The sequence below is a fragment of the Sinohyriopsis cumingii genome, chromosome 18, assembly GCF_028554795.1.
Source record: "Sinohyriopsis cumingii isolate HCF-2022 chromosome 18, ASM2855479v2, whole genome shotgun sequence".
Classification (NCBI taxonomy): Eukaryota; Metazoa; Mollusca; class Bivalvia; order Unionida; family Unionidae; genus Sinohyriopsis; species Sinohyriopsis cumingii.
In genome coordinates, this window is record NC_142978.1 from 25,164,525 (window position 1) to 25,452,882 (window position 288,358).

The window sequence follows — 288,358 nt, forward strand, 5'->3', positions numbered from 1 at the left end:
TAACGATTGGACAAAATGTCGGATTCGCCCCCCCCTGCTGCTGAAGGTATACATAAAACACGGGCGTCATTTACGTCACGTAACTAATGGTTAGATCCCTAAGGTGACCAGAGATAACTGCAATCTTTTGGTTATCTTTAATGGCATTGATACAAATACGCTGCGAAATATTCATCAGACATGGTGGCCCTGTTCATGGATATGATCAGGTTTAAAAGCATCTTTGCTAATGCTCAGAAAACCCGGCATCGATTTGTTACCATAAATTTATACGATGCTAGAAGACGACATCGTATTGGTCTTAATAACATCTTCGGTTGAGCGACAACCACCTGTCAGCTCTACTACGGTGAGAAGGTTCGGTTAAAACTTCGATACCCCCCCCCCCGATTGTTTTGGGTGACATTTTTCGCAAGCACTTTATTGAAGCATAAATTTTATAAACCCTGTAAAAATGGTTGCTCAGGCCCCCAGTTTTAGTATAAGCCTTATTTTCACAAAATAAGGTATCGAACGTCTGGCCTGTTCGGCATCTCTGTTCGGCCTCTCTTCGCTTCAGCCGCCCCACCTTCTACAGCCAACTTTGTTTTAAGCCTTGGTTTGGCCGAATATTTGGTCTGTTCAGCCCCCTCCCCCCCCCCCCCCCCCGCTGCTCTACTACTACTACTACTACTACCACTTGCAAGCATATGTTCTATCTTTTTGTTTCTTCTAAAGTCAGAATTAAAACATGAAATACTAAAAGTTGAACAAGCACGTTATTACATTATTCTTAAGGTTCCAAATTGCTGCAAGATTCAAGTCTCTGTGTGATTTAAGTCTCTGTGTGATTCAAGTCTGTGTGATTCAGGTCTCTCTGTACGATTCAAGTCTCTGTGTGAATTTACCTTGAAGGAATAAGCTCTTTAATCTGAGATAACTCTAAATCAAACTTCCTTTCTCTTTTTTAATAGCTGAACGAGATTTACATCTGACTAGAAAGTAAGACAAATACAATCTCAACGTACTAAAAATTTGTATCCGTAGTTTTAGACAGGTTCGGAGAATAGTGTGGATTTAATTTATTCAGTATTTGAGCTAGAAAATACTGTTTCGAAATACTTCTACTGTCAGCCTCACGAATAAAACAGGCAACATGTACTGTGCCTATATGATAGCAGAACAGTGACTAAGTCTGTAATCTCTTATTGTGGTTAGTAGAGATTTGTTTAAGTTCCCTTTTATTCCTCGAGATTTGTGTCGCTTGCGCAGCAGTGAGATTAATTGAACGTCAAATTTGCAAACATTAGCGGTGTACATACTGCTTGGCAAACAATATGTGATGTTCACACAGCTGCACGAGCCGATAAGGTGAGTAGGAAAGTAGTTAGCCACAATCTCTGTGCCAGATAAGCTTAATGATATAAGGTTGGACTAACATAACGCTGTAAATGCTGTATATAGTTTGACTCGCAGTTCGTGTCAAATGACAGTTTGTTAAAAAAAAATCATGTAGAATAAGATGACAGGAAATGTATAATCGTCTGTCCGTGTCTTCGATCGCTAGACATCATGTCTTCTTGGTGTTTCTAATTGTTTAAAAATAATTTGCTCATGAGCAAACCTTATCTAGCAGGGGATCAATACATGGATACTACACATTCGACACCTGAAGAAATATTGTTTGAAATAGTTCAGATATATTATCTGATGGCTTCGGTGCTCAACGTGATAGGCATATCTTATATTTCTTTAAAGTTGACCACTCGATGTGATAGGCATATCTTGTATTTGTTCAAAGTTGACTACTCGATGTGATAGGCATATCTTGCATTTGTTTAAAGGTGACTACTCGATGTGATAGGCATATCTTGTATTTGTTCAATTTGACTACTCGATGTGATAGGCATATCTTGTATTTGTTCAAAGTTTACTACTCGATGTGATAGGCATATCTTGTATTTGTTTAAAGGTGACTACTCGATGTGATAGGCATATCTTGCATTTGTTTAAAGGTGACTACTCGATGTGATAGGCATATCTTGCATTTGTTCAAAGTTTACTACTCGATGTGATAGGCACATCTTGTATTTGTTTAAAGTTGACTACTCAATATGATAGGCATATCTAATATTTGTTTAACGTTGACTACTCGATGATAAAATGGAATGATTCATTCTGATGAAAAGTACTAATTCATTTGCATCTTTGCATGTCTAATTAATTTCCCACTGCAAACAATTGTTGTGCACATACCCTATCAAGTTTTCAAATGCGAGGGCAGATAGGTAGATGCAACGTGCGTTGGTGGATTGTACGTGTACCTCACACATCTTACCTACAAGGATTATTGAATAAATGAGGAAGAAACAAGCTTACTATATAGTTAAGATAAAAGACCTGGTAAACTAGCTATCACTATAATTGTAACCCTTCATATTTTAAACGTTGAATTACTTTGTTATGAACTTCCTTATGTTGCTAATACTGATAGAAGCATTGAATAATGTTACATGTGAAGGGGTGATACGTGAATTATATTAGTTCCATAATGAAAGTCCTTACATTTTATCTTAATACTAATATATATATATATATATATATATATATATATATATATATATATATATATATATATATATATATATATATATATATATAATCCAGGCACTGTTGCGAGGTTTTGTGTTTTGAATGTATCGTGTGTGCCAAGCATGGTGAACTTGGATACTGGATAACTACTTTAACAATTAACAATTTGTTATAATCTTGTATTACCAATTCGTGAACGTTTCGACCATGTGCCAAAATGAGTTAGTGGGATGAATCTACTTTTTTATTTTTTATTTCAGAACTTAGAAGACTTTGACCATTATAGAAACAGATTATTTATATTGCCATGGTAAAAACACCAAAAATACCCTATGTCCTGGTCCAGCTACAACCTGGAGAAACGGAATATGAGACTATCTCACGGGAATTTTTAAAAGCAAATATCAAGGTGGCTAAGATTGAAAGACTTGAAAACGCGAGTCTTTCAGACAGATTCAGTTCAGAACTGGAAGAAATGACAAACCATAAACCTGGTTAGTATTAGAATGTTCATTACAGAGAGTATATTTTGATTAAATTCTATGATAAGTGTTTTTTCTTCTTCTTCTTTACATCCATTTATGTGATGGGGCTAGACATGATGTTTTTTGCATGTTTTTGTGTATTGTTTTGACCATTCTGTACTAAATAGCTATAAAAGACTCCGGCAACAAACAAGTCAATTTGTTACAGTTATTTCTACTTTTATATTATGTATATTATGTTATTAAATGTTACGATTATTTGGGTTATAAAGTAATGGAATTTCCATTGATCATATTGAGCATCGTTTGAAGTTTTACAATATTGAAATACATGAAGGTTATTAAGTGCTGAGGTCATTGAAGAAAGTGCCATAACCATGGAAACACCACTACAGTCGAACTAGAGCCGAAAGTGTAAGGAGCTACATATATAAGAAATATAAGTCCATAAATGTTCTTTTTTATGAACTGGGAGGTAGACTTTGATCTCCCTACGCCCTGTAATCTCAGTCATAAGGTTTTGACGTATCCTTGCGCCTATCCAAACGTATTCTTTCTAATAACTTGTAACAAATCGTGTATAACTTTGTGGATTGATTGCACATGTCAGTGATATAAAGGACATTGGAAGAGTTAAGTTTACCGTATTTTCGTAGTATTCTGACAGTCCATCAAGTGATGATAACATCATTGTACTTAATCTTGCGTCTCTTACAGATTTCAAACCAAACATCCGCTCTCTATATCACTGCACATGCGTTGAGAAGTCCAGGATATGTGAGGGAGGCTTGGGCCAGACAATGAGCAGAATGGGCCACTTCGGAATCGGCTTTTACTTCAGGTGTTATATTTATATATATATATATATATATATATATGGGGGGTGGGGGTAGAAGAGGGGGAGATAGAAAATGCGCCAAGTATCTTTGAAGTATCTTTGAAATACCACGCGACATTTTCTTATTTATACTAAACGGAAACGAGGCTTCATTCAACGAGTATTGTATCAGTGATACATAGCATATATTTTATTTACACACATACAAGCGCATACATATACATTTCCATTGGAGTTAAGGCTGACTACAATAAGCTGTAGATAGATGGATGGAGTTAACTCCCCGGATTCAAGCGAATATATCCAATACACAATGTTGTGGGTGGCAGGGTGGTCTTAAGCGCTCGCCTTTACAGATCGCTTTTATCTCACTTCTGTCAGCGTGGGTTCCAGCCACAGACTTGGTCAATGTGGACATGTGAGAAAGCTGCCTCTAGCTTCCGGTGGGTCTTTGGTGGTTTGTTTTTCCCGTATTTTTCCTCCACCAATTATATTGTCCGTCATTTATGGACTATCTTGCGCTGAGAAATGACGTTCTACCCGAAGCAATAATAATAATAAAAAAAATGTTGTTCTACTGCCCGTGCACTACAATCTTGCTGGCGATTGTTACGCTTTTTCTGTTTCTGAGTTATCTATATTCAAATTGAATAAAAACATAAGGTATTCATTTGATCTACATTTTAAAGTTGGTTTAAGCACTGAAATGGCTGTCATTCGATTGCCGGCATGTAGGACCTGAGAAAATAGGTCAAACAAAATAAAATTCAAATTGGACGTAATACTATATATATTGCTGTAGCTCCAATCCATTAATACGCATAACTAACCCTTACTACTGTCCATATAGTTATTTTTTAAAAATCCTACACCTCTTTCTCTTTCTCTCTCTCTCTCGTTGGTGGTCAGGCTATCAATTTTACTATGATTGATCCACAGATAGAGAGATCGAGGTCAGAATCCACTGAATTAAAATTGATAGAATGACCAACACCCGGAGCAGAGACAGATAAAGAAGTTCCGGGACCCTACAATATCACAAACTTGTATCAGAATACATTTTACAATGAAGCTAAATGTTGTATATATAGAGGATATTTGCTTTAAACGAGTGAATAACATATATTTCATAGAGTAGATGAAAAACTCAGTATTTTCACGAGTGGCAAAGCCACGATTGAAAATACTAGAGTTTTTCACCCACGAGATGAAATGTATCCGTTATTCACTCGTTTCAAGCAAATATTCTTTTTATCTTATGCTCACATACGTTGGCTACCTAAAGTTTGTGACACAGTGAATTAGCAGATTACTGACGGTAATGTCAGCTACGTGTACCTGCGCACAAAATTAGTTCCACATCAGATTGACAGAAATTAACTGATAATTCCAGAATAACAAACTACAAGTTTCAAGGATAATAGACAGGGGTTATTTATAAGAAAACAACCACTACATAAGGAAAATGTAGTTCACTGACAGAAAATCAAAGGGAGGTAAGTATGTTTTGACCCCAAAAAGTAGTTCCTGTAGTGAAAAAACTTATTTTTTCACTACAGTGAAATATCATTATTATTTTAATTAGAAAATAAAGTTAATTCACTACTTAGCATAAAATAAAACAGCCTTAGTTTCTATTTGATGCGTAATAGTTCATTACGCCAGAAAAACTGTTTCATCCCCTCTTTATAAACGTAACACTAACTCTATCTCTATCAATATACATATATATATATATATATATATATATATATATATATATATATATATATATATATATATATATATTTATATATATATATATATATATATATATATATATATATATATATATATATATATGCACCATGCAAAATCTTGCTTACTTGTGAAAAAGAGTACATTCAATGTGTGCTAATTTTACATCATACAGTGAATTCTTAACATAAAAGCGAACCATAGTCAACATAAGAGTGTACTGCAACCAATAGGGTGGTGCACTGTATTGAACAACGTAGGTTTCTATGATCATCACGAACGTGAACAATTACCTGGAAAGAAATAACATATTGCACGACATTGATTTAACAGTATTTGTTGATACTGTCGTGAACCAATATATTGAATAAAACAATACACCATTTGCATATAAAATCTAGTGGAATATTATCGAACTAATGTTGATAATGATGATACGGGTGATTAATACAGATGGCACAATTACTGTCTCCATCTACATTATTGCAAATTGACCGTGTAGAGTATACCAACTAGTTCTGATTGTTTAACGCCTGTTCTCAGCACATGATACATTTTAAATTGCAGGGAGAAAACGGGATGAAATACTTACCTACGAGAAGCTATTTCTCACCTAATATGCATTTTCAAAAAGTAAAGAAAGAAAATATGACCCGCAAGCTTCAATTCCTCAAAGCTTTATTTTTGTTTTTTCCAAACTACTAAATTAAGAGATATTGAAGAGACAAACACAATTTGAACCTTTAGGAAATTTCACACAAAAACATGTATGGGTTAACAGCAAGAAACAAAACAATGCGTCACCGATATCTATATAAAAAGAGGACACAAATACCGATCATTTGCAGGTGTCATAAAACCACTACTGCATGCACAGAACCCAGCCAGCAGGTGCAATGCCTGAGTAAGGCAGTGCATACCAATTATTACTGAAACACGCTAGGCCTGGTTGCCGAACCAATACAAAGCAGGTAACGGAAAACTAAACGAGGCCGTCCTCATGAATAGAAACGGTCACTTCATAGGACTATCCGTTTATCATAGCTGAAGGTCTTAGAGGTGTCCAAAGATATATATAAAACAATAATGGCAAGCATTATCACTTGCCCACGTTGGTAAAGCCTAGACGCGAACCCATGCGGGCAGAAGAGATATTTCAGTGAGCGCTTTAGACTCTTCGGTCATGCGGGGCCCCTAGAGTAGTAGAAGTAGTAGTAGTAATGGTAGGTGTTGTGATTTGTGTTTTTTGGTATTATTATTATTATTATTATTATTAGTAGTAGTAGTAGTAGTTGCAGTAGTAGTAGTCATTAATCAGTAGTTTTGTCTCTTGACATGTATTATATCATGTCGTCCTAAAAAGAGTTAAGTTATTAAATGGAAGGTTGAATGAATGAATTTATGACTGAATGTTTTGTGTCTACATAACAATTCAAGAGGTTCATAATTTTTCTTAGAGTAAGCAGGTGGTATTTTTAATATAGACTGCTTTGTAATGTTTGGCTATGATGTACACGATTTAAAATACTCATAATTGTGTCAAATGTTTCACCCAAATGCTAATAAAGCTTTGCTACCGTATATTCCTTTCAAAACATGTTAGTAGTGAATGGGGATACCGTAGGGACTATAGGGCATACCATTAAAAACACCCTTGGGTCAATATAGGGACAATGTAAATTTAACATGGGAAAAATGGCTGGGTCAGTATAGGGACAATGTAAACTGAACATGGGAAAAATGGCTGGGTCAGTATGGGGACAAGGGGAATTGAACATGGGAATAGAGTGTGGGTCTGTCTAGGGACAAGGGGAATTGAACATGGGATTTTTTTTAAAAAAAATAAAAAATAAAATAAATAGGGCTAGGCAATTGAAAGTCGATCTCTTTTCGAGAGATTTGAGTGGCCCTAAAAAGGGCCTTTGGGTTTCTTCTTCTTCTTCTACTAACTCCTCCACTTCTTCCACCAAGTCCTCACTTTTTCCATTATTCCTTTCTTCTTCTTCTTCTTCTTCTTCTTCTTCTTCTTCTTCTTCTTATTCTTCTCCTCCTCTGGCATCCAGTCAGGATGACCTAAGGCTCTGAACTTTTCCTGGACTTTGATCCAATTCTGATTGAGTCTCTCAAACTCTGCCTGTTTCTTTTTATTTTCCTGATCTTTTCTTCCTTTATTCCATTTCTTTTATTTCTTTATTGGGTAGCCCTGAAAAGGGCTGTTTGTATTTTGAACTACATGACACCTGGTTAATGATGACACCTTCCATGCCTGGCACCACAGACACATCTTCTTCCCCAGTCTCCTTTCACTCTTTTTGGGGGGAGAGCAGAGGCGGGATAAGTGGCTTCAGAATCCCAATCTTCTGTCTCTGGGATTCTGAAATTTCCTCTCTCCTTTCCTTCCTCTTCTTTGTTTCTTCTCTCCTCCTCTTCTTTGTTTCTTCTCTCCTCCTCTTTCATTCTTCCCTCTTCTACTATGGCCTCTGCAGCCAGCTCATTCACTATACGCCTGGCATATTCCAGGTGTACATGAAGTTCAAGCAGTTTTGCTAGTCTGGTGTTCATTCTCTTGATCAATCAACAAAGGTAGCTAGACTGCCGAGCGATTTTCAATTTATAGTGAAAGCGCGGACGTGAAGGAAAACATCCCCCTAAGACCAAAGTTATATTACCTAGATCATGACCAAACAACGCGCGGACCTAAAAGAAACACTCGCTCACTTTTTTACTACCCATTACTAATTTAAAAATTTTCATTAATCACTTCAATATACTATTCACATACGCAAAGCAATCAAATCAAGCCCCAAATCTACTCTCCACGCACGTCAAACAGCAAAAAATATGATCATTATCTACTATCCACACAAACACAAACAATCACACCAGAAAAGAGTTAGTGTTTATATTCACACTACTCTACATACACACATTGGCAAATCGATTGTTATTTCTTTTCTAGAGTATTGGGTAGCCCTGAAAAGGGCTGTTTTTTTTTTGCTTGTGTGAAGTTGAAGCTAGGGCGATCTTTTAGTTTCTAAGAATGCGACGTCCTCTGATGATAGACTTTCTGACGATAGGTCTGCTTCTTCGGAAAGAGAAGAAGAACTCTTTGGTGTCGATACGACAATCGACAAAGCCTCTGTCAGGTTCAGGTTCCTGCTGCTGCTGCTGTTGTTGCTGTTGCTGCTCTCTCTGCTGTTTCTGAAGTCTGTACTTCTCTGTCCATTCTTCTTTCCCTGTTCACTTCTTCTCTGAAGAGCTCTTCTATCAGGTCTTCAGTGACTTTTAACATTCTCACATTCTCTATCTCTTCTGGCTTCGGTATCAGACTGTGTCTGACCCTATGCAAATTCACGTAGGCTTCGTTTAGCTTAGCTAGTTTGGAGCACATCTTCGTAGGAGGATGAGTCGACAATGGATGGTTAGACTGGAGGCTACCCCGGCTTTAAAGTCAAAGCGCGGACGTGAAGGAAAACATCCCTCCACGGTTTTCGAGCCGCAACGTTCAATGAGTGTCATGAGAGGGATAGTAAGAAGTCAAAGAGCATGAATCAAGATTCCTATAGCCAAACAAAAGACAAAGGCATTTTTTCAAAACACAACATCTTTTTTTTATTAAAAATCACTTAACACTAACAAACAACTATAACATTTTTAACAATAATCCAACAATATAACATCAAACATTTTTTTTCAAATCACAAACATTTTTTCTCAACTAACACATTATTTTGGACAGAGCTGACAACGTTGTGAAGGAAATTGTGATTTCCACCTTTGGAAGTCATTAGGCCATTGATGGACACTACGTTTCCTAGCTTGAGACAAAAGATAAGCATAATGGTCACAAAACCATTGATCTACTTTCACATCGTTTCTAGAACAAAAACGAGGATCAAAATGAGTCACTAAATGTTCTAAGGAATAGCCCAGGCTGCGATGATGCAGAAAATAAACACAGTACTGTCCACACACCAAGGAATCTGTGCCTTGTAATTTCACATTATTGAATCGGGTGGTCTGAGCATTTCTTCTCATAAAGTCAATGATATCGTCTTCCAAAGGAGGCAATCCATACGAATCGAAATATTCCACACATCCTTCTTGAGGAAAGTAGACGGCTACCCAGTGGGTTCCTGGGAGATGACTGTCGTCCGTGTTGATCACATAAGCTAGATGGTCTTGAGGTTTGCGATGAGGGAGTTCATCTTTAGCACAGACGACAGGATTCCAAGAAGCCGTGTACGAACTGTGGTTCAAAAGGTAATAAAGTTCCCAGGTATCCATTTTTTGTGTGTTTTTTTTCTTCACAGGTAATAATAAGTCATCAATTCGATCCTGACTTTTTGCTTGAAAATGTCTGACAAATAACCGTTTCTTCGTTTCGTCTCCCCACTCTGATTCAGGAGAGCTTCAATGCGATGGATCTCTTGAGTGGTTAATGGTGGACAAGAATGTTCATGCAAGTCTTTATACCACTGATGCAACACGACTTCGTCCGAGATGAGACTCGTCCAGATACTCGTCCAATTTTTCTTCTTGACTCAGCATCAGGCATTTATCTTGTTGAATTTGACTGGGATGATCGTTTTGACATCCATAGCAATCTTTTTTGATCAATTCCGTCATTTTTTCGACCAAGTGTTTGGCAAAACAGGAGACTAAATGCGCTTCTTGTTCTGGCCATCGGGATTTCATCATGATAACTTCTTCTTCCACAGTCTCCTTACATTCCATGTCTAAAGTTTCTCCACTGGTAAAGAGGGATAAGTCTTCCATAGCTTCTAATAGTCTAGAATGACTTCTCTCAAACTGTTGATTTCTATGGTATTATCGAATTCTGCATACAGAATAACGTTGACTGTCTTGGGTAAAGGTTCTGCAAACTGAAGTTCCACACGAATCTGGCTGGATTTTATAGGGTGGAAATGTCCCTCGTCGCTGCCCTGGTCAGGGGTGAAATCAAAAGCCCACAAAGCATAGCTTCCTGCGTAATCTTCGTACGTAATGCCGTGAGTGGTGTTGGTTTCTAACTGCCCGGTGGCTTCGTACAGGGACAAGTACGATCTCAAGTAATTCATCTTCGTGGGATCAAAGTCCGGTTCGAAAGGTCTTTACACAAGGTCTTGCCATCGCGACTGACTTCGATTTTCTTCACGTTGAAGTGTTTAAACTTAAAAGGATTTTCAGTGAAGGCTCCGTTGAAGGCTGAATTCTTGACCATACCAAGGATTAAACGTTTGGGTAACTGTCCTTGAAACAGATGATCTTCGATCATGGAATGATGGTTAGTGGGAATGGTGAACGTTTTCACTTCCACACATCGTATGGGATACTTGGCGGTCGTTCTGCTCAAAGTGTGACTGATGTCATTTCCCACTTTAGGTAACACTTCCACGCGTCGTACGTAGAGTTTGACGTCCTCGATTTTGCTTTTAGGATTGCCACCAGTAGTAGCATCAGCATCAGCCAACAAATGGAAAGCAGCACTGCTACCATTCAGTCTCAAGCGAACATTTACACCGTTCAGCAAATATTTCTCTTGCAACCACACGTCCAAATGCAAACGATCCATCAGTTCTAAACTCTTTCCATCTTTGATTTTGTCTCTTCGTTCTACAAATCCCTCATTGGTGTCTGCTTTTGTTTTGGGGTCATTACTAAGACCTGTTTTATCAAAATCGCCCGCTTCGTCAGGTTCCCATAGCACGCAAGCATTGAGATGGGTGTTCTTAGCATCTATTCCGTACGTCAAGAGATTTTCTAGGTAGGCACGGTAAGGATAAGTATCCATGCTACTACTGACCAGTTTGTTATTCAAGTACAAGTCCACTGAGCTGAACAAGGAATGCATGAAATTGTTGACGGGAGCTACTTTCTCTTCGCCGCTTATGGAATCTCCTCCCTTATCTAGAACTTTGACTTTCAAGTACAAGTAACTGCTGTTCAGATCGATGTAATCTTCGGGCTGTCCTTTGATTTCAAACTCGATGGGAGCGCAATCTGCCAGTGAGGAGACAGGGTGAAATTTCACCCACTGGGATTCTTGCATCGTCATCATGGTGGGGGGGGGGGCATGGCAAACAGATCCAGTTCCGACTTGGAACAGGAGCAAGACTCTCGGTGCATCATTTTTTTTCTGTTTCTCAATAATCAGAAACGTCTAAGTCTCGAACGGTTCTTCTTTTCTTTGTCTTTCTAGCTTTAGACGTGTGAAGTCTGGTGAAAGGGTGCTTTCTTCGTCGTCTCTTTCTGCATTGTCCTTGCTGAATGCTTGACTCGGTAGCGTGCAGGGCATTTATAGGTGTTTCTCGTCGGCCTAAAATGTCTTTACCCGTTTGCAACAATACGTTTTTACCTGCCCTCAAGAAGGCTTCTTTCGGGTTTTGTTTGTCGATGATGACATTTTGGAGAAATTCTTTGCCTTGCGTCAGTGCGGCATCTTTCAAGGCATGCAATCTGCGTGTCACCATCGGTTTCAACACCGGAGCCACCGAACGAAAGGCTGATTTCAACATATCTGCTAAACCGTGTCCTCGCTGTCGAGCAACCCCTCGGTACACTGGATACATGAATTACGAGTCGCTAGAGAACCGTTTTCGAAAATGGAGTTTCACCGTGACTTTTCCTTTGGTGAATGGAATATTTTGTCTCAAATCTCCTTTTATAGCAATGTTGACCGTGTCCAAATACGACTTGCTGACAGGCAAATAATGAGGATGTACAAATTCGCGGTGAACGTGATAAGTGTTTCCACCTTCCTCGTCAGTGTTCGTGGCAGAATTCACTTTGAAAGGAATGACACGCAGTAACGGCACGGAGGTGTGTCCCACCACGTTGTACTCCACCACATCGGAATACACGAAGATCAAATTCAGTCCATGGTTCAGTTCTACCGGGAAACGAAAATACCTCGCAAAATGCCCGTTTTTGTCAGTGTCTGCCATGTGAATTTGTTTTGAGTGCTTATCCGTGACCATATTGAGGTCTCCACCAAAAATGTCATACAATTCAGGGCAAAATTTAATACGTATACTTTTTTCCTCACTTTCAAATTTGATGAGTAGACGGTGAGACAGTTGATGGTAATTTTAAAGTGATACACGTAAAAAGGAGGAGAAGTGTCACTGCTGCTGCTGCGGGGTATTAGGGTCTTCGGAAGTGATTTTTGTTGATTAGTGGTCATCATGGTTTGCTGCACCGTTTGGTCCAGAATTTCGACGTCAAAAGTGTTTTGAGTTTCAGTGATGTTTTTGATTTGTGTTGGGTAAATCATTTCTACCAAAGCCACTTCCCAATGAGCTTCGTGATCTAATGGGATGGCCTGAGGTAATTTGGCTGTGTAACAGCACAACGTGTTCTTGGGAAACACCTCCATGGAACTGTCACTGGGTAAGGTTAAGTAAAATTGGTTTTGGTGACTCATAATTCCAGAGTTCTGTGGCTGTCCGAGGGGTTACTGGACGTCAGAGGCGTGTCTCCGCCCAAAATGGGGTTGTTATTGTTATTGGAGTGGTGACTGCCACTGGCACTGGACACAAGGTTCCCGTTGTTCCCGTTCGAGGAGAATTTCAGGGAGGGATTGGGAAGCAGGTAACCGATGCAACTGCTCAATAAAATGGTCCACAGTTGTTTGTCTCCTTGTTGCAAACTCAAATTGGCAATGGCTGCCCCGATGGCACAATACACCACGAAGATTTGGCAGAAAAAGACGATTTGCGTTTTAGGCACACGTTCTCCACACCACACCCACAAGGGTTGTTTTTGCAAATCATGCAGAGAAGAACTGGGTGAAGGAGCGGTCGACGTAGCTTCGTCTGTGTGAAAGGGCATGATGGTCACTTCTTTTTATAGTCGATGACTTGCGAAGCGTCGATGCAAGAATCAAAACTGGGTGGATATCCTTTCCAACGTACTTTGACTTCTTTGACACATCGTTTGCCCACTTTACGGGTTCTGCGTTCGAGAATGCTTTCGATGTCGTACACGTCGTCTTCTTTCTTGGTGACACGTTGTAACTCGGGCAAATAAAACGTTCCTTTGAGCACTTCTCCGTTCATGTCTTCTAATTTATAGACGGCAGGATGACGGCCATTTACTCGTCCAGTGACACTAAACAATTCGGTCGTCCAGTTAGGTAAGTAACCTTTGTCGAAAGTGCATTTGGTTTTGCCAATGCGTACCCAATCTCCTACGGTCAACAGTCCGCTTTTCTTGGGGACAGCCCTCGTCGGGGATGTACCAAACAGGCGCTCATACACCAGCACTTCGTTGTCGGGAGTCACTTCTTGCGGGGCACGTCCAATGCTTCGATGGTAAGATTGGTTGTACGCTTGCACCAGGTGCGGTAAGATGTCGATGTACTTCAGAGTGTGGTGATGCGTAAAATATTTCCACATGCGTTCTTTCAAAGTGCGTTGAAAACGTTCCACGATGCTGGCTTTGGTTTCAGGATTCTCGGTGCTAAAAAAATGAATGTCACGTTTCTTTAATTCTTTTTGGAAAGCTTGGTTCAGAAATTCGGTGCCTTTGTCCGTTTGCCATCGAAGAGGGTGACGACCGCTTTGTTTCAACACTCGCTGCAGGGCTCGCACTAACTCGCAGCTCGATTTGGAAGTCAAGGGTACGACCCAGGCAAATTTGGAAAAGACGTCGATGACACAAAACAAATATTTGTAGCCGCGATTGTAGCTGGCCAAATGAGAGACATCGGCTAAATCGGCTTGCCATTGATGATCGATGCCTTCCACTCAGGTGGACTTCTGGAAAACTTGCGTCGAATGGGTTTGTGTAAAGTGTAAGTAGCTTGTTCTTGTAATCATCGTTGTACTTGAGGTAAACGGAGACTTTTCAGTCGAATTTTGGCAGCACGATACAATTTTTGAACTCCTGCGTAACCTGCAGGATGGGAGGGATCGTAGTAAATGCTGGCTAACACTTTTTCCATTTTGTGTTTGTTTGTTAATAAGGCACCCACTCTTGGAGAATGCTACTCTTTTTCTTTTGGGGTATTTTCTTGGATTGCAATGCTTTGCGTGTGCGACCGGCAATAGGTGTCGAAGAGGAGGATGTCAGAACAGGGGATATTGGTTCTTGTTTCACTTCTGTCTTCACTTTCTTTTTCTCTTGTGATGAAGAAGGGATGGTCATCATCTGTTTAATCCATCCAATTCTGGAGGTAGGTGGTGTTTTTAACTTGCGTACTTTTTCTGGTGGAGTTTGAAAGCCTTCTTCTTCTTCTTCTCCTTTTTCAGTCTTGGTCACTGGTAGTGGTGGTACTGGTGATGGTGCTGGACTTTTCTTCAAGGTCTTAAAATCTTTCAGAGTGGGTAGAGCTGTTTCGTCTAAAGCTTTCTGGTGAAAGAGTTGTAGTCGTTGCAAGAGTTGACCGTACTTTTGCGGTTTTTCTGTTTCGGACAAATCTTGGCGATCCATCAAGGACTGCAATTCGTGTTGTAACTGGTACATCTCGCTCAAATTGGGATTGGGAGGTAAATGCGTGGTGCGTTGTTCTTGCCAACGATGGTATTCCATCCATCATTTGTAAGGCACTAAAGCTAGTTTTCGTCCTTCCGTGGGGTTGTCAGAGGTCGATTCTGAGATCTTGGGACTCCAGAGGGCCTTTTTATCTTGCTCCCACCAGTCCTCCCAACATGGTTCCCAAGACTCCTTTCAGCAATGGACCTAACAAGAGGGGTAAAATGCCTCCATGTTGGACCAACATCTTCTTCTTTTGTCCGATGGGAATTTTCTTTTGAACCTTTTGGCGAAGAACGTGACGATGTTTGCCTAAGCATTGTTTCTGGTGTTTGGACAAAGGGATCGTGCCTTTCAAGACATTCAAACAACATTCGCACACGGTATCGATGACCTCTTTGGAGGATGATTGAATGAGTTTTTTTCGTAGGGGTGGAGAAGCTTTGGACAGGACAGATAACATGTCCCCATGTTTGACTAAACGAGGAGGCAGTCCTTTCCTTTTCTTTCCTTGGATTTTAGAAGAGGGATGTTTTCTGGAGGGTGACATCTTTGAGTCTTCAACACCAAAAACACTGATACCCCTACTTAGTCACAGGCCTTTTTTATACCGGAACGTGTCGCCACTGGTTGTCTTTACGGCGTATCAACTTCAGGACAGGCATGACACGTCGTGCAGGGGTACGCAACGGACTAAATCGAGCCAGTTCTTGCTTGGACAAATCCAGTAAACTTTGTAACATGCCAGATCTCTCTTGGACTTTGATTTTGGGAGAAGGTACTTTGTGAGCAGCGGCCACTGCTACCTAAATTGGAGGGTCCTGCCACTGGGGAAGTTCTTGCGGTTATCAACGGAGAAGTTCTTGGTGTGATCAACGTCTCCAAGTACTCTTCAGTTCTTGGTGACATCAACGGGGAAGTGAATGAACCTGAGGCTACCGGAGACGCGGTCACCGCCTTTGCAGGTCGTGGTTTGCGAGTGTAAGGTTGCATCCTGGCCGAAGTGCCTCTCTTGCGACTAGTTTTCTTCTGTGGGTTTTTCTTTTTCTGGGAACTTTTTCTCTGTTTCTTTTTCTGGGGGCTTCTTTTCTTTTTTCCGGGGTGGTGTCTGGTAAGAGGAGGGTCCCGCCACTGGAGAAGTTCTTGGATACACAGGTCTCCTTGGGGACCTGGTCTTGACACCGTGGCTCTTTTTCTTCTTGGAGCTTCGTTTGACTTTTTTCTTGGGGAGAACTTTGGGGGCATTAGATCCCATCTTAAGAGAGAGCGAATGATGACCCCTCCTAGAGTACCGCTCCCTCCAGGTTTCAAAATGATTTGTTTTTTGGTTTGAGTTTCGATGATCGGCCTGTTGGGTCAAAGCGACTTTGTTTCGATCAAAAAAGCGTTTGGTTTGATGAGGAATCTGAATGATCCCTTGTAGTAATAAACGTGCCGTCACCGTGAACCATCGTATGACTTCTTTGAGACTAGCTTCTAGGACACGAGCCCGTATTTGTGGATTTTTTTCTCGACTGATGCCATACAAGGCACGAATCAATTTGACGGGAAGATGTGATTGAAGGGACGGCATGTTCAAACTGTGTGAGACAGACGAAAAGTGTCTGAGGTTTTTATAGATTTTTTTGTTGAGTGAAATTAAGTCGAGGACGGAGACGTGTACAGGACAGGCCCTCCGTCTTGGTATCAGTGGTGAAACAAGAGGGTACGAAAACGCAAATCATCGGGGGTCGTAGGTTTCAAATCGACGAGTAAATAGGCGTGTGGAGTTTGAGTGGCATCATCGTACGCCTGAGTCAGCCAAGGCGTTCCTAACTGTTTTTCTAAGACTTGCACTTGCGATTTATCTCGAGGGCTTTTAAACAAGACCACGTAATGTGCATTGAGACTGATGGTGCGATGGGCTTTACTTTGTTGAAACGAATTTTGGGTGATGTAAACGGCACTCGCATTACGATGATGCCCTTTGCGCGTGAACCACAGTTTAATTTCTTCTTCGTCTTCTCCTAACATGTCGTCGAAAATGACCAAATGGGTTTGACGGGAGTCAGAGACGATGCCGTCGTCTTCTTTAGGAATGCCTTCCACAAACACGATGGAATCGCCTTGACTTTCTCGCAAGAGCCTGGATGCCGATTGCCACTCTTTGTAACACCACACGATGCGTTGAGGTGGTCGATCGATCAAATGATGTTTATGTTCGATCAAACGTTTGACGAATTCGGTTTTGCCTCAACCGCTAGGTCCAGCATTGAGCATGTTAAAGGGATGGCGAAGATACAAAGCCTCCCAACTGGCACGATCTAAGTGTTCGTCGATGACTTTGACAGTAGAGGAAGAGGGAGTAGAGACAGCAGAAGTAGCCATAGTGTTAGGAATGTCACTTGTGACACGAAAACAAACAAGACGAGAGTTTATATACTTTTTTCAGGACACGTTTATTGAATGTTTCAAATATGAACAACACGAAAGACAAAAATACATAAAAGCCAAATAGTTAAAAACAGGAATAAAAAACACATCAACACGATCAAAGTGGATTATAAACAAGTCTCTGTACAACGTGTTTTGGGTAACCAAGATGTCCTAGGGACAGTGTGTAATGTTCTTACAGTCTCTACATGAGGTATTGTCACACAAGTGTCCTCCCGGAATGACCTTTCAGGAATGTCCATGACAGTCCTGTCCTGAAGCGAGTGGTTGTTCTCGGTGACGGGTTCTTCTGGCACTGTCACTAACACAGGTTGAAAAGTAACTTTTTTCCTTGAACAACTCTTGTGCATAATGGGCCACTTCTTGTGTCCAAGCCTCAAAACCCCCCTTTTTCCAGTCACGAACATCTGTCCAGTGGGGGTGTAAGTCACAAGCGACACACACATCGTCATACACGTCTTCGGTAGCTAAAAGTTGACGAATCTTTTTTTCCCGTTGAGGTCGAGAAGTATCCAGATGAAAACGCAAGGCTTTAAGCAAAAGGAATCTTTCGTGACCATTTAAGGCCATTGGGGTGGTAAGTACTGATCGTAAAGAGTCCACAAGTAATCGGCTGGTAAACGAAATCCCAGAAAACAAGTCGCTAAGACACACACGATGCGTCGTCCCAAATTGAATGGACACAGTTCTTGTAATAATTGATGGTAATGATCCACGGTTTGAATATGGTCATTGAGTTCCTTCCATGGTATCTGTTCAATCACTTGTGACATAAGCCGTGGCATGGATTCCTGATTTTATAGTCTCTTTATTTCGAAAGCAATAAAGGTAATTTCTAACTAGACATCTTCATTCTCCAGTAGGGGATCTAAATCTTGCATACTGTAACCTACACTTCAGAGTTTGTCTAGATATTTCGTCTTCCGCTAAGCAGATTCCACGTAAAATATGTTGGTAATCGTTTAACTCGTCTTACTCAATACGTTGCTCTAGGTGAATCTCGAAGTAACTAAAATTACGAACATTTAGTTCATTCAATAACTGAAAGTGATGAACAAGGTCTGAACACTGAAACAATTTCTGACGAATCAGTCCTCTTATACCATTCAGGTACCAGTGGTTCAAACCCCGGTGACGTAACGGATGCAATTGTTCTTTACGTTTGACTTCTATTTTGACCAGCTCTCGGTAAATGCGTTCTCTCAACTCCACAGGCAAACCACGAATGTTCTCTTGTAAAGTATCCATGAATAGGTCATACTAAATTCTCTTTCTGTCACAATAAATGTACCGTTTGCACAGACATGGTTTTAATTCATTGTCGAATCTAAATCGTTTAATCACTAATCTACACATTAAAATTCGTTCAGAAGTTTCCTCTTTCACTAAGTTGACATTGCGTAAAAGATGTTGGTAATTCGTTAACTCTTCTTCTGGAATTGGATCCAGTAAGTTTACAATGTAGTAGATAGAATTATCAATACCAAACCAATTCTTTTTAAAACCAGGTGGTCGTTGATCAATGTCTGTCCGATGGAACACTTTCAACTCAATCAGTCCTTGTATAGCATTCAGGTACTAGTGGTTCAAACACCGGTGACGTAAAGGATGCAATTGTTCTTTACGTTTCACCTGAATTTTGACCAGTTCTTGGTAAATGCGTTCTCTCTACTCCACAGGCAAAGCACGAATGTTCTCTTGTAAAGTATCCATGAATAGGTCAGTCCGTACAATTCACAATCTTCTCCTAGAGCAAAAGTAATCCACATAGTGAGTAATTTCTGACCACTGCCACTCAGGGTAACGTCCAAGAATGTCACTGAACTCTTTTGATGTAAACGGTCTAGAGTAATATAATAGGACGAATGCACACTTGACCCAGAGAAATCTAATACACTGGTTGATTTTTTTCACTTTCCTCTTGTGAATTTCTCGGCACAAAAGTTCTACAGTCACCCATTGAGATTTCACTATGGCAAGTCCCTGCCAAACTTCCTTGTAAATCTTCTCTTGCAGTTCTTTAGGTAATGATTCAATATCGTTTTTGAAATGAAGTTTAAATACTGGTCTCGGTGATGTCCAACATTTGACTCCTAACCAATCTGGTTTCTTCTTCGTCAACGACATGGTAAATTACTTCAATGTCTCGATCCCACTAAGGGTAAGTAATGACAATTCGGTGACCATCGAGCATGTTCTAGATAGGCCGAATCTTGCGGTTCCCAGTGGTGAAGTGACACACCGCAACTGAAGCACCTGACTTTATCCCCTTCGCCCAAGTAGAAAAATCCAGCTCTGGCTAATTCTTCGGGGGTCGGTCCTCCCAGGCCATTTCCCTTTGAACGATTGAAGACGATTTTCAAAGTCGTACTATTCCGACAAACGCACAGGAAACGAACATTCGTCTTTCACAGGTTCGTTTCGATGAGGGTTGAGTGACATGGACAGGAGTTTGCTCAGGGCTGGATGACATCCGTACGGAGGTGGACATGAAGGTGGACATTCACCTTTAAAACGAAACCCAGTAAAATGTCCAAGAGGACGAGCGGCATCGCTTTCGCATCCCTCAGGTTTGACACGCACAGCATCACTTTCCATGATAGGGGCAGTGAGAACAAAGTTCCCATGATGCTTTACGGCATCACTAAGGTCACAGCGTACAGCATCGTTCCCATCGCAAGGCTCACAATCGCATTCCACTTCAGAAGCCCCAAACTTGAATTGTGCCTGTCTGAACTTGTTTTGTGTTTCTCTGAAAGTATTCATCTTGTTCGCTTGGTCTTGGTAGTCACAATAAATTATCGATCTTGCCAAGGGTTCATTTTTATATACAGACCAATACCGACGTGCCCATACGGTAAGGTGAAATGATTGGGAAGTCGCACTCGCTTCTGGTACACGATTTGATAGACTTTTTCCAAGGGTCGACTGACGATGTTGTGAGTGGGTAAACGTACAGTCTTGTTGGGCTGATAGGTGATCACTTTAAAGTGTTCATCTTCTCTAGACTGCAAGGCTTCTTTTAATACCCCAAAGCTGACCACAGGACTGGTACGATAATTCAGAGTCAATCCTTATACTTTACACGTCGTGTGCACTTCTCCTTGTTTGTCCCGGTATTCGTAACCGTAATTTTTGGGACCACCACTGACGAAACTTAGAATCTTGTCGTCGGTGTACTCGTCTGTCCTGGCTCCTAAACGGTCTCCTTCGATGTCAGGGTGATGTTGACTCGGGTGATGGATGTAAATGCAACTGTCCGTGTCAAAGTACAGGACTCGTTCCCCTAACAGTTCTAAAGCTTCGTACAATTTTAAGCGATCATGAGCTGTCACGTAAGCCGCAATGATGACATTTCCAAAAGGGTCGTCTTAGATCTTCTTCGTAATTCACTAAGATCAAATTTTCGCGAACGACGTCCACGTGTTTCATGAATTTAGTTTTGTCGTGAATCATCTGGAAGTAGCGGGAAGGTTCGGTCAAATATTCCGTCTTGGGTAAACACGGGCGTTGTGCCATTGTGCCCCACAAGCAATTTAACATCACTTTGGCAAACGATCGCCTGCCTTCGTTTTTCTCGATGTGATCTAAAGTGATGCCTTCTTGTTCCTGGTATTTCTCTTTGAATGTCTTTTGGTCTGCGGGAGTGTGACACCAGGAAGGATAGCCTCTGGCTTCTTGCTTCAGTTGCAAAAAGGCATCCACGTAGTCTGCGAAAATGCCTTTCTGCGTGGGGTCACCCTTGTGGCATTGTTCTGTCTTGGGAAAGTGGCAAAGTTCGTACACTTCTAACAGTTGGTATCCCATGTCCAGAGCTTTGAACAATTCTACGCTGACCCACGTCCCTGTCAAGGCCCGTTCTTCCTGCATGTGCTGACAAGGCTGGTCTTGGTTGCACGTTTCGGCACAAGTACGGCACAAAGGAAACATCAGTTTGCCTTGACAATGGTGAGGTAAGACGGGATGGTATAGGTTCGTGGGAGGCAAAACTTTGCACTTGATCAAGCCTTCGTATTGTAGAATGTTTTTCAGGTCGATGTGTTCCGTTAACAATTGTGGGTGCCCTGCAGGAAAGCGACAATATTTGCATACGTAGGGATACAGCGAACACACGTCCCAAGTATTTGATTTCTTCTCCTTTCTCTTCGTCGGCTTGGTACAGCAAACAGGTGGCATTGGTCCTTCCTCCGTACAAACTATCCCTCGGGTTCAGAGGGTCCATGAACTGATAGCTTTCCACGAGTCGTTTAAACTCGGGATCGGTTTTCAAACGGTGATCGTACTCGTGTTCCCACATTTCCACCACTTGGTATCCTTGCTGTTCTAACTTTAGGCGTCGCTGACAAGTGGCCTGGTACAAGTCTTCCATTTTTCGTTGTAAAAACTGATTTTTAGTACCGCTGTCATGGTAACAGACGGGACATCCGTGAAATAAGCAACCGTTAAACTCGTACACGATCTTGGGGTTTTCTAAATCCCAGCCATCGACGAATGCGTTCCGATGGTCTTTTCTCCTCCTCCGTTGCGGGCATGCTGAATCGACTTGTCTTCCTTGTCGCACAAGTAACGTAACCAGCGTAGGGCTTTGACCGAGTATTGACGTTTGACATAGTTGGTCGTTTGAGGACTGATGACAGCCACGGTGTTTTCAGGCATGAATCGTTGGCGGTACATTAAGGAACACGCTTTGGCAATATTGCAAGCTTCTTTCAAAGGATCGACCCCTCCGTGTTCCATGAACATTTCTCGAAATTTTCCACAGCAACGCCGTAAAATGTCCACGTCGGAACGACAATACTTTAGCATTTCTTCCTGAAAGTCGAAAGGGTCGGAGGCGTGAGCCTGGTACCAAGCGTAGAAAGCTTCTCGTTGTTCGGTACGCATGTTGTCGGGGTCGTAATAGTGAGCCTCAGGCAAATGGGGTAGAACGGTGTGTTGATTGGCTTCCGTATTGAAAAAGTGACGAAAGTACCCTTTAGCCATTTCTGTCATTCCAAACGTTTTAGGCATTCGATTCAAAGGCATGGCCAAGTAACTCATCGAATCTTTAAACTGTACTTGTCCCACTTGCATGAAAATGATTTTGGCTCCGTTCAAAGGCACTTTAGGACGTTTGGTGCCATGTTCTGTATAGTACCTCAAAAGAAACTGTCCATCGTATCCGGAGAAATTGTGAGCCATCACCGTGGCATGACGATGACAATCTTCGTAACGTTCGATGTCCTCGTGGCTCCACGTCTTGTCGATGGGGTCTAAGACCCATCGAGCGAAATCGGCTAGCGTGTTCTGTCCCCGAAATATTTTTTCACGCCCTCCAGGAATCTTACTGCAATAAGGGCAATGACTCACGATAATTTCTTGAATGCACTTTTCGCACGCTCGATGAGCCACGCAGAAATTAAGAATGTGAATACCGGTCTCTTGCATGCATTCAAAATCGAAAAAGATGAAATTGCCTTTCTTTTGTGTCCATCCTCTTTCTCTGGTTGGTATTTTTGCACGTAGCAATGGTGTTCCAAGTCCACGATGTGATGACAAATGTGACATTATTTCTTTCCTAAACATACGTGTGCCTTGGCACTATTGGTACGTATGCCTTGTCCACACGTAGGGCACAATCTCAGCAGTTGACAAGCGCATTTCTTCTGTGAACCTTGCGTTTTCAAATGCTGTTGGTAACAGGCAGGGCTGACAAACGTGCGCAGACAAGTGAAACAATGCACTGGTTTTTGTCCTTCGCTCAGACAGGGTGGAGAGGCCAAACACCTTCAACATTTCGATCCACAATGCTTGTGTTGCTCTCGATTGTTATAGCCATAGTCACATTTCTCACAATAATAACCGTATCCCAGGAATCCGGTGATACTGGTAATGGTATCGAAATGGTCATCGTGATGATAGACGTGAATGTATTTTCCATCCTTAAAGTCTTTCCCTCGAAACAACAGAGGCCCACGCATTTCTTGAGGGTGCACTTTCAAGGTGTAGCGTGGAGCTAGGACATCTTGCAATTTTTGCATTTCAGGAATGCTTCAGGGTGTGTCTTTGGGCAAGTCGGCTTGTTGCAACAGGAGTTATGCTTCACTTCGTTGTTTGGCTCGGTTCGATTTTTGAATATTCTCCCAGGCTCTTTTCCATTCTACCGTGTCGTTTTTGTTGGCATAGGTTCGTCCCACCACAATAGCACTGGCTGAACACATCTGGTCTTGAGGATTGTGAATCTGGACGAGGCTACGCTTAATGCTGCGAAGGTCGTTCACCAATAACATCTTTTTGCGTCCAGTCCCTTGAGGAGGAGACACGTGGGTCATAAACAGTGTGGCTTTTCCGTCGGTGATGTCAAACTGGTCATTGGATTGTTGTACGTGTTGAATTTTGTCTATGACTTTGGAAGGGGTCAATTCTGCAGGGCTGCTAAAATCGATCCAAACAGGGGATTTCAAGCCGTCGTGTTGTATGGAAAGTCTCAAGCGATCGTCTTCTTTGGCTTGACATTGTCGCTTGAGTGTGGTAAGCAAAGAATCCCACATCTCAGTGATGAACCCTTCTGCTTTCTCTAACGGTACGTCGGACTTGAAATTTTTAAACTTCACCGTGTAGGTGTAAGCCGTGGTTCTAAATTTTCTAGAGGAGCGCTTTTCTGTCTCTCGAATGGAATAGTAATTTTCAGGGTTGACTAAGGATGTTGAACTTTGTTTAGAGGAAGACTCTCTGGGTTTGAATTCTGGTTCACTCATGTCCTCTTCAAAATCACTGTCATGAATTTGTGCCAAGACTAGAGCCCTGGTACGAGGCGATAGATCACGTTTCTGCCTCTTACTTTCTTCTTTCTTCTCGAATGAATTGAATCGTTTGATCTTGACTGCAAAAAGTCAAATGACTAAAATTTAAAGACCATGGACTAATTTATAGTCATGGCAGACCAGCGTATATAAAAGGGTGTGTGTCTTGTCCTTTCACTATTCATTTCACTCTCAAAACCGAGCAGAACGATGGAAGAGACTACCCACATCGAACGTTTCATCAGAGCTTTGCGAGGGGTCATTAGAAAATTCTCTTCAGACCAGCCGACAGACTACTCTCCTTCCTTGCGAGATAAAAGTGAAGATACTTGCTATATCTGTCAGAAGAAAGGGCATTGGTCTTCAGAGTGTCCAGACCGTCAAAAAAGAAAAAAAGGGGATAGAAAAGACAAAAGTCAAGATACCTGTTATCATTGTCAAGAAAAAGGACACTGGTCTCCAGATTGCCCAAAAAAGAAACAAGAGGAGTCAGAAGAAGAGAGGGATTCTTCAGAGAAAGAAGACGAAGAGGAAGAAGAGGCGGAAGAAAGCAGACAGGTGAAGAAAAAGAAACAGGAAAAGAAAAGAAGGGAAGAAAGTGAGGAGGAAGAGGAGGAAAAGACTGTGACAGTGAAGAAATTTAAAAAACAGAAAATGTGAACAATGAGACAGAAGAGGTGAATGAACTTTTTAAAGTGTTATGTTGAGAATTGTGAATTGGATTGTAAATATTAATAAAAGAATAAATTAGGTATAAAAAGGTAAGTGTCTTTGAGTTTTGATTTTAAAATAAGAACGTACACTCATACACGGACACGTACTATAGGGGTAAAACGTTTTTTTTTTTTAGTTATTGGCAATTGAAAGTCGATCTCTTTTCGAGAGACGTGGGTGGCCCTGAAAATGGCCTTTTTCTTGGTGTAGGAGTGAGTTTAAGCAATCAACTTTAACTGCCTTAAGCCTTTGCCACGGCCAAGGCCTACTTCTGGACTGCGTACTGTTGATGATGATGACGATGAATTGGTTGAAATCACTAATTGTGGCACGGTAGGCTTAGTCACAGGGTTGGAGTGTTTAGCTCGGGAAGGTCGTATTCTCATTGGTCGTAATAAAGAAGTCTGATACATTTGTTTCAGACTTCTTAACTTCGCTAAAATGTCTAACAGTACCGTGACCGTTTGATTTTCACACCCTTGTTTCTTTGCTGCTGCTTCTTCTTGTTGCTGTTTTTTTCTTACCTCTTCTTCTTGCTGTTGTTGCTGTAGGAGAAAAGCTTGTTCCGCTTCCTTTTGCTGTTGTATAAATTTCTCCAATTCTTTTTTATGTATCTGTCTAAAATTTTCCACGTGTGGTAATGAAGAAAGTGACGAAGGTTCCGGAACAAATTCTTGCGAGGTAAGAAAATCCACAAAATCCCAATTTACCTCTTCTGAAAGTAAGTCCGGGTTCCCTTGGGTGGTCTCCACTGCTGGTGCACCCCAATTGATCGCTTTCTGAGTTTCCGTCATATTGAATAACTGTCGCATGAATTGACTGCGCACAGGAGCTAGCAAATATATATAGACCAGGTGACATTACAGACTGCTCTCTTCGGATTGGATGCGAGCTGACTGAATTTTGTAACGCGTGTTTGGATTGGTCAATGAACTCAATCCGTTTCAATCCTTCCTCTACCTATAAATAAGCGCAGTTCACTGCATTGATTCACCTGTTCTCGGCGCCTCAAGATGTGGACCACAGTCGAATCATCAACCCTTGTTTCTTCGATGATGTTCAGGACGGACATACTACACACCAGTCTGTGGATACGAAGAGTGTATGTGGAGAGACAAGGATGCCTCAAGAGGACTCTGATTTATGGCCCTGCAGTAAGACGAAGCTTGAGGACAAGAAGATGCCGCAGATGCCCTTTATGTTAAGGGCATATTAACATAAACCCAACGGCCCTTTTCAGGGCCACTCCAATCTCTCGAAAAGAGATCGACTTTCAATTGCCTAGCCCTATTTATTTTATTTTTTTTAAAAAAATTCCCATGTTCAATTCTCCTTGTCCCTAGACAGACCCACACTCTATTCCCATGTTCAATTCCCCTTGTCCCCATATTGACCCAGCCATTTTTCCCATGTTAAATTTACATTGTCCCTATATTGACCCAAGGGTGTTTTTAATGGTATGCCCTATAGTCCCTACGGTATCCCCATTCACTACTCATGTTATTTTTAACTAATTGATATAGCAAACAACCCTAGGTTTATGAATATATTTGGTGATGCTTTGTATGAACTGAATTGCTAATATTCATCAAGTGATCGCGACTAAATGAAATTATATAGCGAGTAACAAGTTACTCCTGGCGTTTATAGAGTCGAAATCAGCCGAATTTATTCTTATCCTGCATACTAAACAATGCTCGAATGTTATACATTATCTAATATTGCAAGTTTGTTCCGGCAAGGTGAAGTATTTATTAATCAAAATGATCAGTGCTTTTCTTCGGAGGTTTGACTGAAACTTGAAATCAACAAATCATGTGAGATAGAGATTCAACTCTTGATAGCAAAGCGATAAATACACACATTTGCAGTCGCTGAGTCTCTGGGTATGTTTCTGGGTTAGTCCACTGTACGCTAGAGACGGACGGTCTCTCACCTTCATCATGTTCATAGCTTCTTTTATCGTGGAGGGACTTAAGAAGCCTTCGCTTAAGTTACTCGGATCGTATTTCATATATCATCTGATCATGATTTTGAGTTTTAAATTTTCGCACCAACCAATCAACAATTACCTTGAATAGTCAACGGTTGATAGTGAAACTTATTGTAAAACTCAAACTGTTAATTCTGTTGGCCTCTCTTTACTTTGGAATCCTTAATAAGCAGGTCGACCACAAAGAAATATTTTACCATTATTTAACTTTGCAGAACAGTTAGAGATCAACAAATTTCAGATTTGTCACCGTTCTCTAGTCATAAATATCAAAATCATTTAAGAGATACACTATAATCATTATATTTGACTTGTGGGTCATAGTGAAGAAAAAGTGGTTTGTCTATATGGATCTATAGGGAATGCCAAAATATCTAAACAACTTACGTCCATCGGCACGTCGCAAGGATAGAAACACTGGTGTTCAAAGTTTTTCAAGAGTTTTCTGTTCTTTAGCTTGCAACAAATAATATATGATTGTTATTCTGACATTAAAGACATATGTTTTCTTAAGAGATTCCTACAGAAGGACTTTTCAGATAAACTGGACTCAATAAACAAGTCAAATTTCGATAACTGAGTATGGAAGCGACCCAAAGCTCATTCGTCAAGCTAGCAAAATCCGTCCTAAGAAATAATATAGGAATTTATTCATATACTCTGCTAATTGCTATTTGTCACAATTTAGCGTGATTTGCACGCAAAGCCATTAAATTAAATATAAATCTAAAGGATTGCGATAGTATAAGTAACTGATGTATAATATAAAAGGTAATAATTTTATCTTAATTTCAGTGATTCGCCAATTAATTGTCTTTACTACTCTGAATTTGCAAATCATCCTGAAAGAGCCACGATATTGATGTGTCTTGTTGTTCTGGGAGATTGCAAGGTAGGTCAAATGTATTTACATTTAAACCCTGTCAATTAACACGGCACCTATATTGTCTGTAATTATAAAATAGGACACCTCGTCAATTTAAAGTTTACGTTCTGTAGTTTAAGTTTATAATCAATTATTTCGACTATAATCCCTCATGTCATTATTCGTAACTTCTAGGACTAAACTTGCAAGTGCGTAAGGTTCGGAGAATAATATTAAACCACGTTGAAAATTGGTAAACTCAGGTTGAAATTTCATGTATCGAAGTTGAATAATTTCTACTCTGATTGATTATTCTTTGAGATTTGAACAAGTATGGCCATTTAGTAAGTCTTGCTGTCTCTTGTAGACCTGGGCCAGTGGGCGACGGTCATTAAACTGGACAGATAGAAATTTCATTATTTTATGACAATTGACAAAGGGAGACATTGCATAAAGACCTTTAATTTTGTCTGGAATTATTATAATGTTGCTTGATGTGACTCTCATTATCAAATATGGAAATCATTTTTAGATTATATAAAATCATTAATAAAGGCAATCCAGGTTAGTATAATTAAAATGATAAATCAAATAACGCTACTATACAGACATGAACTGAAACGGATAAAGAAGATACAATGTTATTTCTAAACAAACCTTAAAAATCAAATTTTAACGAACCATATATTCATTAATATCGTTTAGATTCAAAGGAACAACTCTGGTGATGGCACAACATCTTTTTTTCCATATCGGACACAATTGTTATATAACTCCGTTTATGACTAGGATAATAATGGATACATTTGTAATTGAGAATTTATGAAGCCAATGATGACAATATGTCATTAATTATTGGCATTATTATAACCAATTGAAACTGTAAATAAAACCTCTAAACACACCTTACCAGTTTTTTTTTTTTTATCAAATATGAAAGACATTTAGCAGAGTTGGACTCATAAGGAATTGGATATAGGGGAGATAAGTGCTTTCTGTTCAACAAATGCGTGTTGGTGTCTATTTTCCATCTAATGAAAGTGACAGATAAACCTTTCGACTTGTTTAACATTTGTTTTTGATGTTTGAAAGCCAAAGCAACGTATAGATGAATCATGCAATTTATCACAAGACGAATAGTTAGCATGCATGTTAATTTAATTATTATTCAACCCATCTGATCTGTTTTTGAGAAACTTATATGATTCTAAAATGTTCTGTTAATGGATACCTAGGATTTATATAAAAGCTACAAATGTATGCCAAGTTAAGAAAAGGGTTTAAAATGATATCGGTACAACCAGATGTCCATTACATAGATGCGTCCTTCAAAATAGTCTCATTTTATGTCTTAACTCATGTTTGTGCTATGAAGCAAATACCTTATTTATTACCAGAGTTTTGAGCCTGGATGTTTTGACCCAAACCTAACTAGGGCACCAGAGAAAGAAACTCTTTCAAGTGGATACCGCTACTATGATTCTGTAATGGTAAGGAAAGTCCAAAACCGATATTCACGCGTGAATCGAAATAGTGTAAGAGCAAAGAATACCTTGGCTAATTATTAACATTATAAGCCCTGATAAGAGTACAGTTATTTCTTGTTGACAATTATTCATAAGTGAAAAAAGGTAAAATAAATGTTGAGTAATTATTACAAGTATGAATTTGTATATATATATATATATATATATATATATATATATATATATATATATATATATATATATATATATATATATATACCAGGCTTGAAAATCTTAATCATTTGAGACCGAGTTAAGTATATATCATAGTACTTAGGAAGACGCCTTTTTGTTCATTAACACAATAGTATTTTTGTTTTTTAATATTGAATACTAAGGTATTTTTGTCAACATGTGTTAATTTCTGGTTGTTTAATCTACACATTTGTTATCATGATAAAACATCCAGTTGTAAAGTTTGAAGGTCGTTATTTTCCTTTTTGGAATGGCAGGCTGGCACTGTAGTTGGTTAATAAAAGCTGACGCCGTATGAATGTATGTATGTATGTATGTATGTATGTATGTATGTATGTATGTATATATACGTATGTATGTATGTACGTACGTATACATACATAATGAACTTCCAAGGGAAGTACACTAAACAATTGCCATTCACGAATGTGTACTCACATTCTCAAAAATGACACATGTGGTTGAAATAATACAGTACCCTACACAATCTATATGAATTGTACATCAAAACCTGTCATACGTTTAAATCAATCACAAAATATTTCAATCTTGAAACAGCGTTTTAGATTGTTGTAGGCAAAAACTAGATACAAGGCTCAGTCTAAGTGTGTTGAAATCTCATGGTCAGACCTATTTTTACTTCAATTTTTCGATCCGACCATGGTTATGCAAAATTTAGCACCATTGTTACTGCTGTCGTTGGTCGGTGTTCTTTAAGGATCATTAATTGTACGATGTTTGAATGACATATAGAGATACTTTAATGCATGGAAAACAAAGTTCCGCGTCTATGCTCATAAAATAAGTATACAAAAGAGTTAATATCAACCATCTTTATAAAATTCAACAAATACTTTATTTCCCTAGAATAAAAAGCAAACTTGTAATGAAACGGAACTTACGATATTACGAATTAAATCCCAAATGATCCTAAATAGAATTCAGTAGAAATCCAAATTTAATCCAAAAACTGGAGGTGATGTTGTGTCTGTGGTAGCTCGTTGAGTGTTGATGTACCAACAGTCTTTTGTTGACTCATAGTAATATAATTTCAGGTTTGACATCATGATAAGTTCCAGTGAACGTCTTTATCCAAGAATTTTATTAGAGCACTTTTGTATTTCAAGAGAAAAGAATCACTTGAATTCAATAATTTGATGAAATAAATTCCAGTCCAAACTTACTGGTCACAAGATGTATTGCAACTTATAAAGATTACATTTCAGAATATTTTTGGGTCAAGATAATAGTTATTTCAACATTTTATTCACAACAAAATCATGCATATATTGGTATATCGCCAATAGCCTAACTTGAGCTAAGCTCCTCACCTACAGAAACAGTGTGTATCAAACACTTTGGATGTGAGTTCTTTTCCTTTAAATTAAGTTTATTTTCTAATAAATCGTAAGAGCGTCAGTATACATGGTTGATCTAGAAATGGTAATAGTGTCAGTATGCAGCGATCCAAGTTGTTTCATCCGGTCCTTGGGTTTAATTCATCCAACCTTTTCCCCCTTTAGACTTCCTCGTTCAAAACGGATATGCCATCTGACCAGGAGAAGGCAGAAAGTTTACAAAAATAAATGTAATCGCTACTGGATAAGTAGGCTTTGGAGTTAGTAACTCAAACTCTCCTTGGTTTTACTCCGGGCTGTTTATAGTACACAAGGTCAGTCGGAGTATCAAAGTAATCATAGACTTCAGCAGGCTCCATAAATACATAGACGCACTGAGGTTCAAAATAGAGGCGGCAAGGTCTGTAAAATGTTCGGTTAAAATGGATGACTTAAACGACAGATAATTTCACACCTATGCCCATATACTCGCTTGCATTCCTTCGATTCATGTTCCTAGGAATCATTTACTGATTTCACGTTCGGCCTCAATATCTAACAATGGTTTTTCAGAAACATCATCAACTGAGTCGTCAGTATATCTCTTCCAGTCGATCTTACCAGCAGCAAAGGCGATGTATCTCAACGACATCCTCCAACAATATGAGTGGCACGTTTACCTTTGTCTAGGGCAGAAACTATATAATATTTCGTTTGTGTTAATTAGGTTTTCTGATCAGTCGTGACATGTAAAACCTAACTCAATCCATATCTTTTGTCCACCTGAGCAGGAACTGTTTTCGAAACTCCCACCTTGATTTCGTCACGCAATTGTGCCCGGCACTAATTAACAAATTCATATAGTTGATTTCCGATATTGTGTGTATCTTTGCAAGAAAGCATCTGCAACTCCTGGGTCTACTCAACGCGGTGGCCGATGTTAGTTTCCTCAGCTGCCTTTACATGCGTTATTTACAAATTGCCTTCTTCCCACCAAAATAGCTATAAATTAGTGTAAAGTTGTCTTCAAACCCAAAATCATACCTATCACACCAAGTGGCAAAGTAATCTTTGAACTAAGAGAAAAGATACCTCTACTAAAAAAACAGGTAACAAACAATACAGACCAGAACAAATCACCATGGTTACAAAAACCACCAAGGATTAACATTGAAGCTGCCAAATTAGGCAATAAAAAAGGACAAGAAAAGTTACTAAAACCTGTACTGGTAAACGAAATCAACCAAAAATACCCGGACTATGTTAAAATATATACTGATGGATCAAGAACAAACAACCCACCAAGAACAGCAGCAGCAATAGTCATCCATCAATTCAATATACAAACGGGATCCAGATTACCTGACTATTGCTCCATTTACACCACTGAATTCTGGGCCACACTTGAATCACTACAATGGATCAAAGACAACCAAATACCTAAAGCAGTCATTATAAGCGATTCCCTAAGCGTTATCAAATCGATCCAAAATCGCAATACACACTCTAAGGAACAATTCCTCGACAGAGCATGCCAATTAATCGACGATATCACCACAGCACGTCAATTAGTCGAGCTCATGTGGATACCGTCGCACATTGGAATCTCTGGCAACGAAACAGCAAAGTTGCAAAAACCAAACTAGGAGATCAAAACCCTATCAAGTTTAACTACAGAAGCAATAAGCTTCGCACAAACATATATAGACCAAACATGGCAAGGTTTTTGGAACTCCTCCACGAAAGGTAAAAAGCACCATGAAACCCAAAAAAACGTAGATAGGAACATACAGCTACCTAAGGGTACCTATTTAGAACAGAAAACCATAAACAGGATAATAACTGGAAAAACTAAACTAGCAAGCAGTTTTGGAAGGTTTATAGGACCCAAACCAACAACCATTAACTGCTTTAACTGCCACACCACCGAAGATCTACACTACGTATTCAATATATGCCCAAAATATCAACCCGCTCGGAAAATATTTATCAAAAACCAAAAAGAGATTGGATCACCACACACATACCCAGAGTTACTTATGGACTCTAATAAAAATAAACAATCAGCATATAAAAATATAAATCAATTCATAGACTCAGCAGGACTTAGGAACAAAATATAATTACTATACCCACAAAACCAAAAGACCCAGTAACTAGCTAAATAAATTTAGAAGCCACCACACAAAAACCCATAACATATCATTCAATGTTAAAAAAGTATTAATAATTAATTCACTTACGAAGCACCTATAAAAAAAACTAAGGAAACCGCAAAATCGGATGTCCTAGATGTCCTTAACGAACCGAGTAATCAGCTAGGATTCCGGTTCTAGATGTCCTTAACGAACCGTGTAATCGGCTAGGACTCCGGTCTCTTGCTAAATAAAGTATAAATAAGATTCAATCTCTAAAAACATCAATTAATAAATAACTTAAAGAGGTAATATCTAAAAACTTATAAAATAACATAACGTAGGAAATACACCCTAAACACCTCCACTAGTAATACCATAATAACCTTGAAAATCTCTCTTCATACTTATCTAAGAACCTCTATAAACAGAATAGAACATACCCCCTCCTTTTAGAACATTTTAAAGAAGAAAAAAAAGAAAAAAAACAATCGAGGAAAAAAACAAAAAAACACCAGGCAAATGCAACAAGAAACCAGCGATGTAAAGCAAGCAGGACCGTCCCCGAGCTCTCCTTCCCACTAATGACAGCCAACCATTCAACTGTAGGGACCTTTATGGACCCACAGATTGAGGCCAAACTATCAGGGTTCCTTGAATCCATAAAAGCCTGGGGGAGGTGGCACCATCCCCTTCCCCAGAAACAACTAGCAGGCTGCGGTGCAGTCCGAAAAAAGTGGCACATGCACAATTGTGCGCACGCCACTATAATTAAACTCAACAACAACAAAGCCTGCTTGCCCAAAGGTACACCTTTTACCATGTTAGGTCAACAAAACCTGATCTTAAACGAAGTAGTATGTCATTCCTGCGTCTATGACACAGCAAAGAATGGCTCACGGCAGTGGCAAATGTAAGACAGAAGATAAACATCTTCACATCAGCATTATCCAAGTGAATGCCATAATAAACGCTTTTTATTTCTGGAAGAACCAATTCTTTGGAAAGGAAGTCCTCATTAAGGTTGACAAGTCTCTGGTGGTGGCCTGCATTTTCATACCCGGGGAACAAGTCTATAGATTATGCGTACTGGTTTGGAATTAACTCTTCTGATGTTCACTTATGATTGTAACAGCCCAGATCAGATATATTCAGGGTAGGTTGAATAGCCTGACCTATTCATTGTTAAGAAAAGATCGAAGTCTTTACACAGAGCGGTCCATCCACCCAACAATCTGCCAGCGCAGTTCTGCACTTTGTGGTCACTATTGATAGCTCTGATTGGGACAAGATGGAATAAAAAAATGTGCACAAACGTATCACCAGTCCTAGACCCAGTTAGACCACAAATGCTCTCTGTCAGTTAAGATGGGTTTTGTGGCTGCACTAACTGCCCTCAACTTTTCAAGTGTGTGATTAAATATCACTGCATCTGTGTTTTTATACGCGTTATTGATATCAGAGAAGTCTGACTTCTTCTTTGCTGGATCGGTATCAGCGTGATAATACCGTAAGTGACAACCTCGGTGCTGAATTTGTTTTGCAAGACCTTCTACGGAATAATCCCCGTGAGATGTATTGCATGTAAACACAGCTACGTGATTTCCTGATTTTTTAGCAGATGCACTAGATTATCCTTATGAGTTTCCTACGATAAATCTTTTACCATGATCCGCTTTATAATCGTTGATGGTAAATTTCATTGTTGAGCTTCCCATATCACAAAACAATTTCAGATAATAATAATAATAATGATAATAATAATAATAATAATGAGTACTTTGTATAGCGCCTAATCTTTAGAAGCTCTAAGCGCTTTACAACATTAGACAACACCTATAAGATAAAAAGCTTATAATAATATTATTACAAAAACAAACACCATGAAATTAGAAAAACATTAAAAAATAAAAACATGCTGAGAATATTTCAGGTAGGAAACATTATTAGGTCTTTAAGTTTGTTCTCGCAGTCGAAATAAGTGAGTTTTGAGAGCCCTCTTGAATGTGATTACTGTGTCTTTGTGTCTAAGTTCAGTGGGCAATTCATTCCACGTTGCTGGACCCTGGTATGCAAAAGAACGCTGTCCATATGACTTTGTTTTCATAGTGTGAATAATGAGTATACGGTTGTCAGAAGAGGAGCGTAAGCATCTTGCTGGTGCGTACACATAGGTGAAGTCGGATAGGTATGTTGGACTAGAGTCCGACAGTGAAACGTAGCACAGAGAACAAATTTTGTGTTTGATTCTGGATCGAATGATAGCCAGTGTAGGGTACAGAGCAGCGGGGAGGTATGCTCTGATCGTGGTACTCTAAGTATGATCCGAGCAGCTGTGTTTTCAACTTTTTGAAGTTTCTGGAGCAGATATTGAGATGAACCAGACAGAATTGAGTTACAATAGTCCAGTCTTGAAAGTACTAATGAACACACAAGTGTTTTAGTGGCATCAACTGAAAGATATTTGCGAATTGAGCTGAAGCGTCTCAGCTCAAGATATGCAACCTTGCATATGTTCATGACATGTTGGTGCAATGTGAGAGTACTGTCCAGAGTAACACCTAGGTTTCGTACTGATTGTGTAAATTTAATGTTGGTATTGCTGATATTTATTGTTTGAGGTAAAGGATGTGAATGAAAAAGTCTGTGTTGTGATCAGAATGGCCTCAGTTTTATCATCATTCATCTGCAGCTTGTTACATGTCATCCATGATTTCACATCAGAAATGCACCTCTCTACACCTTGAATGGTAGCATCAACTTCAGTTGTGTGGCTAGATTTGTATATTTGGGTGTCATCAGCGTACAATTGGTGAGATACTGGATGATGATCTTTGACACTTGAGAGCAACTGAATGTACAGAATGAAGAGAATAAGTCCAAGAACAGACCCCTGTGGAACAACACAACACAACAAGATCATCATTGTTCCCATCGGCGTCGAGAACTATCAGTCGCTTGCATGTTGTCACTAGCACCGCGAATTGTCCATCGCGGGTGACTAAATTTTACCGACGAAAACTGTTGTCTGAGGATTCCATGCCATTTATCGACAAAAAACACATCAGGAATTGCTTTTACTCTGTGTAATGATTCCCATTAAACAATGATCTTTCTTCGTTCATCAGGTTTAAAGATTATGTCGCCGGTAATATACAAATAAGACTATGTGATAGTCGGCTTTCGTTTTTTCTGTGAAAGGTTTTCTGTAGGAGATCCAGAGAGTGGATTTGTTCTTTGGAATTGACTTCCATGCTGCCTCGGATTTTCCCATACCACATGCGGAACCATTGATGTAGTCATTGTTAGTGATAACACGACATCCTGGTCCATGTTCATAAGCTGGTGGTGCGGTATAGTATTAATCCGCCGTCGTTGTGGGAAAGTGTCCAGGATAATCTCGTCGTTGGTATTTTACGCTCATCAGATATTTCACATACTCAGGATCTCTCTGGGTTTCTGGTAAACTATTAACGACTTGAACTGTTACTGTATTATTTGATTCTCCGCGTAGGAATTTGTCGATCACTTCATCAATATTATGACGCTGCAGTGTTATTCTTGCACTTGGTGCGCTGAAGCAGCCTATGGCGTACCAATCCGAAAAAACCGCAACAAACCAATCAGTACACTTGATCTCCACATAATCTTGAAAACTATTGTATCCGTGACGCCTTTGACATATATTACAAAAATGGCCCGGTTTTCTTGACACAGTATTAATTCCACCGCTGCTGTTAATAATATTAGTTAGTTGATCAGGTTCCCCTGTCAACGCGAGAGATATTCTGGTCTTATCATCGCTGGAGATATCATCTTGTCTTGTCGTTTGTTTCTCCTCATCTTCGCTGATCTTGATGTATCTTTGCTGAATCGAAGTTGGACACAAGTAATTCAGATGCCTGGAAGTGGCTCTTGTGTGAAATAAGTGTTTTACACAGACTGTTCTTGTCTCTCTTGTGTGATTTGTACCTTAAAGTTTGATGCTGTAAAGTCCAGCTTGTTTATCTACCTGCCATCCTGGATTTTTCTCATTCGCGGCTTTATTTAGCAGTTCTTTGTTTTTCAAAACTAACCGGCGCTGATTTACACAGAACATGATATCCCTGATTTGTCTCGAACAAAAATACATTTTTGGTTGGGCAATCACATAACACCAAAATATAATCAATAATTTCACTAGTGTCGATTTTCTTATCGGATGGTATAATTTTACAATCATTGTGATAAACTAGAACTTCCTCACAAAAGTATTTTGTTTCGAGGTCAAATACGTAATATCTTTCTCGTTCTTTGGGGATAATTTCGGTTACTAAGGAACGACCGATAAACGCGCCGGACACTAAGTTGAAATCATCATCGGACGGAAAAACATAAAAATTACTGTGTGGTGTACTATGATTCCCTGCAATAGGTATTTTTCACTGGTGTAGCATTTTCTTGTGAAAATATCGATTGGATCTCGTTGGTAATCAAAATAAATAGCATTATAAAGTGAACTGAGATATCGGGAATAATATTCTTGCAAGTAAGACAAATCCGTTTTAGCTAAATCAAGTAATTTATCGTCAGGTGAATTATCAAACAACGATTCTATTGTGTCCTTGTATCTCGTGCGAGCTTCAATAACTCATTCACCGCACTGTGACACTACATTATCTTGTATGATATTTAGAATAATTTTATTTATATATTATACATCATTGTTCAATTAATTAAAGAGATATTATAACTGAACAAAATAATTATATTGTTGTTGTTGTTGTTGTAGAGTTTAACGCCATTTTTCAGCATACGATAGGCTATACATGGCCGCCAGTATTAATGGTGGAGGAAGAACCCGGGAAAACCCCGAAAAGAACCACCGACCCACGAGAAGCTACTGGCAAGCTTTCTCACATACCCACATTGGCTGAATCCGAGACTCAAACCCACGCAGACAGAGGTGAGATGGCAGCGATCCGTGACGGAGTGCGCTTTAGACTATTCGGCCACTAAATAATTATATTAATATACCATGAATTGATGTTCATGGTTATTTTAAGGATCAACGGAGCGCTGAAATAAGAAATGTTACAACGAACACTGCGCCCAACACAATGCTGCTTTATCAAAAAATCCTAACGCAGGACCAAATCCATGTCGTGGTTGTGGAAAAGGCGTTAAAGATCCTTATCCAATTTGTGGAGATTGCGGCGGGTAGAAATTATCGCACACTAATGAAATACTACAGCAAGCGCGGATCAACTCTAGAGATAAAAAAAGAAAATCCTCCGTCTGTTGAATAATATCTCGAGTGAAAAAAAAAAAACAATTATGTGAAAATACTCGATAAACTCACAAACTTGACCCGCACAGAATCCAGTTGATTAGTGGCGTAATTCATGCGTTAGTGTTTTTCGCTTTTTTTTGGAAGGCTGTTTATTATGTTTTCAAATAACCCCGTGAAGGGATCAGTTACCCAGTCTGCTAATCGATCATCGCCTTTCTTGAAGGCAATCCAAGATGAACCACCAGGTGTTTGAATATATTCGTTACCACCAACGATTTATTAAAATGATACAGCTTAGCACCGATCATACAAGCTGCTAACATCTTTGAGTTGTATTCGACGATGCGTCTTCTTGTTCAGTTTACACATACCACTGAAATTGTGTTATCATCAAAATGATGACACATCGGTCCTGCTCCTTTATTAAACAATCTTCCCGATAAAAGCCTTTCTTAATATCTCTTTGAAAAATAATCATCTTTGCAGGCGTATCTTAAATAATCAGTGTAATTTCTCATTATTATGTGAATTTAAGTTCAATTTGATGTAAAATGTGAATAATGCAGTGATCGTTAAACACCGCAAAAAAAAAAAAAAAAAAAAAAAAAAAAAATGCGCCGGCAAAATCTCGGCGTTGTTTTTTAATCACCTCGGCGAAGATGACCATAGCCGTGACGATAACAACGCTGGGAACGATGACCGAAGTGCTGGAAAATTCTCCGATCCATGAGAAATTACCCGGCGGTGTAATGTTCAGACTGGTCTAGAGGTGATACTCAGAAACACATGTGATTGATGACACCGCATAAATTGTATCTTGTTGTATTTTAGCGTTGTCGATGATATGTCAAAGTTTACACCTAGAAAATAATTATTGTAGTGTTCGGGGTTTGTTCTGTGTGTATTAACATGATAGGTTTCACTGAATTCCTCGCGGAGAAACACAGATAATTGTTCTCCATTCTTGAGCTGAACATCTTAGCGCTACACATGAACACTTTTTTTTGCAGTAAAACTCGACAACATCGCAGTGAGACGTCACAGAAATATCTGGAGGTATTCCATTGTCGCGTATTTTGATATTCGATGTGATTAGTGTGGTATTGCTGCTGTAACCGATCATGCTATTAGTAAATACAGGTTTCATGATCAAGAGTAATCTTTTACCAAGAGAAGCGACAAATACAGAGTAATTTGATCCTACTGAGAAAACTTCATCGTTTTTGTAACTGATAACTATTATTTTATCTCCGACAGGAAATTTTACCCCGTTTTGATCAATGGTATATTGAGTGATTGATAAGTCTGAACGTGGATCCAAATTATAAAATGTTACTGTAAGGCCAGTTTGATATATCTCAATCCCACTGGTGGAAACAATAAACACCAGAAAGATTATTGCACACATTTTGCATGTAAGTCCGTTATAAATTCAAATTTATGAATCGTTTTTACACGAAAGCAAGAGCCGGTCAAACATCATGCTGCTCTACCAAATTCTGTCAGAATGATAATAATAGGTCCATCTGGGTCTGGTAGAACGTAACTGCGGCTTAATTTGATAATGAAGTGGATGAAATGGGATAAGTTGTATTTGATAGCTCCGTCAGTTGATGACCAGCGATGCTACGATGTACTTAAAGACTTTAATGAAAACGCAAATTTGTTGGATGAAAATGGTGAAGCACCATCTGTAAATGATATTGAAGGATTTATTAATAATTTAGTTGCATACGATGATGTGATGCTGGATAAGCAGTCAAATCCAGCTCGGATATTCTCGCGGGGAAGACATAAAAACACAGACGTGATTTATGTTATTCAAAGGTACACACAAATACCTAAAGTGATAAGGGATATCTGTAATATTCTTGCTGTTTTTTAATGGTGTTGATGCACATACGTTGCGAAATATTTATCAGATTTGGTGCATCGGAGATATGGATTATAATCGTTTAAAAAATTTATTTAGTAGCGCACAGACAACCCCGCATGGTGTCATAACAATAAACTTGTATGATCCACGGTCACGACATCGAATTGGTCTTGATAAAAATTTTATTTAATAGCAGCAGAGAGGGCGAAGTCTCATACTCGGCACCCAGTCACCGCGATCCCGTTTATTTGCGATTTTATTTTTCGATTTTCAGGAAGGCTTATTTTTGCAATTCAAGGGTGAGTCAATTATCGTCTGTTCGCCCTCTCTGCTGCTGTTTTTCATCTATACCCACACAGGCTATTCCTTTATACTTAGTTCTTGCAAGGGGAGTCTTGCGAAAAAAATTTTTAAAGTCTTCTGTCTAGAACAATATCACGAGAAAGAAGCACCTACATTGTGATGATGTACTAAGGAAGTGGCAAATGTTTTGTCAAATACTCAAACATCAGAAACAGCGTGGACCTTGTTTCTGAGTGCTTTAGTCCCACAATTTGATAAACTTGTTTATGTGGCTTTTCGATGAGAGTAAGGCTACCCAACACTACAATCAAAGCTACCACTCCATGATCTGACTCATTCAGGCATCCAGAAAGAGTGGGTAGGAGTCATAATAAGGACTGAGCAGACTTGTTGTACAATGCTTTTTGTACGAAATTGTTATCCCAGTTTATGAAATGAAATTTGTCACAGAAACGGACGTGACTCGGTCAAATCCGTTTGAGTTCTTAGCTTGCTTTTTATGAATGGTACAGACGTACAAACGTATTTCCTAATATATACTGCTTTGTTATTCAGGGTCAGCAAGACACATTTCCTTTCGGGTGGCCCTTATCGAACCGCGATTTATGACTTTTCTTCTGTTTTTCAAAAAGCCGATATCATTCAAAATATATCCAAAAGGTCTTTCAAAATTCGAATGTAAAACATAGATAACGATAACGCAGTATGTTTCATGTTTGGAAACGCCCCATTAGATATTAAATAAAACCCCAACAGCCAGGTTGTATGATAATGTAGGTGATACTGAAGCAAAATAGTTCGATGAACCCATATTGTTTATTTTGACATATTTACAAAGAATTAATTTTAATGTTTCTTTAATATGTACGATATCTAGGTGCAAATAATTGTAGTAGACTGCTACTTTAAGTGCAAGTTTGTGTTGTTGTGTTTAGTATAAATTAGAAGAGGCAGTCAGCAAAATTAATGTACTTAAGTGGTATTAAGCTAGGAAAATAACTTTCTTTTTTGAAAACAGAATCCCATTCCACATGTAATATATTTTCCTATTTTTTTCTTGGGGGGGGGGGGGATATTCGTGATGAAAGATACAATTGTTTGAAAATATTGTACAAAAGTATTTTAGTTAAAATGCTTTTAGTATGGTGGGAAACGCATAGTTCCGACAGTAGTTTGGTGCGATATGTCATTATTGCCAAATCAACATTGTGCTTCGAGATCTTTGAGTTTAGGTTTACATTTCGGGATGGAATTGTAATTTATATAGTATTTGCCATGCACTTTGATTATCTCGTTTATATTGTTATTTAGGATAGATTTATAAAACTTGGTTTGTATTTAAAACATCCCACTGTTAAGACCACAAATTAATCACAAAAAGAATGCCCAAAGGAATTCATGAGGCTTTTGTTGTGGGAACAAATTTTAGTTTCGAATAATACTCTTTTGTTAAGTATAACAGCAAAACTATAACTCAAGTAAGAGAAATGAAAATATATTGCAAAAATTATATTATACCTTTTGTCCTGGTTTTAAGGGTTCTCCGAGCGACTTCAATCAATATGTTGTTTATGGAAACCGGCGGGTGATGGTGAATTACATCATAACATTTGCAGTTGATGATGAGGTGAAGAGGTCAATACAGTCAATGCCATTGGCGAATATGCCCAGTCAGGATGGTGAGAAGAGAAAGGCATCCAATAGCAAAGGTTTGCTTTACTACAACTGATAAATTATCACGACAGATATAGCTTTTCCTCCTCAACAGCATAACAATCAATTCTGTGTTAGGGCATAGATTCCACAGCCAAACAATGAATTATTTATAAACTAAGCATATGTAATGACAACTGGATGCGAAATGTTGACGCTATTAGTTAATTAGTGTGAAGGGGCAAATTTCTGGCGATCTAAGAAGAATACATTAGTTGAGACCAGAGAACCATTAATTAGATTTATGGGGACAGGCGAGTATCAAATCGCCATACTACCGTGCTCGGCTATGTTCTTTAGAGGGAGAATTTTATTCTTAATTAAGCATTTGTTTATACAGCAGCCAGACGGACTATTAGGGACATGGTAGGTAAACTTTATTTTCATGGTAAAGTTGTCACAATTGAAAATTGCAGAAACTCTTTACTCAAACTACCAAGTAAAGCTGACGTCGACTTTGGCGCCTCTTGAAAAGGCGACAGAAATATTTGATTCTGGTTGGTTACGTTAAATAAGGGGCGTGTTTCCCGCACTAAATTTCCTAGGTTTTAATATCGCCACATCGAAAATTTTAATCAGTCTAAGCTTTTCCTGGAAGAGGAAACTTAAGAGTAGGCTCCGGGGATTTGCAAGAAATTTCCTCGTAAAAGAACTGTTGTCCAAAAGGGACTGTTGTCGAAAGAAACCGACGAACCAGTTTGGCTATTAGAGGGAGGAACGTTGAAAGCAATGGTAGAAAATAGCTCTTGAGACGTATACTGTGACTTTATCCTGACACGCATAATGTGACGTTATCCTGAGAAGTATACTCAGAAGTATAGGGAGAAGTGCAGTGGGACGTACAATCCCGGGACGTAATCCTGTGACGTATTAATTTCTGAAACGTATTCTGAGAGTATCATGAGACGGATGGTGGAAAGTATCATCCTGAGATCCAAGGGTCTGAACAGCTACAGTGGAAGCAGAGCAGACTGGGACAAGCAGGTTATGCAATCGTACTAGACGTTGACTTCGATTGTTCACTCGATCCTATAATGAACTAAATCTCTATCAGTAATAGTTCTGTTATTTTATTTAAACCTATTTGTGTTTTCTTTGTAATTTGGTGAAAGTTTTATTTCTAAAAGCAGAGTATATTTCTGATATAATGAATTCTCACAGTTGTTTATGTAATTGATTAAACTGCTTGTTTACATGTACGGGATAGTAGGGATAGGTAAAGGCGAAAGAACGCCATAGATCACTTGTCCACCGATATATATATTTATATAGTGCATATATTAGTACCTGAACTGAGTATCCCAACTGTTCGAGTTAATCAACTTCTTCGTTCTGAGAAAAGCAGCTTACGCAATCACAGCATGCACGTAACAGAAAAGCCACATGAAAACTCGAGATAATTACATGATTTAATTACAGGAGAAATCTATAAAAGGGATCAATATTACAAACATAGACGAACAAGGTATATAAATATGTAGCATACCGGTTAATTTGGCTTCCGAATAGCCGATATTCACCAAAAGACTAGATCTTGGACTGATCTGCATAAATGTGTTACAAGTATGCAGCACCAAGTTAATTTGACCTAACTGCTGACTAGTGATACACGGGACAGATACATACAGACTGCCTTTCGGCAGAATTATTTAAAGATATATCATCTAGCGGGTCTTTAAGTGAATAAGCGAAATCCACTTGTTGGATTGTTCTAAAACCTCCGTTTAGGTTAAATCTCAAGAATGACCATTTTGCACGCTCTAATTGTCTTTGCAAGCAGAACAACTTCTCCGTTTCCGACAAATAATTTTTTTAAAGTACATGTACTCTTCCTTTACTTTGGCGGCAATTGTTTTGATCTTTGCTCATGCTCTGTGTTACTATAAGTGCTGTCAGTCCTATCGGCAAGATATAACTGGTTGAGTAATTTACACGAATAACCACCATTCATAATACCTATGGTTAGCCTCATTTCCCTAATGGTAGCCTCACTAATCTGATCTGGTCTGCCGAATCTTGACCTCAAACAGGTGTTAGCTTAAGAAAACCTGACTAAGGCTGTAGAATATTTAATTAACGTGTAAATACCATTACAACGCCACGTAATTGTAGGAAAATAGAAGTGATCACTAAAACTAAAAGGAATTGCTTACTTAGTGGTATTAGTTGATAATAGAATATGGTACTGCACATTTGTACAGAAGTAAAATAACAGACATCAAGGAAGTGAAAAATACAGATTATCATACAATCTCTCTCTCTCTCTCTCTCTCTCTCTCTCTCTCTCTCTCTCTCTCATAATGGGGCATAATTTGTATTTGATCATGATGTGCAATAATAAAATTATGCTGGAATATCTGTCTTTGTGATGGTTATTCATATTCTAACTTGTCACGTCTAACGCACACATATCAAATTTAAACAACGTTTATTACCAGCATTATCTATTACTAATGCATATTGCTTTAGCTCATTTAGATCGTACGTTACATTTTAATACTGACACTCATGTAATTGTTTAAAATCCTTCTACTATATTTTTTCATAAACGATCTTTTCCTCAAAATGAAATAAAATATTACTTTGCACATTATTTTTCGTACTTTTTGAGAATTTGTTCCATACGAAAAAATGTGACATACGATAAAGCTATTCAAATGGCAAAATCGATATATAAGTAGATTTGGAGTATAAGATGAAGCTAAGATTTTCTGGTCGAAATTATTGTCTTATTGGCCGGCATATGATATACGGTAAATATGGATTGATCAACAAATAATCAAATAATATTCGATATTAGACTGTGGAAACCCATGATCTGAGTTTGTATTTGTATTGTGGAAATCGTACATAATTCAAAACAAATTATTTATTAAATATTTTCGATAGAATTACTAATATATATATATATATATATATATATATATATATATATATATATATATATATATATATATATATATATATATATATTATTCCTTTGGGATTGCTGTGAACATATTTAATGATTTTCTGGACTGCATCTTTGTGTTCCATCAAACTATTCAAGACTATTTGAACTCATTCCGCACATTCGATAATTTTGGACTTGTGATATGACATTTAGGAATATTTGGAATTTAATTCACAATAATGAAAATGTCGTTTGAATTTTTAGTTCGATTTTGTGGAGAAATAAATCACTTGTTGAATTTACTTAAATTGTTGGTTTCACTTCCGGCTGTTACATATTTTAAGACCTAGAGTAGTAATACTGTAATTTGCTGACAAAATTTCGTCGAAATTTAACTGAAGGGTGTGCCCTTCAGTCCAGTTACAGACGAACGTTGTTTCTTTGAGTTAATGTCTTCCCAATTCCTTTAGGGCTTCTGAAATTAGGCAGTGATCATGATGCCGAATTTTCAGTGGTAATTTACTCGTTTTTGAAAACTCTTTCTCTGATGCTCGATGTTAGAATTCAGCACTTGTCCTTTCTTTACAGTTTCAGTTGCAAACGTTAAATTGTTTTCGATATTTAGTATAACTGCCAGCAACACAAGAAAGACGCTAGTATATGGTGACCGAGAAAAGGTCTTTGCAGTTTCGCTTGAAGTGTGCATTAAGTGTTAGATTATTCTGATGTTACCTTCCTTATGTGATGAGTTCATCATTCAATAACAGCTGCACAGTTTAGATGACAGCAGTTTATTCATGAATATATTTAACATATAGTTGGTAGGCTTTACATACACTGCTTGCTGCTTCGTATTATTGTTATGTCAACACGTTTGCATATCACCATCGTTACCCATCAATACCCATAAAATCCTTATGCATTATTTTATTATTGGATGGCTCTATAGATGATTGACTGTTAAAAGAATATATTTATAAATGTCATTGGCTATCGAATATTGCTTCAAATCACGTCAAGAAATTATTTTATCACTTTCAAGAATTTAAATTTGAAGCGTCTGAGCAGGGATGAAAAGAAATGCTGAAAATTGTTCTTCTTTCAATCTGGACATTTTCCTCGCAATATTAGAACAATTTTCTAAACATAATGTCTTATTAGCGCGCAAAAATTAGAAATAATTTGGCGAGTTTAATTATCTAATACTACTACTACTATTAATAATAATAATAATAATAATAATAATAATAATAACAATAATAATAATAAACTATCTTTAACGAGGATGACATATAAGGTCATGGCTGACCCATCTCCCATGTGGTCCTCAATTTTTGTAATCGGCTATGTCAAAATTTTTGACAAAAAATACACAAAATACATATACAAAACCATGCACATAACCATGTATCGTTTCACACTCATTCATATATATTTAAAATGAATGAATATATGTAACTAGACTGGGAAACATACATATATGAATAATATTCAATACACAGTTACATGCATTTCAGCATAAGTCGTACTATATATATTTATAGATATGATGATGAAGTTTTTTATTCAAAACTTTTAATATGTCATTCCAACTGGTCAAGAAAGAATTTCTTTAATGATATTTTAAAAGAAGCAAGGAAGTTTGAATTACATATCCTCAGTGGTAAGGAATTCAATACAGTAGGTGCTGATACAGTAAATGAGCTTTTGTAATGCCTGGTTTTCGACCACGGAATCTGGTGATCATTGTTAGTCGTCGATCGGAGTTTACGCCAGTCTTTGATGATCTTAGTTCAAGTATGCTAATGATACAATTTGGAGAAAGACCGTTTAAAGACTTGTATTTCATGGTGCCTTAAAAATAAAGAATACTTTTTTGTATAGGTAGCCACTGCAGACGTGAGAGCAAAACATGAGAGGGAGACATAACAGGAAGTTTCAGTATTATTTGGGCTGCCCTTTTCTGGAGTTTATCAATTCTGGACAGATTATAATTTGATGTGTTTCCACATATGGTACAGCCGTAGTCTATCAGTGGTAATAAATAACCTGAAAAATAAAGTTCAAGTGATTGGAGAGGTAGAAATTTTGAAAGCAATTTTAACAGTTATTCATTTGACTACCATTGCACATAGGTGATCGATATGTGCATTCCAGCTGAGGTGTTGATCAATGTAGATACCAAAACGTTTTTGATTTTGGACAGTAGATACGTCTAAGTCATTTGAAGTTAGAAGTAAATCTATGCTAGTAGATAGACGCTGCCTTGTTCCGATTGTCATGAATTTCGTTTTAGAGGTGTTAATATTCAATTTGTTTTGATGACACCAAACTGATTTATTGTTGAGGTCGATTTGAAGTTTATATTTAATGTAGTCGAGAGGTTAACTAGATAAATGCCATGTCGAATTGACAACAAAAAGATTTGTGTTAGAGTGCGCTGGATACAAGGCTATGTTATTGATAAATAGTAGAGAAAGAAGAGGCCCTAATAAAGATCCTTGAGGAGCTCCACTTAAGATATGACATGGTTCGGATATATATATTTGCCCTTGCAAACAAACTGGTGTCTGTTATTGAGATACGACGTGAACCAGGCAACTGAGTTTGGAGAAAACTTGTGGCTGAATGTTTTTTTTTTTAAATGAGCACCAAATCTAAAACCAAAATCGAATGCTTTTTTAAAATCAATGAAGATTGCGCCAGTAAGTTTGCCCGATGCTACTGCTAGCAACCATTGGTATATATATGACTAATGGTTCAACTCTTTAACAGGTTCAAATCTTTAGCATAGTACTTTAACTTCATACCGTATACTTTCAGCATGGAAATACGCTGCAGTAGGCCTTGGTGTTGGTACTGTTGGATTTGTAGCGACCCCACTTATTGCCGTCGCTGCTCTTGGAGCTGTTGGTTTTACAGCGGGGGGAGTGGCGGCAGGTAGCATTGCCGCTGCTGTACAGGTATCAATGCACTATTTAAATCCATCCGCTTCTCTTGCATCGAATTAAATTCCACAGAAAAGTCATTAATATTTATTTCTCTTGTTTTCTCGTGTGAGACCTGCTGAGAAAAGTACAATGTAACTGGTATTCAGGATCTAGTACACTCAGTACCTAAGCAGAATTCGGAGTACATTTTATTTTAGTTCGACTGTGGAGCATTTTAGTAGGATGACAATGGCTGACAGATCTCACTTGGACCATTATGGGAAGTCTTTAACATTCAGAATGTCACATATGTCATTGACAACAATTATATTTTAAAATGCAGAATAATCTATGTTGAACATTTGGTACAATGCGCTCCAAAACTTATTTCAGGAAATGAGTATAGTCTTCGATTTTAATTTAAATTTGGAACAAATAAACGTTGCATGTAGATGGTAGGACAACGATGAATTGTATTATCAAAATTAGTTATATCTTGCAGGCCACTATCGGTAATGTTGCAGCCGGATCAGCATTTGCAATGGCCCAATCGGCTGCGGCGACTGGCGTAGTGAGTGTTGGGACTCAGTTAGCGGGCGGAACGATATTCGGAGCAGCGAGTGCAGCTTTGATGAGGCTGTTGAAGAGAAAAAGACTCACAAAACAGAAGTTTCACTAGAAAAATGATTTGCTTCCCCATGATAGCTACTGCTGGACATGCTTTAGGGTTTTCTGTAATTTATTTAACATGTAGCAGATGTGATGTGAAATGACATAAAATTTACTAACTTTTAAAGCTCTTTGAAATAATTTTCGGAGATACAGTAGCAAGTAGCTGTGCATTAGGATGAAATATTTGGCACGTTGTTAAACCGTTGGTTATTTACTCTGTTGTTCCGCATTTTCAAATCATTTGACGGTTATATTGAAATAATGAATTGTTCAGTCATTTGCCAATAGTGAGTCATATACAGACAAATGTTAATTCACATACACAAGAAACAATGTAAGTGCACAGAAGCATGCCTGTTGTGAACTGCATTAAGTGATGGCAAATTAAATCACTGTATGTTGTTTAATTGCGCAAACTACTGATTATTTGAAATGTGAATTTCAGATGACCTGCTCCGATTTCTATAATACAAGTCTTAAAGTTGTGACTAGAGTTAGGAAATACGATTGATCAAGTTTATGTTTTTCATAAATAATCGCTTGAATATAAACTTAAGTTCAAATTAACTGTTACATTTTGTCATTGAAACTAATGCCAAATTCTGACATTTCTTTTCCGATAACAACAAATATTGACTGATGCAAATCGTCCTTATGTAGAATAGACATTACGATTTGACGAATAAAACATTGTGAGTAGTGAATAGGGACGGTCTAGGGACTAGGGACTTCCATGTTAGAAAGGGTATATCCACTCTTGGGACTATGTAAATTTAACATAGGAAGCAATATCCACTCTAGGGACTATGTAAATTTAACATGGGAGAAAAAACGTATCCACTCTAGGGACTATGTAATTTAACATGGGAGAAAAAAATATCCATTCTAGGGACAAGGGGAATTTAACATGGGAAAAAAAAATATCCATTCTAGGGACAAGGGGAATTGAACATGGGGAATAAATCGTGGGACTGTCTAGGGACTAGGGGAAATGGAACAGGGTCGGGACCCTATTTTAATAAGGTCCCGACCTGATGGATCTATGGAAAGGGAACAGGCGAAAATTGAAACAGGGAGGGTCTCTATTTTTTTATTTTTTTAACAAAAAAAAAATAAAAAAATGGGGCTAGGCAATGAAATTCAAGGTTATTTCGAGAGATAGGAATGGCCCTGAAAAGGGCCTTTGGTTTCATCATCTTCTTCTTCTTTCATTTCCTCCACTTCTTCCACCAATTTCTCACTTTTTCCATCATTCCTTTCTTCTTCTTCTTCTCCTCTGGCATCCAGTCTGGATGGCCCAATGCTCTGAACTTTTCCTGGACTTTGATCCAATTCTTATTGAGCCTCTCAAACTCTGCCTGTTTCTTTACATACTCTGGATCTATAAAGCCTCTTAGTCTTTTTACTTCTTCTTCTATCATCTCTTTCACCAGATCCATAGCTAATTTCAGGTTTGTCACTTGCCTTCTGACAAAATCCCTAGTAACTTCATGCTTCCATTCACGTTCAATCTTTTCCACTAGATAGGCTCCATCCACCATCCAATACCAAATATCCTTCAACTGGTTAAACTGTTCTGTTACAGCCACCATCTTCCTTGTCCTTATTCCCTAGAATGGTGCGAACGACAAAACTTGTGGGTTCTTATACGAAAAGCGCGGACGTGAAGGAAAACATTCCCTAAGACCCAAATCTTAGTTAGTTGGATTATAGTGGTTTTCGTTCTTTTGAACATGTACCACTTATTTATTCACGCACTGCGTGATTTTTAATTACTCCTGGGGGAAGGAAAAGGAGCCTCATCCCCCAAGCTTTTATGTACTCAAAGAGTACTTCTTAATTTAGCCACTCAGATGTAGACTAACTAGTCCTTAACAACCTGACTGAAAGGCTAATAAACATGAGTGGAAATAGTCACACCACACACTCGTGTTTCTTAGTTGGAAATAGCTGTGGAAGCTTGATTTAAAAGTTCAGCCAGATGTTGTTTAAGAGACAAGGAGACGGTTAGGAGTATTTTTTTTCTTTTTCTTTTTTTTTCTTGAATTCCTTATTTATTTTGATTCCTTATCTTATTGGTTTGGAATGAAAACTTGTTTTATGGTTGTTTGTATGTTATTATGGAGTCCTGTTTTAATTAATTCCTATTTTCCTATTTTATTTTTTTGTGGCCTTAATTGGTTTTTATTATTCGGGGTATGAACGGCTGTGTCAGTTTGTGAACCTACGAGACCTAGCAGGCCGTCATAATTCCCAAACAGTGATTTTGTAATATTCGTCCTTAACTGGTTTTTATTATTCGGGCTATGAACGGCTGTGTCAGTCTGTGAACCCACGAGACCGAGCCGGCCGTCATAATTCCCAAACAGTGATTTGTAATATTTTTGACTGGTCTTTGATTTACTTAGATTTTTTTGATTAGATTGGATTCGTGTGTAAAACTTATGATATTTTTGAATGTTAGATTAATATTGGGGTTTGTGTTCATCAAGAATTCTGGGTATGTTGCAGGGGATCCAATATTATGCTGTTTAACTTTAAACTTAGCCCTTTCTTTTTCAAGTGTATGGCAGTCGTTAAAAATATGCTCTATGTCTTCTGAGACCCTGCAGTGGTAACAGTTAGGGTTATGTGGTTGTGGTCCTATGTACTGTCCGAAGCTGTTAGCCAGCTTGGTTTTGCCCGTGAGTATTCTATTTATGAATTTTTGTTCACTGCCTTTTGTTTTGGGTGGTTTCCTGTTTCTACATACTTCTTTAATAATGGTTTTTAGTTTCCTGCCTTGAGTGCTTGTGTTCCATAATTCCTGCCATTTATTATCAACGAGGGCTTTAGATATGCTATTGAGTTTGCATATGCTATAATCTAGGTTGATGTGAGTGGTTTCGTTTAGTTTTTGTTTAGCTGTTACATCTGCCATATCGTTACCTGGTATGTTAATATGGGATGGCATCCACATAAATTCTACTTGTAAGTTATTATTGTTCAGTATTTTTAGCAATAAATTGGTTTGCCTAAGATAGTTTTCTCTTGATTTGGTGTTGTTATTAAGTATTGAGTTTATGACGCTTAGCGAGTCACTTATTATTACCGCTTGGGGTATTTTGTTCTCTTTGATCCATTTGAGTGCTTCAAGTATAGCCCAGAATTTAGCTGTGTATATGGAGCAGAGGTTAGGTAGTCTTCGGCCTACTTTAATGTTAAGTTCGGGGATTACGTAAGCTGCTGCTGTTCTGGGTGGTTCTGTAATTTTGGATCCATCAGTGTAAATCTTAATGTAGTTGCAATATTTTGAGTTGATTTCTTCTGTACAGATTGTGTTTAGTTTGAGTTCCTGTTCGTTTTTATTGCCATATTTCGTAATGAGGGTGTTAACTGAGGGGTTGATATTTATCCATGGTTCTTTGTCATAGTGATTTGCAATTTCTGCTTGGAGGTTGTCTATAGGAAGTTGTTCAACTAATTGATGGACTAATTTCCCTGCTGGTATGTTTTGTGATAATTTAGTTCTAAAAGGTATGTTGCATTTATTTATAGCTAGCCGGGTGGGGTGTGTGTCGGAGTGTGTTGTTAGCCTGGCTGCATATCTGAGTGTGAGTTCTTGTCTTCTAAGGTGGAGCGGCAGTTCTCCAGTTAAGATTTGAAGTTCCACTAGTGATGTGGATGGTAGTGCTCCAGTGCAAATAATTAGGGCCTTTCTTTGTATGCTATCTAGTTTCTTGAGGTTATTTTGGGGTGCCGAGTTGTAAATTTGGCATCCGTAATCTAGTCTAGATCTAATTAACGATTTATATAATGCTAGTAAGGTTTCTTGATTGGATCCCCAGGTGGTTCCTTTAAGGGTTATAAGGAGGTTAAGGTCTTTATTGCACCTTTTGACTAGTTCGTTTATATGGTGTCCCCAGTTTAGATTGGAGCCATAATGCATTCCTAAAACTCGTGCTACTTTTACGAATTTAATTTCTTGATTTTGGTTGGTGAGTTTGGGAAACTGATTTTGTAATTTACGTTTGGTGTTGAATAATACTGCTATGGTTTTTTCATGGGATAATTTGAAACCCCATTTATCAGCCCATTTCCCTATTTTGTTTAAACTTGTTTGAATATCGCTGATTACTTTGTGGTTGGAGGGGTTTCCTGCTCTCCATAATCCACTATCATCAGCAAATCTTATATTACCTAAATCATCACTTAAAACGCGCGGACGTGAAGGAAAACATCCCCTACTTTTCTCATTTCATATCATCTACTATCTACATACGTGAAGCAGCAATAAACAAACCCAAATCTACTATCCACACAAACATACGTGATTGATTACAAAACCCAATAATCTACTATCCACACAAACGTACGTGAGCGCTTACAAACACAAACACATACACTCACACCAGAAAAGAGTCGGTGTTTATATTCACACTACTCTCCTTCCCCCCTTTTCAAATCGATTACTATATCTTTTCTAGAGTATTGGGTAGCCCTGAAAAGGGCTGTTTGTTTTGAACTCCAGGGCACCTAGTTAATCGTTGCACCTCCCCCGGCCTGGCACCATACACACATCTCCTACTCTAATCTCCTTTCACTCTTTTTTGGGGGAGTGAAGAGGCGGAATGAGTGGCTTCAGAATCCCAATCTTCTGTCTCTGGGATTCTGAAATTTCCTTCTTGTGTCTGTGGTACAGCCATTCTTCTCTCCTTTTCCTCCTCTTCTTTTTTTCTTCTCTCCTCTTCTTTTTTTCTTCTCTCCTCCTCTTTCATCCTTCCCTCTTCGACGATGGCCTCCGCGGCCAGTTCATTTAGTATAAGCCTGGCATATTCCAGGTGCACATGAAGTTCCAACAGTTTCTCTAGCCTTCTGCTCATTTTGTAGTGTTGATCAATCAACAAGGGTAGCTAGACTGCCGAGCGATTTTAAATTTATACTAAAAGCGCGAACGTGAAGGAAAACATCGCCCTAAGACAAAACTTATATTACCTAGATCATGACGAAACAACGCGCTGACCTAAAAGAAACACTCACTCACTTTTTTTTATACTACCCATCACTATTCTAAAATTTTTTCATTAAAAAAATAATATACTATCCACATACGTAAAGCAGTCAAATCAACCCAAATCTACTATCCCACACTTCAAACAACAAAAAAACATTATCATAATCTACTATCCACACAAACGTACTTGAGCTCTTACAATCACACACACTTTCTAAGCAAGATAAACAATTCATGTGCTTATACACGCACTTCTATTTTTTAACTTATAATAGGCAATCGGTTCTTATTTCTTTTCTAGAGATTGGGGTAGCCCTGAAAAGGGCTGTATTTGCTTGCGTGAAGTTGAAGCTAGGGCGATCTTTTATATTCTAAGAATGCGACGTCCTATGACGAAAGGCTTTCTGACGATAGGTCTGCTTCTTCGGAAAGAGAAGAAGAACTCTTTGGTGTCGATACGACAGTCGACAAAGCTTCTGTCAGGTTCAGGTTGCTGCTGCTGCTGTTGTTGTTGTTGATGTTGCTGCTCTCTGTGCTGTTTCTGAAGTCTGTACTTCTCTGTCCATTCTTCTTTCTCCCTGTTCATTTCTTCTCTGAAGAGCTTTTATATCAGGTCTTCAGTGACTTTTAACATTCTCACATTTTCTATCTCTTCCGGCTTCGGTATCAGACTGTGTCTGACCCTATCCAAATTCACGTAGGCTTCGTTTAGCTTAGCTAGTCTGGAGCACATCTTCGTAGGAGGATGAGTCGACAATGGATGGTTAGACTGGAGACTGCCCCCGGTTTTAATAGTCAAAGCGCGGACGTGAAAGAAAAGATCCCTACACGGTTTTCGAGTCGGACCGTTCAATGAGTGTTATGGGAGGGATAGCAAGAAGTCAAAGAGCAAAAACAACATTTTTTAAAATTCAAAATCACTTAACACTAACAAACAACTATAACATTTTTTAACAATAATCCAACAATATAACATCAAATATTTTTCAAATACCAAACATTTGTTTTCAACTAACACATTATTTTTGGACAGGGCTGACAACGCTGTGAATGAATTTGTGATTTGCACTGTTGGAAGTCAGTAGGTCATTAATGGACACTACGTTTCCTAGCTTGAGACAAAAGATAAGCATACTGGTCACAAAACCATCGATCTACTTTCACATCGTTTCTAGAAGAAGAACGAGGATCAAAATGAGTTATTAAATGTTCTAAGGAATAGCCCAGGTTGTGATGATGCAGAAAATACACACAATATTGTCCACACACCAAGGAATCTGTGCCTTGTAATTTCACATTATTGAATCGGGTGGTCTGAGCATTTCTTCTCATAAAGTCAATGCTATCGTCTTCCAAAGGGGGCAATCCATACGAATCAAAATATTCCACACATCCTTCTTGAGGAAAGTAGACGGCTACCCAGTGGGTTCCTGGGAGGTCACTTTCGTCCGTGTTGATCACATAAGCTTGATGGTCTTGAGGTTTGCGATGAGGGAGTTCATCTTTAGTACAGACGACAGGATTCCAAGAAGCCGTGTACGAACTGTGGTTCAAAAGGTAATAAAGTTCCCAGGTATCCATTTTTTGTGTGGTTTTTTCTTCTTCACAGGTAATGATAAGTGATCAGTTCGATCCTGACTTTTTGCTTGAAAATGTCTGACAAGTAAAAGGCGTTTAGCTCCGACTTCTTATTCTGGTCAAAGAGAGATTCGATGCGACGGCACTCCAGAGACGTTAATGGAGGAGAAGAATGTTTATTCAAGCCTTTATACCATTCATTCAACACGAATTCTATCTCGATGAGATCCCAAGCTTTGTCCAGATATTCGTCCAATTTTTCTTCTTGACTCAACATCAGACATTTGTCATGTTGAATTTGACTGGGATGATCGTTGTGACATCCATAACACTCTTTCTTGATCAGTTCTTTCATTTTATCTGCCAGGAATGTAGCAAAACAGGAGACTAAATGGGCTTCTTGTTCTGGCCATCTTGACTTCATCATGATGGCTCCTTCGTCTTTGTCTTGGGATTCTTATTCTTCCACGGTCTCCTCACATTCCATGTCCAAAGTTTCTCCACTTTGTAAAGAGGGATAACAGTCTTCCATGGCTTCTAATAATCTAGAATGACTTCTCTCAAACTGTTGATTTCTATCGTATTATCGAATTCTGCATACAGGATGACGTTCACCGTTACATCAGGGTCTCGGTTTGCAAACTTAAGTTCCACACGAATCTGACCAGATTTTATAGGGTGGAAATGTCCCTCGTCGCTGCCTTGGTCTGGAGTGAAATCAAAAGCCCACAAAGCATAACCTCCTGCATAATCGTCGTACGTAATACCGTGACTGGTGTTGGTTCCTAACTGTCCGGTGGCTTCGTAGAAGGACAAGTATGATCTCAAGTAATTCTTCCCGGCACCAAAGTTAGGTTCAAAGGGTTGGGTACACAAGGTCTTGCCGTCGCGATTGACTTCGATCTTGGACACGCCAAAGTGTTGAAACTCAAAAGGATTTTGTTCGAGGGTTCCGTTGAAAGCTGAATTCCTGACGATACCAACAATCAAACGCTTGGGTAACTGTCCTTGGAACAGATGATCTTCGATCATAGATCGCTGTCCAGCAGGAATGGTGAACGTTTTCACTTCTACGCGTCGTATCGGATACTTGGCGGTCGTTCTGCTCAACGTCTGACTGACGGCGTTTCCCACTTTGGGTAACACTTCCACACGACGCACGTAAAGTCGGGCTTCTTGAATGATGGTTTTGTATTCATTGGCATGGGCCATCAAATAGAAAGCGGCACTGCTACGATTCAGTCTCAGGCGGATATCCACCCCGTTTAGCAAATACTTTTCTTGTAACCACATATCCAAATGCAAACGATCCATCAGTTCTAAACTTCGCCCTTGCAGAATGTTCTTACGACGGTCGTTAAACCCCACATTGTGAGGATTGTCATCTTCAGTTAGGGCTGTGTCGTTAAACGTGGCTACACCTGCCGTGTTAGGTTTCCATACCACGCAAGCATCCAGATGAGTATTCTTGGCTTCTTTTCCGTACGTCTAGAGATTTTCCAGGTAGGCACGATACGGGTTAAGTATCCATGTTGCTGCTGACCAGTTTGTTATTCAAGTACAAGTCCACTTCGCTGAACAAGGAATGCATGAAATTGTTAACAGGAGCTACTCTTGCATCGCCTCCTGGATTGGTGTTGTCCATTTTGATTACTTTGACTTTCAAATACAGGTAACTGCTATTCAGATCGATGTAATCTTCGGTTTGTCCTTTGATTTCAAACTCGATAGGAGCGGAATCCGTCAAAGAGGAGACGGGATGAAATTCCACCCACTGGGATTCTTGCATCGTCATCATAGTGGGTGACATGGCAAACAGATCCAGTTCCGACTTGGAACAAGCGCAAGACTCTCGGTACATCATTTTTTTTTTGCTGTTTCTCAATACTTTAATAATCGAAAACGTCTAAGTCTCGAACGGTTCTTCTTTTCTTTGCCTTTCTAGCTTTAGAAGTGTGAAGTCTGGTGAAAGGGTGTTTTCGTCGTCTCTTTCTGCCTTGTCCTTGCTGTGGAGTCAGGGAAGCGGGAATGCTTGACTCGGTAGCGTGTAGGGCATTTATAGGTGTTTCTCGTTGGCCCAATAGGTCTTCACCCGTTTGCAGCAAGACATTTTTGCCTGCCCTCAAGAAGGCTTCTTTGCGGTTTTGTTTGTCGATGATGACATTTTGGAGAAATTCTTTGCCTTGCGTCAGTGCGGCATCTTTCAAGGCATGCAATCCGCGTGTCACCATCGGTTTCAACACCGGAGCCACCGAACGGAAGGCTGATTTTAACATATCTCCTAAACCGTGTCCTCGCTGTCGAGCTACCCCTCGGTACACTGGATACATGACTTACGAGTCGTGAGAGAACCGTTTTCAAAAATGGAGTTTCACCGTGACTTTTCCTTTGGTGAATGGAATATTTTGTCCCAAATCTCCTTTTATAGCAATGTTGACCGTGTCCAAATAAGACTTGCTGACAGGCAAATAATGAGGATGTACAAATTCGCGGTGAACGTGATAAGTGTTTCCACCTTCCTCGTCAGCGGCCGTGGCAGAATCCACTTTGAAAGGAATGACACGCAGTAACGGTACGGAGGTGTGTCCCACCACGTTGTACTCCACCACATCGGAGTACACAAAAATCAAATTCAGTCCTTGGTTCAGTTCTACCGGGGAACGAAATAACTTGCTAAAAGAATCGTTGTCGTAAATGACTGGTAATTCGTTTTTCTTGATCATGGTCATTCTCATGTCCATGTCCTCGTCCAACATGTCAAACAATTCAGGACAAAATAAAATTGACACTATTTTACCCCCGTCAAATTTTATCAGGAAGCGACGAGCTACTTTGTGGTACTGGTGACACTTTTTCTGACACTTTCCAAAGCTTTAAGAAACACGACATTAAATCTGGAGGTAATGGTGCTGACCAAATGTTGACCACTAAAATAATAGCCTTGGGGAATGAACAAGTGGTAGGACCACTTTTGAGTTTTGTCATCATAGCTTTTGTGTTCATATTTGACATGGGTATTCAAATACTTTTGCATTTGCTCGTCATGAACTTCCACCGTAAAAAAACTTTTGATTGGAAAGGATATTGAGGACTTGGGTCGGGTGAATGATTTCTACCAAAGCCACTTCCCAATGGGCTTCGTGATCTGATTGGATGCTCTGAGGTAATTTGACCGTGTAACAGCACAACGTGTTCTTGGGAAACACCTCCATGGAACTGTCACTGGGTAAGGTTAAGTAAAATTGGTTGTTATTGTTCATAATTCCAGAGTTCTGTGGCTGTCCAAGGGGTTACTGGACGTCAGAGGAGTGTCTACGCTCAAAATGGGATTGCTGTTGTTGGAATGGTGACTGGCACTGACATTGGACACAAGGTTCCCGTTGTTGCCGCTGGAGGAGAATTTCAGGGAGGGATTGGGAAGCAGGTAACCGATGCAACTGCTTAATAAAATGGTCCATAATTGTTTGTCTCCTTGTTGCAAATTCAAATTGGCAACGGCTGCCCCGATGACACAATACGCCACGAAGATTTGGCAGAAAAAGACTATTTGCCTTTTAGGCACACGTTCTCCACACCACACCCACAAGGGTTGTTTCTGTAAATCTTGCAGAGAAGAACTGGGTGAAGGAGTGGTCGCCGTAGCTGCGTCTGTGTGAAAGGGCATGATGGTCACTTCTTTTTATAGTCGATGTCTTGCGAAGCGTCGATCCAAGAATCGAAACTGGGTGGATATCCTTTCCAACATACTTTAACTTCTTTGACACGTCGTTTGCCTACTTTACGGGTTCTGCGTTCGAGAATGCTTTCGATGTCGTACACATCGTCTTCTTTTTTGGTGACATGTTGTAACTCGGGCAAATAAAACGTTCCTTTGAGCACTCCTCCGTTCATGTCTTCCAATTTATAGACGGCAGGATGAAGGCCATGCACTAGTTCAATGACACAAAACAATTCGGTAGTCCAGTTAGGTAAGTAACCTTTGTCGAAAGTGAGTTTGGTTTTGCCAATGCACACCCAATCTCCTACGGCCAACACTCCACTTTTCTTGGGGACAGCTCTCGTCGGGGACGTACCAAACAGGCGCTCAAACACCAGCACTTCGTTGTCGGGAGTCACTTCTTGCGGGGCACGTCCAATGCTTCGATGGTAAGATTGGTTGTACGCTTGCACCAGGTGCGGTAAGATGTCGATGTACTTCAGAGTGTGGTGATGCGTAAAATATTTCCACATGCGTTCTTTCAAAGTGCGTTGAAAACGTTCCACGATGCTGGCTTTGGTTTCAGGATTCTTGGTGGTAAAAAATGAATGTCACGTTTCTTTAATTCTTTTTGGAAAGCTTGGTTCAGAAATTCGGTACCTTTGTCAGTTTGCCATCGAAGAGGGTGACGACCGCTTTGTTTCAACACTCGTTGCAGGGCTCGCACTAACTCGCTGCTCGATTTGGAAGTCAAGGGCACGACCCAAGCAAATTTGGAAAAGACGTCGATGACACAAAACAAATATTTGTAGCCGCGATTGTAGCTGGCCAAATGAGAGACATCGGCTAAATCGGCTTGCCATTGATGATCGATGCCTTCCACTCGGGTGCGACTTCTGGAAAATTTGCGTCAAATTAGGTTGTGTAAAGTGTAAGTAGCTTGGTCTTGTAACCATCGTTGCACTTGAGGTAAACGGAGACTTTTCAGTCGCGTTTTGGCAGCACGATACAATTTTTGAACTCCTGCGTAACCTGTAGAATGCGAGGGATCGTAGTAAATGCTGGCTAACACCTTCTCCATTTCTTTGTTTGTTAATAAGGCACACACTCTTCGAGAATGCTACTTTGGGTGGGACGAAAGGGTGGTTTGGAAACGGATTTACGTGTCCGATGGGCTACGGGAGTAGAAGTCGAAGGTAGTGGTGGTGGTGGAGGTGGCAATGGAATGGCTTTGGTCTTCTTTTCTTTTTTCACTTCTGGTTTCTCTTCTTTCTTTTTCACTTCTGTCGAAGGAGGAGTGGACATCATCTTTTTAACCCAAGCTTTCATTTCTTCTCGTTGGGGTGTGGGGGACGGGGTCAACAAGGATGCTGCAATCTTACTAGAAAGGGGAGCTGCTGACGGTGTTTGAAACACTTCTCGTATCTCTTCTTCCTCAGGCCTTCGTGGGGTAGCGTATCTGGTGACCCTCCGGATGGTAGTAGTGGTGGTGGAGATGGTATGGGGGATGGGCTTTTCATCAAGATCTTAAAATCTTTCAGAGTGGGAAGAGCTGTTTCGTCTAAAGCGTTTTGGTGAAAGAGTTGCAGTCGTTACAAGGGTTGACCGTACTTTTGCGATTTTTCTGTTTCGGACAAATCTTGGCGATCCATCAAGGTTTGCAATTCATGTTGTAACTGGGACATCTCGCTCAAATTGGGATTGTGAGGTAAATGCGGGGTGCGTTGTTCTTGCCAACGATGGTATTCCATCCATCATTTGTAAGGCACTAAAACTAGTTTTCGTCCTTCCATGGGATGGCAGGGGTCGATTCTGAGATCTTGGGACTCCAGAGGGCCTTTTTATCTTGCTCCCACCAGTCCTCCCAACACGGTTCCCAAGACTCCTTTCAGCAATGGGCCTAACAAGAGGGGTAAAATTCCTCCACGTTGAACCAACATCTTTTTCTTTTGAGGAATGGGAATTTTCTTTTGAACCATTTGGCGAAGAACGTGACGATGTTTACCTAAACATTGTTTCTGGTGTTTGGACAAAGGGATCGTGCCTTTCAACACGTTCAAACAACATTCGCACACGGTATCGATGACCTCTTTGGAGGCCGATTGAATGAGTTTTTTTCGCAGGGGTAGAGAAGCTTTGGACAGGACAGATAACATGTCCCCATGTTTGACTAAACGTGGAGGCAGTCCTTTCCATTTCTTTCCTCGGGGTTTAGAAGAGGAATGTTTTCTGGAGGGTGACATCTTTGCTTGTGGGTTCCGGGACATTCACCAAAGAGACACTAACGTCGATGACTTAACACACGCCCTTTTATCTTTTTTGGGGACTGTCGGTTTGTCATAAAGGTGACAATGTTTTTTCCAAAATCGCCAAGGAATCCTCCTCTTTATTGACGCCTCTTTTACTTGGAACGACTGTCTTTTCTTAGGGTAACGTCGATGCCTGGCTAAGCGTTTTGTCGGATGACGAGTCTGCCTTTATCTCTTTCTTTTTTGACTTCTTGGAGGTGACATCTTTTGGGAGTTCACTGATACCCCTACTTGGTCGCAGGCCTTTTTTATACTGGAACGCGTCGCCACTGAATGTCTTTACGGCGTATCAACTTGAGGACAGGCATGACACTTCGTGTAGGGGTACGCAACGGACTAAATCGAGCCAGTTCTTGCTTGGACAAATCCAGTAAACTTTGTAACATGCCTGATCTCTCTTGGACTTTGATTTTGGGAGAAGGTACTTTGTGGGCCGCGGCCACTGCCTCTAAATTGGAGGGTCCTGCCACTGGGGAAGTTCTTGGGGTCATCAACGGAGAAGTTTTTGGTGTGATCAACGTCTACAAGTACTTTTCAGTTCTTGGTGTCATCAACGGAGAAGTGACTGAACCTGAGGCTACAGGAGACGCGGTCACTGCCGTGGCAGGTCGTGGTTTGCGAGTGTGAGGTTGCGTCCTGGCCGAAGTGCCTCTCTTGCGACTAGTTTTCTGTGGGCTTTTCGTTTTCTGTGGACTTTTTCTCTGCTTCTTTATCTGGGGGCTTTTCTTTTTCCGGGGTGGTGACTGGTAAGAGGAGGGTCCCGCCACTGGAGAAGTTCTTGGAGACACGGGTCTCCTTGGAGACCTGGTCTTGACACCGTGGCTCTTTTTCTTCTTCTTCTTGGAGCTTCGTTTGATTTTTTTTCTTGGGGAGAACTTTGGGAGCATTAGGATCCCATCTTAAGAGAGAGCGAATGATGACCCCTCCTAGAGTACCGCTCCCTCCAGGTTTCAAAACGATTTGTTTTTTGGTCTGAGTGTCGATGCGGGGATCGGCCAGTTGGGTCAAAGCGACTTTGTTTCTATCAAAAAAGCGTTTGGTTTGATGAGGAATCTGAATGATCCCTTGCAGTAATTGACGTACTGTCACCGTGAACCATCGTATGACTTCTTTGAGACTAGCTTCTAAGACACGAGCTCGTATTTGTGGATTTTTTTCTCGACTGATGCCATACGAGGCACGAATCAATTTGACGGGAAGATGCGACTGAAGGGACGTCATGTTCAAACTGTGTGAGACAGACGATAAGTGACCGAGGTTTTTATAGATTTTTTTGAGCCAAATTAAGTCGAGGACGGAGACGTGTACAGGACAGGCCCTCCGTCTTGGCACCAGTGGTGAAACAATTGGGTACGAAATCGAAATCATCGGGGGTCGTAGGTTTCAAATCGACGAGGAAATAGGCGTGTGGAGTTTGAGTGGCATCGTCGTACGCCTGAGTCAGCCAAGGCGTTCCTAACTGTTTTTCTAAGACTTGCACTTGCGATTTATCTCGAGGGCTTTTAAACAAGACCACGTAATGCGCATTGAGACTGATGGTGCGATGGGCTTTACTTTGTTGAAACAAAGTTTGAGTGATGTAAACGACACTGGCATTACGATGATGCCCTTTGCGAGTAAACCACAGTTTAATTTCTTCTTCGTCTTCTCCTAACATGTCGTCGAAAATGACCAAATGGGTTTGACGGGAGTCAGAGACGATTCCGTCGTCTTCTTTAGGAATGCCTTCCACAAACACGATGGAATCGCCTTGACTTTCTCGCAAGAGACTGTACGCCGATTGCCACTCTTTGTAACACCACACGACACATTGAGGTTGACGATCAATCAAATGATGTTTGTGTTCGATCAAACGTTTGACAAATTCGGTTTTGCCTGAACCGCTAGGTCCAGCAATGAGCATGTTAAAGGGATGGCGAAGATACAAAGCCTCCCAACTGGCACGATCTAAGTGTTCGTCGATGACTTTGACAGTGGAGGAAGAGGGAGCAGAGACAGCAGAAGTAGCCATAGTGTTAGGAATGTCACTTGTGACACGAAAACAGTCAAGACAAGAGTTTATATACTTTTTTCAGGACACGTTTACTGAATGTTTTAGACATGAATACGAAAGAAAAAAATAATAAAAGCCAAAGGCTTAAGTACAACTATAAAAGGCACATCAAAACCATCAACGTGGAATTTGTTGTTTTTGTGGGGTTTAACGCCATTTTTCAGCACACGATATGCCATATATGGCGGTCAGTATTAATGGTGGAGGAAGAACCCGGGAAAACCCCAGAAAGAACCACCGACCCACGAGAAGCTACTGGCATGCTTTCTCACATATCTACATTGGCTGAATCTGAGACTCGAACCGGCGCAGACAGAGGTGAGATGGCAGTGATCCGTAACGGTGAACGCTTTAGACCACTCGGCCACTCAGGGACCCCTTTCAACGTGGAATAGAAACAAGTGTCTGTACAACACGTTTTGGGTAATGTTCTGACCAGTTCTATAGGGGGTAAGGTCACAGAAGTGTCCTCCCGAAAGGGTCTTTCAGGCATGTCCACGACAGTCCTGTTCTGAGTGACGGGTTCTTCTGACACCGTCACTAACACAGGTTGAAAAGTGACTTTTTTACTTGAACAACTCTCGTGCATACTGGGCCACTTCATGGGTCCAAGCCTCAAAATCCCATTCTTTCCAGGTACGGACATCTGTCTGGGGGTGTAAGTCACAAGCTACACACACATCGTCATACACGTCTTGGGTAGCTAAAAGTTGACGAATCTTTTTTTCCCGTAGAGGTCGAGAAGTATCCAGATGAAAACGCAAGGCTTTGAGCAAAAGGAGTCTTTCGTGACCATTTAAGGCCATTTGGGTGGTAAGTACTGATCGTAAAGAGTCCACAAGGAATCGGCTGGTAAACGAAATCCCAGAAAACAAGTCACTAAGACACACACCACTAAGACCCAAATTGAATGGATACAGTTCTTGTAATAATTGATGGCAATGATCCACGGTTTGAATATGGTCACTGAGTTCCTTCCAAGGAATCTGTTCAATCACTTGTGACATAAGCCGTGGCATGGCTTCCTGTTTTTATGCTCTCTTTTTTTCGGAAACAATACACGTACATTCTACCCAGACATCTTCGTTCTCCAGTAGGAAATCTCGAATACTGTAACCTACAGTTCAAACTTCGATTAGAAGTTTCCTCTTCGGCTAAGCAGATTCCACGTAATAGACCTTGGTAATCCTTTAATTCGTCTTCCTCAATGCTTCGTTCCAGGTGAATCTCGAAGTAACCAAAATGATGAACATTTCGTTCATTCACTAACTCACTAACAAGGTCTGACCACTGAAACAATTTCTGACGAATCAGTTCTCTTATACCATTCAGGTACCAGTGGTTAAAACACCGATGACGTAACGGATGCAATTATTCTTTACGTTTGACTTGTATTTTGACCAGCTCTCGGTAAATGCGTTCTCTCAACTCCACAGGCAAGCCCAAATGTTCTCTTGTAAAGTATCCATAAGTATATACACTGTTTTTGGAATCGTTGGGTGGTGGCCAATAGCCTCGTTTACCTTTGTGACTGATGTAATATCCACTCATAATCAGTCTTCTTATACTTTGAAAAAGAGCACAATTTAAAAATCGAGAAATGACTTTGCGTTTGCGTTTCACTTGTATTTTGATCAGGTCTCGGTAAATCCTTTCAACTCCACAGGCAAGCCACGAATGTTCTCTAGCAAAGCATCCATGAATAGGTCAGTCAGTACAATTCACGATCTTCTTCTAGAGTAAAAGTAATCCACATAGTGAGTAATTTCTGACCACTGCCACTCAGGGTAACATCCAAGAATCTCACTGAACTCTTTTGATGTAAACGGTCTAGAGTGATATAATAGGACGAATGCACACTTGACCCAGAGAAATCTAACACATTGATTAATTTTTTTCACTTTCCTCTTGTGAATTTCTCGACACAAAAGTTCTACAGTTACCCATTGAAATTTCACTCTGGCAAGTCCCTGCCAAACTTCCTTGTAAATCTTCTCTTGCAGTTCTTTAGGTAATGATTCAGTATCGTTTTTGAAATGAAGTTTAAATACTGGTCTCGGTGATGTCCAACATTTGACTCCTAGCCAATCTGGTTTCTTCTTCAACGACATGGTAAGTTCCTTCAATGCCTCGGTCCCACTAAGGGTAAGTAATGACAATTCAGTGACCATCGAACATGTTCTAGGTAGGCCGAATCTTGTGGTTCCCAGTGATGAAGTGACACACCGCAACTGAAGCATTTGACTTTATCCCCTACATCCAAGTAGAAAAATCCGGCTCTGGCTAATTCTTCGGGGGTCGGTCCTCCCAGATACTTAGGCCATTTTCCTTTGAACGATTGAAGACGATTTTCAAAGTCGCAGTATTCCGACAAACGCACAGGAAACGAATATTCGTCTTTCACATGCTCGTTTCGATGAGGGTTGGGTGACATGGACAGGAGTTTGCTCAGGGCTGGATGACATCCGTAGGGGGGTAGACGTGAAGGTGAACATCCACCTTTAAAACGAAACCCAGTAAAGTGTCCAAGAGGACGAGCGGCATCGCTTTCGCATCCCTCAGGTTTGGCACGCACAGCATCACTTTCCATGATAGGGGCAGTGAGAACAAAGTTCCCATGATGCTTTACGGCATCACTAAGGTCACAGCGTACAGCATCGTTCCCATCGCAAAGCTCACAATCGCATTCCACTTCAGAAGCCCCACATTTGAAATGTGCCTGTCTAAACTTGTTGTGTGTTTCTCTGAAAGTCTTCATCTTGTTCGCTCGGTCTTGGTAGTCAAAATGAACTATCGATCTTGCCTCTTTTTTATATACAGACCAATACCAACATGTCCATATGGTAAGGTGAAATAATTGGGAAGTCGCACTCGCTTCTGGTACACGATTTGATAGACTTTTTCCAAGGGTCGACTGACGATGTGGTGGGTGGGTAAACGTACAATCTTGTTGGGTTGATAGGTGGTCACTTTAAAGTGTTCATCTTCTCTAGACTGCATGGCTTCTTTCAATACGTCAAAGTTCACCACTCGACTGGTACGATAATTCAGAGTCAGTCCTTTCACTTTACACTTCGTGTGCAATTCTCCTTGTTTGTCCCGGTATTAGTAGCCGTAACTTTTTGGACCGCCACTGACGAAACTTAGAATCTTGTCGTCGGGGTGCTTGTCTGTCCAGGCTCCTAAACGGTCTCCTTCGATGTCAGGTTGCTGTTGACTCGGGTGATCGATGTAAATGCAACTGTCCGTGTCAAAGTACAGGACTCGTTCCCCTAACAGTTCTAAAGCTTCGTACAATTTTAAGCATGCATGAGCTGTCACGTAAGCTGCAATGATGACATTTCCAAAGGGGTCGTCTTGTACAAAGTCCAGATCTTCTTCGTAATTGACTAATATCAAATTCTCCTTAACGAAGTCCACGTGTTTCATGAATTTGGTTTTGTCGTGACTCATCTGGAAATAGCGGGAAGGTTCGGTCAAATATTCCGTCTTGGGTAAACACGGTCGTTGTGCCATTTTACCCCACAAGCAATTTAACATCACTTTGGCAAACGATCGCCTGCCTCCGTTTTTCTCGATGTGATCTAAAGTAATGGCTTCTTGTGCCCGGTATTTCTCTTTGAATGTCTTTTGGTCTTCGGGAGTGTGACACCAGGACGGATAGCCACTGGCTTCTTGCTTCAGTTTCAAAAAGGCATCCACGTAGTCTGCGAAAATGCCTTTCTGCGTATGGTCACCCTTGTGGTATTGTTGTGTCTTGGGAAAGTGGCAAATTTCGTACACTTCTAACAGTTGGTATCCCATGTCCAGAGCTTTGAACAATTCTACGCTGACCCACGTCCCCGTCAAGGCCTGTTCTTCCTGGGTGTGCTAGCAGGGTTGATATTGGTTGCACGTTTCGGCACAAGTACGACACAAAGGAAACATCAGTTTGCCTTGGCAATGGTGAGGTAAGACGGGATGGTAGAGGTTCGTGGGAGGCAAAACTTTGCGCTTGATCAAGCCTTCGTATTGTCGAATGTTTTTCAGGTCGAGTTGTTCGGTGAACGATTGTGGGTGTCCTGCAGGAAAGCAACACTATTTGCACACGTAGGGATACAGCGACCACACGTCCAAGTATTTGATTTCTTCTCCTTTCTCTTCGTCGGCTTGGTACAGCAAACAGGTGTCATTGATCCTTCCTTCGTACAAACTATCCCTCGGGTTCAGGGGGTCCATGAACTGGTAACTTTCCACGAGGTGTTTAAACTCGGGATCGGTTTTCAAACGGTGATCGTATTCGTGTTCCCACATTTCCACCACTTGGTATCCTTCCTGTTTTAACTTTTGGCGTCGCTGACAAGTGGCCTGGTACAAACCTTCCATGGTTCGTTGTAAAAACTGATTTTTAGTGCCACGGTCAGGGTAACAGACGGGACATCCGTGAAATAAGCAACCGTTAAACTCGTACACGATCTTGGGATTTTCTAAGTCCCAGTCATCGACCGAATGCGTTCCGATGGTCTTTTGGCCCCCTCCGTTGTGGGCATGCTGAATCCATTTGTCTTCCTTGTCGCAGAAGTAATGCAACCAGCATAGGGCTTTGACCGAGTATTGACGTTTGACATAGTTGGTCGTTTGAGGGCTGATGACAGCCACGGTGTTTTCAGGCATGAATCGTTGGCGGTACACTAAGGAACACGCTTTGGCAATGGTGCAAGCTTCTTTCAAAGGATCGACCCCTCTGTGTTCCATGAACAGTTCTAGAAATTTTCCACAGCATCGCCGTAAAATGTCCACGTCGGAACGACAATACTTTAGCATTTCTTCCTGAAAGTCGAAAAGGTGCGAGGCGTGAGCCTGGTACCAAGCGTAGAAAGCTTCTCGTTGTTCGGTACGCATGTTGTCGGGGTCGTAATAGTGAGCCTCAGGCAAATGGGATAGAACGGCGTGTTGATTGGCTTGTGTATTGAAAAAGTGCGGAAAGTACCCTTTAGCCATTTCTTTCATTCCAAACGTTTTAGGCATTCGACTCAAAGGTATGGCCAAATAGCATATCGAATCTTCAAACTGTACTTGTCCCACTTGCATGAAAATGATTTTGGCTCCATTCAAAGTGACTTTAGGACGCTCGGTACCATGTTCCGTATAGTATCTCAAAAGAAACTGTCCATCGTATCCGGAGAAATTGTGAGCCATCACCGTGGCATGACGATGACAATCTCGGTAACGTTCGATGTCCTCTTGGCTCCACATCTTGTCGATGGGGTCTAAGACCCATCGAGCGAAATCGGCTAGCGTGTTCGGTCCCCGAAAGATTTTTTCACGCCCTCCAGGAATCTTACCGCAGTGAGGGCAATAACTCAAGATAGGTTCTTGAATGCACTTCTCGCACGCTCGATGAGCCACGCAGAAATTAAGAATGTGAATACCGGTCTCTTGCATGCATTCGAAATCAAAAAAGATGAAATTGCCTTTCTTCTTGTGGCCATCCTTTTTCCCTCGAAACAACAGAGACCCGCGCACTTCTTGAGGGTGCACTTTCAAGGTGTATCGTGGAGCTAGGGCATCTTGCAATTTTTGCATCTCAGGAATGTCACAAAGTGTGTCTTTGGACAGGCCTGCTTGTTGTAACAGAAGTTTTGCTTCATTTCGTTGTATGGCTCGGTTCGATTTTCGAATGTTCTCCCAGGGTCTTTTCCATTCTACCGTGTCGTGCTTGTCGGCATAGGTTCGTCCCCCCACGATGGCTCGGGCTAAACACATGTGGTCTTGAAAATTGTTAATTTGGACGAGACTTGTTTTGGTAATGCGAAGGTTGTTGACCAATAAGGTCTTTCTGCGTTGTCCGGTCCCTTGAGGAGGAGAGACGTGTGTCATGTCCAGTGTGGCTTTTCCATCGGTGATGTCAAACTGGTCATTAGATTGTTGCACGTGTTGAATCTTGTCCATGACTTTGGAAGCGGTCAATTCTGCATGGCTGCTAAACTCGATCCAAACAGGGGATTTCAAACCATCGTGTTGTAACGAAAGTCTCAAGCAATCGTCTTCTTTGGGTTGACATTGTCGCTTGAGTGTGGTGAGCAAAGAATCTCACATCTCGGTGACGAACCCTTCTGCTTTCTCTAACGGTACTTCGGACTTGAAATATTTAAACTTCACCGTGTATTTGTAAGCCGTAGTTCTAAATTTTCTAGAGGGACGCTTTTCCGTCTCTCAAATGTCATAGTACTTTTCAGAGTTGACTAAGGGTGGTAAACTTTGTTTAGATGGTTTGGATTCTGGTTCACTCATGTTCTCTTCAAAATCACTGGCATGAATTTGTGCCAAGACTTCAGCCCTGGTACGAGGCGATAGATCACGTTTCTGACTCTTACTTTCTTCTTCTTTCTTCTCAAATGAATTGGATCGTTTCATCTTGATAGCAAAAAGTCAAATGACTAAAGTTTAAACACCATGGACTAATTTATAGTCATAGTACACCAGCGTATATAAAGGGTGTGTGTCTTGTCCTTTCACTATTCATTTCACTCTCAAACCAAGCACAACGATCTAAGAGACTACCCAGATCGAACGTTTCATCAGAGCTTTGCGAGGGGTCATTAGAAAATTTTGTTCAGACCAGTCGTCGGACTACTCTCCTTCCTTTCGAGATAAAAGTGAAGATACTTGCTATATCTGTCAGAAGAAAGGGCATTGGTCTTCAGAGTGTCCAGACCGTCAAAAAAGAAAAAAAGGGGTTAGAAAAGACAAAAGTCAAGACACCTGTTGTTATTGTCAAGAAAAAGGACATTGGTCTCCAGATTGCCCAAAAAAGAAACAAGAGGAGTCAGAAGAAGAGAGGGATTCTTCAGAGGAAGAAGAAGAGGAAGAAGAAGAAGAGGAAGAAGAGGAGGAAGAAAGCAGACAGGTGAAGAAAAAGAAACAGGAGAAGAAAAGAAGAAGGGAAGAAAGTGAGGAGGAAGAGGAGGAAAAAACTGTGAAGGTGAAGAAATTGAAAAAACAGAGAGAGTGAAAAAATGAGACAGAACAAGTGTATAAACTTTTTAAAGTGCTCTGATGTGAATTGTGAATTGAATTGTAAATATTTATAAAAGAATAGGAAGTCTATAAAACGTAAGTATCTTTGGGTTTTGATTTTAAAATAAGAACCTACACTCACAGACTCATACACAGACACGTACTATGGGGTAAAATGTTTTTTGTTTTGGAGTTAGTGGCAATTGAAAGTCTATCTCTTTTCGATAGACGTGGGTGGCCCTGAAAAGGGCCTTTGTTTTGGTGGAGGGATGAGTTTAAGCAATCATCTTTAATTGCCTTAAGCCTTTGCCACGGCCAAGGCCTACTTCTGGACTGCGTACTGTTGATGATGATGATGATGATTTGGTTGAAATCACTAAGGGTGGTACAGTAGGCTTAGTCACAGGGTTGGAGTGTTTAGCTCGGGAAGGTCGTATTCTGTTCGGTCGTAAGAAAGAAGTCTGATACATTTGTTTCAGACTTCTTAACTCCGCTAAAATGTGTAACAGTACCATGACCGTTTGATTTTGACACCCTTGTTTCTTTGCTGCTTCTTCTTGTTGTTGTTTTTTTTTTACCTCTTCCTCTTCTTGCTGCTGTTGCTGAAGGAGAAAAGCTTATTCCGTTTCCTTTTGCTGTTGTATAAATTTCTCCAATTCTTCTTTCTGTCTCTGTCTAAAATTCTCCACGTGCGGTAATGAAGGTGACGAAGGTTCCGGAACAAATTCTTGCGAGGTAAGAAAATCCTCAAAATCCCAATTCACCTCTTCTGAAAGTAAGTTCCGGTTCCCTTGGGTAGTCTCCACCGTCGGTGCACCCCAATGTATCGTTTTCTGAGTTTCCGTCATGTTGAAAAACTGTCGCATAGATTGACTGTGCACAGGCGCTAGCGAATCTATATAGACTACGTGACGTCACAGACTGCTCTCTTCGGATTGGACGTGGGCTGACTGAATTTTGTAACGCGTGTTTGGATTGGTCAACGAACTCAATCCGTTTCAATCCTTCCTCTCCCTATAAATAAGTGCAGTTCAGTGCATTCCTTCACCTGTTACTCGGCACTCCAACATGTGGACCGACGTACAATCTTCAACGCTTGTGTCCTCGATGATGTTCCGGACGGACAAACCAATGTATGTCCGATCCAAGTGAACAGTTATCCTCAGGAGAGACACGAGCCTGTGGATGCGAAGAATATATGTGGAGCGTCAAGGATGCCTCAAAAGAGTACTCATTTACGGTCCTGCAGTCAGGCGCAACCTAAGGACAAGAAGAAGACCAATGCGGTGCCCTTTATGTTAATATATCTTAATATTAACATAAACCCAAAGGTCCTTTTCAGGGCCACTCCTATCTCTCGAAAAGATCTTGACTTTCATTGCCTAGCCCCATTATTTTATTTTTTTGTTAAAAAAAATAAAAAATAGAGACCGTCCCTGTTTCAATTTTTGCCTGTTCCCTTTCCATAGATCCATCAGGTCGGGACCTTATTAAAATAGGGTCCCGACCCTGTTCCATTTCCCCGTGTCCCTAGACAGTCCCACGATTTATTCCCCATGTTCAATTCCCCTTGTCCCTAGAATGGATATTTTTTCTCCCATGTTAAATTCCCCTTGTCCCTAGAATGGATATTTTTTCTCCCATGTTAAATTACATAGTCCCCAGAGTGGATACGTTTTTTCTCCCATGTTAAATTTACATTGTCCCTAGAGTGGATAATAGTAGGATATGGGGGGCGGATTAGGGACAATGGGACTTACCATTAAAAACAGAGTCCCGGCCCTTTGGGGACTGTGTAAATTTAACATGGGGAAAACTGGCCCGGCCCTTTGGGGACACTGGGAATTAACATGGTAATCTATTTTGGGTCAGTCTAGGGACAAGGGAAATTGAACATGGGAATAAATCGTGGGCCTGTTTAGCGACAAGGGAAATTTAACATGGGGAATGGGCCTGTTGAGGGACAATGGGAAACATAGGGAATTTTAACATGGTGGGATTATATAGCGTCAAGGGAAATTGAACATGGTGGGACTGTCTAGGGACAATGGGGAAATTGTATAGGGCCTGTATAGGGACAATGATGGTAGAGGGCCAAACACAACAGAGACAGAGACAGACATACACTATTATAAACCTGAGATTTATATATAAAGCATTACCAAGACCTGAAATTTTGCTGTGGTGTTCAAAAATTTGCATAATTGTAATGATGCTATAAATAGCTATAATCAAGGAAAATCTCAACGCCAAAATGGATATGACTAAAAGTAACGCTAAAATGACGAAATTGTCTCATAATTTAAAACATATCCCCGAAAAATAAGTTACAATGGTTTAGACTAAAATGGATAAAATTAGTAACTACTTACAATATCAACTTGTGTGACGATCGTGGATAAACACCCATGTATCTATTTATAGCTATAATCAGCTGAAATTCCTATGAAATCTCACTATCTATTTATAGCTACAACTTGTGGGTTATTCCTTTGGAAAACCCCACTATCTTTTTATAACCTCAGCTTGAGTGACGTTCCTGTTTATGAACTCTAGTCCATATGTATAGCTACAACCTGTGGAACACCCCAAGTCCATATTTATAGTCTCAAAATTTCCAGCGACAGTGACGTCAATGTACTGGAAACTAGGGGATAAATGGCAACAGTGTTGCAAGTGGCTGACCTGAATACGCGCTACTGTAGGTAGGTAGAGTGTATTTGATAGGGATAAAGTGAGTTTTATAGGGACAAACAGAGACCAATACACACACACACACACACACACACACACACACACACACACACACACAAACACCACGTAAGCTCGCACACACACACACTCACACACAGGGAAGAGGAAAAAAACAAATCCCCAAATACACTATCAACACAGAGGGAAGTGGAAAAAAACCCAAGATATACTATCGACACGGAAGGGAGGGAAAACAAACCGCAAATATACTATCCACGTAACGTCGCTAACGCATACAAACCCCAAATATACTATCCACACAACGTCGCTAACGCTTACAAACCCAAGATATACTATTCACACGGAAGGGAGGGAAAACAAACCCAAATATACTATCCACACAAATGTACGCGAACGCATACAAACCCCAAATATACTATCAACACAGAGGGAAGCTGAAAAAGCCCAAGATATACTATCCACACGGAAGGGAGGGAAAACAAACCCAAATATACTATCCACACATACGTACGCGAACACATACAAACCCCAAATATACTATCCACACAACGTCACTAACGCGTACAAACCCAAAATATACTATTCACACGGAAGGGAGGGAAAACAAACCCAAATATACTATCCATACAAACGTACGCGAACCCTTACAAACCCCAAATATACTATCCACACAATGTCGCTAACGCATACAAACCAAAATATACTATCCACACAACGTACGCGAACACACACACACACACACACACACACACACACACACACACACAGACAGAGAAGAGGAAAAAACAATCCCCAAATATACTATCTACACATCGAAGAGGAAGAATACAAATCCCATACATACTATCCACACAGAGGTGAGATGTAAAAACATAAACCGCATACATAAAATCCACGTAGAGGGAAGAAGAAGCTAATAATCCAATATACACTATCTTCAAAGAGGGAAGAGGAAAAAGCCATAATATACTAACCACACAGAGGGAAGAAGTAAACCATTATACACTATCTACACGGAGTGAAGAAATAACCCTTTATATATACTATCAAAATAGAGTGAAGAAATAACCCATTATATTTCATCAACACTGAGTGAAGAAGGAAAATTTTTTTTGAAAGCACCTAAGCCCTCACCTGCAATGACTAACTCTGCCAAACACCTACACCCCACCCCCACCCCAACACTGCAAAACCCATTTAACCCCTTATTTTATGGCATCAGTGTGTGATTTTATGAAACATCAAGACACAAAATGATGGATGAATAGACTGACTATTTTTTACCGACTTGCATGCCTAAAGAGCGTGCGTGAAGGAAAACATCCTTCCATTTCAGTTCTAACTAAAACATGATCCAGAGGGATGGAGAGAGGTGAAAGAGCACAATTTCATGAAGTGTGAGTAAAAAGAAAACACGCCATCCTTATTATAGAATGTCAAGACCAAGAGACACTTACGTTTTCTTTCTGGTCTATTCTCTTTTAGAAGGTAATATGAAATTTCACATCAGGCCAACGCATCGGCTCACATTGTAAATTTTTCCATTTCCATGTCTTCACTGGCACAAGTTCTTCCTCATCTTCAATTTCTTCTTCTTCTGAATCCCTTTCCTCTTTTTCGTCTTGTTTCTGTTTCTTCTCTTTTCTCTTAGGGCACTCTGAATCCCAGTGTCCTTTCTCCCGACAACGATAATAGGTATCTTGACTTTTGTTTCTCTTTCTTAGACGAAGCAGGTATTCTGGGGACAAATACCCATTTACCTTTGCAGTTATAGCAAACTTCATCAGCACTTCTACACTTTCGTATGACTCTCATCAAATCAACGACCAAAAGAGTAAGTTTTGTTGCCACTTTCGCCTGTGAATTATGCTTTCGTATGACTTTTAGCAAATATTTGACCAGCAGGTCGATCTGTGCTGACTCTTCCGTCTTCTTGATCGTTTGAGAGTGGAATGAATACTCTGACTCTAAGACACTCTCCCTATATACAGGGACCTGCTGCGTATGAAACCTAGTCAAATGTAATTTTGCAATAAGATGAAACGATTTCATTGAGAAAGTAAAAGGCAATGACGTGCCGTGTCGCCTCACACAAGAGCTGAAGTGTTAGCTCAGATCCGTGCCAGCGATTTCGAAGACGACATATCTGAGCTTTAATCAATGCTCTCCACTTGTGCCACAAAACCACGAGTCCTGATTCACGCCAAAAGAAATTTCGTTCGGTCCATAAAAAATAGTATCACATTTGAGAAACGCAAAAACGAACTTCCAGAAAACTGAGAACGACAGCTTACACCTATAACGTGAAATGTATGAGTTCAAGTAGTGCGTAAAACTTAGTCAAATTAAATTTTTATAGTCAAGACGAAACGATCTATTTTCGAAGAAGAAAGCAGACATCAAGCGACAATGGCGATCCGTGTCACACAACACTTTTCAACATATATTATTAGAGGTTTGTTCTAGCGATCTGCACGGTTAAATTAAATAGTTTACGCCAGTGGTTTTTATTTGTAATTAAATTTTTGTACAAACGATATGTATGTAAGCGAAAGCTAACACACACACACACACACACACACACACACACGTCACTACATTGGGTGACAATAGAACGGGCAGTACTTTAGTCTGGAGTGTTTTGAGAAATGGGCAGACTTAACATTACATTGGAGAGAGAAAGAAACAATGGTAAAGAAAAAAAACGTAGGTCACCATTTTTGGTTTGTTATTTTTTTGCGGTATTATAGGACAAAGATAACTAAGCCAACCTCACATTCTATGTGAGAAATGTTCATTGTTTTCATTCATTCATCAATTTTATATAAAAAAAAGCTATTGTGATATCTATTGTCAACTGACTGCTTAACATTTTGCTGTATATCTCAAATTTAAGATATGTCCTGTGTTTCGTAGCACACGCGACTAACAATGTTGAAGAGCTTTCACAAATCTAAGGCAGGGAAAAAGCAGCACCAAAACGAGCTTTGTTCTAGGAGTCACGGTACTAATTCAGTCCCCATCGTAAACCTATGCAAACCCCATGATCTTCAAAGTTCAATAACTTACAGTATTTGAGTACTCATGATCAAACCTATATTTATCAGTATAGATGAAACCTGGATGTCAGCTTCTGTGTAGAGGAAAGGATATGAGCCGCGGCATTTTCTGGACCTGCATTTGTTTGAAACATGTGCTTTCAATTCTGCACCAAAGAGTCAGGTGCTAATTTTAGTAATGAGTGTTACAAACTCAAGAATGTTAAAGGACTGAAATTCCATCAATAAAACAATGTCTCTATTTTTTTCACTTACAACTAGGATAAGCTCTGAAAAGATTCTTTTTCCTACAACATAGCTTACATTATTAACCAATCCTGGTCAGCCTAACCCATATAAATACTCTATTTTAGGCAGGCTGGTTCCCATTTTTCCATACTATTAGTAAGTGTATTCTCTATCGACAGTCTAAACTGAGAGAAGATAGGTCGAACATTGGTAAATTTGTTTCTGAACGCATGTTTTGGTTTTAGAATTCAGAGTTAAGCATAGGCAGGGTTATACAGTGCAATGACACTCGCTTTATTCTTTAAAAAGTCATGTGTTTGTTGCCTTTCTGAGAACAAAAAAAAACGGTAGACCTAATGTTGTAAACTTTTCCGTGACACATTGCGGTGCCAAAATAAGGATATGCCGGTCCGCTACCAAATATGGTGATCTAAAAGCTTCTTAACTGGAATCTCATTTATCTGACTTAACAATAATAAGTGCAATTTTGTCAATAACTGAGTCATAATAAATACCTTTTATTTGTTGGTCGTCACAAATGTCATAAAATGCTGTTGCAACAAGTGTGATCAAATCTGTGTGATACGAGCAACCACATATTTTGTAGTAAGCTAGGATAGTTAATTTTAGCAGTATTCAAATGTTACTCTCAAATCCAAGGCACAACGAGACTGCTTGAAACTAATATCTCTACTACTACTACCAACATAAATAGTGCATTTTTGTAAATATTTTAATTGATATAAGGTTTTGTTTTTACATTTGTCATTACAAATTAACAAGTTAACAAGTGTCCGTATTCAGCTCCTAAATTAAAGCTGAGCTTCCAACCAGGTAAATATCCCTGAATGAAAATGATGATCATCGATGTGTACAATTCATATAACAGTCGACATAGATGCATTTTAATAAGACTTTACTAAGCTATATATTTGTACCACAGTAATCGTCTTTAATTTTAATTAGCTATTACACATGTGCTCTTTGTTATCCCCACCTTATTTTATGATATTGTATGTTTATTAAAAGGCTCCGAAAATGTACCCTGGCACTATCCGCTGAGAAACAGAATAACAAAAACTTATGAACCGTGCACCCTTTGATCTCGTTCCCACTTTCATCAATGATTACAAAAATTATCCAAAATCAATGTCAGCTTCAGAATTTCAAAAATATGGCCTGTAGATATTTTCGTATATGTTTTAAAAGAGCAAGTTCAATGGACGAACATTCAACGTGCCAACTGATATTACTGGGAAATCAAATTTCTTTAGTAAAGCTGAAGAAAAAACATTTACAACATAAAGATAGGTGTACCACAGAGAGCAACAGCCGTAGGAACAATGACGTCAATGCAGTGTTGTTGAGACATGTTTGTCTCTGAGACATCTGTTGGGACATGTATGTTTGTTTACATATTAAAATCTTGCCGCTGTTCAAGTAGAAACCAAAAGGAAAACAGAACAATATTGTTTAGAATTTTCTGGTTTAAAATATCCAAATGAATGTTACATGTCAAATCACATGTTAAAAAAAGACAATCTTCGATTTCTTAAATACATGTATCCCGAAATTATCGCTTTTAAGTTCGATTCATCAGTAATGTTTTGTATTAAATAAAATCCTTAAAATGTGACTTTGAAAGTATGTAAATTAAGATGATTTCAATATAAAATTTAATCAATTAGATTAACGTATGTCTGTAACATTTGCCATGAAATTTGCTTGGAAGTAGAGTGTATAGACGGTAAGTAGGGTGTAAGAAAAGGGCCAATTTACTGGTTCAAAGTCTATGTTCCTTTTGAGTAATAAGGAATAAATGGCCACATCTACAATGCAGATAGGTCAATGACGCAGCTACATTGTGTATATCTTGGCCTAGCCCATGTTAAGTTACATGTGGAATTTTCTGTGGGTTGTACAATATCTTTCATAAAACGCCAAATGCCTGATTCATTCTTTTATAAATATATATATTTACAAAATGAAAGAAAAGTGTGCATACAAGGGTCTCTGTAATAAATGCAAAAATAATAATTACAAAATAACACCAGTGCTTTGTTTTTAGTGAGGGGAAAGAACACATTTACTTGTTTGATACGGACTAGACATATTCCTACTCCGTATCATAGTCGATTTTTCTGCCAAAAGGGAACAAACACAAATGTAATTTTATCTATTTAAATCACATAAACTCTTTGATTTCTAACCAACACACACATTTTCATTGATATCCAAGCCACTCGCGTTTTAATTTCCATTCAAGAACACTATTTGAATAATGTCCATCACCTAATGTTTGATTATTATGCAAGACACACTTTTTGATTTGTCCAGGACACTTGTGTTTACTGTCCGAATTCCTTCAATATACCGTCAACACGCCATGTATAGTAAGCAGTGCTTAAACGTCTATACGTGCAAATACACAAACATACGAACATACAAGACGCGAGTATGATCTAAAAGAAGTTCGATTAAATCACACAAATTTGTTTACGATTGCACATACGAGATTGAGTACTATATATATATATATATATATATATATATATATATATATATATATATATATATATATGTGTGTGTGTGTGGCAAGCAACATGAAGAGATGTATTGGACTGAGCCCGCTGTGGGTACATCGTCTTTTCGTATACAAAATTTAACAATGCAAAAATGTAACCCTTTTTTAGTTCAACCACTTCAAGCTAAGTTACCACTGACCCTCGATGTTAATATCCTGTTTGGATCTTTAACTTTCAACCCCTTGGTGCTTACAACTTATAGATGCGAAATTCACCATTAAAATTCATGTTTGGGTGGTTAAACCATTCAAATATATGATTGCAGTTTGGGTCTCAAGTGACTCATCTCGTTGAAACGATTTGAGTTTTTCAACGATCAGTTTCCCAGTGCACTCAAGAAATCCAACATACGCGTACTAATCGAATTCCGTCCAGCCCTTCATCTTCGTAAAATTGATTTTATAAAAAGCAAAACGCTGTCCTTCAAGAGTCTGTTTGTTTACTATTCTTGGTGGAAATACACCCCACACCAACAAAATGCTTCACACTGCCAATCGATTCTTCGGGTATTTCGACAGTGAGTTGAATTGAACGAAAGAGACACAGTGCTGCTCCGTTGCTTAGAACAAAGTCCCTTATTTGGAGTCTTGTATAAGTTTCATGAATGTAAATGCTCAGCCCAGGATAGGCAGAGTGAGACGTAATAGAAAATAAGCGATGCAACATTTAAAACTGATAATTATTTTTAAGAAATGCAGATAACATTGAGACTAATGCAAATTAGTATTCTGCCTAATTTGTAATCAGTCTCTGGAAAGTTTGAGCTAGGTTATTTAAAGTGATGAACAAAATATTGCCTTTAATACTAGAAGTCGTGAAATCATATTGTTGTAAAAAACAATTACAGAAGACATCTGGACAAGAAAGAAGTATTTCTTCAGTTCAACGACATAGGAAAATACATAAAATATGAAACTTTTGTCTGTAATAAATGTAATCTTAATGGTTTTAGACCACACATTACCATTTAGTAGTGGATTATCTCAACATGACGTTTACTTGGTGAAATTTGACATTGGATAATCATATAAAACAATGGCATCTTCAAGTTCCTGTTTCCTTGTGCATTCAAGTGTGCTGGGGGGGGGATGGGGCGGGGGAAGAGAGCACGAAGGGACATGTTTTGTATAATTTATAATATTAATTTCTTTTCATAAACTATAAAATGAAAGAATTAGAAATAACTTATAATTAATACTAATAATGAATTCCTAAAGAAAACAATCCTGAAAAATTCCATCAAATCCAATAGTGTTTAAGTAAACCGAATAAGTTCCAAAGCTTTAAAAATTTTATGTTTTTTTTTTTATTTATAAATTTAGTTTGTTGTGGTATAAACTTTAACTTGCCGACTCACACAGAATATAATGCACGAAGGGCGTCATGTAAGCTGTGTGAGTCTGCAACCGACAGTTTATACCACGATAAATCCTGACAAATAAAATTAAAGACGTATAATTTTCTGATTTCATTTATTTTATGTTGTTTTATTAAAGATATGTCGTATCAGATTTAAAACCGTATTTAAGCATATTGCATATGATTTATTGTTAAGGGCCTCTACTTCGTAGCTATTTAAAGAACAATAGATTCTCCAAGAATGTGATAGCTATGTCAACATCAAACAAGTAATTCCAACAATAGTAGCCGATCTAAGGTCTTGAACATTCCACAGCATGGTCTTAATACATTAAAGTTCTTACACATGTTTTGATCAGAAATTGAGTATACAAAGAAAAGTTTGTGTTGTTTTGTTGGACATACAAATGACTTTGGATTTGATGATTTTATGAGTTCATTTCAACTTGGCCCATTCATTACTGTCCAGCTCGTGCATAACCAATTTTCCCTAATTAAATCTACTTTTGTGTTCATGAACAGGTTAGGCTTCGTAAAGGGGCTACTTACAAAAGGAATTAAGACTATAGATAAATGGTCATAGTGATAGGGGTCCAATAGTCAAACAGTGCAATATATCGACCCTGACAGTTATGATGAGAGAGGAGCTGGATCTATCTCCCTCCCACCCACGCATTGTAACTATCAGGATCAGCGCCTTAAACTAAGACTATGGCTACAATTGTTATAACATTAGTGGTTGAACTCCTCCTCCCAATCTACACTTTACCTATAGTTTTAAATTCATTTGTAACAAGCCGCAATGAAATCGTTGTAGCCCCAATGTCATTCTTGGTAGAGTTTGATTTTCCCAAATGTTGTTTTAACCTAGTCAAAGACTAATTATTTATTTTCAGTCAAAAAAATTCAAAGATTTTCTATTTGATTCTCTCAAACTCAATTTTTATTTAATTTTCAAAATAAAATATCAACCTACCATTTATATTTCGTTTAAATAGCATGAAGTGTCTGTGCCTGCTGTTTCAATGTTTACATTTGTTACTTTGCACCTGACTGTATTTATAGACGGCGGTATAAAGTATTTTTCCATACAGTTTATACAAAAAGAAACGCAGCTCATCCTGATCACATGGTCATGTTCTGACCAATGGAAATCTAGCTACGGTTACCAAATGAAGCAATTATTATTACATTCCAAATGACAACTGTAACTGATTGATGTACCAATACTACATAAGAATATTTAATTCAGTTCTCCTTTAAATAACTTCATGGTAAATTCGGTAGAGGTATTAATCTAAATGTCCTTGAATGTTTCATAGTGAATCCATACAACTACTAATACAAATCGGCTTTAAAATGAGTTTTGCAGCACTGCAATTCCAGCGAAAGTTTACATTAAAAAATGAATCAATCCTCTCAATATCTCTTCCATTACCAGTACTAATATCAAGAATATTTTATTCGACACAGTAATTCACATATATAATAAACTAACATGTAATAAGAATAACGAAAACATCTGTTATTTCAATATATTGACTGCAGAAACCATAATCAGGATCTATGCCATTTCTGACCTTTTAGCCAGTACCAATGTCATTGCAGGATCACGTTGTGTTCACTTAAACAGTTACAGTAAATCGACCTTGAAATTTTGTGACTGAAATCATACTAGGCAATATACACGAGTCTTCTCTAAACATCCAAATTACGACGTTATAATATTAGCATTACAAATGTCATCAACTAAATGACTCTTAATAAAATCATTATCATGAAAATACTGTACATAATATAGAAACACATATCATCAGCTTTACATCTTATTCTATATTTTGTACCAAGGCAGAGTCCGTCACAATATGGCTGCATCGATGAACAAGCAGCTTTAATAACTTATCGAACTATCACACGACTCACTTCTGAGTGTGAATCCTCATTGTTGAATAAAATAAGACAATGTCTGTTTACAGAAATCTTATAGGATAGAAATATTTGAAGACGAGTGATATGTTTGTTTTCTTGAATTGCGACACATGTCAGTCAAAACTGGGAGCAATGATTAATCGAAGAGGGTTATGTTTATTGTCTGTCTCTAATCCAATAACAGACTTTTCATGGAATGATATATGCACAGAACATTTTCTGAGTAACCCAAAATTGGCTGAAGTATTACTAGCAGTAGCATTGCCAACAGCCCATTAGGTCACTTCTGCCTGAGTTAGGACTTGTATACTCAGTAGTCAGTACTTATGAGCAATAGGTTTGTGGAATTATCACTTGTATAGAAGAGAATAGCTATGACTATGAGAAATGAAGAGACTCATGAAAAGGTCTAACTTAGTTTCGTTTTTTATGTATTGTTATCATTGTAATAGTCCAACAGTTTAACTATGGTTTTAAACATTGTATCCCCAAATTTTTTCAGTGCTTGAACACTTTAGTAGGAAGCTAGCACTCAGTATATTATTTAGTCAAATAGTGCATCTCAGAATTATTATTTTTATTTTCTGAAGTTGTTATTTCTACTTGCGTGTTTCATTGAACTTTCCTTAAAGTTACATGATACACTTACTTTTAGACCAACTAAAAACAGACATCGAATTCTCACCATTTTGAAATAATCATAATCTAGAAGTCAGAAGTTGTGACCAGTATTGCCAGCAAGTAGGGAAAGTTATTTTCTGTTGACATATTTAATTTTTATTGTACATGATACAATTTGGGTGACGCAATGACTTTTTATTCACCTTAACTTATTTGCTATAAGATTGCTGCCCTCTTAACCCAAATGTTTCTAACTGCATATTGATATTTTGCATGTATATTTTCAAACTCTTGCATGTGCATTTGTTATTTAGATCTGAACGATTTTATTTTGCTTTTCAAAATTGTTTTCATGTTTTATGTGTTCATTATTTCTGGCCTTTCTCTTACCATTTCTCAGATTTCTAAAGGAAAACACACCTAATGAAGGTCTTAATAGGTAACAAGAACAGCTTTAAGAAACTTTTATTCAATCATGTAATTAAGTTTCTGAGGAATACACGAGCCATTTTCAGCTTTATTTACATGTTCTTTAGATTAAATAACAGGTACTAATTTGAAATGTTATATGGATAAAGGATGAGTAAAATTTCAAACCCTTTTGAGCATATTTTTAAGTGTATAACCTTAGTGCTTAGAAATGTAACCAGCATAACCAAGTTTCAGTAATTATCATTTAATTTTTAATGGATCAAACATGGACCAACAAATTTCATAAAGGAACTTCAGTTTTCAATAGAATGTTATACATTTAATAATATTATATTTTAAAATAATGGGATACATTTTAAACAGCTGACAGGATATGATCAAACTTCGTTGTCAAATGCACATTGTTAATCAATACCGTGACATTATTCATTTTCTACCAGTGTTTATTCATAAGGTTTATTTTAGATGCATGGCTACTACAGGTTAGTGGCAGAGCATCTATAGACATAGATTCAGGTTTAAATCATGTATGGCTGATCAATCACATGCTGCTAGTTTATTATACATTTGTCAATTTTATAAGCAGTTATCACAGATGGTAATATTTTATGTTTCAGCAGTCAAGTTCAATATCTGATCTTTTATTGTATATATACTGAAGCCTATGAGACCTTTTCTCTGGTATAAATAATAGGAGACATCAGTATGATAATATGACACAAGGTTTCATTGATTTCTTTCTTGTTCCCAACAGGTTTTTGATAGATTGCAGATTCTAGGTGTGTCCAGTAGCTATGAAGCTACCATTAGAGAAGTTGAAAATTTAGGCAATTCATGTTTTAAGGAGCTGCAGTTAGCAGTCAAGGAAGGAAGAGATTTCAGTGTTGGAGACAATGTAACTTTTAAAACAGGTGTGCAACATGAAAGGGAAAATTATCATGGAGGTCATGGAGTAGTTTTGGGATGCTTAGTAGGCCCGTCAACGCGGTGTTTTCTGTTTGTTTTGACCGTGTTTTGTATTTGCCTTTGAAAAAAGACTAATTTAGTGTCGAAAGCGCTCTGGCTAGTTAGAAACTTGTTTTGCACTGTTCATTGTCAGCTTATTGTCTATAGAGCATTTATACCCCAAGACCAGTTCTTTAAGATGGATGTAACATTAAAAAAAATAAAAAATTGGGGTTTATTCGAAAAGCACTTGGGAGAAAAGTCCGTGGTTTAGCTACTGCATAACGGAACGATTCTAGCCCATACCTGTATAAACTTACGTTTTTGCTTCCCGACGTTAGTTCTATTTAAAGAAGAGTAAAAAGGTTTAGAACAAAATTCAAATAAATATTTTAAAAATTTAAGTATGATCTACAATTCTTTTTAAACGTGGGAAACATAAAGTGCCATAATCTTCATCCTTCGGATGTGGAGGGTTGATACATTTGCCAAATCGGAGAACATATAAGTTTTTGAAACCATTCAAGACACATCTTGAGTGCTTTATGTGGAGTTATTTTAGTTTATTCTTATTGCTGAGACTGCTAAAATACCAGTATTTGAAGTCTGCCACGAAGTAAGAACGGTACACCGCCAATTATCATTATGTTGTGGGTATTTTCCACTTAGTTTGAACACATTTGATTCTTTAGCTGCTTTTTGCAACTTTCAGTGATTTGCTGGTTAAAGTTTACCAACAAATCCAAAGTGACTCCAAGTAATTTTAGCGAGTCTTCACAAGATATGTTAGTCTCGCTTGAGGAGAAAAGTCTCAAGCTGATCGTAAGTTTTGTTTTCTTCAAATACAATAGCTTAGAACCTGTCAGGGTTTACTTTCCTTGCGTTAAATCACTTAAACTATCCACTCCATTTCCATAGTAAATTTTAACCGCTCCGGTGGCCTAGTGGTTAGAGCGTCTGCCTCGGATGTGGAAGGTCGTGGGTTCGATCTCCGACCTAGTCATAGCTTGGCGTTCGGCATTAAGAGGTTAGTGTTAGGACGGGTTGACCTGGTGTCAGGATAATGTGACTGAGTGAGACATCATGCTACATGTCTGCGGCATGATGCTCCAGTGCTATACGTAACATTAAACTAACACATTGCAGACATCGTAACGATATGAATGAGTAATTGTTAAATAATAATGAAATAATCGGTCTCATAATCGGTATTGGCAGTTTTAATTATCGGTTGTATGCGGTATTGACATAATCGGCAAAAAGTGTCATCGGTACAGTTTTAATGGACGGACAAAATATTGGTTTACATCTGCTGCTATTGTGCAACATGAGTTTTGCCAATCTACCAGACCAGCCACAAGGATCCGTTCAAGGCCTATCCTTGGATCAACTATCTCTGTCAGAGAGAGATCAGAGAAGGTTAAAATCCAACTACACAACTCCAATTTTAAATGCAGCTGTGGATGATCTCCCCTTTCTGAAAAAGTTTAAAGATTTTTATTGTAGTGAAATTGAAGGTGAATTTTATGAGGAGCTTTCAAATAAATCAGTCATAGTTCCACTTCCAGTTCTTCCTTACAGTGAACAACAGTATAGTGATGTCTGTAAGATAATGCAGTCATACAATGAAACGATAGATGAAATCAATGGATGCATAGATCATCCTCCAGGTGGTGAGAAATTGACCAGGGAGAGATTTAGTGGTGCAAAAGGATTACATCAATGTGCTTCTGATGCCAGAGAGCGACTGAGGGATCTGTATCCAATTACTGTTGAACTCTGGCATACAGCTATGAATTTCTTGACAATGGCTTATCAGCTCTTAAGTTTGGATAGTACTGACACTGGCTCTATGAATGGAGAGAGAATTCGTATAAAGCGGCATCATGTGAATTCTGATATGAAGAATCATTATGATGTAGACAAAGATTTTTTGTCATTTGTTAAATCATACATTGTTGAGGCACTGTGTGATTTCTTCGGATTTTGTGATCTAAATAGTACTCCAACCAAGAACATATCTCCAGCCCCTATAACAGATATGTGGCTCCAGCAGACTAAGGATCATTTTATTGAAATGTATGTCTTCTCAGGCCACAAGATTTACATGATTGTTGAAGAAACTGCCAAGGATTCACTAATCCCCATTCAAGTTAAAGTTAGCAATGAGGAAGTTAAAACTATATATGTTTTGAAGTGAGGAAACAAGATAGTTTTAAAGCCAATGGACACTGATCATGTGCAACAGTATGACCATACAGTGTTACAGGTTGGTTTACTGTACATGGAGCATTTGGATGTGATACAAAGACCTGACAGGGACAGGTTACTTGGTTGCCTTAAATACATGATGTTCAAGAGTCATAACAGCAGATCTTGTGCCTATTATGCCATCAGCAAGCATCATACAGTTTAAACACAACATATCAAAGTATCTATGGCCTTTTCATCAACATCAGGGGGAAGAAAGATAGTCATATACCAGCAGATCTAGCAATGGAACACCTTGTAAAAAGGAAAAAAATAATGCAAAAAGGACTGGGCCATTATGAACAAAGACAAAAACGTACTGGCCAGATCTAAAGCAGTAGCTGTCACATTGGACAACATTGCTGATAATTTTGACAGTGTATCTGATGTAAAAAGTGAGGACAGGCTTAGAATCACAAACAGAGAAGCTCTCATACCGATGAGTTGAAAATGATATATGATCTGCCAGAAAGTGAAACCTTTTGTACCACATTCAGGAGGTCTTTGTGAAACCTTTTGTACCACATTCAGGCAGGTCTTTCAGTGCTCATAAAAGAATACTGGCACCAGCAGATTTAGTAAATGGACTTGAATTTGAGTCCCGGATTGATTATCATAAAGTTAGACTGGATTTTGAATCTGGAAAGTAACATTTAAAAAAATTCTTTAAAAAATCAGTAAACCTCCATCATGGAATTTTCCAGAACCATCATCTGCCACAATATATACGAATAGCAGCCCATTTTAAATTAAACCTCAGTGGAATAAATTACAGAGTTGTCTGCCATTATTCTCAGTTAATAACAGAAATACGTGTATGTGATAAACCGTACATATTACATGCATAGTCATCTTATGATGATGCAAACATGGATTAATCCGTGTTTTATCAGTGTTGTTATAAATTTGGCAATAGTACTGCCAACTGCTCCGATGGCTTAAGTGGACAGAGCATCCACCTCAGATGCAGAAGGTCACAGGTTCGAATCCCAAACAAGTCATACAAAGACTTATTAACATGGTACTGGCAGTTGCCTCGCTTGGTGCTCAGCATTAAGAAGTTAGTGCTAGGACTGATGGGCTTGGTGCCAGTATAATGTGACTGGGTGGGACATGATAAATGTCTGTGGCATTATGCCCCAGTGATAGACATCACCTTAAACTGCCAAACAGCAGACATTGTAGCGATATGGCTGAATTTTTTTTAAAGCTACGTTAAAAATCTAATCACACCCATACAAAGTTATTGCCCCTTTTTTGTACTTACACCTGCAGACATGCAATAGTAATACACTTACTACTCATTGATAATCAATCAATAACATCAGAATAATCCCCCCCCCCCCAATGCATGTGTGAGATAATGGGGAATAGGTGGTCTGTTTAAATAAGCAATTTGTACATTTCCCTAGTTGTATTTCCAACCTTGGCAGAGGCAAGACATAGGCATCGCTCATTTGTTCTATAGTGAGTGTCTTCAACAGGTACATTTAGGGTTTATCTTTTTCACCTGCAATTCAATTCCCACATTCTGAAGCTATTAATGTCATATATTTCCCTTTTTCATCTCCACACAGCCATAGTATCCTTTTGCTCCTGATAAAAGTTTAAGGTAATTTGAGAATGATGAATAATTTGTTATTAAAGTCAAATCCTAGATTCAAGGTGATGGGGTGCGAGGCAATGGTCTTATTTTTAAATTATACTTTTACCTACACACTGCCCACCTTTATATTGTATCAAATTTGTAACTTTTTCTTTTATATATAAAAATAGGTGGGGTTAAAGTACTGGAAGTTATTGGAACCAAATTTCAATTTGTCAAATAGATTCATAAATATTTTTTGCTCTGATTTATGGACCAAAAAAGACTATATGAACTGTATTATTTTGAAATAAATTGATGGAAAAGAGAACAAATTACACTGGCTCCAAAAAAAATCCCAGTAACCCACTCCCAATCCCCTAAAATTACATGGTTGGCCCCTAATTTAATATGGAGTAACGTAGTTATTTAAACTTCCATGCATCCATATGCTCATATGGACATTCCAAATTTGTTTAAATGCAAACCCTACCAACAATATTAAACTTGTAACCATCCAATATTATCACATGCACTTGACTGTGGAGTTCACTAATGATAACACACTTACCAATTAATTGGGTTATCATAGTACATCCCCACCCCCGAATCTAATGCTACTATATGAATGGTATTAATTTTGTTTTTAAAAAACAGTGGTGGGAATAAGGTCCTCACATTTTTGGATCAAAATTTAAAGTTGTCAAACAGATATTTCTTGCCCTGATATATAAAGAATTAAAATAATGGACTACATTTTATTATTTTGGAGAAGAAAAAGAAAAAAAAACAGACAAAAGAGATTTTTTTTTCAAATTCCAGGCTCAAAAAAGATTTTCAGACACACACTCCCCAATTTTTTTTGAGTGTAAACTTATTATTTAATCTTTCATGCATCTGTATTATGCTCATTGGACATTCCAGACATGTTTAGTGCAAGCCACCCACCCACCCCCATTAAATTTGCAGCCAGTGAATTTTACACTTTATGCAGGTAAAAAGTAGATTACTGGAATACAAATTATTACAGAAATTGTATTTTAAAAAATACCATTTACTTCATTTTCTTACTTTTGGACTGGGACTTTTTTTTTTACAAAGTATAATTATCATGATTGAGATAAAATCAAATATTTGGTATGGCTATTTCTATGCATGTGAAGATGACTTATAATATATTTTCAAGCCAAATCACCCAAATTTAAATAGTGTCAAGTGTACATGTTTCAATAAATACATTGTTTCCTTAATTTGGCAAAATATACAGGAGTAGACAAATGATCATTAGTATGCATATTTCTAGGGAGACTGTGTCATTATAATTTCATGCCATAATAACCGTTTATATTTTTTCAATAATTAATTACTTCATCTAATCTCAATGTAGACAAAGACAACCTACACGATATATTTTCATGCCATAAAGAGAGATAGAGAAGATGTGAGTTTATGAAATCATGTAAAATTATTAGAACCTTAATTCGCCACTCCTCCAGAAAGAAAAACCTAAATTGAACACACACACACACACACACACACACACACACATATATATATAGTATGTGTGTGTAATTAGATAGCTAGTCTTTAAGTTCTGTCATAGTATATTCCCATTAATGCTTATATAATTTACATTTTATGACATTATCTCCTCCTTCTGAGTAACACACATTTTTTAAACGATTTTTCTATTATATTTAAGGCTGTCTGAGAATCTCATGATTGACAGAAACAGAAACACAAGCCCTGATGACATTATTTCTAGGCTGAAGGAGGATATTCCAGCTTCCAAGGATGTGGGCAATCCAGCAATGTTGACTTACATAATCATGAAAATATTTCCAAATGTGAAGAAGCCTTTTGTGAGAGTTAACAGCATACAGCATACAGATAAGGAGCATACAAGTGTTAAAAGTCAGCCTATTCCATCTGAAGCAATGCATACCATGAAGCCATCAGAATGGTTTCTGCTTGACAGATCTGAAAGTGTTTGAAAGCTTGGTTGTATGTCAAAGGAGACTTTTGATGGTAACCCAATGATGATAGAAATCAGCATCAGTAAGGCTGGTGTCGTACAATTGTCTGTAGCTGGAAAATTCATAGACCTTTCTTAGTTCTACATCAGTTCAAAGCTGGTATTCAATGCAAACTCAATAAATGTTTTGTTTCATTGTCTCAAATTTATTTCTGTATTTCACTGATACCATGACAAGAATAAGTCATTTATATTTTTCAATGATAAATATGTGAAAGAGGTATGCATAGTGCAGAAGATACTGAACCAAAAAGTGTAATCAGGCATATCAATTGCTACAATGTAGTTCCTATAGGCAATGTATCTCATACATGTCAGAGGTGAAGTAGTGCAATGTGTAAAAGCCGAAGTAATCAAAGAATGAAACAGAAGGAATCAGTACATGCCTAACAGTTGTGTCAGGGTAAAGAAATGAAAATCCTTTGCCTGGATGCAATGATTTTGAAGAGATAAAATCAGTTTTCAGAAATATTTCACCAAATCTGACTGAAAATCAGCGTACACTCTTTTGTGTTCACAAAGCATAGCCTCCAATCTACAAAATAGTAAAGGTATGAGATGGCCAAGGGAAGTGATTTGTACAACAGAAACCCCTCAGCTTACATAGATGTTACTAAAAATGGTTGGTTACATCTCCCATCTGAGCAGTTACTATCACTATATAAAAATACAGTATGTCATTGTCCTGGAATAATACCACAAATGATGGAATGGATGTTGAAATGAGGCACAAAGACAAACTTTGACACAATAGTTTTTTTTGAGGTTTAATCTTGCATGAAATGTCAATTCAAGAAGAAATATAAATTGTTCATTATAAATCTGGTAGCTCATTGGTTGGTCTAAGTGATTCTGCTCAAGAGATAAAGATGATGCATGCAGCCAACATTGGTAAAGTAGAAAGCAAAATGGTCAACGATGTGTTGCAATACATCTTTCACGGTATAACTGGTTTCAGATGGCCAATTATCAATTATCCAAATACACAGGCATCACCAGGTAATCTCTTTATTACAACATGGAAATGTGTTGATGCCCTTTATGAATATGGTTTTAAGTCAATATATGCCTGCATGGATGGGTCAATCAATAACCGTGCATTTTAAACATGCACTTTCTTCATGAAAATCCCAAGGAGACAAAGATGGTTGCCAAACACTACAGAAATTCAATGAGAGAAATTATCTTCAGGATGGACCCATGCCATTTACTCAAGAAGATTAGGAACAGTATTCTAAGTAGTGGTTTTGAGGACTTCTCACTGTAGATGGCTTCTTTATCATCTGAAAGATGTGGGTAGATGCTTATACATGGGACCACTGCACACACCCTTTCCCTGTTCATCAGAAGCTTTCTGATGAGCATGTTTTTCCAAATGATGTTCATAGGATGGGAAACAAACTTGCTGTTGAAGCTCTAACCAGGACATGATGAATCAAGAAAGTCTGCCTGAGCCAGCACAGAAGGAACTAACAGCAGCACTTAATCTTCTGCAGCATACAAGTTTTTTAGTTTCCTTCTTCAGTGATAGCCGACCTGTAAAAGATATAATTGTGTGCGTGTGACTTTGAGTTTTAACGTAGCTGTAACATATTGCTATGATGTCTGCAGTGTGGCAGTTTATATTGATGTCTAGCACTAGGGCATCATGCTGCATTCATGTAGCATCATTTCCCACCCAGTCATATTATCCTGACACCATTCCGACCAATCCTAACACTAAAGTCATAATGCTGAGCACCAAGTGAGGCAGCTGTTAGTACCATTTTTGTGAGTTTTTGGTATGCCTCGGCCAGGGATCAAACCAACGACCTCCTGCATCCGAAGCAGACGCTCTAACCACTAGACAACCAGAGCGGTTTAAAAAAGAAAAGATATAATGGATGAAAGGCTAAGAAGACTTACTTTAGCATATGACTTGTTCAAGTCCTGGGAGAGACAAGTTGCCAATTCTGACAGTGTCAGTAAGAGATATAAGACTCTAATGACAATGGAAACAAGAGAGGATCTTGATTTCATGTATCATGGCTTCATGTCATTAAAAAAGTTGTGTGTGTCAAAAATAGGTCAAAGCATTGTTCCTTCCAGAATCAACAGTGACATTGTTGAAAATGTGTTCTGCCAGCAGAGGTCTTTGTATTATGGTGCTGCTACTAACCCAACATAAAATTCCTATCGTACAGTAATAAATTCCATAGTGCTAGGACAAGCATCAATTTCATGCAAATCAAATTCTAGTAAAATGCATGCTGAACCTTATGCAGCTGCAAGGTCAGCTAAACTGTCCAAAATATGCTGAGTCATTGCTATTATTTCTGTACATGTAATTGGATCATTGAATGAATAGAGAAATGATTTACTGAAGGGGATTCAATGCAGTGTTCTTCAAATGATGTAGATACAGATATGAAATACCATCAAGATCCCAAGGAATGCTAAGATTTATTTAAAAAAAAGAGCAACAAACAAAATGCACTGGGCAAGTTTAAATCCATCATGAAAATTATTCAAAGGAAAATATGACCAACCAAAATGCTGTTTTAGAGGTCATGCAAATAAAAAAAAATGGCATATTACTTGAAAAAGGAACTCTAATTCGATTCCAGGGGAACACATTGCAGCTACTTTTCAGTTTAAAAGCCAATCATGCATGTGATACCTGGGAAACATGGAAAAAAAATACTTTTTCTACTACATGAGGCAACATCTATCTGAGAAAAAAACAAACAGAATACATTCATTTTTATTATATTATTGCTAGTGCAAGCTTGATAAAGGAGAGCTATGTTACAGAAGTTATTACTTATCATAGGAAAAGTTAGTACAGAAACATTGTCATCCCGAAAAGGGACTATTGATGACAAGAATATTCAGGTTATATATAAAGGTAAATAATTTTGGTGATATACTAACTGTTGGCATGGAAACATGTAATATTTTTCTTATTGAATTCAACTTTGTTGCTCAAGCTACTGTACTCTCCCAGCAGAATATGTCGAAGAGGTGGGAAAACGGTGAGGATTGATTTTGGATTGTTTCAGTAATTTTAAAATTGTGTTTATGTTAAAAAAAACAACATATAATTTTTATTTATTTAAAAAAATGTACAAGCCTTCGAAAGTGATCATTACTTATCAAACAACCTTAATTTAATGCATTTTACCTCTGACTTTTGTGTGCTGTTATAATATACAATTTCATTTCTTTACAGTTTTCATAGTAAATATTTTTTCCTTTCATATTGATTTTCTTAAAGCAAAGTAAATGTTTAATTATTTGGCCCCTTCCATATTAATGTGTTTTTTAATAATTTCTCTTTAGAATATTTTATACTAATTTAAAAACTGTGTAAATAATCTGGATTATACAGTAATAGTAACATCTGATATAAGACAAATATAAACATTAATACAAAAATTAACTTTATAACTTTTATTTGATAATTAATAGGTGTACATATTTAGTGGGTTCTGTATCATTACACCCACCCCAATATAATAAAATAAAATATATCAACATACCATAAGTAGTTGGATTCCATTTCAATGTCCTATCAGCACTATATATACTGTATCCAAATTATCATCATAGCACTGACCTATCATCATACTACTGGCTAACTCAATACAGGTAGAGTGTCCAATTAAACTCCATGTTCACAATATGTAGTCTTTCATCATACTAAAATGGTTTAATGAATACAAGTAGACTGTCATCTTAAATTTTGATGTTCACAATTTATAGTCATTCATCATACTTTTTGCTAGCTCAATACACTGGCAGGTAAATTATCATTGTAAACATCATGTTCTCAACACAATGTCATTTACGATACCAGTGGTTTAATGAATACAGGTAGATTGTTATCTTAAACTTCATGTTCACAATATGTAGTCATTCATCATACAACGGGCTTGGTGAATACAGGTAGATTGTTATCTTAAACTTCATGTTCACAATATTGTATGTAGTCATTCATCATACTACTGGCTTGCTGAATACAGGTAGATTGTTATCTTAAACTTCATGTTCACAATATGTAGTCATTCATCATACTACTGGCTTGATGAATACTGGTAGATTGTCATCTTAAACTCCATGTTAACAATAAGTAGTCTTTCTTCATACTACTGGCTTAATGAATACAGGTAGATTGTTATCTTAAACTTCATGTTCACAATACGTAGCCATTCATCATACTACTTGCTACTATCTTGTCATTTAAATATGTCATACCCAAATAAGACAAATTTATTGGAAAATATATCTATATTTTTGTTATTTTCCTGAGATAGTGCAGTAGGGAGTGAACATATTTCTTCCTTGTGACAGTGGGTGTCATTCTGACAACCTACTACACAAATGGGAGAGATATGCCCATCTGTTTTTGTATCACTCTGTAATCTTTTTCTTTCTCAATCTCATTTAATCTTGGTCATATACCATGCATTTCTGGATTGTTACTTTTGAAAGGTAATGTCATTCTTCTATCTTTTGTTCGTGTACAATTGTTAATATTTGTAAAACATCACTAGATTATTTGCATTACCCAAACACCAAAACAGCTTATATATCTCAGTACATTAAGTCAATTCGCAATCTCGTCTTATAAAGTATATGAGAAGATACTATAAAGAAATGTATGAGCCAGGCAACCTTGCCCTATTCAATATGGTATACTTGAGTGAGATTATAATGGTGGAAAGGACAGAAAAATGAATTGTCATGGTCAAATAATGTAAAAGGAATAAAGACAAAATTGAGGACAAGAGGCTACATTTTTGTGAAGCCATCCTTGTAATTATTTACAAATTAAAACTGGGGCCCTCAGTGGTCTAAAGTGCTCTCTGTTATGGATCACTGCCATCTTACCTCTGTCTGCGCTGGTTCGAGTCTTGGATTCAGCCAATGTGGGTATGTGAGAAATCTTGCCAGTAGCTTCTCATGGGTCAGTGGTTCTTTCCAGGGTTTTCCCCAGGTTCTTCCTCCACCATTAATACTGGCAACCATGTATAGCCTATCGTATGCTGAAAAATGGCATTAAACCCCACAACAACAAATTAAAATACAAACTTGAACAATGAGCTTTAATATACAAAACCCTAATTTGGGAGGTTAACGATGAAGCAACATTGATATTACCAATATGTATGGTTTGGGCAGACTGACATAATAAGACGTACAACAAATGATTTTGCTCTGACGAGTTGCAGCTAAGATAGATTCAATTACCGGTATGCTTTTGTTATGAGGTATAGTAATCAAATAAATCAGTGAGTTGCAAAAGGCTGAATTGTGCACGTGGAACAAAACAAATGCCATATTTGATTTGTTTATTACAGGGTCGATTTCAAACTTGATAGCAGTATCCATAACACTTAGCTTTAAAAATCCACATAGATACATCTATGCTTTATTGTACCATCTATACTTGCTTATAAGTTAAGTCAATCTGCAAACAAAAAAGATCCTGATCTGCTGTAGCATTATATGCCTGCAGATCAGGGTTGATGTGGTTCTACTTACTACTTCTAACAAACTGCAAAGACCCAGATCTGCCTGCATATTATGTGATGGCATATCTGGGTCAGTGAAGTTAGCATTTGGGCTCATCTTATAAGCAAGTATATGCAGTAATTTTCATAAATATTCCAAAACAGTTAAAAACAGTTGTATAACCATCTTAACTGATGTTATCTTTGTTATTGGGAGCAAATCTAGAGACTTGAAACAAGGCAATTGTTACCATCACTGATCTAGATGCTCCTATGAAATCCGAAATCTGAATAATTAGAATATATGATGTAATAATTTAAACACAAATTTACCTATGATGTGGAAAACCATGTTCATTGCAGATAATGTTGTGTTATATATTATTGGAAACATAAATATAGAAGTACAAAATGCTGAAAACATGAGTTGGAGATGTGAAAACTAAATCTGCCCTAAAAAACTTTCCTTTATTATTTTATCATGATAAGACAACCTGATATTATTCCTGATCAGTTTTAAAGGTGTGAAATAAGAAAATCATTACATTCACCATTCTATACTCTGGTGCAGGATTTCAAATAAAAAATGGACTAATCTACAATGAATTAAAATGGGTACAAACTATAAGAAACTTAAGTGCAAAACAATATTTAAGACATACAAAATCTTGTCTTATTGAAAAGAAGTCTGAATCAAGGTGTGCCAAATAAAGAATAATATGACAACAGCCAAGAAACTTTGGAAATAGGAATGGCAAAACCTTTGTAGACTTTGAAACATTATAACGGCATTCCAAAATCCTACACAGCCAATATCTTGCCACTACTGGACTTGGATGTATGTCATCCAATAGCAGAATAGAACTGAATGAATACCAACATTAATGCAGTTTCATCTGACTTTTTGAACAATCATTTCCTTTTCCAGATTCTCACTAGGTCCAATAAATAAATGTGTTAAACATAGTGGGAATTTCAAGGAGTCCAAATTAAATTAAGGGATACTTTCCAAAAAGCATTAGTAGCCAATACTTTTATTGTACTTTGATCAAAATCTGAAATGGTTATGTGCAAAAGGAGAATGTCAGAATTGACATCTGTTTTGTTTTTGTTGCTACATCACATGTTCCAAGCCAAAATAATACCATTTCATTAAATTAGTGTACATTTTGGCAAGATTCTCAAGACTCTGAGGAAATCAATTCCTTGTTGTCACGTTCTCCAGCTTTGGTCAACCTATGTAATTCTTTTGGAACTGATACCTAAAATGTTTAACTGAGATTTCAGTTATCTTCCTATCTTCCACTTCTATTTGAGGCTATAACCAAACTGGCATCACTGTTAACTGTACATAACCCTTTTTAACAAGGTATATTTTCTACTTTATGGTTTCATAAAACATTATTCATAAGTGTTCAATATACAGGTTCATTGTAAAAACAGATCCAGTTGTAACACATGACTGCAAGACAGTATGTCTGAAGAGTGAAAAAACCAGTCAAACCATTCATCAAGCAAGTCATACTGGATCCACAACTCACCCCCTGCATAATAACATTTACATTAAGAGCAAACTGAATGATCAGTGTTACTTTGTCATATTTTTCCATTTTCTCTTTTCCTTTACCCTTTCCTTTCCATTTTCCTTTTCTCACTCTAGTTCTTTTTTCTGTGTACATGGTTGACTTTTGCTACAACTGGAAGTGTCTTGATTACTACTAGCTTTCGAAGGACTGGCAACAAGATTATTCTGTACTAAACAATATGGCATCAGCATAAATTCATTCAAAGCAGATACTGTATTACATTACATAGTTTATTAACTAGACCACTCTTCAATACATTTCCTGCTTCTATGCCATAGGCTACCTTGCAAAATCAGATCCGATTTCAAGAGCTACTAAATACTAAAGCCTTCAGATCGTAAATCTGTGATTTCAGTTTTAAGTGAAAATACAGTTTATTTTTGACAGATCTTCGACAGTACATTTCATGTCCAAAGCTAATGCATCACTACTGTGTTTGTGCTTTAATCTCATGACCACTCTCTTTCTCAAAGTGTCTAATTTCAATTTTCCAAGACTGGAAATGGTGTCTTTTCTGAATTGACTGTCACCTATTCTACTGCAACAACCTTTCAAATCTTCATATAGATCTCTGATACATGAGGCAATCATGGTGTTGTCACTTGTACAACACTCATACTGGGATCAAACTTTATGTACAGCAACTTCCAATATTCAGATAGTGTCTCATCCTTAAGTATGCAAGTCTTACAATACTGTAAACTCCCTGCACCATGCCAATGTAATGCATCTACATGCTGATACTGCCTCCTTTTATCATCAACTTGCAAGAAAAAATTAAATATAGAGTCCTTGATGTTAATTAGACCATGGTTGATATTAATGTCTTCTCTGTATCTCGTGCAAGGACTGTTTATACTTGTCATTGTTTTCCAAATCAACAGTTGAAGTTTTATGTTGGTCTAACATGTTTACTTGTATTATTGTAAGAAACACTGCCTGACCAAGTTAATTTATTTCGTTTTTGTTCAAGCTGTTCTTTCCTTTCTTCATATTATGGTATCTACTCTGCAGTATATCTACCTGCAATATACCTTAATTTTCCATGTCCTGGCTCTGATACAAGTATGGAAGGTGAATGTGCAACTTGTGTGGTACTGAAAATGTCAGTAGTATTTTTGTCCAAAACAATTTCACAAATTCTGTCAAAAATCTTTCCAAATGCAACCAAAAAGTATCATCATTTAGCACAGAATTCAAGAAATTTTTAAGAAATTGGATGCATTCCTGAGTCACTGAAAACTGGTAAACTTCAGAATAATATTTAGTCCATGTTTTTTAATCTGGTTTTCTGATCTCTATATTACCACAAACTTTATTAAAGATACTTTGAATTTTTTGGTACGATATCTACAAAAAATGTATTTAACTCTTGCCATGGCTTTTTGAAGATTTCTGTTAGTGCTACTTTTAATCTCATTTGCTCTGGTTTTATTGTATTATCTGGGATAAGTTATTTCATTGTTGTATGGTCAACATGATGTTCTAAAATGTCAGAGTCAACTGTGATTAACCAACATTCTTGGTCACTACATGAAGCAGGCATGTCTACCCCAACAGACAACATTTCATCAACTTTTAAAATTACTCCATTAGAAAAGCTGGAGTTATCAGAATCAGACACTGTTTCATAATCAAAGTCAACACTGAGGTTTAATAAAGAAACAGAATGTCTACATTATTTTAAACTTGAATCAACTGTACAAAACTTTTATTGTAGAATTCATACATGCATGAGCTATGTGGAATCACACAGAGTTGGAACTGAAACTGATAACCCTTAGTCTCTTTTTATTTCTGGTCCTCCCCATTGCCCCACCTAAATGACCTGGTGCAAAAATATTTGATGCATCAACTTCAACTATGTGTAAAGACAATCCTTGTGCCTTGTGAATGGTAATGCTGAAAGACAGAATGAATGGAATCTGATGCCTTGTGGCTATAATCTTTTCATCAACAGTACAATTTTCTCTTCCCAAGTGAAGTAAATTATTTTCAAAATCAACTGTTACAGAGTCTTTCTTCATTACCTAAACCTTTCCCTGTAAACCATTTACTAGTGCTGAGTTTAAGTTTTTGACCAGCATAACTAGACAGCCAATTTTCAAGTGTAACACTTTTTGGAAAACACAACTTCTTGCACTGATTATTGTTACCCTAGTCTATTGACTGATAACACATCCATTTTCATAAGTTTGCATGCATTCTACATTTCACAATCAAAGTTCCATCCAAAAGTCTTATTGGGTTATCTCCAGGAAGGAGAGGTCTCTGCAGCCTCAAGATCAAGCTTTAGGTATCTTCAGGGATATCTCCCTTTGAAACATTGATAGCCTTTATAAAATCTAACTCATCTTGTCTTATGACCTTATCAAGGACAATTTTATGCCCAAATACCATTGTAAAAATGGTGGATTTTGAAACGATATTCACCTGATTCACATGTCAATGGGTCCGGTACAGGCAGAAGCTAAAAAAAAGTCTCCACTTGCAATAACCTGTATACCTCTAAAATATAAATCTGAATGTTTAATCATTTTACATACATGTTCAATCTGTTCAAAAAGTTTCAGTGAAAGCATAGAAATTTAATCAATTATCAAACAGTCTGCTTTCAAATATTTTTTTTTTTATATGAATCAAAATGTTTATCAGTAAAAAATTTTCTACATAGTTTATCATTGTCATGTCTCCTATCACCAATCCCAGAATGCACTGTGCATCCTTTCACATTTAGTACTGCAATGTCTGTTGTGCCAGTTACACCAACATTTTTATCTCCTGCTGACAATTTCTTTTGTATTTCCTTAGCGACAAATTTTTTGCCTGTCCCGCTTTGACCTAACAAAATGATAGTGAGGCCCTCAACAGCCTTTTCAACAGCAATAACTGTGCTTTATTCATTTTACATTCAAAATACACATACATTGCTTAAACAAGTGAAGTTTGCCAAAATAAAATAGCTTCATTTACAAGGAGTAAATTGTTACATAACCAAATCCAATCACCTACCTCACATGGTTGGTTAAGTGCAGTTAGCTCTACAGGTCATAACATGTATACATTTTGAATAAAATTTTGTGTATTGACAGGTAAACTAGTGACATATAATTGCATAAGAATTAACCAAGTTAATCCATTTGTTTCCTTGACAATGTAAATAGGATATGAGAGTCGGTTTTGTGTTGGGTATGCAAATTAGTGACAAATAACTACACAAGAACTAACCAATCCTTGAATTTTCTTGGCAGTCTAAATCCTATACAAGATTCAATTTTGTGTTTGAGTAAGCAAAGTAGTGACAAATAATTACACAAGAATTAACCAATTTAATCCTTTTGTTTTCTTGACAGTGTAAATCAAATATGATTGATAGCAGAGCCGTTGCCAGACTATCTGGCGCCCTAGGCAAGGTTAGATTCTGGCGCTCCCCCTCCCCCCCAAGAAAAATATCCATTTGAAAATTTATAAACAATAAAAAAATTTTTTAAAAATTTCAACATCTGAGCACAGACCAAGGGTAATTTTTTTTTTGCTCAAATGTCCGGACACCTCCAAAAAAGCACTACTTGATACCCGATTATTTGTCCCTGTATGAAAGAAACCAGGATAAAAAACGACCCTCAATAAAACTTAAATTTTTTAATTTATTTTTCAAAACTGTTGTCGATTTGGAGAAATGCGCCCCTGAAATCAGCGCCCTAGGCGGCTGCCTAGTTTGCCTATATGGTAGCGCCGGCCCTGATTGATAGTATTTAACGTCAAGTGAAATGATGTTATCTTAAACATTTTGTAGACAACATGCCAGTTAAAATTCGGGTAATTATGAACTATTGATTAAATAAGTATACAATGTTTTAAAAAAATCTTTCTTCACGCACAACCAGAGATCACCTATATAGCTATTCAAAAAGCGCTAAGAAAAAATTAAATGTAATTAACATGTCAAGAAATGTTAAATATTTTCCTTGCAAATGTCACATAATTTTGAGCACATGTAACGATCGGAACAGCAAAACGACTTGAAGGAAAATACCGTTGATATTCCGATTGCATAATTGCCGGGTTAAGCCGAGACGTAGCGATTGAAATCGAAGTCAGAAAAGACACATTCAATGAAAGAACCAATCACTGAAACAATTACTATCAAAAGTAGACCGGAAGTTGATCTGATCGTCTGCGTGTGGAGCACACGAAGCAGCGTCTCGCAAAGTTGGCCTGTCAGAATAAGTAAGGTTATTTAAATGATAATCGATGAAAAGTGTGGAGAGTCTTATTGACAGTGGTGTTCTCAAGGCTCGAAAATGTCACACTGCAAATGTATATGTATTTTGGACCAAAATCGGCACACCATATGGCAAGTTCATTACTTTTCAAACACTCGATACGCAATTGTAGTACAATAGCCTGACTCTACATCCCCGTTTGTTTGTACCCCCCTACCGATTTCAAAAACGAGAACATTTAGTGTGATAAAAAGTGCACAGAACTAAGTCAATTGAATCATTGATTTATAATATCTAACCTCACTTTGACCAGAATGACACTAATAATGGCATTTCATGTTTAACGGACTTTCCATACTAACACGGCGCCATATTGCGTACGCTATAGGCTAGTTTATGTCCATCACACAATGTCGTAGTTCATCCTGTTCGTCAACTGCCGGATAATTCCGTAAATTACATAACGTTGAGAGTTTGGAATTATATCCCTCTGCATACATGAACATAGAAATTTAACCGCTTGTTAAATCCACATGAAAAGCGTAGTTGTCATTTTCCTTTGCTTGATTCGACTGTGTAAATATCGGAAGCAGACGACTTATGTATGTACATCTTTAGTCGTGATACACCCCTTTGCTGAAAATGGACTTGTCCAAAAACTGGAAATGGATCCGAGCATGTCCGTCTATTACAATGAAAACTTCATTTAAGCATGAAACGCGCAGAAGACGAGGTGTTAGGGTCACTCTACTCAGAGTCAGATTAGAAATTATAAATCAATGAATGAATTGACTAAGTTCCTTGCACTTTTTATCACATTGAAGGTTTCCTTTATTTAAATCGATAGGGGGATACAAACAAACGGGTTTGTAATATCAAACTAGGACTGATCACCAGTTTACGGGGTATAAACTTCTGGACTGCTACTTTTACACTAAAAGCTTCAATTTGGAGTGAAACGCACAGACGATAATGGTTTTAGAGCCTCCCTGTACATAATCAGGTTTGAAATTATAAACCAATAGCAGCAGGGAGGGCGAATCCTACAAGCTACTTTTTTGAGACACCCCATCCACTGAAACTATTCCCGATAGAAGCGTTATTTCCATGAAATAACACTTTTATTCAGAAAACGAGACAAAAAAAAATGTCCTTGAAAATGCTTTGTATTTCCGCTGATATAACGCGAGTTACTTCAATAAATCCGACTCGTATCCGACATAATTTCCACGGTGAGGTATCATCGAAAAATCAGGTGTAGTTTGCGCCCCCTTGCTGCTCTGGGAAGACGAAGATTTCCAAGGAAACATTTTCATGTTAACCATACAGTGTATCAAGTCCGATACGGTATCTTGTTCTGGGGTCGTGTAAATTTATTGTTACAAATCCATGCGGGGTTCTTTGAGCGCGACTAAAGAAATTTTTGAATTTATTTATGTCCATATCACCGCTACACCATGTCTGATGAATGTTTCTCAGCGTGTGAACATCAACTCCATTAAACACCGCAAGAAGATTACAGTTGTCTCTAATTACTTTAGGAATTTGTGTATAACGCTGAGTAACATAAATCACATCAGTGTTTTTATGACGACCTCGTGAAAATATTCTTGCAGGATTTTTTTGCTTGTCCAGCATCACATCATCATACACTACTAGGTTATTTATTTCCCCGTTAAGGTCTTCCACGGACGGAGCTTCTTCAATATCAGTTATAAATTCAACTACTTCGTCGCCGTCTTCACTCAGCGCTTTTGCACTCTCATTAAAATCTTTTATAACATCATAACAACGTTGATCATCCACAGACGGAGCTATCAAGTATAGTTTGTCCCATTTCATCCACTTCATTATCATGTTCAGTAGCAGTTGCGTTTTACCTGATCCTGACGGTCCTATGATGATCATTCTGATAGAATTTGGTAGCACGGAATTATGCTTGACTGGTTCTTTCCTTCGCGTCGCAGAAAAATCAGTGATCTCCATTTGTATATAAAGAATAATAATTATGGATTTATATTGTGTAAAGTGTAAGGCACGAACCCCTACAAACGACATAACAACCATTACAACAAAAAATAACAGCCAAGCACTCTCTGGTAAGTGTGTGCGATGTGGCACAAAAAAATTTAGATTTCAAAAAAAAAGCCTGACAAAGTCAGCGGAGGTGACATCGCAGCAACCTTCGGACGACTTCCAGGTACCCCTTGGGCAAAGTATCCCGGAGAAAAGCATCTCCCAGGATACAATTACTGCGGTCCAGGGACCCGACTAGATATCAGACTTGATGAACAATCTAAACCAAAACCGGGAGAGTATCCGATAAACGCTATCGACGCAGCGTGTCACATACATGATGTTGCTTATCGAAGTAAAGATCTACAAGACAGGCATATCGCGGATGTGAAATTAATTCATGCACTAAGCGCCATAAAAAATAAATCATTTAAGGAGTCACTCGCTAATTGGTTAATAAGATCAGCGATAAAATCTAAATTAGCATTAGGCGCTGGATAATTAATAACAATGGAAGCGATTTATTATTCCCCAATCGGATACTGGAGAGGTAACTCAGCAATTAATAAACTCGCCAGCGCAGCAAAAGTAACACGCAAGGTTGCCAAAAAATGGCTGTCAAAACAAGCAATATGGCAAATCTACCTACCACCACCTCGACAAATCAATTTTGCACATTTTGATGTTAGTACCCCCAATGAAGTTCATCAGGCTGACATACTATTTCTTCCTCATGATACTGTCCGTAGAAAAATATACAAATACGCGCTAACAGTAGTTGATGTTGCTAGTAGATACAAAGAAGCAGAACCGTTAGCGACTAAAACAGCCGTTGAAGTTGCCTCTGCGTTTAAACGAATTTATCAGCGAGGACCTCTAAGCTGGCCCCGATTATTGCAAGTTGATCCTGGTAAAGAATTTCAGGGCGCGGTATCATCACTGACAAAGCAGCATAACGTTGTTATACGACGAGGGCATACTGAAATTCATCGGGATCAGGCAATTGTTGAGCGATTTAACCGAACACTCGCTGAGAGATTATTCGGATACCAGTACGCGAGGGAATTCATTTACGATACGAGATCTCGTGAATGGGTTGCAAGACTGCCAAACGTGATAGCCGCACTGAATAATGAAATTACCAGAACAACAAACATGAGACCTGTAAATGCAATCACAAAAAAATATATACCCGGCGTCGAACGTGGACATGTTTCAACGCAGCCAGTGACGCTAGCGTCCCCACTGCTGGGTAATGTCACCGTTAGGTATTTATACGAACCAGGCGAACTAGAAGGAGGAAAAAAAAGAGCAACCGATCCCACATGGAGTGTTACTACACATAAGATATCCAGCATAACAAGATCAACTGGGAGAAACGCAATCTACAGATTAGATTCAACTGCTCCTCAGCGTGGATTCACACGCGAGCAACTTCAGGTGATTCCCACGGATACACAATTACCACCTCGATCACTTAAATAACTGCAGCAACACCTCTGCGTCGGTTACACTCAAGACAGGTCAACATCACATTTTCACGTGTATGACCACGACTGCTATCTATTCTATCTACGGTAAATTGTCTTGGGTCGTTTTTCGAATACTGCCACAGCAATAAACAATTACAACTCGCGCAGTGATTATTCTGCTGTTGTTGTAATTGTATAATAAATGTTTCGTCGAGATCAAACTCTCTGCCATTTTTTTTGTCGCTCTGTTTGTAACCGGCTAATTTCTTTCTTATTGTATCATCAGCGATTGATCTGTTGATGCTGTCGTTGATAACATCATCTAATACAATTCTTTGTAACTGAGCTATCCTTCTTACTCTTGACACGGCTAAATAAACTAAATTTGACCACTCGATGCGATCATCAACAATCCAAACTGTTGTATCTGAAATAGTTAGTCCCTGCGAACTGTGGATGGTCATAGCGTATCCTAGCGTCCACGGGGATTTGCTCATTTTCAGTGCCTGTTCAACAGCATCAACATCAACGATAACAATATCATTTAATACTAAATTTTGTTTTTCCGTCCCTGACGCAGTCAGGCGTCCTGGAATATCAACATCAATATTCTGCAATCGCGTATCAGCTGGTCTATAACACAACGGCACTGGCAACATGGGAAATTTCTTCTGATGTAACTGAAATAACTGCTGCTGAAGCGTGTCCCTGACTATCTTTCTACTTGCAACAATTAAATCATCTGGTTTCCACGTTTCCCAAAAGTCGCTCAGCTCCGTCTCTGGAATTATTTCACGCATTATCTCACACTGGACTTTATTGGTTTGTAGCCTGATCAGTGTCTTAAACTCTTTCAGCGTTTCATCGAGTGCTCTGTGATCGTTAGTTATTTCCTCATAATAATCTACAAAAGTTTTCAGCCACGTGTGTGGAGATTCACCTGTAAATGGCGGTGGTTGACCATGATCGCCGCACATCACCACTGCGGTATTTTTCTTTAGCAACCAATCCAGAAACTGTTTTAATGTATCCAACGGCACAGTGTCTATCTCATCCCAGATGATTTTCTCAGGGATATATTTCGTCCCCATCCGCGATGGTGTCCACGTACCACCACTGTATTTGAAAAAACTGTGATATGTGCAAGCTTTTACTTTGCGTTGTCTCATCTCCCTGGCAAGTCTGTGTGTGGGTGTTAGCACAATCATGTCAGAGTTTCTAAATAATTCAATCGCTCGAGTTGTTTTACCAGAACCACCAGGCCCGTTCAGATAAACTGTTTTGTGTCTTGTAACAGGATCGTGCACCGGCGGCGACAACGACGTCGAAGGCATTTCTGCGCTGCGGTATTTATCTTCGATTGTCACATCAGCCGATTCACAATATCCGTGTAACATTTCATTCTTTATTCTCCACGAGCCCCACGATGGATCATCCGATATAACATTATCCAACAGCGCTGAGTGTTTTTTATCGATATAAAATTAATCCGTTGGAACTCTCACTGCGACAACAGGGAATCTATTAATCATCGACAACAAATTTATGGATACATAAGCTAGCATCGAAGATCTCAAATGTGTGTACTGAGATGATTCTCCGTCGATATAACTAAAAACAGTTCCTAGTTTTTCCCCGTTTGACAGAAACACATCTTCGCGGTTACAGAGTATGTTGTTCGTGGCTGCATCAGCGACAACAAGATCCAATTCAGCCTTGTCCATGATTAATCGACTGTGATGTTGTTTATGATCATACGCTCCACCTTGAGTGAATTTCCCTATTATTCTTCGTCCTAGATCTTTTGCTGTGCTTGCATCATTTTTGATAATATCGTCGATAGAAGTTTCTGGATATTCTCGTGACCAATCTTCGATGACTTCTTGTGACGTAACCGGAGTTGGCAACCAAACTTCGGTTTGACGACAATAACATATAATCGCTTCGCTGACCGTCAGCGACAACAGTATTCGACTGTCAAGCATGTATCGCAATAACACTATCGGTGCCCATCGCTTCTCAACGAAATGTCTGCCAAACCAAACATAACACACAGGATGTAAATCCTTAGCGAATTTAAACGACGACACACAAGCAAATCCGGTCAAGTCAAAATCAGGCAATGGTCCGTTTACAGCAACTCTTGTCATCGAGTTTGTAACGTGGCCAAACCGTTTAAAATATTCGCTGCATTCTCCACGCCCAAGGAAACTTCCTAGATAACACGCCGTCATGTCCACGGATATCATACCGCGGTGATCATATCGAGTATTCCACAAACCGCCGTGTCCGTATTCAACACAGCTCTGTTGGATATCCGCAAGAAAACTTTTCGGAGTTGGTCTCCATGAATTTCGTTCCCGGGCTACATGCGCGGCAACACCCGGGACAGTAAAACAGTGTGTCAGTAACGTATCAGTGTCCGTCGCATGATATTTTTCTGCGAGTTTTTTCATTTCGTGCTGTAACGCCGCCGTTCTGTATATTTCCCCGTCGGGTCTCACAAACTGATTATATTCTCCATCTTCGCTCGAGAATAACCACACCGACACTGGATCGGTTTTACTTATCCGATGAATACAATCAAACATATTTCCCGAGTAATACTTGACAACACGGTCTCGCGGAAATATCCTAACCTGGTCAGTCCAAGCGTGACTGTTATGATCGATAATATTTATTGAAGCTCCATTGCGATTATATTTTGACTCGTACAATACCGTACCGGTTAACGATGAAACCGTTATAGGAAATCTCAGCGAGCGTTCCAACGCGGCAACATCATTTATTGACGCTCCTGTATCCGCTACTCGTTTAGCCCATTCTGTTATTTTATTTTTTCTGATCTCGGTTAGACCATTTCCACGTGGTGCATTTTTAAAATGTTCCATTACTCGCTCAGCTACACAATTCATCCTTGACTCTGTCAACGGCGACACCCTCATCGGGGCGAGTTTATCGACACTTGGTTTCTTTATCGGATAAATTCCATAAACGACCGCGGTCACAGGATACGCTCTGGCATAATACGGTTTATCAATCCCAACAAGTACTCCCGGGTTTGAGTCTTTGCTCAACAAAATGGTTTTTCCGCGCGGATCAAGAACAGGGTCTAGTTTGTCTCTGATAATCCACTTTCGGGTTCCCTCGTCGCCGACTCCAACAATAAATTTTATCTGCACGAAATATCTTCTATCGTCGAGATACTCAATTATATTACGCGCGATTGTATCGTTGATGGTACCATCAATGATGAAACTCAAGGAGTTTTCACGGGAAACTCTTCGAGGAGAAATGCTTTGCATTTCCGGGATAATTTTATACGAAGACCACGTGTGTGCGGCACCATCACGACGAAACTCTTCTTTGGCATCCTTGATAACACCAATTACCGTTGCCAACTCTCTTCGTCGACGATCAGTGGTTAACCGGTCAAGATCGAATCGACCGCCTGCGGGTTTTATTCTGGATAGTCTTTCAAAACTCATTATTATAATTAAGACAAGTATTTAAATAGACAAATATATTATATATAATGAACGGAAACTCAAAGAGTTTCTCATGCAAGTGGATCAAACTAAATTCATCAGCGCCGTGTAACAGACGTTGCAGAGGCGAATACTGTGGACAACATGCTCAACAGGTCCGCGGCGGGAGTCTAGGACCTATACCGTGTATCAGATGCGGCATTGGAGTACGAGGAAAAACGCAATTATGTTCAGCGTGTGGGGGAAAACGCTATCGAGAACTAAAACGGTATTATGATAAAAAATATCCAGCCTCGAACACTCTCTGTGAGCGTGATTACATAAATAAGTTTTCAGACAAATTATGAATTAGACAAATGATTTGCTTATAGTATAATGAATCAAGAATTCGTCCCCGAACAAGAATTTGTTCCACATCCAACTATTCCAAATTATGAAGCGTCACACGATGGTACAGTCAGACACTGCCGGCGACGGAAACCAATCGGTGTTGTATCCAATACCGGTTATCTAAAATTCCATGCTGGAGGAAAAGATTATCTCTGTCATCGTTTCGTCTATGAATGTTTCCATGGATTGATCCCTAAGGGTCTTGTCGTTGACCACGTTGACGGGAATCCGACCAATAATGTCATAAACAATCTTCGGATGGTCACGCAACGCAAGAACTGCTTACTGGGTAACACAGGTCATTGTAAAACAGTTGGAAAACGGGCTGTTAAGTCTCGAAATACAGAGACGGGCCAAGAAATGATATTTCAATCAATGGCCGCAGCTGGCAAATATTTCGGTATTTGTCAACCTTCGGTACAACGAGTCGCAAATGGGATCTACAAAACAGCATTTTCAAAATCGCTCAAACAATATATTTCATTTTCCTACATACAGCTTATCCTCGACGATAACTCGTAAACACTCTCATGCAATTTAAAAATATAAAAAATATAATAATATGAATCACGAAAACATAAATGTCATAATTGTTGAACTCGAAAAATTGCAACAGCGTGGTTTTAATATTTTACTAAACGCTGAAACAATTATGTCAGATTTTGAATCGTTGAATGAGCGCGCCGGCAAGAACAATCTCGCCGCGTGTTATAGGTTCATTAAAAATATACAGAATTACGTTTACGGGTCACTTGCGTCGATAACTGACGATCAGGTATCTGAATTCGTTCCACTGTGCGGCGCAGTTGAGAAGATCAGGCTTGGATTGTCACAACAATATGAGACTCGAAAATTAATCAACACCAGGGTACGACGGCTACAAGGTCACATAAAGAATCTTGGAAACGCTAACACTTCCGAAAACTCTTCGAGTTTCGAAAACTCTTCGAGTTCTGACACGGAAGCGCCTACGGGTACTAGTGTTTGTGACTCCGTCGACGAAGTATAAGTGCGTGGAAACGCTATGCGTGAGCGATGCTAGCATCGCCAAAAACTCTTTGAGTTTCACACACTGAAAGTGTCTCACGCTTTGTACATTTTCACGGTAAAAAAAAATAATACATTTTTTTTTTGCGCGAGCGATGCTAGCATCGCCAGAGAAACGCTAGCGTTTCCAATTTCAGAGTGTGAAACTCAAAGAGTTTTGGAAATGTTTTACATTTTCAGGATTAACTCGAGCGCGGGTGCATCAATACAACAATGAGAATAGTTCATAATCTGTTCTCGTTGACACCAAGCTGTGATCATATGATTTTGCTGTAACTGCGTCAATTGTGACGGAGTTAACAAGAAGTCTTCGTCGCCGTACACGTCAACGATTATTCGAACGGGGAAATACTGTCCCGAGAAACTCTTTGAGTTTCCAAATGCGGTTTTTATTGCCTCGTGAAGAATTTGCTTATCATGAATATGAACTCGTGCGTGAATGTATTCACACATTATACACAACTGTTTTTTTTTAAATGCGTGAGCGATGCTAGCATCGCCAGAGAAACTCTTCGAGGAGAAACTCTTTGAGTTTCCAACGATGATAACCACCTGGCGATGCTAGCATCGCCCAGTAGAGCATTTTAGGATTTCACCAGTAAGTTCACGGAGACAGTCTCGCCACGCAGGTCCAACAAATTTCCCCGTTGGTCGGTGAGTTTGAAATTTATCGTTGACAACCACGGATTATTACACCGTAGATAGACGGGATTGATTGGTTCTTGCACAATCAGAAAACCAGGGGGGTCTTTTGGTGTGAACGTGTACAGGATAAACCCCTGCGTCGCCGTAGTATTATCTGATGCGGTGTAGCTACCGTCGATGACGTCACATACAAGATTGACCGCGATAACATCTGTGATCGAAACGATCCCGGGTGAGATGTGTCTGCCATCGGCGGATGTACTGTTGTCGTGCTTGAGAATAACAGGTTGTGGTTTTGTTCGCGTGTACGCGGCAAGAATATCTTCGAAAGATTTCGCGACAAGATCAGAGACCGATTTTCTCAGCGTGTGCGCGTTATATCCAGGAAGTGTAAATTCTGAAATCTTCTCCACGGGAATACCAAATTGGGATGCAAAATTCGATCTTTTTTCGTTTCCGTAATCGCCCTTGAGATTCAGTAGATTCTGAATTATTTTTTGATTTATAATTTCCATCGCGGATGCGAGTTTGTTTAGTTTTTCTATGGCTGTGATAATTTTATCGCGTGAACTGCTTGCAGTTCCAGGACTTGTTAAATCAGAAATATAATCTTGAAAATATACTCGCAACAGTTCTAGCTGTTGGTCATGCGCTTGTTTGATCGGATTAAAAAAATGAGCTTCTATATCTTCTGGCTGGTATTGACGGTATTCCCCGTTCGTGAAAGCTGCCTCTATTATATCTACGGGAATTCCAGGTGATGTTGAAAACCAGGCTTCTCCGGATATTAATTTATCTGCAAATAATAAATAATCCCCGACGAGGTCGTGTGGGTCTTGCTTAACGGTCTCGAAATCTGATTTTTGGGGTGGTGGTGGGCCCGGTTCAGGTTCGGGTCGTTTTTGTGGCCATCCTAATACTGTTCGAAGAGAGCTGCTATAAATATCCACGGCGTATCCCGGTGTTGAGATTTCAATGACCGCAGACAGCGTTGGTTCGTGCGCGGTCACAGATATTTTGGCTTCCTTGCCGGTGATTCGTTTTATTTGGCGTTGTATCTCATTGTTGATTTCTTCGATCTGATAACTCCCAGTGGGTAGCGTAATTGTATCCCATTCAAGTTCACGTTGTGGGTCCGCGCTGGGTCTCCCGAACACTAACGAATTATTCGGCTGCAGATCACCAAATGATGCCGACCTGATATTGGGCCAGCTGTGATACACACTGAGCTTTGCCAACGCGATTTCGTTCACCCGAATTGGAGTTCGAAAATTAATACCAAATTGGGGGTTAGTCGAGGACACTGAGATCATTGTGGTCCTTACCGGTGTTGTGTTTGTGACTATTTGTTGAAGAAGTTCCGCTGACATTATTTATTTGTTTAGTTTTTCAAATAGTCATTGTACGCATCTGACATTAGTTTGAATTCAGAATCTGATATCAACGCGGCGTCGCTGGATTGCGCGTCTAACGATGATGATATCAGCGATGATAATTTCTGATATGCGGTCGTGGCTGTATTTAATTTTGTCGTGTAATCGTGTAATTTTGTGTTAGCACACGAGGATATTTTTTTTGCTATGATGCCGAAAACTCCTGCCGTGGTTGTGGTCGCACAAACAGAGATCGTGGCAGCGACTACTGCTGTTACCGGAGTGACCGCTGATAGTATTACTCCCGCGGATGCAACAACGGCGGATACTGAATAAACCATAACGTCTAACACTGTTATGCGTCTGCGGTATTTTTTTACTTTTTGGGACGTCGCGTCGATGACAGTTTTTAACTCAGATTGCCACTCACGGACTTGATTGTATCTATACGCGGATGCTTCCATTATTACTTTACCCGGTGACCAATTAAGGTGTTTCGGCGACAAATTCCAGACAATACCAGTAATTGACTGTGGCTAATCCTTCCGGATTTTCGGCTTCCAGCGTAAAAGTTTCTTCGGTTCTTTTGTTTATCACCACAGACGCAACTCGGGAAAACTTACTAGTTAAATCATGTCTGGTAGATATCTTAAATTCTACAGCAGAGAGTACTGTCAGTCTGTATATTCCAGTAACATCTGCAGTATGTGTAATAGTCTTGTTTTGTTGTGACCATGTTTCCCTTCCTGATTTTATCGTACACACAAGGTTTTTTGGGGTTACTCCGGCAGGAATTTTAATTAAATTAAATTTTTCCATTATCTGCGGAATTCCATTTACTACGTTATCTAATGTTTCCTTAATTTCGGTGAGTTTCATACTGACGGCATTAGGTTTCCCGAAGAACTCATCTACGGTGTTAAGAACGTTTCTGCGAAGTCTTCCAAACTGGGTCACATGAACATCATACTCAGCTCGTAACGTGGATAATTTGGTATCTATGACGCTGTCGGCTGTGTCCACATACTGTTTGTTTGCTGCATCGTCGTTCGAGGATGGATCTCTGAGTACGGTTATTTTGTTTCCATTCATGCTGAGTTCTCCTGTCATCGTGTCACCGTCTTTTTTCACGCACTTGTCAACACCTTTATCAATACTGTCTTTGATGCTTGCGATTGATATATTCGAGTCCTTGATCCGGCCGCCATCACTAAATGCAACGAAGTTATCCTTGGTAGCTCCAAGAACTCTGCGAATTATATCATTCCACTTAATGTTGCTCGTTCTTAGTTTTCCTTGCCTGTCTTGGAAAATAGCAACTTCATCTGGGTCAACTCCAGCTATATTCAAAAGATTATCGACTTCATCTCGGGTCGCATATTTTGAGAGATCAACATCCGTGCTTGGTTTGACTTTTCTTGTGAAAGGTCTTCCGTAAATATCTACCATTATTTGTTATTGCTGTTTTTCAAATGCGAGCATGAAAATGCTAAGCATTTCTCGATGCGGTATATTCATACACTACTTTATGAGGAGGAGTTGCTGGATTTCTTGAGATTGCATCAAGAACATTTAAAACCTCGTTCCCACAAATGGGCGGATCAACTAATGTTTGTGTTGGTAGCGTCGACTACCACACTGGAACATTATAAAATCTGCTGTTGAGAGTGCGAGGCACTCCGCGGACATACCTGAGAAACTCAACTGGCGGTGCTAGCCCGTACGAATCAAAATAGATAATTCCACGTGGATCGATCGCGTAAGCAACCCAGTGAGTTCCAGGACCGTCTTTGTTGTCGAGATTGATAATGCCAGTTTCTGGATTATTTGGTCGTTGCGGTAATTGATCTCGCATAAATACTCCTCTGAAATGTTTTATACGCAATTTTTTAACAGCATCTAATAAATCAAAATTGCTCATTGGAGACTGCGTCTCACGAAGCGTTTTTAAACCCGTTTTGGGTACCATGATGCCGGAGTTCCTGGTAGTCTTAGCCCTGATCCGCGAGCGGATCTCCCCTTTTTTTTGTACCCGTGTCCGGTTGCTTTCTTTAGTGCCATTCCAGCTGCGGTTCCAACTGCACCTAACGCTGCAGCTTTTGCAACGGCGGGTGCTGCCGCGGCAATCAACGCCGGTATTGCTGCGAGAAGAGGAAATATTCCACCGGTTTTGGTCATGTCCTTGATAGCTGCAGCAGAGAAATTAAGTCGGACACCGGTTTTTGCTGTTAGTGCCTTATTAAAATGTTTAATCTGAGTATTAGTCAACGACAATTTGTTTGGACCACCAACAAGTTGATCTCGTTTTAGTGTTATTGATGTCCCGCACGTGCTTGCGTTCTTCGATTGCAATTTCTTTGTCTGACCGGAAGTCAAGGTGACATTAACGTAACTGTATGACATTATATTTCAGAAACTAATCTAATTGTTACATGTTTTTGGAAAACATCACATGTTTTCTACGGGAGCGTCAATAACTCTCATTCGTCCGCCAACACCTTCAAGCAGCATTGCTTTATCGGAGAGTATAACCGCGACAGCTCTAAAACCACCAGCGGGAAACTCACCTACATGAGCTTTGAAGTGTATATCAACGACAGATTGTTTGGTTAGATCCAAATGTTCCAGCGAAAAGTAATAAATCGGATACAACGTTGTGAAATCCAACTGTGATATCTGCAAGCCGGTATCAATATTTTGATCACGTCCCATAAATGTCATCAAACGATGATACGCACGTGCAACTTGATTATTTTCAAAATCTATCGTTATATCCTCGGATGGTTCTTGATGCCCGTTTATTCGCAGCGAAACTTCAGAGACAGCAAGTTTGTCAAATATCATATGCGATCGTGTTTGACTATTTACTCTTGCGTTAGTCTGGAGTGCCACGAAAATATGTCGTGGTGCTGACACCCCCTGCTGTGATGCTATGTGCCACGTGAATTGCCCAGCACCGGCACCCTGAATGGAATCTGTAGATGTTGTCAACCATGATATCAATGATTTACCACCTGTGTCCATGAAAGAGAGTAACCGTTGCTCTTCAGTGATTGATGGGGACATCACTGGCATCCACAACGCAAGCTTGAATAATATTACTTTACCGGCAGCGACACCAGCATCATCGTCTCGCCAGATAGCGTCAACGTCATCACTTTTTCGGTTAAGTACAACTGTATGATTGGCTCCAAAAATAACCCTTCTGACATGTCTGCAAAATCCAAAGATGTGAGACAGTGGAATTGCGCATGAAAATCTCCTACGGTCACCTGATAACATTAATTTACGCGTAGCAAAACCTAAATTGTACTCTGGACTAGGCCTTAATATTGAAAATGCAGCACCTGGCCTGGCCGCAAATCCAGCCGGTTGCGGGTCTACAGCAGTGCCTTGTGCTGTTTGTACTTGAATAGTAGATCTGTGTTCAGGATGATCAGAATTATCCTTAGCGAACATCATAGTCGGACCAGCTGATCTAGTGTAATCATCTGAGTATCTCGCTAATCCCAGGATTGTTGTAGCAACGTCAACATTATCCTGAATTATTTCAATTTCTCTTCCGTCAATGCTGTATGAAGCACTTTTGAACAGCGCCATGATACCGTTGTTAACAAAACCAACTCGAACATTAGCTCCGTATGCTGTATTAGCGGCAACATCTGTTACAAGTTCACCCGTGACTTCAAGAAATGCTTCAGCGGGCAGGAAATATCTACTTGTATCCTGGACTCGTAATTCAATTCGTCCGCGTTGATTAGGTACTGTTGCCTCATAAGAATAATACTGATAATCGCGCACGGACTCATCTTTTAGTGTTGGTGCATCCATGTCGAACGCTGGATCAGATATAGGTTTAAACGTTTTATATAAAATTATCGTCTTCTAAAACGAAATCCGCTTCCTGATATCAGGCTTGTATTTATTTGTTCGGGTGTTTGGGTTACAAGCTCTGCAAGTTTTTGATTGGCGGCCTGATTTATTACTTTACTGACGTCCGCTGGCATAAGTTCAGTACTGGCCAGTTTCACCGGTGGCGGTTTTTTTGATCTACGAGTTAACCGTAACAGTCTATCCTTGATTGACGCGAATGCTTTCCCGGCGAGATCACCAACAGATCCAAGGGCTTTATCCTTGACAACATCAATAGCTTTCATCGACAATTGTTTTGCAATTGGTAACACCTTAGGGGCTATTCTTGAAAACAAACCAGTAACTGTATCGCCGAGACCATCTCCGTAGGTTGCTCTGTAGACTGGTAATCGCGAGTTTACTACGCGGACTGGTAACACACTAGCGTGTCTAGGTTGAGAATTGTGCACGATCATTTTATTTAATTATTGTTTCTCTAACTAAATTCACTAGTCGCTGTGGTAACCATCCGTGAGTTCATCAATGAGCCCCCGGTATGTACTTATATCCATGATGCCACGCTGAAATAGTCGTTGACAGATATCTGCGGCTTCGTTTATTATTTCCGGAGAGTTGTTTCCGGCACGTCTTCCTCCGATGAGAGCTTCTAGTCTGGACACATCGTTGACGACGCTATCAGGACAGATGTGGTCGTATCCGCTACCTGTTTTCTCTTTTTCTTGTTGTTTTAATTCAGCAATTTTTTTGTCTATTGCGTTAATTTCTTCTTCCTTTTTGTTGTATTGTTTAACTGCGGCTTTGTATGCATCCTTATTTTTCTTACTTCTTTGGTCAAGTTTCCATTTTTCTTCTACATTTTTGTAAAGATCGGATAGCTCCGCCGATAGTTTATATTTTTTTACGAGTAATTTTCCTATTTGTTCGGGCAGCGAAGTGGGCAACGGAATGGACGACAAAACAGGAGTAGTATAATCATCATCGTCATCGGGAGCACTAGCACCCACGGGTTCACGCGATAAAAATTCAGGCACTGGATCGGACAGTGTCATTTGCTGTTCTAGAGCTTGTGTTTTCTTCGCCGGTATTTTTGCCTGCTTTTTCATTTCCCTTTTCTGCATTTTTGCCTGCTTTTCCTTTTCCTTTGCCTCCTTTTGTTGGTCTCTTAGTTCCTTATTAACCCCAATTACGCCAGTTTTTATAAAATTATAGGTATCATCAATGTTAGATATCCGAGAAATGCCTCGGTTTACTTTATAAACATAATCCCGCCACTCACCCTGAGTCATACCCGAGCCAGCTCCTGGTTTTAGAAAATCTTGCCGGTTAGGATAATTTAAGACAATCCAAGCAGAAAACTCCCTAAGCTCATCTATGTTAGTAAGCGGAATATTTTTTATTTCAGTAATACCATCTTCGGTAAATTTATTAATAAATGTTTCCTTAGCAACTGTCACTACTCCGGCGGCACCTGGATCAGCTGCGGCACCTGCATCTGCCTGTTGCTGTTTAAGTTCTTCTATTGCTTGAAGTAGCCCTCGTTTTGATTTGGTAGGGTCAGCAGGATCAGGTTTTCCTACAATTGCAGTTTTAACTTCACCAGTAGCTGCTGTAATAGGCTTAAATAATTCCTCCGCAGATGTTGCAAACTGAACTCGCGCTTCTTGTCTTGCTTTTAATTTTTCTTTGACGGAATCACGAACCGGAAGAAATTTTTTAATCGCGGCTAGTCGTTGTCGTGCCAATCTAGTTGGAAGTGCTTCTCCGATATTTGCCATTATTTATTTATCAATGATTTAATTCCGTTAACATGAAAATGTTTCCTTGGAAATCTTCGTCTTCCCAGAGCAGCAGGGGGGCGCAAACTACACCTGATTTTTCGATGATACCTCACCGTGGAAATTATGTCGGATACGAGTCGGATTTATTGAAGTAACTCGCGTTATATCAGCGGAAATACAAAGCATTTTCAAGGACATTTTTTTTTGTCTCGTTTTCTGAATAAAAGTGTTATTTCATGGAAATAACGCTTCTATCGGGAATAGTTTCAGTGGATGGGGTGTCTCAAAAAAGTAGCTTGTAGGATTCGCCCTCCCTGCTGCTCCAATAAATGAACTGAGTATGTTCTGTGGATCTTTTATCTCATTTGTACTTTTCGTATTTTAAATCGGGAGTGGGTTACAAATAAACGGGGATGTAGATTCAGAGGGAGCGACTAATCACCCTTAAAACATACATGCCAACCATTACGCTTTTGGCGTAATCATTACGCTTGTAACAGGGGCAATTCTTCACAAAACCTAATAGGGCTATCTCCGCTTGATGGGAGAAAAACAAAAGGGGGGGGGGCTGATGTACACCAGCGAAGTTAGTGGACGAACGGACGGAGTGAAGCCTTGAAATAGTCCCCACTTATTTGATAACCCAGGTTCATTTCTAATAAAAGGGTATTCGGTGATATAATTTAGTTATTGGAGAGAGAGAGGGAAAGTAAGACAGAAAGTTTTAAAAGTTGAACGACTGAGAGAAGAGAAAGAAAGATAGCTCATTTTATTAAAGTGAAATTATTACTTACTGAAATAAAGAAGCAAAGATGAAATTCGAATGAAAATAACAAGGTTTATTTAAAGTAAATAATTAGTTAAATAAGCAGTTACAAATTAAGGATGTGTTTTAGGTGGATGGAGACTAAGTTTAGGAAGGAAATTAGGAAAGTATGAAATAATTTGATAACTCATGCAGTTAATAGGGCCAAGCTGAATTTCTTGCCATGTTCGCCAAAACAAGTCAGACGATCGTATCGTCTCGATATAGTAAATCTGTAGGCTCACAAGTCTGGTCTAACGCCAAACAATTGCGACTGTAATAAGCTTCAACAGCCGCAAGCAGCGATTCCGCCCGACCCGACGATGGATAGGTCGAAAAGCGTATATAAAATGTATATACGCGCCGCCACCGGGCTATCCGACATGCGCAGAGAGTGGACGCGTGCGTTGACCGGTAAATAATGGCCCGACATAAACAGAGCTCATGTAAACACTAAAGTAATAATAATAATAATAGTGAGGACTTTGTATAGCTCCTAATCTATAGAAGCTCTATGCGCTTTACAACATTAGACAACGCCTATAAGATAAAAAAAACACATAATGATATGATTACAAAAACAAACACCATGAAATTAGAAAACATAAAAAAAACCATGGTGAGAATATTTGAGGTAGGAAACATTATTAGGTCTTTAAGTTTGTTCTTGCAGTCGAAATAACTGAGTTTTGAGAGCCCTCTTGAATGTGATCACTGTGTCTTTGTGTCTAAGTTCATTCAACGTTGCTGTCCCTGGTATGCAAAAGAATGCTGTCCATATGAATTTGTTTTCATAGTGGGAATAATGAGTATACGATTGTCAGAAGAGGAGCCTAAGTATCTTGCTGGTGTGTACACATGGGTGAGGTCGGATAGGTATGTTGGACTAGAGTCCGACAGTGAAACGTAGCACAGAGAACAAATTTTGTGTTTTTTGATTCTGGATCGACTGAATAGCCAGTGTAGGGTACAGAGCAGCGGGGAGGTGTGCTCTGATCGTGGTACTCTAAGTATGATCCGAGCAGCTGCGTTTTCAACTTTTTGAAGTTTCTGGAGCAGATATTGAGATGAACCAGACAGAACTGAGTTACAATAGTCCAGTCTTGAAACTACTAATGAACACACAAGTGTTTTAGTGGCATCAACTGAAAGATATTTGCGAATTGAGCTGAAGCGTCTCAGCTCAAGATATGCAGCCTTGCATATGTTAGTAGTGAATGGGGATACCCTAGGGACTATGGGACTTTAATGTTAAACTAGGAGGGTTGTACCCTGGGGACTATGTAAATTTAACATGGAGAAAAATCGTGGGACAATCTGGGGACAAGGGGAATTAGCATTACATGGGAATAGAGTTTGGGACTGTCTAGGGACAAGGGAAAATTGAACATGGTCAATAGAGTTTGGGTCTGTCTAGGGACAAGGGGATTTGAATATGGGATTTTTTTTTTATAAAAAAAGATTATTTTAAAACAAGGGGTAGGCAATTGAAAAGTCATTCTCTTTTCGAGAAATATGCGTGGCCCTGAAAAGGGCCTTTGGGTTTATGTTAATGTATCCATTAACATAAAGGGCACCGCATTGGTCTTTTTCTTGTCCTTAAGCTGCGTCTCACTGTTGGCCCGTAAATCAGCACTCTTTTGAGGTAACCTTGTCTTTCTACGTAGATCCTACGTATCCACAGGCTGGTGTTTGTCCTGTGGACAACGGTCCACTTGGATCGGACATACATGAGCATGTCCGTCCTAAACATCATGGAAGACACAAGGGTGGATGACTCAACTGTGGTCCACATCTTGAAGCGACGAGAACAGGTGAATCAATGCAGTGAACTGCGCTTATTTATAGGTAGAGGTAGGATTGAAACGGATTGAGTTCATTCACCAATCCGAACACGCGTTACAAAATTCAGTCAGCTCGCATCCAATCCGAAGAGAGCAGTCTGTGACGTCACGTAATCTATATAGATTCGCTAGCGCTTGTGTACAGTCAATCTATGCGACAGTGATTCAACATGACGGAAATTCAGAAAACGATCCATTGGGGTGCACCAACAGGGGAGACTGCCCAAGGGAACCCGGACTTACTTTCAGAAGAGGTGAATTGGGATTTTGTGGATTTTCTCTCCTCGCAAGAATTTGTTCCGGAACCTTCGTTACCTTCTTCATTACCGCAAGTGGAGAATTTTAGACAGAGACAGAAAGAAGAATTGGAGAAATTTATGTAACGACAAAAGGAAGCGGAACAAGCTTTTCTCCTACAGCAACAGCAAGAAGAAGAGGTAAGAAAAAAACAACAGCAACAACAGCAAGAAGAAGTAGCAGCAAAGAAACAAGAGGGTGAAAATCAAACGGTCACGGTACTGTTGGACATTTTAGCGGAGTTAAGAAGTCTGAAACAAATGTATCAGACTTCTTTATTACAACCGAAGAGAATACGACCTTCCCGAGCTAAACACGTTAACCCTGTGACTAAGCCTACCGTACCACCCTTAGTGATTTCAACATTACGCAGTCCAGAAGTAGGCCTTGGCCATGGCAAAGGCTTAAGACAGTTAAAGTTGATTGCTTAAACTCACCCCTACACCAAAATAAAAAGGCCCTTTTCAGGGCCACCCACATTTCTCGAAAAGAAATACAATTTCAATTTGCCAATAACTCAAATAAAAATAACAACCCATTTTACCCCCTATAGTACGTGTCTGTGTATGAGTGCTTGAGTGTAGCTTCTTATTTAAAAATCATAACTCAAAGACACTTACCTTATATCATTAATTTATTCTTTTATCCATTGTTACAATCCAATTCACAATTCACAACACAACACTTTAATAAAAAGTTCATTGACTTCTTCTTTCTCCTTGTTTAGTCTCTCTGTTTTTTGAATTTCTTCACCGTCACACTCTTTTCCTCTTCTTCCTCGCTTTCTTCCCTTCTTCTTTTCTTCTCCTGTTTCTTTTTCTTCACCTGTCTTCTTTCTTCCTCAGAAGAATCCCTTTCTTCCTCTGAAGAATCCCTCTCTTCCTCTGAAGAATCCCTCTCTTCCTCTGAAGAATTCCTCTTTTCTTCTGATTCCTCTTGTTTCTTTTTTGGGCAATCTGGAGACCAATGTCCTTTTTCTTTACAATAATAACAGGTATCTTTACTTTTGTCTTTTTTAGCCTCTGTCTTTTTTCTTTTTTGACGGTCTGGACACTCTGAAGACCAATGCCCTTTCTTCTGACAGATATAGCAAGTATCTTCACTTTTATCTCGAAAGGAAGGAGAGTAGTCCGTGGGCTGGTCTGAAGAGAATTTTCTAATGACCCCTCGCAAAGCTAAGACGAAACGTTCGATTTGGTTAGTCTCTTCCATCGTTGTGCTCAGCTTGAGAGTGAAATGAATAGTGAAAGGACAAGACACACACCCTTTTATATACGCTGGTCTGCCATGACTATAAATTAGTCTATGGTGTTTAAACTTGAGTCATTTGACGTTTTGCACTCAAGATGAAACGATCCTATTCATTTGAGAAGAAAGAAGAAGAAAGTAAGAGGCAGAAACGTGATCTATCGCCTCGTACCAGGGCTGAAATCTTGGCACAAATTCATGCCAGAGATTTTGAAGAGGACATGAGTGAACCAGAATTTGAAACCTCTAAACCAAGTTCACCACCCTTAGTCAACCCTGAAAAATACTATTCCATTCGAGAGACGGAAAAGCGCTCCTCTAGAAAATTTAGAACCACGGCTTACAAATACACGGTGAAGTTTAAAGATTTCAAGGCTGAAGTGCCGTTAGAGAAAGCAGAAGTGTTCATCACTGGGGTGTGGGATTCTTTGCTCACCGCACTCAAGCGACAATGTCAACCCAAAGAAGACGATCGCTTGAGACTTTCCATACAACACGACGATTTGAAATCCCCTCTTTGGATCGAGTTTAGCACCCCTGCAGAATTGACTGCTTCCAAAGTCATCGACAAGATTCAACACGTACAACAATCTAATGATCAGTTTGACATCACCGATGGTAAAGCCACACTGGACATGACCCACGTCTCTCCTCCTCAAGGGACTGGACGCAAAAAGATGTTATTGGTGGACGACCTTCGCAACACCAAAACAAGTCTCGTCCGAATTAACAACCCTCAAGACCAGATGTGTTTAGCCCGTGCCATCGTGGTGGGACGAACCTATGCCAACAAGAACGACACGGTAGAATGGAAAAGAACCTGGGAGAACATTCGAAAATCGAACCGAGCCAAACAACGAAACGAAGCAGAATTCCTGTTACAACAAGCCGGACTGTCCAAAGACACACCCTGTGGCATTCCTGAGATGCAAAAATTGCAAGATGCCCTAGCTCCACGATATACCTTGAAAGTGCACCCTCAAGAAATGCGCGGGCCTCTGTTGTTTCGAGGTCAAGATTTTAAGGATGGAAAATACATTCATGTTTATTATCACGATGACCATTTCGATACCATTACAAGTATCACTGCATTCCTGGGATACGGATATTACTGTGAGAAATGTGACTATGGTTATAATAATCGAGAGCAACACAAACATTGTGGATGGAAATGCCCAGGATGTTTGGCCTCTCCACCCTGTCTGAGCGAAGAACCAGTGCCTTGTTCAACTTGTCTGCGCACGTTTGTCAGCCCTACCTGTTACCAACAACATTTGAAGACATAATGTTCACAGAAGAAATGTGCTTGTCAACTCCTGAGATTGTGCCCTACGTGTGGACAAGGCATACGTACCAATAGTGCCAAGGCACACGTATGTTCAGGAAAGAAAAAATGTCACATTTGTCACCACATCGTGGACTTGGAACATCAATGTTACGTGCAAAAATACCAACCCCAACAAGAGGAAGAGGAAGAGGACGGTCACAAGAAGAAAGGCAATTTCATCTTTTTCGATTTCGAATGCATGCAAGAGACCGGCATTCACATTCCTAATTTCTGCGTGGCTCATCGAGCGTGCGAGAAGTACATTCAAGAACCTATCTTCAGTCATTGCCCTCACTGCAGCAAGATTCCTGGAGGGCGTGAAAAAATCTTTCGGGGACCGAACACGTTAGCCGATTTTGCCCAATGGGTTTTAGACCCCGTCGACAAGACGTGGAGCCAAGAGGACATCGAACGTTACGGAGATTGTCATCGCCATGCCACAGCGATGGCTCACAATTTCTCCGGATACGATGGACAGTTTCTTTTGAGATACTATACGGAACAAGGCACCGAGCGTCCTAAAGTGACATTGAACGGAGCCAAAATCATTTTCATGCAAGTGGGACAAGTACAGTTTAAAGATTCGATGAGCTATTTGGCCATGCCTTTTAGTCGAATGCCTAAAACGTTTGGAATGACAGAAATGGCTAAAGGGTACTTTCCACACTTTTTCAATACGGAAGCCAATCAACATGCCGTTCTACCCCATTTGCCTGAGGCTCACTATTACGACCCCGACAACATGCGTACCGAACAACGAGAAGCTTTCTACGCTTGGTACCAGGCTCATGCCTCTGACCCTTTCGACTTTCAGGAAGAAATGTTAAAGTATTGTCGTTCTGACGTGGACATTTTACGGCGTTGCTGTGGAAAATTTCGAGAACTGTTCATGGAACACGGAGGGGTCGATCCTTTGAAAGAAGCTTGTACCATTGCCAAAGCGTGTTCCTTAGTGTATCGACAACGATTCATGCCTGAAAACACCGTGGCTGTCATCAGTCCTCAAACGACCCACTATGTCAAACGTCAGTACTCGGTCAAAGCCCTACGTTGGTTACATTACTTGTGCGACAAGGAAGATAAATGGATTCAGCATGCCCGCAACGGAGGGGGTGAAAAGACCATCGGAACGTATTCGCTCGATGGCTGGGACTTAGAAAACCCCAAGATCGTGTACGAGTTTAACGGTTGCTTATTTCACGGATGTCCCGTCTGTTACCCTGACCGTGGCACTAAAAATCAGTTTTTGCAACGAACCATGGAAGACTTGTACCAGGACACTTGTCAGCGACGCCTAAAGTTAGAACAGCAAGGATACCAAGTGGTGGAAATGTGGGAACACGAGTACGATCACCGTATGAAAACCGATCCCGAGTTTAAACGCCTCGTGGAAAGTTACCAGTTCATGGACCCGCTGAACCCGAGGGATAGTTTGTACGGAGGAAGGACCAATGCCACCTGTTTGCTGTACCAAGCCGACGAAGAGAAAGGAGAAGAAATCAAATACTTGGACGTGTGTTCGCTGTATCCCTACGTGTGCAAATATTGTCGCTTTCCTGTAGGGCACCCACAATTGCTGACGGAACACATCGACCTGAAAAACATTCGACAATACGAAGGCTTGATCAAGTGTAAAGTTTTGCCTCCCACGAACCTATACCATCCCGTCTTACCTCACCATTGTCAAGGCAAACTGATGTTTCCCTTGTGTCGTACTTGTGCCGAAACGTGCAACCAAGATCAGCCTTACCATCACCCCCAGGAAGAACGTGCCTTGACGGGAACCTGGGTCAGCGTAGAATTGTTCAAAGCTCTGGACATGGGATACCAACTGTTAGAAGTGTACGAAATTTGCCACTTTCCCAAGACACAACAATACCGCAAGGGTGACCCCAGTGAGAAAGGCATTTTCGCCGACTACGTGGATGCCTTTTTGAAACTGAAACAAGAAGCCAGCGGCTATCCTTCCTGGTGTCACACTCCCGAAGACCAAATACAATTCAAAGAGAAATACTATGAACAAGAAGGCATCACTTTAGATCACATCGAGAAAAACGAAGGCAGGCGATCGTTTGCGAAAGTGATGTTAAATTGCTTGTGGGGTAAAATGGCACAACGACCGTGTTTACCCAAGACGGAATATTTGACCGAACCTTCCCGCTACTTCCAGATGATTCACGACAAAACCAAATACATGAAATACGTGGACGTCGTTCGAGAGAATTTGATCTTGGTCAATTACGAAGAAGATCTGGACTTTGTACAAGACGACCATTTTGGAAATTTCATCATTGCGGCTTACGTGACAGCTCATGCTCGCTTAAAATTGTACGAAGCTTTAGAACTGTTAGGAGAACGCGTCCTGTACTTTGACACGGACAGTTGCATTTACATCCATCACCCGATTCAACATCACCCTGACATCGAAGGAGACTGTTTAGGAGCCTGGACAGACGAGCATCCCGACGACAAGATTCTAAGTTTCGTCAGTGGCGGTCCCAAAAATTACGGCTACGAATACCGTGACAAACAAGGAGAAGTGCACACGACGTGCAAAGTGAAAGGACTGACTCTGAATTATCGTACCAGTCGAGTGGTCAACTTTGGGGTATTGAAAGAAGCCTTGCAATCGGGAGAGGATGAACACTTTAAAGTGACCACCTATTGACCGAACAAGATTGTACGTTTACCCATTCACCACATCGTCAGTCGGCCCTTGGAAAAAGTCTATCAAATCGTGTACCAGAAGCGAGTGCGACTTCCCAATCATTTCACCTTACCGTATGGACACGTCGGTATTGGTCTGTATATAAAAAAGGAACCCTAGGCAAGATCGATAGTTCATTGTGACTACCAAGACCAAGCAAACAAGATGAATACTTTCAGAGAAACACAGAACAAGTTGTTTAGAAAGGCACAATTCAAGTGTGAGGCTTCGGAAGTGGAATGCGATTGTGAGCCTTGCGATGGGTACGATGCTGTACGTTGTGACCTGAGCGATGCCGTAAAGCATCATGGGAACTTTGTTCTCACTGCCCCTATCATGGAAAGTGATGCTGTGCGTGTCAAACCTGAGGGATGCGAAAGTGATGCCGCTCGTCCTCTTGGACATTTTACTGGGTTTCGTTTTAAAGGGGAATGTTCACCTTCACGTCTACCCCCCTACGGATGTCATCCAGCCCTGAGCAAACTCTTGTCCATGTCACTCAACCCTCATCGAAACGAACCTGTGAAAGACGAATATTCGTTCCCTGTGCGTTTGTCGGAATACTGCGACTTTGAAAATCGTCTTCAATCGTTCAAAGGAAAATGGCCTAAGTATCTGGGAGGACCGACCCCCGAAGAATTAGCCAGAGCCGGATTTTTCTACTTGGGCGAAGGAGACAAAGTCAAGTGCTTCAGTTGCGGTGTGTCACTTCACCACTGGGAACCGCAAGATTCGGCCTACGTAGAACATGCTCGATGGTCACCGAATTGTCATTACTTACCCTTAGTGGGACCGAGACATTGAAGTAACTTACCATAATCTGTTCATGGATACTTTACAAGAGAACATTCGTGCTTTGCCTGTGGAGTTGAGGGAACGCATTTACCAAAGAGCTGGTCAAAATACAAGTGAAGCGTAAAGAACAATTGCATCCGTTACGTCACCGGTGTTTGAACCACTGGTACCTGAAGGCTATACAAGGATTGATTCAATTGAAAGTGTTCCATTGGACAGACATTGATCAACGATCCTCTAGTTTTAAAAAGGATTGGTTTGTTATGGACGATTCTATATACTACGTCATTGTAAACTTACTGCATCGAATTCCAGAGGAAGAGTTAACGAATTACCAACATCTTGAACACAATGTCAACTTAGTGAAAGAGGAAACTTCTGAACGAATTGTAATGTGTAGATTAGTGACTAAACGATTTAAATTCGACACTGAAGTAAAACCATGTTTGTGCAAAGAGTACATTTCTTGTGTCAGACCAAAGAGGATTTAGTATGACCTATTCATGGATACTTTGCTAGAGAACATTCGTGCTTTGCCTGTGGAGTTGAGAGAACGCATTTACCGAGAACTGATCAAAATACAAGTGAAACGCAAACTCAAAGTTATTCATCCGTTTTTAACTTATGCTCTGTTCCAAAGTACAAGAAGACTGATTATGAGTGGATATTACATCAGGCACAATGTTAAACGAGGCTATTGGCCACCACCCAACGATTCCAAAAACAGTGTATATACTTATGGATACTTTACAAGAGAACATTTTGGACTTGCTTGAGGAGTTGAGAGAAAGGATTTACCGAGAACTGGTCAAAATACAAGTCAAACGTAAAGAACAATTGCATCCGTTACGTCATCAGATCTTTAACCACTGGTACCTGAATGGTATAAGAGGACTGATTCGTCAGAAATTTTTTCAGTGGTCAGACCTTGTTGAACACTTTCTGTTTGGGAATGATGATGAACTAGACGTTCGTAATTTTGGATACTTCGAGATTCACTTACTGCAACGTATTGAGGAAGACGAGTTAAAGGATTACCAACATTTGTTACATGGAATCTGCTTAGAGAAAGACGAAACATCTAGACAAACTCTGACGTTTCAGTTACACTATGTAACATTTAAATTCCCTACTGGAGAACGAACATGTTTAGTTAGAAATTACCTTTATTGCTTCCGAAACAAAGAGACTATAAAATCAAGTTGCCATGCCACGGATTATGTCACATATTATTGAACAGATTCCGTGGAAGGAACTCAATGACCATATTCAAACCGTGGATCATTACCACCGATTATTACAAGAACTGTATCCATTCAATTTGGGACGACAAGTGGTGTGTGTCTTAGTGACTTGTTTTCTGGGATTTCGTTTACCAGCCGATTCTTTGTGGACTCTTTACGATCAGTACTTACCACCTCAATGGCCTTAAATGGTCACGAAAAACTCCTTTTGCTCAAAGCCTTGCGGTTTCATCTGGATACTTCTCGACCTCTACGGGAAATAAAGATTCGTCAACTTTTAGCTACCCAAGACGTGTATGACGATGTGTGTGTAGCTTGTGACTTATATCCCCATTGGACAGATGTCCGTGCCTGGAAAGAATGGGATTTTGAGGCTTGGACCCAAGAAGTGGCCCAGTATGCACGAGAGTTGTTCAAGGATAAAAGTTACTTTTCAACCCGTGTTAGTGACGGTGCCAGAAGAACCCGTCACCCAGGACGGGACTGTCGTGGACAGGCCTGAAAGACCCTTTCGGGAGGACACTTGTGTGACCTTACCCCCTACTATAGAACTGGTTAGAACATTACCCAAAACATGTTGTTGTACAGACACTTGTTTTTATTCCACGTTAATGGTTATCATGTGCCTTTTATTCTTGTACTTGAGCCTTTGGCTTTTATGTATTTTTGTCTTTCGTATTCATGTTTGAAAAAAAAAACATTCAATAAACGTGTTCTGAAAAACGTATATAAACTCTTGTCTTGTTTGTTTTCGTGTCACAAGTGACATTTCTCACACAATGGCTACCTCTGCTATCTCTGCTCCCTCTTCCTCTGCTGTCAAAGTCATCGACGAACACTTAAATCGTGCTAGTTGGGAGGCTTTGTATTTTCGCCATCCCTTTAACATGCTCATTGCTGTACCTAGCGGTTCAGGCAAAACCGAATTCGTCAAACGTTTGATCGAACATAAACATCATTTGATCGATCGGCCACCTCAACGGATCGTGTGGTGTTACAAAGAGTGGCAATCGTCGTACAGCCTCTTGCGAGAAAGTCAAGGCGATTCCATCGTGTTTGTGGAAGGCATTCCTAAAGAAGACGACGGCATCGTCTCTGACTCCCGTCAAACCCATTTGGTCATTTTCGACGACATGTTAGGAGAAGACGAAGAAGAAATTAAATTGTGGTTCACGCGCAAAGGGCATCACCGTAATGCCATTGTCGTTTACATCACCCAAAATTTGTTTCAACAAAGTAAAGCCCATTGCACCATCAGTCTCAATGCGCATTACGTGGTCTTGTTTAAAAGCCCTCGAGATAAATCGCAAGTGCAAGTCTTAGCCAAACAGTTAGGAACGCGTTGGCTGACTCAGGCGTACGACGATGCCACTCAAACTCCACACGCCTATTTACTCGTCGATTTGAAACCTACGACCCCCGAGGATTTGCGATTTCGTCCCCACTTGTTTCACCACTGGTGCCAAGACGGAGGGCCTGTCCTGTACACGTCCCCGTCCTCGACTTCATTTCACTCCACATAAAAAAATCTATAAAAACCTCAGACCCTTTTTCGTCTGTCTCACACAACGTCAACATGACGTCCCTTCAGTCGCATCTTCCCGTCAAATTGATTCGTGCCTTGTATGGCATCAGTCGAGAAAAAAATCCACAAATACGAGCTCGTGTCTTAGAAGCTAGTCTCAAAGAAGTCTTACGATGGTTCACGGTGACGGCACGTCAAATACTCCAAGGAATCATTCAGATTCCTCATCAAACCAAACGCTTTTTCGATCGAAACAAAGTCGCTTTGGTCCAACTGGCCGATCCCCGCATCGACACTCAAACCAAAAAACAAATCATTTTGAAACCTGGAGGGAGCGGTACTCTAGGAGGGGTCATCATTCGCTCACTCTTAAGATGGGATCCTAATGCCCCCAAAGTTATACCCAAGAAAAAAGTCCAACGAAGCCCCAAGAAGAAAACGAAAAAGACCAGGTCCCCAAGAAGAACTTCTCCAGTGGCAGGACCCTCCTCTGACCAGACACCACTCCGGAAAAAGAAAAGAAGCCCCCAGAAAAAGAAACAGAGAAAAAGTCTACAGAAAAAGAAAAGTCCACAGAAAAAAACTAATCGCAAGAGAGGCACTTCGGCCAGGACGCAACTTTACACTCGCAAACCACGACCTGCCACGGTAGTGACACGGTCACCGGCAGTCTCACGTTCATCCACTTCTCCGTTGATGACACCAAGAACTGAAGAGTACTTGGAGACGTTGATCACACCAAGAACATCTCCGTTGATGACCCCAAAAAGAACTTCCCCAGTGGCAGGACCCTCCAATTTAGCGGCAGTGGCTGCTGCTCACAAAGTACCTTCTCCCAAAATCAAAGTCCATGAAAGATGGGGCATGTTACAAAGTTTACTGGATTTGTCCAAGCAAGAACTGGCTCGATTGAGTCCGTTGCGAACCCCTGCACGACGTGTCATGCCTGTCCTCAAACTGATACGACGTAAAGACAATCAGTGACGACGCGTTCCAGTATAAAAAAGGTGTGTGACCAAGTCGGGGGTATCAGTGTTTTTTGGTGCTCCTGAAGACTCAAAGATGTCGCCCTCCAGAAAACCCCAAGGAAAGAAAAGAAAAGGACTACCACCACGTTTAGTCAAACATGGGGACATGTTATCTGTCCTGTCCAAAGCTTCTTCACCTCTACGAAAAAAACTCATTCAATCGGCCTCCAAAGAGGTCATCGATACCGTGTGCGAATGTTGTTTGAACGTCTTGAAAGGCACGATCCCTTTGTCCAAACACCAGAAACAACGCTTAAGCAAACATCGTCACGTTCTTCGCCAAATGGTTCGAAAGAAAATTCCCATTCGTCAAAAGAAGAAGATGTTAGTGCAACGTGGAGGCATTTTGCCTCTCTTGTTAGGCCCCATACTGAAACGAGTCTTGGGAACCATGTTGGGAGGACTGGTGGGAGCAAGATAAAAAGGCCCTCGAAAGTCCCAAGATCTCAGAATCGACCCCTGACAACCCCATGGAAGGACGAAAACTGGCTTTAGTGGCAAGAACAACGCACCCCGCATTTACCTCCCAATCCCCATTTGAGCGAGATCTCCCAGTTACAACACGAATTGCAGTCCTTGATGGATCGCCAAGATTTGTCCGAAACAGAAAAATCGCAAAAGTACGGTCAACTCTTGCAACGACTACAACTCTTTCACCAGAAAGCTTTAGACGAAACAGCTCTACCCACTCTGAAAGATTTTAAGACCTTGATGAAAAGTCCAGCACCATCACCAGTATCAGTACCAGTACCACCAGTACCAGTGGCCAAGACAGAAAAAGGAAAAGAAGAAGAAGGGTTTCAAACTCCACCAGAAAAAGTACGCAAGTTAACAACACCACCTACCTCCAGAATTGGATGGATTAAAAAGATGATGGCCACCCCTTCTTCATCACAAGAGAAAAAGAAAGTGAAGACAGAAGTGAAACAAGAACCGATATCCCCCGCTCAGACATCCTCCTCTTCAACACATATTGCCTGTCGCACACGCAAAGCATTGCAATCCAAGAAAATACCCCAAGAGAAAAAGAGTAGCATTCTCCAAGAGTGGGTGTCTTATTAACACACAAACACACCAAAAATGGAAAAAGTCTTAGCTAGCATTTACTACGATCCCTCGCATCCTGCAGGTTACGCAGGAGTTCAAAAATTGTATCGTGCTGCCAAAACGCGACTGAAAAGTCTCCGTTTACCTCAAGTGCAACGATGGTTACAAGAACAAGCTACCTACACTTTACACAAACCCATTCGACGCAAGTTTGCCAGAAGTCGCACCCGAGTGGAAGGCATCGATCATCAATGGCAAGCCGATTTAGCCGATGTCTCTCATTTGGCCAGCTACAATCGTGGCTACAAATATTTGTTTTGTGTCATCGACGTCTTTTCCAAATTTGCCTGGGTCGTGCCCTTGACTTCCAAATCCAGCAGCGAGTTAGTGCGAGCCCTGCAATGGGTGTTGAAACAAAGCGGTCGTCACCCTCTTCGATGGCAAACGGACAAAGGCACCGAATTTCTGAACCAAGCTTTCCAAAAAGAATTAAAGAAACGTGACATTCATTTTTTTACCATTGAGAATCCCGAAACCAAAGCCAGCATCGTGGAACGTTTTCAACGCACTTTAAAAGAACGCATGTGGAAATATTTTACGCATCACCACACTCTGAATTACATCGACATCTTACCACACCTGGTGCAAGCGTACAACCAATCTTACCATCGAAGCATTGGACGTGCCCCGCAAGAAGTGACTCCTGACAACGAAGTGCTGGTGTTTGAGCGCCTGTTTGGTACGTCCCCGACGAGAGCTGTCCCCAAGAAAAGTGGAGAGTTGGCCGTAGGAGATTGGGTGCGCATACTCAAAACCAAATGCACTTTCGACAAAGGTTACTTACCTAACTGGACGACCGAATTGTTTCGCGTCACTGGACGAATGCATGGCCGTCATCCTGCCGTCTATAAATTGGAAGACATGAACGGAGAAGTGCTCAAAGGAACGTTTTATTTGCCCGAGTTACAACGTGTCACCAAAAAAGAAGACGACGTGTACGACATCGAAAGCATTCTCGAACGCAGAACCCGTAAAGTGGGCAAACGACGTGTCAAAGAAGTCAAAGTACGTTGGAAAGGATATCCACCCAGTTTTGATTCTTGGTTCGACGCTTCGCAAGTCATCGACTATAAAAAGAAGTGACCATCATGCCCTTTCACACAGACGCAGCTACGTCGACCACTGTTTCACCTAGTTCTTCTGTGCAAGATTTACAAAAACAACCCTTGTGGGTGTGGTGTGGAGAACGTGTGCCTAAAACGCAAATCGTCTTTTTCTGCCAAATCTTCGTGGTGTATTGTGTCATCGGGGCAGCCATTGCCAATTTGAGTGTGCAACAAGGAGACAAACAATTGTGGACCATTTTATTGAGCAGTTGCATCGGTTACCTACTTCCCAATCCCTCCCTGAAATTCTCCTCGAACGGGAACCTTGTGTCTAGTGCCAATGCCAGTCACCAGTCCAACCACAACCAGAACCCCATTTTGGGCGGAGACACACCTCTGACGTCCAGTAACCCCTCGGACAGCCACAGAACTCTGGAATTATGAGTCACCAAAACCAATTTTACTTAACCTTACCCAGTGACAGTTCCATGGAGGTGTTTCCCAACAACACGTTGTGCTGTTACACGGCCAAATTACCTCAGGCCATCCCCTTAGATCACGAAGCCCATTGGGAAGTGGCTTTGGTAGAAATGATTTACCCAACACAAATCAAAAACATCACCGAAACTCAAAACACTTTTGACGTCGAAATTTTGGACCCAGCACTGCAGCAAACCATGACGGGCAGTCCTCAACATAACTCACATCTTGCAAAGGAGCTATTACCCCGCAGCAGTGACTCTTCTCCCCCTCTTTTCGTTTATCGCTTTAAAATTAATTCAGGCCATTATTTTAGTGGTCAACATCTGGTGGAGGCCATCGCTGACAAATTCTATGCAACCTTTGACAAAGTTCTGACCACAGCAAAAAAACGTGTCACCATCGAGTATCACAAACTGTCTCACCGTCTACTCATTAAATTTCAAAGTGATGAAAAAAGTATACGTATTTAATTTTGCCCTGGATTGTATGACATTTTGGGTGGAAACCTCAATATGATCACGGATAAGCAGACCAAAAAAATTATTAAAATGGCAGAGATTGACAACGACATGCATTTTGCAAGGTATTTTCGTTTCCCGGTAGAACTGAACCAAGGACTGAATTTGATGTTCGTGTACTCCGATGTGGTGGAGTACAACGTGGTGGGACACACCTCCGTACCATTACTGCGTGTCATCCCTTTCAAAGTAAATTCTGCCACGGTCACTGACGAGGAAGGTGGAAAGACTTACCACGTCCACCGCGAATTTGTCCATCCTCACTATTTGCCTGTCAGCAAGTCTTATTTGGACACGGTCAACATTGCTATAAAAGGAGATCTGGGACAAAATATTCGATTCACCAAAGGAAAAGTCACGGTGAAACTCCATTTTCGAAAACGGTTTTCTCACGACTTGTAAGTCATGTATCCAGTGTACCGAGGGGTTGCTCGACAGCGAGGACACGGTTTAGGAGATATGTTAAAATCGGCCTTTCGTTCGGTGGCCTCGGTGTTGAAACCGATGGTGACACGCGGATTGCACGCTTTGAAAGATGCGGCACTGACGCAAGGCAAAGAATTTCTCCAAAATGTCATCATCGACAAACAAAACCCTAAAGAAGCCTTCATGAGGGCAGGCAAAAATGTCTTGCTGCAAACGGGCAAAGACATTTTGGGTCGCCGAGACACACCTATAAATGCCCTGCACGCTACCGAATCAGGCATTCAGCAAGGACAAGGCAGAAAGAGACGACGAAGAAAACACCCTTTCACCAGACTTCAAGCTAGAAAGGCCAAGAAAAGAAGAACCGTTCGAGACTTAGACGTTTTCGATTATTGAGAAAGAACAGAACAAAAAATGATGCACCGAGAGTCTTGCGCCTGTTCCAAGACGGAACTGGATCTGTTTGCCATGCCCCCCACGATGATGACGATGCAAGAATCCCAATGGGTGGAATTTCACCCCGTCTCCTCACTGGCCGATTCTGCTCCCATCGAGTTTGAAATCAAGGGACAGCCCGAAGATTACATCGATCTGAATAGCAGTTACTTGTACTTGAAAGTCAAAGTTCTAGATAAGGATAATAAAGCAGTAGAAGACACTGAGAATATAGCTCCCGTCAACAATTTCATGCATTCCTTGTTCAGCTCAGTGGATTTGTACTTGAATAACAAACTAGTCAGCAGCAGCATGGATACTTACCCTTACCGTGCCTACCTGGAAAATCTCTTGACGTACGGAATAGATGCCAAGGATACTCATCTCAATGACTGCGTGCTGTGGGAACCTGACGAAGCGAAGGAGTTTGACACATTAAAAAAAAGACAATGACGGCTTTGTGGAAAGACAAAAGAAAATCCTAGGTGAACAGAGTTTAGAACTGATGGATCGTTTGCATTTGGACATGTGGTTGCAAGAGAAATATTTGCTGAACGGTGTCAATGTTCGCCTGAGACTGAATCGTAGCAGTGCCGCTTTCCATTTTTTGGCTGATACTGCTGCTGGCAATCCTAAACGCAAAATCGAGGAGGCCAAACTCTACGTACGACGCGTGGAAGTGTTACCCAAAGTAGGTAACGAAATCAGTCAAACGTTGAGCAGAACGACCGCCAAGTATACCATACGACGTGTGGAAGTGAAAACGTTCACCATTCCTGCTGGACATCATTCCATGATCGAAGATCATCTGTTCCAAGGACAGTTACCCAAGCGTTTAATCCTTGGTATGGTCGAGAATGAAGCCTTCAACGGAGCCTTCCCTAAAAATCCTTTCAACTTTCAACACTTCAAGGTGAAGAAAATCGAAGTCAGTCGCGATGGCAAGACCTTGTGTACCCGACCTTTCGAACCTGACTTTAGTGACGAGAAGATGAATTACTTGAGATCGTACTTGTCCCTGTACGAAGCCACCGGCCAGTTAGGAACCAACACCAGTCACGGCATTACGTACGACGATTACGCAGGAGGCTATGCTTTGTGGGCTTTCGATTTCACTCCAGACCAAGGCAGCGACGAGGGACATTTTCACCCTATAAAATCTGGCCAGATTCGTGTGGAACTTCAGTTTGCAGATAAACTGACAGCGACAGTCAACGTCATCCTGTATGCAGAATTCGATAATACGATAGAAATCAACAGTTTGAGAGAAGTCATTCTAGATTACTAGAAGTCATGGAAGACTGTTATCCCTCTTTACCTAGTGGAGAAACTTTAAAGATGAAATGTGAGGAGACCAGGGAAGAAGAAGAATGTCAAGACAAAGACGAAGACGTTGTCATGATAAAGTCAAGATGGCCAGAACAAGAAGCCCATTTAGTCTCCTGTTTTGCCAAACACTTGGTCGAAAAAATGACGGAATTGATCAAGAAAAATTGCTATGGATGTCAAAACGCTCATCCCAGTCAAATTCAACACGATAAATGCCTGATGTTGAGTCAAGAAGAAAAATTGGACGAGTATCTGGACGAAGCTTGGAGTCTCATCTCGGACGAAGACGTGTTGCACCAGTGGTATAAAGACTTGCGTGAACATTCTTGTCCACCATTAACCACTCAAGAGATCCATCGTATCGAAGCTCTCCTGAATCAGAGTGAGGAGACGAAACGAAGAAACGGTTATTTGTCAGACATTTTCAAGCAAAATGTCAGGATCGAATTGACGACTTATTATTACCTGTGAAGAAGAAAAAAAACAACACACAAATGGATACCTGGGAGCTTTATTACCTTTTGAACCACAGTTCGTATACAGCTTCTTGGAATCCTGTCGTCTGTGCTAAAGATGAACTCCCTCATCGCAAACCTAAAGACCATCAATCTTACGTAATCAACACGGACGACAGTCATCTCCCAGGAACCCACTGGGTAGCCGTCTACTTTCGTCAAGAAGGATGTGTGGAATATTTCGATTCGTACGGATTGCCTCCTTTGGAAGACGATATCATTGACTTTATGAGAAGAAATGCTCAAACCACCCGATTCAATAACGTGAAATTACAAGGCACAGATTCCTTGGTGTGTGGACAATATTGTGTGTATTTTCTGCATCATCGCAGCCTGGGCTATTCCTTAGAACATTTAGTGACTCATTTTGATCCTCGTTCTTCTTCAAGAAACGATGTGAAAGTAGATCGATGGTTTTGTGACCATTATGCTTATCTTTTGTCTCAAGCTAGGAAACATAGTGTCAATCAATGGTCTAATGACTTCCAACAGTGGAAATCACAATTTCATTCACAACGTTGTCAGCCCTGTTTAAAGTAGATTGTCAACTGAGAAAAAATGTTTGTGATTTGAAAAAATTGTTTGATGTTATATTGTTGGATTATTGTTAAAAATGTTAGAGTTGTTGTTTAGTGTTAAGTGATTATTGAATAAAAAATGTTGTGTTTTGAAAAAAAATGCCTTTGTCTTTTGTTTAGCTATAAGAATGTTGGATTGATGCTCTTTAATTTCTTACTATCCCTCTCATGACACTCATTGAACGTTGCGACTCGAAAACCGTGGGGATGTTTTCCTTCACGTCCGCGCTTTGACTTTAAGAACCGGGGCAGTTTCCAGTCTAACCATCCATTGTCGACTCATCCTCCTACGAAGATGTGCTCCAAACTAGCTAAGCTCAACGAAGCCTACGTGAATTTGCATAGGGTCAGACACAGTCTGATACCGAAGCCAGAAGAAATAGAGAATGTGAGAATGCTAAAAGTTACTGAAGACCTAATAGAAGAGCTCTTCAGAGAAGAAGTGAACAGGGAGAAAGAAGAATGGACAGAGAAGTACAGACTTCAGAGATAGCAGCAACAGCAGCAACAACAACAACAACAGCAGCAGCAGCAACCTGAACCTGACAGAGGCTTTGTCGATTTTCGTATCGACACCAAAGAGTTCTTCTTCTCTTTCCGAAGAAGCAGACCTATTGCCAGAAAGTCTATCCTCAGAGGACATCGCATTCTTAGAAACTAACAGATTGCCGTAGCAAACAAAAAAAAAAACAGCCCTTTTCAGGGCTACCCAATACTCTAGAAAAGAAATAACCATCCATTTGCCAATGTGTGTAGGTAGAGTAGTGTGAATATAAACACTAACTCTTTTTTTAAAAAAATGTGAGGGTATGTGATTGTGTGTTTGTGTTTGTAAGTGATCACGTACGTTGGTATGGATAGTAGATTAAAATAATGTTTTTTGGTGTTTGAGGTGTAGATTTGGGGTTAGATTGGATTGATTTGCGTATGTAAATAGTCTATTGAAGTGATTTATAAAAAAATTTAAAATAGTGATGGGTAGCATAAAAAAGTGAGTGAGTGTTTCTTTTAGGTCCGCGCGTTGTTGTTTTAGGTCATGATCTAGCTAAGATCAATTTTATGTTTTTTAGGGGGATGTTTTCCATCACGTCCGCGCTTTCAGTATAAATTGAAACTCGCTCAGCAGTCTAGCTACCCTTGTTAATTGATCAACACCACCAGAAGAATGAACACCAGAATTGTGAAACTGCTAGAACTCCAGATGCACCTGGAATATGCCAGGCGCATACTAAATGAACTGGCCGCGGAGGCCATTGTCGAAGAAGCAAGAATGAAAGAGGAGGAGGAGGAAAGAAGAAGAAAAGAAGAGGAGAGAAGAAACAAAGAAGAGGAGAGAGGAAATTTCAGAATCCCAGAGACAGAAAATTGGGATTCTGAAGCCACATATCCCGCCTCTGCACTCCCAAGAAGAAAGGTGAAAGGAGACTGGGGAAGAAGATGCGTGTGTGGCGCCAGGCCAGGAAGGTGCCATCATTAGATAGGTGCATCTGGAGTTTAAAAAAAACCAACAGCCCTTTTCAGGGCTACCCAATACTCTAGAAAAGAAATAACTATCCATTTGCCAATGTGTGTAGGTAGAGTAGTGTGAATATAAACACTAACTCTTTATTAATAGTGAGAGTGTATGTGTTTGTGTGTTAGTGATTGTGTTTGTAACTGCTCACGTAAGTTCGTGTGAATAGTAGATTATGGGTTTCTTTATTGTTTCTTAGCGTATGTGGAGAGTATAGTTAGGGTTTTATTATATGAAATGAGAAAGTAGGGGGATGTTTTCCTTCACGTCCGCGCGTTGTTTGGTCATGATCTAGCTAAGATCAATTTTATGTTTTTTAGGGGGATGTTTTCCATCACGTCCGCGCTTTTCGTATAAGAACCCACAGTATTCGTCGTTCAAACCATTCTACGGAATAACAGATACAAGATGGAAGTGTCAGCGTTGTTTAATGATTTAAGAAATGTTTACTTTTGGATGATGAATGGAGAGTATACTATTGAAAGGATAGAAAGAGAATGGAGGTTGAGAAAAAGTCTTGACTATGTCAATGAACTACAATTAGCGAGGAAGATGATAGAGGAGATGATAGAGGAAGAAGTTAAGAGATTGAGAGGATTGATTCAAACAGAGTATGTAAGAGTGGGGACTATAAAAGAGTCTATGGACAAGGTAAAAGCTGTGAGATGCTATTTAGAAGAGCTAGAGAAATGGTCAGAGTGGAAGTTCGTGAAAAGGGGCATTGAACAACTAAAGAAAGCGGAAGAAAAGATGAAAAAGATAATAGAGGAAGAAGTGCAGAAAATTAAGGACAGGTGGGCAAAAGATAGAAAAGAACAAGAGAATAGAAAAGAACAAGAGAATAGAAAAAAAAAAGAAGAATATGAGAGACTGAACAATAACTGGATAAAAATCCAACAGAAGTTCCGAGCCATGGGTCACCCGGACTGGATACCGGAAAATGAAAAGAAGAAGAAAAAAGGAATTTGGGGAAAGATTAGGGGCTGGATGAGGAAATGGAGGAAATAGAAAAAAGCCAAAGGCCCTTTTCAGGGCCACGCATATTTCTCGAAAAGAGAATGACTTTTCAATTGCCTACCCCTTGTTTTAAAATAATTTTTTTAAAAATTTAAAAAAAAAAAAAATCCCATATTCAAATCCCCTTGTCCCTAGACAGACCCAAACTCTATTGACCATGTTCAATTTTCTCTTGTCCCTAGACAGTCCCAAACTCTATTCCCATGTAATGCTAATTCCCCTTGTCCCCAGATTGTCCCACGATTTTTCTCCATGTTAAATTTACATAGTCCCCAGGGTACAACCCTCCTAGTTTAACATTAAAGTCCCATAGTCCCTAGGGTATCCCCATTCACTACTTATGTTCATGACATGTTGGTGCAATGTGAGAGTACTGTCCAGAGTAACACCTCGGTTTCGTACTGATTGTGTGAATTTAATGTTGGTGTTGCTGATATTTATTGTTTGAGGTAAAGTATGTGAATGAGAAAGTCTTTGTGTTGTGATCAGAATGGCCTCAGTTTTATCATCATTCATCTGCAGCTTGTTACATGTCATCCATGATTTCACATCAGAAATGCACCTCTCTACACCTTGGATGGTAGCATCAGCTTCAGTTGTGTGGCTGGATTTGTATATTTGGGTGTCATCAGCGTACAATTGGTGAGATACTGGATGATGATCTATGACACTTGAGAGCGACTGAGTGTACAGAATGAAGAGAACAGGTCCAAGAACAGACCCCTGTAGAACACCACAACATATATCAACTGGGCTGGAGTGTATTCCATTTGCAGACACAATTTGTGTCCTGTTGACCATGTAGGACTTGAACCACAGTAAGGCTGTATCATGAATGCCAAATATATGCTGGAGACGGTAAAGTAATATATCAGGGTCTATTGTGTCAAATGCTGCAGACAAATCAAGGAGGGTGAGGACTGTAATCTTTCCGCTATCCAACGCAGAGAGAATGTCATTAACTACTTTTAGAAGAGTAGTTTCAGTACTGTGACAAGGGCGATATGCAGATTATACATTGCTAAAAAGACTGTTTGAATTTAGATGAGATACAGGCTTGGATAGAACAACCTTTTCTAAGATTTTTTATATGAATGGGAGATTAGAAACTGGGCGGTAGTTCTTTAAATCGTTATTGTCTAGTGTTGGTTTCTTCAGCAGAGGCTTTACAATGGCAGTTTTGAAAAATGATGGGAATTCCTCGGATGAGAGAGAGGTATTAATAACATCAATTAGTGAAGGCAGTAATGGATCTAAGCACTCCAGCAGCAGTGATGTTGGAATTGGATCAAGTTCACATGACTTTGGTGTACATTTCATCAGGATTGTACGTACGAAATCCATAGAGACAGGTTCAAATGCTGCTAATGGTTGCCGCTCAAATTCTGTATCCCAACTGTATGGTGACGACGAGTCAGTTGAAATTGTGTTGTCAAGCTTATCTCTAATGGTTTGTACTTTGTCACGGAAGAAATTTGCAAACATGTCCGGAAGGTCGACTGGAGAGAAGGTAGTTGGAAGTGGTGTAGATTTGTTCCTTGACATTAGCTTGTTAGTAATCTCGAAGAGCTCTTTGCAGCTGAAACTTTCCATGATCTTAGTAATGTAATGGGCTGATTTCGCTGCATGGACTATATTTGTGACATTTTTCTAAGCGGCTTCATAGATTTGCTTATGAATAGTGAGTCTGGTGGAAAGCCAGAGCCTCTCAGCTTTACGGCGGCCTCTTTTAGCAGTGCGAAGCTGGTCCCTAACACTGCTATACCATGGAGAACACTTTTGAATTGATACTCTGCACTTGGTAGCTGGGGCATGTTTGTCAAGCAATGAACGCAGGCAGTTATCGAGTTGTTCTGCGGTAGGAGGTAAGCAAGTTGTTAGGTTAGCTTGGATGCCGTGCATTAGTTTGGTTCTGTTTATCATACGGAGGTTTCTCTTAGTGGAAGATAAAGGTGGAGTGACTGATATGTCAAGATGGCATATAATGCAGAGGTGATCTGATGCAAGGTCATGGGATACCACGGAGGACCGTAGAATGTTATCATCAGGTCTATGAAGAATCCAGTCTAAAATGTGACTATGCTTATGGGTGGTTTGGTTACTGACTGTTTGAGGTTGAAAACATTAATGGAATCTATGAGTTTTGATGTATTTGAGTTTCCGAGACAGTCAAAGTGAAAGTTGAAATCTCCAAGAATAATCAGGTTGCCACCTATCGAATTTCCATAGTCCAGGAGATTTGGAAACTGCTCCAGAAAAGAGAGAGTCAGCTAGCTTGTTTTTTCTACTAGGAGGAGGGCGGTATAGGCAGAAAAAATCGACTGACCTTTGCTCCAGTGTGAGTGTGGTTTGGACTAGTTCAAACGATGTGTGGTCGAAATTGAATGTTGTGGTGTGGTTAAGACGTTTTATCATGGAGTTCTTTGTGATGACAGCAATTCCACCTCCGCGAGAAAAACGGAGGAACGACTTGATAGAGTAACCAGTGGGTGTTAGATCCGCATACTTGGGCTCATCGCCTGATGCTTTTAGCCATGTTTCTGTCAGAAAACAAATACGTCAGTATTCTGGTCGATGATAAAATTAACTATTTCTGTGCGCTTTTCCGGTGGTCCTACTGACTGGGCATTGAATAATGCAAGAAACGGGGGGGGGTAACTTTAAATTTCAGTGTAAATAAGTCCGAAATTAGCGAAATCGTATATTAAAGAACTACTTCAAGTAAATTACACACTAAATTTCCATCCACCATCACACGCTTTTTCCACTAAATTTCGCCTTACGCGTAAATGTATTCGGATTACGCGTTTTCGGTATATCACCCCTCCAATTTTTTTTAATAATTTGTTTTCTCATTTTTATTAACATCCCATTAATCCCACAGACCGTAATTTAGAAAAGACGACTTCTGTGTAACTACGATATAAGAGTAGGCTTGTCTGTAGACTTGCATGCTCTTTCCTAACGGTTTTGAACTCAGTTTCTATTTATAGCAGCTGCATGGCTTAGTTTGGAGAGAACAGACTGGTTTTAACTTCTAATCATTGCGCGCTCATTCTTTGTTCAAATTGATAATTAGTACAGAACCAGTCTGTAGGTATTTGGCGCTAAAAATCAAGTCGGATTTGTTCTACTCGATACGTGTGTTAGAGCAAATACGTTTTTCAAATAATTTCACAGATGTATTAGAAAAGATGAAAAATCGATTCAGAGATGAATACATGGACTACATATTACAGAGTTCCATTCTAGGGCAGCTTCATGCCCCTTACAGGTTGTGTAGAAAGGATTTTAATATTGGTCATCGTGGTAAAAGAAAGAAACCATGAATTGGCTCGTTTTCCTAACTCCAGTACTATTTTTGTTTTTTTATAAAGCAGAACTAAATTGTGGACACGAATTTTATAAATGCAGGGGCGTTATGTACCGAGTTCTTAAAAGAACACGGACTACCCCTAGCGGTAGAAGACTACACTGGTCCGTTGTTCAAACGGATGTTTCCCGATTCCAAAGTTGCAGAAAATATACATGTGCAAGAACAAAATCATCTAATATTGTTAGGTGCTTAGCAGAAGATACTTCAATTAAAATTGCAGAAGCCATGCAAATTGGGCCGTTTAGTATTGCAACAGACAGGAGTAGTGATTATGATGACAAAAAGTTGTACCCAGTCTGTGTAAGAGAATTTGACAACGAAAAGGGCAAAGTCAGAGTGTCCTTCTTTCATTACCAGAATTAAAAGAAGATTCCACTGGAGAACAATATTTTATTTGCCTGATAATGCTTTGAATAAATATATGTTGGCAGAACTGTATGGGGTTTTCAACTGATGCTGCATCAGTGATGACTGGAATTCATAAAGAATTTGCATTCTGTATTTGTACGTATTCTATATTTTGTACATATCAGGTTTTCTCTATCATATGATGCACCTTGCTGCAGGAAATGCTGAATTAGATAAATTAGAAGGAGAACTCCTGAAGTATCAAATTGGCACTTTACCTGACGATGTACTTCATGGGGACAGAGTTGATTTTTTCGGGTTACTAGAAACACCGAAATACACTGAAAAACCGAAATACACCGAAATACACATGTACTTACATGTTCTCTCTGTATATATCGGTTTCCACACACAACTTATTCATTGTTTTTGTGTGAATAATAATATAAAGCAAAATAAAATATGATTTATGTGATTTTGATACTAATTATTTACTTTTTTCCTATTTATAGCACAATTCATGTAATAATATCACTCGGTCGTACTTGATTCGACAGACCTGATACATGGCGAATCGCAGTGATACATGGAGTGAAAGGGAAAAGTATCGAAGTATCAAAAAACATTCCGACATTATATATTTACTATAACTTTTAATGATATCGTTTTTGACAAATAAATAACATTTAATTTAATTTTTGTTTAAAGGGTTTCCAAATATTTGGCATATATATACTGGTTGTGATGATATGACAGTTGATTGTAAGGATGTTAAGAAAGTATTCTTCTTGGAAATATGTGAACGGGGAATAGTCATACATGTTTGAATAATAATAGAAAGCAAAATAATTTAAATTGATATGAATTATTTATTCTTTACTTGATTTGCCATATATATGATAAACGGCGAATTGAAATACATACAAAAAGTGAAAGTGAAATGTAACAAAGTACCAAAAGTGTATGCGATAGTATATATGCAAGAGTGAAATGATTATTTTGATGGTAACAAGCCACTATACATGATGATTGACAAAGACAACTCAGGTAAGCATTTTTGTAAAAAAAGACGTGTAATATTCATTATTTGGCAGAATGTAATATTTACGAGTCTCGGATTCAGCCAATGTGGGTATGTGAGAAAGCTTGCCAGTAGCTTCTCGTGGGTCTGTGGTTCTTTCCGGGGTTTTCCAGGGTTCTTCCTCCACCATTAATACTGGCCGCCATGTATAGCCTATCATGTGCTGAAAAAATGGCGTTAAACCCTACAACAACAACAATTAATTGCACACATAATGTATCAGGTTTCAATGAATGCATAATTTAAGCACGCGGATGAATTAATTAATCCAATAGTATTCAGGATTATGTTCCTTTTGAAAATTGAACTACAAGTCATGTTACACAAGACAAGGTAAAATAAACCTAACCGAAAACAATAAAATATAGCACATTATGACGAAATCTCTGGTTCATGGTTCATGTTTAGAATTTTTAGCTGTAATTGTCACAGTTCGTACATTAAGTTTTCGTTTCTTTTGTCCAGGTTTTCGTCCATTAGTCCTTGTTGCAACAGCAGTTGTCTGACCGTCCGTCGAAATCATGTATTTTGTGTCTATGTCGATGTGGCGTCTGAAGCGTTTGAACAAGTTTGTGCGTTGTTGCTCTGTCATCTTTATCCAGTCTGTTTTTTTTTCGACTCAAATTGTTTATGACTGTTGGCAAGTCGGAATTCTCCAGTGCATACTAGAGCACTCCTCAGATTTCTGAATTGTCCGGTTACTAATTCATGTGTTAGTTGTATAAATTCCGTCAGCGTTTTCGTCTTCCAGTCAACTGTCTGTTTTAGAACGTGGTTCATGGAGTCACAATTATTATTTTTCCACATGCGGTCTATTTGATAGATTCTTAATGGATTATTGACTTTTAGTTTGATATTTGTCTTTAGTTTTTTCCGAAAGTAATTAAGAAATTTTAATGAAATTCCAGCACAATGATTTTCTAACACTTCACATTTATCGTCAAAGCAAATACTGTCATTGGCGTCAACTAGTCCGTCTTTCCCAAAAATTTGTTTCAAGATATTGTTGCGGTCAGTCACGGTAATTGCGTCGTCTGTCAATATATGTCTAACGTTCTCTTGAAAATGGCGTGTGCACAGAACGTGTGTTGCTTCGGGCAGAACTGCCGTAATGCCTTTGACTAGAGCCTTGTCATCATCACTTCCGATTACAAGGCTCTTAAGATTCGAATCAATAAGTTTTACTTTCAGATGATGCAAAAAATGACTAAGTTTCGAAATCGCTATTGTCGTGAATGAAGAGCGGTCCAAGAAAGATTGGGGGTTCGCCTGTTCTGACTCGTTTTACCGTAAGTTGCTTGTAACATGTTACCGTCACATGCATTTTACACAGCATACAAGTTTTGTCAATGCCAAGGATAGTCTGCCCGGAGCAACAAAGATTCTTAATGTAGCAGCAGAGGGGGCGAATCGGACATTTTGTCCAATCGTTATTTTGCTTAATTATTACTTTCTGCAACTCAACGATCTAGTGTCGTCAGCGCCTGGTAAAAAAAAAAACGACGACGTCGTTGGGGGATCGTCCAAACGTCATTTGGTTTAATTAACACCTTCTGCGCGCCGATTCCCAGCGTCGTCAGCGTCCGGTAAGCATATCGACGACCGCGTCGATGTCATCGCCCCCTCTGCTGCTAAGTAGTTATTTACAATGAAAATTATTTACAACTAACCGAATATTTGGTCAAGTCCGATACGATATCGTGTCCGAGGATCATGTAAATTTATCGTTACGAATCCATGTGGGGTCGACTGAGCATGACTAAAAAAGTTTCGAAAAACATTAAAGTCCATGTCACCGCCGCACCATGTCTGCCAAATATTTCGTAGCGTGTGTGTATCAACGCCGTTGAACACAGCAAGAATATTACAGTTGTCTCTAATTACTTTTGGAATCTGAGTGTATCGTTGAGTGACATATATCACGTCAGTGTTTTTATGCCTGCCTCTGGAAAATATCCTAGCTGGGTTTTTTTGATTGTCTAACATAACATCATCGTACACGACTAGATTGTTAACGTCGCCATCAATATCATCAATACCCGGTGCATCATTGATATCCGTAATAAACTCAATAACATTTTTTTTAGCGATCGCTGATGCATTCTCGTTGAAATCTTTTAACACCTCGTAGCATCGTTGATCATCTACGCTAGGAGCCACCAAATACAACTTATCCCACTTCATCCATCTCATTATTAAATTGAGTAACAATTGCGTCTTGCCGGATCCAGATGGTCCGATGATAATCATCCGGATCGAGTTTGGTAACGCTGCAACATGCTTAACTGGTTCTCTTGTTTTAGTCGCCGAAAAATCAATTATATTCATATCTCTATACATAAATTATGGATCTATATTGTGTGAAGTGTAGAGTGCGTACTGGCACAAATGATATGACAACCGTTACAACAAGAAATAATAGATCGGCGCTTACTGGCAAGTGTGTACAATGCGGTACAAAGAAATTTAGATTTATTTCTATTAGACCCGGAGATGTTTTAAAAAAAAGCGAGGAGGTGACATCGCAGCCAAATTGGCAAAACTCCCCGGAACACCGTGGGCAAAGTATCCAGGAGAAAAACACCTCCCAGGATATAACTACTGTGGCCCCGGAACACGATTAGATATTAGACTCGATGATCAAAATCAGCCCAAACCCGGTGAGTATCCAATAAACGCTATCGATAAGGCGTGTCATGCTCATGATGTTGCTTATAAAAGTAGCGATCTGCAACAGCGTCATATCGCGGATGTAAAATTAATTCACGCATTAAATGCTATTCCTGATAAATCCGTCAAAGAAAAATTGGCCTCATGGTTGGTAAAATCGGCTATGAAAGGTAAATTAATGATTGGAAGCGGAGCTTCTCGCGCTGGTAATTGAAAACGATAGCGTTTATAATAACAACATGGAATCCATCTATTATTCTCCGAGAGGATACTGGAAAGGGAAGGCCGCAATTGGTAAGCTTGCAAGCGCTGCAAAGGTAACAAAGGCCACTGCGGCTAATTGGTTATCCAAACAGGCTATATGGCAAATCTATCTACCACCGCCTAAACAAATCAACTTCTCGCGCTTTGATGTCAGCGTACCTAATGAAGTTCATCAGGCTGATATACTATTTCTGCCGCATGACAACGGTTACAAATACGCGCTAACCGTAGTTGATGTTGCGAGTCGATACAAACAAGCAGAACCGTTAAAAACAAAGTCAGCAACTGAAGTGGCCGATGCGTTTGAGCGGATTTATCGAAGAGGTCCTCTGCGCTGGCCAAATCTATTACAAGTTGATCCTGGTAGTGAATTTCGCGGCGCTGTTTTATCAACGCTGACACATCATAGCGTCGCGATACGACGAGGTCATACTGCGCTACATCGTGATCAGGCAATTGTTGAACGATTCAATCGGACTCTTGCTGAACGGTTATTTGGATATCAATACGCGAAGGAATTCATCCAAGAAAAACGATCTCGTGAATGGGTTAAAAGGTTGCCAGGTGTAATTGCAGCGTTAAATAACGAGATTACCCGAGCAATCAACATGAAGCCCAGCGACGCGATTAAATACGAGTATATACCCGGAAGATCAAAAATAGATAGCGTTTCCAAGCCGATTCTCGGCGATGTCACTGTCAGATATCTGTATGAACCAGGAGAGCTTGAAGGCGGTAAAAAAAGAGCTACTGATCCTATTTGGAGTGTTACCACACATAACATATCAACTGGTAGACCACCGATCTATAGACTGGATTCAACTGCTCCTCAGCGCGGATTTACACGCGAGCAACTACAAGTGATACCTAACGATACTCAATTGCCCCCACGTGGTCTTAACTAACGCCGTTGCGTCTATTGCACTCAAGACAGGTCAACCTCACATTGTTTTTGACATGACCGAGACTGTTATCGATCCTATCCACGGTAAATTGGCGAGTGTCTTTATCCGAATAACGCCAACTCATTATACAATTGCAACTCGCGCAGTGATTATTCTGTTTTTGTCGTAGCGAGATTATTAATTCGGCATCAATATCAAAACGCCGCTGTTTTTTTTTTATCCTGTTGGCGGTAACCCGAGAGTTTTCTATCAATGACGCTTGCATCGATGGTGACTTTGTCGCCGGCTTCGTCAGTGACTCCGTCACCGGCTCCGTCAATAACAATTCTTCGAAGCTGATTTATCCTTCGTACTCTGGACACTGCAAGATAGACTAGATTCGACCATTCGATGCGATTATCAACTATCCAAACAATTGTGTCCGTGATGGTTAGTCCCTGCGAGGAATGTATTGTTGTTGCGTATCCTAGCGTCCACGGGGATTTATCAGCACGTAGCGCGTCCTCGACGACACCGATATCAACGAGCACGATATCATTCAGCACGAGAATTTGTTTTTTTGTCCCCGACGCTGTCGGGGCTGGAATTTCAACTTCAATGTTCTGCCGCCGTGTGTCCGCGGGTCTATAACATAACGGCACTGGACGCGTTGGAAACTTTTCCTTATGCAACGTAAACAACTTCCGCTGAAGTGTGTCTCTGACTATCTTTCTACTCGCCACAATCAAATCATTTGGTCTCCATGTTTCCCAGAATTTATTTAACGGCGTTTCCGGAATCACCTCGCGGATTATTTCACATTGAATTCTATCCGGCTGTAATCTGATTAATTTCTTAACCCCGCGCAGTTGTTCATCAAGTGCTCGGTAATCAGTATCGGTTTCTTCATAATAGTCCACAAAACCCTTTAACCAATTATGTGGACCCTCGCCGACAAATGGTGGTGGTTGGCCATGGTCGCCACACATGATCACCGCTGTATTCGCGCGCAGCAACCAATCAAGAAACATTTGCAAAACATCTAACGAAACAGTACATATTTCATCCCAGATGATAATGTCGGGAATAAATTTTTCACCCATTCGATCAGGAGTCCACTCGCCGCCGCTGTATCGAAAAAAGCTGTGATAAGTAACGGCGTCAACATTTCGTTGTTTTATCTCTCGCGCTAGTCTATGGGTCGGTGTAAGCACGATTGTACTTGCCCGTGTTCGAAATAATTCAATTGCCCGAGTCGTCTTTCCTGACCCGCCACAGCCGCTTAAATAAACCGTCTTGTGTCTACAAATTGGATCAGAACACGGTGGTGCATTAGACCATTCCGATAATTTATCACCGCGTAGGTAATTGTTTTCAACGGTGACATCTGCTGACGGGGAATAATCGCGTCGTATTTCATTTTTAATTCTCCATGTACCCCAACTCTCGTCCGGACTAGTAAACCCGGCTACGTTTTCCTTATACGCTACGTCAATATAAAATGAATCAACGGCTACTCTAACCGCGGTGTCGGGGAATCTATTTATCATCGAGAATAAATTGATAGCGGCGTAACCCAGCATAGACGCCCTCAAATGCGGGTATGCTGGGCTGTCTCCATCGCTGTAGGTAACAACTGTACCCAACTTTGTTCCACTGGACAAGAAAGCTGTTTCGCAGTTCACGTATCTATTTTTCGCCACTGCGTCCTTGATTACGAAATCATATTCTGCGTCATCTATAATCAGCCGTGAGCAATATCGTTTGTAATCGCAGTTTTTTCCACCCTGTGTGAACTTACCGATTATTCTTCTACCGAGATCTTTTGCCTCGCGGTTTCGTTGGTAGAATATCCTCCTGGACCATTCGATGATATATTCCTCGTCGGCATCGATGTGTTTTCTGGATTCGTCAATTATGCTATCTAGACGCTCCGGTTCTGGTAACCAGACTTCAGTCTGCGCTCGGTATGATATAATCGCGTCACTGACAATCAACGAAACTAGCATTTTACAGTCAATCATATACCGTAGCAGCGCTATTGGCAACCACTTCTTTTCATTCATGTGTCTACCGATCCAAATATAGCAACAGCGATGAAGTCCTGCCGCAAATTCAAATGATACTATGCGAGCGAATCCGGTTAAATCAAAATCAGGCAGTGGTCCATTAATAGCAACACGAGTCATTTCATGTCTGGGGTGTCCAAATCGTTTGAAATACTCAGCGGCGGATCCATACCCGAGAAAACTCGCTGGATAACAGGCAACCATATCAACCGAGATCATAGCGTCGCGGTTGTATTCAGTGTTCCATAGTCCACCGTGATAGTATTCCAAACAACTGGATTGTACATCCGGTAGAAATTCCCTGCGCGTTGGTCTCCACGCATTTTTCCTTGCTGCAACATGAGCCGCAACCGATGGAATCGTAAAACAATTTGTTAGCAGTTGTTCATCATGCTCCTCAAATTCTATGGCGGTTTTTTTCATCCTGTTGTGAAACGCTTCAGTGCGATATAATTCACCGTTTGGTCTTACAAACTGATCAAAGGTATCCGCATCGTTTTCAGCGCTGCGAAGTAACCACACTGATACAGGGTCGTTTTTACACAAGTAGGCAATAGCATCAAATAGTTTCCTCTCCGCGAGAAAACCGTCCTTGGAGAATTGTTCTCCCAGGAATTCTTCGGGTATATACTTTACTGTTCTATCCCGTGGAAATATTGTGATCACGGGCGTCCATGCGTGTTCGTTATGATCAATAATTTTGATTGGGGCTCCCTTCGATTTATACTTCGATTCGTATAATACTTCACCGGTTATCGTTGTAACGGTTATTGGAAATCTCAGCGATGTTTCTAATCTCGCTATGTCGCTGATGGTTGCTCCACGCTCTTTTACGGTTAGTTCCCACTGGTTGATTTTGCTACGTCGTAAATCAGTCAATTTGTTTCCTCGACATGCATTTGTAAAATGCTCTATTATTCGTTCTGCTACACAATTTATCCCAGTTGACTGTTTCATCGGTTTCAGTTTTCCGATATCAGGTTTCTTATTTAACGGGTATATTCCATAAACAACTGCTGTTTCAGGATACGCTCGTTCATAGTATGGTTTGTCAATTCCGGTTAACAACCCCGGCTTGGAGTCGCGGCTGACAGTGACTGTTTTCTTGTCGCTGAGAACTGGTTCAAATTTATCACGTATGATCCAATCGCCTGATTCCACCCGGACAATGAATTTTACTCTGAAGAAATACCTTTTACCGTCAAGTTGTGATATTATCGTTACTGCGCGGTTGTCGTTCATGGTAGCATCAACAACACCATCAATTCGAAATGTTGACCAACTGTGAGATGCACCATCACGCTTGAATTCATTGATACAATCGCGTATTTTACTCAACAGGGTTCTATCGTTTATTAACGCTTTTGGTGTGTCCTTGAGGACTCTATCGAGATTGAACTTAATATTTTTCCGGGGTTTAATTACTGCTAATCTCTCGAACTCATCCATATAATTAAAACAAGTATTTAAATGAAAGAATATAGTATAATGAATAAATGCAAATGGTTGATGATTGGGTCGACAACCCCGTGCAATAAATCATGTAGAGGTGAATTCTGCGGATATCATTTACAAAGCGTTCGTAATGGTTCTCTTGGCCCCCTCCCGTGCTTGGTTTGCCACGTCGGTGTAAGAGGAAAATCGCAGTTGTGTATTAATTGTGGCGGAAAGCGATACAGGGAACTAAAACGCTATTATGACAAGCGAATTAAAAACGCCGTCATTGACCCCACCGCTGACTTCGTCATCAAAACCCCCCAAGACTACGTTGAAAGATTCATTATTAAACCAAATAATAAATTAGACAAATAGTATTATTATATAAATGGACCAAGAATTTCAGCCGCATCCTGTGCTCGTCAGTTACGAGGCATCTCGCGACGGCATTGTTAGAAACCGCAAACTGAAGAAGCCGGTTGGTACCGTAAATAATCACGGGTATTTGCAATTTGGTGCTGGAAAGAAGACATATTTTGTTCACAGAATCATCTATGAATGTTTTCACGGATTAATCGAAAATAGACTTGTGATTGATCATATTAATAATAATAAGACTGATAATTGTCTTATAAACTTGCAAGCTATCTCTCAAAGTCAAAATACCAAAAAAGGCCAAACCGGTAAATACCCAAAGAAAGCAAAACCCGTAAAGTCATTTGATATAACAACTCACGAGGAAAAAATATTTCAGTCGATGAATGAAGCCAGTAGATACTTTGACATTTGTATCGCCTCAATACGAAAAGTAGCAGAACGAGTATATCAAACAGCAATCTCAAAAAAGACCGGGCATAGAATTCGATTTTCATATGTAAATATCAGCGAGTGACGAAGTCACCGGCGCCTATGGCGCTGACGAAGTCGCCATGACAATAAATTGTCCATTCCGGAAGAAAACAAAGTATGAACACCTCGGGATCGATACACGGGGTTTCATTTTTTTTATTTAAAAACAAGATGTTCTATAAGAATAATGAATATCGAAGACATCAATAATATATTAGCCGAGATTTCAAAATTAAAAAATCAAGGAATTGAATTATCTGATGGTCTCGACAGTGAAAAAATATTATCCGATTATGAAATTATTAACGAACAATCGAAACGGGGGCGTTTTACCCTGGCCCGCGAGTACTTTTTTATAAAACGATTACAACATACGATCAATGAAAACTTGTACCACAATGACGCAAATGCATTCATTGGACTATTCACTGCCGTTGAAATAATACGAAAAAAACTCGGACGTGTTTATGAACGACGCCGGGAGATTTCTAGTAAGATCAAAAACATTAGAAGGATTATAGACGGAGCCTCCGGCGAGAAATTAGAAATTGCTTCGCAATTGCAATAATGGTAGGCGAATCACTTACTACTCGACTAGCCAGAGAGCGGCTAGCAGCGCTTAAAAAGTTCATACCGTTACGAGACAGGGTCCGAGAACAACTTCAAACGCGGCAACAACTACAAACTGATTTTGCTGTTGGAAGCGAACAACTCTTTGCCCCGGTAACTAAAGCGACCAAAGATGTTACGGCGGCAACTGTGCCCGTCCTCGATGCGCTTGAAAAGATAGCGGCAGAGACAAAACAAACAAAAAGGTCTTTAGAAACACTCCCTGCAAAAATAGCGGCTGCTACAACACGGAGGCCACCACCATTCGCTATAACGGAACCACAAGAACCTTATGTTACAATGGCCGACGAGGAAGAACTAGGTGCTACTGCGAAAGAACCAGAAGAAGAAATATCGGAAGAAATACCCGAAGAAACATCGAAAGAAAAAAAGAAAGAGGGGAATATACCCCGTAATGTTCTTAAAAAGTCCGCAATAGATCAAATTAGAGACATCGACGACGATGAAGAATTAGTTAATTTTGTTGCTACAACATCAACTAAGAACATTCGAGATGAGTATATCAATGAAGGTTACAAAAAAAAAAATAACCTCGACGGAGAACTGGGCAAGAATAGTGTATTTAGCGAGTAAACATAGAGACGCATTACCACATCGTGGTGATCCCGATTACGATGAATTCCTCGAGAAAGTTAAGAGTAGAACACCAAAAAAAGGAAAAGGATACTCTGTTGGTAAAGAATCCTACGGCGTTACCTGTCCTGGTAGTGTTCTCAGTGATATATCACGGCTAGAGGTACTAATTGGAGGAAAACGAGCCGGAAATAACTCTCCGGAAATAATCAATGAGGCCGCTGATATTTTCAAGCGGTTATTTGCAGGCGGTATCATGGACATTAATGCATATCGAACGCTCATAGACGAACTCGTGGATGATTAAAAAAAATTATAAAATTATAAAATTATCGTTTTTGTTAATTTTAACCGTTTTTTGACTGTTTTTGACCGTTTTTTGACTGTTTTTGGCCATTTTTTGACTGTTTTTGGCCATTTTTTGACTGTTTTTGACCATTTTTTGAGGGCAAAAACCCAAGGAAATCATTTAGAGAAAATCGATGTTTTTCTGAAAAATCGAGAAAAAAACGACTATAGGCAACAAAAAACGACCAAAAATGACTAAAAATCAAGAAAAAACCAGAAAAAAACCGGATTTTTATCGAGGGCAAAAACCCAAGGAAATTTTGATAAAATTTATTCCGGTTTTTGATTCGGTGGGGGGGTAATCAATCACTGGTGATCACAATCACTGGTGATCACAATCACTGGTGATCACAATCACTAATTGGAAACCTGGTGTTTTTATAATAAGGATGATTATACACTACAACCACGATAAACCAGTACTCGTCTACGTGGTAAACTCGCGATTGCCTGTTTACCGCGCGTACTATGGAGATGGTCTCGGTAGCACCATTGCGGGGTTATTTACAAGAATGGCTCCAAAAGTAGCGCCGTTAGCCAAACAATTAGGGATGAAGGCTATTGATGTTATTCGTGATAAGGGAATTAGTGCTATTGGAGATGTTGCCGGAAGGGCGTTTTCTGCCGCACGAGACAAACTAATGTCGTTGGTAAAATCCAGGAGAAAAAAACAGAAACCACCGGTAATGCCATCAACGACAGTGATGCCTGCAAATGTCAGTAAAGTAATAAATAACGCCGTGGAAGAAAAACTAGAGTCGTTGGCGGCTCAGTCATCAACCAACGCGCCCATGAACGCAATAGCGGGGGAGTGGTCTTAAACAGAATTCAAAGAAAATCGCAATTGAAAACATCAACATGATAAATAATAAAATGTTTGCGCGAACCGCTGATCCCGCGTTTGATATGGATGCCCCAGTGCGCAGGGATGATTCTGTCCGCGATTATCAATATTATTCTTATTATGCAGCGCAACCTGACCTACGATCGCGAATTGAACTTCAAGTCCAAGATACCAGTAGATACTTTCTGCCATGTGAAGCGTTTATCGAAATTGAGGGAGAACTCGTGACAAATGCTGCCGATAATGCACCATACGCAGATAACGATCATGTTCGAGTTGGTTTCGTCAACAACGGTATCATGGCGTTATTTGAGAGCGCCAGATATCTTATTGACGGGCGAGAAATTGAGTCAATAGAACGCGAGGTTGATGTTGCAACGACGATAATTGGGTTAGCGAGATACTCGGACGATTATACGAGATCGGCGGGCCCATCTATGATGTTTGCGAAGGACTCCGCCGATAACGCTGATCATTTTCAGTACGTTAACGTGCTAGTGGAAAAAGATACCGCAGTTGACCAGGTTGAAGCAACCAATCCAGATCGCAGAGCAAAACCAGGCGCTGATTTCACTGTTATAAAAAGTCTTAACGATAATTACAATATGGGATTCGCAGCACGAATGTCGATGCTAAAAAGACCACGCCGGCAGTTTTCATGCGTGATTCCACTCCATCACATATTTGGATTCTGCAGAAATGTCAGGAGGGTTATCTATGGGGCCAAGCACACAATCGCGCTGACGCGAAGGGGCGATGATAACAATGCAATATGGCATGCTGCTGGCGTCGCTGCCGGTAAAGTCGTTTTAACTAAAATGGCATTGTGGATGCCGGTGCTGACTCCATCAGTTACCACGGAAGCACGATTGTTATCATTTATGGAACAGGGAGGGAAATCGTTGTTGAGTTGGCTAGCGGTAACAACTGATGCTAAAGAAGATAACGTCGCCGATACGTTTACATGGCACCTGGCATCAAAACAGGGTGTTTCAGCCCCGCGTCATATATTCATAGCGCTACAGAATAGGAACCGATTGGGCAGTCAAGAACGCAGCCATATGATATTTGATCGATTAGGAGTCATGGAGGTTTCGCTGAGAATAAACGGACAACAGGAACCATCCGAGGATATACAGCTTAATTACGGCGACAACCATGTCGCACGTGTGTATCATCGATTGCTGTCATATATGGGCCGTGATCAAAACGTCGACACTGGTTTGCAAATATCACAACTTGATTTTAAAAACCTGTATCCGATTTATTATTTTTCGCTGGAACATCTTGATTTAACGAGACAATCCGTCGTCGATATACACTTCCGAGCTCGTATAGCCCCGGCTGGTGTTAATTATAGAGCGGTTGCTGTCATTCTCAGCGATAAATCAATGCTGTTGGAAGGCGTTGGTGGACGAATGAGAATCGTTGATGCGCCAGTGGAAAACATGTAATTGAAAGCATAAAAGCGTTTACAATAAAATGTCGTATAGTGTCGTCAGTGTAGAGTTGACTGATGGTCAAGTCAAGAAATTACGATCAAAATCGGCTAAACAATGCGGGACCACAATAACGCTGAAGCCGTCGCAGATGGCGGGTGGTAATCATAAGATATCGTTGACGGCGCGTCAAATAAAACATTTCAATGACGCGATGAAGAATAAAAAAGGTGTTCAAATAGATTTTTCCGCCGCAGCAATTAAAAACATGGAAAAGACCGGTGGGATATTTCCGCTGTTAGCTGCGATTCCGGCATTGATTTCCGCGGCCGCACCAGCAGTGGCTAAGGCGGCGGCGTTGGGGGCCGTTGGTACCGCGGCGGGAATGGCATTGAAGAAGGCAACCGGGAAAGGCTACAAAAAAAACGACCCGTGGCCGGAAAGGGTCTAAGACTACCGGGAACCCGTATTCATGGTACTCGGGAAAGGGTCTAAGACTACCGGGAACCGTTTAATGACTCCAATGTCTAATTTTGATTTAATAGACGCCGCAAACGCGCTAGCGATAAAAAACTTCAGAGGTGTTTTTATGAGGGATCAATTACCGGCGGCCCCAAGGAATACTGAAACAGGCATAATTAACCTCGATGGGTCCTCCGGAGCGGGAACTCATTGGGTTGCGTACGCGATTGATCCGCGTGCAATCGTCTATTTTGATTCATACGGGTTAGCCCCGCCGAAAGAGTTCATGCGGTATGTCCGGGCGTGTTCAGCCCGGGCGTGTTCAGCCCGGGTTTTTTATTCCACGCTGCCAACACAGCAATTAAGTGACCCACCGATATGTGGCCGCGAGGTATTAAACGTACTTGCGGCGATTTCATCATCGCGAAAACCACCTCATGTGGTTGTAAACGAATACACTAGTGGGGTCGTAGAAGCTCAACGGATTTTAGAGAATAACATTTACAATAATAATGATTGATATCTGGGGGCGACCGGTTTCGGCGCTGAAAAAGCCCACGGAAACGCCCGCCACCGATGACATAAAAAAACTAATTGAGGATGAAATCGCTGATACGTTGAATTTAACCAGTGTTGACCCGGGCGAAATAGTTGTATTTCAAGACCGCCAGGGTAAATTGAAATCCAGTAATGTGTCACTGAATGACGTTTTAATACGACAGCGTGATGCCGCCGAGAACACTATCGCGCTGTATAACAGCGACGGACGACTCAAACCGGGTGAAGATATATCGATGATAACGGATAGGATAATATCCGCCCAGAACGGTTTTATAAGGTTGGATAGATTGGTAACCGATATACAACTCACTACCGCTAGTTTTTTTGGGACCCCGCCGGTAACCGAACCAAATATTACAACAATAAAGAATACTATTTCGGAGTTTACGATACTGTCGGCCAATTTACCCTCGTTACGAAAAAATATTAACAGGATTGATAACGCCGTTGATAAATTCTTTGGTAAAAAAAATATCAAACCGGATGAAATCACAATAACTATAAATGATATCACTGCGTATGGACAGGAAATAGGAATAATCAAATTTATTGTTGAAGCGATTAGAGAAGGACTATCGAGAACAGAGCAACTCGAAAAAATAAAAACCCCTCATAAGAACATCATCAACACAGTATACACAATTCAGCATGGATCATTCGATTGGACTCCTACACAGAATACAGTAGATATCACCGCAACTGTTAAGGGTATTTATCGATTGACATTGATTTCGGCGATGCAGTTTAGTATATCATCGTCGAGTTCATCCGGGTTTAACAATACAGTGTCAACAATCATTGACAAGGACACAATTGAACGGTTTGTGATTAAGGCCGTTGATAGCGGTCTATTTAGGGCAAACATCACATGGTATGTGGAATTTGTAGCGAATCTAAGTAATTAAAAACACTAGCTCTTTTAAAATAAAAATGACCACCAAGGTAATTGAATCAGAGGTATCACCGACGTCACATCAATATCGATTCGATACCGCAAAAGAATTTTCCGCGAACTTGAAAACGCTTTCCGAACAATACCGTGCAAAAATAAAAAAATACCGTCGTAAAATAACCGCCATCGACGCGGTCGTGTACTCGGTGTCGGGTATAGTGGCCGGTACCGGTGTTATTTTATCCACGGTGACCACGATAGCCCCGATCGCTGTTCCAATCGCTGTCTCCGCGATGACAACAGTTGCTGGAGTCGCCAACGCAATCACTAGGAAGATATCATCGTGTTTTCAGAAAAAACTCAACGAGTATACAGTAAAACATCAAATAGTATCCGACGCGTACTCGAAATTATCCGGGTTGATCTCGTTGTCAATTGATAATTTGTTCGTATCCGATGTTGAATTCTCCACGATGGTCCAGTTGTATAGCTCCGCGATGTCAAAAATCGAGGATTTTCAACTGGAAGCCGGAACCACCTCAATGGGCTCTGGTTATTAATATTAAACACTAAAGACAACAAATAATAATAATGTCGCTGAACCCCGAAGGGTCTCAATTACTTCAGCGGATCGCGGAGAATACCACTCCGGTACAAACAAATATGATATCGATAACGTCAACGAAGCCAGAATTCAGTGTAAACTTCCCATCGCCGGTTCCAGTAAAGGAAATAGCGCTGGCAAAATTGCGAGTATATCACAGTTGGCCTAATATCCGAGCGGACGCATTTAACGGACAACAACCTAATAACTCGCTGGTTTTTGCATGGACAAATAAGCCCGATGGGACCCCAGACTGGAATGAGATTACAATACCAACTGGGTCATACCAAATAGAACAAATCAATAAGGAATTTCAACGCAGGATAAAATCGATCATAGGAAAGGAATCAAAAATCGCTATTACGGTTCATGAACCGACGTTATCGTCGACGATTGAAATAAGCACACCGGGGTATATGGTTGATATTTATAACAGTTCAATAAGAACCATACTAGGATGGCCTAAGAATCCACCTCATGAAATCCCCGCGGACTTGCACACGAATGCGCAATCGTATCACGATATTAATCCCGGGTATCGAGATGATTTGTCTATTATAAAAAACACGTTATTACCCAGAAGGTTTATATTTCAAAACAGGAATACCATGCAATGGTATTTTCCGTATAAGGAAACTCCTGAATCATCCGCCGTGGTCACAGTTAGTTTAAATGATATTAATAGGTATTTTGCCGAGATTAATCGTATTTACCAATCACAACTAGAACAGCTACGGGAAACAAAAGCACAAAAACACGTTGAGGTGTTAAATCAACTCATATCAGACATGGAATATATCAATGAACAAATCGTCGGGACAATATTCTCTAACAGCGATGATAATAAACAAAAATTCCTAACCGAGTATAATATCACAGAAGCCGATTTACCCTATTTCAAGTTTCCAGGATACAACACGCCAGAACTAAGAAAGTCTCTTGATGATTTTCTCGGTTCATCAATTTATTTCCTCAAACACGATAACGGAGATGGTGGTAGGCATATTGCCCCGTACAACGTAAATATCGCATCGGTGATAGCAATCAATCTAGTGTGCGATGTTATCGAAGGGAGTTACCAGGTAGATACCAAGCGATCAAATCAAGCTCAACAGGGGTATATCCTTTATTCATTTTCACCAACAGCCCCTCCCGGATTCTTAATCGTTGAGAGCCCGATTAATCCGGTCTATATGCGATGCCATGATCGGTTTTTAACGAGAATTAATTTTAGACTTACCGATCAGTCAAATAACCTAATTGATCTACAAGAGGAGGAGTTAGTGATCACTCTGTTTGTAAGATCATAGCAGCAGAGGGGGCGATGACATCGACGCGGTCGTCGATGTGCTTACCGGACGCTGACGACGCTGGGGGATCGGCGCGCAGAAGGTGTTAATTAAACCAAATGACGTTTGGACGATCCCCCAACGACGTCGTCGTTTTTTTTTTACCAGGCGCTGACAACACTAGATCGTTGAGTGCAGAAAGTAATAATTAAGCAAAATAACGATTGGACAAAATGTCCGATTCGCCCCCTCTGCTGCTAATGTCTGTTATCTGTTCATTTTTCCAGTCATTTCTGTAATCTCGTCAAAAACAAGGTCAGGAGTCCGCAAATACTCTGTCGTCTGTCGCGAGTTTCCATGCGGCGTTAACCCAGGAAATTTCCCTACATATTCAACCAGTGACAAATTACTTGCCAGACCCCCCTACCCATGCCATGTGACCCTCTTTTTGTACATATTGTCCTTTTTTTAACTGAGTATAGTACATGTGGATCACAACAACTTGATCTTTGCCAGGTTGCGGATCAAAAGGTCGATACTCAGTTTTCCGCTGGACTTGTCTTTTTAAACAATACTTCCCATTTTTTTAAAAAATCATGGTCAGATTACCATTGTCAGACAGCAAATACTAGGATTTAGGGGATGCACCAGCAGATGTATCCCATACACCACAGTCGTCTGAAAAAGAACTTTTGCCATTATTCGACCTCTTTTCGAGGTTTTTCGCATTATTCACAATGAAATATACATTTTCTTTCAAACCACATGGAATGCATTCTACGCTAGATTCTGATTTTAACAAAATTCCACTGCTTTTCCCGTGTCAAGAAGATGACACTGGTCTAATCTGCCTTTTGCTGGATGTTTGTATGTGTCATTTCCGTCTTTTACCTCGCTGTGTATGTAAGTTACGTCGTTGATTATATCAGTATGTGACTCGTTACTAACATGTTTTGCTTTTTGTTGTTGTTGAGTTTAATTATAGTGGCGTGCGCACAATTGTGCATGTGCCACTTTTTTCTGACTGCACCGCAGTCTGCTAGTTGTTCCTGGGGAAGGGGATGGTGCCACCTCCCCCAGGCTTTTATGGATTCAAGGAACCCTGATAGTTTGGCCTCAATCTGTGGGTCCATAAAGGTCCCTACAGTTGAATGGTTGGCTGTCATTAGTGGGAAGGAGAGCTCGGGAACGGTCCTGCTTGCTTTACATCGCTGGTTTCTTGTTGCATTTGCCTGGTGTTTCTTGCGATTTTTTTTTTCTTCTTCAAAATGTTCTAAAGGGGGGGGGGTGTTCTATGCTGTTTATAGAGGTTATTAGTAGAAATCATGTATGAAGAGAGATTTTCAAGGCTATTATGTTGTTTAGGGTGTGCTTCCTACGTTATGTTATTTATAAGTTTTTAGATATTACCTCTTTAAGTTATTTATTAATTAATGTTTTTAGAGACTGAATGTTATTTATACTTTATTTAGCAAGATGTTTTGCCGTCATGTCAGAATTAACAGAAATAACATCCACTGAGTCATCTAATGAGTCATCTACATTTACAATGACCATATGCTCTTTGTTTTCATATAACAGAGGCACAAAGTGATTGGGTATAAACACGTTTGTTCTTTCTGGGACAGACATTTAAGTCCACATTATGCATGCTGCGGGAGATGCGGATTGGTTCACTGCCCTTCCAACAACCTTACGATTAAAAGTTTCTGATGCAAACTCGGCTTGTAACTGTGGCGGATAATAAGAACGAATGGGTTTGGAGATGCTTGCACTTACTGCATAAATGTGCGCCATTTCAGAGTAGGAATCAGCCTCAATAGCGTCTTTCACAAGCTTTGAATAGTCACTAACAACAATGCGATTATCACAGATCTACAAAACTGTTGGACTTTTCATCATAGTAAATAGGATTCAATATCAGTTCTATTGCAGCTCGTAGTCGCAGAAGTTCGTGAAAGTTTTCTGAACCAGTCAGTGCTCTAGAAACTGGTCTGTATAAACAGTTACCATCACCACAAACTGACATTGGTACAAGTTCCCATAAAATTAATGGATTATACATTTTTAAAATTTCCACAGAAACTGCATCTTTCTCTCTATTGGTAGACATGTGCTCTGATTCTGGAATCAAAATCCCGTAGGTGATGGGAAGCTTACTTTCTGACTTTGCAGCATTGGTCAGGGCATTCATTTTCTTCAGTGGAAAGCTGTCTGCAGCCTGGATATATATTTTTAGTGTCATTTAAATATACGTGAAATTCATGTTTGCTTTATCTTATAACTGACGTATGCATAACCACATCCGCTATCAAAATCGGGGCCATTTCGTTAATGTGCTCGACATTGTTATCTTAGTTTGAATAAGAAATGGGATCACGGGGAAGACAATAAAGGGTGTGCGGTCAATTAAAAATGAATAATAGAACGTGTGCAGGACAAATCGAGAAAGGTAGATTAAAGCATTAAGTATGACCAGAGGGCAAGAATGGCCAGATATAGGTTAGGTACATATAGATTAAATAATTTATTTTAAGAAACTTTGTCAACTGCAATTATAAACGGGGATTTAGTAGAAAGCATGAACATATTAGAGTACTCTCTCCCCAAATAGCAAGAGCAAATATAAACAAAGAATAGGAACTACATTAATATGTGACTTAAATCAATACATTCAATATTTTAGTCGTCCTCGCGAAGTTTTGCGAAGACAATAATAACATTAAGTGATTTCTTTTTCTCTACTGAAGTACGCTTTGAAATGAGTAAGTCAATCAATTCAAAAGAATATAACATTAATAATGTATTGAATGGACAGAATATATAGATGGATACATAGAGAGATACAAGAAAAGTATGTAATTGTCGCAAACATGTACATTCATTTCAACGAGAAAAGCGGCACGAATAGAATCTTATTTAATTCTTTGAATATCAAGATCAAAATATTTATTTAAAGAATAATACTGACAAACCATGTCATTCATCAAGGTATTTATTTATCTATCTATAGAGAGAACATAGATTTGTGTTACCTTTGTAAGGCTTGTCCAGCATCATATACATCTCCATTGAAAGAACACGTCGTGCAGAGAAACTCCAAGTAGTCGCGGGACCATGATCTCAAGTCTTTTGCACTCATGGGAATACAATCACTGTGGACCCATTGTCGGCAATTTGTGCATTGCAAAGCGTCAGTTTTACTTGGGGGGGGGGGGGGGGGGGCACGAGACAGATGCCCCCCCCCCCCACTTGTCCAAAAAAAGGAAAGTGTTTATATGTATGTGTTTTCCCCCAGGTATGTTGTATGTTTTTTTTTTTAATAAAAGAATTCCGATAAAAGATTTATTTTAAGATAATTTTTGACGGGGTATTTGTTGGATTTCCTAGTGTTTTCTACAGGGTGATTCTTCTGACTTGGTTTCTATCACCTTACTCAAAGTCCCATTCCTGATTTTCTAGTTGACCTTAGCTAGAGGTCACCATATCCCGTGTTTGCTATGTGTATATTGCTATATGTATGTGTGCTATATATAGATTTCTTTGTAGGGATAACCATTTATTTCTAATTTTATCCCAGTTGTCTCACAATCTTATATTTTATTAATGGTTATATTTATTTCAAATTTGGAATTTGGCGAAGAACCGGTGAGCTATTGGTTTTGAAAGAAATAAGAAGCTATTGTTTTATGTGTGTGTTGGTCTGTGTCGTTCTTCACTTAAATTAATATGATTAGGTCGGTTGGGCTCGAGCAGGGGTCCACACTTTCTTTATTTACTGTATTTCTCCGTGCTCGAGTTAGTCCGCCTTTATTTATTTAAGATTATGTTCCAAAAAGACCCCAAAAGGTAATTTTTATATTTATTTCCCGCTAAATGGGGATAGATACACAGTACGGGAGCTGTGTAACAGAGACAGAGTGAATTAGGTCTCGAGTATATACGAGTAGTTATTTCTTTGTGTTGTACGCCTGAGTTTCCCACCTGGGGATATTACCAAAACTCTTTCACGGGCCTGTTCACTTCGCGTAGCGCCATGTGACGTATCCCCGTGACTTCATTATCTCGTACTTCCCCCATTAGGGATCCCTGTCCCTCCCTGTTTTTCTCATTTCCTATACCCATTAAGAATGAGAGAATGATGAAGAAAAAAAAATCTTTAGGTTTAGGAAGTTATATGACTGGAAGATTTGAGAGTCATAATAACAATTTATGTGTGGGATAGTTCTACAAATATTTAGTTTTAGGAAGTTATATGACTGGGAGATTTTTATATTTGCTTGTTAAATGTTTGAAATTTAAATTGCGATTGAAATTAAAAAAGTGAAATTTTTTTTATAAATTAATTTTTTTATTATTTTTATTTCCCTATCACTATGATCTGGCCACAGGCTTTCATTGTGTCTACAATACAGTCAGTTATTTTATATAGTGTTTCTTTGTCAAATCTCCCATCTAAGTATAGTAAGTTTTCTTTTCTATATCTGTCGTTCTTACTCATTTTCTCTATCGTTTCTCGCACTAAGTGATAACATGATGTTTGCTAAAAATAGCTTTTTTTTTTTACACAGTGGACAATTTGGCGGTACTCGGACCATATGCCGTCACACTGCAACCTCTCCCGTCAACCATGCATCATGCATGTATTTGAAGCAGAGGCCTTGTATTTTAAGGGAGCATAGTTTAACCCCGTGCCCACATGCTCTTTCCCAATTAATATATAGCTTATCTTCTTCTACTTTATTTTTCTACTTTTTTGTAGTTATTTCCCTTATCCATTTGTATGTAAGTTTATCATCTAATTCCCATAGCTCTTTATTATCTCTATACACCTGTAGTAGTTCGTTAATATATCTAAATCTTCTAGGTACTTCTAGTTTTTTTTACAAGTTTATTATTTTGATAGATGTCTCTTCTGTTTCTCATAAAAAACCCAAACCAATATACATATATCCCTTCCCACGGGTATTCTGGCTCTGTTTGTATTTTTTAAAATCTATTTAGAATATTAGCATGCTTAATTAACATTGGATTTGGTATTGCTAGTCCTCCTTTTTCCCTTGCTTTATATAAAGTTTCTTTTTTTTACATAATGTGTTTTAAAATCCCAAATATAGTTAATGATGGGTTTATCAATTTTTTGCAATATTGTATTATTAATGTCGTTTGACTTTAGTATATAATTAATATTTGTATATATGTATGCTTTGGTCAGTTGGGCCCGTTCCATGAGGCAGAGTGGCGTAAGTGCCCAGATGTTCACATGTTTGTATATTTTTTCTTTCATTTCCTTACAGTTTGCTTGCTCTTCTCCTTTTCCGAAATATATACCTAGTTACCTAGTGCTTTGATTTTCTCCTTGATCTGATTGGGGGGTGGGGTGGGTGGGGGTGGTAATCCAGAGTGAATTCCCCTCCAGTTTCCTATTTTTAGTATTTCTGTTTTTTCATGGTTGATTTTTGACCCCGAGGCTTTTCCAAATTTTTCAAATTCCTGTATCAAGTATTTATAGGAATTAGGGTCTTTTATGAAGTTTGTACAATCATCGGCGTGTTGTAACATCTTTATTTCGTCTTTTATGTTTGGAACTTTTATGCCTTCAATCCTTGTATTAAGTCTTATTTTTATACTTAGTATTTCTATTGCTATTACATATAACATCATAGATAGTGGGCATTGTAAAGCGTCAGTTTTACATTCACTGAAACAAATAACACATTGATTTTGATCCATCCTTGTTGTGTATGTGATAATATCAATATTGTATAACGCTTTTATATCAAAACTATTACTTGTCAGTTGTGATATGTATCCATAATCAAAGTCGGGCATGATTTCTTTAAGTGCGCAATTAACGAATAATGACAACGCTGAGCAAAAGGGTGCCTTTTCTTTAATGTGCGCGACATTTGGCTTTAACTTGAGTAAGAAATGGGTTCAAAGGGATGACAATAAAGTGTGTGCAGTCAATTCGAAAATGAATTAAGTGACTTAAAAGATGAATTAAGCCGACTTTCAATGTCCGTTCCGAATTAAGCGACTTACAAAAACAGATTTTTTTTCTTAACTGGAATAAGAAATGAGGTCAAAGGGAGAACAATAAATGTGTGTGCAGTGCAGTCAATTAGAACATTAATTAAGCGACTTGAAACAATATGAATTAAGCCTAATTACACCGTCCGTTCCGGAGATTAAATTCGTTCCGGAACGATCAGTCGTTATCATACCATCTCCGTTTTGGAACGATTAACCTGTCCAATAAAGTATGACCAATTGACGCGCGCTTTAGGTGGCGCTCTACAGTTTAGTATTTTGCATAAAGGTTAGGATTTTAAAGAAAAAGAATTTCCCCGGCTTTCTTCACTGATTATACTGGCTATTTAAAAAAGACCTTGTATATCTTAGGTATAATGCAAAGAAGTTTTAATTCCCTTTATTTTGGTGTATGATTGATGGGTGTACTACGGGTTATAGAGTATACAGCTTGGCCTTACTTCAGATGTGCATCTTTCAAAAAAGTGCTAGCTCTACTTGGTTATTTTCACTTCCTGAACTTCAGAGGTAAATTGTATAAAAAAGAGCCGATAACTTTTTTTTACATTTTATATATTTGGTAATTCATTCAATGCACTTTCAGAAGCTGGTATTGTCTAGTCTGGCAAAATTCATTTTCCCTATTTTAATAGCTGCTATGTATAGTGTACTTTAGACTAATTCAGGCTGATTTTTTAACACAAGGGAGCAGTCATTTTAGTTAGCAGTGTGCCTAAATCATGTAAAATTTCCAAAAGTACAATATCCAAAAGAAATATCATCCACATTACATTAATGTAGCATAGAGGTATGCCAACATTCTCTCCATTGTGCATGTTTTAAATGCGAACTACTTCACCTTACATACGTCACTCTCTCAAAAGTACATATTAACTGGTGAGCGCCTCCTTAACTAGGAACAAGTAAATAATTCGTATCAAAATCACATAAATCATATTTTATTTTTCTTTATGCTATTATTCAAACAAAAACAAATACTAATTTGTGTGTGGAAACCAATGTATACAGAGAGAACATGTAAATACATGTGTATTTCGATGTTTCTAGTAACCGGAATTTTTCCTCTTTTTTGCCAGCTAAAAGACCCAATAACTGGAATATATAAATTTTCAGTTCTTTGTCAGGTTATAAAAGGAATATTGGTTCTTTACCATTCTAATGCTGATTGTTTGAGAGACTGTTTAGCATTATTAACAAAAGTAAAACTGAATTTAGATCCGGGCTCTAATAACCCAGCACTTAGTGCTCTACTGGTTTGCAAGACATTTATAGTCTTAGCTGGTACAAAATGTTTTGAAATGCAAAATGAGTGTTGCTGTTTAAAGTTCAAAGTGTTATATATGAAAACTTGAAGCAGTAATTGATGTTAAAAGTCCAGACAGGTAAATAAATCATGATGTACACATGCTAAATTGAATTTTTATCATGTTATATGTGGATTACTCTTTTTCTGCTTGGATTACTCTTTTTGTCCACTTGGATTACACTTTTTCCTAGCCAGGGGTTGGCATGTATGTTAAAACAAAGTTTTACATTGTAGGACTAAGACACCCCAAAACTGTCCCACAGCACTCTCACCTACCCGGTATGCATACCACCACGTTGGCTAATTCTGCGCGTCGGGTAATTCTTCGCAATGATACAACATTCCTGTAAACATTGGATCACGTGTTGTTTTTGGTCGAATATTTATATCAAGAAAGAACGATCGTCCTTTTATTAAGGCAGTGCTATTCATAAAGTGTGCAAAAATATACCACATTTCTACCCTAACTGCACATGAAAATATGATTTCTAAATGTCAACATGAAGACCACTTCATGACCATCTTGAACTTGTAACCCAGAAATTCCTATTTACTATGTATCTTTTAGAATCATACAAATAAATACATTAACATTACATAAAAGATGGAAATGTATACCTTAAAACACTTATGCATTTTAATCCAAGTTTCCAATTTTTGCAAGAAACTGTCCCAAATGTACAAAATCGCCTGCATTCCAAATGTCAAATTGCCGCTAGAACGTGATTCTCAAGAAATTACCTGGCGTATAGTCTGTTTTTAAATTATTTAGTAATTTTTTTTCCATAAACGAGACGTAAACACATTACATCATTATCCTTGTTGGTGCTCTTCAACATAAACATTATACATATATACAATTTTTTAAAAATTCAAATAAAAAAAGTAATCAGTATAATTATGCATTGTGCAATTACTGAGTAACACCAGTAGAGTTGTTTTTACCTTGTCAGTCATCACCAATGGAAAGATCCCAAGAGTACCCAAAAACTACACCAAGCGACCCCGAGACTGTCCCAAAACATTCTTACCTACCCGGTATGCATATATACAATTAAAAAAAAAAATCAAATAAAACAGTATTCAGTATAATTATGCATTGTATAATTATTGAGTAACATCCGTGGAGTTTTTCCCTTGTCGGTCATCGTCAAAGGAAAGGCCCCCTAGACACCCAAAGACTACAGAATGAAAACACAAAGAGACCCCAAGACTGCCCCAAAACACTCTCACCTACCCAGTATACATATATACAATTAAAACAGTGTTTCTCAAACTTTTTTGTCTTGCGGCGCACCAAATAGATTTAAAAATGTTCACGGCACACCTGAAAAGATTTTTTAAAAATAGTGGTGAAGAACTTATTTTTTACATACATATTTAATTTTAAATTTAATGTGAAGGATGTGCCTGCTTTCGAGAGCAAATCAGATCGAAGTGAGGCTCTAAAGTCGACAAAGAAGCTCGCATTTCATCGTCGATTTTAAGAAGTCTCTCTCTCGTTTTCGATTTGATTTCAGTCAATGCTGAAAATCCAAACTCACAAAACCACGAAGACACAAATGGCAGAATTACTTTGATTGCTTTTGGTCTGATTTGTTACGTCGTGTATTTATTATTTTAGCGTGGAAAATACGAGAACATTGTATAGCTGCCACCCTTAGCGGCCAAATGTAGCGGTCTGATTTGTTACGTCGTGTATTTATTTTTTTAGCGTGGAAAATTCGAGAACATTGTATAATGGGCTGTATGCATTTATTATTAGACCATTATTATAATTAGAGTGATCGAGTTCTCCCGAGATGTCGCATAAGTCTCGCGTTACGAAAGGAACCAATGAATGACATACTGACAGAGACTGCGTTTTTATATATGTTACTTTTTAACTTTTGCGACATTGATTTACCATTTAATTTTTCGATATGTTCAAGGTTTCAAAACGCTAGCAATTTTAAATATTTTTCAAAACTCCCATGGCACACCTGCAAATCTCTCGCGGCACACTAGTGTACCGCGGCAGACACTTTGAGAATCACTGAATTAAAAGAATCGAATAAAAAATTAATCAGTATAATTATGTATTGCATATTTTTTTAGTAAGATCAGTAGAGTTTTTCCCTTTTTGGTCATCGCCAAATGCAAGACCCCAAGACAACCAAAGACTTGACCAAGAGACTCCAAGACTGTCCCAAATACTCTCACCTACCCAGTATACACATATACAATAAACAAAAATCAAATAAAAAAAATGATCAGTATGATTTTTTCAGTAATTCATTTAAAGTTTTTGTTTTACAAAAAATCGTTTTCTGTGACAAAGATGGGTACGCCGAATAATTAGATCCTAAGGGCGCTACAATAATATTCTTTAAATTATTTTATTGTGTTTATAAAACCTGTTAGAACTTGTAATTTTGACAAAGAAATCAATATGCCAATTAAATAATTAATTAAAGGAGTACATTAAAGTACTTTTGTTTGACAGCATTAATCAGTATCAAATTTTTTGTTGTGTCCTCGCGCATTGGAGGGAATAATTATTGCCACGTTATAAGTAAGGAACTATAGCCAGATTCCAACATGTATTATGCTAGACCTTGAGGCTAATCGTTCGCTTCATACATGTTGCGAGTGTCAGCCTTGCGAACAATGAGTGCCAAAGCGATGTGTACACAGCTGGCCATCCGGCTTATGTTACGATAGTGTAAGCCGACATCAAAAGGACGGGTGGAAAGCCAGTTGTATATAACATGGCCATATGAACTTGTTACTGGCGCCTTATTTGGCTACGTGCAATTCACAGGTAAGTGACATACATTGCCGGGATTGGGCTCAAAGGAACATCAAGTGGGTGTCGTAAATCTAACCTTGACAGACTGCCAGGGAGGGGGCAATGTCTGCTAATTATGTAGACCATGGGTGAATCAACATACACTCGGAATTGAGCAAGGCGTGACCACCACTGGAATCGCAAGTTTAAATCTAGTGTCTTGGAACTAAACGTCAGTAGTCACTAAACCATCTTGTGGGAATTACATAAGGAAGTTATAAGCTACTCCGACGTCATTCGAAATTGGCGGGACACATTGTTATTCTGGGAATTACAAGGAGCTTCGGACAGGTCAGTCACTCATTTGCTCGATTGTCGCAATCTATTATGGCAAGGTAATTGTACTTTAATAATGTGCAGTTTGTATACTTCATTACTAGAATCGTTAGTACGTAGAATTACCATTTGTAGGGTTTGATTAATTTGTAGTGTTTGATCTACATGCATATTTTGAGATATAAGCAATGTTTATGTAAAGAATTAATACTGTAATTCGCTATTTGGTTAATTCGTAGTAACCTCGTGCATTTATTCATGTGATATTCTAGATTTGCAAATGTTAAATTGAATTATAACTTTGTATAATGGTTGCAGTGTGCAACATCAGTTAATACGGGTATTTGACTATTTGTGTATACTTTGTGGGAGTATAATGTGTAAGGATATATCAGCGCATGGATATGTGGATATATGTGTACACTTTGTAGAAGTATAATGTTCAGAAATGCGTCTGATTATGTGATATTGTTCTGTATAATAAGATTGAGAATCTATATATACCGATGTGATGAAATCTGTTGATATATGCATGATAAGCAGTTGATACCGTGTATACCATACCAGAAAATATAGATATTTCGATGTGCACGAATGCGTGACCAAAGAAGGTAATGGCTTATCTGATGATAGATTGTTGTTTAGTGTGAGACGAGATAGCTAGAGGAATATACTGATGTCCTTGTGCGTGTTCGGACAGGAAGCTTTTAGGGACCGGAGGAGCTGTAGGAGACAGAGAAGGGAAATACCCTGGTACAGTTGGTCCCGAGTCTCTGGGAGACTAGAAAAGGAGAGAACGGATGTGGAGGAAGTGGAAGGGTGAAGCACGTGGTCGTTGGACTGAAGGGGTACTGGGTACCAGTCAAGAAATACTACAGATGAGTAGAAACACAGGACAGGAGGAAAATCTATCACACTAAGTCAGATGATGAAATAGGCCGTCACTTGGTCGAGTGAAAGACGAGTGATAGGGTTTTGAATATTGAATTTTATTTGAAGAAGGACTATCTATTATTGAATGGCATTAAATTTGTTGTTTATTTCAATTCCACCTTTTGTGTATTCAGTAATATAACTGTCGGCATCACTGACTGGTGGCTCGGAGCTTTGCATCTCTATCACTACTTCAATTTCTAACAAAAACGAGCCAGGGTGGGTCTTCTATAATAATTAAAGATAATACTGGGAGCATCCCACCCCAAGCTAAGGTAGTCTATGAGACCTTTACAATTATCATGGTATCAAGATGTATAGCAAATCAAAGGTGATTTGTTTGGCAAATTGTTAGACTCTTGAATTTAATATTCTTAACGGCTACAGTGTTATTGATGACTTGCAGGGGAGTTTAATCCAATTAATGTATTAAGGGAAACTCAAAAGGATGATATTGGACAAAATGGACGATATCCTGGCATTAATCCGCTTGATTAATGAGCTGCAAAATTAATTAATCTGTATAAAAAGCGTTTCTTTTGTTTGGTTTGCTTGCGCGGAAAAAAGTGCATACTTAGCTCAGATGAATTCATGATAAACATGCCTTTAACTGGTGTGTCGATAATTTTATTGCAGTATATATCTACTTGTCAGTTCATATACTAAAATCTTTATCAGTTCAGTCTAGATTCAGAAATGTACAATGCCTTTGAAAAAGCGCATAATTAATGCTACAAAAAGAGCAGCAGTTTGGCTCTGTGGTTCATATCGTTAAATTATATGTCTGACTGCATACTTTGCGACTCTTGCAAACAATGGAATCATTCCAATTGTGAGCAGTTATATGCAGAACAATTTAATATCTTCTATCAAAACGATAAAGTACCATATGTATGCAACAACTGCTTAACGTTAGAGATGGGGACTTCAACTAACAACTGCAGTCAAGGATTATGCCGCTTAGCACAGGTGTCTCGTTGCGGCGTTGACAGTCTCCGCTTCACAGCAACAATAGAGGGACTTTCAGTTCTATGGAAAACGGGTCATCCCGTCTGATTTTGTTGAAATAGAACGAAATGCAAAAGAAATTATGAACAAATGTGGTTTGTCTTCATTCTGTGTACCTTCACTATCTACTGGCGACGGCGACTGCCTTTTCAACTCTATCAATCGATTTGACGGGGAGTGAAGATTTTGCACCAGAACTGAGGTTGCGCACATCGATTGAAATGTCACGTAATGCTGAAACTTGCAAGTCACGATCTGACTTCGACCAGTTAATGGACTATTCTCCCTTCTGTGAGGAATCCCTCATTTCATGCTGCATAGGTGGTGAATATTCATCAATATGGACTATAATGGACATTTTTGCCGTAGTAGGTTAATCAGATCAGACTCTGTATCCTAGAATGAATGGTTCGTTGGACAAAGCTTGTAAAGTGTTAACTAAATTGTTTTCTACAGAAGATATGTAAAACAATGCACGGCTTACCATACTATGGACCAGAATGGGTCCAATGAGTGGTACCATTACGACTGCCAATCATTTTGTCTTGGTTCCAAAGAAGAGTGGCAGTCATGCAAACAACGAACAATTTCAGCCTCCCGAAATGAGTACACCAATCATATGCAGTAAGTGGAAATTTTCTTTCTTAGTGATGGACAACATGGAGAATGATTTTAAAATTACCAGAACCGAGAAGTCAGCATCATCAAAGACATTTCAGAGACAATAAACAGTTTTGCAATAGATAATGATTGCATTGTAAATCAGCAAACTGTTGCCACTGATCAATATTGACTACAGAGCAATCAACCAATCACTGATGATTACTATGTTATGTCAGCTGAAATGAATGGTGACAACACTGATGTGAATCTTGAAAATGATGCCAAACCAGTCAATTTCCTTGTTCCTATGAACGTGAAACAATATCAGGACAGTGGCATTCTGGTCATGAAGCATACAAACTGATAGCTAAAAAAGAATACGTACACAGCAGTCAGGTGTCCCCAGGTAATAAGTCTAATTGTTTTCTGTTAGTGGATAACAAGAGGAATGTAAGTTGATTCGAACTGAAAAAAAGTGAATTTTATGACCATTGTGGAATATGGGATACTGCAAAGGGCAATACAGTGTGTTGGGAATGTTAAATGAACACCCTTATGTACAAACTGTGATGCACAACAAATTACAAGTGCCATCAATTATCTGTTACACTAAAGAACAAATAAAGGATCTGAAACACTTCTTAACAAACACAAATAACCAACCGATTGGCATTAGCCGAACATTCAGCCTTGGAAACTTTTATGTGACATTGTTGGTGTACAAAAATCAGAGTTGTGATGAAAAATAAAAATGAGTATCCTATCTTTGTCCTCTACTTCTGCACAAAGACGCGTCGTTTAACTCGTACAAAGCATTCCTGGAACATGTGGCAACATAACTTGATAATGATGTCGAGACTATCGAAACGTGAATATCAGAGAATATGGAATTTGGCACGGACGAGAAAGCTCTGACCAAGGCTATCAAATACGTGTTCCCTTCTGCAAGACGATATTTGTGCACAAAACATCTCAAAGACAATATTAAGTTTTACCTACAAAACAAGGTAGGAACTGACATGGTCGAGTGTGATAAAATCATCGGGTCTCTGTTTGGTAGCAAAGGTATCGTGGACGCCAATACCATGGAGTTTGAAAGCTGCTCTGAAAAACTTGAGCAATTAATAAAAGAAAAGTTTGACAGCTTCAAACAATACTATATCAATAATCTAAAACCAAGACTGCGAAAATTCGTGTTTGAGCCGAATCGGCAGAACAATGAAAACAAACACTAGGCCAATAACAACGCAGAGTCCCTCAATAATATTTTTTTTTCGGTTGACCTGAACCCTAAACATACTTGAGATTTAATAAACAAACTTTACGGCATTACAGACTTGCATTTTATGGATTATAAAAGTTCTCTACATGACACAGGAAACTGTCAACTGACTAATGAAGAACAAAGCTACCATGTTCATGATGCAGTCCGGCGTTGCAAGTCTGAAGAATATAAAAACGAACTCTTCCAAAATTTTCTTGTGGACTCTAACATAGCAAAATTCAAAATTCATACACTCAAAAGATGGGAAGTTTTCATTCATTAATCGGTGAAAGGAATTGCACGCAAACTGGAACAAGCTATGGCGTCCCGTGAACAAAAGAACAAAAAAGCTATGATTGTGTTGTTTAAGATATTGTTTGAGATTGTGTGGTATCAAAAAGGAAAATCTACATTGAGAAATGAACTCAATATGTAATAGAAATGGAAGAAAAAAAGAACAAACAAGCAAAAAGAAAAAAGAAAAGAACATCAATAAAAATGGGCCATGGAAACAGCGCCTCCTCGTGGTGTGACCTGGATACATATCGATAAATGAAAATAAAATGAGTATTCAATTACTTTGCAGTGCATGTGTTATTCGTGAGTCATCGATATGTAACAGAACGCTCTTATTCAGTATTAAGAATCAGATGCACGAGTGATAACCCTTTGCCACTGTGGTAGGCTAGGTCAGCTTAAAACATCTTTTGAAATTTAGGGTATTAAAGATTAAATTGAATGATTTTCGGTCAAGTGATAAAGAATTTCAACTGTAAAACATGAGTTTAGGTGTCTTGGGGTGTTTACAAGAGTCCTGGGGTGTCTTGGGACCTTTCCTTTGGCAATGACCGAAAAGGGTAAAAACTCGACTGATGTTGAACGATAATTATACAATGCATCATTATACTGATTACTTTTTATTTGACTTTATTTAATTGTATATATGCGTAGGGGCCATCCATTTAGTACGTACGCAAAAATCTGGCAAAGCTTGACCATTCACCCTCTGTACACATGCATACTTTTTCACACACACACACCTACCTGCGTCGTACGTATGCTTGACGCACCTCCGCCCCCCAATTCTACTGAACGGCCTATATTTAGTCCACGCAGAAACCATAAAAGATTAATAATAATAACGTGTTTGATAAAACAGAGTCCACCGACATTGAATGTCTGGCTGCATCAAAGAAATAAGCAGCATAACTTTAAACAGTTTGTCTAGTGTCCTAAAATTCAAATGCCAACTGAACCCTTACGAACAGGTTATGTATTAGACAAATTATTATTGAGGTTTCATACACCCACCCTTGTTTCCTATGCATACGTACATTATCCGTAGACACACACCCCCATACGCAAGCGTATGCATTTGGGTTACCCCCCTCCATGCGTACCTACTAAATGGACGGCCCCATACTGGGTAGGTGAGTGTTTTGGGACAGTTTGGTGTGTTTAATCGGACCGATATTCAGATAGTGCCGACCTCTATAACACAGTTGCATTGGATTGAGGAAGAGTGTAAGGGCAGATAGTTCAGACAACAACCTCTGTGCAAGGTAAGCTTAGTGATATAATTTATGTCTAACACACGTGTTGTGTCTTGTTTGCCTCTTACATTGTCATGCCAAAGAATACATAGATGTCAGTGGCTGGTCATGGGGTGTGTGGGGTATTTCTAAACACTACTAAGAAGCACTAAGAAATGCTGTGCTAAACATTGGCACTGAGAACATAGTAAAGCATTAATTTACCCCTTAAACATAAATGGTACTGCAATAAATCGATAAATATTTTTAACACAGGTACAAACAGATACAACTTATTTTTTAAGTATCAGGAAATACAACTCTGTACACTGCTTTTTGTTCATTTCCACTGGGATGTTTATTTAACATGCTTTGAAGTTTGACTTCTCATGCCATTTGGCTTGAAAAGAGTACTTTCCAGGCATTGCTTCATTGATAGAAGTCCAAAAGATTTAAAGTGTTGAATTACCCTGTACGAAAACTTCCGCCCTGACTTTAACTAGATTCCAGGTGGAATTTTAAAGCAGATTTCACTTAAAGCCTAGATTCCACTTATTATAAATTTTAGGTGGGTTCAGGGTGGAATACAGCCTGAAATATGCAAATTAGTCCGTCTATTACTAGGTGGAATTTGTTTATTCCGCCTACTAGGCAGAATTAGTTTATTCTGCTTATTTAGCCTAGATTCCCCTTGTTATCACTTTTAGGCAGATTCAGGCTGGAATATTGCTTGAAATTACTGTTACTAGGCGGAATCTTTATTTCTGCCTAATTACATGGAAATACCTGCAGAAACCCCATCCAATAATGAAAATGTCCAGGCAGATTTCGGACGGGTTTTTTAAGCATTTTCTGCCTAAACCATAAAAAATATACTTCAGATTTCTATTATGTATTAAACTGCCTAATGATTTTTAGATATTATTGGGAATCAATGATAAATATTCACAGTAATATTTAAAATGGATCATAAATTTTATTTTGACAGACATTATCAAATAAGATTTAGATTTTACTTGTCCTAAGGGGCAATGCCATTTTCTTTCTTGCATACAAAATTTAATCCAACATGGCATCACTTAGTAATATTCATTTCACTTTAAAGTTTGGTGAGATTTCACACATATTTTGACCAAAACTTTCAATGAAATTATGTTGAGGTCTCACTCAAATTTCTTTGAAATATTTGTGAGGTTTCAAAAAAAATTGACTAAAACTTTTGTAAGATTTCACTAAAATTTTGATCATTATATAGTATTTTACTGACGTTTTTTTTATAGTGTTTCAGACATTTCAGCAGGTTTCAAAGAAATAATGGATATGAATTAAACATGACTTTATTAACCAAGGTGATATTTAAGTGTGCATGAAAACAATTATACTGATGTTGTAATTATATGACATCCAAGGCAAGAGAAATGGGAGTTAATACTAATAAAAACAATAATAATAATAATGACTTTATTTAAAGAAGGTAATTCAATTAGTTACATAAGTAATCTACCTTGAGGCCTTCTATCTGTGATGTACAACATATACAGTATATACAACATGATATGAAGTATCTGACACTAAATAATTAAGTGGTTTTAAAAATCAAAGTATCAAGCCTGGAACATATGCACAGGATTCTGTGAATACATTTAACATATATAAAATATAAAATATTAATCTGCATAGAAAAAAGCCACCGTGAAAATAATGCAAAATTACAGAAAAGCATCCATTTGAGACAATTTGATTATGAGAAGAAGAAAAGCTAGGAGCCTGCCTTATGTCACTTGTACTGTAGACTGGATTTTTGATTGCACAAACTATGATGCTTTTGTGGTCCCTCGAATTAGTCCTTGTTCCAAAAGCAGCCGCGAAAACGTTTATCATGGTATAATAACTCTTATTTTACACTGAATTCCAACACACCAAGAATATTTTGATAATATACACAATACTGCCTCACGAGATTGAAAGTAGAATCTACTTTTCAGCCAAGAAAATTCCGCAAAGATATGACTATCTTTGATAGACATGGATATCTGGCAACAATTCCCACCAGTGATCTACACGTTGTTCCTCCTTAAATTCTGAAGTTAATCAGTTTGGAGTTGTATATTACTTCGAAATCGTCCCGATTCAATTCCTTGTCCTATTTAGCACGTTAGCCGCTACTGTAAAGCTCTTTATGGCACAAAAAGCAAAATGCTTGTCCTGGCTTTTAGTTTTCATACAGATTTACCAGTTATGTTCCCATCAAATTTGCGTTCAGGGTATTCTCATTGCCGCACATTTTTCAAATGGTTATTCAATCTCTCGTCCCGCTCGAAAATTCGAATCGCCATGTTTAGTAAACATGCTCTTTCCCATCAGTTTATGTTACGCGACGATTCATTGGGCAATTACAAAATGTTGACCAATCAGAAAGCTTTATACAACGATCCTCTGTTAAATAATAAACGGAACAAATACTTATTTGAAAGCTCGTTGTGGAATGGGACCGGATAGAGCATTATTCAAAAAAGAGTTTCGGAGACGATATTAAAAAATGGGTCCATATCGAGGAAATTCAGGTCAGGAGTAAAGCGAAATTATGTTTTAAAACGGAAAACAAGATGAAAACTTGTTCGAGGGCAGTTAAATCCAATTGAAGTTAAATAAAAATACAACAACAACAACAACAAATTTGAAAAAGAAATTTAACAAGGAAAGCTGTGGAAAGAAGTTATAAATTGTGCCCAAAATAAACAATAAAAATTTACAGCTATCAGAAACAGGAAATAATTTTAAATGCTGCTGAAAATCATTCAAATTGTACCAGAAACAATAAATTTTATTATATCTTATGGATATTTTTATTGAACTGTCAGTGATATTACAATCACAAAATATCACTATATTTTCAGTCATTTAACTTTACAGACACACAAAAGCCAAGTCCTAATTATGCCTTCTTTAAATGATGTAAATGACTAAGTTCTTCATTCCGCCTAGATGGTGGGTGGAAAAACAACCAAGTCCAAAATTATGCCTAAAGATGTATTTATAGAAAGAATTTGACAAAAGTCCATCTTAGAGTTAGACGGACTCTTAGATGGATTCATCTTTGACTTTTCAAATTTTCCATGTCCGCCTTTGTATTAACCAGATTTTTAACATTTTAGGCAGATTCCGCCTGGAGTCTGCTTAAGTTCCAGGTGGAATCTGCCTAATTATTTTGTACGGGACATATCTATGGATCAAATCTTCACTTCTAATAATGTTTCAGTAAGTCTGAAGAAAGTGAAAAAGTCTTCACAGAAAAAGGCAGTTGCAAGATGAATCGAACATACATGCGTGATCCTACAAATGTCTGGTTCATGAGTTACTTCCATTTGTTCACTTACTGAGAAGACAAATGTTAATGTTTCGACGAACTCCAATAATTAAAAAAAAAATTGAAATTAAAACAAAACATGACAAGAAAAAACTCCAGTTTCCACCAAAATTCAGACACTTGCACAAACCTTTCAACAAAAAGTATTTTTTCATAAACTTTCATGAATATGACATGGCCACCTAAAATTTCACAAACTTTCATGGTCTGTACGAACCCTGTATAGTAAAACAGGTTCAGGTAAGGAGATTTACCTCAATGATCATCCCTACAGGACAATTAACTGCTAGCATAATTATGACACTATGACCTGAATGTTATGATTCAAATTTAACTTTGAATTAATTTTTAATCTGGCTTCTTAATTAAGTAATATGTATCACATGTTTTCAAACTGTTAGATGATGTACGAGACATACAAATATCTTTGGTGTCACGGAATTGTATAAATACTTTTATTTATTAAATGCATGTACTCGTTTTTTCGTTTTTTGTGTACAATATCACCTGAGGGTGAGTTATGTATATTGTACAAAGATTCTGAAATAGTGACTTCGGTTCATCCTATGCTGCACGTGTGAAGTGCTTTTGATGGGAAGAACCGAATACTTCCAGCGCACACAATGTATTGCGGCATCGTCTGTGCATAAATACCTCACCGTAAGACTAAATCTTTACATTACGGAACATCTTGTCAGTAAGAGGTCTACTTTAAGGACTTGCACATATTCACCTGTAGAGGTATGTGAGTTATTAATTTCGTCATGTGTTTGTCTCATGCGCAAACTGTTAAACGGTATGGAAAACATCGAGTTTTGTAGATGATATCTTTGTTTATACATATACCTGGGATGAACTTGTTACGGTATTAAGGGATCTGTTCGATAGATTTCACACTGCCAATCTTACAGCTAGGCCCACCAAATGTAGTATAATGTATTTTAACCTAGAATGTTTGGGACATCTTGTAAGTGGACTAGGCCAGTTGAAACCTCACCCAAACAAAATAGGAGCAATCAGAGATGCACCTAGACCAGACACTAAGAAACAAGTAAGATCTTTCCTAGGTTTGATTGGGTTTTTGCAGGAAATTTGTCCCAAATTTTGTGGCTATAGCCAGCCCATTAACAGATTTGACTAGGAAAGGGCAACCAAACAATGTTCCCTGGGGTGTGTGCCAAGAAAAAGCATTTAACGTTTTAAAACAGAAACTGATAAGTGCATCAATCTTAAAGTTGCCAGAATTGAACAAAACTTTTGTGCTGAGGACTGATGTGTCTGATACGGGTCTTGGGGCTGTTTTGCTACAGGAACAAGAGGGGATGAAATTGCCTATTGCTTATGTAAGTAGGAAATTGCTCCCTAGGGAGCAAGACTACTCCATGATTGAGAAGGAGTGCCTAGCCTTAGTATAGGGGATAGGAAAATTCCATAATACCTTTTCGGGAGGGAGTTTACCTTACAAACAGACCATTAGCCGCTCTTATACTTGAACAAGGCAAAGGTCACCAATGCAAGATTGATGAATTTGCATTGTCTTTGCAACCGTATAGTTTCCAAACTGAGGCAATTCGAGGGTCAGAAAATGTTGATGCAGATTTTTTAAGTATGGTATAATTAGCAGATCATTTTCATTCATTATTCAAAATTGAATGTTTTAATAATTGTTTATGTTCACATTCCCTGATTTTTCTAAAAGTGTTGCCACTTTTTTTAAAGGGGGAGGTATTGTCACGGAATTGTATAAATCCTTTTATTTATTAAATACATGTACTTAAAATAGTGAGTTTGGTTCATCCTATGCCTCTAGTGCAAATCACTTTTGATGGGAAAAACCAAATACTTCTAGCGCACAGACAATGTATTGTGGCATCATCTGTGTATAAATACCTCACCATAAGGCTAAATCTTTACATTACGGAACGTCTTGTCAGTGAGCGGTATACTTTAAGGACTTGCACATCTTCAGCTGTAGAGGTATGTGAGTTATTAATTTCTTGTATATAGGTTATAACTATTGTACTACCACGTTTATTTTTTTATATTTTCTATGTAGCTTCGGCTTACGTAGTATCATGCAAATATTTTCTATTTGTTTGTGACTTAGCAAGAAATTCATATTAGCAATATATAAAGTTGCATTTTTAAGAAACGTTTAGTACCATAGGATTCTTGTTGGGCAAAATTAGGTTCACTTCTGAACTTGTGTATTGTTTTGTAATTATTATGCCAATAATATAATCTGTGTAGCTTACCATATATAACATCATTAAATTTTATCGTATATGCCTGTGTCATCATAGTACTTGGTGTTAGATGTTTTTTCAGCTTACCAGAGTGATCGGAGTGACCAGATTGATCAGAGTTATCAGAGTGATCAGAGTCGACGTGGTACCAGCTACAGAGTTAACCACAGAAGCTAATCATAGCAGCTGTAAAACTGAGTGAACAGTGTTGCTGGTCGAGTAGCAGGTGATCGAGTGTTGCTGACCGAGATTGGTGGGCGCTGATTGCTTGATTTACCAACCTGGAATACAGACTGCTTGATTGACCAGTGTGCTGGTGACGTAGTGTGTAAATCCATACATATAATCTTTCAGCCGTTGGCCAGTTGTTGGGGTTTTGTAATACCCAGTGTGTTTTTGGGACTGTAAAGATATTTTGTACATCTGTCCCTTTGTTTTCATCATCTTCACTATTTGAGTGAATACATTTTTACTATACGAGTAAAATACCACAGTTTAACTATTTGAGTAAAACACGTCATTCTTTCGTTGTGAAATCATTGTGAATCATTCACCCCTCGTCCTTGTACTGTGTAAGGTCATTTATTTGTATTTTTATTATTTATTTTGTGTGGATTATGATTAATAAGTGCATATAATATCCAAATATTGGATCAATATCCAATATTTGGATATTATATGCACTTATTAATCATAATTCTTTTCTCATTCAGGTCATTCGTCATTAAACATTGTATTTGTATCACCATCAAAAGTGCTCTGTTGTAAATCCAAAATCCCACCCCGTTATCTTGTTACATTTGATATTACTGTAATGAAATACATTATATTTTAATTTAATCATACCTTATCTATCCTTTTATTTATTATCCAGTCATACTATATCATATTTAATGAACTATTTTTTTCCTTGCTGTTGTTGTTCGCTTACATTATTCATGTCAGAACTTTGGATGTATGATAAATATTTTTCATTGGTTGCAAATACTGGATAGTAATTATTCTGTAATTTACATTACAGTTGAGAAATGTACATTTTGTACAGCGTGAAATGCACATCACATAATTGGATATAATATCCTTTTCTATTATATATATATATATATATATATATATATATATATATATATATATATTGTAATAGACCTGGGGCTCTAAAGCTGTAATAGGATGGATGGGAAGTGTGGTTTTTCTATGTCATAAATTTAACATGCTGTTCATGTCAATGAACATATAAACTGCTGAAAGAATGAATTTAAACACTGTAATGTATCAGAAGTGTATAGATCACGACTTACCTTGATATCTGTATTAAACCGTTCATGTTTATGTCAACTGTGATTGCCGGTCATGTGGTAACATGCGTCATGAAATTCAACCTCGCACATCGTTAAATACTCACAAAATCTTCTGGAATCTTATTTCATATGAATTTGTCATACCAAGAAATATGTTTATCACCCTTAAATTCCCATGACAACTCATCATTTGAATAGCACTGAGCTCTATTCCAACAGCTGACATCACGAAAATACGTCTGCAGGCAAGATGGCCGACACTAGATCACATGACCGGTTCCACACACTAAATTTGTCAAGTGCATTTTTTAAAAATTAAATTTCACTTGTTGATTGTAAATGCTGGCCTTCTTTTATACTAGAATAAGTATGTTTTGAATATTTAATGGTGTATTCTTCGTTTTTATGCTGGTCAATATATTTTCAATGTTATCAGCATTCATTGGTAGTTGTGTACTCTTCACCCAAGCTTAACTTTCTTGGTTACGATATCAAGTACGTTGATGTTTGGCGGACACGACAAAATACGTAATGTTGATATATTTGCTAATGACAGAGTGTGAACGGACAAGTGATGATAGTTAAATTGTATATTAACCCTCAGTTTGTGTTGCTGGTTGTAGAGTATCTGTTTGGCACCACCAGACCTGTTCGGCGTCCCGGATAAGCAATGATTGGTTATGTTTACATCACATGACTACTTTCCAAAGAGTATAAATACGAGTGAAATTCGAAATTCGAGAGAGAGCTGTCAACATCAGCGCTTTAATCAATATCGCTCCACCATTGAGGTAGTTATAATTACAACTTTATTGGATGGCGTTAAAAAGCTCACAGATACTTATAAAAATAAGACAAGTCTACAAATTTTAATTTCTTTATTCTCAAAAGTAGACTGGAATTATATATAGTACAACAATAGGAATCAATTCAATTCAAACAAATTCAATTCACTGCTATTGAGTCACGCTTAATATAAAAGTAATATGGTGCCACATAAATAAGCAGCTATCTCCCGCCACACTAAGAATTTAGGGTTAACTTTCAAAATACTCCGTGGGTCGTCCATTTCTCGCTGAGTGATTATGTTAAGGTTATGAAGGCCAGCATATTATAACATTTGTGTATTGCATACGTCACACGTAAGCAAACACACACATTCATGTTTTAGTCATATTTCTTGTACTAAGCATCTTACCACAATTTCATAGTCAAAAATAAAAAAGGTCCTGACTTTGAGCATTCTTGCAATTTATTATTACGTTTACACAAGTTAGCCCATACCCGCCCCCAATCTGTTACAATATATATATATCATATATATATACACACACACGTCAGAAACGCCCTGTGAGAGACATATAGCATCTTAAGTGAATGTCGACAGCTACTTCAATGCATAGAAAGAGTATAATTCATTGCTCCCCCTTTCTAATGATGTTAGTAATTTCAGGACAAAAACTGTTGAGGAATCCATTATAGTTTGCTTACATATAGTGTTTTAGGCATGGTGAGCCTGTAGAATATATGTATAGATATGTATGTACAATAAATCACTGTTTTCAATAAACTATTTTTATTCTTTCTTTTTGCAGTTGAGGAAATAAACATAACTGGATATTGAAAAGATTGGATGTTTAGAGCAATGGAAGAAAAAGTATACAAGAGACAGAGTTCTCTAGTCAGCGATGATAATGGCAATGAGGATAATACAGAGCTGCTTCCTGCTCCTTTTGACAGTGATGGAATTCCAGTAAACTGGTGTAAAGTTGGAGACTCACAACCATTTATACTGGTTCAACTGAAACCTGGCCAGTTGGAGTATGAAAAAATTTCTGCAGACTTTTCAAGAGAGAATATTAAGGTGTTGAAGATTGAAAGACTTCAGAACATGATTTACTTAGACAGATTTAAGTCAGAATTGGAAGAAATAAAGAAAACCCATAGACATGGTTAGTATTAGAAAGAGTAGTGCAACATGGAGACCATGAATGAAATTTTTTTACAAGCAGGTTGCTGTTTTCTTTTACAATACTTGCTATGACAGAAATGGAAGTTTTGCTTTTTGTCAGAGCACAACTTATTAAATTAATTATTACAATTACTTTGGTTTAAATTTGGTTCAACTTGTTGTGATCATATGGATATGGTCTGGATATGTTTTGCAACGTAGCAGCAAATTATGATTCTAACAATGAGGCAGTTGGAATACATTGCCCTGCCTTCTGTTACCCCCCACCACCACTGGGATAGGAAAGGACTTAAAAGTCTCTGGAAACCTTTGAACTGCTGTTTTAAGATCCCGACTAGCTCAGACTGGATTTAATAATTTAAAAAAATATAGGTCAGGTAGTATACAGTTTGAGAATGGTGTTTATTTGCAAGAATAGGTATGCTTGGCTACAACTGGGAACCAGTTGAGTATGTGAAGAAATCTGCATGGATATATTCTGTTATGCTTATGCTAGAAAGAGCAGGAAAAGAATGTACAATCTTGCCATGCTGGAAAATTTGGTTTTGGTTTGAGAGTACATCATCAGAAAGTGACATGGAGGTAACACCATGGCAAGACACTTAAAAATAATAGAAAGTTTAGGCCTCCAGTTCCAGCTCCTAGGCTCAGGATCGATCTGCCCATTCTGGCTTCGTGGCGCTGGGTAGAATCTATGTCCCAAGTCACGCAGAATAGTATAAGCAATTTGACAGACAAGCGGCTTAATGGGTGAGCTGATAGTCTTTATACAGTGGCAGGGCAGGGCAGAACCGACTTGATTATGAAAGGCTATTACACCACTATGCCAGAATAGTACAGACTCAAAGCAGACACTTTGGTGTTAGATAATGTCATGGTGCCTGATGCACAGGATGGCATAGGTTTGTTGGCCTGAAGGTTAGCATGTGTTGGCAGCAGCTGGAGAATCCTTACCAGGTAAGTAGGACAATATTGTTAAGGTTATAGCTGATCAGCTGATTCTTAGGAACGACACCAGGGCAGTCATGCTCACTGTCAAGATCAAGCAGCTGGTCGCCCAAGCTAATGCCATGACATAAGGGTCCATTAAAAAAGACCTGGATGTCATTTCATGCAGTGAGAGACATTTGGTTTTAGTTAGTCGCAGTACCACTCATTTCAAGAGATGAGTTCCAGTACTAAAATACATTCTGCCACCATCTGTTATCAAAGTGAAAAAAAGACAGTCATTGTTTACATTGCGTAAATATCGTCAGTAACATGGAGAGCTGAACTTCGAGGGGTGTGACTTTTTACAGGGAAGGTGGGTGATACTAACAAGATCAATCACCTTAACCTGGTAATCACAGTTAGTGTCTTTGGTTGGGAACGAGCCTGTACCCGCTTTGTGATAGTGAGAAAATAAGGCCACAGACTTACATGAAAGTGGAAAGAGCCACTATGACTGGCTAAGGAACCTAAGCCACCTGGAATTATATCACAATAAACACAACTCTTACAGCAAAGGCAAAATGATAAGCCATGTGTCCTTGCCAAGTGCCAAAGAACTCACCTCACTAGATGTACGTCCCATACACCATCTATGCAGCTTCAAGGCATGGAATGTTCCCTGCATTCCACATAAAGGCCTTGCCTACAGTTCACACAAAAGCAACACCAAAACAATCAATGGCATGTTACTTAGCAATTTGTGACCGCCACAACGACAAGCAACTGCTGTGTCCATTTTGTTCAACGTTTTACAAGTGCTTGTCATCTGTGTGGCTTCTCTCATGCCAACAAACTGCATTGCCTGGGCATAGTAGTGTCCAAACAGTCACTCTGATAGTTTAGCTCATGATAACAGCTATTGTGTTCAGAATATTATTGTCATGTCCTATATAGAACCACCTAATTTTCATTCTCGCTGGAGAAAATTTAGACAAATAGTTATTATACTGCTTTCAACCTTAGCAGCAGCAATGGTCTTGTTGTCATCAATGCATATTTTTTGTTAAAATTGACACCACATTTGAAAATCTGTCTAAAGATGATAAGCCATAATGTTTGCAGTGCTGTCCAATTGGTGGCTACCTGTATCATCGGCAAATATATCGGAAATAAGGTATTTAAGGTATAGAGATATTTCATTTATAAAGATCACAAAAGGAACAGGTCCTACATTAGAGCCTCACTGGAAATCTTCATTTAGCTGGTTCCAGTGTTTCATGAGTAGTTGCATTACTAACACTTAGTCATGTTTGCAAAGAGTGTATCAGTTGCAGCAGACTGCTAATTTCTTCTCATATATATAGTGATCAAATGCCTTTCTAATATATATATATATATATGTATGTGTATATATACATATATAACATATATATATATATATATATATATATATATATATATATATATATATATATATATATATATTCCTGAATCTCAACTGAAATCTACTTTTTAGATTTTATTGATTCACATAGCAGGAAAGGTAATTAAGAAATGTGTTAAGTAATTATTTACTAATGAAGGGCAGCGTTGAAATGGGTCTTTAATTTGATGGGCCATTGTTAGGTCCACCTTTGCAAACATTAAAGCTTGCTTCAGGGCTTCAGGAAAGTACATTCTCTAAATAATTACTGACGGGATGTGTAAGAGTCTGATGTATGATTTGTACATGTGTATTAGTATATTGGAACTAATCTCTTCTGGCCTAATAGCTTTTATTAATCAAGACTACAAGAAATGTGGCTAAGTTCCTGAATAGAGAATCCAGGTATATAAATTCTAAAGAGGTATTCATAATGCTTCAAAATGACACAAGCAGGAAATGGCATGTGGTGTGGAAATAACTTTTACAAAAAAGGGATTAGGGTGAGTGTTTTGTGTTGAAGAGTGACTTTAATCGAAGATTTTGAAACTTTGATTTTGGAGCGAGTTTAGTATAAAATAAAAACAAATTCTTTTCCATATGTGGAAAAAACTTTTTCAGTTAGGATATTGCTGTCATATATGTGTGTGTGTGTGTTTGTAATTTGGATTTTTAACGTAGCTTTAACAATTTTTCAGTCACATCTCTACAATGTCTGCAGCTTGACAGTTTATAGTGATGTCTAGCACTGGGGCATCATGCTGCAGACATGTAGTATGATGTCTGACCCAGTAACATTATACTGCAGGGTTCTTATGGTCTTTGAAGGTCTTTGACAGTTTGGGAAAAATGAAGTAGCATTGTCAAGGCCTTGAAAGTTTGGAAAATCGAGCAGATTACCCTGAGGTCTTTAAAAGTCTTTGAACATTTAAATGAACCCAAACATTTTAATTTCTTTCCATAATCACAAATACAATTGTTCAAATTTGTTAGATTCAGAGTAGAGTTTTCCTGGTTTCTTTGTTTTGAAATTAGGAAATTAATTATAGTTTGAATTTCACCATTACACAATATTGTAGTAATTTGCATTCATTGTTTTCTCATATTACATAACTTGTACACAAAATGTTAGCAAAAATAGGTCTTGGAAATCTGTTTGTGGTCTTTGAAAGTTTGGGACAAATCTTTGAATTTATCATTTAGAATTCTATATGATCCCTGTACTGACACAAGGCTGACCAGTCCTGTCACTAGCCTCTTAATTTTGAGCACCTAGCGAGGCTCAGCCTCTGAGCTGTTAGTACCATTTTATAAGTCTTTGGTATGACTCTGCTGGGGTTTTAGCCCATGACCTCCCGCATATGAGGTGGATGCTCTAACCATTCGGCCACTGGAGTTTACTGTCAACTACAATTTTTTTTGTCGTTTCATATGAATGTAAATTTTCAGAATGTACTGTTTAATTATATACAATACTTTTTTGATTGATAGAGTATGCATCCTTGCATTCAATTTTTTGAAATAATTCCAGATAAGTTTGTGTCTTTCCCACCAGAAAAAAAACATGGGAAGTACTTATTTTACATTACTTGATAAGAGATGCTGTCCTGTTTCGACAAGTTTTATAATTCTTCCAATATTTGTTTGAGTGATAGAACTTATGCAATTTACAAGCTATTATTATACTATCTCCATACCATTTGCATTGTATGCGTGTAAGTGTTGCTTAACCCTTTGAATATCAGGGGAGCAGATTTATTAAGATAAAAGAAAACTGTCAGACCAAATGTTAAAAGTATTTTCAGGATTGATGGATAAAAATCATGCTTTCTCAATTGCAGTGGATAGTCCATCAATGAATAAATCATTATGAGAACAATTGAAAAATCTTTATATAATATTTTTATGAGTATTTTTGTGTAGTTTGAGGAATTGTTTTCTCAAAATGCTGAATTGATAATTAACTCTTAAAGCTAAGTTGGGTATTATGGTTTTGCATACGGACTGGGGACGAGTATTGCAAATGAATCAAAGTAGATACTGACTCTGTTATCCATGCTGATTTATTAGCAAGTTGGGTATGGTTATGTGAGATAAAAATTAAAGGGTTTTGATTTAGATAGGGAAACTATTATCCTTTTATATAATATGGTGTGATTTGGAATAGTTAATCTATGTTTAACTGAAAGCCTTTGGAAATACAAATTGTTATACAGCCAATAATTTAGGTACTCTGTCTTCTTGAAACCAGGACTTTCAATGGTAATTATGGATTCGTCAGTACAATTATCAACAAAGGCTTTTCTTAGACTGAACATATCAATAAGGCTACATGTAGCAATTTGTTGGTTTTAAGTTTATGCATTGTTGTGTATATTTGTAAACTGATTTGTCCAATCTAGAAAGCACAGGAGAATCATTAGATGTAGCTTTCTCAGCAAATACAAATTAATTCATTACATTACATGGGAACTGTTAGTAAAGCAAGATGCATATAAATGAGATGAGGAATGTTAGGATATGGAGGAAGGTTACAGTCAGAACATTTAAAAGGTTGCATTCCAGATCAAATACTTTAAGGTGGTGAAGCATTTATTGAGTATGAGTCAGTCAAAACCATGATTTAAAAACTTAGACACCTAATAAAATCTGTTTGTAATTCAATGACAGGATTCATCATGATTTAATGAAAAGTACCATCTGTCATTGAAAATTGTCTGCCTACTAGAAAGTTATAATTTGAGCTATACCTGGTGCACAAATTATGTAAATGTCTCCACCAAAGTGTAGGTTACAGATGTAAATATTGGTAAAGATTGTATCCTTATGCCGTTACAAACTTGTTCTTTTGGCCAACTTGGAACAAATTACATATATAGTTTTATCATATACTTGATACACTTGACATACAGCATTGACAGTTTTAATATTTTGGGAATGTAAACATGTTAACATATCGCTTTATGTGAATCTGATTTGTTCAAATAAGCCCATACAGTTCATGTGCATCCTCTTTATTGATTGGCTTCAAGCATGGGATTTTTTCTCATTATGTCTTCTGGGACCATTTTGTCTAATATTACTAATAAGAAGATTTCTACCATCATTCTAATTGAATGCACAATGGATATTGCAAAAGATAGATTAGCAGTGCATAGTAGGATTCTCCCATGATTCAGTTCACATCTGGGACTATTTTGTCATGCACAGAACTTGAAAGGCGCAGCGTTTTAGCCAGAATTTAATGAAATGCCCAACGTCATTTCTTTAGTACTCTCTATTCAAGCTCTTTCCACTATATTAAAACTGTGATAAACATAAGCTCAAAAGGGTAATGATTGAAAATTAAATTTATGAAACACATGAAATAATTCCAAGCTTTTGCTTGCCAAGGCTCACAAATCTTAAAATTATTAAATTAATATTAAATTACCCATTTGAGATTCTCTGTTTATGTATTGCCAGTGATATAAATAGACTAAGATGCTCTTTCTTTAGCATCATTGTTATCATATAGTATCACTTACAGATTTTAATCCAAACGTACGCTATCTGTATCATGGCACATGTAGTGAGGTTTCCAGGATATGCGAGGAAGGTTTGGACCAGAGATTGAGCAGAATGGGCCACATTGGAAAAGGCATTTACTTCAGGTATTGTATATGTGTATATATATACATGTATATATATAGAAAGAGAGAGATAGAGAGAGAGACAGAGACTATATTTGATAAAATATCTGATCAAGGAAAAAATATGTTGGCAAGTGCTGAAAAAGATTATCCTACAAAGAGAGCTCATAGCTGCCATTTACACAGGGAGAATGTATGCTTCAGACCAGCAACATGATCTGTTTGACTTGATAAGCTATTCTAACACTGTTGGATATCACTTGATTCTTCTTGGTTTATTCCTCCATCTAAGATGTTGGCTGTGATGTATAGCCCATCATGTGCAGATAAATGGTGTTAAAGACCACAAAACCAAACCAGTAAGCTTATCCTCTTTGTACAGAACCTAGCAAAGGACCTGGATACAAACCAGCAGACTCGTGCCTTTCTATTGGATTTTCTCCAAGGCTTTTGATGGAGTACCCCATCTAGACATTTTGAAGAAGCCTTGTCACTGTGGTGCATGCAAAATGACACTAGCTGGATAGAGGGTGTTTTATCTGAATCGTGTACAGGAAGTTGTCCAAGATAATATGAAGTCCGCCTAAACACCAATTAAATCCAGAAGACACAGGTCTAGGCCCCTTCTGTTCCTGTTGTATATCAAGGACCTCCCGGAATATGATTCATAATTAACCAAACTCTTTGCAGACAATTGCCTCTTGTACAGAATCATCCATTCCTCCTAGGATTGTACTCCTTGCAGAAAGATGATGATAACCTCTATGAGTGTATGTGTGATGGATGCAAATGGCAGTGACTTTCCATCTTCATGAATGTAAGTTCTTAAGAATCACCAATTAGTGCCACCTTATTATTGTCAACCACACCATCTATATACACACCCTGACGATCAGTGCAAAATGTCTTAAGGTCCCAATTTCTAGTGACCTGTCCTGGAGTAAGCACATTTTTGACATCCCCATAAAGGATGATTCAACAATGGTTTAAGATGTGAGACAAGATCCAGGCTTCCAAAAGCAGTAGAACAAGACCTGAATGTGTCTCTACTACATGGATCCAACATACTGAATGTGTCTCTACTACATGGATCCAACATACCGAATGTGAGTTGAGCAACATCAAAGCAGTCTATAAATGTGCAGCCAGATTTGTTAAGTTTGCCTAGCAAGCAGTATAACAATAAAAACCTGGAATGGGACAAACTATCAGAAAGAGGGATAAGTCTAGAATGATGATGCTATACTGGATCATGCACCACCTAGGTGTCATAGCTACTTTCTCTAGGACTAAAGAACATAGTATAAAGTGCTGGCAGTTGCAAACAATCTCATCTGTCTATAAGGGCAGCTTCTTCCCCCCAAAGCCACTATGTGAAATAGCACCCAGAGAGCCTGATTAGCTATCCCACATTGGAATCCTTCCAATTGGTCCTGGCCACCTCCAATTCTATAATGTCAGAAACCCAGTTTTCATGGTTCTTTTAAACCTGTATAAAGTGATACTCTAACCTCATGCATGTCTACTCCTAATATCCATGAAGTGTACAGTTTCTGAAGGATGCCATATGGAATGTAAATACAATGACGATTTCACTTTGTTTATAGTTATCAACATGGTGACATCATTTTTCAAAATCTACCCTGAGCCACCCAAATCAAGGTCATTATTAGTTTTTGTGCCCTACAGATGTTTACACTTGTTATTTCATACTCAATCTCATTTATGACATTTATAATTTTGGTCAATATGTGCATTTCTGAAAATTTGCCTTAAATGTGTTTTAATATCATTTTATCGATGATCAGATTAAAGATATTATATGAGTGGACCTTAATTGTTCATATTGCATAGTATTTTATACAGAACTCTTTTTACAAGCATGTATTTTATTGTACATATATGAATTTATTTTGCATCTGATTCCTATATATTTGATTAGATTAAGTGGATGTTTCCTTTGATTTAATTTTAAATTATACCAGCATCCAGCCAATTTATTTTAAGTTATTGCTTTCTAATTGTGAGGTTGTTGTAATATGTTCCAATATTAGTGGGCGTTTTGATTTATTTAGTTTTTGTTTTATTGCATTATGGGAGATCATGTTTTGAAATAATGAGAACTGTAACAAAAGTTAACCCTTTTCTAAAATGTCTAGTAGTTAGAGCATCCACTTTGGATGTGGTAAGTTGAGGGTTTGAACCCCAGCAGAGTCATACCAAAGACTTGTAACAATGGTACTTGCAACTGCCTTACTTGGCACTCAGCATTAAGAGGTTAATGTTAGGACTGGTCAGCCTGGTGTCAGGATAATGTGACTGGGTGGGACATGATGCTACATGTCTACAGCATAATGCTTCAGTGCTAAACATCAATATAAACTCTGCAGACATATTAGCAATATGACTGACAAATTGTAAAAAGCCATGTTACAAATCCAAAACACACACACAAACACACAAATTGTGTTGAATGTTTGTGCATTTAAGCTGTTTATCCTCTTAGCTCGAAATGGTGCAAACCTGTTTTGAATTTGCACTGTTATCAATTTCTCTCTCTCTCTCTCTCTCTCTCTCTATATATATAATGTGGACTTAGTACAACTCCTAATTGTTAGATGCTCAGAGTGATTTACAATATTAGATAACACAAAAAACATAATGACTATGTTACAAAACCAAACATCATGAAATTACAAGGAAGTTAACATTATTAAGTCTTTAAGTACTCTGTTCTTTTATTCAAATTTGGTGAGTTTTATTACACTCTTGAATGAGGTCACAGCGTCCTGTTGTCTAAGATCAGTCTGGTACACGAAAGGTTATCCGTATGACTTCACTAGAATGATGGGAACAATGTGAATACCGGTGTTTGAAAGTCTGATAATATAGTAAGGTGTAATCCACAAAAGTGCAATCCCCAGAAATCAGCAAACACTATTGTGATAATATTAAAATAGCTGCATACATTCTGCAGATAATGTTGTATGTCTTAAATTTAAGTGTTTGACATTTGCGGCCATCCATAAAGTAATATAATGTCTAAATTTGCAACAGGTTAATTATTGTTGTTATTTTAATTCCAGTGATTCACCAATTAAGTGTCTTCACCAATCTGACTTTCTAAATCATCATGAAAGAGCTATTATACTCAAGTGTCGTGTTGTTCTAGGAGATTGTAAGGTATGTCAAATACATTTGCATCTAAACCACATGATTTCTTGAGCTGGAAGTTAGCACACCACATTGACTTGAAGTCTTTATTGTTTAAATTTAAACGTACAATGAAATGTACAATCAATTCTTTTCACTGTTTTATATGGATAGTTTCATTCATAAATTCAGACGCCATAAAGCTTGGTGAAAAATCAAAGCACTTCTAAAAAAGTAAATTTCATCTATTAAATTTGAAGGAATTTTACTGTGGTTTGTGTTTGAAATTTGAACAAACATTTTAGCCAGGGTGCCCAACTAAAAAATGTTCTTGTGTCTTCTTAACTTAGATCAGTGGGAGGATTGTCATTAAACTGGACAAATACAGCCATCACAGTGTCTGGTTTGACCAGAAGACATGCACACCTTAAACTGGACAAGTACAGTCATCACAGTGTCTGCTTTGACCAAAATAAATACACACCTTAAACTGGACAAATACAATCATCACAATGTTTGATTTGACCAAAAGAAATGTACACCTTAAACTGGAAAAATACATTCATCACAGTTTCTGATTTGACCAGAAAAAATGCACATTTGGCATTGATTATGGTTGCAAGGACAACCTGATAATATTATTGTTGCTTTTATTGTTGTTGTTGTTGTAAGGTTTAATGCCATTTGTCAGCACACGATAGGCTATACATGGCGGATAGTATTAATGGTGGAGGAAGAACCCAGGAAAACCCCATAAAGAACCACCAACCCACGAGAAGCTACTGGCAAGCTTTCTCACATACCCACATTGGCCAAATCCAAGACTTGAACCCACGCAGACAGAGATGAGATGGCAGTGATCCTTAACAGAGAGTGCTTAAGACCACTTGGATACTTGGGGCCCCTGTTGCTTTTGTGTGCAAATGGAGAATCATCAGGAAACTTTGCCCAAAGAATCATTTCTTATATTCTGTTTGCTAAAATAAAATTGTTTCAGTGGGACATTGATTGTGTTTAGTGGGTGAACAATCATGAAAACATTGTCATTGCTGCAAATTGAGCTGGATTTTTACAGTATCATAGCGTGAGGTGGTGGTTCTTACTGGGGTTTTCCTGGTTTATTCCTCCACCAGTTATACTGGCTGATGTATATCCTATCTTGCACTGAGAAATGCTGTTAAACCCAAAACAATAACTAAATCATAGCATTGACGTCTTTCCTGTATAAATGTATGCAGATGGTCTGCCATAATATGCTCTAGATTCCTAATAACATAAACTTGTGACTTTTGCAAAAATTGTACCAGCAATATTGGCTTAATGTGATTACGAAAAATCATTCTATACAAACCTTTAATTATTTCTCAAATTATTCTGTCAAGCTTGATTTAGCAGATGTTTTCAATTGGCGAGATGTTTAAAATGAGCATATAGATAAATTGAAGTTCTAGAAAGTAAACCCTAAATACAGCCTGTTAAGATTTTTTTGTTTCTAATGATAAACCATCAGGTATAGCTTGCTCTCAAGCTGCATTTAAAATAATATAAGAAGTTAATTGTCAAAATAACAACATAAAAACCAATTTTGACAAAAGCATATTCCAATGAATATCTTTGAAAATCATACAAACAACTCTGTACGACTAGTAAATGAATCAACTTTTGCAGATATGGCACAATTTTCATATAACTCATTTTAGGACTTTGGAGCAAAGTGGGTACATTAATTTTGATTTGTTTTTACAAATTTTGCTTATATGTCTTATTAGTAGCGGTCGTCAGCAGTAATTGAAACTTTATATTACACTTTTAAACAAACTATTTTGACTCGTTAAAGACATATTATTTAGTTATATTGAGAAGGAAGTGGATATAAAGAAGATGCATGCCTTTAGATCAACATATGTCTCTTGCTTTATTTTTCCATTAAAATGAAGGTTGTACATGTAGCTAAGCTTTTTGACTTAGGATTTTCATTGTGATGGTATTGATAATGTGTATGAAAGTCTAAATAACATATAACTAACACACATTTTTTAATAACCCCTTGAGCAATAGCTAGGATGCTTGCTAATCAGGTTATTATCCAACAAATCCTGTCGGTTACTCAAGGGATCACAAGATGTTGTCTTTATCCATTAAAGTGTATTTTTATATAGTCCTAAGCAATGTGGGTATTTACAAAATAAGTGCTTAAAATGATAGCCCTATACCCAGGTTTCTCACCCACACAACAGAGAAATATATCTGTTTTGCTAACCTTACTTTTCTTATCTCAGTCCAGTCATCTCAGACCAGTCGTCTCAGTCAAGGTGTCCACGCGCTCAGAACTACTTTTAAAAAAAGAAACCCTTGTTGTCTTCTGCTGTACCTGACGTAGTTGTTCTAAAATAAAACAACAACAACAACAAATATATAACAAAAACATAGTAACTTAAGGTAAATCCATCCTTGAGAACACACCATACACAAACATTTCGAGAGAGACAAAGATACACAAGCATGCAATGTCAATTTGTTTGGTATTATGCTAGTTCGTTCTACACAGCATGGTCAACTTTGTCCAATATGCAGGCCTAACGCAATACATTTTCAGGTCAGCGTCATTAAATCTAGCGAAAGCTACATAACTGGTTTTAAATACTTTGTGTGAAATAAATTACATACTGTTAGCTACATTAATGATGCTGATGTGAAAAATGCTACAGATAGGATAAACTTCTCAATGCTGTGTGAAATGATATATAACAGAAAACACTGATCCATTTACATAGATTATATACCTGTACATTTCATAGCCTCTCAACTCTCTTAACAACTACCAAAAACTTAGTAACAGCCAGAAAATGTGTTATGTCAAACATGTTTTAATCTAATATTGTTAAGCATCTCCATTTTGCCCCAGTTGAATAAAAAATATACGTATAATATTTAATGACAAATAATGCACTTACCAGCCAGCAGGAATCATTTATCTGTCAATACATTAATCCATAAGCAAATTTCACGGTAGCACTTGCCATGTTTCCAAGACAGAAAAATAATTTTTCAAAGATTCCGTGAACTTGAAAGTTTAGCACATGGTTATCTGCCAGGGTCCGTATTTGGAGGGTCTTTTATACACTGGGGTAATTTTACAATCAATATGGGGACAACACAAGTATGTCACAGACTGTTTCACCTCCACCAAAGAAAAGGAGTTATATATGATAGTGACACAGATCACTAATTAGCCATGAATAACCCAAGCATGGACACTCATGTTACATGTAAATTTTCGTTATAATAATAGCCTATACATTACAGCATAGGTGTGGGCCCAGGATCATTTCATTGTTTACAATATAATTTTCTAAATTGTAACTCATGAAAATAAAACATTTTCTAGTAATAAATTTTAACTATTTATTGTTAATTTCATATAACATCCATATATTAAAGGTGATAATACCTCAATACTATGCAACGTTTTATGCTGTTATTTTTTGGCTCACACATAAAAACTGCGTACTTTGGATGACACGGTCATGCCACAGTCCTCATAAACACATTTGTATTAATGCACCGCATGTAAACACTTATGTGTGAACTATTGCAAAATTGAGAAGTTCTTTTTTACTTTAAAGGAAATTATTGGGTGAGAAAAAGAATCTACATTGGGATTTGGACCGAGACACGGAAATCCCAGTTGCTGGGTTACATTATATGCCCCCTCTTGGCAAGCCTCGTGGGGAGACAAATAATGTAACCCCTTGACTGGGATTTCCTTGTCTCGGTCCAAACCCAACATAGATTCTATATATATTTCCTTACATAGGAATGTCTGCCAAGACTTGTTCATTGCCTACATTAACTTGTGTTTATGATATCAAGCAAATTCTTTGTTTATTACTAGATTTTTGAGCCTGGACATTTTGACTCAAACCTAACTAGAGAACCAGAGAAAGAAAATCCTGAAGGTGGATACCGCTTCTTTGATTCTGTAATGGTAAGGAAATACAAAAATTGAATTTATGTTCACATATGTATTAAAATTTCATCAGAGCTGAGATTACCTTGCCTAAGAATAAGCATTGCACTCTGGCATGTAGAGTGTAACATTAAAGTATACATCAACATTGTTATTTTGGCACCTTTACTGATCATAAATAAACCATTAATTATTGTTGTAAAATGTAATACTGAAGTAGTTTGACCAATGTCATTCCTGATTGTTGAGTTACTTCTCAGTAGGCATCACATATCTTCCAGATGAAAATTTAAATCAGTATGGACTTTTACAGTTGCAGATTGGTGCTAAATTGAGTCACACAATGTGTATATCATAATGTGAACAAACATAATAAGTTCTGATGTTTTCCAAAAGTGAGCATTTCCGTTTAGGCATTATAGGATTGCAAACTTATTTATCTCCAGAATTTGTTTAGGTTAAGAGCATGCAGAAACTACTTACTTCCAAAACCAAAGATTTGACAGCTGAAGTACCAGTGAGTTCTGGCTCTTTTACATTATGCAGAAACATTTATGGACATACTTTTAAGAAGATTTCACTTCGATGAAATTATAACCTGGGTGTATATATCTGAGTTGTTTTCTTTAGTCACCACAGCAAAGCAAGTGCTATTTTTTATGTAGATACACCTCTGCCCAGTTTGTCTGCTTAGGGATAAGGTCTGAAATTGTATAGTAAATTGCCTGATTGTTGAGTCGTTTGCATAGCATCAGTGGTGCATAGTGAGCATGCAACAATCAAACCAGTTTAAACTGGATTGCATGTCAGTGTCTTTTATCATTGATTTTTTGGTATGTATTTCTGATGGCATATATATAATGATATTCAAAGGAATATTGGTAGAGAAGGAGGGATATGTAATAGGTAATCGTCCATTTAAAATTATATGTAATCAAATTCTAAAGAATGACACATATAGCTAAAAAAGTTGGAACTCACTGCCTTGATGACCTTTATTTATGTCAACTTACATTTGTGTAAACCAGTCACAAACTAGTATACTTTGTAAACATTTTAGAATGGTTGCAGGTAAAAAACTCAAACTAAAATCAGTATTTTAATCTCAAAGTCAGAACCAATTTATGCAAAATATAGTACTATTGCTACTCATAGCATTGCTTGGTGGCCCTTAGGGATCAGTAAATGTATTGGTTTGTATGAATGGACATTGCAATAGACTCCATGTGACAGTATACACTATTGATTTTATGTAAGATTAAGCATAGTCATAGGACCTTGTACAACCAATGGAAAGCCACATAAATATTCTCAGAACTTCCATATCCCATCAGTCACTGAGAAACTATGCATTAGGTGCCATTTTAAGACTTATTATTTAGATTAGTATTACTAATTGTCAACACATACATAAATCTCCATTTATAGATCCTGTGCAGTGTTATGCTCAAGTCACATAGGTCAAACTAACTAAAAATATTCAATACACATTGCAGCCATGAATAAGAATTATAAAACTTAGATAAAATCATATTCCATGAGTTACAGATGCTATAGATATACATAACAACTTGAACAATGATTTTGTCGTAAATCATTTATATTATTCCTGTAGTACAAGACAGTCATTTGCTTCATTTATATGCTTGATCAAAGCTCTGACACTTTGATAAAAGCATATTAATATTTGGTCTTGTATTTGGAAGATTACAGTTTAGGTTCATATTTCACATAATACTTTTTAGAACTGATAAACAGAGTTGTAAGGATGGAGATGTCATTAATATAATTAAAACTAGTTCCCCTCAAAGTTCTGGACAAAAATAATTAGATACAAAACTAAATAAATAATTACAGTCATTTGAAGTTTAGCTAGTCCTTATAAAACATGCCATGCAATGGTTAATGGAGACTTGATCTATGATTATCACTTTTAAATACAAAAAGAAATCTGACCCTGTCAGATTAAGACAGCTGGTTAATTTGTCAACTTTATAATTAATTTTTTTTCAAAGAGAAAATTTCTAATTGGGTCACGTGTGTAATAAAAATTAAGAAATTATAAATAATTTGTGGAGACTACTATCTGAAGTATTAGTTCCTTTTGTGGTTTTAGTACGACTTTAAGGAGGTATTGAAGTAAAATTGGTCCAGTTTCTTGACATTATGCTTGAATAAATAAGGGTTTCCTTTTAAGGCATTATTCCATGTCACATTTGATTTATTTTCCTCTTTTGGAGAATCTTATGATAACATGAGTTAGCTGAATGGAAAATACTATGAAACATGTGGGACTTAAAATGATTTTAATAATGTGATAAATGTACAGTACTGACATGTTTTCCGCAAAATATATTATTGTCATTGAATGTACAGTGTGCTATGAGATGTAGGGGTTCAGTCATAATGGTTTAGCAGCAGTTATGATTAAAATTTTGCGTGCCAAAAAGCTACTTTGTTTTGTTATAGTGTTAATAAAAAGTAAATCTTATAAAGTTAGATTTATATAACAAAATACCACTACAAAAAGTACATCATAAGCACAAATATAATGCAAGGTATTCAGGGGTGTTTTATTGTAGGAAACAATTTTTGGGGGCAAAAAATCCATTTTATTCTGCATAATGGTGTAACTTTAATTAGAAAAAAGAAAAGAAAAGAAAATATATACATGTATTACAAATACACATTTTATTTTCATTTCAAGGGTTGCCCGAAGGACTTCAATGAATATGTTGTTTATGAAAACAGGCGGGTGATGGTAGAGTACATCATATCATTTGAAGTTGATGAGGAAATGCAAAAGCTGGTAATGCCAATGGTGGATTCATTCAGACAGGAGGTTCAGGAGAAGAAGAAGTCTAGTGGAAATGGTTTGTTTTACTGCAACGTTGCCTAGTACTCATTAATATAGTAGTTTATGTAAAATGAGATATGTATTAAGGAACAAGTTCCAAAAAACACAAAGTGAATTCTCAGTCTATACTTGACATTTAATTAAAATGGATAAGGAATTTCCATGTTATGTCACATTTAATTTGTGTTTGTTATATTGTGGCTTATGGTCATGAAGGTGTCAGAGTTGCTCTGGCATGGCAGTTGTCAAATTTTCATGGTGGCTGTACTTACATAATACTCAGTCCTAGCTAGCGATTACAGTGCTAGTGGTAAGCGTACCATTACTTATCGTCATATGTTGACATTTGAGTGACCTGAGTGCAAAATCGTTGATTTATTGATTGGCCCTTACCCGGCTGTACATTTTCTGAGGTTTCCTAGGAAACCTTGGACAAATGTTCCTAGGAAAAACCTCGGAGTATTGGTTACTGTCCGAGGTAAAAGTCCACTGACAAAAAACTGTTTGATACCTGAGGTCCAAGGATTTTATACTTGGATGTCCGAGCTTGTCCTAGGAATAGTGTCCGAGGTGACCTTGGACGTACTGTCCGAGGTGTCCTCGGGCATAGTCTGAGGTTTCCTAGGACACCCACTAGCATAAAGAACCAGCAGGTCAACAATTTATATCATGAAGCAAATGATTACATTAATATATTTTAAATTTTGTTCATCACAAATGAAATGTTCAAAAATATCCAGAATGCCCATTATGTTTTTAAAATGCTAAATTTTACATTTTAGTTTTTGAAATATTCATCCATTTCCATACTTACTAACCCTCAAGAGGTATAATTACTTATTGCTATTATAAATGGCAAAAAAAGTATAAGCAATATATTAAATGCCAGAATTACAGCTCAGAGTGCTGTGTATCATAACTCTCATATCCTTTTTAAGTTTGTAATGCAGTGTTGATTTGTCCTTTCTCCTGATTAGACATGATTTTAAGTTGGAAAAGATCCATTTGCTGTAATATAACATCCATAACTCAAACCGTAAAGTGTTTCTCTCTCTTTTCTTTAAAAATATAGACTGGTTTTCAAACTGACTAGCTCATGAATAAAATGAATCAGTGCTTAAGGCAAAGTTCACTTAGGAAATAAGCCATGTTTTCTTGGAAATGGGTTGTAGACAGTTGCTAATAGCTAATAAGGAAGGTACTCTTGTGCTATTATTATGCAGCAGTCACCTTTTGAAGAATATTCTCAATTTTTAAAGTGGAATTTAAGAGATGATAATAAAAATGACCAAATTTTTTTATTGCTTTATGTTAAGTTTATTTTTTAATTTAGCAAAAAAAGCGTAATCCATAAGAGTCTAGCAGTAAACATAATTTGCTGGAAAAAAGCATAATGGTTGGCATCTATGCATTTCAATCCCGGTTTCTTGAAGGCTTCAGTACTTCGCTGATTTTATTGTTAATCATTGCATCCTTTACACATGGCCATTTCTTTTGGATCAATTCTGTAAATAAAAAAATAAATATATATAATGTCAATTGATAAAACAATTAGTACACATGTAGCATTATTGTAACTGTTGTAGTCTTTAATTTATAAATCATGTTAGGAATCTTTTAGTTTTGAATTTAATTTTTTTAAAAAGAAAATAAGGTATTAACCCTTAAAACACTTTTGTTAAAAAGTCTACTTTTGGCATTTGGGAAAATCATTTGAAATTGTTAATACAAAATATACTCAAGGTTATATTCTGTACCTGACTAAATGCCTTACAAGTTCATCTCAAAATTACAAATACTTACCATAAATAACCTGGAGTTTTGTTTGATCCTCTGACCTAGCAAGTGATGTTCTGTTTGCTGTAGATCCTGTCAAACTCCTTCCTTTGATTTCCTCCACAGTATGCAAGTTTCGGAAAAGGAGTTTGGCTACTTTCCCAAAGTCATCTGCAGCCTCAACATAGCTCCAGAGTTGATCCTAAAAAAGTAGCTTAACTTAACAGAAATGGAAATTTTTCAACAAAAAAATACTTCATCAGTTACAAATATCTACATATTTTTTAAGTCTTGGGGATATTCATACTTCATGAAATTTAAATGTACCTTTGTAACACTGTGGTTATGCAGGATGTTACAATATGGTATCTAAACCAACAATTATTTTTTGCATGTGAGTGAAAATACAGGTCTAACCTACTAAAACTGATCTCAAATCAGGTAACTGACGACTTCAATCAGGTGGCTAGTACAGGCCTAATCTACCATAGCTTACCACTTATTAAGTGACATACAGAAGTGACATATAGAACTTAAGGAAAGTAACTGGTGCAGGTCACATTTAAATTTCATATGAAGGGAAATTTTGAAAACTTACTAATACTTGGGTGACCACTAACACAGGCTAGTGTTCAGACAAAAGCACATCCGCGTGCACACGCATAAATAAAACCTTGTTATACTTTCTACAAGCATCACTTGTAATTACCATGCTAGAACAAATACTGGAATGACTGCATGCTTGACTATTTGAAAACTGGGATCGGTGGGCCTAAGTACAAAATAGGGGGATAATTATGTTCAAATCAAGAAATTACGAAGCATGTGCAATTGTCATGATGTCTAATGATGGGGAAAACTTGTGTAAAGTATCCTTCATTTACGTACCAATTACAAAAAAAATTTCTCATGCTGCATTCCAAATATTATCTCATTTTTTTCTTTAAATATTGAAACAGTTAATTACTCAAAATCTGTTAACAAAATTCTTACTAAAATGCATACTTTCGATCGTTTTTAATGATTGCAAAATAGATCTAGATCAAAATAATAGCTCTATAATTTTAAAAAAAATTGCGTATTAAAATGCACTTTCTTTTTCACGCACGTTAGGATGGTAGACAATATACGAAAGCCAATAAAAGTACATGTCTTTTTCTAATTTAATGTAATACAATAAAACGGAAATGAACTTACCCCCAATCTTTCCAATGATCCCTTCCGTTATTCCAAAACTCGGCAACTTTGCAGACACCAAATCCCCGACTTTGTATTCTTCTATTGCTTTTCTCGGCTCAACAATACTTTGAAGGCTGAGTACATTTCCGGTAATCGGATTGTCATTTTTCCATATGAATAACCCAAACAACTTCATGGTAAATCTACTTTTCAACGCAAATTATAACTCGTATGCTATGAATGAATTGCTTTCAAATTTATATGAAGGCGCGAATGAGATTTATGATTCGGTGAATCGGCTGCTGCGATTGGATAGTTCCAGCCCCTGCAACCAATCGAAGACTGTGAAAGAAATATTTCCAGGAACTTTCCACAACTTCGGTAAGATTTCCTATTAATATTTTAAAAATTTAAAACCAGTAAGTAGATAAGAACCTGCTGTGAGTATTAAGTGGGGTCCTCATAATAATCTCAATATTAATAATTTAAAATAAAATTATCTCGCAGCTTCCGAGCGTTGCAGACCGGAAGTGCCATATCAAGAGCATGTAAACAAAGGAGACCTTTAACTGAGTACAGACATTTTACGTGTTTTAAAATATATTTACCACATTGCAGTGTTTTGGCGAACTCTACTAACTTAACTACAAATAAGGAAATAAATTAGGAAATCATGTAAGTAAATAAGTAAAGCTGATAAATATGAACTTTACTCCAAACTAAGGGATTGGAATGAAACTTGATTAGTTAAACTTGAAGTATGTTATTGCTTTTGAACTTCATCCAAGAAACCCGATATTGATAGTGACACAAATTAGTTTTCTCAAACCATCCATTTCTGGGAGCATTCATCATTTCTACTGTCATATTCTAGCTTTCAGACTCAAAAAATGTCATTTACAGCACATTATTTGTCTACATTTGATGAATACCTAAGTTTCATTAGAATTTAATGAATTAATTGTAAATAAAAAATCTTATACAGGTTTAAACTCTAAGTGAAAACAGTCGTTGTTCAAATTTATGTTGTCAATAACATTGAATGGTCATTTTTCATTTTATTTAAGCATCAAAAAAGCAGTAACATCATTGAAATGTTTACTATTCTTAAACTCCCAAATGTATTTTATGTTTTTCAGAGATGGAATCAGTGTTGTACCAGCAGAGTACTTAAAATAACCCCTTTTTGTTGTCAGAAAACAGGATCAAGTGTTTGGTGCATTCTTCACAAATCATTTTGAAAGGGATTAAATTTCACTGTAACTGTGCATATTATCAGCTGTCATATGAGAAATGACTATTAAAAATGGTGTCATGCCAATTCCATGCAATTTTATGTATTTTTCATTATTTTTCTGAAAACTAATGTGTCAGATAAACAGTGACATACCCTAATTTATTATCTATTTCCACTAGTATTTTCAATTATCCCTGATGTAACTAACATACAAATTCAAATTGTCAGATAAATGACATATGTACTTTTAAGCACTGAAGACTTTACTTTAGATTCAGTTGCTAGAAAATATATTTTTACAATCATCCAGTGTGGTTACAGGGCATTGGAATTGGAACTACTGTGTTATACTAACATAACTGTTAGTGAAGTGATTAAAAGTCTATGAATGGGTTGAATTTATCTAACTTTGGGATTCCAGCATGTGTGTACGATTTGGTTCTGTATCTGATATTGTTATCTCAATGTAAATTGTAAATAAGATGTGAAAGCAAAATCTGTATTCCTGTTTGGCGCCACATTGCCTGATCTGAGATGGTGAACTCTTATTCCTAAAATAAATCGATTGTCAATAATTCATATTGATTTTATAATTCAAATTGTAGACTCATTAGTTTTTGGGATGACAAACATCATTCATTTTAATAAACTGTAAACAAAATTCTGAATTAATATTCAGAAATTTCTAAGTACACAGTTAAAACACACCAAGTCCATGTCCGAGCTGAAAAATTTCTAAGTCCACACTTCTGAGCTATGTCCGAGATAAAAAATGACTAAGTTCTTATTTCCTAGGTTTTTCTGAGCTAAAAATATACTAAGTTCTCATGTCCAAGGTTTTGTCCAAGGTATTTCCTAGGTGTATTTATAATGTACGAGATCATGTCCAAGGTTGTTTATAAAACCTTGGACAAAATATCAGCAAAACCTTGGACATCTGAGGTTTTTCCAAGGTCTTCCTAGGAAAACCTTGGAAAAACCTTGGACGTCTGAGGTTTTTTTTTACATTTTCAAGTAAACCTCGGAAAATGTACAGCCGGGTAATGGCCTATGCTTGTTGACAAACTACTACATTCTAGGGGTTTAAGCTATGCAAAAAGACATGGTAAAACCCAACAAGCATTCAATTTTCCAGAATACAAATTTATTTCCTTAAATATAAAATAAAATAAGTGAAAGAATTAAAAATAACTTACAGGATATGAATTCTTAGAATATTATCCTAAATGGAATATCAATTTCACAGTATTCTGGAAACTATCCAAAAGGTACTCTGAATGATGGTTTTAATTGCTTATGTGCTATGGAAGTTCCACCGAAGAAACACCATTCTAATATTCACATGTTTGCACTTCAAGGTGAATTCCACTAAAGTAGAATGTCACAAATGTTCTTCACTATTTCACGTAATCGAACAAAAATGAAATATCCAAGTTCTTGAATATCTCACTTAATCAAACAGAATTATTAAATATCCATATCCTTTGAATAGTTTCATAATCGTTCAGCAAGATGCTGTCTGTTTAGAATAAAGTTTGTTTTCCGCTCTGAACAAGTTATAAATAAATCAGATTTCTCTTATGACTTACAAGGTTGAATATAAGTAAAGAATGATAACATTGCCCTATTTCTTTTATATAGTCACCTAATGTGTATCAAATAAACAAATCTGAATCAATTGAAAAGATTCCCAAACATGTATATCATCTGATTCTGAAATATCTTAACAGTTATGTTCTGGCATATTTTAGCTATTGAGCCAATCAACAACTAGGGCATCAGTGCGCAAAGATTGTTTTTATAGGCACAGGCCCCATGGCTTGTGACATAAATAAACTCAGTGATAGTCCACAAGCATGGACAGTTCATACCTGTCATCTCCATAGCCGGGAGAAAAACTTCCTAATTTGTGGTGTATTTCCACATCTACCTCCTGATCTCATAATAACTCCAAATTTTTCATAGAGAACTCCCAATTATTACATTATGTCTGTCAATTTTCATTTCTCAGAGGAAAACTCCCCTATACATAAATAGATATATCGTATGCAATCCACATATGCCATATTGTATTTTATCACTTGTGAATACTGTTGTGACAAAATAATTAATATCACATTACAGAGTTTTTTCTTCTGTATATATAATGCTAAGAATAAAGATTATTCACGTAAATTTCAGATTTTTAAAATCCCTACAGCATTTTTATAGCATAACAAAATATAAAAATGGCACCAATGAGTTTCACCTGACATTCCTCTACCGTATATGTAACCTTTAATTACCATGATTAAATTTAAAAAAAGGGATAAAACAAAATATACCATGCAGTATATGTGCCCCATAAAAAAAACTAATTCAGAGTAAAAATTGGATTTAGCAAACAGTGTTACAAACTTAAGAGTTAAACCAAAGGAAATAAGGTGGGATATAAAACATGGAAAAACAGTTGCCACATGTACGGTAATTTGTGGCTGCAGATGTGAACTGTTAAAATGAAGTCCTAGCCATCATAAGTTACAACAGAATAGTGCATAGTTTATTTGTCAATTAATTGTTGGTGCTTATATACACACACTGTAAAACATGGTTTATATGAAGCAAGTCTGAACTGCAGTCCTTTTCACAAGATAAATGCAGTGATAAGCATTAACTGTTAATTAGTCACACTGGCTTTATCGTTTGTGTACTTAAGTCTAACCTTTAGCTATTTATGCAGTTTAGCCACAGCTAACCAGAATATAAAAAAGGGGCTTGTCCTGGAAAATATGGTGTGTCACAGGGAGAAATAGCACATCCCATGGGCACTCACACATTTAGGCAAGGGGGTTGGCGAAGTAGTCACCTCCCCCAGTTTCACCTTTGAACATGTTCTGGCATACATCCATAATATTTCATTGCTGACAACCATGTGTCCCTCCCCCCAACAATTATTTTGGGCGCCTCTGGCATATCCTTTGAGAATTTAACCCTTATTTGACTTGGAAGATGAATCAATATTTATTGAAACTGGCGCTTCAAAATATGCCACGTAAAATCCTCCCCATTTTAGATCCAAATCTCACTATTTTATTTGCTGTTCTCCCTACTTGGCTTTTGAAAAGTTGACAGGTAAGCGGACTCCAATTTCCACATCCCAAAATTTCCCCTTTTTTAATATTGTCACACAATGCTGCTATAGCTATAATTCAAATATAAATTGAATACAAATGAATTACACTTGAACAATATTCCAGTACTGCAATGTTCAAGCTTTGCATTCTATATAATGATGATCTGAATCTAAAATGAGTAATGACTTAATATTAAATGAAAAGAAAAACTCATTAAATAATATTCATCTGGTGCGAGCCTTGGTTTGCAAGAGCTTGGTGTTATTCAACTCGCTTCATAAGTTCAAGATCAAGTCATTATCCTGTTGGGAGGAAACAATGAACAATCGAGCATCATGTTTGTTTATTATACTAGTAATGATTCTATGGTCATAATCAGTGTAAGAGAAAGATGTGAAGAAAAGGCATGTTGTACACGTAAAAAAGCATTATCTTATTTATTATTGAGAATTGGTGAGCATCTTATACTCTTATGAAGTGACTCCAAACAAACCGGAAAAAGTTCTCTTCACATCTAAAAGAATGAAAATTTCCGTATTAACTTGAGGACCGAACATATATTGCTGTGCCAAGAAGTGTGACGTTGTCAAAATGGCATATTTCAGATGTCTTTTCAATACTTCACATTCATTTCAGACTTATATTCTTTTCCCAAGATATGAGCAAATTCTTTTTCGACTGAAAAGTCTAAACAAATGGTTTTCCTCTCAAATAATATCGAAATAAAATTAATATCCTATACACAGTGCCGACAACTACTACAGCACCTACAACTACAATTGTACCAGTGACTGCCACAGTTGTAACGACAACTGCACCAATAACTACATACGTACAGACGACGACAGTAGCACCAACAACTACTGGACCAACAACAGTTGCTTTAACTACCATTACACCAGTGCAAACAACAACTGCAGCACCAAGCACTACCAAAGTTGCAACAACTACTGCAGCACCAAGGACCACGGCTGCACCATCAATGACTACACAAGTTCACACCACTATTGCAGCACCAGCATCAGGCACGGTGCCGTCGATTTCTACAGCAGCAACGACAACGGCTGCACCAGCAACTACATATGTGCAGACAACCACAATAGCACCAACAGCAACTGCAGCAACAACATTTGCTCCAACTACCACTCCACCAGTTCAAACAACTACTGCAGCACCCATAACTACTCCTTCTCCAACAACTACAGGTACTCTTTTTCTTATTGTTACAGTTATTATCACTTATTCAATAATACTAATGTGTTGTTTTCCACGCTGCCAGTGTTGGAACTGGGTTTTATAGGAATCATCAAATACGTGTATCCATCTATCCATCCATTCAACTATTCATTCACCAGAAAGATCATCTCATTGATGAAGCTGTTTTCATGGATTTCGTGGAACATGGTAACTTCGTTGGTCTTCGCCTTAAAATTTATGCATTGAGGAAATAATATGCTCATGTAAGTTTGGAAAGTGTTTGACCATCAGGACTTGCAGCAGACAGCTGTGTCTTTCAGATTTGTTTTGGCTGCATTAGCATTTCAGATTTCAGTTGATTGCCATGACATTTGGGATCTGCTATGCCCATCACCACAAAATGAACATATCATCTGATAACTGTTGTCCTGTATCAGTTTTCCCTTGAAAATGGCGAACTACATCGCACAGACTTTTGTATTATATGATATTGATTTATCATTTTTGGTTCAGTATAATGATATGTGATAATTAATGCAACTGTGACACCTTATCATGACGAGTCCTATACTTTTCATTGCACATGTTCATGCACAAGAGAGCGACCCATGAGACCTAGAAAAGCTGATCCACAAGTTTCAAGCACTTCCTTGCTATTAGTTCATAATTGTATTAATCAATAGAGTCGAAAACACTACTGGTCAAAGTCATTGTTATAGAAATTGATGATAATTTGATTTTTGTTCCCTTCCATCGACCCATTTAAAGCGGTTTAAATACGACATCCCTTTTCCCAATATTTACCGAAGGTGCAGCAACACAACATTTACTGATGTTTCACCGATTTTATCATGGGAACATGGAATATGTATATAGGCTGATGGACACAAACATGCTAGTTGTGATGTAGCCATATTATCTCTCAACATGTACGGTGTTTGATAATATAAACAGTTGGAAAATAATGACCCTCTGTCTATTTGAAGGTTGGATTGGGATAGGCCGTCATTATAAAACTAGAGACCATTGTTGGTGGCTCTCATATAATTATGTTCGCGATGGACAAGTTTGTATAGTGCTTCCAAAAAGTGGAAAAACTTGTAAGTGAAGATATGTCAATCGACGTGGTGCTATTATTACACAAAACATTTTCTATCCAAGACAGTGAGGTTGGTCAAAGATGTAGAAATAGGTTCCGTTTATCCAACAGACTATTTGTCCCGCAAACAATATATCCATCATATGTTACAATATCGTGTCAAAACCATGAGATTCAATTTATGTAAAATAATCTTTCACATATTAGACTATTCTTCAAGACGAGTTTAATCTATTAACATCTCATTAGCTTCAATATATTTTCTTTAGCTTATAGTCGGTACGCGTTATCTATAATGTGTGTAGTATAGACTTTTATCATCACAATGTGTTACATATCACATTTTGTGATCCTGATTTGACCAAATAAGCCCATGAAATTCTCTTGCAGAAGCAGCCACACAGATTGGTTGAGATCGTGGAAAAATTTCATTATCCCCGCCTACTGGAACGTTTTGTTGTACTAGTACCAATAACATTTTGTCAGCCAATTTTTCTAATTGACTGGGCAAGGCGTATTGTGGAGAGTCATGTCTCTCTGAATATGATCCAATTATACCCACATGGACTCGTTGCACCAAGTGTACATTATCATTCGCTACAAATGGTGTTAACCCACAATACAAGAACAACAAAAATAACTGAAAAAAACTGAGTTTATTCGGCAATTGGTAGCGTGTATGTGGAGGAAATTTGGTGTATTCCGTTAACATGGCATCCACCACATATTGAGCTTTGAATCCAAGATATTGTGGACACAAACTGAAAGAACGTTATCCAACTACAGTATATTTAAGCCATACAATAGCTCTTATCATGGGATTACATTCCGAATTAGTTGTATATACGATATTCAACTGATGTATATTGAACAATGTAAATACCCGGTCACAAATGCATTACGGTAAATCTGGAATATCTGCATGCATAAGCATCCCTTCACATATCCATCATCAATTCAAATGCTTAGAAGTGAAACTGATAAAAACTCACGCTCATTCTTTGAATTATAATTGCCAAGGATTAAACAAATATATTTTACTAGCTAAAACAGTGCACTAACTCCAGATACTGTATTTTCCGGAGCAACAAATGACAGGTCCACCGTCTTAAACAAAATGAATTAACTGATATCTTCTTCTTTCATTAGTATTTCCATCAAAATAAAAACTGTCATATGCAGTGAAAACTGACTTCAATGAAACAATGCCAGTGTTCACAGTCTTGTAAAAAATATAACACATAGCCGCTTAAACGTGCTCCTTCAAGGCAATAATATGTAATAACGTTTGTTCTTGTACACGAATCTATTGTCTCTTTGATGTACCTATAATGGGTTGTTTCACTTCCTGATCCAATCCATGCAAATTAGCACAATGGGTTCACCCACTGCAACCTTCAACACATCGCACTAGCTATTATCAGACAGCTAATGTGAAACTTTGATTTTATACCTGACCTCTTTTTCTTTAATTGCCACTATTTAAACTGCCCAAGGGATAGTTTTATTTCACTTTCAGTCATTACAGATTATCATTTATACATACTGCTTGTGACTGGCATAAACTGTTTTTGTTTTAATTTTGTAAAAAAAAATATTTATAATTTTTTTTAAGATTACAGAAAATTGCATTTTCTCAAAACATGACTGTCAGGGGTTTTGGGAGTATAAAGTCATATTTTTAGCAAACCTTCCATTTGATTAAAGTCAGATCTCAATTCCACATAGGACAGTGGTCATCTGATTTAGATTATGGCATGCAGAGACTGGGTTGGGCTTTACCAGTGTTGCATATTGCGTTTGATTTTTGTTATTGGCAAAAAAATATACCATCTGTGATCTTTATGGAGACAACATTTTTGGCTGTTAAAAAATATATGTACAGTCTTGGGTTCGGAGTTGAGAAAGTCAAAGGCACCATGACAGGAAGCCGCAAACTTGGATATAAAATTGCACTGGATTCTATTGTTACATAAACAAGTCCTTTGTTCAAATTGACAAACCACCCTAACACAGGATTGTTATATCATAATCTGCTTATGCTGATGTCTGGCTTAGTACTCCGTGCTTTAATATAACCCAAATAGTCATATTACCTGATTAGCTACAGAAGACCACCTCTGAAATCGGGAACAGAAATAACTACAATCTACCAGATGATGGCAATATTTTTCCTTTATGAAAAATGTGCCAGAAATAATAGCCTTGCTGAAACTTCAAAGAAAACTGATTACCTTTGAAGCATTGATCATTCTGTATATAATATACTAAGCAAATGAAAAATAAAAGTTCTGTCTCCATCAATGTTTTACAATTTAATTGATTTTGCCGAAGCAATAACAAACAGGCATTTGTTTGGTCCTTCAAAGAGCACCTTGAGCGACGATTCAATAACAGATGAATGTTCAATAAAGCAAGCCGAAGAACTTTAATCAATGAAAGTTGGCAACAAACTTAAATAAAAGCATTGTTTCATTTCCACTAGTGATTGGAACATATCTATTGTGCTGTGAAAGTTTCCTATTTGCAACAAAAAAGTTCATGCTTAAGATCACTACCAATGGCAGTTTGGAACTCCATTTAAAGTTCCATTATTTTGAAATAATATATATCTGTCCGTCAAGTTAAATGAAGGTGGGACGTCTCACGAGAATGTTACACTTTTTAATCTGTTCACATATTTTCATTTCCCTATAAATAGCCTAATCTCCTTGGTAGGCTTGGTATCATGGTAGTTGTATCTGGCTGACCAAAATTCTAGGTCAGGTTAAGTACATGTACATGTAGTAGTAAGTAGCAGTTGGCATCCGTTAGTCTCGAGAGACGATGGAACTGCACCCATGAGAGATGTCCCGGTTGGTGGTTGTGCAGCGTCTGCTGTGGCTAAGTAGTCCAATGCGGGAGTGGCAGTCCCTGCTGCACTTGCTGCACTTGAAGGTTGTGTCAGGTGTTGGTTGGAGCTGCTGCTTCTTCCTCTGCGATCGTCTTTTATCAGCTAGCAAGGGTTGCTTGTCCTCTCCAGCTTTCAGACCAGTGATCAGAGCATGTCGCCAGCCTGATCTGTCTAGAGCGAGCTCTTCCCAGGTGTTGACATCAATATCAAGGGCTTTCATGTCATGCTTACAAACATCCTTGAAGCGGAGATGTGGCCGTCTGATCGACTTTTTGCCAGAGGCGAGTTCTGAATAAAGAATGTCTTTGGGGATCCGTCCGTCAACTATCCGACGTACATGGCCCAGCCATCTGATGCGACATTGGCGGAGGAGTGTGATCATGCTGGGAATCTTGGCACGCTCAAGCACCTCATTGTTTGTTACTCGATCGCTCCAGGTGATCCTGAGTATGTGTCGGAGGCAATCGCATGTGAAAGGCGCTCAGTCTTTTTTCTTGTGAGGCGTACAGAGTCCAGGTTTCACTGGCGTACATGAGAGTGCTTAGCACGCATGCACGGTACACGGTGATCTTAGTGTTCATGGTCAGCATGCTGTTGTTCCACACTCTCTGTGACAACCTGGAGAGAGTTGTTGATGCCTTTCCGATCCGCTTGTTGAGCTCAGCATTGAGCGAGAGGTTGCTGGTGATGGTAGAGCCGAGGTACATGAACTGACTCATGATGATGCTTGGGGGGAGTCCGCGTCCTGAACCATCATGTTTGTTTTCTTTAGGCTTATGGTTAACCCAAACTCATCACATGCTTTAGCAAAGCAGGCCATCAGGCGCTGAAGCTCAGCTTCTGTGTGGGTGGCTGGAGCAGCATCATCTGCGAAGAGCATGTCCTTGATGGTTACTTCACGCACTTTGCTCTTTGCCTTCAGTCGTGCCCGGTTGAACAATCTGCCGTCTGATCGTGTGTGCAGGTAAATCCCTTCTGTGGACGTCCCAAAGGCGTGCTTGAGCAGGACTGCAAAGAAGATGCCAAAGAGCATGGGAGCAAGGACACAGCACTGTTTAACTTCACTGCGGATGTCAAAGGGGTTGGATGTTGAGCCATCATACTGCACTGTGCCTTTCATGTCATCGTGGAAGGACTGGATCATGCTTAGCAGCTTTGGAGGGCAACCAATTTTCGCCAGGATTGTAAAGATTGTCCATCTCTGCTGACCAGATCGAATGCCTTGGTGAGGTCTATAAAGGCCAGGAAGAAGGGTCTGTGTTGTTCTCTGCATTTTGCCTGCAGTTACCTGACAGAGAAGATCATGTCAATTGTGGACCTCTCTGCGCAGAACCTGCACTGCGACTCTGGGTAAACTCTGTCAGCAAGTATCTGCAGTCTGTTTAGGATGACGCGTGCGAAAACTTTACCCACGATGCTGAGAAGTGATATGCCCTTGTAGTTGTTGCAGTCACTTCTGTCGCCCTTGTTCTTGTACAGGGTTATGATGTTAGCATCTCTCATGTCCTGAGGCACTGCCCCCTCATCCCAGCACTGGCAGAGGAGGTCGTGCAGGTGTGTGAGCAGCACGCTACATCCACACTTGATGAGTTCTGCTGTGATGCCATCCTTCCCTGGGGATTTACCTAGGGACAGTTTCTCTAAGACCTTCTTTAGTTCGTCTACAGTAGGTTTCTCGTCCAGTTTGGCCATGAGAGGGAGGTTTTTCAATGGCGTTGAGGGCATCATTGTTCACGTGGTTCTCTTTGGAGTACAGTTCGGAGTAGTATTCCACCCAACACTCCATCTGCTTGCCCTTGTTGTGGATAGTATTGCCTGTGGCAGACTTCAGTGGTGCTGTCAGTGTCTTCGTGGGACCCATTGCTTTCTTTTTTGCCATTGTACATGCCTCTGATGTTTCCAATATATGCTGCTGACTGGATACTCTGACAGAGCTGAAGCCAGTATTCATTGGCACACTGCCGTGCTAATCTCTGTGCTTTGCTTCTGGTAGACCTGTATGCCTGTAGTGTCTTCTGACAGGGGGATCGCTTGTGTTGCAGGTGAGCACTGCGACGCTCTTCTATGGCTGATATGAGTGTGGCAGAGTTAGCCTCAAACCAGTCATTGTTCTTTGATTGCTTCTTACCAAAGATCCGTGTGGCTGTGCTGTATACAGTCTCTCTGATGTGATCCCATCTTTCTTTGGCACTGCCATTGGGGGGTTCTGAGTCAAACGTCTTGGAAGGAGCATAGGTGAATTCCTCAGCCTTGTCTGGATATGATGTCTTGCTCACATCAAGGCGTGGTTGACCCTCTTGCCTAGAACGGTGTATCTTCTTTGTTTGAAGCTTCATTTTGTAGCACACCAGCGAGTGGTCGGTGTCGCAGTCAGCACTGTGGAAGGTACGGGTAAGAAGCACACCCTTCATGGCTGACCGTCTTGTAATGATCAAGTCCAGCTGGTGCCAGTGTTTAGACCGGGGATGCCTCCAAGACACTTTGTGCTGTGGCTTTGTCTGAAAGAATGAATTGGTGATGCTGAGTTCATGGTACGAGCACATCTCTAGAAGGCGCTGTCCATTCTCATTCATCTTCCCAACGCCAAACTTGCCAAGACAGGAGGGCCAAGAGTCATGATCGGCACCCACCCTAGCATCGAAGTCGCCCAGCAAAATCAAGTTCTCTTCCTTGGGAATTTTGTCAATGAGCGAGTTTAACTCATCATAAAACTCATCCTTGGTATCTGTGGAGGATCTTAGTGTGGGAGCGTAAACACTGATCAGGTTGACAGGCCCATTTGTGGTGTGGTGCTGGAGGGATAGCAGTCTTCCATTTCCTTGTTGGCAGGGTTCTGTCATTCCCAGCAGAGTGTTCCTGACAGCGAATCCAACACCAAACTCTCTGGCTTCATCTGCAGTCTTTCCTTGCCAGAAGAATGTGTAGTTCTTTTCTCTGAGGGACCCAGAATCTGGTAGTCATGTCTCCTGTAGTGAGGCGATGTCGACTGGAGCCTTGCAAGTTCGTCGTGATGACTGAAGTCTTATGAACATCACTGATTGTTTGAAGATCATCTGAAAGCCCAGTCAGCATGGTCTGGACATTCCAGGTACCTAGCTTGAGGATTGAAGTCTTCTTTTTTATTTTTATTTTGTTATTTCTTGGTGCAGTAGTTGCAGTCCGCTTGTCAGGTATTCGCGTACCTTAAGCCTTACGCACCCAGCAAGGCAGGCGAACTGTGGCAGAACGGCACCTTATTGGCTGGGGGCTGCCCAGTTTGAGGTGGGCGGTAGCTGTCCAGTGAAACTTGTTGGTCTCTCCCACCGTCAGAAGCATCCCCTGGCATCTGGCTCTACGCCAATCAAGCGGTGACTTATAACCGGTAAACTGCTGCTTCCCGTGTTGTGTCGACGCTATGGAGCGAAGCTGGAGTGTCCTCTCTAGGGCACAAGCCTGGGCAGGGTGATATGGAGAATCAACTGTTGCCCATGCAGCTGATCCCCCCTCTCCACGCAGCTGATGGATCCAAGGGAAGGGACAAGCCGATACGTCATGGCACCAGCTGCGTCGCAGGAGTTGCCAAGATGACACTGAAATCAATGCCAAGTCACCTTAGGGACTCCGACTCCGGATTTTCTGTTGGGTTTACTCCCTTAGCCTTTCCCCTGAGAGGGTATAGTCGCAAAGCAGTGAAGGTTTGAAATCGGAGTTTACCTTCTAGATGGGTGACCACCCAAGGTTAACGAGCCCCATCTGCCCGAAGCATCTGGTTTTGAGGCGCCAGAAGCTCACCTGTCATCCCTTCTCCAGTCAGTTTAAACAGGTTCCGCCACTCGTCAAGGCCTGGAATTGGATTTGGTTGTCAGAGGCTCTATGAGACGCAAGCCAATGGGAAGTGGGTGTTTATCTCCCACATCCACCCCCGGTGATGACAACCCTTGAAACCCACATGTACATGTAGCATATAAACAACTGTACAACCACGTGCTACTTGGATAATAAAAATCAGAGTGAATTGTTTCAGGAAACATGTTTGTTGACAATAGGATATTGAACACGCAAGGACTTTTGTTTTTTATATATACGTTTTAGTTGCATTTTGTAATGGGATCTGACTTGTACATGAATTTTCTAACTTATGATCTAATACTCAAATTCATGGATTGTTCATATGCATGTATATTATTTAGCATTTGGAGTGATTACATAAATCTAAGTTGTCAATATATAAGTGTATCTCAGACTAGTTGTCTTCATGTAATAAAAGTTTCCATTTTATTCATTTGCATAAATCCTAGTCACTGACGGCAGGTAATCTCTTAAAAATTTCACTTGTATGCGAAATATCAATTTATTTTCGGCACCCCCCTTACTTTTCAAAACATCCACTTATGTTGACAGTCTTGAAATAAATGGATAGTACTGTATTATGAAAATGGTGACATTTTTTGAAAATTGTGAACAAAATATTGATGTTGGCTATTTTTTCGCAACAACTTTTTTAAAAGCCAGCGCCATTCCTGGGCATGTATGTCAACATCTTGAAAGTACATCTACTCATTTCATCAGCATGATCAAAGTTTCCTCAAACTTTTTTTTAGAAGCCCGACGGTCACCTCACTTTCAATACAGGTTGGGCCCAAACTAAAATTAGAGGGGCCCTTGGCATTGGGCTATCATATTATTTTAGCACTGGACATATATGATATCTCTGCAGGACAAATGTACTCCTAGGATCATGCTATGTTGACATGACCCCTGTTTAACTAATGCATGGTGTACTAGACTGAACTAGACATTGTTAATTTATGAATTTATATTTCAAAATGTGTTGTACATGTATGCAACACATGTGAAGTGACCTCCCCTTAAATATGCATTCTGTAGTGTTGGAGTTATCAGTCATAATGTTATTGTCATTAACCCATATGATTTAAATAAAAACTGTATTATAAAATAATATATGATATTGGTATCTACAAGACAAACAGGTTTACTAAAACGAGAAGCAAAAATGAAGATTTGTTAGGTATGGAGCCCACCCTACAGTTTTCAATAAAAAATGTATAATTGCACAAGCAAGTTCATTTATATTTTGTATTTCTTATTAAATGTCAACACTTGCGTGAGAAATATGTATTTTCTACCAACAAAAATATTGTTTTTGGAAACAATTGTGTTTTTCTTCTGTCTAGCAAATTTGCTTGTGTTGTCATATATTGAAGACTTGAGGGAAACATAAATATATCCTGATTAGAAAAAAATCTTATATGACAAGTATAATTTGGAAAACATAAAAAGTAATTGAACTGGCCTTAGGAACATGAGGATTTGTGTAATACAATAAGGTAATTTAATGGTAAAAAGCGTCCTAAGACATGCATACACACTCATATATATATAGTCAATATTGTCTGAAAATGTCTTACAAATGCATACCATAATTTTATGCAGATGTCCATATTGCATGATCAGTGCCATGTCCAACATCATCATGGTTAACAGTAAAGCTGTGGTGTTTTGATAAAATGTTATCTTAATCTGACAAAGTCCAGTTCGAGTCAAGCTCTTATTTTAATCAGCTGATGCCCACCCATTTATATGAGGGCTTGGAATATAGGGCAGTGCTTATGAACATGATCAGTATTTGGTAATTGATGCTGATATATGTACTTTTTATAGATGTTATACATATTTATATGTTATATCTAAAAGCGGCCTGCACTTTTGTTTAACATAACACGGTTCATGATTCTCAAATTTGCATTCAAAGTAGATTGCTTTTGATGTACTGACAGAGGTCTCAAGGCTGATGTTTAATGGATTTAAATTCTCGTCTCTCTCTTGAATACCTATACCATGGACAATATATGTAGTACTGACCTCTGACAGTATATCTTCATTTGAATCAGAGTTGTTCCAGTATAAAAGGGTTGCAGTTCTGATAGTTTGACTGCATCAGATAACAAGAACTGAATTGATGTTGGCCATTACATCTCGGCGGACACATGGTTTTATTCAAAGTTCCGACAGTGATATAGGTAGTTTACAATCACACACACACACACACACACACACCGATACACACAGTTCATTGTGTGTGGCAAAGTTAAACATGGTTTCAGTTGCTTTTTTTGTTAGAATCTGGTCTGAAACTACAAAATGGTTTGATCAGAAGATATGACACAAAGCATTTCCACGCAATCCAACTTAAGATTTTTATGACATAAGACTTCACATGCTAACACATGTTTTAAAAGACAGAAAACCATGCCTGATGAGAAACAAGAAGAGACAAAACTATAGTATGTGTTAAAAATTTTATCACGCTGAAGTAATGCATGATGTAGTTAGAAAGAACATGGTGCTAAATTTATATGTATGTATATATGTGTTTGTGTGTGAACATGTGCACATGCTTAACAAGCATTTACTTTGAAGCAATGTAAAAACAAAAATAAAATATTAAAGCAGGTATTCCTAAAACTTATGTATTTTACTTTTCCAAAATAACAGGGCCTTATTCACATAGACGATAACTATTTTCTTATTAGTACAGCATTTTGCGGGTGATTCTGGACAGAATGTTCTAAGGTTTAGCATAGTACCTTAACTTCATACCATATACTTTCAGCATGGAAATACGTTGCAGTAGGCATTGGTGTTGGTGCTGTTGGATTTGTAGCGACTCCACTTATTGCCACAGCTGCTCTTGGAACTGTCGGTTTTACATCAGGGGGAGTGGCGGCAGGTAGCATAGCAGCTGCTATGCAGGTATCATTACACTATTTGAATCAGTCTGTAATTATTGCATATCAGAGTAACTAAATATAAATATTTTTTCTCATTTTCTCTTGGTAGACCTGCTGACAATTGTAGGATATCTCTTGTAAATTATTAACAAACAAATTCCAGGCCTAAGCAGAATTAAAAGTTCATAGTTATTCAGTTAAATTCTGTAGCATTTGAGTAGGATGATATGATTATAAGCTCAGATTTGTGCCTTTATAAAATATTATTTTTAACTTAATGTCTTGGTTATTTCCTTCAAATGTAACTATTGTTTTTAAAATGCAGCATACTCAATACTGAATATTTGGTAAAATGTGTTCTAATGATTAGTTCATAAAATGATTTGAGACTTTGTATATCAGATATGTTGTGGCAAGTAAAAGTTGCCTTGTGAATGGGTAGAAAAATAAAAAAATTTTTATAGAAGAATTATCTGGCTCATAATATCTTGCAGGCCTCAATCGGAAATATTGCAGCTGGCTCAGCATTTGCAATGGCGCAGTCGGCTGGGGCAACTGGTGTTGTGAGTGTAGGGACTCAGATAGCGGGAGGAACAATATTTGGAACATTGGGTGCAGCTGTAATGAAGTTTTTTAAGAGAAAACCAACTGAAGAGAAAAAATCTGATGAGAAAGAATAGTCAACTTCCTCTTAATAGTTTCTGATGAATCAGCTGTCCAGAAATTTGTTGACAGTTTAAAGTCCTGCAGAATAATCTTCTGAGATATATGAGTTATGAGCAGTACACTAGATATTTATTATATTGTCCCAGATTTCTAAGCATCTGTTTATCAAATTGAAGCAATGAAATCTTAAATTCATGCACAGTATAGTTTCACAACTGTCATATACATTCAAATGCCAACTCAATCATAGTTTCCATACACAAAAATGATGTAATTCAAGGTGATTTTGTGCCTGCTTTGAAATTTGTTAAATGTTGTCAAATGAAATTAATACCTGGTCTTAGGATAATGTCGGTTATTTGCCATGTCAATTTCAGGTGATTGAAGTTGTCTTAAAAGTCAGACTAGACTTAAGACATTTGATTGGTCAAATTTAGGTCAGTCTTAAAATTGATGATAATCATATCAGTTGAGTTTTGACTTAAGTTGAGGCCAATACTAGAGTTCTGTTGTTGAGATCAAGGCCAGGTTGTGATATTTCTCTTTCCACAAGAATAAATGCTACATTCAGTGAAACACATTCCTATATAAAATATATATTGTTTTCAGACAACTAAAACAAAGTGTTTATAGGGAATACAATCTCAGTATTACAAAAGATTGATTCAAAATTGGTATAAGATTTTGTAATATGCATTGGGCATAATTATTATAAATTTAGTAGTTGCAAACATGTAAACTTTGGCTGCAGTATACATGCAATATATAATGCAGCCCATCCCAGTAGTGCATTACATCATTTATGAGTCACTGCATATATATGGTGGCTAAACAAATTAGGCTATGGAGAGAAATGACTTGACTTCTTATACATAGTCTTCTTTGTACATCAGTTATTAAGTGCGTGCCTCCAAATTGGTAAGAACTAAGCCCTGACATTTACAAAGATGACTGATAACTTGATTGAAATTACAGTTATGCCAATTCTGTTACAATATTCAATATAGTTATCAATACTGTATTTGATGAGATTTGATCTTTTCATATATATTTGCACAGTGAGATCTGTCTATATAAGATGATCATAAGATAGGAAACGTTTTCATATCTAGGCAGGTGACATGAATATGAGGAGTAATTTGTTTAGTATGTTTGCTGCACTTTGAGTGCATTCAAACTTGACAAAAAATATTGATCATTACAGTACTAACCCCAAACTGTTAATACTTACTTGAATTGAACTATTATCATTAGTTTGGAAATGCTCATGTTGCAGCCTCTTTGATTTCAAGCTTCAAAAAGTTGTATTCTTGGAGCTGTGGGGCTTCTTGGTAATTCTGTTTGTGAACTTCTAGTATTGAAGAATAAAAATTAATAATCAGCACATACAGAATTCTGTACAAATATACTGGAGTATATCCAATTTATGAAAGAATATATTTATTTCATGGATCAAGCTAGATCACAAAATATCATGAGTAATTACTTTTGTAGTCATAACAGATGTTGACAGACTCCTATTTCAAGTCAATATCAGTACTTTGAATATATTCATGAAAAAGGTATACCGTGGTATGATTGACACTCAATGTGTGTCATATACATGTAAACTATTAACATGGAAGACAAAAATTGGATTTGTTTCCAATTCCTATGGTCTTGAAGTTGTTTTCATGTTTAGAAAGTTTACTAGAATAAGGGACCTATAAATATGACATGAAAATACAATGGAAACTACATAGAGAAACAATACTTAAATTAATGTTGATGAAATGATCTGATAAGAAGGTCAAACACTGGTTTTCTTTATGTAATGTTGTTGGGAGTTGAGGCAACAACTTTCCGCCTGTTACCAATTTATTTGCTTTATCAAAGACTAGGGAGTAAGTAATGGCTGTGGAAAGCTTAATAAATTATAAAAGTATTATCTCACAAAAATATTATTTTAAGTTTTAAAGTACATTTCATAATTTCTTTTTGAAACTTTCTGTTTGTCTGTGCCTGTATTGAATGAATTAAGTTTTGACAAGTATGTCACAAAATGTTGTTATACAACTATGATAACGCCTGTGTGATATGAACAAACCCCATATTTTGTTGTTAGCATTGACATTTATTCTTACGTTTGTAGATACCTAACTGCAGGTTAGGGGTATTAGTAATCCACACAGGTTGTCATCACCCATATCATTTGCCAGCATATACAAGGAATGTGACACATTATGGAACCAATTTTGTTGTAAGTGTTCTAGTTATTGTCTTATTTAATGCATACAACTTTTTTTATGAGCAAAACATAACAAGCAAATTTCACACCGGAATCTATCCAGGACATTTAACATTTTATACATTAGAAGCATAAAATAGAAATATTTACCAAATTGAAAGAAGATTAAAATAGCACTACAGAGGTCATGCAACCAATATTACAGACATAAATATGAGTATCTTTTCAGTCTAACATCAGAACACCATTAATTTTCCTAACTATGACATACATCCATATCTCAGACTGTACTTGGACCAACATTCCACATAACCTTTACATTTCTTGGGTGATAGTGACATAATCAATTACACACAATTGTGATTGAACAATATGAATTGGGAGATTATGCACTACAGTTATACACAAATGATTTTTTTAATTGTTTCCCAGACTTCTCATTTTCATTTGTACATAAGAACTAGCTACACACACACACACACACACACACACACACACACATATGAGCTTGATTTATCTTTATATATATGTATTGTGTTCAGTTGTGGAGGTGGTATTTGATATGATAATAAAAATTTATTGACCTTTTCTTTTTACCAACTTGTTTGATCTTAATGGTATATCACTAAATTAGTATTGTTTTCTTTTCCTGTTTTTGACTTAAACATTTGTATTAAGGACTTGAAGTTAAAAGTTCCAGTTTGCATTAGATAAATGAAAATATATGAGCTGGTCTTTCTAATCATAGTTACGAGCAAAAGAAGTATATTTATATCAACTATCTTGCATTTTTTCATCTCATTTATTCAGTATTTCACAGAGACTTTTGATTTCCCCTTTGAAAGAAATATGCTAAAATTGTAGAATAGTATTTTTTTTCATATGTATAGAAAAAAGGAATGCAAACTGTGCTTAATTATTGAATTAATTAGAAATATACAAACCTTTTTAAAATGGGGCTGGTAAAGATTCATTAAAAACTATTTACAAGTAATATGTACAATCGCCCTGCATTTATTTCCTTCATTATATACTCTATATGTCTAGGCTATGGTGCTGACAATCCTTGTTCGATCTTCATTGAAACTTGTAATTATGTTTATTTCAATGATATTTATACTGCAAAATGTCCATGGATTCGCAGGGTAGAACGTGGTTTGAGGGCGATATTGGGAAGTATCAAGAGAATCATATTTTTGTAAAATTTGTATAATTGTTTCTCTTTAGTCTGGCATGATGCATCATTCATCCTAGTTTTTTTTTGATGTGTTTTGTTGCTTTATTTCCTGTACAAGTATAAATTCTAGCTTGAAGACCTGAATTTATAAACATCACTTGTTATGAAACACTGCATTTTGGTAGGAGAGCCGCCTTCAAACATTAAGGTAGCACATGTGTAAAATAGTAGTTATATGATGGGGAGTTGTTTGCCAAACTAATCTGTTCTGTTTGACCTAAACCATTAAAAAGATTTTATCCAATTTAAAATGGTTTCAGAGTTTTGTAAACTAACTTCTGACCATCTGCAACCCTGTACTTCACTTTCAATGTTTTTTTAGGGAAACCACAGAACATGGACCTTCACCAATGGCTCATTGTATTGTTTCTCATAAAATATTGATGACACTGGCCCTACATGATTTTACTATAAAATTGTAATTGCTGCTGACCAAACATTCTTTTCATAAAATGTGTCAAGTCCAATGACCCAACAATTTTCAACATAAAACTAATGACCCAAGAATTGCTTATATAATTTTAAGTGTCATTATTTGTAAAAATAAAAAAACAAAATCAAATTAGATGTAAAATGAAATTATTAAAAATGAACTTGTAAAACAGACCTATTAAAACAGACGGGAAGCCACTATTCAGCAAATGAAACAATGCATCAAGGGTGACCCATTATACCCCAGCATTTTGATACAGTGTTGGAATGCAGTAGCATATGGCTTTTCAAATTATTTGTAGACCATAAACATTACACATACACACACACTTGATACGTATCAATTTTTCATGACCTAATCTTTAAAAAGTATCGGTATTAAACTATCAAAATAATACACCATCTTTATTGATTTCAAATTAATGGCACCCAATTAGCCATCCAGTTAATTGCAGCTTTAGAAACATATATTGGGTACAATGCATAGTTTGCTCCTGACCAAAAGTAACACTACACAAATATCAGATGAAATTTTCAGTCTGTTTATTACAAACCCTTATATAGTCCAATTTGTGCATTCTTTTACATTGATTCATCTATTATTATTTAGATCTACTAGATATTAATACAGAATAGTTACCATATGGGACTGACAATATATGTCATGAGGTGAAAGAGCATCTATGTTTATCGTGACGTTATATATATCACCATGGTAGGACCTAATTTAATTTATCTCTTTTTGATTTAGTTTCGTTTCATAAACACTCTTTGTAAATAATTTCAAACAATTTGGAAATACTCTACCAAAACAGTAAGAACCAAATAAAATAATACTGTTTGTGATTGTTGTAGATAGTATATGAAAAAAAATAGGTGTGAAATGATGAAAAGTTCAGATTAACGCTGGTATCGAAATAAAACTCATAAAGAAAATCAAAATTACTATAAACCGAAAGAACTCTTGTGGTTTAGGTGTCCCATCTATTGAGTGTTTGATTGAATGTTGAAGTTCCTAAAGCTACATGCATATAGATTCCATATGTGGATCATTTAATTCCTTGTGAAGGTTTTTTATATGGCCAATCCTGATCATCAGAGAAAATGATTTAATTGGAGTTATTTGCATCCTATCGATGCAAAACAAACACGGGCCAAATTATAACAAAATGTCATCATATATAGAGATAGATACTCATAATTGATGCAGATAAATTTGAAGAGTTTTTCAATGATCGGCAATCAGTCTGTAATCAAGGGGATCCTACAGGGATATTAAGAACTTTATATTTAGTCTCTTAATTCTCCCAGAAGTTTGTTTTGTCTAAGATATTTCATCAAACGATTTACAGCTTCATTGTCTCAGCTATGAAAATTAAACCCAATGTTCATACCGTAGTAACAAATTCATATCCATCCCAGGGTTATCAAGTTGACAAAATGTCAGGTGAAACAACTAATTATGAGAGGTACAATATACTAACAGCACAGGGAGACTCTGAGAGAAAAGATTTTGTGTCTTTAATTACGGATTTGTTGGAACTGTTTGATAATTGGAATGTAGTTACTGATTACATAGCTCTCCTCTACGAAGCTTCTCTTTAGTTTCCAGCTGCCATGCATAAAATAAATTATTGCCAAGTGGGTGTGACCCACGATTTGTTAGCCATTATGACAAGGCATAAAATACATAAAACAATAAAGGACATACCTATCTGCGATATCAAAAACAAAAAACAATACGTTGATAAAAACAGATGATTATTTTCTTTTCTTCTCAGATCATTGTTAATAAAATCAGGATCATAAACTATAAGGATTGTCGAATCTTAAAGTCAGATTCAACTCGGTGGAAATCATACTGTCAGTACTCGTGTGGGTCACGTATAAGCAATTATCTTTATTAGCCACTGCAGCTGAGAGGCATGAGGTCCACTGGTCAAAAAAGTACTTTCAAGTGTACAATACAGAATACAGAATGTATCTTCTGAGAAAAATAATATATCAATGTTAGTCATAACTATGGAAAGTGCAATGATTAAACATACTTGTTTCTATTTTTAACTAGATTGTAATAAAGGTATCATTGTGACTAATATGTATACATCATGTAGAAATCTACGTCGCTGAGAGATGAGCATAAATCATTATAGTGAAGCATAAGATATGGGTCACAGTGGTCTTACATTGCAAGGGGTAGTACTAAAGGCAATATATTTAATTATCACACATTATAACTCCTAAAGATTGCACACGAAATTAACTTTAAATATATAATCTCAACAAAGTATATAGATCAAATACATCCGTTTTGGCAATAAGGGTGAAACATTTATTGAGATGGTTTTTTTCATCAAATTTCATTAGTCTAGGTGGCAAAGTTTGTTTTTAGCATATCACAACCTACATGTTCATGAGATAAACACAACCAGCTTAACGAAAACCAGCAAAGGTGAAACAGAGGTCACATTGACCTTTATTTATATTGAGTTACAGACAATATTTAAGTCAGACCAGTTAAGTATGTGAATATCATGCAACGCGCAACTTGATAGTACTTGTATTGACACACTGTCCCTAACCTAATAGCAATATTTAGAAAAAACTGGAATATATATTCCTAATTTCTAACGTAATTGTTTACTTATTTGTTGCTTTGTCATAGCGTCAAGACTATGGTCTTAAACTAAGTAACAGAAAAGACTGAAAACCAACACATTTAGGTAAAATTCAACATATAATTTATGTTCCTAAAATGCAATGTGAAAATTGAAAAGAACTTACAGTATTGCAAATTATCCCTATTAGTCCTAAAAGTTATATCATAAGTCCAAATGTATGGAGTATTCAGAATTAATTCAAGTGGTGTTCTAAATGAATTCCAATGTTAAATATGCTACTGTACCAGATAGCCTTGAATAGTGTGATGGGCTAACAATCTTTATGTTTCACAATGATACGATCCAAAATGTCTCTGAACAAATTCACAATTATCCTAAAATAGTACTTTAGCCTGAAAGTAGTACTGAGCACTTTGTAATTCCAGTTCATAACATAAACAAATAAATCCTCTCAAAATTGAACACAGCTAAAATAATGATTATTCTTTGGCTGTTAACATAGGAATGAGTAATTCTGATGTACACAACAATGAATATAAAAAAGTAAGACATAACAGAAGAACCAGGATGAGGGTCATTTTCTGATTAAATTCATAAATAAGATCATTTCTAGAAACTTTAAAGGTAAAAAGACCAGATGAACACTTTATCTACAAGTGCAATTATCTTAATATATAATATAGTCTTAAAAAACCTATGTAATGTGTTGTTTATAATTCAAAATACATTAATCAGGTAGGCCCAAACACGTACCCTCAGTTATGGAATTAAGTCCTATCACACAATGCATAATCATAAACAAAAGGCAAACATACAACACAAATTAAATATACATAACACCTCACGTCATAAGGAAAAGGAAAGATTTATAAAGTTTTTTTTTACTCATTTAAATATACATATGATACTAAAATTACATAGGCTGATAGCTGATGAATATTATTAGATATAGAGAACATAAACAATGTAGTACTTCTATGCACATGAAAGTGCATCTGTATTTAGAGTACCTTTCTTCTTGATCAGCCTAATGCCAATGAAAAATCTGCAACATCAAATTTAAGCTTAACACTCTCTGATATTTGCTTTTCATTTTGTTAATGAAAGTTAAGGGGGTTGTGATCACTGAATACAATGATTGGAGAAGGAGCTGAACTAACATACTCTTAAAAGTGTTGCAATGCCAATATCAAAGCCAAACATTCCTTCTCGATAGCTGAATAATTTCTCTGGAGATTGTTTAAATTTTTTTTTATAGAAAAATAGCACACTGGCCGATCCACACCATTTTTGTCTTCTTGAACAAATTCTCAACCAACCCCTACATCACTTCATCAACAGACATTTAATTTATTGACTGAAATTTATAACTGAACAGACCTTATTTATGTATGACCTTTAATTTATCAAAAGCCTCCTGATGTACCAAGACTGAGCAAATGGTGTTATGCAGTTTGTGGATGACGTTAGCTGCATGCTTACGGAAGATCTTTTTGTAGTCTTTCGGAGCATCCACCAATATATAATAAAGGACCAGTTACACATCTTTCTTCTTTTTCCTTCTGCTGTGTTTACCTTCTCTAATATTTTTCTGGAATCGCAAACTTCTGGTCTTGGTAACCATTTGCCCCAAGTGCGTAGCTTTTGTTCCACCATTATCTAAAATGTCAACACAGATATCCCAAAAAGACAACTTCTTACCTTCTTATACTTCATAAATGTTGAATAAAATTATTGTAACATATTTTGAAACAGAGCATAGTAGATTCATTCAGCGTCTCAGTGTAGTCACATGACTGATGTTTGTTACTATCGTATTATGAAATGTGGTGTAGTATGTACATGAAGACCTAATAAAAGTTGTATTTCTCTGAGAACAATGTCTGGTTTTATCTGCATGTGAAGCAGCTCACTGGTAAGTCCCCTTCTAGTGGACAACTCAACAATAAGTGAACAGAACTGAATATTTTCATCAACGGAATTGAGATGCTCCATGATGAAATATTCAGTAAGGAGGAAATTAAGGGGTCATTGAAATCATGGAGGGGCAGCCAGTGTTGAACTGTAGGTTTTAAACATTTTGCTACAGAAAGGTGTAACGATTTTAGTTTCTTACTTTTAAACTAATATTTTTTCTCATATATGACTCAACCCATCTAACCAAGTTATAATTCATTTGTGGATATTTGTAATAACTTTTAAAGTTGTGTTATAAATAAAGAAAATGCCATCATTAGTCTTGTAAGAGGATGTCGTCATGGGATCCTCTTGCGCCTTATTTGTTTATTATCACTGTTGAGATTTTAGCTATAAATTTGATGTCCAGGGTCGCATTTTTGATGTGAGTGAGTATAAATTAGGTTATTATGCTGATGATGCTTTTATAATTCTCAGTGGATTGCAACATTCTCTTAAAGCCACCATGAATATCCACCAATACTCTTTTCTATTATCTTAAATATAACCTAACAAAAACAAATGTTATTTGGATTGGAAACAAGAAATTTTCTAATGAAAGAATATGTCCCGATATGGAACTTAAACTGGTCTTCTTCTAACTTTACACTTCTTGACATCAACTTTTCTGTAGACGTACAACAAATGGTGAAAATTATTTATAGCAAGAAACTAATAAAGGCAAAAAGAATTCAGGTAAGCTGGAGTCAAAGACATCTTTCATTAGTAGGTAAAGTAATTGTTGTAAAAACTCTTTATTCTGCCCATATTCATACATCTTAGTTTCAGCAATTCCAAATCCATCAGCACAAACTGAAACAGAACTAAAAGGTATGTTATATAAGTTTTTGTGGGGTGGAAAATTAGAGAGAATTAAACGTGATATACTAGTAGCCCCGGTCAATGATGGAGGATTAAATATCATACACATTTATTCATTCATTAGGCATATAAAGATAAGATGGGTTAAAAGATTATTGGAAAAGGAGGATGGAGCATGGCAGAACCTAGTCAATACAACCATGTCAAGAAATATAAAGGATATTTATAATTTAGGGAGGAGAAAATTAGAATGTTTAAGTTCATTAAAAACGGTTTTGGGAGAGCTGTATTGTTGACAGTATTGAAACAATAATCTGCAAAATTCAAATGATTATTTATCCCAGAGTTTTTTAAATTTTGTTCCACATAGAAACTTCCATCAATATAAATCCTAGAAAGATGCCGGCATTGAAATTCTTAATGATTTAGTTGATGATCACGATAATTTAATACCCCTTTTTAATGATTTTAACAAAATGGATGCGACAGTTTTTTGAAATACTTTTCATTAATATCCGAAATCAAAATCTTGGAAAGATGCAATCAAAAACCATTTGACTGACGAACATGTTTGATAAGCAGGAGGATAAAATAATGAACTTGCAAAAACTCACTAAAGTTTTTTTCACAAAGATTTCTTAAGAAGGTAAAGAGGCAACTCACTGCAAAGCAAGGAACGTGGATGCAATTATTAAAAAAGAATATAAATAGTGTAGAGTGGTCTAAGATTTATAGCTGGAGAAAACTTTGTCCTAAGGATACAAAGTTGATCACTTTTAATTTTGAAATTATTCAAAGAATAATTGTCACCAATATCTTCTTGATGAGAATTAAGATATTAGATGACAACAAATGCAATTTCTGTAAGAGTGAGAACAAAAGCACTGAACATCTATTCTACGACTGCAATATTACTTCAAAGTTTTGGTACTCTTTTACAAAGCATGTTGCACCTTGTTGTCAAAATATTGTCCATTTGTCCAAATAAAGAAATATTTTTAAGAAGTGAACAATTTGACATTTTGTATAATCTCTTGCTTATTTTGGATAAATATTATATTTTCACTTGCAGATTTAACATAAAAAATACTTCCAATTATGTTTTTAAGCAAATAGTTCAAGCGCAGAAGAACATTGAAAAACATGCTGCTAACTTAAACAAAAGAGGACCAATTTCTTCAAAAACGGGCCTCAACCATGAAATTGTAACTTGTGCAATGCTTAAAACAGGGAATAATACTTTAATATTGTGAAGTCTAAGTCACCTATACACTGTTACTTTTGTCAGCCTATCTGTGTCAAATGAGATTGCATGCAATATGCATATGTGCCTGCTTGTATGTGTCCTTTACTTGTTTATGTATTATTTATTGTCCCTAGATTAATTGATAACCAGAAATGTTTTGATTGTAAGCTAACCTTGGGATGGTGTTCCCTGACCCAGCGATCAACCTATTAGGGGGATAATAAAGAATTCATAAGAAAGAATATCTATATGGGTGGTAAAACTGATGTATGGGTTATGGATCTTGTCTTCTCTGAATGTAATACGACTGTTTTTCCATCTTCTTTTGTAATTGGCTATGTAACATTTTGCTAAGGTCACTTCCAGATTTTTATTGGTTTGGGTTTTTTTTAGGTAAAGGTTATTTTTGCATGTCTACATTTAAAATTTGAAGTTTGTTTTCACTTGCATTGTCAAATATATCTAGTTTGGAAAAATGTTTCCCGTGGCCCTAGGTTTTGGGAAGGTTTTGGTTCTTAAAGTTCCAAAAGCTGACTTGGTGAAAGTCCTAGGTGAGAGATAAAGTAGAAACAGACAGTCCATTTACTGTGTTTTCAGTATGTTCAATCGTTTTTATTATGTGTTTATACTTTTGCTTTGGTGCGATTCGACTTTGAATTAGGTTCTAAAGTCATTTTGAGATATAATTAATGCAAAATGGATGCCGATCAAGTATGCCATGTGAACAATCGTCCTTTGTCGACAGTAAAAGAATAGATATTCTCTTCTGTTTGAAAATTTGTCTTTCCCTCCCTTAAAAACTTACGAGCGGATATGACATTTCACCATTTGTTTCTTCCTTAGTTCTTATATACTTGTCCTCGCTCTTCACCCCTTTGTTACAATGTCGGGGTTCTGGAATATGTTTTTCTTCGGATTTTAAATTGTTTCCGGGATATATCACAAGGAGAGTAATTCCAATATACTACAAGTAGGTGACAAGTGCCTATTTTATATTGTCGATTGACTTTGTATTTCCCGCTATTCATGAGTACGGGCTTATGATCGCTTGATGTCGTTTATGGGAGGCCACCAGATCGTTGACTCGGGACTCCAGATCTCTCGGAAGAATTTTACATCCTTATGACCAATTAATTATTTCTCGTTGGAACAACTGGATTTATTCAAACAAAGCGTCGTAGAGATGCATTGCCGAGCTCGAGTGGATAGGATACGCACCTGCATTTTATATATATATATATATATATATATATATATATATATATATATATATATATATATATCTTACAAAGATATTTCCGTGTCACTGATGGATGGTCAGATTAGAAATCTGCAATCGAATGCCTAAATCAACCGTTGATTAACACTGAGATTATCACACATGCAGTTACGAGGCGGGCAAAATACACCAGCGCTAAATGAGCGACAACACGCCCACGTTAATGGTGCAATCACGAAAACATCGATAACACTGCGGCTGAGGCCGCCAATATGGCCAAAACTGCACGTATATTCCCGCTTTTCGCAGCCATACCGGTGCTGCGGACCGCTGCAGCGCTTGTAGTCACCAAAGCACTGCTTTTTGCGCTGCAGAATATGCCGGACAAAACATTGCTGAACAAGTAATGTTGGAGAACTGGGTTCCCACGGAAAAATGGCACGTCCTCTCCTTGGTTTATTTGCTCGTAGTCAATTATACCATACTTATAATCACTTTCTGTGCCGACGGAAATATGTTCAGCATCGATGAAAATACGAGCCACCTTCTGCAGGTCTTCTTTTAACTTTCATTCAGGCCTTCTCGTTCCACCTTCTCTTCTCGCCTAACAATGAAATACATCTGCTTCCATATGTCATATCATTATTTTTAAAATTCCTACTATTCTACCATTTTACACTGCATGTTTTGCAAATTGTTATATGCAGTAAAAATATAAATAAAAAAAAAACACCTTTGTCTTGAGGAGTATATGGCCTAGGTTTCTCAAAGATTTACCGCAGACTCGGCTTGTTAGGTGCGTTTCGCTTCATTTCGCTAGCTAAAATATCTCAGTGCTAATATGTCATCGTATTTTGGTGTAAAAGGAAACGGAGTATACATGCTTACCTAATCAGTGAGATTACTATGTGAACTGCAATTTTGTGAAAGTGATGCTTTTAAAATACTGCTACTACTGCTGTGAACGTAAGGGACATATTTTGATCATAACTATTGTATACATGACTACCATCGCGTTCATTTATCAAATAGTAATTAGACATATGAAACTTTGAAGAGAAACTGGTATAAATGCATATATTAAAATAATAATTATAAGAGTATGGTACATACTTCATCGAGCAAGGAATGTATGATGTAAGAGTCTGGAATATATGGTATCGGAAAAGGTGTCTGATATCTACACGTCTCATGCAAATTACTTATAGGCTGATATCCTCCTGATTATAAACGTGTAAAGTAATATTAGTAGTGATTGAATTAATAATAGTAGATGCAAGTTAGCAAATAGGAACAACAATATTATAACTCGTTTGAAAACTCATCTATGGTGGTTAAGCCCTAGTTGTCTCCTGACGAACTACAATTATTTGCCTTATATGCAGTGAAATAATTACCTTTGTGTCTACTGTTGTGCATTATATTTACTAACATACTCTAATCAAAACTTGGGTGTTAAAGATGGTATTGAGTTTAGTATTGAGTAAAACCTGTTTGTATGTGTCGATTCTATGTTAAATGATATATGCTTACGATGATGAGTTCGACGAGAGAGTTAAATCGACAATTAGATAATTTAATTACTTACTCCAAATATCAAGAATAATGTTGACTGTGTTTCTTATATATTTCATCTAATTTTCTGCATAACCGATGATATGTGTAGGTAAGTTGGAGTGGAATAAAACGTTTGAGTAATCATGGCTTGAACGTGCCTATTATAAGTAAACTTCCAAGCACATGAAGCTAACACAACTGCCGCGAACGGCACACAATATACCTGTCCATGATGGATAGCATGAATATTGAACATGGGTAGGTGATTCGTAGGTAACTGAAAGATTATACAAAGACATTTCCCTTCATTTGTTAGAGTGACCTTGATCTTCAACTGTTAGGCATTTTTCGTATCTTACGTAGAAACTATCAGTAAATATTGGGTTAGAATACTGATGTAGAACTAACTCTTTTGTGGTGAAATCATTTGAATTGTTAGCGACCTCGACCTTTATTCATTTTTATAAAAACTCAAGTTTTCTTCCCTACCCCAAGTGTAAACCATCGACAAAATCTGGTTGAGGTATACGATATAGATCTAATGCAATTGTATATGAACCATTTTTGTTCTATTAGCAACATGGGTGTTGGTCTTTGTGTTTTTTACCCTGAAATGAACAGGATTCTTCCTTACCATATGTGTAAGCCATCCTCAGAGTGTATTAACTATAGATGCTGGACATTTAAAGTAAATAACATACAAATAGAGAGACGGACAACTACATAAAAAATGTGCTAATCCTTATGAGGGTTGTAGAAAAACTGAAGAAATAAAACCTTTAAAAAAGAATCACTTCCACAGGAACGAAAACGTGCTGCCTTAAAAGATATAAACAATGTAAGAACGTTAGAACTCTGTACAACGCATGGAATCTAAAGGAAGAAAAATATTTTATTAAACTTTATTGCATTAGTCATAAGGTCAGTACACTAATACCATTTAATGATTATGCACTAAGTTTGATACAAGTCATCAAACCATTGCCATATATTTGGGCAAAGTCATTTTTTTAAAATAAATTTTTATCTTTCATTTAAAAATCATGACGAAATTTACTTCTGAATGATTGAACATTGAATTTTTGCAACTCATAGGAGCATGCAAGAACATTAAGGGAGAAAATTCTGGTGTACAATATGACGCTAATATTTCTAAGACCAAAATCAAGAATGATTTGATGATTATATTGACAAATGAATATAGAATGAAATCTTTTAAAAATAATATAACGACGACTTCTAATTGGGTAAGCGCAGCAATGACGTTGATAAATTAATGTAAAAAAAGAGGGAGTGCCCACTGAAACAAATACATATGTTAATATGTCTGATTTCTTAGATCTGTTTCACTTCCCATCATTATAGTGAACCACCTGATATAACATATAATATGTGCACTTATCGTCTTGACATTGAATATATATAAAAATTATGCCATTGGTTTGTGCAGTAATCGTGCAACATGTAATGCACAAGTACCTTGCGTGTCGCATTCTTTACAGCTATTCTACTCTCTGTCTCTGTCTTTGTTTACCTAGTAACACGCATGTGCTTTGTGATGAATGACGATCATTGACGAACAAAAGAAATAATTTAATCGAACTGGTAACACGAAAAGTTATAATGTAATCTTTCCTCCGTAGATACATGCACGACACTACAGTGGTCACCGATGTTCTGAACATTTTTGGTTTTCATTTTCAATTATACAACGTAGCAACGTCTGCTATTACTATTGCACGCAATGTTGGAAATGTATTTGTATGATTATACATGATCATAGAATGACAAAGAAATACATACATTGATATTGTGTCAGGATTTTCTACGCAAATCAGTGCTAAAATGAAATTAGACAAAATGTTTGTAAAGAAAACGAAAATATGTGATAAATGCAATCAACGATACTTATCATAAATATGCAAATGCTTTAAACAATTATGCATACAATCAGTCTTATTTATACATAATAACATTGATTATTACTCGTAGATATATCCGTTTTGGCAGTCAGCTTGAAATAGGTGTATTAGTCGTAATGTCTACGATCCCGAAAATAGTTCCCATAACGTAGGAATAAACCACTCCCCTTTTTGCAGTCGCTTTCTTATTAAAGTTGGTACTGGATAAGAATTACATATATATTTAAGGATGAGAGGAAAACATTATTTTACCCATATATGTTTCTTCTGAATCAGATACCCTTATCGAATCTTATTTTTGTTCTCACTCCAGCACTGCTTATTTAAAAACACCGTATGACATATGTTACAATAATTGCTCTGATATTTTTAAATTTAATGAACATAATAACATACGCAAGTATCCGTGCAAACAAGTTTTTTTTTCTTCTTCAAGAATACGAACATGGCCGGTAACTCAGTCAACTTAATTTTACGTGTCCATACCATATTTCTTTCCCTTATTTTAATTTTTTTCAGATAGTATCAAATTGTAACTTCAGCTATAAGAAAGGAAGACATGAAACACACTGCTTAAACACATTAAACGTTATTTGAAAAATAAGAAGAAAAGTGAAGGTAAGAAGGAATTATGTACATGTATATCATTATGTCGTGGATATCAGATTACTCATATTTTACACTACCATACAGCTATTATGCTTTAGCAAAGGAAAGGTTGTTTAAGGTTCACAAGATTAAGAAACGTCTTACTACTTCTTTGATGCGACGGTAGGAGGAATAGATCCAGTGTGGAACTATATTCACATCGTCTTTGAACACTTTAAAGGCAGCATCATACACATTCTATGTGATTGCATAAAGTAACTATAATACCGTAATTTGGTTTTCCCGAAATGGAGGCGATGGAATTCAGGAAATAAAAAACTGTCCAAATGGGTGAACTCATCTGGAATAAACCTTTTTGTTCATTTATGATGAGCAGTGTCAATGGCCAATAGTGGAAATATTAATTAGTTAAGTCAGCTATGAGCAATTGCCTCATGTTACGTACTTTAGATTGTTATGTGGGACCTCCTCCAACTTTATGATCCACTATTTGGGGAATATGCAAAACGTTAGAGGTTTAATAATTAGAGTCTAATGGTCAGATTTCACTCGAATAAACAGTAACACAAGAAAGTGTGAAAACAACAAGCTTTAAAAAATTAACATAATTTATTTCCCTGGAAAAATACTGTAAATGAAAAAAATATGAGAACTAACGGTTTCCAGAATCAAATCCAAAAATAATACAAGAATAATCAACGAATAAAACTTTCGAAGTCCTAATATTGAAATGTTCTAATGATTCCAAGTTCGAATCCTGTCGAAGAATCCAAGAAGGAAGGCCATGACGTATGCTGTAGCCTGTACTGTATTGACGTCTATAGTTTCTTGTAGAAACATAATAATTAATCCTCAGGTCATAGAAATCCAAATAACATTTTCAAGAAAGGTCCTTGTTCAAGAATTCTGTATGAATACAATAATATTTCCAGAGAAACGAATTAATCTTTTAGAGTCCAAATAATCTGAAGAAAAATTAACAAATAACTCAAAAATTCAAATTTGAATACTGGTCACAACAGAAGAAAACAACTTGATATCAAGTGTTTAAAAGCCCGGACTCTGAGATCTCTCTCTCTCTCTCTCTCTCTCTCTCTCTCTTAACATCACTCTTAATACTAAGTATTTCGCAATTTCGGAAATGCCTAATTGCGAAAAAGAGGATGATGTCATCATGTTTACATGTAAAAGTCATGTAGCTCATGTATGTCCTTGATTAGAACCAATCATTTTACTCCTAGAAAATAGCTGTTTACTTGACCCTCAATCAAGGCCAGGAACTAAGTCAAAATTAGAAACAAGTGTTTCTATTATTAGGTATCTAAGGAAAAACTCAGGTCAAATTAATTTTCTGGAAAATATCAAATTACTAGTAAACAAAATTACATTACATTGACATGTAAAGAAAATAAAAAGATTCCAAAACCCACAAACAAAAAATAAAAAGATTCCAAAACTCACAAACATTCAAATCAAATCAAACAGAAATTAAATCAAATATCTTTAACTATATATATATATATATATATATATATATATATATATATATATATATATATATATATATATATATATATATATAAACACAGTATAAACGAGTTCTCTGTCACTTTCTAGATAATTATTTGAGGTATATAGCCAATCATAGAGGCATAAAATCGAAATATTTGGTCACATACTTCGAATAGGCATGTCAGAAAAAAGCAAAACCAGTAAGGTTATGTAAAACTTAACAAACAATTAAATTATCAAAGTTATAATTGAAAATGTGTGGTGTTAGAGGAATTTACAGTAACTTAGAGTATTATGAAATGAATACAAAATAATCTTGGAAAAGGAATAATAATTTAAAAAAGAAAGAAATATTCTGTATCAATTTCAGAACCGAAAATATGTGGCTTGGTCAACAATTTACAATAGTACCAGAATATTATAATAGTCCAAAAATGACCACTTTCAGTTTCAACTGAATAGTCCAAACAAATGTTTTTCCTCTCCAAAAATATCTAAGTACAACACAAAACACGTTTGCAGACTTGATGCTATGACAGGAAAATGATAAATAAGAATGGTTCAAAAATAAAAATTAATGTGACTGCTCAGTTTTCTCCTTATATATGCCTTTATTATGACTATATTTCCACATTAAAAAGCACGTGACAGATCACATGACTCAATAAGTATCGTATATCTTTATTTTTTAACTCTTGGTACATGATTTTATCTAATTTTAGTGATTTTTATTCGTGGCTGAAAATTGTACTGCTTATTTCTACTTAGATTTTGCCTAAGACTTTAAGTGACAAAAGTATGTTTTAGGAGTATTAAGAGAATAAAATTAAACAGGATCTATAAATAGATGCTTACATATAGATTGAGAACTATTAATATTTATCTTAATAATTAGACTTGCTGGTGACTTTGGGTTAATATCTCATTGGTTGGAGGAGTTTGGACGGTTTTCGAAGAATTGAGTAATTTCCCATTGAATGGGTTAGGTCACATGAATTTGTATGCTTCGAAATATTTATTGAGAGTATGCTCAGCTAATACAAATGGTGCGTCACTCATATTACATTCCCAATAATGTGCAGATAATTGTCTCACAGCAATACTTACATCCGGAATATAAACGTAGACCTGGAAGTCTGACGTATATGACTTATATTGCTATCTGCATGTCTGAAAATCGAGCTGTATGTACACAGCTGTATAGTTAGTTACTAAATAAGTTACGTAGTCGGATCGTCAGATAGGCAGGTAGGTAGTAATTTTAGGTGCATGGTGTTTGGTCTTTTGGGGTATCATAGATTCGTCAATGATCATTAGACTAGACACATTCATCATAAAATTAAAATAGTATTGTATATGTTATCCATGAGTAGCCTTATTTTTGTTTTTATTAAAACAGATTTGTAATTTGAGAGATGTCAAATTTAGCAGCCCTTTCATTTCAGCTATTCAAAGATGTTTGCCGATAATATAGAAACTTAATGCACCCCATAAGGGCTATAATTCAGTCGTACATATGCAACAGTAATCTTTGCAATGACATTATTTATTTTCATTCTGACGAATGCTGATAAAACATATCCTAATCACAATTGTTGCTAGCTATACATTTTTCAGCCATGTAATAGTGTTGTGTATTATCCTGAATTCAATCACAAAATCAATCCAAATAATGTTTATTTTCTTACGAACGAATGTTCTATTGTTTCATATGTATTTATTAAAAAATGTATAAATATCGCCGTGTTTTTGGTGTCCACTACAAAAACTAATCATGCAGTTACTATACCAGTATAGTTTCTTAACTCGTTTATATTGTATCTAAGACCTTTTGTTCCAGGAGAATTTAAAGTAGTAAAAAATGTTACTTGCCTTTAATAAAAATTAGCGTTAAAGAAAAGCAAATCTAAATTAAGTGGGTACTGAGTTCAGCTTCTTGATTTTTGTGTTGGATGAAAAAGAAAAGAAGTGCGAGCTGGTAATTTGAAATAAACATATTTTTTTATATATATTTGAGCATCAAGTTAAGGCAGTAAGCGTATCTGTTTTGGGTCTCATTTTGAAGACTGTAATTATGAAAAGTATTGCATCATACTTAACCTTGATTTTATTCTTACCAATGCACGCACTCCACTCATCAATAGGTTCCATGACTGCATCATTTTGCATATATATGAATATATATGAAAGCTTCACCTGGATGGAAACAGAACATATTTGAATACTTCTTACTTTAATGTGTACAATTCTTCACTCTTGAGGTTTTGTGACGTGGTGAATGTGACAAACGATGGATAATCAGCTTTAATTTTTATCTGATTTTTTCATTAAAGATGACAGAGAATCGTAATAAAATATACAGTGTCGATCATGGTCTGGACATTTGCGCAGAATATATGTTTGACTCTGAAGGAACCCCATTCTAAGAACGTTTACTATTCTCCGTAGTTTCATCATATTCTGACAATTGGAAATGAATAAACGAGAGTGGCTATGATGCACATTGTGTTTGTAAAGTATGTATACAAATGTTAACGTAACTAACGTAGATGCAGATTTAAATGGCCATAAACGGCCCATGGTGGCATATTTCATCTTAGATGTACATTTGTGTTATGCTTTATTTAGATTCATTGACTGAGAGAAAACAGACGTATCATTTTACAATATATTGAGGAGTTTTCTTCACAATCTACAATATGAGATGTTATCCAAAATGTGTGACTTTCTTCATTTTTAAAACCTATATATTTGAAAATAATCCAAAATTAAAGAAAATCGGCCTTATCAAATAACATAGTGACTTGTTTGCAGAAATGTATTCACACTAGCTCAAATCATATCAAAGATGCTTCCCTAATTATAGATAAAAAATGTCAGACCTCACACCACTTGACATTCCACGTTAGTGACATAATATAATAGACCTAGAACATTAATAATGATATATCGTGTAAAGAGCTTCTTCAAAAACATGTTAACGTGAAGGAGATATGTAGGATATTTAGTGTAGTTATAACTTTCACATTTTGTATCCTTAAACGAAGTGACACAACGGACATGCATGCAGATGATTTCTTGGGTGTCTTATTTCAAACGGTAATGATATGTTATTATGTTTGTAGCAAAAATATAATATTCCTTTATCACAACCCTAACCAATATTTTTGATGACAATAATTTTAATTGTTCACTGAAAGGTATCTGTTACATACGCTAGCTGACGATTCTTGTCGGTTAAAGTAGAGAAATAGAATCATCCACCGTTCTAAAACGTTTGGTTAATATCTCTTCGGTCGGGACAGGCGGAGAAAGAAATAAGATACGTGTATGCAGGTTACCCGTGTGGCAACATAAAACTTCAAATTATGCTACTTTTGACCATATTTCATAAAGTTTCACAAGTTTGGGTTAGTTTGGTTGGTTTCCATAATTAGAACCAAATCTGATGCAATTTAAAGCTTTAATCATGGCAGGATGACTCTCTTGGTTTAAGTCGAATATATTTCGGCTTTTATATCCCCAAAACTACCGGCGAAATATTTTGACCACTTCATACATATGCATTAAGAGCGAGGGGGCTGGGGAGGGCAATCGACAGCAGATGTATGATAACTCATTTAGAGTATCATTTTTGAAACACTGTTATAACTTTATGTAATTTTGCATGCAAAAGGTAATGCAAAGAAAATGTTCCAATAACCTCAGAACCGAATAATTAAGTGTTAATTATTTAATGTATCGGTCCAAAGGAAATATCATCCGTTGATTCTCGAAAAAAAGCTGTAATTCCGATTGCCATCTATTCGCAATCTAAACCAAAGAGATTTGTCACACGACATTGAACACAAATAAGTTTTAACAGAGCTTCCAATTTTCAGTAGCTTTTAGCTTCAAAATCTTAATAAAGGGAAAGTCTCAGAATTTCATATTAAATCTTTAGCATATCGATTTAGAAACGACATTGTATAACAAATCAGAGATTCCAAGTCTGATGTTAATATCAATATCGAGGATGCATTCAAATTCTCCTGCTACGTTAGTATTATGAAAACGCAGGCAACCTGATAAGATCTATGTACATTAGTTAACCACAGGAGGCAAAAGGTCCCTCCTTCCTGTATATAAATCACCGTGGTCCTAACAGGAATAACAAAGCCATGCTGAAGTCAGATGTTCTGCAGGTATATCTCCTGCAAGAATTATTTTTTATCGCTCATTTTATGTCTTTTTGTTTTCTATTTTAAAGTTTTGGATTTACTTCCTGTCGTAATCACCACTGAAATCTAACTGAAAATACGTCTTGTTGACTGAGAATATTTTTCGTGGCAAACATGAATATTCAGGCATGTTAAGTCAAGAAAAGTACAGTCATTTCAGATGCTGTTAAAGTGACTGATCAGTATGTAATGCTTTACATTCATGGACTAATTTCGTTCCTGAAATAAGACTTTAGTGTTATTACTTTGACAGTAATGATGTCACATTTGTCAATAATGTGTAGCTGTCATAGAAGCGTACATAATATTTAATGATTGGACTTAACCTATGTTTTTAAAGCAACCGCATCTCACAGTATGCAGATGACAATAATTCCATAGCTCATCTTGAGTGATACAAAAATTAATAGCATTGTTGGACAGTCAGAATTGCGCGTAAGTATCCAACATTTTAATAAAGAAAATATGGAAGAAATTTTAATCTGAAGGCGTTTTTACCAGCACAGTCCTTGTCGGGTCCCATGATACATTAATGCTGCAATATTTTGTTTTCTATGCAATGCTATTTACTCTTTTCCTTTTTAGATTAAGTTTGGTCTTTAAGCAATTTAGAGGCTTGGAGCATGACAAGATGGTTATTACTAGTGAGAGCTTTAACAACGAAAGTCACTATGACATATAGCCATGTTGATAAATTTAATGTATACAAAATACCGTATATGTTTTGTCTTATGCAGTATTGCCTATTGTAAAACAAGTTTACCCCAGGTATCATATACAGGTCAAAATGGTATTTTTGTCACAATAATTTATGTTTGACATTGAATCATTTATTGTTAGACATCTCAATCGGTTAATCTTACTGTAGGGGTACAAAATATCTTAGGTGAAAAGGGATACATGAATAATAATGTTAATACCATAAAGGTCTCTTTCAGTTTTAACCCTCTGTGTGTGTGTGTGTGTGTGTGTGTGTGTGTGTGTTTTAATGTCGTCTAGGCACTGTAGCGAGTACATTATCCGAGTTATTGAAGTAACTTAGTTGGCCTGTAATTTTCGTTGTAAAAGAGCTCTTAGTAGTAATGTAGTGGACGGGTTAATTTTCTAAACATTCCCAAGTCATAATCAAATAAAGAACGTATAGCTCATTACTTTAAATATAATCTACACATGGACAAACATTACATATATAACATCCTCTTCATAAATGATCATGACAATCGACAGTCATGCACAGAAGTTTGACACACAATGTAGATTTTTATGTATATCAATAATTTTTGAATACTGGTACATGATTTTATCTATTTTTTATAATTCTTATTCATGACTGTAATGTGGAAAGAATATCTTTAGTTAATTTTGGCCTACGTAACTTGAGTATAATATTGCATATGATGTATAAATAGATGTTTACATATGTGTTGACAATTAATAATAATACTCTTAATAATAAGACTTAAATTGCGGCTACGGCGCAGTTCCTCAGTGACTGATGGAATATCAATGTTTCAAGAATAATTATGCAATGTTCCAGTTACACACACACACACACACACACACACACACACACACACACACACACACATATATATATGTGTGTGTGTATTGAATGATACATTATGATTTTCATACTTATAATTTCAACATATTATCGTAGCAAGGCAACGGGCGACAATACTCAATAGTAAAGGAGCTTAGCGGATTGGCTTCCGTGGCATGCGACATGGTCATGCTATGATTTCTGTTTAGTTAGACTGCAATATCTTTGGTCTCCAATGCATGTGCATAGCACTTGTATTATTCAAACATTTTAATGACATATATTTTGAAGGTTTAACATACAATGAACACAAGAATTTGCAGTTTTGTTTAAAATTATTATTTTTTATATCAGGAGATAATAATAATAATAATAATAATAATAATAATATCAATAATAATAATAATAATGATAATTTTGGTGATGGTTGCTTCTATATTCTGGAAGATAATAATAATAATAATAATAATAATAATAATATCAATAATAATAATAATAATAATTTTGGTGATGGTTGCTTCTATATTCTGGAAGATTATTATTATTATTATTATTATTATTATCATAGCCAATAAACATTTAAGCTGATATGCAATATATATTATTGTGCTAGCATATTTGACTTGTGAAGAGAAAATCAAGGTATAATAAAACCTGAACTTGGATTTAGAAAGGTAATTTTTCCTATATCACCTATTTTTTGTTTATGTGTCTTTGTGTGACATTGAATTTTCTAATTGTTACAACATTATTATGCACACATTCAATATATATATATATATATATATATATATATATATATATATATATATATATATATATTTCATCGTCATCATGGTGGTTGGCATGGCAAACAGATTCAGTTCCGACTTGGAAAATGGCAAGACTCTCGGTGCATCATTTTTGCTTTTGCTCCCTGTGTTTTTTCAATAATAATAAACGTCTAAGTCTCAAACGGTTATTCTTTTCTTGGTTTTCATAGCTCTGTGGGTGTGAAGCCTCTGAAGAGCTGTTTTCATCGTCTCTTTCTGCGTTGTCCTTGCCGTGGCGTCAGGGAAGCAGGAATGACTGACTCACCAGCCTCTATGGCATTTACAGCAGTTTGTCTTCGGTCTAAAATGTCTTTGCCCGCTTGAAGCAAGACACTTTTGCCTGCTCTCAAGAAAGCTTCTTTGGGATTTTTTTGTCGATAATGACATATTTGGAGACCTTCTTTGCCTTGCATCAATGCGCTATCTTTCAAAGTGTGCAATCTTCGTGTCACCATCGGTTTAAAAAAAAGGGAGCCACCGAATGGAAGGCCGATTTCAGCATATCTCCTAATCCATGTCCTCGCTGTCGAGCGACTCCTATGTGCACTGAAAACATGACTTACAAGTCGTTAGACAATCGTTTTCGAAAATGGAGTTTCACAGTCACTTTCCCTTTGGTGAATGGAATATTTTGCCCCAGATCTCCTTTTATAGCAATGTTGACAGTGCCGAAATACGACTTAACTTATGTGCAAATAGTGAGGATGTACACATTTGCGGTAAACGTAATAGGTGTTTCCATCTTCCTAGTCATTGGTAGTGGCAGAATCCACTTTGAAAGGAATGACTTGCAGTAACGGAATGTCGAACACATCAGGCCAAAATAAACAGGACACCACTTTGCTCTCCTTAAATTTCATCAGCTGTCGACTAGCCACTTTAAGGTAATCATTGGTGAAATTCGATTGGGATGTTTCTCAAAAGTTTTGCCAAACACGGCATTGAACCTGGCAGTAATCGTGTTCACCAGATGTTCACCACCAAACTATTAGCCTGCGGAAATTCTAATGTTACGATTCACTTTTGATTTTGGGAGTTTAGTGTTTTTTTTATATATAGAATAATCTACATTGGCATCCAATTGCGTTTGTATTTGCCTGTCATAAACGTCGACCTGAATACTGTTTTGCTTTTCAGTGATGTTTTGGATTTGTGCAGGTGAATGATTTCGATGAAAGCATCTTCCCAATGAGCTTCGTGATCCTACTGAATGGCCTGAGGTAATTTGGCCGTGAAACAGCATAACCTGTTTTTGGGAAACACATCCATGGAACTGTCACTGGGTAACGTTAAGTCAAATTGGTTATTCCTAATTCCAGAGTTCTGCTGTCCGAGGAGACATTCGAATTCAGACGAGTGTTTAAAAGAGGGTTATTGTTATGGCTGTTGTTTGGGTGGTGACAGTTGGGAGGGTGACTGACGTTGGATGCAAGACTCAGGTTGTTACCGTTCGAGGAATATTTCAGAGAAGAATTAGGAAGAAGGAAACCGATGCAACTGCTCTGTAAAATGATCCAAAATTTTTGGTATCCTTGTAGCAAATTTAAATTGGCAGGCAATGTCAGCATCAATGACACAATACACCACAAAGATTTGGTAGAAAAAGACGATTTACGTTTCAGGCACAGGTGCTCCACACCAGACCAACAAGGGTTGCTTTTGAAGATATTGCAGAGAAGAACTCGGTGAAGGAGTGGTCACTGCTGTAGTGGCTGAGGTTCTGTTGAATGGTCACTTCTTTTTGTCGTCGATGACTTGCGAAGCGTCTATCCAAGAATCAAAACTGGGCGAATATCTTTTCGAACGTACTTTGACTTCTTTGACACGTCGTCTTCCCACTTTACGGGTTCTTCGTTCGAGAATGTTTTCGATGTCACACGCCTCGTCTTCTTTTTTGGTCACACGCTGTACCTCGGGCAAGTAAAACGTTCCTTTTAACATTTCACCGTTCATGTCTTCCAATTTAAAGACGGCGGAATGACGGCCACGCACTCCTCCAATGACACGAAACAATTCGGTGGTCTAGTTGGGTAAGTAACCTTTGTTGAAAGTGAGTTTGGATTTGCCAATACGTACTCAATCTCCTGCTGACAACACTCCACCTTTCTTTGGGACAGTCACAGTTGGAGACGAACCAAACAGGCGCTTAAAGATGGTCACTTACTTGTTCACGATGCTGTCTTTGGTTTCGGGATACTCATTGGTAAAAAGATGAATGTCTCGTTTCATCAAATGTTTTCTGAAAGCTTGGTTTAGAAATTCAGTGCCTTTGTCGGTTTGCCATTGAAAGGGTGACGACCGCTTTGTTTCAACACCAGTTTGAGGGCACGCACTAACTCAGTGCTCAATTAGGAAGTCAATGGCACCACCCAGGCAAATTCAAAAAAGACTTCGATGACACAAAGCAAATATTTTAGCCACGATTGTAGGTGGATAAATTGGCTTGCCATTGATGATCAATGCCTTCCACTCGGGTGCCATTTCTGGAAAATTTACGTCAAATGGGTTTGTGTCAGGTGACTGATGCTGTACAAGACTCGAATCAGTTTGACGGGAATGTAAGACTGAAGGGACGTCATGTTGACTTGAGTCAGACCAGATGTGTCGAAGGCTTTTATTGAATTTTTTTAAGCCGACGTGGACGTGTACACGACAGACCCTCCGTCTTTTCACCACTGGTGAAACAGATGAGTACGAAATCGCAGATAATCGGGGGTGTTGGGTTTTGAATCCACGAGTAAATAGGTGTGAGTGGTTTGAGTGGCATCTCGTAGGTATCTGTCCGCCAAGGCGATCCTAGCTGTTTGACTAACACTTGTACTTGCAATTTATCGCTAGGGCTATTAGATAAGACCACGTAATGAGCATTCAAACTGATGGTGCGATGGGCTTTACCTTATTGAAACAAAGTTTGGGTGATGTAAATGACGCTTAATTATGATGAGGACCTTTGCGCATAAACCGCAGTTTAATTTCTTCTTCGTGTTCTTCTAACATGTCGTCGAAGATGTCCAGATGAGTTTGACTGTGGTCAGACACGATCACGTTGTCTTCGACAGAAATGCCTTCCACAAACACGATTTAATCGCCTTGACTTTCTTTCAGGAGACTGTACGCCGATTGCCACTATTTGTAACACCACACAATACGTTGAGGTGGACGATCGATCAAATGATGTTAATGTTAGATCAAACTTTTGTCAAATTCTGTTTTGTCTGAACCGCACGGTCCAGCAATTAACATGTTAAAGGGATGGCGAAGATAAAGTATACAAGGCCTCCCAACTGTTACGATCTGAGTTTTCGTCAATGACTTTGAAAATGGAAGAAGAGGGAGCTGAGACAGTAGAGTTAGCCATCACTTTTGACACGAGCACATACAAGACAAGAGATTTTATACTTTTTTCAGGACACGTTTATTTATTTCTTTAAAAGTGAACAACACGAAAGACAAAAATACATAAGAACCAAATGGTTACGTACATCGTTTAAAAAAACACATCACAACATTCAAAGTGGACTATAAACATATTACTGTACAACATGTTTGGTGACGAAAGTGTGGTGTCATAGGGACAGTTTGTAATATTCTTGGAGTCTCTACACTTGGCAGTCACGCAAGTGTAGCCTCGGAATGGTTTATCCGGTATGTCCATGTCAATGACAGTCCTGTCCCGTCCTGAATGAGGTGCTTTTCCTCGGTGTCGGATTCTTATGGCACTGTGGCTAACACAGGTTTAACGGTTACCATTTTCACTTAACATTTGACTTTAGGATCACAAATCTTGGGCATAGTTTGCCACGTCTTTTGTCCAAGCCTAGAAACCCAAACGTTTCCAGTCACATACATTTGTCCAGTGAGGGTGTAAGTCACAAGCTATATATACATCGTTGCAAACATCTTCAGTGCCTAAACGTAGACTAATCTTTTTTTCGCGTACAGGTCGAGAAGTACCGAGATGAAAGCGCAAGGGTTTAACATAATAAGCCTCTCCTGGACATTTAAATGTACCACCCTCATGGTTTTGTTGATACTGTGTTGTACAGGTCGCAAAGAGTCCGCAAGGAATCGGCTGGTAAGCGATATCCCAGAAATCAAGTCACTAAAACACACACCACACGACGACCCAAATTCATGGGATACAGTTCTCGTAAGAAGCGTTGGTAACTCACCACCGTCTGAATATTTTCATTGATTTTCTTCCACGGCAATCTTTGTAACGCTAATGATAAAGGTCGTGGCATGGTAGGTAGTATTCATACCCTCTTTGGTGTGAGATAATAAATATAATTTCTGAACATAAGCGGTTCTATCGTAGTACCGTACCGATTTGTTTAATTACTAGTTCATATGTCACACGTCGCACACAAGTTTCCTCTTGAACCAAGATTTGGTCGTGTAAACGAGTTTGGAAATCCTGTGAATCTTCCTTTGGAAGTTTATGTAGTATGGCCACCTTGTAAATAAGTAGTAGGATGAGTAGCAACCAAAGTCTTCTTGTCTTCGTCCAGTTGATCAATGTCTGAACTTTGGAACGTTTTCAAATGAATAAGTCCTCTTATACCATTCTGGTACCAGTGGTTCAAACATCGGTGACGTAACGGACGCAATTGTTCTTTACGCTGGACTGGCATTTTGAGCAACTCTCGGTAAATGCATTTTCTCAACTGAACAGGTAAACCATGAATGTTCTCTTGTAATGTTTCCATCCAGAGATTACTCAGGTCGCCCCACTAAAGGTTGGTGGTGACAGTGCGGAAATCATCGATCATGTGACGGGTAAGCTGAATTTTTCTGCTCCCACTGGTGAAGTGACACACCACAACTGGAACACTTAACTTTATCCCCTTCGCTCAGGTAGATAAATCCGGATCTGGCTAATTGTTCGGGGATAGGTTCTCCCAGATATTTAGGCCGCTTTCCTTTGAACGTTTAGAACCGACTTTCAAAGTCACAGTATCCAGACAAGCGCACAGGGAACGTATATGCTTCTTTCATAGATGCATTTTGATGAACCGGTTGTAATACCCGCAGTAGTTTGCGCAGGCATGGATGACATTCGTAAGGTGTCAGCTGCACGCTTTTGAATCCGTCATGTTTTACGCGCACATTCCATGGTAGGTTATGTAGTAGTAGTTCCCATGATGAATGGTGTCTTTTGAAAAGTATTCATCTTTCTCGCTTGGTGCTGGTAGTTACAATGAACTATCGGTCTTGGATGTTTTACCTTTATACATGCTAGCCAATATCGGCATGCCCGTACCGCAAAGTGAATTGATTGGGAAGCCGCACTAGCCTGTGATACACAATTTGATACACTTTTTCCAAAGGCCGAATGACGATTTGATGTGTGGCTAAACGTACAATCTTGTGAGGTTGGTAGGTGGTCTACTTTAAAATCTTGATCCTTTCCAGACTGCAAGGCTTCTTTAAGGCCCCAAAGTTTACCTCTTCACTGGTGCCACAATTCAGATTAAATCCTTTCACTTTACAATCGGTGTGCAATTCTCAATGTGGGTTCCTGTATTCGTAGCCGTACTTTTTTGGACCGCCACTAACAAAACATAGCATCTTGTCGTTGGGATGCTCTTCCGTCCAGTCTTCTTAATGGTCTCCTTCAATGACAGGGTGACGTTGACCCAGACAATCGATGTAAATGCAACTGTCCGTGTTAAAGTACAAGACGCGATCACGTAACAGTTCTAAAGCTTCGTACAATTTTAAGCGAGCATGAGCTGTCACGTAAGCCGTAATGATGACATTTCCAAATTCGTCATCTTGTGCAAAGTCCAGTAATTGACTAAGATCAAATCCTCACGAACGACGTCCACGTGGTACATGTATTTAGTTTTGTCATCAATCATCTGGAAGTACCGGGACGGTTCTGTCAAATATTCCGTATTAGGTAAACACGGTCGTGTTGCCATTTTACCCCACAAGCAATTTAACACCACTTTAGCAAACGATAGCCTTCTTTCGTTTTTCTCGCCGTTTTCTAAAGTGATGCCATCCTGTTTAAGGTTTTTCTCTTTTAATTTATTTTGGTCTTCGGGAGTCTGGCACCAGGAAGAATAGCCGATGGCTTCTTGTTTCAATTTCACAAAGGCATCTACGTAGTCTGCGAAAATGCCTTTCTGAGTCTCGTCACCCTTGTGGTATTGTAATGTCTTGGGAAGGTGGTAATTTTTTTACACTTCTAACAGTTAGTATACCAGGTCCAGAGCTCTAAACAGTTTCACTCTGACCCACGTTCCTGCCAAGGCACGTTCTTCCTGGGTGTGCTGACAAGGTCGGTCTTGGTTGCACGTTTGGACACAAGTAAGGCACAAAGGAAACATCATTTTTCCTTGGCAATAGTGAGGTAAAACGGGATGGTACAAGTCCGTGGGAGGCAAGACTATGCACTTGATCAATCATTCGTACTGTCAAATGTTCTCCAGGTCGATGTGTTCCGTCAGCAATTGCGGGTGCCCTGCGAGAAAGTGACAATATTTGCGAACGTAAGGGTACAGAGAACACATTTCCAAGTATTTGGTTTATTCTCCTTTCTCCTCGTCAGCGTGGCACATCAAACAGGTGGAATTCATCCGCCCTCCATACAGACTATCCCACGGGTTCAGAAGGGTCCACTAGCTTGTAACTTTCCGCGATGCGTTTAGACTCAGGATCGGTTTTCAAACGGTGGTCATACTCGTGTTCCCACATTTCCATCACTTGGTATCCTTGCTGTTCTAACTTCAAGCGGCGTTGACATGTGGCCTCGTAGAAGTCTTACATGGTACGTTTTCGTTTCCTCCGTTACGGGCATGCTGAATCCATTTGTTTTCCTTGTCGCACAAGCAATGTAGCCAGCGTGGAGCTTTGAATGAGTATTGAACGTTTGACAAAAATGGCCGTTTGAGGGCTTATGACAGCCACTAAATTTTCCTTTGAAAATTAAAACCACGGCCTACATGTACACGGTGAAGTTTTACAGATTTCAAGTCCGATGTACCAATGGAGAATGCAGAAGAGTTCATCACCGATGTGTGCGATTATTTATTAACCACACTGAAACGACAATGCCGAACCAAATAATATGCCTTGACACTTTCCATTTATCAAGACAGTTTGAAGTCCATTGTTTGCATCGAGTTTAGCAGGCGATCAAAACTGACACCTTCCAAGGTCATTGACAAGATTCAACACGTGCAACAATCCAAAGACAAGTTTCAAATCACTGATGGAAAAGAAACACTGTTCATGACCAACGTGTCTCTTCCCAAAGGGACTGGAAAGAAACGATGTCACATTTGTCACCAAATCGTGGACCTGGAACACGAAGCTACACTACAAAATACCATTAAGAACAAGAGGAGGAAGATGACCAGAAGAAAGGGAATTTCATCTTTCTCGATTTCGAATGCATGCAAGAGGCCGGCATTTACATTCGTAATTTCTGCGTTCCTCATTGAGCGTGCGATAAATGCATCCAAGAACCTATCTTTAGTCATTGTCCTCAGTGTAGCAACCTAACACATTGGCCGATTTCGCTCTATCGATCTTATACCCCATCGACGAGACGTGGACTAATGAAGACATCGAACATTACCGAGATTGTCATCGCTATGCAACGGTCGATGGCTCAGAATTTCTCGGGGTACGATGGACAATTTCTTTTGAGATTCTATACGGAACAAAATACCGAACGTCCAAAAGTGACTTTCTTTAACGGAGCCTAAGTCATTTCCATGCAAGTGGGATAAACGCAGTTAAAAGATTATATGGGTTACTTGGCCATGTCATTGAGCCGAATACCTTAAACGTTTGGAATGACAGAAATATCCAAAGTCTGTTTTCCGCACTATTTCAATACCGAAGCCAATCAACACGCCGTTCTACCCATTTGCCCGCTCACTACTACGACCCCGACAACATGCGCACGGAGCAACGCGAAGATTTCTGCGCTTGGTACCACACTCACGCATCGGACCCCTTCGACATTCAGGAAGAAATGTTAAAGTATGGTCGTTCCGACGTGGATAATTTTGAGGACTGTACATGAAACACGGAGGGATTGATCCCTGGAAAAAAACTGCACCATTGCCAAAGGGTGTTCCTTAGTGTACCACCAACGATTTATGCCCGAAAACACCTTGGTCTGAGGGTGAACTTTCGTTTGACTTTGACTCTCTGGGTCTGGATTCTGGTTCACTCATGTCATCTTGTATAAATTTGAGCCAAGACTTCAGCTACTGTGCAACGTGATACGTCACGTTTCTACCTCTTACTTTCTTCCTTTTTCTCCACGACATGATGCGATCGTTTCATCTTGATATTAAAAAGTCAAATGACTACATTTGAAACGCCATGGTCTCATACATATATATATATATATATATATATATATATATATATATATATATATATATATATATATATATATATATATATATATATATATATATATATATATATATATGTGTGTGTGTGTGTGTGTGTGTGTGTATCAGACCAGTTTCTTTCCCATATAAGGGGCCAGCGACTTCCATTCAAGTATTCATTTCACTCTCAATCCTACCAGAAAGATGGAAGAGTCAACACAGATGTAATTTCTGGTCAGAGCTTTGCGAGGTGTCATGCGAAGGTTATCTTCCGAGAAGCCGACGGACTACACCCCCTCCTTTCGAGATAAAAGTCATGATACTTGCTATATCTGTCAGAAGAATGGTCATTGGTCTTCAGAATGTCCACAACATCTGAAAAGCAGGACAGGTGCGAGAAGAAACAAAAGTCAAGATACCTTTAATCATTGTCAAGAGAAAGGACATTGGGTCTTTGGTCTGCCCTAAGAAACAACATGAGCAAGAGGCAGAGAGGGGATCTGAACAGGAAGAAGAAGAGGTACCCTCCAAAAAGGAAGAACCCAGACAATTTAAGAAAGACAAGAAAAGAAGATCAGAAGAAAGTGAGGAAGAAGAGGAGGAAAAACCTCTGAAAGTGAAGAAATTCAAAAACGGGGAGAGTGAAAAGAAAAAAGAGGAAGCTAATGAACATTTTAAAGCCATGTTTTTTGGATATATATATGACTGGTAATTTATCTAACTTCAATATCACCTGCGATATTATGAGAGAATCCATAGATTTAAGTTTGGGTTTTCAACACGTGCAATCCAATATATTTTTTTATTAATAACCCGGGAATAATCCTGAAAGAGAGATCGACCAACAGGGAAGCCAAAGGCATGATTCTTGCATAACCTCACTAGCCATGCTGACATTTGAACCCACGCAGGGAGAGGGTAGATGTGAGTGAACTTTAATAGCCACACGGAGCTACCTAAAGATTAAACTATTTTTGGAATGAAAATCAGACATCAAACAAGCAACATTCATACATAAAATTAACTAAATAATATCTACCTTACACTTACTCAGATTTCCAATGTCTCGTACAACAAAATCTGTGATAATGATAATGATGTCATATCTTCTAGTTTTATACTTAATTTTATTGTACTCGAGTAAATAACTGGCAAACAGTTTCGCAAAGATATATCGTTCTTGGCAGTATTATATTTTAGAAATAGTGAAACTGCATCAATTCAGGCATCCATTTAAATCGTTTTCTATAACTGCACTTCCCTAATTCAAGTTGGTTTCCACCAACATGAGTTTTGACTCCTTTGAGGTCAAACAGTGTATATAAATCGGAATTTTATGAAAGTATCGTTGTAACTTGTATACTGCATTACTTCTCTAAACTCAACCACTGCATATCGGAGGAACATAAATCGGTACTGACTATGAATAGGGCGATAATTGGTCCGAAAAGGTCACGCCGAACCATGAATACTAATATTGATTCAAGTCGAAACCAAAGAACCCTCCCGAGATAATGACAAGGATAATGGTGCCCCACTCATGGAGAGACTTCCATTGAAAATGTAATACTGGTTCATTGAATTTTACCATTCGTTCGTCAGACGTCCTTGATTTCATAGCAGCTACAGAGACTTTATAACATGCATGTATATTTCTTGCAAATTATTTGGTATGTTCTCACGTTTAAATTGCGTTGTTTGCTCATATACTGGAATCTTGAAACTTAGCCAAGATATGCATCTATCTATAAATTCGTTACGAACGTAGGTTCATGTGACCCATATGTCACGCTCGACTGACTTTTGGATTCAACTTTGTGTTTAAGATAATTTATCAAACACAGTTTACGCTAGAATTATCAATCAATTGTATGCACCTTTGTTAGTATCAAATACCGACACCATGGCCTACGTTTCAAATTCTACTGGCTTAGGTAAAGTTGCTGCGTTTAGGTCATGCCCCAAAGTTTTCTACTACTGTTGTTTCTTGTTGTGTATGATTTGCTTTGCATTTCCTTTTTCTTCAGCATGTGTTCATGATTTTATATTTGGAATCATGAAAACTAGAGGAGGATACGAAGTTACCATCTTGGAAATAAATATCTTTGAAATTCGAACACGATCTGTGAGTATTTTAAATGTTAACCAATCCCGAAATAAGAACCAAACTCCTTTCCTACCTCAGTTCTAGCATGTTGTATTCATTTGTCGCGAGTTTCAAATAAGTAATTTAACCAATGGAAAGCTTTGAATGAATATCGGTGGTAGATCGATCGATGGGATTGAAGAAGCATGATGTCGCGTTTGTTAAGGGCATACACGTCTTTGGGTATATTAATTCCCAGGCTTTGGAAATGGGTCAAATCTTTCTTAAAGGGATCGATATGGCTTTGTCTGGAAATGTTTATCAAATGTTTCCAGCATATCATTGTAAAATGTCCACGTCGGATCTATACTACTTTAATATTTCTTCTCGAAAATCAAAAGGGCTTTTATGAGTTGGGTTTGGTAACAAGCGTAGTAAGCAGTTCGTTCTAATGTTGTTGTTGTTGTTGTTGTGGGGTTTAACGCCATTTTTCAGCACACGATAGGCTATACATGGCGGCCAGTATTAATGGTGGAGGAAGAACCCGGGAAAACCCTGGAAAGAACCACCGACCCTCTATAAGCTACTGGCAAGCTTTCTCACATACCCACATTGGCTGAATCTTAGACTCGAACCGCCACAGACAGAGGTGAGATGGCAGTGATCCGTAACGAAGAGTGCTTTAGACCACTCGGCCACTCGGGGACCCTCGTTCTTATGTTCGAATACTGTCATGGTAGTAGTGATTCTCAGGGAAAATGCTAGTTCAAGGTCTGTTGATTTGCGTCAATACTGAAAATGTTCGGAAAACAGTCGTTCGCCATTTCTGTCAGTCCAAATGTTTTATACATGCTACTCAAAGCCATAGCCAAACAACTCATGATGTATGAATAATTTGGTCTTTGTTCTACTTCACTGTGCGTGATTTGGCTCTCGTTCTTCGTGACTTAGATAAACCTGATTTCTTGTTCTCAATAATGTTTCATATATATATATTATTTTCCTCTGTTCAAAGACAAAAACGTATTTTGAATATTCATTTCTAAGTACTCTCATATCATATATATCTCACATCAAATGCAACTAAATATTGTTATATCAATCGTGATATAAAAGAATACCAACAAAACGACAAACAGTTTAATTTGAAAACACAAAACAAACACTCCCATATCCAAAACTAAATCATCATAACTTCATAACATAGGTGAATGAAAAGAAAAAGGAGGAGTGTGTGAATCCATTTCCCTCGCTGAGCGTTTTGGCTGGTGAATGGTGGATTCGAAGTGCAGGAATGGGATTTGTGATCCCTCAGACCTCGCCGACTGTTTTGGCCGGTGAAGGGTAAATTGGGAGAATGGGACATGAATCAGTTTCTATTAATATTAGTTCAGTTAAACTTTTATTATGATCACGGTAGGTAGTGTTAGCGGAATGTGTGCATTATTAATGTATAGGTCAAAATTGTAATATTATTTGTATATTGTCCGCTCTTTGTCTTCGTTCTTTGAGTGAGTATCGCCTGTCCCAAACATTCATCGTCCCTGTCTTAAGTATTGACTAAGTTTGAGGAGGTCGTGACACTAATATATAGTTAATGGAGTATATGACACTCTACTCCCACAAATGTAACAGTTCCATGCAAAACGGCTGGAGCACAGTAGTATTGTCACATGGGCATATAAGGTCTATGTGCCTTTCATGTTTCGTGGTCATTAGAGTTTATTTTGGTCATACAACCTCAAACACAACAAAAATAAACATTGTAATTTTTTAACTGACAGGTGCACCTTTACTACAGCATTTTTATTACACTATTTAATCAGCGGATCCTTAAACAATTAATTTCATTAGTTTTAGCTACAACAACTTCTACTACATAGCACTATTTTGAAACAACCCTTAATAATTTTAGATGAGCACATGCACACGAATTTTTATCTTATAGTCCTCGTCTATTTCAACTATAATGTTCACTTATTTTATGAATGAGAAACATCAGCCTTACCGCTACATATCTAAAGATCAATTAAAAACTAATTGTTTGAACTTCAGGTATTTTTTTCGCTGAAGTTTTGAAAACCAAAAAGAGAAACAAATTGCTTCTTCTAATTGTAATCTGATATTCTGATTAAAATCAGATCACCACTGTCCTACCTGCAGATCTGAAAGCGACCGATTGGGTTATGTTCTGGTGACCTTAGAACTAGCCGATCGAAATGCAGCTTTGAGAATTTTGAAAGTTTATCAAATCGTTTCTGCACACATTGATTACCTTCAGACACACTACTAAGTCTCCCGAACTTCTGATTGGCTAATAAAATTAGCGATTATTTTAATAACATAGGTCACCAGAACATGATCCTGAAGCAGTCGCTTCTGTTCTTCATGTAGAAAAACGGAGATCTGATTTTAATCAGATTGGTTCAATTCACACTAGCTTGACTATTTCTTTTAATACCTATAATGTATCGAGATGGAACATTCACAAGAACAACTAATATATTTATCTTCGTTTTTAGTTTCTTCACACTGTTCTGATTTATTTGAGTTGTGTGTATTTAAGTACTGTACATCTGACGTGAAAGTCAGTTAGTAACATGTTGCTTTCATTAATACATTCCAGTTACTGTATGTACTATGATAATTTTGCATATGCAATTTTCTTTGATTATTTTATTTAGTTTTGCATGAATTTGTACATGGTATTTAGGTACTCACGGTATTCGGATCAACATAGTAAAGATAATTGTATAATGAGGCAAGAGCTACAAATATATTGCGGTCATTCCTTCATATCTCTCGATCATATATGTTATGTTCGGTTTATGATGTTTATTGCAAATAAATATTATCTAACTAAATTTCCTTTGGAAAAAATTCAGCAAAACAAGAGAAAAAAACTCGCCCTACAGGATTGTATACCTGAATGTAGGGAAATAAATGTCAAGTCACCCAAATTTAGAAATAGGAAACTAAAAAAGAGGAAAGAAAGAAAAAGAGGAAAAACAAGAATAATCCCATTTAAAATTCGTATTCAAATCAGCGTATTTTAAATAAACTGCCTACTACATCAATAAAAGGAAGGGAACATTGTTTCAGTCTTGATAATATCAGAGGACCTCTATAAATTGCCAACCAGTGCTATGCCTGTACAGGGTTGCCATGTGTCTACAAATAATTGGTTCTACAGAGTAGAGGAAATCGAACATTTAAGGTTCCAAATACTCCAAATTTACCCACTATACCTTCAAATGACCTACGAAATTATTTTGTATTTGCTTCTCCAGTTCCGATTAGATAATACACATGACCTTATTTAATACGCGATATTATACTTAACAATGCATCAACAACTGATTTGGCAAATTACTCAGTATTACAAAGAACACGAATCCTGTATCACTCAAAATATTTTGTCTAGATTATAGATACCCTAAGATGACCTACCACAAATTTTGATCATTCCTCTAGCTCCTAGACGCCATTGTCCCTCTTAACCATTTAATAATGTTGACTTTGACAATATTAATCAGTACATATCTAATTTTGGTACACCCCACCCGTCTAAATTCATTTTGAAGTGGGTCAAAGCGATATCATGGAGAATGTAGATAACCTTGCATCACCTTGTACCAACCAATGGAATAATATGTTGCATACTCTGCCTACAGACTACATTAGGAGCAGGAAGTCATGTGTTTCAAAAATGGATGATTGGAAGGAGAGAAAGGTAGAAAGGGGCTAATTGAAAACCAAAATCACTGTTATTGGTTTTGTTTAATTTCTTTTCATTAGGTTTGTTTCAATCCAAGCAATTATTATTACATAAATGTGTCCTGCCTTCCATGTTTGAAATGTTTTATAACGTCGTCCCCTTCCCATACTCGAGAACCTGTAGCCGGACGCCATCTGCTCAGGTAGGCAAAAAAACAAACATGTTTAAACGTTTACCACAATGCAGGCCCAAGCTGATTGTCACATCAATGTTTACCTTTAGCTATAATCCATATTAGGACCGGACTCGTACAATTTTCAGCGAAAAACAATATAAACATGCATATCAATTAAGTAACATGAAATGTAATAATCTTCGCATCTGCAATTAAATTGCTTGCATGGATTGATATAAGCGCTTTCATTTTTGTTGGTTATCAAAGTATCAAAAGTACATATAATAACATAGCTTTCATAAGTTGGAACTATTCTTCTGTTTTCTGACTTTTCTCTCCCTGTTATCACTTTAGTCTAAGCATCATCTTTACAATATAAACGGGATGTAAACCGTCTTGTCCTGAGCACTACATCTGATAGAAACATGGCATGCACTCTTTATTTGTCAAGAAATGGAATCTGGTGATAAGCAATTCGGATGGTTCTGTCCAAATCACTTCAACACTGTTTCTGATAAAACGAATCAGTAGACATAATGCACACATAGTAATTATGATGATAGTAATTATATTAAACAATAATGTTGGCTCACCGTTCTTTTTTCCACGGTGCCTTCGCGCGATTACGGTATTGTTTGATTGAGTACTGTTTCATAAAACTGAGTCGATATGATCTATCAAAACTGCAATAAACTGCATCTGAATTATATACAAGAAAACCACATTAATATAAAGTTTCATTTTTATCTAAGTAGAATAATACTGGACTAAGAGTAAGCATGCAACACAATAGTAAACATTTCCCCACTGGAATGAATACGGAAAACGTCAGCGGGATGACACAATATATACAATCGTAAAATGGCGCATCAGTGTTTGTTAAGACCATCTCAAAAAAATGCATCCGACTGATTTGCAATACATTTTTGCGTACAAGTTGCCATATAGCAGGAAGATTCCAGACATATAGTAGCAGAAGAGTAAAACAAATTTGGGATCACAAATATATATATATATATATATATATATATATATATATATATATATATATATATATATATATATATATATATATATGTGTGTGTGTGTGTGTGTGTGTGTGTGCGTATATATATATGTGTGTGTGTGTGTGTGCGTATATATATATATATATATATATATATATATATATATATATATATATATATAGTTTTGTTTATGATATTTCACTGTCATTCTTCCTTTATGGTTACTTCATCACTTGTGAACAGAGCGAGAAACACATTGTCTAATAGACTATTGGAAGTTTTCATAATGGCAACAATCTGTCTGAGTATATCGCCCTGACCTTTACCTGCGTGGTACGTACACAACACATGTAACAATTAGCAGTCATCATCATCATTTAAATTATGGATGTTTTCGCCATTACGGGTATGTACGTCTGGTTAATGTCCATAAGCGGACTATTTAATTGATACCGCGGGAAGGAATTAGAGCATCATCCCCCAGGCATTACTGTGCATAAAAGGCACTATTTAATTGAACCGTCAGATCTTGGGTCAATATGACTGGTGTCATCGACCCTAGCGACCTGAATGTAAGGCTATACTCGAGTGGGGATAAATCCAGCACACACTCGAGTTAAAGGTAGCAATTCAGACTGCATTAGCTGCGCTAGGTGTCAACTAAGCAGTATGTGACTTCAGTAGCGATTGGTCGCCACTATGACGTCACATAGGGACACCTAGGTTTTTATGGGTTAATTAATTGTTCATGAAGAGAGGAAAAAGTGCCTCTCCCTTCATGTATTTAATATGTGCTATGCACGTTTATTAATTTAATGTCCGGCGGTGGGGAGGAGGAAGGTTCGGTCAGGGAGGTGCCTGCTCACTAGGAAGGCAACTTGGTTTATCCAGGGTAAACATTTTTTGACTCCATTACCAAAAGGTTAAGCAATTGTCGTCTTGACGGATTTTTGGAGATATATTCTGTGCCGTTTTTATTAAGATAGTATCGCGTCAGTGACTGCTTAGTGATAGTCTGTAGGGTTATTTAAACTATCTATTAAGTCTGATTTGGGTGAGTTGGTTCTTGGTTTGGGTTCACCTTTTTGTGTATGGTTATTTAAACTTTCCTAGGCTTGATGGTGCGCCGCTTTGTGCAGCTGGACCGGATGGTCCTTGGGGTTTTGATCACCTCGTATATTCTTAAGATTAGGGTCCTAACTAGTTTCGCTGGGTATTTGGTTGCCGCATTGTGCAGCGGGGCCTGATGGTCCTTGGGGTTTGGACCACCTTATAGGTATTAATTTTGAGGTTATAGTAAGTTTTCCTTTCTTGATAGACTTTGCCGCCTTGTGCAGCGGGGTCTGATGATCTTGGGCTTTTTTTACCACCTTATATGTTCTAGATTCTTGGGTCTTATCTAGGTGTTCTAATTGTTTTTAGTGCCTCGAGGAGAAGCTGTGCCTCAATGCAGTTGCGTTTGTTGTACTACAGATAATCTGAGGACACCTTGCCGTAGGAAAAGATGTTAGTGTCGTTAATTTCACGTTGTAGGATTGTAGTACCCTAGAAAAATAATTAATCAAATGATTGTTTTGTGTTTTGTTTTAAAGAAAGAAAGAAAGAAATAAAAGAAAAAATATTTTTTTTTTAATTTAGATTAAGGGTTATTGCAGTTTTTTTGTTTCTATATGTGTGGGTTTAGGGCAGCAGCAGGGAGGGCGAATCCGACATTTTGTCCAATCGTCATTTGGCTTAATTAATACTTGCTGTACTCAGCGGATCCGGTGTCGTCAGCGCCTGGTAAAAAAAAACGACGTCGTCGTCGGGGGATCGTCCAATCGTCATTTGGTTTCATTAATACTTTCTGCGCGCCGATCCCAGCGTCGTCAGCGTCCGGTAAAAAAGCGCGACGACCGCGTCGATGTCATCGCCCTCCCTGCTGCTAAGTGGCTACTTACAATGATCTTACAAACAGAGTGATCACTAACTCCTCCTCTTGTAGATCAATTAGGTTATTTGACTGATCGGTAAGTTTAAAATTAATTCTCGTTAAAAATCGATTATGGCATCGCATATAGACCGGATTAATCGGACTCTCAACGATTAAAAATCCCGGAGGGGCTGTTGGTGAAAATGAATAAAGGATATACCCCTGTTGAGCCTGATTTGATTGCTTGGTATTCACCTGGTAACTCCCTTCGATAACATCACACACTAGATTGATTGCTATCACAGACGTAATATTTACGTTGTATGGAGCAATATGCCTACCATCCTCTCCGTTATCGTGTCTGAGGATAGTTGATGGGGCGAGAAAATCATTAAGAGATTTTCTTAGTTCTGGTGCGTTGTATCCTGGAAACTTGAAATCGGGTAAATTGGCTTCTGTGATATTATACTCGGTTAGGAATTTTTGTTTATTATCATCGCTGTTAGCAGATATTGTTTTAACGATTCGTTCATTAATATATTCCATGTCTGATATAAGTTGATTTAACACCTCAACGTGTTCTCGTGCTTTTGTTTTCCGTAGCTGTTCTAGTTGTGATCGGTAATTACGATTAATCTCGGCAAACGCACCAGTGATATCATTTAAACCAACTGTGACCACGGCGGATAATTCAGGAGTTTGCTTATATGGAAAATACCATTGCATGGTATTCCTGTCTTGAAATATAAACCTACTGGGTAATAACGCGCTTTTTATAATAGACAAATCGTCTCGATAACTGGGATTAATTCCATGATACAATTGCGCATTCGTGTGCAAGTCCGCGGGGATTTCATGAGGTGGATTCTTAGGCCATCCTAGTATGGTTCTTATTGAACTGTTATAAATATCAACCATATACCCCGGTGTGCTTATTTCAATCGTCGACGATAACGTCGGTTCATGAACCGTAATAGCGATTTTTGATTCTTTTCCTGTGATCGATTTTATCCTGCGTTGAAATTCTTTATTGATTTGTTCTATTTGGTATGACCCAGTTGGTATTGTAACCTCCTTCCAGTCTGGGGTCCCATCGGGCTTATTTGTCCATGCAAAAACCAGCGAGTTATTAGGTTGTTGTCCGTTAAATGTATCCGCTCGGATATTAGGCCAACTGTGATATACTCGCAATTTTGCCAGTGCTATTTCCTTTACTGGAACCGGTGATGGGAAGTTCACACTGAATTCGGGTTTCGTTGACGTTATTGATATCATACTTGTTTGTACCGGAGTGGTGTTCTCCGCGATCCGTTGAAGTAATTGAAACCCTTCGGGGTTCAGCGACATTATTATTATTCGGTGTTTTTAGTGTTTAATTTTGACGCCGAATATTAACAACCTGCTTGTTTTCAGGGGGGGGGGTGTTTTAAGCCCATTGAAGTGGTTTCAGCGACGTGGTTTCCAGCTTCCAGTTGAAAATTTTCTATTTTTGACATCGCGGAGCCATACAACTGGACCATCGTGGAGAATTCAACATCGGATATGAACGAATTATCAATTGACAACGAGATCAACCCGGATAATTTTGAGTACGCGTCGGATACTATTTGATGTTTTACTGTATACTCGTTGAGTTTTTTCTGAGAACACGATGATATCTTTCTAGTGATTGCGTTGGCGACTTCAGCAATTGTTGTCGCCGCGGAGATAGCGATTGGAACAGCGATCGGGGCTATCATGGTCACCGTGGATAAAATGACACCGGTACCAGCTACTATACCGGACACCGAGTACACGGCCACGTCGATGGTGGTTATTTTACGACGGTATTTTTTATTTTTGCGCGGTATTGTTCGGAAAGCGTTTTCAAGTTCGCGGAGAATTCTTTTGCGGTATCGAATCGATATTGATGTGACGTCGGTGATACCTCTGATTCAATTACCTTGGTGGTCATTTTTATTCTAAAAGAACTATTGTTTTCAATTACTTAGATCCACTACAAATTCCGCATACCATGTGATGTTTGTCCTAAATAGACCGCTATCAACGGCTTTAATTATAAGCCGTTCGGTTGCATTTTTGTCAATGATTGTTGATATTGTATTGTTAAACCCGGATGAACTCGACGATGATATACTGAACTGCATCGCTGAAATCAATGTCAATCGATAAATGCCCTTAACAATTGCGGTGATATTTACTACATTATGCGTAGGAGTCCAATCGAATGATCCGTGTTGAACCGTGTATACGCTATTGCCGATGCTCCCATGAGGTGTTCTCATTTTTTTGAGTTGCTCCGTCATTCTAGGTAGTCTGTCTTTAATCACTGCAACATCAGTTTTGATCGTTCCTATTTCCCGTGTATTCTCGGTCATACTTTTTTTGTTCGCTGCAACATCAAGTTTGATTGTTCCTATTTCATATGTATTCCCGTCTATACTTTTTTTGTTCGCTGCAACATCAGTTTTGATTATTCCTATTCCCCGCCAATACGCATCTACATTTTTTTTGTTCGCTTCAACATCAGTTTTGATCGTTTCTATTTCCCCTCCATACGCGTTTATACTTTTTCTGTTCGCTTCAACATCAAGTTTGATCGTTCCTATTTCCTGTGTATGTTCGTCTATATTGCTTTTGCTCGTCATAACATCAATTCTGATCGCTCCTATTTCCTGTGTATGCGCGTTTACCCTTCCTTTGTTCGCTTCAACATCAAGTTTGATTATTCTTATTCCCCCTGCATGCGAGTCTATATTCCTTTTGTTCGCTGCAACATTAGTTTTGATTGTTTTTATTTCCTGTCCATGCGCGTCTATATTTCCTCTGATCGATGTAACATTAAATTTTCCCGCTTCAACACCAGTTTTGATCGTTTCTATTTCCTCTCCATACACGTCTATATTCCTTTTGTTCGCTTCAACATCAGTTTTGATCGTTTCTATTTCCTCTCCATACGCGTCTATATTCCTTTTGTTCGCTTCAACATCAGTTTTGATCGTTTCTATTTCCTCTCCATATACGTCTATATTCCCTTTGTTCGCTGCAACATCAGTTTTGATCGTTCCTATTTCCCCTCCATACGCGTCTATACTTTTTTTGTTCGCTGCAACATCAGTTTTGATCGTTCCTATTTCCCCTCCATACGCGTCTATACTTTTTTTGTTCGCTGCAACATCAGTTCTGAGCGTTATTATTTCCCCTCCATACGCGTCTATACTTTTTTTGTTCGCTGCAACATCAGTTTTGAGCGTTATTATTTCCCCTGTATGCGCGTCTACATTTTTTTTGTTCTCTTCAACATCAGTTTTGATTGTTTTTATTTCCTGTCCATACGCAGTGATATCATTTATAGTTGTTGTAATCTCATCCAGCTTGGTATTTTTTTTACCAAAGAATTTATCAAAGTTGTCATCGATCCTGTTAACATTTTTTCGTAACGTGTAAAATTGGCCCGACAGCGTTGTAAACTCCGAAATAGTATTTTTTATTGTTGTAATATTCGGTTCGGTTACCGTCGGGGTCCCAAAAAAACTAGCGGTAGTGAGTTGTATATCGGTGACAGATTTTTTCACCTCGGTGACAGATTTTTTCACCTGCGCGTCGAGTTCGGTCACCGATCTATCTAACCTTGTAAAACCGTCTTGGACTAATGTTACCCTATTCGTTATCGTCGATAGATGTTCACCCGGTTTGAGTCGTCCGTCGCTGGTATACAGCGCGATAGCGTTCTCGGCGGCATCACGCTGTCGTGTTAAAACGTCATCCAGCGACACATTACTGGATTTTAATTTACCCTGGCGGTCTTGAAATACAACTATTTCACCTGGGTCAACACTGGTTAGGTTTAACGTATCGGCGATTTCATCCTCGATTAGTTTTTTATGTCATCGGTGGCGGGCGTTTCCGTGGATTTTTTCAGCGCCGAAATAGGTCGTCCCCAAATATCAATCATCGTTATTGTAAAAAAAACGGTGTTTTTAATTAACCCGCCGGGCCTCTACGACCCCACTAGTGTATTCGTTTACAACCACATGAGGTGGTTTCCGCGATGATGAAATCGCCGCGAGTACGTTCAATACCTCACGGCCACATATCGGTGGGTCACTTAATCGCTGTGTTGGCAGCGTGGAATAAAAAACCGGGGCTGAACACGCCCGGATATACCGCATGAACTCGTTCGGCGGGGCTAACCCGTATGAATCAAAATAGACGATCGCACGCGGATCAATCGCGTATGCAACCCAATGAGTTCCCGCTCCGGAGGACCCATCGAGGTTAATTATGCCGGTTTCAATATTCCTTGGTGCCGCCGGTAATTGATCCCTCATAAAAACACCTCTGAAGTTTTTTATCGCTAACGCGTCGGCGGCGTCTATTAAATCAAAATTAGACAAAGGAGTCATTAAACGGTTCCCGGTAGTCTTAGACCCTTTCCCGAATACCATGAATACGGGGTTCCCGGTAGTCTTAGACCCTTTCCGGCTACGGATCGTTTTTTTTTATAGCCTTTCCCGGTTGCCTTCTTCAATGCCATTCCCGCCGCGGTACCAACGGCTCCTAACGCCGCCGCCTTAGCCACTGCTGGTGCGGCCGCGGCAATCAATGCCGGAATCGCAGCTAACAGCGGAAATATCCCACCGGTATTTTCCATGTTTTTAATCGCTGCGGCCGAAAAATCTATTTGAATACCCTTTTTATTCTTCATCGCATCATTGAAATGTTTTATTTGACGCGCCGTCAACGATATCTTATGATTACCACCCGCCATCTGCGACGGCTTCAGCGTTATTGTGGTCCCGCATTGTTTAGCCGACTTTGATCGTAATTTCTTGACTTGACCATCAGTTAGTGTAACGCCGACAACACTATACGACATTTTATTGTAAACGCGTTTGTGTTTTCAATTACATGTTTTCCACTGGCGCATCAACGATTCTCATTCGTCCACCAACACCTTCTAGCAGCATTGATTTATCGCTGAGAATGACAGCAACCGCTCTATAATCAGCACCACCCGGGGCTATACGAGCTCGGAAGTGTATATCAACGACGGATTGTCTCGTTAAATCAAGATGTTCCAACGAAAAATAATAAATCGGATACAGTTTTTTAAAGTCAAGTTGTGATATTTGCAAACCAGTGTCGACGTTTTGATCACGACCCATGTATGACAGCAATCGGTGATACACACGTGCGATATGGTTGTCGCCGTAATTAAGCTGTATATCCTCGGATGGTTCCTGTTGTCCGTTTATTCTCAGCGAAACATCCCTGACTCCTAATTGATCAAATATCATATGGCTGCGTTCTTGATTACCCAATCGTTCCCTATTCTGTAGCGCTATGAATATATGACGCGGGGCTGAAACACCCTGTTTTGATGCCAAGTGCCATGTAAATGTATCAGCGACATTATCCTCTTTAGCATCAGTTGTTACCGCTAGCCAACTCAACAACGATTTTCCCCCCTGTTCCATAAATGATAACAATCGTGCTTCCGTGGTAACTGATGGAGTCAACACCGGCATCCACAATGCCATTTTAGTTAAAACGACTTTACCGTTATCGACGCCAGCAGCACGCCATATTGCATTGTTATCATCGCCCTTTCGCGCTAGCACAATTGTATGCTTAGCCCCATAGATAACTTTTCTGACATTTCTGCAAAATCCGAATATGTGATGGAGTGGAATCGCGCATGAAAACTGTCGGCGTTGTCCTTGCAACATCCCTACTCGTGTTGCGAATCCCATATTGTAATTATCGTTAATACTTTTTATAACAGTGAAATCAGCACCTGGTCTTGTCCTGCGATCTGGATTGGCTGCTTCAGCCTGTGGGTCAACTGCGTTATCTCTTGCCGTCAGCACGTTAATGTACTGAAGATGATCAGCGTTATTAGTGGTGTCCTTTGCGAACATCATAGATGGGCCCGCCGATCTTGTATAATCATCCGAGTATCTTGCTAACCCAATTATCGTTGTTGCAACATCAACCTCGCGTTCTATTGATTCAATTTCTCGCCCGTCAATAAGATATCTGGCGCTCTCAAATAACGCCATGATACCGTTGTTGACGAAACCAACTCGAACACGATCGTCATTTGCGTATGGTGTATTAGCGGCAACATTTGTCACGAGTTCTACCTCAATTTCGATAAACGCTTCACACGGCAAAAAGTATTTACTGGTATCTTGGACTTGAAGTTCAATTCGCGATCGTAGGTCGGCTTGTGGTGGTTGATAGGAATAAAATTGATAATCACGGACAGAATCATCCCTGCGCACTGGGGCATCCATATCAAACGCGGGATCAGCGGTTCGCGCAAACATTTTTATTATTATTCATGTTGGTGTTTTCAATTGAAATCCATCAAAGTCGTTTTCGTCGTAAATTCTTTGAATTCTGTTTAAGGCCACTTCCCGCTATCGCGTTCATGAGCGCGTTGGTTGCCGCATCGGCGGATGACTGAGCCGCCAACGACTCTAGTTTTTCTTCCACGGCGTTATTTATTACCCTGCTGACATTTGCAGGCATCACTGTCGTTGATGGCATCACCGGTGGTTTCTGTTTTCTTTTTCTCACCAACGACATTAGTTTGCCCTTTGCTGCAGAAAACGCCTTTCCGGCAACATCTCCAATAGCACTAATACCCCTATCACGAATAACATCAATAGCCTTCATTCCTAATTGTTTGGCTAACGGCGCTACTTTTGGAGCCATTCTTGTAAATAACCCCGCAATGGTGCTACCGAGACCATCTCCATAGTATGCGCGGTAAACAGGCAATCGCGAGTTTACCACGTAGACGCTGACTGGTTTATCATGGTTGTAGTGTATGATCATCTTTATTATAAAAACACCAGTTTTCCAATTAATCATCCACGAGCTCGTCTATGAGCGTTCGATATGCATTAATGTCCATGATACCGCCTGCAAATAAACGCCTGCAAATATCAGCGGCCTCATTGATTATTTCCGGAGAGTTATTTCCGGCTCGTTTTCCTCCGATTAGTACTTCCAGCCGTGATATATCACTGAGAACACTACCAGGACAAGCGTTTTCAACCACACCGCTGTATCCTTCTCCTTTGTTTGGTTTTGCACTTTTAACCTTATCGAGGAATGCTTTGTAATCGGGATCACCACGTGGTATCGCATCTTTATGTTTACTTGCTAAATACACCATTCTTGCCCAATCCTTTAACTCCTTTACATTTTCCTCGTAACCGCTATTGATATGCTTCTTATCTCGTGTGCTCTTAGCAAAATTTGTGACAGTAAAATTAACTAATTCTTCCCCGCTGTCCAAGCCTCTAATTTTATCTATTGTGTTCTTTTTAAGTACATTACGGGGTATATTCCCCCCCTTCTCTTTTTTTTTTCGGTATTTCTTCCGGTATTTCTTCCGGTATTTCTTCTTCTGGTTCTTTCGCAGTAGCACCTAGTTCTTCTTCGTCGGCCATTGTAACATAGGGTTCTTGTGGGTCCGTTATAGCGAGTGGTGGTGGCCTCCGTGTTGTAGCAACCGCTATTTCCGCAGGAGGTGTTTCTAAAGACCTTTTTGTTTGTTCGGTCTGAGCCGCTATCTTTTCAAGTACGCCAAGCAGTGGCGCCTTTTTCTTTCTTTCTTCGTCGGGAATATCCCCGTATATCGCTGTTTTCACATCCTTGGTTGCACTCGTTATTGGAGCAAAGAGTTGTTCACTTCCAACAGTAAAATCAGTTTGTAGTTGCTGCCGCGTTTGAAGTTGTTCTCGGATCCTGTCTCGTAACGGTATGAACTTTTTAAACGCCGCTAGCCGCTCTCTGGCTAGCCGAGTAGTAAGTGATTCACCTACCATTATTGCAATTGCTCCGCAATTTCTAATTTCCCGCCGAGTGTGGCAGGAATGGGGGGGAAATATGTATACATTTAATGTGCCATCGGGGGCTCCACGGAGTTTTCGTCTATAATCCTTCTAATGTTTTTGATCTTACTAGAAATCTCCCGGCGTCGTTCATAAACACGTCCAAGTTTTTTTCGTATTATTTCAACGGCAGTGAATAGTCCAATGAATGCATTTACGTCATTGTGGTACAGGTTCTCATTAATCGTATGTTGTAATCGTTTTATAAAAAAGTACTCGCGGGCCAGGGTAAAACGCCCCCGTTTCGATTGTTCGTTAATAATCTCATAATCGGATAATATTCTTTCGCTGTTGAGACCATCAGATAATTCAATTCCTTGATTTTTTAATTTTGAAATCTCGGTTAATATATTATTGATGTCTTCGATATTCATATTCTTATAAAACATCTTATTTTTAAATAAAAAAAAAATTATTTTACAAAATGAACTCCCGCGCAGTGTGTTATTTAGTATGAAGTATTACAGACAATTCGTCATGGTGACCTTGTCACTCGCTGATATTTGTGTACGAAAATCGAATTCTGTGTCCGGTCCTTTTTGAGATCGCTGTTTGATATATTTGTTCTGCAACAAATCGTACTGAGGCGATACAAATGTCGAAATATTTTCCTGCCTCATTCATCGACTGAAATATTTTTTCCTCGTGCGTTGATGTATTAAACGATTTGACACCTTTTGCTTGCTTTGAGCACTTACCAGTTTGGCCCTTTTTAATATTTTCGCTTTGAGAGATAGCTTGCAAATTACACAGTCTGTTATCTCGATAATTAGAATTAATGTGATCAATAACGAGACCATCCTTGATCAATCCGTGGAAGCATTCATAGATAATTCTGTGACAGAGATGGTTTTTCCCTGCAGCATTAAATATCAAATACCCCTGATTATTTTTCCATCCAACTGGTTTTTTTAGTCTACAATTTCTAACAACACCGTCGCGAGATGCCTCGTAATTAACGAGCACAGGGTGAGGTCTGAACTCTTGGTCCATTTGTATAATAATACTACTTGTCTAATTCATTATTTGGTTTAATTATAAACCTTTCAATGTAGTCTTGAGGAGTTTTGATGATTTTGTCCTTGACGGAGTCAGCGGTGGGGTCAATGACGGCGTTTTTTATTCGTTTATCGTAATAACGCTTTAACTCTCTGTATCGCTTTCCGCCACAATTGATACACAACTGCGATTTTCCTCTTACACCAACGTGGCAAACCAAGCACGGGAGGGGGCCAAGAGAACCATTACGAACGCTTTGTAAATGATACCCGCAGAATTCACCTCTACATGATTTATTGCACGGGGTTGTCGACCCAATCATCAACCATTTGCAGTGATTCATTATGCTATATTCTTTCATTTAAATACTTGTTTTAATTATATGGAGGAGTTCGAGAGATTAGCAGCAATTAAGCCCTGGAAAAATATTAAGTTCAATCTCGATAGAGTCCTCAAGGACGCACCAAAAGCGTTAATAAACGATAGAACCCTGTTGAATAAAATACGCGATTGTATCAATGAATTCAAGCGTGATGGTGCATCTCATAGTTGGTCAACATTTCGAATTGATGGCGTTGTTGATGCTACCATGAACGACAAACGCGCGGCAACGATAATATCACAACTTGACGGTAAAAAGTATTTCTTCAGAGTAAAATTCATTGTCCGGGTGGAATCAGGTAATTGGATCATACGTGATAAATTTGAACCAGTTCTCAGCGACAAGAAAACACTTATTGTTAGCCGCGACTCCAAGCCGGGGCTGTTAACCGGAATTGACAGACCATGCTATGAACGAGCGTATCCTGAAACAGCAGTTGTTTATGGAATATACCCGTTAAATAAGAAACCTGATATCGGAAAACTAGCGCCGATGAAACAGTCAACGGGGATAAATTGTGTAGCAGAACGAGTAATAGAGCATTTTACAAATGCGCGTCGAGGAAACAAATTGACTGATTTACGACGTAGCAAAATCAACCAGTGGGAGGAGACAGTGCGCGAGCGTGGAGCAACCATCAGCGACATAGCAAGATTAGAAACGTCGTTGAGATTTCCAATAACCGTTACAACGATAACCGGTGAAGTATTATACGAATCGAAGTATAAATCAAATGGAGCCCCAATCAAAATTATTGATCATAACGAACACGCGTGGACGCCCGCGATCACAGTGTTTCCACGGGATAGAACAGTAAAGTATATACCTGAAGAATTTTTGGGAGAAGAATTCTCCCGGGATGGTTTTCTCGCGGAGAGGAAACTATTTGATGCTATTGCTTGTTTGTGTAAAAACGACCCTGTATCAGTGTGGTTACTTCGCAGCGCTAAAAACGATGCGGATACCTTTGATCAGTTTGTAAGACCAAACGGTGAATTATATCGCACTGAAGCGTTTCACAACAAGATGAAAAAAACCGCCATGGAATTTGAAGAGCATGATGAACAACTGCTAACAAATTGTTTTACGATTCCATCGGTTGCGGCTCATGTTGCAGCAAGGAAAAATGCGTGGAGTCCAACACGCAAGGAATTTCTACCGGATGTACAATCCAGTTGTTTGGAATACTATCACGGTGGACTATGGAACACTGGATACAACCGCGACGCTATGATTTCCGTTGATATGGTTGCCTGTTATCCAGCGAGTTTTCTCGGGTATGGATCCGCCGCTGAGTACTTTAAACGATTTGGACACCCCAGACATGAAATGACTCGTGTTGCTATTAATGGACCACTGCCTGATTTTGATTTAACTGGATTCGCTCGCATAGTATCATTTGAGTTCGCGGCGGGACTTCATCGCTGTTGCTATATTTGGATCGGTAGACACATGAATGAAAAGAAGTGGCTGCCAATAGCGCTGCTACGGTATATGATTGATTGTAAAATGCTAGTTTCGTTAATTGTCAGTGACGCGATTATATCATATCGAGCGCAGACTAAAGTCTGGTTACCAGAACCGGAGCGTCTAGATAGCATAATTGACGAGTCCAAAAAACACATTGATGCCAACGAGGAATATATCATCGAATGGTCCAAAAAGATATTCAACCAACGAAACAGAGAGGCAAAAGATCTCGGTAGAAGAATAATTGGTAAGTTCACACAAGGTGGAAAAAACTGCGATTACAAACGATATTGCTCACGGCTGATTATAGATGACGCAGAATATGATTTCGTAATCAAGGACGCAGTGGCGAAAAATAAATACGTGAACTGTAAAACAGCTTTCTTGTCCAATGGAACAAGGTTGGGTACAGTTGTTACTTACAGCGATGGAGACAGCCCAGCATACCCGCATTTGAGGGCGTCTATGCTGGGTTACGCCGCTATCAATTTATTCTCGATGATAAATAGATTTCCCGACACCGCGGTTAGAGTTGCGATTGATTCATTTTACATAGACGTAAAGTATAAGGAAAACGTAGCCGAGTTTACTAGTCCGGACGAGAGTTGGGGCACATGGAGAATTAAAAATGAAATACGACGCGATTATTCCCCGTCAGCAGATGTCACCGTTGAGAACAACTACTTACGCGGTGATAATCTATCAGAATGGTCTAATGCACCACCGTGTTCTGATCCAATTTGTAGGCACAAAACAGTTTATTTAAGCGGCTGTGGCGGGTCAGGAAAGACGACTCGGGCAATTGAATTATTTCGAACGCGGGCAAGTATAATCGTGCTTACACCGACCCATAGACTAGCGCGAGAGATAAAACAACGAAATGTTGACGCCGTTACTTATCACAGCTTTTTTCGATACAGCGGCGGTGAGTGGACTCCTGATCGAATGGGTGAAAAATTTATTCCTGAGGTTATCATCTGGGATGAAATATGTACTGTTTCGTTAGATGTTTTACAAATGTTTCTTGATTGGTTGCTGCTCGCGAATACAGCGGTGATAATGTGCGGAGATCATGGCCAACCACCACCATTTGTCGGCGAGGGCCCACATGATTGGTTAAAGGGTTTTGTGGACTATTATGAAGAAACCGACACTGATTACCGAGCACTTGATGAACAACTGCGCGAGGTTAAAAAATTAATCAGATTACAGCCGGATAGAGTTCAATGTGAAATAATCCTCGAGGTGATTCCGGAAACGCCGTTAAATGAATTCTGGGAAACATGGAGACCAAACGATTTGATTGTAGCGAGTAGAAAGATAGTCAGAGACACACTTCAGCAAAAGTTGTTTACGTTGCATAAGGAAAAGTTTCCAACGCGCCCAGTGCCGTTATGTTATAGACCCACGGATACACGGCGGCAAAACATTGAAGTTGAAATTCCAGGCCCGACAGCGTCAGGGACAAAAAAACAGGTTCTCGTGCTGAATGATATCGTGCTCGTTGATATCAGCGTCGTCGAGGACGCGCTACGTGCTGATAAATCCCCGTGGACGCTAGGATACGCAACGACAATACATTCCTCGCAGGGACTGACTATCACGGACACAATTGTTTGGATGGTTGATAATCGCATCGAATGGTCAAATCTAGTCTATCTTGCAGTGTCCAGAGTACGGAGGATAAATCAGCTTCGAAGAATTGTTGTTGACGGAGTCAGTGACGGAGTCACCAACGACAACGACATCATCGATGCAAGCGTCATTGATAGAAAACTCTCGGGTTACGGCCAACAGGATAAAAAAAACAGCGGCGTTTTGATATTGATGCCGAATTAATAATTGCGTTACGACAACAACAGAATAATCACTGCGCGAGTTGTAATTGTGTAATGCGCTGGCGTTATTCGGATAAAGACGCTCGCCAATTTACCGTGGACAGGATCGATAACAGTCTCGGTCATGTCAAAAACAATGTGAGGTTGACCTGTCTTGAGTGCAATAGACGCAACGGCGCTAGTTAAGACCACGCGGAGGCAATTGAGTATCGTCAGGTATCACTTGAAGTTGCTCGCGTGTAAACACCCGCTGTGGGGCAGTTGAATCCAGTCTATAGATCGGTGGTCTATCAGTTGATCGTGTTATCGTTGATATGTTATGTGTGGTAACACTCCAGATAGGATCAGTAGCTCTTTTTTTACCGCCTTCAAGCTCTCCTGGTTCATACAGATATCTAACAGTGACATCGCCAAGAATCGGCTTGGAAACGCTATCTATTTTTGATCTTCCGGGTATATACTTTTTTTTAATCGCATCGCTGGGCTTCATGTTGATTGCTCGGGTAATCTCGTTATTTAACGCTGCAATTACGCCTGGCAACCTTTTAACCCATTCACGAGATCGTTTTTCTTGGATGAATTCTTTTGCGTACTGATATCCAAATAACCGTTCAGCAACAGTCCGATTGAATCGTTCAACAATTGCCTGATCACGATGTAGCGCAGTATGACCTCGTCGTACCGCGACGCTATGATGTTTCAGCGTTGATAAAACAGCGCCGCGAAATTCACTACCAGGATCAACTTGTAATAGATTTGGCCAGCGCAGAGGGCCTCTTCGATAAATCCGCTCAAACGCATCGGCTACTTCAGTTGCTGACTTTGTTTTTAACGGCTCCGCTTGTTTGTATCGACTCGCAACATCAACTACGGTTAGCGCGTATTTGTAACCGTTGTCATGCGGCAGAAATAGTATATCAGCCTGATGAACTTCATTAGGTACGCTGACATCAAAGCGCGAGAAGTTGATTTGTTTAGGCGGTGGTAGATAGATTTGCCATATAGCCTGTTTGGATAACCAATTAGCCGCAGTGGCCTTTTTCACTTTTGCAGCGCTTGCAAGCTTACCAATTGCGGACTTCCCCTTCCAGTATCCTCTCGGAGAATAATAGATGGATTCCATGTTGTCATTATAAACGCTAGCGTTTTCAATTACCAGCGCGAGAAGCTCCGCTTCCAATCATTAATTTACCTTTCATAGCCGATTTTACCAACCATGAGGCCAATTTTTCTTTGAAGGATTTATCAGGAATAGCATTTAACGCGTGAATTAATTTTACGTCCGCGATATGACGCTGTTGCAGATCGCTACTTTTGTAGTAAGCAACATCATGAGCATGACACGCCTTATCGATAGCGTTTATTGGATACTCACCGGGTTTGGGCTGATTTTGATCATCGAGTCTGATATCTAATCGTGTTCCGGGGCCACAGTAGCTATATCCTGGGAGATGTTTTTCTCCTGGATACTTCGCCCACGGGGTTCCGGGGAGTTTTGATAACTTGGCTGCGATGTCACCTCCTCGCTTTTTTTAAAAACATCTCCGGGTCTAATAGAAATAAATCTAAATTTCTTTATACCGCATTGTACACACTTACCAGTAAGTGCCGATCTATTATTTCTTGTTGTAACGGTTGTCATATCATTTGTGCCAGTACGTACTCTACACTTCACACAATATAGATCCATAATTTATGTATAGAGATATGAATATAATTGACTTTTCAGCGACGAAAACAAGAGAACCAGTTAAGCATGTTGCAGCGTTACCAAACTCGATCCGGATGATTATCATCGGACCATCTGGATCCGGCAAGACGCAATTGTTACTTAATTTAATAATGAGATGGATGAAGTGGGATAAGTTGTATTTAATCGCCCCTAGCGTGGACGATCAAGGATGCTACGAGGTGTTGAAAGATTTCAACGAGAATGCATCAGCGATCGCTGAAAAAAATGTTATTGAGTTTATTACAGATATCAATGATGCACCAGGTATCGATGATATTGATGGCGACGTTAACAATCTAGTCGTGTACGATGATGTTATGTTAGACAATCAAAAAAACCCAGCTAGGATATTTTCCACAGGCAGGCATAAAAACACTGACGTGATATATGTCACTCAACGATACACTCAGATTCCAAAAGTAATCAGAGACAACTGTAATATTCTTGCTGTATTCAACGGCGTTGATACACACACGCTACGAAATATTTGGCAAACATGGTGTGGCGGTGACATGGACTTTAATGTTTTTCGAAACTTTTTTAGTCATGCTCAGTCGACCCCACATGGATTTGTAACGATAAATTTACATGATCCTCGGACACGATATCGTATCGGACTTGACCAAATATTCGGTTAAATTGTAAGTAGCCACTTAGCAGCAGGGAGGGCGATGACATCGACGCGGTCGTCGCGCTTTTTTACCGGACGCTGACGACGCTGGGATCGGCGCGCAGAAAGTATTAATTAAACCAAATGACGATTGGACGATCCTCCGACGACGACGTCGTTTTTTTTTTACCAGGCGCTGACGACACCGGATCCGCTGAGTGCAGAAAGTATTAATTAAGCCAAATGACGATTGGACAAAATGTCGGATTCGCCCTCCCTGCTGCTAGGGCTGGGCTAAGTACTTGCTAATCTATCTTTATGTTTGATTTATTTTCCTAGTGTTTTGGATGAAGCTATTAGTATGTTGTTATTTTCTTAGGCTAAGTCTTTTTGATTAGGACATATATCTTTTCCGAAGACTCGGGTCGCTAGGACATGTCAAAGACATCTGATTTATTTATTCCCTAATTTTAAGTTTATTAGCCTGTCTACTCGTTATGATAATTGTTCTTATTTTGCTTTATTTATGTGATGTTACTTTATTTTCAGGCTAAATCTGTTTTGATAAGACAGATATCTTTGCCGAATACTCGGGTCGCTAAGACTTGTTAAAGACATCTGTTCTTATTTATTCCCAAATTTGAAGTTTGTTAGCTTGTCAACTAGTTATGGTAGGTTTGGACTTTTTTGGTTTTGATTATTATGCTAGCTTGTGGATAGAGTTATTTATGTGATGTTATTTTCAGGCTAAATCTATTTTGATAAGCAGAAATCTTTGCCGAATACTCGGATCGCTAAGACATTTCAAAGACATCTGGTCTTGTTGTTCCTTACATTTAGTTTGTTAGCCTGTCCCCTAGTTGTAATTAATTGAATGGTATTTATTTATTGTTTAGCGGGTCATGCACTTTTGTTTAAATCCCCCCTTTTTTCCCCAATGTCGGTGAGGAAGTTTATAATATTTTTGTAAGTAATGCCCTTATTTAAGTTTTGTTCTTTGAGGAATTCTGGATAGGTCGGTGGGGACCTATTTTATGTTGTTTAGTCCTAAACGTAGTAGGCCCCTACTTTGGGTTCCATACTTATGGCAGGTATTAAAAACATGTTCTAAATCTTCTTAGAGTGGACAGTGTGGGCATTTGCCATTTAAGTTTATGTTGATTGTGAAATATTTCCCAAAGCTGCTGGCTAATTTAGTTTTGCCTATGAGTATCCTATTGATAAGTTTTGATCCTGACTTCTAACGAGTTGTGATGGGTTGGTATATCTTACGACCTTATTTAGTATGGAGTATAGCTTGTGTCCCTTTTTTCTGTTATCCCATTCTTGTTGCCACTTATTGTCGATTTTAATTCTGATGATGCCATACAATTGTTTAGCTACTTAGCCTGCTTTATCGTTACATTCTAGTCCGATATGGTAGAGCACCCACATGAACTCTATTATATGTTTGTTATTTAGCAGTTGTTTAATTAAGTAGTTGGTTTCCTTCAGGCAGTTACTTCTTGCGATAGAATGGTCTGATTTAATCGAGTTGATGACGTTAAGGGAGTCGCTAATGATAACTGCTTTTCTAGTTTTTTTTTAGTTGGATCCATTTTAGAGTTTCAATAATGGCCCAGAATTCGGCTGTATAAATGGAGCAGATGTCGGGAAATCTAGCTCGGAATTTTGTGTTGGTTTCAGGGATTACTATTGCCGCAGCAGTTTTGTACAGTTTTGTAATTTTTGAGACATCGGTGTACATATTGGTGTACCCTATGGAATTTTCTTCTGGCTCGGCTAATAGTTTTGTCCTTATATCATGTACCTGGTCTTGTTTGTTGCCATGAGTAAGGGCTATTGTGTTACAATTAGGGTTACCTCCCATCCTAGGTGGTGGGTCGGGGTAACTGCATTGTTCAGCTTGTAGAGTGGGTAGGATAAGATCTTTAGTTAGTTCATGAATTGTTTTGCAACGGGTGGTGGTGGTTTCAGCTTTTTAATGAAAGGGATATTACTTTGTTGGATAAGTTTCCTGGTGGGGTGGCTTGTTTTGTGGATCAAAACTCATGTGGCATATCTTAATATGCTTTTGTTTCTTCTTAGTTGCAGTGGTAGTTCTCCTGTCCGTATTTGGAGCTCTTCTAGGGAGGTTGAGTTTAGTGCTCCATATCAAATGATTAGTGCCTTATGTTGTATGGAATCTAGTTTAGTAAGCGATGTTTGGTTAGCTGATTCGTAGACTGGGCATCCGTAATCTATTTTTGCTCTTATAAGTGCCATATATAGTGTTAAAAGCGTTTCTTGGTTGGTCATGTAGTTCCCTTGAGGTTTCGTAATAGACTTAGATCAGCTTTACATTTTTGGGTGATCTCTTTCATGTGGTGTTTCCATGTTAGGTTTTCGTCAAGAAACATTTCTAGGAATTTGGCTATTTTGACAAATTTTATTATTTCCCCTTGTACGTGCAGTTTAGGGTATTCTATAGTATTTCTATTGTGTGGCGAGAACATAATGGCTTCTCTTTTAGTGTTGGATATTTTAAAACCACATTTATCTGCCCACCAGCCTATTTGGTTAAGACTACGATGCATTTGCCCTATGACTGTTTTGCTGTTTGGATTGCCTGCTTTCCAAATCCCACAAGCATCAGCAAATTGGGATAGATCTACCTTATTTTTGTTAATTATAGTTTCAAGGTCGTTTAGCATGATCTTGAATAAAGTGGGGCTAAGCACGCTACCTTGTGGCATACCATTTTCTAGGTTCTATATATATGAATATTGATCCCCTACTTTTGTCAGTATCTTCCAATCTGTTAGGAAGTCTGCTATCCAGTTATGTATGCGGCCAGTTATTTCGTGTAGATTAGGTTTCCCATTAAGACCTCTTGTCCAGACCAAATCGAATGCTTTTTCTAGATCGAGAAATACTGCGATTAGATGTCTATTGCATTTGCATCTTGCATTAAATGCTAGCTTGATGCTTGCTTCGAAACTGAGCAGTTGGTCCAGGGTGGATCTTTAGTTGAGAAAGCTGCTTTGTGTTTCTGCAATGTAGTTGTTGCTTTGTAGATGGTATTTTAGTCTGTCATTAATCATTGTTTCCATTATTTTGCATATATTATCAGTTAGAGATATGGGTCTATATGCATTGATGTCATTTGGGTTTTTGCCAGGTTTGGGTATTGGAATGACGATAATTTTTTTCCAACTTTTGGGTAGTTGGCCAGCTGTTATTAAGTAGATCTAGTATGATTTCGGTCATGTTTTCCGGGATGTGTTTGTATATTTCATAGCCAAATTGGTCTTCTCCGGGTGAGGTTGCCTTTTTCTTAGGAAGTTCAGCTATCCATTCTGCTATTGTGAAGTCCTCATTTAATTTAGATTGTTTGGAACCTAGGTCGAAGAAGAGGTTTGGATACTTTTTTTCTACATTTTGGAAGTGCTTTTGGAATGTTTGGGTATGGTTGGAGTTACTGCTCATGCTTGCAAAGTGTGATGCCAAGCAGTTTGCCTTTTCTTTTTTAGTTAGATTTCCAGTCAGTTTGGGAGTTGGTTGCTTGCTTTTCCCCTTTATTGCTTTTATCTTGTCCCATGCTTGTTTTGCGTTGGTTTTGAAGTTTATGTTAGAGCAGAAGGCTTGCCAGGAATTTTCTTATGCATTCTGAATTGTTGTTTTCATTTCTTGTTCCCTATATTTGTAAATCCTAAAGTCCTTGGAGTTCTCTGTGTGTTTAAATCGATTAAGGGCCTTTTTTTAAATTTTTTTGAGCTACTTTATATTTTTCGTTCCTCGATGGGACAGTCTGTTTAAGTTGTTGTTCTCCTGTTCTGGGTATACTTATTTTAGCTGCCTCAGCGAGGGCGTTCATTGCATTTAGATTGTGTTGATCGATGTTATCATTATAAAGATCTGCTAGAGTTATTGAGATGGCGATTTTAAATGTATCCCAATCGGCTTTGTCACACCTCCACCTTGGTATATTGATAGTTGGGTGTGTTTGTGTCATTATATTGAGTGTGAATATGATAAGGAAGTGATCGCTTCCAAGGGTGTTGCTTTGATCAACTCCCCAATCTGAGATTTGGGACAATTTAGGAGTGACTATGGTGAGGTCGATTGCTGACAGTGGTCCACTGATGGGGTCTAATCTTGTTCTTGTTCCATTGTTAAGGATAACCAGACTGGATTCGGTTGTGCATTCTTCAAGTAGTTTTCCCCTTAGGTTTTGCGTTATTCCTCCCCATCTTACTTTATGGGAGTTAAAATCTCCGCATATGATAATATTTTCCTCTTTGTCAGTGGTCATTTTCGTATAGTGATTGATTGCTGTTGGATTATCTCCCCTGGGTCATATACGATTAGCACTTTTAGAGTATGCTGGCCAGTGTTAATCATGATAGTTTGAACTTCTATTTGTTTAGGTGCGTCTTGGTTTTGATCTGGGGTAACTTCTGAGGTGTTTGGAAGTGAGCCTGTAATATAAGTTGTTACCCCCACCGCCCTTTTTATTTTACCGTTTGTACTATTTTTTAATTTATCGTTTGTACTATTTTTAGTATATACAGTTGAGTATCCTGGAATTTTAGGGGTGGTCTTAGAGGCCTGAGTTAGATGGGTTTCTTGTAAGCAGATAATGTCAGGTTTAGGTTTGTCGGAGTTTATTTTTTGGATTAGCTCGAGGATTTTCTTAATAATCCCGCGGCAGTTCCACTGCCACAGTATCAAGCATTTACGTTGAGTGGGATACATATTGATTATTGATATTTACTATTGTTATAATTTGGGTATGGTTTACTATGATCTCGTGTTTTGACTGGGAAATAATTTGTTTATTAATTTGGTTAACACTTGATGAATCATGTCGATTGGGACATGATCATTCTTTGTATTTTGTACAATACTATCATTATAATGCCTACTAAAATTTATTGTCGCGGGTGTGTTTGGTTTGGGTGGTGCTGTTTTGCTATGTTAGTTTCTTTATTATCATTTTGGCTAGTGTGGTTTTGTTTGCGTATTGTTTGATTAGTAGTAATGTTCAGTTCTGAATTTGTGGGGTTTATTTTGTTGGTTTTTTTTGGGTGGGGTGGGGTGGGGTAGAGTTTTCGGATTTTGAATGATATTTAGTCTTGCTTCTTTATATGGTCTGTGGTTCGAATCCACTTGTTGTACCACAGCAAATTCACGAGCAGTTAGGGGGTGTTCATATGATATAGGGTGGTGAGGTCCTGTACAGTTAGAGCATTTAATTTCTTTCCTCCTGCATCGCCCATTATGCGTGCCCCCACAGTGGTCGCATTTTGAATTGTTTTTGCAAGAGCTAGTGAAGTGGCCCCACCCTTTGCAGTTTCTGCAAAAGCATGGTTTGTTTTTGTAGTTGTCCAGTTTGGTGGTGGTGGTGGTGGTGGGGTATTGAATTCGATTATAGCAATTGGTGTTTCCTGTCTGAGGGAATTCTTGAAACTGACGGTAATGTACAACGATGGGAGCATTGATGCTATTGAACTGATAACTGGTATTAGCCATATTCTGAATCAACCCATTTAAAATAAATATAAAGTTACAGTTAACAAATGTGTTTTTCATTCTGAATCAACCCATTTAAAATAAATATAAAGTTACAGTTAACAAATGTATTTTTCATTGTTCGCGCTCTAGTGTTACTAGTTCTTCGCGCTCTAATGGGATGCGCCCTAATAAGATTAGCTCTAGTAGGACAAAAATATTTTTTGCGCTCTAGTGTGATAAGCTCTAATGGTTTGCGCTCTAATGAGACGTTACCCTACCATCGACTAGGGTATACTCATAAGGTGCTAAGCCATTTTATAAACCATAGGCATTATGTGCCTGTGATTTAGGTATATTTTATGTCATTTTTCCTATGTCACTGTTTTGCTGTTTCCTTATTTGAAATCAAGCTTATGTCTCTTACAAAGATCATACGTTTGACAATATAGCACTAGTCAAAGCTTCATATTTTAAAAATCTAAAGATATGAATTTATCGACTAAGTTTTGCTCTTGTGGAAGACGAAATCACCGTTGATTTCAGAATAATATTATGACGGTGTCCATGGAGTGAATGTTTGGTTTATTTTTGGTAGGGATGGCGCATTTTTGGGGATGAGCGGGCAAAACTATTGTTGATTTCTCTCTTGTGATGCAAATACAAAATACCGACATATAGGAAGTAACAAATAAAATACCAATGCTGATAATTAGATTATTTTATAACTTGAAGTTTGTACTTTAAAGGATACGTGAAGTCATGAAATTTGAAAATGGATTACATATTGTATGAACAATTGTAGGGAAGCTGGGACAATTCTCTCCTGTATTACAGATGAATGTTTGCGTAATTCGTCGACGGAACCCATCAATTACTGAAATAAATTGTTAAGAAACCGGCATTGCTTGTGTCGACAAATCCTCTAGCAGAGCATTCGATCAAAATATATATTTACCTGATTCACAATCTAGATTTAACTGACCACGACTTTGACGAGTAGGCAATTAGTTAATATAATGAACAGATGCAGCAATCCTACTAAGGTCACATGGACTTGAGATTTGAATACAACCGGATGCAAAGCTATATCTTATTTATTCCGTGTAAAATCAACTGGTAGACTTCCACGAATCCTGTCTAGACTCGGCTGAACAGTGAACAAGAACGTCAATATTAATCAATAACTACATGCGGTATCAGTGTCGCACCTGGATAAAGATTATCATGAAGTAGATAGGGGCGATATAACCTGGAACATTGTATCAAATTCAGTGACGATAAAGACAGCTTCTCTCGTTCCATCTACAGATGCAAAGTGTGGTCCAGTAAATAACAATACAATGGTATGAATAATAGATTCAGATCAACTGGGTAATAAATTAAAAAAGAGAGATCATAATTTGAAGGAGAGAAGTTGAAAAGACTATGCAGCTACACAAATTACTGCACATGTCAAGGTTATGGTCTTGCTTTGTTTTGTTTTTTTTTTTTTTTTTTTTAATCTTTTGGAACTGGAGAATCTACAAATCTAGTTGGATGCATAGAGCTATTTGGGCCTCTGTCCTTTGTTTCACAGATGCACCAGTAAATAAATATAGTAAACTGAACTCTTATCAATGTTTGCACTCACAATTAGAGTAATTGCATGGATGGGCTTAAATTTATAAACACATCAGAATAATAACTAATCAAACACAACTTACAAATAGATATGTATGATCTGACGAGTAAAAGAGTACAACTACTGTACACGTACCATGTGGCTGTTCCACACATGGAATCACACAATTGCATACCAATTCGGGTACAAAAACCAGCGATCGATGCTTAACTAATATTACGACCCCATGGTCCTAATTTAAGTAATCGAAAATACATGGAAGCAACAAGTTTTATAACATTAAACACATAATTTATTACCCTTGAATACAAAGTGATTAATGTAAAAAAACTGAAGGTATTGCCAAATAAATCACAAATAATCATTAACTTTCAAGATCAGTTCCAAAGTTCTGAACACACTGTATTGTTATCATAAAATCAACCCAACGCTGGAAATATTGATGTACTTGTGGTGGCCTGTGTCGTAGTGATGTGCCAAGTCTTTTTTTGAATCACAATAATGCCATCCAAGAATATATCCTAATTTGAAATTTCACTATAAATACAAGTCTCTATTTCCAAGAGAGTTATTCTTAAACACTTTGCATTTCCAGAGAAGAATAACTTGAATTAAGTAATTTGAAGAAATAAATCTCAGCCCAAATGAAATACTGGACACAACAATAATAAAAAATGATTCTGCTCAAATAGTATAGCACAAATACATAATTTTTTCAATAACGAGATTATATTCATATAGTCCTCTGCCTGAGTTCATGTCACAGTGAGCAACAAAAAAATATTTAATAGAAAATGTCATTATGGAAGGTTCTAAATGTTTACAAGATAAAATCTTAGTTATAATGAGTAGTTCTATTACTAAAATTAAAATAGTGAACATGGAAAAGACAATATGTTTGACACAAACCAAGATAAATATGCTTACTTCTATTAATAATAATCCAAATATTAAACATATAATCACAGAGAAAAGATTAGTTATGCATTAGATGTTTATTGAATTTAAAAAAAAAGTGAATGATACAGGTAAAGTAGAAAATGAACTTGATTTTGGACAAAGTCAAGCGCAAAAAGCAATTATCCGTAGCATATAATGAGTGTGTGTGTGTGTGTGTGTGTGTGTGTGTTGGATTTTTAACGTAGCTTTAACCATTTCTCAATCTTATTGCTACGATGTCTGCAGTGTGGCAGTTTATAGTGATGTCTATCAATGAGGCATCATGCCGCAGACATGTAGCATGATGTCCCACCCAGTCACATTATCCTGACACCAGGCCGACCAGTCCTAACACTAACCTCTTAATGTTGAGCGCCAAGCGAGGCAGCTGTTAGTACGATTTTTGTAAGTCTTTGGTATGACTCGGTCGGGGATCAAACCCACGAACTCCCGCATCTAAGGCGGACGGTCTAACCACTAGGCCACCGGAGCGGTCATAGCATATAATATCGCGGTTATAGCATATAAGGAAATAAAAACTTACAAGTAATGCAAGTCATATATATATATATATATATATATATATATATATATATATATATATATATATATATATATATATATATATATATATATAACACTAGTGACAAGGGGTGCACTAATGACTGAGGTAAACAACAGTATCACGCAGTCTAAAAATGACAATGACGGAAGATTAAAATATAGAGGATACGATGGACGTCTGAACCTCTAGTGTACGTTATATGTTTGTGTGTATGTATGTGTGTATGTATGTATGTATGTGTGTGTGTGTGTGTGTGTGTGTAAGCCTGTATTTGGTCTATCCATGTCTTCTAACATCAAATACCACGTTTTCCTGGAGAGAATACTTTTTCTTCCGTCAAAAGAAATACATAATGTAAAAGTTACATATACGCAGTTTATATTAATGATATATCTTTCACTACTTGGTTCAATGCTCGATAAAATGCTTGGAAACTATCTTAGCTATCAAACCTTTCATGTTGGTTGGATTAATTGGTGTGTATTTGCACTTGAATATGTTTTCTGGATCTTGCATGCACCATTCCATGCATTCATTCAGCCATTCATCTCTGTTTAGTTATGCACCAGTATAGGTGTGTCTTTATCAATCTTTCAATACATCTAACCGTTCTCAATTTACTATACATCCATTCATTCATTTTTGTATCTGTATGTTTGATAGTCCTTCATTACCGTTAATTATCATTGTTTTGATTTTATTAATAATTTGTGAACTTTCAATTTAGAATGGACACGATTCAGACATTCATTTAGATGCATACTACATACCATGAAAACATTCCGTAAGTTCCTATGAACGGATATACGGGCATGTGTTTGTGGTACATGCACGTAGTTTAATTTGACCTGGAAATACTCGACGAAACGATCGTCATATTTATGTTATAATACTGTAATTTATGTTGTTAGCTCACGGCTGATATAATTTCTTCCTGCTCATTTACTGCAATCGTATTAAAGACAAAATTAGAGGGTATTTATCTTACAAAAATCCGGTCAACAAGTTACTAATAGCAGATCAGACTAACACGTACATGTTTCGGGTGTTGTATTTTCTGCATGTGCTACATCCCTGAGATTCCTGTGTCCCTTAGACGTTATTGGCCTCTAAACTCTGCATATAGTAATCCTAATTATTGTTATTACATGATTACCGTGAAAGTCTTTCTTTTCATTAGATGTATCAATGCCATGTGATTTGCCATAATTCAGTATATTGCACTGTCGTGTGTTTGAAACGCCAGTTTCAGTACAATGAAGCAATTTGAATTACTAAACATGCTTTAATTCAGCTGTAAAATTAATTCAACTTTTATATTGGTGGCCATAAAGTTGTATAGTCAGTCATTCCACCATCTTCCTATTCGTGACTTTCAATATAAGGTATACTTGTTAAACTTCATTTTAGTCTCAGCAAAGGTGCATATCTGACTAGTTACTGGGCGCACTGTAGGGTCAAATGGGTTTATGTAAGGTAAAATTTCGGAAATATTTATAGGGTCGAAATATATAGGGTCAAAACATTTATAGGGTCAAATGGGTTTGTATAGGAAAAATGGTGGGGAAATATATGGTCAAATGGGTAACGTCACGGTACTGGACAATAGGGAGCAAAGGACAACAGTGTTGCAAGTGGCTGACCTCAGTCGGAAAGGAACTTAGTAACAGTTTACTAGTTGACCTCAATACGCGCTATTGTAGTAAGGTTGGTAGGTATGTAGAAGTGTTATAGGGACAAACAAAACATAGACATGCACAAACAAACAAATACATATGCAGCAAATTTATAGGCTTAAAAATGAATATCATCAAACGGAAAATGAAAAGGGACCCTATAACCGCAAACGAGAATGCAAAAAAAAAAAAAAAAAACAAGAACACAAATACTTCTACAACACAAGACACCCATTTTTTGTGGGTAATAGTGAAAGAGTATATATTTTCCAGTTAAGTTTGTGGCCCTGGAAAGAGCCTTTTGGGGTTCTTCTCCTGTGGGAAATCCCAAAGAAGAAAGTCTGGTATATATTTATAGCCTCAACTTGTTGGACAATCCTATGAAAAAATCTAGTCTAAATTTATAGCCTCAAAACCTTGCAGGTTTTATCGGGACCAACGAAACAAAGACATGCAAAAAATACAGAAATACAAATACATACACTATGCCAACTCCTTTACCCATCATTCTATGGTGTCAGTGTCTGCTTGTGTGAGTATTTTTCTAAAATCTAAAATCAAGACACCACAGTTATGTATGAACAGTGACCCATTTTTTCAACTTGGATGCCTAATGCGCGAACACGAAGGAAAACATCCTTTCCATTTCAGTTCTAACACATGACCCAGAAGGATAGAGCGAGATGAAAGAACATATCTTCATACATGTCCATTAAAAAACAACAGACATCATCTGTATTATAAAATTCAAGACCAAGAAACACTTAAGTTTTCTTGTTGGTATATTCTATTTTATAAGTTCTATGAAATTTCTCCATTTTTTCCATTTCCATATCTTCACTGGCTCAAGCTCTTCCTCGTCGTCACTTTCTACCTCTTCTTCGTTGGAACCCCTCGCCTCTTCTCTTGTTTCCTCTCTTCTTTTTCTTAGGACACTCTGAAGCCCAGAGGCATTCTCCTGAAAAAGATAACAGGCATATTGACTTTTGTCTCTCTTTCTTGGAGACAAATACACATATACCTACTAGATATAGCAAACTTCATCAACACTTATAAACTTTTGTATGACTCTCATCAAATCATGGATCAGAAGGGTAAGTTTTGTTAACACTTTTGCCTGTGAATTAGGCTTTCGTATGACTCTTGGCAAATCTTTGACCAGCAGGTCAATCTGTTTTTATACTTCCATCTTCTTGACTCTTTGAAAACTGAATGAATATTCTAACTCTAACACACTGACCCTATATAGGGACATGCTGCGTAAGAAACCTAGTCAAACGAAAGTTTTGCAATCAAGATGAATCGGTTCCGGCGAGGAACTAGAAGAAAGTAAGAGGCAACATCGTACCGTATCGCCTCGCACACACACACACACACACACACACACACACACACAGAGGAGCTGAAATGTTACCTCAAATATATGCTAGCGTTTCCGAAGACGACATGATCGCGAGCCTG

General features: G+C 38.2%; 2 protein-coding genes and 1 pseudogene across 5 annotated transcripts; all 3 read left to right on the forward strand.

Annotated features, from left to right (window-relative positions):
* The first annotated feature begins 2,844 nt into the window (after positions 1 to 2,844).
* Positions 2,845 to 49,277, forward strand: LOC149776246 (protein mono-ADP-ribosyltransferase PARP15-like). 2 transcript variants are annotated; one of them, XM_089942285.1, is made up of 7 exons: positions 2,845 to 3,065; positions 3,774 to 3,897; positions 27,826 to 27,922; positions 29,293 to 29,385; positions 42,077 to 42,248; positions 47,969 to 48,108; positions 48,578 to 49,276. In XM_089942285.1, the coding sequence occupies exons 1-7, from the start codon at positions 2,879 to 2,881 to the stop codon at positions 48,752 to 48,754; spliced, it is 990 nt and encodes a 329-aa protein (XP_089798411.1). In that variant the 5' UTR covers positions 2,845 to 2,878; the 3' UTR covers positions 48,755 to 49,276. The 2 variants fall into 2 exon arrangements, with proteins under 2 accessions (XP_089798411.1, XP_089798414.1); XM_089942288.1 differs by lacking the exon at positions 29,293 to 29,385 and having other exon boundaries at positions 48,578 to 49,277.
* A 41,650-nt stretch (positions 49,278 to 90,927) lies between these two features.
* Positions 90,928 to 92,418, forward strand: LOC149776247 (uncharacterized; annotated as a pseudogene).
* An 8,938-nt stretch (positions 92,419 to 101,356) lies between these two features.
* LOC149776248 (uncharacterized) lies at positions 101,357 to 224,175 on the forward strand. Of its 3 annotated transcripts, none has more exons than XR_016416264.1 (9): positions 101,357 to 101,430; positions 184,228 to 184,584; positions 190,487 to 190,610; positions 193,676 to 193,772; positions 197,638 to 197,730; positions 200,420 to 200,585; positions 208,621 to 209,079; positions 218,955 to 219,083; positions 219,677 to 219,811. XR_016416264.1 is itself a non-coding variant. In XM_089942660.1 (9 exons), exons 2-9 carry the CDS (start codon positions 184,266 to 184,268, stop codon positions 220,472 to 220,474), a joined length of 1,584 nt encoding a protein of 527 aa, XP_089798786.1. In that variant the 5' UTR covers positions 101,357 to 101,430; positions 184,228 to 184,265; the 3' UTR covers positions 220,475 to 224,175. The 3 variants fall into 3 exon arrangements, 2 of the variants coding, with proteins under 2 accessions (XP_089798786.1, XP_089798788.1); XM_089942660.1 differs by lacking the exon at positions 218,955 to 219,083 and adding an exon at positions 220,289 to 224,175 and having other exon boundaries at positions 219,677 to 219,816; XM_089942662.1 differs by lacking the exons at positions 101,357 to 101,430; positions 218,955 to 219,083 and adding exons at positions 181,402 to 181,658; positions 220,289 to 224,175 and having other exon boundaries at positions 219,677 to 219,816.
* Positions 224,176 to 288,358: the final 64,183 nt, after the last annotated feature.

What these genes read in the sequence shown, in the direction of transcription:
- LOC149776246 (XM_089942285.1), top strand. Translation starts at nt 2,879, where the DNA reads ATGGTAAAAACACCAAAAATACCCTATGTCCTGGTCCAGCTACAACCT. An exon ending in GCTACTATGATTCTGTAATG is followed by an intron (nt 29,386 to 42,076) that starts GTAAGGAAAGTC and finishes CCTGGTTTTAAG; the next exon opens with GGTTCTCCGAGCGACTTCAA. An exon ending in AAAGGCATCCAATAGCAAAG is followed by an intron (nt 42,249 to 47,968) that starts GTTTGCTTTACT and finishes GTATACTTTCAG; the next exon opens with CATGGAAATACGCTGCAGTA.
- LOC149776248 (XM_089942660.1), top strand. Translation starts at nt 184,266, where the DNA reads ATGTTTAGAGCAATGGAAGAAAAAGTATACAAGAGACAGAGTTCTCTA. An exon ending in AAAGAAAACCCATAGACATG is followed by an intron (nt 184,585 to 190,486) that starts GTTAGTATTAGA and finishes TATCACTTACAG; the next exon opens with ATTTTAATCCAAACGTACGC. An exon ending in TCCTTCTCCAACAACTACAG is followed by an intron (nt 209,080 to 219,676) that starts GTACTCTTTTTC and finishes ATATACTTTCAG; the next exon opens with CATGGAAATACGTTGCAGTA.